The sequence below is a fragment of the Bacillus rossius genome, chromosome 8 (assembly GCF_032445375.1).
Source record: "Bacillus rossius redtenbacheri isolate Brsri chromosome 8, Brsri_v3, whole genome shotgun sequence".
Classification (NCBI taxonomy): Eukaryota; Metazoa; Arthropoda; class Insecta; order Phasmatodea; family Bacillidae; genus Bacillus; species Bacillus rossius.
In genome coordinates this window covers 31,855,211-32,098,991 of record NC_086336.1, presented here as the reverse complement: position 1 = coordinate 32,098,991, position 243,781 = coordinate 31,855,211, and the positions used below count along the sequence as shown (strand labels likewise).

The following is a 243,781-nucleotide window of genomic DNA, read 5'->3' as shown; positions in this document are numbered from 1 at the left end:
CGGGTCCTGGAAGTACCGCGCCAGGTCCGAACACACTCGCCGCCCGGGTCCTGGAAGTACCGCGCCAGGTCCGAACACACTCGCCGCCCGGGTCCTGGAAGTACCGCGCCAGGTCCGAACACACTCGCCGCCCGGGTCCTGGAAGAACCGCGCCAGGTGCGAACACTCGCCGCCCGGATCCTGGAAGTACCGCGCCAGGTCCGAACACTCGCCGCCCGGGTCCTGGAAGTACCGCGCCAGGTCCGAACACTCGCCGCCCGGGTCCAGGAAGTACCGCGCCAGGTCCGAACACTCGCCGCCCGGGTCCTGGAAGTACCGCGCCAGGTCCGAACACTCGCCGCCCGGGTCCTGGAAGTACCGCGCCAAGTCCGAACACTCGCCGCCCGGGTCCTGGTAGTACCGCGCCAAGTCCGAACACTCGCCGCCCGGGTCCTGGTAGTACCGCGCAAAGTCCGAACACTCGCCGCCCGGGTCCTGGATGTACCGCGCCAGGTCCGAACACTCGCCGCCCGGGTCCTGGAAGTACCGCGCCAGGTCCGAACACACTCGCCGCCCGGGTCCTGGAAGTACCGCGCCAGGTCCGAACACACTCGCCGCCCGGGTCCTGGAAGTACCGCGCCAGGTGCGAACACTCGCCGCCCGGATCCTGGAAGTACCGCGCCAGGTCCGAACACACTCGCCGCCCGGGTCCTGGAAGTACCGCGCCAGGTCCGAACACTCGCCGCCCGGATCCTGGAAGTACCGCGCCAGGTCCGAACACTCGCCGCCCGGGTCCTGGAAGTACCGCGCCAGGTCCGAACACTCGCCGCCCGGGTCCTGGAAGTACCGCGCCAGGTCCGAACACTCGCCGCCCGGGTCCTGGAAGTACCGCGCCAGGTCCGAACACTCGCCGCCCGGGTCCTGGAAGTACCGCGCCAGGTCCGAACACTCGCCGCCCGGGTCCTGGAAGTACCGCGCCAGGTCCGAACACTCGCCGCCCGGGTCCTGGAAGTACCGCGCCAGGTCCGAACACTCGCCGCCGGGTCCTGGAAGTACCGCGCCAGGTCCGAACACTCGCCGCCCGGGTCCTGGAAGTACCGCGCCAGGTCCGAACACTCGCCGCCCGGGTCCTGGAAGTACCGCGCCAGGTCCGAACACTCGCCGCCCGGGTCCTGGAAGTACCGCGCCAGTTCCGATCACTCGCCGCCCGGGTCCTGGAAGTACCGCGCCAGGTCCGAACACTCGCCGCCCGGGTCCTGGAAGTACCGCGCCAGGTCCGAACACTCGCCGCCCGGGTCCTGGAAGTACCGCGCCAGGTCCGAAAACTCGCCGCCCGGGTCCTGGAAGTACCGCGCCAGGTCCGAACACTCGCCGCCCGGGTCCTGGAAGTACCGCGCCAGGTCCGAACACTCGCCGCCCGGGTCCTGGAAGTACCGCGCCAGGTCCGAACACACTCGCCGCCCGGGTCCTGGAAGTACCGCGCCAGGTCCGAACACACTCGCCGCCCGGGTCCTGGAAGTACCGCGCCAGGTCCGAACACTCGCCGCCCGGATCCTGGAAGTACCGCGCCAGGTCCGAACACACTCGCCGCCCGGGTCCTGGAAGTACCGCGCCAGGTCCGAACACACTCGCCGCCCGGGTCCTGGAAGTACCGCGCCAGGTCCGAACACACTCGCCGCCCGGGTCCTGGAAGTACCGCGCCAGGTCCGAACACACTCGCCGCCCGGGTCCTGGAAGTACCGCGCCAGGTCCGAACACACTCGCCGCCCGGGTCCTGGAAGAACCGCGCCAGGTGCGAACACTCGCCGCCCGGATCCTGGAAGTACCGCGCCAGGTCCGAACACTCGCCGCCCGGGTCCTGGAAGTACCGCGCCAGGTCCGAACACTCGCCGCCCGGGTCCAGGAAGTACCGCGCCAGGTCCGAACACTCGCCGCCCGGGTCCTGGAAGTACCGCGCCAGGTCCGAACACTCGCCGCCCGGGTCCTGGAAGTACCGCGCCAAGTCCGAACACTCGTCGCCCGGGTCCTGGTAGTACCGCGCAAAGTCCGAACACTCGCCGCCCGGGTCCTGGATGTACCGCGCCAGGTCCGAACACTCGCCGCCCGGGTCCTGGAAGTACCGCGCCAGGTCCGAACACACTCGCCGCCCGGGTCCTGGAAGTACCGCGCCAGGTGCGAACACTCGCCGCCCGGATCCTGGAAGTACCGCGCCAGGTCCGAACACTCGCCGCCCGGGTCCTGGAAGTACCGCGCCAGGTCCGAACACTCGCCGCGCGGGTCCTGGAAGTACCGCGCCAGGTCCGAACACTCGCCGCCCGGGTCCTGGAAGTACCGCTTCAGGTCCGAACACTCGCCGCCCGGGTCCTGGAAGTACCGCTTCAGGTCCGAACACTCGCCGCCCGGGTCCTGGAAGTACCGCGCCAGGTCCGAACACTCGCCGCCCGGGTCCTGGAAGTACCGCGCCAGGTCCGAACACTCGCCGCCCGGGTCCTGGAAGTACCGCGCCAGGTCCGAACACTCGCCGCCCGGGTCCTGGAAGTACCGCGCCAGGTCCGAACACTCGCCGCCCGGGTCCTGGAATTACCGCGCCAGGTCCGAACACTCCCCGCCCGGGTCCTGGAAGTACCGCGCCAGGTCCGAACACTCGCCGCCCGGGTCCTGGAAGTACCGCGCCAGGTCCGAACACTCGCCGCCCGGGTCCTGGAAGTACCGCGCCAGGTCCGATCACTCTTAAAATTGAGATATTTTTACTAAACCTGTTTCTGTTAAAATATAATTATTAATAGAGAATAAAAAATTATTTTAGTACTCACGTTTAAAGTGAATTTAGAAAATGCGAGTATCTTTATGGTAGTCTACATTTTTAATTTAATTACGGCAAAGATTGTTTAATTTCAAACTTTTGTGAGATTTTATTGCATAATAAATATAAAAATTATTTTTTTTTCTTCCTCTAAGATATCCTAATTTTTCTAGCGTCACATTGTTTCTAGATTTGAACCCAAGATTTCAATGTAACACTAAAAAATTATTTCTGTTTGTCATCGTGGACACGTTCACAAGTAGGCCTTAATTTAAAAATAAATAAAACTCTTGGAAATGGTATAAATATTGTTATTATTCATTACTTAAAAAGGATTTTTTACAAAAGTTTTTGGTAAATATTGGCCAATTAAATTTAACCAGGCAGATAATTATCGTGAGAAATCTCACATAGAAATCAACGATTTTTTATTCGTGAATCACGTCGCTGTCTAGCTTTATTTGTGGTATTTATTATGTTAGTTTTCATTTACATGACACACTAATAATCATTCTTTATTTGCATTTCGCGTTTTATTCTAATTCCACTTACGGTTTTCTATTATCTGGAAAAGTTTTTTCCTTTAAACGTAATGTATATTTTCCATAATTTAAAATCAATGCACAACTTTAGAATGTATATCAGTGTCTGCATTTTTCAGACCATTTTGCATTAATTATAATTGATGTAATTTTTGTGCGATAGATATTGTTTAACTTGTGAGATAGTTTTGTTACATATTGTTGTATATATTTCCTGTAAAACATAATGTTTATGTTAAAAAAATTAAGAAAAAAGAAAATAATAAATTGATAAATTAACGACCAAATACATGAGTAGCGAGTAAAGTATAGAACCGTCTTCATATTTACTCGCTTAAACAAAGCGAGCAGAAAGTACGAGAACCAGCTTTATTTTGTTATTCCATTTATTTAGTGGATACAGGTTTTGCTCAAAGAACAAAGTATTGGACAAGGCCATGCGAACAAAAATGCAATGATTTAATCAAGACTTCACTCAACTAGTTTGTTTGCAGAAAGTGGGTTCGCGGAGATTAATAACCAGTAAACGTCGCTCAAGAGTCGCTCAGTGTAATCGAGGCTTTACCCCACAATGCACCGCAGATGACGTCACGTCGTCATGTGTGAATACGTTTTGACCGCAAAAGAGACATCCAGAACGCACAGTGAAGGCAGTGAAAGAGGTTGTGCTTTGTATCCAAGCGTTCTGCGGTGAGTTGAAACACCATTTTATTTTTAATTTTCTCCTTCTCTTCAGATAACGCGGCTCTTTCGTGTGTAGCTTTTTTTCGATCGCAACATAGGTAAAAGTAATTCACGTTGATTTTAAGCCATTCGAACGGCGAAATAAAAGTGTAATAAAGAGAAATAGCGGTTGCCAAATTGAAAGAGAGGTAGGTTATTGTCAACCTAAAGATAAGGCTTTAGTGATTTTTAAATAAAACTTCGCTTTTGAAAATATTTCAAGGCATAGAATACATAACTGTGTGTTTTCTTTATTGTAAGTAAATACGGCTTTCATTCTCGCTTTTTTTAAAATAAAAATTTTAATAAATTATTAACACCCAAATACATGTTTCTCAGTGTTCCAACATCCATGAATGTGCGTATTAAACAAAGGGCGAATAACTGTCCTCGTTGGACTGACATGACTTGTTTATAACATTCTTAGATTTAATTTATATTGCACGAATTTGCTGTAATTTGTTACATGACTGATCGTACTAGACGCGTTTTACAAGACACACAAAAATAACTGAAAATTGACAAAGGAAATAAAAAACTCTTTGCACTCTTGGGCAGATGACAATTAAGTGAAACTTTTATCAGATCTGTCGGGTACCTGAAATCGTTCGAAAAGGTGTGAACGTGTTTATATTTGCTCAGAGATTGTCTTTTTCTCACGGTGAGTAAAATTATTTACACACTAGGTTTCTTCTATACGCGAGGTACTTTTTCTCTCCCTTAAAATGAATTCGATCACGAGTATATTCCCAGGTGAGTGGCAAGTAAACCCTCTGGTAGTAGTAATTGAGTTATTAGTAGTTTATAATTTCTCTAATTTCATAAAAATCCATAGACGTATTTTCTGAGCACAGACGTTGCGTGACTAACGAGAAAACAAAATCAATTTTTTCGAGTAATATTTTGTGATGTGGTAGAGGTGCTTCAGAAAACGATGCTATGCTAGTTGGAAAATTAGACGTGGGCTGTAATTTTCGTAAATTTTAACACATCCTCGGTGTTTAGTGATCCAAATATAATTTTTTCTTCCACAATGTGCAAAGAAATTAATTTCATGTTAACTGTTCATATTTCAAGTGTTTAAATTTTCCAGTGTGGTTTAGCCTTTAGTAAAGTCGTTTATTGCGTATACAAATGATCAATGCTTGTACATAAAATTATCATGACCGCATCGGCCACAATTTTTTATTCGAAATAATCTTCCATTAGTAATTTTAATTTTAATTTTAATTTTGCTAGAAGTTTACTTAAGAAAACTAGCAGAATATGTAGTTATTATCAAACACTAATATTAAACATACGTCTCTAGTACTTACCTACTTTCCTGATTTATCAGCATAACGTTTGTTTGTTTATTTACAGTTCTCTCTTATAAAATGTTGGATAAAATGAATTATGATACGTTGAACATGAATGATAAAAATTCCCCAAGACCTGATATAATTTGTTTGTATTGAAACTTGTAACAAAATTAGCCCCTTTGTCGGTAGCAAGAATAACCTATAATTATTTAATTTTAAATAGTTTCCTAGAGAAGCAGAACCATCGAAAATGTTTAGTTTTCCAACTGATTTGGCAGGATCAAATTCTTCAATGATAGGATGTAGTGCTAACACAAGTAATGATTTGCACATATAACTGTAGCTCTGTAAATATTTAGCCAAACTTGAGTTAAAAATTGATTGTAATGAGTTCAAAATATTACTTCGTAAGTTGTGGCAGCTTCTCGGGACTTATGAAGGGCCGCGCGTAATCACTAGCGTAAAGAAACCTGGATAAGTGAATGTTAAAGAAAAAGTTGCAAGTATCCTTACAGAATCTACGATGCAGCCTTTCGTGAAGGACGAGTCGTTGAGATTACTTACGTGCTTTTTTATAACGTTGAAGGGGTTTGTAGCTCTATCTATCAGTAAAATGGTAACTATACACGGTTGCTTAGCCTACCCACAGCTATCTACACACATTTATGATTATATATGCTTGAAAAATGATAGTTGAACGTGTAAAAATTGTAAATTATCATGAAAAAATTTGAAACATTTGAACTTCAGCAAATGACTTTTAGAAAAATATTTTCTTTGTTAATTCACAAGGTATTGTAAGCATCGAAGGTAATAACTAGGATATACTTTCACAGTCTGTTCTTACATGAATGCAGCCTTAAAATTAAAGGATTCTTTGGTTAAAGCTGCATCGGATATAGTCTTACTACTGGGATATATATATAAAATAATAATATATAAAAATCTTATACATCGGTAAACGGCATTTCGTAGAAGTAATTTCAGAACGAGTAACCACGGTGATACCATCTGTGGGCGATGGTACGAACCAAAGTTCACAAAGACGAAGGGAATTTTTAAAGTATTATCTGTTTAGTTTAAATGAATGTTAGTAAGACTGACAGTATTTGGATAAAACTCATTATCAAAAATCGGTCCCAAAGCCGGGGATTAGTATTTTTTTTTTCAAGTCGTTTTCGTTTTTAACGGAGCCGTTTCATTAGATAGTTTAAAATTTCGCTCTGCAAATGTAATGATTCGATAGTCAACGTAGCTGCTCCGGCAGCAAATTCTAGCGGCAGGTGCGGAAACTACGCGAGATTCGCGTTAAAAAAATGTAACCGAAAACACAATTTGCGTGTGTGTTTATCACGCTGGGAATTATTCTGGAATAAAATTGTACGTTAAATTTCGTGTCAGTTTTGTATATTATAAGTGTGTTGGGAACATTAGAACACGCGAATTGGCTAGTTACCAATGTTAATAAGAGGGAGACCTAAGATGAACATCAAGTTCTGCCATTCCCGATTATACAATTAAACAATTCACCTTCGGCCAACTTCGGGATTTAATTTATTTTTGCGCAGGAAAAATGAATTCAAATATTAAAAGTGGTCGGTTAGGTTAGCTACATTAAAACACTTTAAAACGCTTTGGACGGTTAGTTAGGTTAGCATAGCTACATTAAAATAAACGGAGAAATATAATATATATATATATATATAAATCCCGAGGTTGGCCGAAGGTGAATTGTTCGGGTGTAATCGGGCAGGGACAGAACTTGATGTACATCTTAGGCTTTCCATGTTAAGACATCACTGGCGAGTACTGAATGACTCGCTCACGTGGCACAAGCGATTTGACTTAGTCTCATTCATTGCACGGCACTGTCGAAGAGATTGCAAGCGATCTGTGGCGGGAGCGTGTTGCAGATGGACCGCGGCTACGTGCTCGCCCTGGCCAGCCAGCCCGTGGGCCAGGTGCTGCTGCAGCAAGCAGACCGCGCCTGCTCCGCGCTGCAGCGCTCTCTGGAGGCTCCGGATCCCGCGGGTCAGTAGTTCCCGTCGGGGACGCACCACAGCGCCGAAATACCACGGTGCCGAAATACCACGGCGCCGAAATACCACGGCGCCGAAATACCACGGCGCCGAAATACCACGGCGCCGAAATACCACGGCGCCGAAATACCACGGCGCCGAAATACCACGGCGCCGAAATACCACGGCGCCGAAAAACCACGGCGCCGAAAAACCACGGCGCCGAAAAACCACGGCGCCGAAAAACCACGGCGCCGAAAAACCACGGCGCCGAAAAACCACGGCGCCGAAAAACCACGGCGCCGAAAAACCACAGCGCCGAAAAACCACAGCGCCGAAATACCACAGCGCCGAAATACCACAGCGCCGAAAAACCACAGCGCCGAAATACCACAGCGCCGAATGCCAAATTGACTACAACGCCGACAGCTAGAAAACTGCTGTGTACCACAACGCCGAAATACATTTAACCCCGAAAAATGTCATTGCAGAACTGCCACAAAGGTTAGGTTAGGTAAGGTTAGCACACAAATTCATTCAGTTGTTTTTCATTTTGCTCCTGTGACGCCCCCCCCCCCCCTACCCCCTCAACACAACATTTTTCGGCGTCACTGTACTTCGACGTTGTGGTACACAGCAGTTTTCTAGCTGTCGGCGTTGCGGTCAATTTGGCACATTCGGCGTCATTGTACGTTGTGGTAACGACCCGTTTCCGTCCCATGTCGGCTGTAGTCGGACCATTCGCACTCCGGGATAAAGGCAATGCAGTTCGAACATTCCCGGCAGGGAATCAATTTCTCGCAAGTGGCGAGGCATGGTGGACGTTTCCATGGGTCTAGGTATTTTAGTGGGGGACTCTTTGTTTCCAATTACCTCTATTGTTAGACGTTCAACCCCCATTTAATTTAGGTACAAGTTCAAAATCACTTGTCCGTTGATCCCTATTTTGATCCTGTGGTACATTATGCTTGCTGTTTAAAACATGTCGAAAATTCTTGGAAATAACACAAAACTTATACACAATGAATAATGTTGGTAAGTTAAATACGGAAGAAAATCTTTCTAAAATTTTCCGACATAATTTGTTGCCATTTTGATATGCTAGGTTTTATGCAAGTTATGTCCATGATCTTTCAACGTATTAAATTAAATGGCAAGCATCATGTACCACTGGATAAATATTTACAGGTTCATGACATCAGGATCAAGGTATAGACTTGGATATGTGATACAAAACAATAACCTTTCTGTCGTAAACTGCCAAACTTGTATATGTAGCCTTAAAAACAATATACTAAACGTAATTGTTAGTATGAATTGAAAAGAGAATGAAAGCATTCAGAAAACATAAGATATTGGACAGCGTTCTTCCTTTCATTCATTTAATTATGGTGATCTGTTTTCGATTTCCTGTGGGCTTACAACCGTTTATATTTACCAGTGGGAAATGTTGCGAACGTTGCCGTATGTAGTTGGGTTTTTGCGGGGTTATTCTAGGTACCCCCGCGGATTCATTCCTTGAATGCACCATTAGCACCCCATCACATCCAATCGTCTGATTGACTCCAATCCCTTCTGTATGAATGACAAGTTAAGCTCAATCCATTCTATGTAAGCATAAGGGATTTATTTCATCGTGTTTGACTGAAGTCATCATAATTATACTTTAGGTCACTATGTGAATTGTAAAATGCGTTTATCCTATATCGTAGACAGTAAAAATATATTCGATGGTGAATACGAACCAGAAAAAGTTTAATCAACTCGAAGAATTTAACAAGAAAGCAAGTTTTGGCGGCCATTGTTTGATTAATTTCGATATTGGGCTGCTTTCGCAGTAGTGCGTACATAAGTTTCACTCAATAAAAAGCACTCTCGTGATTGTATAGGTTGAGTCTGAATACATTAGAAAATGTTAATCTACGGGTTCGTCACTACAAAAGTTGAAAACACATTACGACTCAACGGACTAAAGTGCTTCCCAAGGCTAGTATATGTCTTTGGAGATGGAGCTGTTCAACATTTTCATTCTATAAAATAGTCTTCAATATAGAACACTAAGCATCTGGACAGTGTTTAATTGAACAAATGTCTGCAATCACCGAAAAACTATTCTGTGCTGTAAAATTATTTCACGTGTTTTTGTGAAGTTACTTCCCAAATAATTTCAATTAAAACACTGCTAGACAGCGACAAAACTATCTGTGGTTGTAGAAATTTGATAAATTAAACATCCAGAAGATCGATGTTCCATCTTAAATAATTGCTCTATTTAAATTTAAAAAAAAAATCAAGTTAAAACTTAAAAACTTGGGAAGCACTTAAGACCATAAATCCTATTGTTTTCAACTTATTTTTTCGTGATATACCTTTAGTCTGTCAATCAAATTCAGACTATATATATGTTTGTGTTTGTGTTTGGGTGTGTGTGTGTATTGTCAAGAGTGGGTAACACGGGTTCGTAAAGATAGCCTAATTTATTTTTATACAGCTTTATTTACTACTAATACTTCATTACTAATTAATTCATCACATTTAATGTATGTTAACAAATCAGTCGGACTTAAAAATGTATGTTCACAAATCACTAAATATCTATCCAATCCACAATTCGCACTCCTCACTGGAGCTAGGCTCTGTTCGCCCCTTACCTCGCGCCTATACACACACAGTCTCGCGCCACTCAGTCGCACTCTAACGGTCCCGTCGCGCCGCTCTTGGGCCGGGAGGGGGGGGGGGGTCTCTCGTCCTCGCTGGTCACACTTTATTCAACTCATCTGTTGAAAACTTCCGCGGAGGCCGACGTCATTGCTTTTATCCCCGTCGGTCGTCTTTCTGTAAGAAAACGGGTCGCGTCATCCCGGACCGACCCGACGCTTGAAGCATCCAGAAATGAGGCGCCTATTCACGCCACTCCACGCGGCGGCTTCTGTAAGCCCGGAATTCCCAGGCCACTCAGGGATAAGATAACAGCGCCGAGGATGGAGGGAGCAGTGGAAAAAAGGTGTGGGGGGAGGGGTGTTGAGGTCGAGCCACGCCAATCCCCCGACGGTATGGGCGCGTGACGTCAGTTACCGTGCGTGCCGGCCGCCAGGCCGTACCTTCGCCTCCCACGTTCGTTACAATGTTTATATATACATATATACATATACATATATACATATACATATACATATACATACAGTGATCTCGATTGTTTCTCCACCCTATGGATGCCTGCTGCAATGCAGAATGAAACGTCCGCACACACTACCAGTGCGAAGCCGCTCAATCTCTTAAGCCAAGATATGTTTTTATAAGATACAAGTGAAGTGTGTGTATATATATTTTTCCAGCTGTAGTTCATCCCCCAGACACCAAGGAGGATGAACCACTGCCCAGGTGGCCTCTGAGTTCGGCGACAGCTCTTCTAAACAAGGCGAGTCTTGCCGGCTCCAACTTGTACTCGAGACTTCTGAAATCCGTGAATCCTCGCACCACCAGCGAAATGGTAAGTAGCCTACATCTTCTATGCCCAGAATAATAAAAAAAAGATCGTTTATTTAGCTAAGTCATAAATCTGTGTTTTTAGAATGATCATTCAAATAAGTTTTTAAGTTCAATTAATTTACCTATTATATACGTTATGCATTAATTACGTGTAAAAATTTACACGATGATATTCAGTCAAAATTATGCAAAAAAATACAATTGCTGTACTGAATATTATTTATAACTGTAAAGTAGCCTGCGGCAAAAGTTTGGAAGTGAACATCATCCAAAAATAAGGTAATAATTCGAAGTTACTAAACGGATTTTAAATAATTTTCACAGGCAAACTTCTTTAAGAAGAAACGAGAGAACATTGTAACACTTAAGCTGAAGGGTTTGGAGCTTATGGAAAGAGAGCCCAAGGTATGTTTTTGCAACTGATTAATTACTCATAAGAAGTGATAGTAATGCAGTCGAGGTTTGTTTGAACTATAAGAAAATGATGAAAATGTATTTAGTTCCTAATTAACATAACTCAAGTTTTTACAATGAACTTCACTGTGAGAATATCTCTACTGTACAAAGGCTCTTATAAAATTTATGTTACAATGATAAAATCCGTGAAATGGCTATGCAAAATATTTTACGTAGCTAGATTTCAGAACGAGCGATTGCATTATTCGTTGGTTAGAGGAACGCCATTTGCAACTTAAAATGTGGTAAAACTGTCACTGCACTGGTTACTTGGTTTATTCTAGTTCATCGTTGCCTAGCGATTTGAATCCAGTATTAGGCCATCTAAAATAGTTCGTGGGTAATCGTGTAAAATCATTTTCGCGGTATCTATTGCTCTCTGCGATTTGGTACCATAAAAAACTAATCTCGTTAGAGCTTTAACCAACATTTGACATGCTAGCTGCCGTGCACTTACAAATGATTTGGATATCCACACAGTGAAGTGTTAGTCGTCCCGTGTCCACACCAACATGCCCATTTATTCTGTCAAAAATGCTGACACTGAGATTACAACGTGCGTTAATATGAAATCCAAAATCGCAGTAAGGTAAAGCAAGAGTGAATGGAATAGTTTAAAAGTTTTCCAATCCATTTTCTCAGCTAAATAAGAATATGGAAAGCTTTGAAAATTTTTCTCTTCAATAATGGGAGACATGCTGCAGACTATTGCTACACGTGCATTATTTTCCAGGTAAAAAATGAAGAAAAATCAGTTTCTCGAGCATTCTTGTGGCCAATCTCTCAGGCGTTGGACTACGTGAACAGTATTGCTCGTCCCTACGTTTCGCCAGCGGAAGAAGTTAAAGAACGGGATGCTGTGAAGGTTAGCTAACATTAAAATAGTCAGTTTGATAGTTGAAAACAGAATTTGCGTAACTTTATTACACTCTGCATTATTTTGAAGAATTATGTCTTAAATTTCATGTCTGAAACCCAAGTTACGTATTATAACTGTATTTGCAACATGAGGACACACTAATTTGCTCGTTACCCAGGTAGTTTTTACACGTCTCTAACGAGTACTGAAAGACTCGGTTCACTTTTAGGTAGATTACCTACTGTAGCCGATACCATGGTGCAACTTTTGGAAAACTTTTATATAGTTTTTAGTTTCTTGGTCCATAGACCCCAAAATCATCTTTTAAAGCAAAAATTTATATATATATATAATTTATAATATATATTTATATATGTATAAATATAATAATATAAATAATCACAATTTTGTGGACACGATAAATGACGCAATATTTCACAAATCGCTTCCAAACTCATACATAAAATAAACAAGTGGTAAACTTCGTTCGAAATCGTTATTGGGCAACCTTCGATTAAAGGGGTACAAAAGGGGAAAGTTTTTTCAAAAACAGACAAATCGCTGTAACTCCCATAATATGGAAAATGTCATAAGTTCGAACGTATAATCTTTTGTCTGAATAAGTTTTTGATACGACGAACCGATACTGGAAGGGGTTGAAATAACAATTGGCGGACAAAAAAAAATCACAATTCCCTTCGTAGGCCCAACATTAAAATCTTTCGGATATTTTGTAAATCTTATAATTTTTATCTAAAACTTTTGTCTCAAACCATTGCTCTAAGGGGTCGAAAAAATGTGGAGTGGAATTAAAAAAAAAAATCGTAACTTCCTTAGTAGACACATCGAATTCAAGATATTTTGTAAATTTTAGGATTTTTATCTAAAACTTTTGTCTGAAACAATTTTTGACTAGACGAACCATTGCTGCAGGGGGTGGAAATAACAAGGGTATAAAAAAAATGTAATTACTTTTAATAGAAATAATATCAGATCCAATATAATTTATTGTAAAACGCCTAAACTTTATCTAAAAACCTTTGGCTAAATCAACTTTTTATGAAATGAACTATTACCGTCAAAACACGGGTTGAAATTAAAAAAAAAATTAAAATTTTTGTATCTAATGCGACGGAAATTATTTTATTAAACTTCTTAATTTTACCTTAAACATGTCCAAAAAATATATACGATCACGTACATATTAGTGCAAGGGATAAAAAACAGTTTAAGAAAAAAATTATTATTAGTAGACATATGAAATTCGTTAAGACATTCAGTGCTGGTCGCATTAAGTTAAAAACTTTCAAAATATTTTCACTGCATGGAATATGAGAAAATATTAAATCGTTTATTGTTAAATTTTGGCGAACATATAGGATACATTAAGTTTTTAAAATGTCCTCGAAGTTTAGAGAAATTTCCAAAATATTTTCAAAAGAAATGGGTACTTCGAAATCAAATTACGCCTGTAGGGTGTGCCAAAAGGGATTTTTTTTTTTTCATTTTAAGTTATGCTTACCCTTTTATATGCTTTAGGGGTTGCATTTCTTAAAATTTAAAAATTTTGGTTGGTAGTTTTTGTGTTATTGGTACCCAATATTAATTACTATAATTGATTAGCTACTGAGATTTAATAAGTTATCTATAAAAGCATTAATTTTCTTACCCCCGAGGTTAAAATTTTGTATATATATTATATATATTATATATATTATATATACATAACCTTTCTAATAAAAGTTGACTCATTCAGGATTTTCGAGTGATACCGGAATATACACAAAAAAATATAATTAAATGTTCTAAATAATTTAGTAGGCCTAACCATTTCCAATAGTTTTTTTTAATTTCATCCAATGTAGATGTGTTTTGCCTCTATCAGTGTTATTAGCATAGATTGCGTAAAAAAAAGTTTTATTTACCGTATATAATAATTCACTACAGGGGAGGAACTTTAAAACTTCTGAAAAAATGCCTATAACTCAAAAAATGACACTTAAATTTTTGGTTTTTTGATCGAGAACTTTAATCGGCCTATCAACTGTTTTCGGCTTGACGTTTAGTTATGGGACACTTGTATATTCTGATTTTTCTAAAGTTATACTTCTTATATGAAGTTCTCACGTTTAACGTTTTTTTAACTTTCAAACGGTGCCGTGGAGGGGGAAAAGAGACACAGCTCGATGGCGCGTGGTTACTGATGGCAGCAACGGCGTGTCATTTCATTTACTTTCAAATACTTTAGTAAACGTTTACATACTTTCCCATACTTTTGTATACGCCTGCCTACTTTCGCAACTCAACTCTCAATTCTGGGGTTGGATCCGGTGTTAGCATTAAAATTGTGACGATAAGTTTAGACGTTTATAATAGGGCTATTAATAATTCTTTTTATAGCTATTATAAACCATTGATTCATTTTTAGATTCCATTGAAGTCATGGATAGATACTAGAAAAAGTTTACTTTCAACGCATGATTACGAGAGTTTCAAACTCTAAGAGTAGGTACTCTAATAGTTTTCTTTATCTCTTACGTGAAATTACACTTCTGACACGCGTGGCGGCCACAAAACATATTTTTATTTTATTTTAAACGAAGGCATTGTTCTTTTATTTCCTAGCCTAAGTTAATCTATATGTGTGTGTGTGTGTGTGGGGGGGGGGGGTTTCCCCAGGCTAGGGGAGGACCTAAGTGTGTCTCAGATACGCTCTGCCATGCGGGGTTTTAACCATACAGAACAAGGGCGCGTTAATCGTGTGATAATTAAGGTTTTTTTTTGGCAAGTCATGGTTGCAATTGTAGCCATGGCGGACGCCCCTTAGGTTGCCTAGCCTGAAAGATAACTCATGTGACCCGGGTAAAACCTGCATACACAGGGAAAACCCTGGGCCGGCTCATGCGGGGATCAAATAAATATGCATTAAAGCAAGCGAGAAAACTACTGGACAAGAGGGAAAAAAAGGTCCAGGTAAGAAGAGTTGGGCGGAACAGAAAGATTCAACCATGCAGGGGTTGAGCGCTTGGGCCTTGCGGCCCGCATTAATTTTTCTATTGCCTTGATACTATCTATATATCAAAGTACTTTACATGTCCTCGGTATGCAGTACGCACACACATAAAGGGAACTGTAAATAATCATGGGAACAGGCCAACAGTACATCACTTGGTAAACAAAACACACAGTCCAGATAACTAACACAAAGTTACACTCTTGGTTTAGCTGGTATTGAGCGTAAGAAATTGTAATAAAATTGTCTAGCTAGCATTTAACATTTACTGCCATCTATCGGCATTTATGCACAACTCCCGAGCACATTTATTGAATTTATATTTTACCAACCGTATTTATATCATTGCAGTCCTATTATTTTACGCCAAGTAAGTAACTTGTTACACGCATACATAAGTACATGCACCAACTTTTTAAATTCATATTATAACTCCTATTCCTCCACGGAAAAAAATCTATATTCTCGCTTGTTTTCCGCAGGTGGCCATGAGGCGCCTGCAGGCGATGGTCGAGGAAGAGCAGCTGGGCCTTGGGGGCTCCGCCGACGACAGCGCCGCCTCGTGGCAGACCTCCTTGGAGGAGCTGTGCGACGCCGAGCAGCCGCCATCTTGTGAGGGCGCCCGGCCGGAGGCAGCGCTCCTGGCGGCCGAGCGCGCAACCGCGGAGACGGAGCGTTCCGACACTCCAGCTGCCACGTCGCACGGCGGGGATTCCGACATGTCGCACCGTGGCTCTTCAGTTTCACAATCTATCCTCACGTCTTAATTGCATTGTATATGTTTTTCAAAGATTGCCTAGTAATATTTATTATTGAAAGATAAGTAGAATTGCTTTTAAAAATTAGTTAAATTAAGTTTTATGATAATATGTATTACCTATATACTGTTACTGTTTACCTATATACTGTTACTGTTTACCTATATACTGTTACTGTTTGTGGTAAATGAGCCAATTAGAGGATATTTTTGAGTTTCTGAGTACAGCCCAGACGTATCTATCCTTCAATATCCTCATGCTAGAGAAAAATATATTGTTATATAAATGAATATAGTGTTCCTTAAAAATTGTATACCAATAGATGAATAAATTTCTGAATTTTGATTTGTAAATGAACTAGAACATATTAAATTATAGTAAAGAACTTTATTTCAATTGATTAGATCAGAAATTTTCTCATTTAAGGAATTAAATGTGGTTTAGTGAGAAATGCTAATACTCTGTAAAAAAATAGTTTTTCCTATAGAAAAATTTATTTTTTGTATTATAGTTCATTACAAGGAAATTGGTTGGTAAACTGTTCGGATAAGGATATCACGCGGCGAAGAAAATTGTATTTAGTATTACAAGTTTTAAAAATTTTCCACATTTGATGGCAGCCATTGCTTAGAAAGGGATTTGTAATACCCAATCACATTCACAATAAATGAACATCTAATACACTGTGTCATTGATCATTTATTCATACATTATAATCAGCTGATTCATCAAAAGTATCTTAAAAAATGCGAAGAGAATGAAACTGAGATTGTGTTTAAGTAAATATAAATGTTAAAAGATGAATAAAGCTCAGCTAAGATTAAAAGATTTGTCCCATGGAACTTCTGGTAGTAAAGCATCGGTTAGAACATTAGTATCTTAATTACTGCAGAAATATCACAACAGCGGGGCAGAAACAGCACTTCTCTCTTGCACATTCATACTCATACAAAATTCAGTCTTATAAAAAGAAATTCGTTTGGAATAGAGCAAGCACACAGTGTTAACCGGAGTCATAGGCCTATATATATACACCATATATAATGTATGTGTATTTAATGTATGTGTATATAATGTATGTGTATATAATGTATGTGTATATAATGTATGTGTATATAATGTATGTGTATATAATGTATGTGTATATAATGTATGTGTATATAATGTATGTGTATATAATGTATGTGTATATAATGTATATACACATTATATATATATACTGGTGGTTTAGAAAACTAATTTGAATTTAATTTTCTTTAGCAATCTTTACTTTAGTGCGTGAAAAAAGAATTTTTAGGGGATGTAAATGTTAACAGGTTGTGTTTTATAACTTTATAGTTGCAAGGTATATTATAGATTACATAAGGGCCAAATTTATTGTATCTTAATCAGTCCACACATATAGGTCTTGTGTAAATAATCTGAGCTCATTAATTTAGGTACCGTATTTAAAAACAGTCTGAATTTTTTAAAAAAAGATTTGTTCAATCCTCATTATGCCATTTATGTATAAAATTTATATATTTTAAATAAAGTTTTGTTAAAACATACGCCCTTGATTAATTTTTCAGATTGAATGTTTAGTGGCTGAAGCCCTTTAAGCATGGACAGATTGGTACGTAATATTGCACTCGCATATTGTTAAAATACTGCATAAATCATTCAAAATTATTTACAGTTTAGTACACTGTAAGTCATTTATTATTATGGAATACGAAAAAAAATGCATTGTTTTGTATGATTACGAAAAAACTTCTAAAATTTGTTTCCACACTATTTCTTCATATAAAATTATAACCAAGTAACTAATATGTGAATACATAATTAAAAGTCTAGAGCAATCTTTTAAAAAAATAAAATTCTGAATTTTTAATTGCGTACACAGATAAATTATGAATAGCAAGAGATATCTCAGGATCAATATAATTCATGTGCGTCTCGAAACCTAGTTCCTAAAATATGGACTCTCTTAAACAATAAACGTTATTAATCGCTATATTAGTGACAAATTTAATTTCACAACACAACTCTGGAACTATGTATGTGTTTTTGGCGTTTGTTTCTTGATTAGTCCAAGCTACGGTCAGATTCCATCCGAAAACCCTTAAGAAGTATACTCAATTATAACGCTGGGTTTTTTAAATTATTTTTTGTAGGCCTACACCACAAGCGGTAGACGATATACCTATACATAATAAATTGTTAAAGTAATATTTTGCTACGTATAATGAAACCAAAAAACTACTAATATATACATTTTAAATTGTATGATTTTAAAATTGTACGGTATATTGTTACATATTTTATATGGAAGGTTAAAGCTATACGAAATTTATTTCATCCTTTTTCCAAAAAAATTTAAAAAAAAAGTTACATGCTCCTACTTAAAAAAAATTACTAAGTGCAAATTTGTTTGGGCAAATTTCAAACTAAAAAAAATATATATATTTTATTGTGATTTGCGCATAACAAGACCTTTACAAAATCGTTTCCCTTTGATTTGATTCAATTACTTTGTTTTTTGTGGGATAGTTATGCATTTGCTATAAGAGGTGACTAACCGTGGTCACATATGCATTTAATTTCACGTAATATTTCACTGAACAAAGATTATCATAGAACATTGGACTATTTATTAAATTTTTCGCTTCACAAATGACCAATTTAACAGAGCTTTCCCAATTACATATTAGCACAAAACTCAATTACGAAGTTAAAAAAATTAATTAAAATCGGTATTCACTATGACAAAGAATAAGGCCAAAATAATTATTGCCAGTTATAAAAACTATGCAATTAAAAATACCCAGGAAATTTGGGTTGCTGAGAAATTAGTACTATTTTAATACTTTATTAGCTAATTTAAATGGCTGGAATTTCCGCCATACCTAAATTTTAATGTTTAAATTTAATTTTCAGTTCATTTTTACAATTCTTTTGATAGAAATCGTTTTATATAATTAGCCCCTTTTTTTACTGTTTTTCTTTTTGTTTTGAATAGAAAAAATGGGCTTTTTTTTGTGGGGTGTAATTTATATAATTTATTTTTCACAATATTTTCACCGTTAAATGCACGGACTGTGTGGGAATGCCATCTGCCGAGAAACAGTCTTCAAAAATTAGTTTTCAACGAACCACATAGAGAACGCTGATGGTCAAGATAGTTATACATAGCTACCTAACTTTCTAAGTGAGAAGCTTTGTAGGGGCTAAATAAAAGACCGAATGAAAAACTTTGCCACAAACACGACCAAACGTTCCCCCAATCAATATACATACAACTCATAAAGTAATAACTTAGAACGATCACAACTTAGAAAAACACATCTTAGAACTGTCATAACTTAGCAACACGTAACTTAGAAACACGCAACGCAGAACCACACAACATAGAACTATCAACTTAGAACCATCAACTTAGAACCATCAACTTAGAACCATCAACTTAGAACCATCAACTTAGAACCATCAACTTAGAACCATCAACTTAGAACCATCAACTTAGAACCATCAACTTAGAACCATCAACTTAGAACCATCACAACTCATAATCGTCACGACATACAACCGTCACGACATACAACCGTCACGACATACAACCGTCACGACATACAACCGTCACGACATACAACCGTCACGACATACAACCGTCACGACATACAACCGTCACGACATACAACCGTCACGACATACAACCGTCACGACATACAACCGTCACGACATACAACCGTCACGACATACAACCGTCACGACATACAACCGTCACGACATACAACCGTCACGACATACAACCGTCACGACATACAACCGTCACGACATACAACCGTCACGACATACAACCGTCACGACATACAACCGTCACGACATACAACCGTCACAACGTAGAAACGTCGTAACGTAGAAACGTCGTAACGTAGAAACGTCGTAACGTAGAAACGTCGTAACGTAGAAACGTCGTAACGTAGAAACGTCGTAACGTAGAAAGTTTTTAACTTAGAACTATCACAACTTAGAAACACACAACTTAGAAACACACAACTTAGAAACACACAACTTAGAAACACACAACTTAGAAACACACAACTTAGAAACACACAACTTAGAAACACACAACTTAGAAACACACAACTTAGAAACACACAACTTAGAAACACACAACTTAGAAACACACAACTTAGAAACACACAACTTAGAAACACACAACTTAGAAACACACAACTTAGAAACACACAACTTAGAAACACACAACTTAGAAACACACAACTTAGAAACACACAACTTAGAAACACACAACTTAGAAACACACAACTTAGAACAGGCATAACTTAGATTATATCTGGTGTGTTTCCACGTTGTGACAGCACCATTTGTACTGAAACATGACTGTACATACACGATATTATTGTCGCTGCACTAAATTCTGTAGGTTATCAGTGATGATTATCCCGTGACGATAGTTTGGATCATTTGCCGTTTTGAAAACAGAATCGCTTGAATAATGGGTATAGTGAACGTCTGTCCAAATGGACATACAGTCGATGAATGCGCGTCCGTCCTGCGGGCGAATATGGTCTACTGAACACCCAGTGCACAAAATCTGAAGTTATTGCTACACGATGTGAAACACTCAAGAATATTTACCACGTCCACTAAAAAGTTTTTTTTTTTCATTCATATTATTTATTGGCGTTTTTTATCTACTCTTTCCCTTGTGCGTGTCTTTATCAAGGATCTGGTGTCAATATGGATTTCATTTCACACTAACCAAAATAGGAACGGACTAAATGGTCTGGTACTGTTGGTGGGATGTAACAATTTTTCTTCTGTCATCGCAATGCTATACGCTAGATGTACACAATTACGTGAATTAAAAAAAAATTTGTTGTCTGTAAAGTCGGTTTACGGACGATAGTTTAACGTGACGTCATTACAAAAAATTGATGAAATGATAACATAATTTTTGAATAAAATTGATTCATTTTTATTTTAATAATAAAATAATAAATAGGCCTACTTGAAATTATACTAGTAATGAGATTTTTAAAATGCAAGAATAATTAACCTTTATTGCCGAAATTCTTGTTGTAATAAGCAATGAAAACCACATTTTTTCACTTCACTTTATAAACAGTCGACGAAACAGTTCACGTGAATGTACTTGTAATTAATTTTAAAAACCTGCGTTTAGCTATAAAGTTTAAATATAATTACGAACAAGTTTTCATATAGATAAACTGTAGTCAAATATCTAACATAACCTATTATTACTGCACTCGTCGAAAGATGCTACTTTTTTTTAATAATAAAAGAATAAATACTTGAAATTATACTAGTAATCAGATTCATTTTCTTACGTACATTTGACGAATAAATTATTTCATATTACACATTTATAAATAAAGTTTTAAGTTTTCACTTCTGTCGGTGCGGCGCAAGCGGACAATGTGCGTAACGGAACAATGTGCGTAGCGGGACACTTTTTCGTGTGTGCAGCCGGCGTTCATCGATTTATTAGACGTTGTCACGTCAAAAAAAAAAAGCAAAGGATTTTAGAACCAAACCAAAACTGGATGAACGTACATCTGGTTGGCACATCCACGCCGGTCCGCTTGCTGTGTGTGCACAAGCGGCGCAAACACGGTTCAGGGGTCAAGTTCCGAATCCTTGTTGCTGGCCGCGACTGAGCTCGCGAGTGGGGTGACCGCCCGTGCTTCTGGCAGTTCCTTCAGCCACGCCAGGGCTGCATCCCGGCCGTGCGGGTTCGTGACTGCTCGCGCTCGATGGTCGGAGGAAGTTCAAACCTTTCGTTTCATTGCAGATTGGAGAACAAGGTAAGCTAGCACACCCTTTGGGCCCATGTCACCACCTTTAACCCTTTCAGTCAAATTTCATCATTTCTTTAAATATAATTTTCATGTTTGATACATGAACTAAAGTTTTTTTTTTTTGTAATTATATCATGTAATTAAAATCTTAGTAGGTTTAAACTGACTAGAGATATGAATCGTCCACCATTTTTGGCATCAATGCCAAATTGTGACTAGAGGTGCAGACTTCAAATATTCTCGTGTAGTGCCCATTATTGTGTGTTCTGTGGCTTACCAGTTGTATTAAGAAAAGTGCTATGAATTTTAAAAATAAAACTGTTAATATGAAAAGTAAAATTTTCAAAAAAGTTGATAATAGATAAAAAAAAAATCAAAAACTGTAATTGCTGGAGATTTAACATCCATCTCATAGCCTCTATAGTGTACACTTTGACCATTATGTCCACTACAGTGGTCAAATAAACTGAAAGGGTTAAGTTACACCTACTTGCAAACATTTAAGTAAGAATCAAAGTATCTCGCCACAGTCCGTCAATTTTTATTTATTTCGGTTAAAATGCTGTCATTTTCGAGCTCTTGAACATTTTTAGATTTCTAATAATGAGAACAAACACTACTCTGATTTTCTTCACGTAGATACTATATGACACGTAATACACGTTTGTGTACAGATTAGTGGTCTTGGTAGATGCGCGTTTAGATCAAATGTTTCCTACCGAGGCTGGTTCACACCACGAGTTTTCGGAAGTGGGAAAAGTGGCGGACGTTGCCGTGATCGAGTGGGTTTCTTAGAAATACTCCCCCCCCCCCCCCCCCAACAATGTATTATATCACTGACCCATATACCCTCTTGAAATTGTCTCCATGCTAGCTGGAAAGGGAGGATTGGACTGTTATTACAGTGCAATCTTAAACAACCGACCCTTGGAGGGACCAACATGTGGATGAGCATTTCTTTGAAAATGTTGTTTAATGTGGTGGTAAATTCAAGTCGATTTAAGAATCGTTAACACTGCACGAAAAAAAAGTGTGAGTCTCTCAGTACTCACCAATGGTACGTAACATCGAACCTTAGTAACAAGCAAATTCAGACACGAATTTCAAAGTGAAATTCCATTAAAATAGTACCAAGCGTGATAAATGTACGCAAATTGTTTGAAACTACATTTCTGCACCTGATTCACACGTAGTTACCTTACCCGCCGCTAGAATGTTCTGCCGGAGCAGCTACGTAAACTATTGAATCTAATGTTGTAGCAGGATTAGCGGACCGAAATTTTAATCTTTATAATGAAACGGCACCGAAATAAAAAAATAAAAGAAAATAGACATTAAAACAAATCTAAACCCCGTTTTAGGACCTAAATTTTGACAAGCTTGTTAAAATCCACTGAACAGTTAGTATTATAAATTTTCCCTTTATCTTCGTGGACTTTGATTAGTGCCATCCGCCACAAATGGCAGAACCGTAGTTACTAATTTCCGTTCTTTGACTTCCGTATCGCATTTACTTCCACCAAAAACCGTATACCGAGAGCTAAATTGTTGCACATAAATTGTATTTACTGTTGTATCGTTACATTTAAATCCAAACAAACTTAATATCAAAAGTATAAATCTCTCTTTTGGCTGTGAAACCATCATTTCTATAAAATTTATTTTTAATTTACAATCTGCTACCAGTTTTGTAATACACTGCTAATGATAGGTTGTAAATTTCGCCAGAAACAGAGGACGTCACCAACTTGAAAAACTGTATAAAAATAATTATTTTGGCTTCGTTTGATAGTTCCTGTTTATCTAAAAACGTGTGAATTTCTCAATTTTATTTTAAAGCGTTGTTGGCTTATACTGTAAGTAAAAAAAAGATAAAACGTAAAGAGTATATTCTTTCATTTTTGAATTATTGTTTCAGTGGGGAAGATTGATTTAAAAACATTGTTTTGATCATATCTCATTTCTAGTTTTCAATTATTTCTTTGAGAAAACCTAGAGAACGTACGAACAAAGATGCATACAAAAACACAGGAAAAAACCCAGCAAACATCAGCTGGTGTAAAACGTTATTGTATAAACAGACAGAGAAGGAAGGACAATATCACAGCACAGATGAACACAATGGGCTGACGACGTCGAGACTGTTGCGGCTCAGAAACCCAAATTTTACATTCAACATCAGCTGATTTTCGTTCGTTTTCCTGTGTGTTTGTGTCTTCGTCTTTATCTTGTCCGCTCTCCAGATTTTCTCTACGAGATAAAGTGCAAACTAGCAATGGCGGACGTTCGGAATAATATATTTAAGTAATGAATATAATAAAAAAGAACACCGTTCATACACATAACGTTTGCATATTAAAAGGTTTTTGGAACACTTCACTTCTAATGTGGAAGGCAGAAACGCAAGAAGTGGAAATTTTCGTTGCTTATGTTGCGTTTTTTGCGTATTGCGTAATTTATAAACGGGTATCTTAAAACGCGGTAGTTATTTAACGTTTTGCCTCTTGCGCTTCTTGCATTTTTGCGTCCCTTGGAGTTGTTTATAAACCCAAAATAAACTTTTCCCAAAATAAAATCATTAGATACTATCGATCACAATATTATGAGAAAGATAGACATTGATTATAACTTATTATATCACTTTGGTAAATATTCATTTGAAAATACTTATCACATAGCTTATTTTGCACAAGTAACGTTTTAAAAAATATGGAGTTAATGTGATTTGTAAAACGAAAAAACAAATTGAATTAATATCTTTTAAGTACACAATGTGTAATTTTGTATTTTGAATAATTTTATAAAAATATAGGTGTGGGGCCACCATTCGCATAAATAATCCATGTAAACGATAAACCAAAATAATGAATAGCACAATACCATACCAAGAAAAAAACACAACACACTATTGGAAATGTCTATACAAAATGTCAGAATTCCAACTGAATTTTAGTACAATTTTTGAAAAGCTTAAACTCTTTTTTGTTTCCAGTGTAGCGGAAAATGCAACACCGTATCATCGCTTTACTAACGCTTTACCGGGAGTGAACACAGAGCGATCAATGTTTCCCCTTACTCTTTGCACCATCGAGTGCACCACTTCGGTATGTTGCACTTTTCATTACGCTCTGATAAATCATAGCTTTCTTTTACCCTAACCTGCTGAAAAGAAGCGTCACTTCAAAAGTTGTTAACGTAACTTTTTCTTTCTTTCAAAATTACGTCTAAACTTTCATTACACTAAACGATTTTACTGCCAACTCATCGCCAAAAAAAATAGTTTTCATTTAAGCGTATCACTAACTAATAAACAATGGATTCTAATTGACTATATGTTTTATTCGGATAATATTTTTCTATCTTTTATTTATTACTTGATTTAAAATCTAAAACAGTGGTATACATTTTTTTATTTAAGTTTTTCAAGACTTCAACTTTAACGAAAAAGAACCAAAAAAAAAAAAAAAAAAACTATGGCAAGTGAGTAGCAAGAAAATAAATCAATTTACGACTTCATTCGACAAAAAAAATCGAGTGGCAGGTAAAATAATCAGCTTTATTACATGTGTTCAGTCGCAACGAGGGAATTTGCTGGAAAGCCTAAGATGTCCATCAAGTTCTGCCCCTGCCCGAACACGCCCGAATATTCACCTTCGGCCTACCTCGAGTTTATTTATATATATTTATATCTCTATTTATTTTAATGTAGCTATACTAACCTAACTAACCGTCCATAGTATTTTAAAGTGTTTCAATGTAGCTAACCTAACCGACCACTTTTAATATTTGAATTCATTTTTCCTGCGCAAAAATAAAACAAATCCCGAAGTCGGCCGAAGATGAATTGTTCGGGTGTAATCGGGAATGGCAGAACTTGATGTGCATCTTAGGTCTCCCGAATTTGGTAACTTGTAATCGCCCCTTTTGACGGTGACGTATAAAACCCACAATGCACTGCAGCTCTGTGACGTCACGCTAATAAAAACGTATCTAGTGTCTTAGCAGAAAGACTGTACGCTGCTGTCAGACTGTTGGTGTTCGTCGTTGGTGACAGCTAATCCAAGGTAGGTGATCGTAGCTCGCGTTGATTTTTGCGGATGATAAATGTTCTACTGAATCGAGTTGTTGTATACAGCTTGAATCTTTCCCTTAATTTATATTCAACAGTAAGTGAAACCCCGGTTAAATAGCGATGAGAGCAATCACATTAGGACATGTTTGCCATAGCGAGTTTAACTCTTAGCATTGCGTGTTGTAATTAATTGCATGAAAATTTAATGCCAAGTACATCGTGTCCTAGTTTTCGTGTAGGTAGGCTCTGGTACATGAACGTTACGATGTTACTGCGACGGAAGTGTTGAAAATATGCTCCGGATTATGCATAGCTTACATTAATTTTAGATTTCTCTGAACCTCACTCGAAATAGAATTGCTATATTCGGTGCCTCGTAGGATTGATAAATACGACATTTAATATTTTAAGGTCCACATTAAGTTTTAAATTTGCTATCGAAATTTTTTAACGTGAAGCCTACAAAGTATGTGAATCATTAGTATCTAAAAAAAAAAAAATAGGTTAGTAAAAGTGGTGCCATTGACAATTTATTGCTAAGGTACTACACAGGATAATTTCAAATTTTAATATTAGCAGTTGAAATATTCAAGTTTTGTAATTGCGTGTCTTCGTCCTATTAAATTAATTTTCACTTGTGTTTGAAGGTGTGGTTAAAAATGTTACATCAGTGCTAAAAAAAAATTTCATGCCTCCTTAAAAAATCAATTATTATTAACTGTCCAGTCCGACTACTAATTAAAACGAATACAAAAACAAAATGTGATAATATATAAAATTGGAATACCTCCGTTAAACCATCGTGAAAATAACTTGGAGGTAAGCACTATTTGAAATATATCAAAACCCAACCATCAATATTTTTTTACGTAGCTATTTTGTCTTTCGCTGTTGCCAGTTTAAATACTATATTTTCCTTCGTTCCACAGTGTGTGGATTCATGTGGTTTCTCTACAGAAATATGAAAATTCCTGTATTTCACATAACATTTTACATTTAAGCTGATCAATTCGAGGTATGGCTAACGATGAACCATAAAAAGCAGTTTTTTTTTTAATTTTGTTTTAACATGTTAAGAGGCTTTTATAAAAAAAAATTAAAAAATACTTATCAAATATATATTAGCTTATTTTTAAAAATGGAAGCAAGTTTGGTACCTTAAAAATATTCGAATAATACGTTTTTAGGTGAGGTGATACATTGACAGTACATCATTAGCGCCTTGTTAAGTGCGTACTTCGGTTTTTGTACTGCTTGTGACAAGTGTGGTATTTGATTAATAATGGAAATAATCTCGTACGTAATCAAATAGGTAATTTCGTAATTGAAACTATCAAGACAGGATAATTTACCAATTAGCAGTTTGAACGTCTGCCTGTGAAGTAGCGCGACTCCTCCCTGCTGTGCTTGCAAGCAGTTTGCCTCGGTAATGACGTTATCTGAACCGGTCACGTTGCAACTAGTATCAAATGACGCAACAAAGATACTTGCTGTAATTTTTCAAATCATTATTTTTCACGTTTTCGCCCCACAATTCCCCTCGACTTCATGGCCCTGCCCACTAGCAAGTTAATAAGAACGAGACAAATATTAATTTGAAAATTGCAGCAATTGAGGTCACTGTCATGATTCAACTAAGCGTTTGAAAAAAAAATTAGGAACTCACGCATGGCGGTTAATTGGGAAATTTGCCTGTCTTGACAGTTTGTTACGAAAAAAGCAATCAGATTACGTACGAAACTATTATCAATATCAAAAAAATACTACTCAACAAAAGTAGCACTAAAATAGGAACACGCACACATTTAAATTAAAAATATGCTAATGATATACTTATGTGAATATACCACTACACTTACATTTTGCAAGTAAGTTGAAATGTAACAAACTTGCTCTACTGTCTAAAAATAACAAACACAAAGAAAGGCAACTGAAATGAAAAATAAAAGAAAATATATTTTGGAAGTTTTTTGCAGATACCCCTAAACGATAGATTTATTAAAATAATGAATTGCAGCGTGCAATGGAAAAAGTTCACTTATTACCCATACAGCACAAAATGTTACAGATATGTTTCAGAAATATAACTTTTGAAACATTGTAACATGTTTGAAACATTTCGCAACCTACCTGAAACATCTCGGATATATTTCAGAAACGTCCAAATGTCCGCCCTGTGAAATATTTCAATGAAACCTCCCTGCAACATCAAATGGTAATGTTTCTGAAATGTTTCAATGAAACCTCCCTGCAACATCAAATGGTAATGTTTCTGAAATGTTTCCACTAATGTCCCATCAATATTTCTGAAACATTTAACCGAAATATTTCCATAAATGTTCTGAAATACATATAAAATGTATCATGTGACCCAAAATACCTCTGGAAATTAGGATGACTGAGGGTATATTTATAATTTAAAAGAGTATTGCACTTTAACAGATACCATAATGTTACAGCTGCATTGGTCAGCTAGTTGCAGTGAAGTGCAGTGACTGTGTTCCAATTCATCACAGCATTCCCTCGTACACTTCCTCTTGATCACTTTTTGCATAATGCCCCTTGACCACACCCTTAGAAAGTGTTAATCGGTGGATTGATATGATCTTGTTCGTATCTTCTTGTTATCGTCAAGTTTTGCTTGTCCATAGTAATGTGTCATTTTTTGATTATATAAAAAAATAGATATTGTAATATTATTTTGTTTGAAATTATTTTAAAGATGTGCTCTGGTAGGGCATAGAATGTAAATTTTTGTCGTTTTTAATGTAATGATAATTGATTATATTACTTAATAATTTGGCTTTTACAATAATTAAAAATTTACTTATAATTTCTAATATAAGATTAAAAAGGCCTGCCGACAAAATCCAACAATTCAGGTAAATTAATGAAACCATATTCTCCACCCTACTGAGCTTAATTTATAATTTATATATATATATATATGAACCAAGTTAAAGAAATAATTTAATTAATAAAGACATCAGATGTTTTCCCAGGTCAGCGTACCAGACTTGCCTAACATTAATTTTACAAACTATTTTATTATTCTAAAAACAAATTATGGTTATAAAAGTAAAATTTAAATAAGTCTTCAGTATGCTTGCAAAGTGAATGAAACTTACATGAATGTAATAGGTAGCCCAGCATTGGTGTCCATGGTTCCTGTCCATTGCATTTTATTTTAATGGGGAATTTGAATGTGATATAGTGGCAGGCAGGCATGCATCTACATCAGTACATGGGGAAAAAGGGACAAGCTAATGCACAAAGGTTCCATTATTAAATACAATGACAATGTCATCTTGTAATGAATAAATTAAATTGAGGCTCCCCAAGCTATCTGGATGTGATCTCCTTATGCTCAGCACAGAAAGTATGCTAATATTTACTTAATCCATAACAACCAAACCCCACTTGCATAGGAGACATGATTACTGAGAATTTTAAAATATAATTTTCACAACCCAATGTGTTATGGCCACTTCAAGTTTGTTTTTGAGTATCATAAATGAGCACTTGTCCATCGATGTCTTTATCTGTATTTGAACAATGTCTTGAGAATTTGGGTATGGTTTTCTATTGCATTCCAGATGTTTACATTCTCAAAAATCACGACACTGTTATTGTGTACGGTATCAGTGGTCTAGATAATCATGTGGTATTACATTAACTTAAAATACTTGATACACACAAGAAAAAAAATCGCATTCAACCTCAAACAAATGTTATAGAAATAAAAAAATAATATACCTATATACAATACACTAACATATTATAATAGAAAATTCCTACTTGTATGTTGCACAGGAAACGGTATTAACATAATGAACAGCCATGAGACTTGACCTGTGCTCGTATTGTGATGTACTTTTCTCCTTATTTAATGCTATAGTAAGTATATATGGCTGGTGCTTGTTTTTTGGACATTTGCAAGAAAAAAATGTGCGCTTGAAAACCCTCAAAAGACATGTAACAATTTTATGTTATAATTAATGTCTTTTTCTTCTTAAACACACATATACTAATTTACAGAGGGTCTAAATATGAAACAATGCAGTCTTAATACAATTTCATCATATAGCTTTATAATCTACATATTGTTTTCCATTTCACACAAGCTCAACATAAATGAGACTGGACTAGAATCGGCTGTCCTCACTAAACAAAAAACTTGTCTGACCAGCCTAAATGAAGTGAGATGGTGGTGTAGTAGTGGAATATAAATGGGAATGAAACAAATGTGCAATGAGAAATAATCTTTAACATTGCAATGTCACTTTCCCTAATTGAAAGACTTATTGTATCAGACAAGAGCTCAAATTGATCCAGCTTCCCTAACATTGAGTGGCCAGTGACTTGCTGAAGATAAATAATGGCAGTCCATAAAAAATCTGGTTTCCTTAATTTTTTCTATAGATAGCATGTTAATCTACCTAAAGTTCGTGGATTAAGCTAGGTTTTATATTTGTATTTTAATACTACCAAATTGACTAAATAGCCTAAGGATAAAACAACAAATACAATATGGCAATAGTATATAGGGTCTCTAAAATCCAAATTTTCAAAGTATACACAAAATAATATTAACACAACAGTACTTCCACACAAACTATATTCAAATGAGATCACAAATTTATTGTAAACAAATAATATAAATAATTTTATAATATGCAGTACAAAATTTTAAAATAATATGAATGGCGAGTTCTACTTTGTACAAAATAGAAGGTAGCTAGTTTGGCCTAACTCGTCAACAATGAAGTCATTAGAGATAGAGAAACTTATTCAAACAGACAATAGGGTTTTGGATTGTAACTTCTATGATCTATGTTATGAAACCAGCCAAGAATGCACCTGAAGTAAGTTAAGAACCATGTATAACCATAATCAGAAAGCCACACCAGGTCAAACCAGGTTCTTTCCATTTGAATACTTAACAATAGAGGCAAAGATGCAAAGGGGCATTTTCAATAACAAATAACGTAGTCTGAGAAGTAGACTTTAATAAAAAAAACTATATATATATATATATATATATATATATAAATAATATATACAATACATGAAACTTTTAACTGACTCTCTATGCAGATGTTCTTGGAGATTTTTGCTGGAAAAAAAAAGAAGAAAAAACAATTATTTTTAACTTGTTTCAGGTCAATTATGACATGTATGTGAGATTTTTAAACATGTAGACACTAAGTTGTTACATTATTTATTTTTAAATTACCATGCAAACAGAAAAAAAAAGTTTCTGATGCCAATGATAAATTTCAAAACTGAAAGCATCTTAAAATTGACAAATTGGTATTGCAACCTATGCATTTTTTTTTCAAACTTATTAAGCAGGAATACTTCTTCACTGGGAATTTCTTAACATGCTATTTACATTCCTAATAATCAATTTAATGGTGTCTGGTTAATGCAAAGAGGCCCATGACATTGTATAATAACACATTTTAAGCAAAGTTTTAAAAGAAAACTTAAATTTAAATCCTAATGATTTCCTAATAAGTGTCTGTGTGAACAGTGCCTGTGATGTTACATCATTACAATTCAGCCCATGTTTTTGTGCAATAATACTCTAAAATTTCTAGTAATTTTTTGAGCAGATTCTCAATATTATCCTTTGTAGTGCACATTTAATGTTTATTTTCATTATTTAAATTGCTACCACTACATAACTATACACATGTAATCTAATAAATCATCATTTAATGTGTTTCCTTTATTGTCATATAATGGATGGAATTAGGTTTTGTCAAACTCTCCAAATCAAACATAATTTGTTACTACTATAATTTAGCATAAGAAAAACTAATTTAAATAGAAATACCAACGATGCTTATGCTTAGTACAACACAACTCGAAGACTTGTACCTTCTCTGCGGGAAAGGATAAAATTTATTTCAATTATTTTGCGCTGTAATCCCAGCCCACCAATAACATGAAGGCCAGATTGCAGAAATAACTTTGTTAAAACGAAATGGCAATTAATGAAACCGCTGTCTAATTATATGTGTAGGCCTAGTGCATTCACTTACAATAAATTACATTTATGACAAGCCAGATATAATAGAAGGCTTTATTAAATTTCCATTAATAGTAATACGTACGCCTACAACATACAATAAGTACTACTACATAGTGCAGAAAATAATAAAAATAATTACTTAACCAGCAGAAATGTAAATTATTTAAAATGAAACACTTCAATATTTATATTAAAATAAACACAACATAATTAATTTATGTGTTGTGCACAGTAAATAAACATTAATTACCCTTAACTACATATTATAGGTTATGAAATATATTTACTTAAGTATATTATAAAAGCCCGAAGGTGATAACTGTATAAAATAAATTGGTTTATTTAAATGCTATTAAAACCAAAATATTTAGGAACCTATAAGCCTATATTTGTGTGATTTTTAACTAAAGATAATAAATAACCCATACATTAGCATTCGTGTTCTACAGTCAACGACCATATAAAGCTACAGTAAGTAGAAAACTTGTTAGATGCTTTCGCAATTTTATTAAATCGCGAATATCCTGTTAATGCATCACATAAATTAAAAAATCAGACTGAAAACAGCGCACATATAAATATGGCACGGGAATGTTAAGCATACCGACAAAAAAAGACATTCCTTAACCTACAGCTTTACACATTTCGAAGACGCATAAAAGAATGTTTCTATACCGGTACTTGCTTAAGTGCGAAAGTAAAAACAAAAAAAAAGTAAACTAACATGAAATAAATAATGTTAAAACTTACAATTTATTCACCACATATAAAAATCCAAGTACCAAAATACTGCGCCAAAACAAGGAATAATACACAAAGACAAAGATTTCTAAACTTCAGTGCCAACAAGCATGATGGGAAGTTTCAATATAATGTCTCAGATACATTTCAGAATCAACCACAATGTAATATTGCCAAACGAATCTTGCTGAAATGTATCTGAAACTTCATTTATAGACATGAGTACTATGTTTCCAATGAAATGTTTATGAAATATTCCAGAAACATGACAGATGAAATGTAATCTATTCGAAACATAGTAATGTTACTGCAATATCACAGACATGTTACTGAAACATTGTGTGCTGTATGGGTAGGATAGTTGTACAGTTCTTAACTTAAAGAAAATTTATAATTTTATTGATATTAATGATCGTTGCATAATAAATTGATTATTCTGTGACCTTTAAATAATTCATATTATGTTCTTTGAGTCAAATAAAGCAATTTACGTTTTTGATTGGCACGATTCTGATTAGCCAATTCCGCCTAACCTCACAAGTATTTTAAAAACCGTTACTGTATGCCTACGAAATATTTGATGGTCTCGCAACATTGCTGAGTAAATAACGTTCACGGTGTAGTCATAGACCTCCAACTTTAGTTGAACGACTTTGTTAAAAGGTGTTGGATGCGAGTGTTTGACAATGTCACAAGGCCTTCAAAGCTCGGTCTTATATGCCACGTTGATATTTTTCATTTTCTGGTCATCATACTTTTATTTAAGGACTCATTCTAAAATTTAATCACGATTACTGCTTGCATTTGTCGTTATGTCACTAGTATTTTCAACAGATATTTTCACGTGTTGAAAAATTCGCGCAAGTGATAATTAATAAAACTTACGTGACTTTAACACTCATTATATTAAACTTGGTGAATGCATATTGATAATATTGGTGACAGATCAAAACATGCAACGGAGGTATTGTTTCGTAATTTAGAACTGAGGCATGAAATTGTAGTAGTCTAAAATAAATTTAAATACATTATTATGTGACCTAGTCTTTGAGTACCTACTCGAAAGTGATGTCTAACATCTAACTTCGGTAAAGAACAAATTATGTGTTCTCATGTTGAAAATAGACTTCTAATACGAAACGCAGAAAGTAAATTTACTATAATATAGCCGAGCGTGATACACATTAGCAAATTGTGTTTTCAACTACATTTATTGACGCGAATCTCACTTTTCCTTACCCACCGCTAGAATTCGTTGCCAGAGCGACTACGTTGATATCGAATCGTTCGATTTGCAAAGCGAAATTTTATACTTTTAGTATGAAACGGTTCAAATAAAATACTAAAGACATAAACAAACTAAAACATGGCTTTCGACCTGATTTACGACACAGAATTTAATTGAAATACTGCCTATCTTGTTAAAACTCCGTACAGTTAATGGTGTGAAGTTTCCCTTTGGCTTTGTGGACTTTTGATCACGCGGTGTCAGTCGCAGATGGCGACACCATGGTTACACACTTCCGTTGCATGTGACTTCCGTTCCGTTCACGAAGTTACTACCACCAGATACCGTTTAACTAGAGCCCAGATTTTGCACATTAAACATCAGCATGGCGCGCAATACTTGAGAGCCTAATGCACGAGTTTAGTTTCTGTTAGTGGTTGCAGATGAACTACGGGTGGAGTCTTAGCACGAGTACAGTCCCTGTGTGTGGTTGCTGATGAACTCCGGGTGGAGTCTTAGCACGAGTACAGTCCCTGTGTGTGGTTGCTGATGACCTCCGGGTGGAGTCTTAGCACGAGTCCAGTTTTTGTCGGTGGTTGCAGATGAACTCCGGGTGGAGTCTTAGCACGAGTCCAGTTTTTGTTGGTGGTTGCAGATGAACTCCGGGTGGAGTCTTAGCACGAGTCCAGTTTTTGTTGGTGGTTGCAGATGAACTCCGGGTGGAGTCTTAGCACGAGTCCAGTTTTTGTTGGTGGTTGCAGATGAACTCCGGGTGGAGTCTTAGCACGAATCCAGTTTTTGTCGGTGGTTGCAGATGAACTCCGGGTGGAGTCTTAGCACGAGTCCAGTTTTTGTCGGTGGTTGCAGATGAACTCCGGGTGGAGTCTTAGCACGAGTCCAGTTTTTGTCGGTGGTTGCAGATGAACTCCGGGTGGAGTCTTAGCACGAGTCCAGGTTTTGTCGGTGGTTGCAGATGAACTCCGGGTGGAGTCTTAGCACGAGTCCAGTTTTTGTCGGTGGTTGCAGATGAACTCCGGGTGGAGTCTTAGCACGAGTCCAGTTTTTGTCGGTGGTTGCAGATGAACTCCGGGTGGAGTCTTAGCACGAGTCCAGTTTTTGTTGGTGGTTGCAGATGAACTCCGGGTGGAGTCTTAGCACGAGTCCAGTTTTTGTTGGTGGTTGCAGATGAACTCCGGGTGGAGTCTTAGCACGAGTCCAGTTTTTGTTGGTGGTTGCAGATGAACTCCGGGTGGAGTCTTAGCACGAGTCCAGTTTTTGTTGGTGGTTGCAGATGAACTCCTGGTGGAGTCTTAGCACGAGTCCAGTTTTTGTTGGTGGTTGCAGATGAACTCCTGGTGGAGTCTTAGCACGAGTCCAGTTTTTGTTGGTGGTTGCAGATGAACTCCTGGTGGAGTCTTAGCACGAGTCCAGTTTTTGTTGGTGGTTGCAGATGAACTCCGGGTGGAGTCTTAGCACGAGTCCAGTTTTTGTTGGTGGTTGCAGATGAACTCCGGGTGGAGTCTTAGCACGAGTTTAGTTTTTGTTGGTGGTTGCAGATGAACTCCGGGTGGAGCCTTAAGCACGAGTCCAGTTTTTGTTGGTGGTTGCAGATGAACTCCGGGTGCCTGTTGACGCTCGCCAGCCAGCCCGTGGGTCAGCTGCTGCTCCAGAAAGCAGACTGGCTGCTGTCTGCCCTGCAGCGCACGGTGGAGAACATTTGCGCCGCTGGTGAGTGCGTCCTTAAAACACTACCGTTTTTAAATACTGCCATAAAATAGACGTTGGCATTAAGGCGGCCGCTTGACTGTCACCTCGGCGGCAGAGCTCAGGAGGTAAACGCGCCGTTTACATATCACTTGAGATTTATTAAAAAGTTTCCGATTGCGAATACTACTACTGTCATGTTATTTTTGTCTATATAAGTTCCTTTTTAAAGTTTCGTGTTTAATGTGTAAATTTTTGGCAGTGGAAAAAATCAAAAGTAAGGTTTTGACGTATGTTTTTATTTATGAAGATTTATAAACACGGCAATACAAGTGTTATAGCTGAAGTGCTGGAAACTTTGTATTAAATGCTTCAGCATAAAATTATTTAAGTGACCACTCAGGTTTTTTTCAAATTGCAACATTTCTGGATATGTATCACACAAAATTTGCGCCCGTCGCTAGGATTCGCTACCTCAATCGTAAAGAAATTTTGCCACCTTAAACGCAGATAGCAGCTATATATGAACGGAGTGGTTATTTTCCATTATCAATAATGGCAGTTACGGTTCCGATTGAATAACAGGTTATTTAGATTAACGTTATCAGTTATGTGACATTGTCGTTTTTCAATAATACACTATTCTAATTACAAAGAGAGACTAAAAAATCATGCCATCAAAATTATGGTGTGAGTTTTCCTCTTCATTCAAATAAAATATTATATTAACGCAGTTGCAGATGTAATTAGATATAATTTGTTCCAAGCCTCTAACTTATTTGCATAATTACGAATAAATTTCTACTGACTGAATGATTGGCGCATTTTATATAATTCAGCGCCGCTTGACTTTCGCAAACGCTTTAGCCTATTGACGCACACATTAAACATACCGTTTATCTGTTAAAACCAAACAATTACGGTAGTTGTGAAATAACTGAGAATGGGTTAGAATTTAGATCTTGAACAGGTAACTGGTTTTGTCGATCGAGAGCACAGAACTCTTATAAAACCTTACGTTGATGATTTGCTAAATTACTTGAAATTAAAATCTGCTTAATTATCACAAAAGCCGTGTCAACTGATAAACTATTATTTTATTACCAAGTACTGTGTGAAAAGATATCACAGGATAGAAGTTTCGTTCAGAAAATAGTTGCTGTTAACATTCGATACTATCGATAGCAATAACTCGTCTTTCGCTAATGAAATGCCCATATCGCGATACCTTGCGGCAACATAAGAGTTGGAATAAGTGTTTTATTTACTCCCTAGATCTGGCTTTGTGCATTGCTGCACAGTTGAAAATAATTTCTTTTTCTTCGATAACTTTATTTCAGAGACACAGCAACGAAATTTAACGGTTATTGTTTCATGACCATTGTATATACATGCTACTGTAAATACAGATCATATCCAATAGCAGCATGAAGCAACTGTAAATTATAAAATATTAATAACGGCTCCGATAAAATTCGGGCTTCATAATTAATTATTGACAAGGAATTTTATTAAAATACTACCCATCTTTTTAAAATTCACTAAAAATGCCGATACTATAGTTTCCGCACACGTTAGACGTTATACTTCCACGGCATTGCTAAATTAATAACATGAATTATTTTAAAACACCTATTTTAACACTAATTATATGTTTGTATATTTGTTTTGCTGAAACGACTGAAATCGGTCTATAAATATTTTTGACTAACCAACCTTAACATTTTTTAGCTGTTTAAAAATTGTTATATATTATAATACTATTAAAAAATTCCAATTGGCGATATTTAAATCAGGCCCGTTGACGTTAAGAAGCGCGCGCTTTACCTCTGTGCTATCAAGAAAATTGTGAATTTATAAAGAAAAATCTTATTACAACCTTTGTAATGCCAGTCTTAGGTATTTAAAAACTTGATTACACTTAACTATGAATATTTTAGTTTACCAAATATTTTTCAGGGTAGTTACACTTTCATAAAGTTTCATTTGCCACACCAATACATTTGGTATGTACCGCAATGTTTACGAAAGTGACTATATACTGGTTTAATTTACTACACTTGGATTCGCCATATTTGTAACGTTTCCGTTCGACTTGTTACATTTTCACGAAATTAATCCTACCAAGTGACGTATACCTAGAGATAAGATGTTTATACATAAACATAGCATAGAATTGTACTATAAATACAGGGTACATGAAGGATGCTTAATTTTCTTAGAGTGGCTTACACAATGTTCCTGTCAATGTTTATCCAGTATTGCTTTGATTGTTTTTGTTTTTGTAATGCAAGAATAGCATTTATTTATTGGCGTTTCTCCACCTTCCCAGAATGTAATGTCATAAGTAATGAAAATATGCATAATAAACGTTTCCGTCTCCGTTTACGTAATCCCCTCGTGGTTTACGTACCATTGTAGAACGGGCCTAAATGACTTATCATTACTATTAGAAAACAGCGTTTATAAAGAGTTTCCATGCCGTTAGGATAGGTTAAATATACTTACTGTGCATTGTAGCCAAACTGAGCATCTTGTAATGAATGAAGTAAAGTAACGGCTATCAATGTAACAGCATAAATTGCTACTTAAACCCAGTATGGTTTGTGTGTGCTGCAATTGACAACCCAAATTGTTAGTGTAATTTTTGTTGAAATAATATAAAAATAATTCTTTTAAGGTTTATGTTGAATTAAATATAATATAAATTGAATTACGTAGTGTTGTAGTTGAAATGCACTTTTTTTTTTTTTAGAATGAGCAAACATTTTTCGTAAGAAAATTATCTATACTAGCCTGGGAAGTGTGTTCTCCTTCTGTTGGAAGTATGAACATTGTTATATCCATTGGAAAATTTTCCAATTTGACCATGAAAGAAAATCTTCATCGAATATCTCGAATCTTGACTAGGAATTCCACTTGTGAACTTCTCGTAGTAGTATAATAAGGTTGGCCATTCCTATTTCATTATTGAAGGGGAATTACATTATGAAAAGGTTATCACAAGTGTGCCGTTAATCTAAATATGTTTTGTAATGAAATAGATTAAACTTGAGATATACGAAAAAAATACTGTACATACTTATTTGAACCACAATCGAATATCTATTATCTTTCGCATGATAACAATAGGTGTATGGTTTCAAATTTTTATGAAAAATTTCAGATTGGCAGTATTGTAAACGTAGAGATTATGAAAGTGTTAACAGTTTATTGTGCAGAAAAAAAAATCTTACAGTCAATTCTGCAATGTATGAATGTTAGGAGTGATTTCATAACTAAATACTGTGTTGTAGTTTGTGTCAGACCTATGAGATATTGTGTGGAAATCATGTGCAATGTTTTTGAAGGGTGATGTCATCAAAGCATTACAATAAGTGTAAGAGCCGCGAAGCTAGTGATGTAAATACATTGCTATTTGACGCCATGATTGTTCCACTTGCCTTTTATGGTGACACGAAACAATCTCGTATGACGAGGCATTTTGGCGCAATACACCCATTCTGCAAACTTCTTGATACTACGAAAAGCTGAGTTTTCAGGTCTGTGCAAATTTGGAATGTGTTGAACTGACGTAGACATATAGAAAGTGTTAATTTTTTTATCAATTACACTCCGTAGAGACTTTAATTATTGTAGAAACCATGACAAAAGTTAACCCAGGTTCAGCAATTTTTAAAAGTTTATTCACCTGCTTTTAATAATAAACCATATTGCGATACACACATAGCTGGACTCATAATCATCCGTCTCATCCGTTCGTCACCCGCCAGTCCGTCAAAACCTTACCAAGCTTCAACCTTCGACGGACGGATGAAATAACCTCTAAAATGTTAGCAAGATATTAATTGCCGGTGATATTTACTGTCGTATAAGGTTTTTAAGTATATATTTATTTAGCTGCTTCCATTAAATGTCATTAACGTACATTTGAACATATTTTAAACTGAAATTTTTTTAATAAAAATCGGAGCGAAAAAAATTCAATTCAATTACTGCTTAACTTTCATGATCAAAATAATATATCTATAGAAGATACATTTTCACCTGTATTTAAGATATTTGGGTGTTAGCAGCATTAAAATAAAAAATTGGTTGTCTGTAAAGTCGGTTTACGGACGATAGTTTAACGTGACAACGCCATAACAAAACATTATTGAAATGGTTGCATACTTTTATGAATAAAATTGAATCATTTTTGTTGAATTATCACTATTTTGCATGGCTACAAAGGAATGAAATGAAATCTACAATTTAATTGATAAATTTACTTTTATTTGCACTCATTAATTCAAATGTTTATTACTTTAACGAAAATATTATTTTAACTATAACTTTTATACGTGTTGGCTATTTAACTTCTTCCAATATGTGTTATTCTGTTAAGGATAGGACGATGATAGGAAAAGAAGGAAACGAATGGGAGTGTTTCAAGTTTAATGTGCCTCGAAAATGTCAACTCGATGGTTGTTCCAATCGAGTGGAATTGAGATAGATGCGGCACAAGCGTACAATGACCGTAACGGGACAATGTGCGTAACGGGACACTTTTTCGTGCGTGAAGCCGGCATTCATCGATTTATTAGACGTCACGTCAATAATTATTTAATGGACGTGCGGATGATTGTGAATCGCTCGGCTTGTTGACTGATGAACGGATGGCTGACGGAGGGGTGATGGGCGGACGAGACGGATCATTGTGAGTCCAGCTTCAATTAGTAAAAGTTATATATCCCTTGGTTTGACCGCGGGGGCTAAGGGGAAACACCCCTTTGTTTCTCACCCCATTATATAAATCACCTACATACAATCATTAAATTAAAACTATTCACATATGCTAGTTAATCATTTAATTTAAATTGTATGATGTGTATGAAATTAAACTTCCAGCGTGCGTGTCGGTCACACAGCCACGATTATTTTTGATTGCGTTAATCCAGGTGGTGGTTCGGAAAGTGCCCAGGCGCACCCTGCGCCGGAAGTGACGTCACCTGGGGAGGATCTGGCGAGGGCAGTCTCTCGTCCCGAGGACAAAGAAGGCCCCGGCGTATGGAAGCACGTTTCTGATTGGCTGGGAAGCGTTGGTGTCGCGCTTAACCCTGAGGCTTTGGTGGGTATATATATTTATTTATGGGTTGGGCCAATTAAATCTTTAAATACGATTCAATCCTAGTAATTCGATTAATTCGATATTCGAGGAAAATAATTCAAAGTAAAGTACAGGAAATCCATGAAAATATATCTTAGTTTCAATGGTATATTTTATTAGTTCATTTTTAATTCTCAATAAATCATACATAAAATTGAAGGTAAATTAACTTAATTTTTCTTACAAATGTTTAATTGGTGCACCTTCTGTTTACGGCACACATCGAACCTAAAGTCCAATTTTTCTTACACTCTGGTTAACAAGTCCTGGGTAATGGTAGCAATAGCCTCTTAAATTTCGGTTCTTAATTCTAACAAAAAATTAGAGGCTGAACGTAGACACTATTTTTTATAAAGCTCCTAAGGAATCAAAAATGGCATGGCGTTATGTCAATTGAACGTGGACAGCGAAAAGCGCTCTGTCGTCTCGACCATTACGACCAATTCAACGGTCCGGGACTTCGACGTTCAACCACTCTCGTACAGAGAGATTCCAATTGGAAGGGTATCCATTCTGCCAAATAAAGTTTACAGGTTCACCCTCTACTCATACCGCTCAGTAGTCATAATTTTGCGTAGGTGGAGCTGCACGCATGAAAACAAAGCAGTACTCGCACATGCACTTATCTTAAATTGTTTGAGTTACTTTTTGTGACCTTGAACCATTACAAAATATAATTTGGACATTCTTTTGTGGACTTGCTATAGAAGTGGAAATAAAGTACATTAAAAAAAATCCCTGTCGGCACAGCCTTCAGGCGTAGGTAGATTTCTAAGTACCTATTTCTTCTGGAAATATTTTGGAAACTTTTGGAAAATTTTAAGAAATGTATATAACATATTTTTGTTACCAAATATTACAAAATAATTGATTATATAGGTGCTCATTTTCCATGCAGCGAAAGTATTAAGACTAATTTTAACTTAATGTATCCACCATTAAATAACACAGAACGAATTTTATATTATATGGCAAATAAGTAATTATTTGATTTAACCTTCAAACACTTTTTCATCCTAATAATAATGTGGTCAAACAATAATTTTATTTTTACTGAGGTTTATGTTGGTTTAAAATAAATTTGATACTAAGAATTTAACCTTTTTTTACTATTTCAATCTCTGTTTTAACGGTAAAAAATCCGTTTAATCAAATTTTGTTACAAAGTTTTAGTAATTTAGGATTAATATAATAAATTAAAAACGTATTTGATAGTAAATTTATTATAAAAGTAATCATTTTTTACTTAAAACCTTTGTATCCATCCCTTGCAGTAATGGTTAGTCACATAAAAATTTATTTTAACAATAGTTTGTCAAAATTTATTAAGTTAAACCAAAATAAAAATGGATTTGTTAGAGTACATGGTAGGGAAATTTTTATTTTCTTATTCCAACCCCATTTTATTTCAACCCTATGCAATAATGGTTAGTTTTATCAAAAATTGTTAGAAAAAGTTTGAAATAAAATTTATTAGATTTACATACAATTTAAGGGATAAGATACTGTGCCTAATAAGGGAGTTATGAATTTTTTGTCATTCAACCCCTGTTTTTTTCACCCATTGCAGTCATTGTAAGTCGTATAAAAAGTTATTTAAGAGAAAAGTTGTAGATTATAATTAAAGGTTTTACAAGAAATTAGAACGAATTTGATAGTGTACATAGTACAGAAATTAAACATTTTTAAAAATCATACCCCCTTTTTTTTAACCCCTCTCAGCAATATTTTTAGATAAAATTTATAAGATTTACAAACTAATTGAACGTATTCGATTGCATGCCTATAAAGTTTTTTTTTAATGTCCTCCAACACTTGTTTTTTCCACCCCTTGCAGTTATATTTGGTCGTATAAAAATGTTTTTTTGACAAAAGTGTTCGGTATTACTGTTATGAGTCATAATACGTTCAAACTGATGTGAAATGTTCCATATAATGGAGTTACAGCGATATCTGTTTTTCAAAAAACCTTTCCCATTTCTACACCTTTGGTTAAAAAATTGCCCACTAACAAACTCTACCGAGATTTTTCACAATTATATTATAGGTATATATATTATTTTGAAAGAGATTTGTGAGAAATTGTCGGTTATCATGTGTGTGTGTAGGTGTGTGTGTATATAAATACACACACATTTGAGTTGACGATGGTTTTGGCGTCAATGGACCATGAAAAGAATAAAACTAAATAAATAATTTCAGGAAGTCGCACCATAGTAACTGCTACATTAGGTAGTTTTTTATCTATCTGAAAACTGAACGCTGATATCTAAATATACTATTCCAACTTTTTATTCATTCCTATCGTTACTACCTATTCATCAAGATACAACATATATTGATTCTAGAAACTTATTTCGTGGGAGACAGTTAATTGTTCTAACACAACAGTAAATATATTTTTTAATTTCTTGTAACTAATTCTATTTTTGACCCTCGACTTCTAGATTCGGATTCGAGGGGTATTATTTTCTAGGAATTCTTTGGGATTCGGATTCGAGAAAAATGGCAACTGAAAAATCAGTAATATAAAATACAAACACGCTGCTCCATTGGCTCTTGTGCATTAACTTGTGATCGTTGCGCTAATGTCAGACTTCGGGAAGACCTTTCCATTTCTATAGAAAAAAAATACATTATGATATTTATTTAAAGTTTAGAGACTATTCCCGTAAATTTAACACTTGGATATCTGAACAATCATTTCAAGCCAATTTTTTGTAGACACCTTCATGGTTTAATAGCGGTCACATTTATTAAGGGAGGTCATTCCTTTAATCAAAATTTATCCTATTTTTTATGTTGGCTATATATGAAAGTTAGTTTTACATTAGGAAATACTTATTAAATACAAAAAAAAAATTGTTATTTTAAAATTATTTTCAATATAATTTTCTGCGATAACGAATTTGAAATTAAAACACATCTGTCATAAACCTTAGTTTTACAACCCTGAAGAATAAAATTATATTTTGGTTTTACATGTATTGGTTTATTTGGTTTACTTGCCAAATTTTCCCCAGATTTTGTGGCGTGGTATGTTTCATATTGCAATTATAAGCTTGAACATTATAAAAAAAAAATGTTTTCTGTAACTTTAATCTTTCAAATTAACCGAAATAATATTTTTAGTGAATTTTTAAATTTTAATAATGGTTGATACCAGGCACGTTAAAAAAAATGCTAGCAATCGTATTCGTCAGTAAAATTCTCATACTGTTAATTTTTACAGGTGAATGTATCCAAAGAAGGGAAGAAGGCGATTAAAGAATTAAAAAGTCGGGGATTGAAGAAGATGAATGAAACTTCGAAACAAGTAAGTACGATTGGTTTGCACATTAGTCTACTTATTATAACAGGAAAACATTCTTTTGCTGGTCGATATTTAAAATAAAATTATAATTAAATTTAAACTACCGTAGCATGTATATATTAATAGGATTGATTTTAATGGAATTGTGATAGTTTTGGGACGGATGAAGTAATTTTATACAAATTACTATTCATTTAACCTAAAAAATGTTTGTTCAATTATTTCAAAGGAATGAATCGATTTCGTGGTATTTCGCATTTGTATGTCATTTGGCAGTAATTCTTTACATAGGCTTATTTTTTTTCTATGTATTTTTGCTTAACGTTTACTCTCGTAGAAATACATATAACGTGTTTCATTTTTCTGCCATACCCATGAGTGAAAGTTGTCAAGACGGCGGATCCATGAGTCTCGGTAGCGAAGTGGTAAAGCGCGAGGTTGTGGTGCCTGCAGGGTAGCGTTTGTTGTGTTTCGAAACCTCATTACAAAAAGTTTTTAAAATAACAAAATGCTTTAAGAAAATTTGTGATTGTATAATTTGTTTATCTTATTGCTATAATATTAAATATATTGCTCAGACCATTGGTTTTATTTCAGACCAGGGTTGATTTTTTACTTAAAATAAAATATTTTATTTTCTCAAGTAATTAAAACAAACAAAATCCATTCTATAATTAAAATTCAAGGTTTATATGAATACAAATTTACATTTTTGTCATTATAATCAATACACCACTCGGTTAGTACACCATTCTATAAATTTTTACCTAAGAATGTTCGTAAATATTTTTTTATTTGTTATTTTTTGTATTCCTCAAATTGAAAACTTCAATTTGATGTTGGAATTTCTGAACATCACAGTATTTTAGTGGCCATATTCCGCCTATACAGTTATGTCCCCCTGGTCATGGCTACGTAAATAATTTGGACATATGCTATATGGCAAGAGGTCTGGCTTTTCTTAACGTAATATTATTTTCCAGTAATATATTTGAAGCCTTTTTCTAAATTCGTATTTTTGATTACTTCCACACCGTTTAAATTTTGGTCTGGCGTTAGTGTTGTGCAGTCTGTAGAAAGACTGCGTATAAAGTTTTTAAGTAATTTGGTTGAAAAGCCATGTTTCTCGATTTGATACGCGTGAGCCGCTGCTAAGTACCACTTTATTGTTGCCACCGTAAAATCATCTATTGCATTTAAGGTTAATGTGTATTTGGAAATCGTGTCTGGTAAATGGCATGGCAGACCCTTAATATTGAAGCAGAGCTGTGTACTTTTTGCAGACTTTTATTTGGTGCTATTTTATCGCTCGCACTGGAGGCGCGTTCGCTTGTGGGAGCGCTTACACGGGATCGTTCATCCTTTTATTAACATTGAGGATTTATACATTGTTCTTTACATATGGTAATTTTTTTTTACTAGAAATTTTTAAATGAAATAATTTTTTTGCACAGTTTTTTGTTTTATCTTTGGTTAAAACACGTGGATCATAACTCACACATGTCCAGGTGTCCATCTGTACATATTCACTGTAGCTCATTGCTTGATAAAAAAAATAGTCCCTTTCTTAAGCTTTTAAATAAGTTACCATTTACTGCGGATATATCCCGTAAGAGTGATGACCATGGTCACCCTGGGCCGATGCCGACGCCTGGGGTAAAAGTTCTAATTAAAAAAATTGGTTGTCTGTAAAGTCGGTTTACGGACGATAGTTTAACGTGACAACGTTATAAAACATTGATGAAATAATTGCATACTTTTATGAATACAATTGAATCATTTTTATTGAATTATCTCTATTTTGTATGGATACAAAGGAATGAAATGAAATCTACAATTTAATTGATATATTTACTTTTATGTGCACTCATTAATTCAAATGTGTTTATCACTTTAACGAAGAGATTATTTTAACTATAACTTTTATACATGTTTGCTATTTAACTTCTTCCAATCTGTGTTATTCTGTTAAGGATAGGACGATGATAGAAAAAGTGGGAGTGTTTCAAGTTTAATGTGCCTCGAAAAAGTAAAATCGATGGTTGTTCCAATCGAGTGGAAGAGAGATAGATTCGGCGCAAGCGTACAATGAGCGTAACGGGACACAGCGTAACGGGACAATGTGCGTTAGGGACACTTTTTCGTGCGTGCAGCCGGCGTTCAACGATTTATTAGACATTGTCACGTCAAAAATTAAAACTCTGCCTGGCCCCGACCAGCAGGCACTGATATCAATTCATTGTTGTGAGCTGCCGACGACGAGACGGAATGCGGCGACGATCAAGCGACAACTTGAACAACGAAGTTGTCTTCCCTTACAAAGGTGAAACAAAAGGGGTGACAACCCCGTGTGTAAACCGACCAATCACAAAAACAGAACCAGGTACGTGATCATATAAAGAAAGTGCATTTCAAACATTAAAATTTGGAAAGTTAACATCACACCACATCATGGCTCGTCCGGATTGGCTGGTGTGACTGCGTCTAGCGAAAGTTCTAGTTCAATGCTGCGCAATCGTGCATATGTGTGCTGGGTTTCCCCAAAAACGCAATATCTTGAAGGGTGAAAAACAACTTACTGGCGACAAGTGTCATGCCCGTATCTCGCCTGAGTCTTCCTTTCTTTTTAGACCTCACTGACCAGAATATGCTTCAAAATCGTAAAAAACATAGTTAATACATATGTTAATTTTAACGGACCAAGCAAAATATATATAATAATAATAATAATACATTCATCTTCATGTAAACCTAACCAAAAACAATAATATTCAAGCACAAACAAAATACCTTAAATGCCTATTGCAAAACAGAAGAAACACGAACACTCGGCTACACGGGCCCGTAATATCTGAGCCAATAGGAAGTAGCATACTGCTCATGTTTTAATAAACATTTTGTTTGTATTAGTTAAAATTTTTGTAAGAAAATTTACTTTAGTAATTTTAGTTTTCCTACCTTTATATGGAGATGTTAGTGGAAGTATATATTTTCATAGCGATACACACAGATACGGAGAAGAATGCTTAGGTGTGTTTTGTGACGGTTATTACAGCTAGTGTATTTGAAGTAATGCTCGTATATTGAATTTAAACTTTGAAAACGGTAAATTTAGAAGTAATCTTAGGAGAGTTTTTATTTTTAAATTAAAAAGGGTACAACTTTCTAGTAAACGTCCATAATTAAAAACTTTCTTATTTAAAGGGTTTTCTTTGCATTAATTTTGTTATTGGATCGTTAAACTTAAAAAAAAATTTAATGTTGCGATGGTTTTTTGTCTTGTCATAAAGTATGGCTTAGATGATAAATTAGGTAGCTGTCACAATGCACTTGGCAAGTAAAACCAACCGTAGATGATTATACTTGCAATTGGGATTCCACCCGGTACTCGAAAGGAACTAAATACCTAGGAATAATTTAAAAATTTTCTTATAAAGTGAATGTTACTAAAGATGTGATAAAAACACATCGGCAAAGTTAAGCGTTTAAAATTCATTATAACAAAAATAAATATTCTGCTATTCACATAGGTTGGGTAGTCGTTCTCATTTTGAAATCAATTATTAACTTCGTAAATATTGCATACATACACTCCCTGAAATGTTCTGAATATGTATTATTAACTCTGTTTAATGGTATATCGATTGACCATTAATATTTCTTTTTTTGTTTTGTTTTAGCCATCGTTCCAGCAATCTTTTGTTACTCGAGTGCTGTTTTGGCCTGTCATGTCTACATGGCAATATCTGAACTCCATTTCCGAACCGTATGTCGCTTCTGAAACTGAGACGATGGAACGCCCTCAGGTAAGATATTTAAATTTATTGTAACTAGCTACTAACACACGGCTTCTCGCTCTCGCGATTTCGTGATATTGTTGATATTTTAACATTCTAAGAAAATTATGTGAGTTATTCGAAAATGTTATACTAAAAAAACATAATAAATTTTTAGGCATATAAAATAAATTTTAAGAATGGTTAATAAAGTGGATGTGCTTTAGCCTTGTTGATTTTTAGTATAAATACATGTCCTTAGGGGAAGTCAATTAATTGTGACGATTTTAGAGATTTTTCGACCCCCCTTCTTCCATGGTGAGATGTGAGAGCCGATAAGACGCCTGTAGGATGCGCCAACAATTGAAGTCACTTGTCGTCGTGGGTGAAAATTTAGAAAATCGAGATATTGTTTTAGAACGGCGGAACAATCAACTGCATCGTGTCTCCGAAACACATCAATCAAATGATGCGTTACAATATCCTATCTTATTTTGGCAAGGTGAAGATGGGTATCATTTGTCAATGAAGATGATAAATTCAATTACAGGCGCAAAACTAACAAAAAAGTTAGTTCAAAGAATTATTGACTTGATGTAAGCTTTTGGACATAGGCCTATACCATTGCTAAGCAAATGTATGTCTGTAGAAGAAAACTACAAAAAAAACACAAATTAAGCAAAAAATTGCTGTTGTCAGGATATAAAAACCACAAATACTCCACAACAGGAATATGGTCGTCAAACAAAAGAAAAACAAAGAATAATGGACTAACAGAACGAAAAAAAAACACAAATGGTGACAGCACAAAAATACCGAACCCAAAAAATTCAGCGCAACAGTCAAAACGAGACAACGAAAAGACGAAACAAACAACAGTTTTCTAAAACAGAAACAAGCGACGTTTCGGGAACTGCTATCTGCTCCCGTCCTCAGGCGCGACTGAGTAGGGGCTGGAAAAATGAGAGTATTTATCAGAGAATGGACTACATCTTGCTCAATGAATTATTATTTATACCGACTGATAGTTCGGGAAAATGAGAACCACATCTTAAAATGTCGGCGTTTATTTCGCCAATATGCTGTGGATATGTACGTGGAAGTTGAGACAGAGCGATTGACATATATCAGGTTGAACCAAGCAAAACTCCATTCCGAGGAATACGTTCAACTGCGGGATGCAATTAATGCTGATGGAAATGCACAGAATGACGGCATAACAACCATTCTCTCCCAGCAACATACGTCGGAAGTCCTTAGCATATGCATGAATATGCTCAAAATGCTATGTCGTATGTACGTCATTATGGCACACCAGATTTGTTTATCACGTTCACGTGCAATCCACAGTGGACAGAAATTCGACAAGAATTATTACCTGGCCAATCACCAACCGATCACCACAACATCACTGCAAAGGTGTTAAAAAAAATTAATCACTCAGCATTTTATTGTCAAGCATCGCGTGTTCGGATCGCGTTGTCGAGCATCGCGTTGTTGGATGTATTCAGTCGAGTGGCAAAAGTGCGGATTGTCACATGTATATCCTCATTTGGTTGGTTGAAAGGATAAGACCGAATGAAAACGATGATGTAATATCAGCAGAAATTCCAGATAATTGTGAAGGTCCACTGTTACACGAGGTGATTACAAAAATAAAAATATGATTCATGGTCGCTGTGGAATATTAAATCCTATTTGTCCGTGTATGGTTGAAGGGAAATGTTCAAAATGCTATCCAAGACAATTAGTATCACAAAAAATTACTGGAAATGATGGATATCCACTATATCGCCGGATATCTACAGATGACACTGGAAGGTCAACAATAGTCACTGAATCAACAGGACATTGAAGTTGATAATCGTTGGGTTGTTCCGTTTTCGCCGTTATTCTCAGACATTTAAAGCACATAAACGTCCCATTTTGCCAGTCCATGAAATCTATTAAGTACATTTTCAAGTACGTGAATAAAGGTAGTGATGTGGTTGTGTTCAATTTTTCTGCCGAAAATTCAAACGACGAAGTCACTCAATTTCAAATGGGCCGCTATGTTAGCAGTAACGAAGTGATATGGCGTATTTTTTCATTTGCAATACATGGACACCCCACAGTTGTTTACTTGGCCGTACATTTGGAAAATGGTCAAAGAGAGTAATTACAACGGAGAATGTATTACGAGTTGACAGGCCGCCATCGACAACATTAACCAGCTTCTTTGAAATGTGCCCAGAATGTGACTTTGCCAGAACGTTGCTTTACTCTGAAATGCCAAGATATTATATCTGGAACCAATCGTCAAAGAAATATCAAGGATGGAAACAAGGGCAGACAGTTCCAGGTTATCCACAAATATTTTCCGCCGATGCACTAGGACGTCTTTACACAGTCCATCCCAGCCAAGACGAGTGTGTTTATTTGCGTTTACTGTTAGTCAGTATTCGTGGCCCAACATCATTCCAACATCTGCAGTTAATGGTGTGTTGTGCGGCACATACAGAGAAGCCTGCCAACACTTGGGATTACTAGAGAATGACTCCCATTGGGACCACACACTCGAAGATGCTGTAATGTCGTCAAATGCTAAACAAATACAAACATTGTTTGCTATAATTTTGTGCACATGCTTCCCATCCACACCGATTGATATATGGAACAAATATAAAGATCATATGGCCAAAGATATATTGCATCAGATGCGTTAAGAACGTTGAATGCAGATTTGCAAAGAAAGAATAAATTCACAATGAAGCATTAATTTTAATTGAGGAAATGTGATTGATGCTTGCCAACAAAAGATTATTATAACTAGAAATGACAACGCCCAATCGTCCAATGCACGACGCATTCAATCAAGAGTTGAGACGTGAAACCCAATACGATTGCGAAACATTAAGAGAAACCGTTCAAATACACATATACTTCTAAATCAGCAACACAAATATGCCTACGATACACAAATGCAAGTAGTGAACAATGGAACTGGCGGAATTTTTTTCTTAGATGCGCCCGGTGGAACTGGAAAAACATTCTTGATACCATTGATTTTGGCAAAGATTCTATCGCAAAACGGTATTGCACTTGCACTTGCATCATCAGGTATTGCAGCAACGTTGTTGGAAGGCGGTCGAACAGCTAATTCAGCACTAAAATTGCCGTTGTACATGCAAGTTAATGAATGAACGATGGCACACAAAAAATCTTTGGAGGCATTAGACCGCACAATGAAAGATTTACGAAACAACCAAAACCGGTTTGGTGGAGCGATGATTCTATTGGCAGGTGATTTTCGACAAAAATTGCCAGTAATGCCTCGATCAAAGCCAGCCGACGAACTTAATGCATGTTTGAAGTCGTCTATTTTATGGAAATAGTCAAGACACTGAAATTAAATATGACTATGCGAGTCGTATTGCAAAATGACGAATCTGATGAAGTATTTTACAAACAATTGCTAGATATTGGTAATGGCAAAATTCCTGTTGACACATCGTCTGGATACATTACATTCCCTGCAAATTTTTGTCACTTTACTGAATCAAAGACCGAACTCATCGAGATGGTTTTCCCAAACATTGCTGAAAATTACAAAAATGTTTGGTGAAGTGAAAATGTTATACTGGCTGCAAAAAAAATTGATAACAAATGAATTTTCAAATTTAAAGTAAGATAGTTGGCGAATTGATGACTTACAAATCTGATTCCGTTACTAACCAAGATGTCAACTATCCAACAGAATTTTTAAATTCCCTGGAATTGCCCGGATTACCACATCATAATCTGTCACTAAAAAACGGATCGGTAATCATAATGTTACGAAACATAAACCAGCCACGTCTTTGTAATGGCACCCGGCTTGCGGTGAAGAAATGAATGAACGTCATCAAAGCCACAATTTTAAAAGGGAAGTATAAAGGCTAAGACGTTTTGATTCTACGCATCTCTTATGATTCCGAACGACATGCCATTCGACTTTAAAATGCTACAATTTCTGGTGCGGCTTGCAATTGCAATGTCAATAAATCGCAAGGGCAGTCGTTAAGTGTTTGTGGCATTAAACTTGAAAATGTTTTTCACATGGACAACTGTATGTCGCCTGTTCCCGTGTCAGAAAACCATCAGCATTATTTATTTATATGCCAGGAAATAAAACTAACAATGTTATTTATCAACAAGCATTACAATAAACAATATGTTATACAGATAATAAAAAATTACAAACAAACAATATCAAAATATACAACAATGTAAATAATTATTATTAGTATAGTATTCCAGTTTGAATTGAATGACAGGACAACGTCTGTCAGGTCAGCTAGTACTGTTATAAATTATACAGCTATGGATTTTAATAAATGATTTTCCTCTTCGGCATAAAGCATACTATTTTGTGGAACCGACCTACAGAGAACTAACTTGGAGAATTATATGCCGCCATTTTATTACACATACATGATTGGACATGCTATTAAATCGTATAATGTACGTTAATTTTGCATAATTTCATAACTCCAGCTTAATTAGCTTGGATATATTTGTTAATTAAAACTAATGTACCCCCGTTTCACTGCTTTTGCGATGGAATTTCTAAAAATGATACATTCACAATATGTAATTAATTATTTTATTTATTAATGCTCAGTATCTTACATTTAGCCATAATTTATATGGAGATATTATTTCTTAAGATAAAAGGAATCTTACCAACCGAATCTCAAAACAAATCTTAACTGTATATGCGTGGTGTTCATTATTAATTACTAACCCTTAGATCTAGTAGAATATAATTGCGCATTTTTTTTTCTTAAACCACTCACCCATTTACACCACTTTGGGGCGGAATCTCTCAATGTGTGGTTCATTAGTCTATTATTCTTACCGAAAAACGCTGTATTTAAATTTCTGAGACAAAATTTTCTTTCAATTAATCAAAACCATAAAAACTAATTTCAATAAGTTAAAAAAAATACAGAATCAAACCACACGCAAGTTGTTAACTAATTTTATAACCTAGTTCTAATTAATTCGAAAGTGGTGTTTTTTTCCGTTTTAAAACCTTTAGGGGTTGCATTTCGTTAAATGGTAAAATTGTGGTTGGTAGTTTGTTTAGCTTATTATTGGCACCAAATACCTGTTCTTACACTGTTCTTATGTTTGCTCAGAAATTTTTCTTAAAAAGATAAATAAAACTTTTTGGCCTAAGGACAAGAGCCTACTATATTAATAACGTGCATGATAAAACTGTTACACGTGATGGTCATTGTGAATAAATATTTTAATGCTTTATAAATAAATTTCACTTAATATACGAACTAGAGCATATAGGTAGTTTTCTAGAATTAAATGGGATTGTTTTATTTGGCAGTAGTAGTACTGATTACATTTTTCTTTTAATGCTAAGAGACAGTGAAAATTTGCAAAGGAAGTATTTATTTTTTTGCAAAAATTTAAATGATTGGTACCACTAAGGGCTTGAAGGCAGCAAGTATTCCAGGCCTAATTTTGTTTTCATTGCAATGAAGCATTTATAATGGCAAAAACTTACTGTTCTCGAATACACATTCCCATTGATGCCTTTTATAAGAGGAAATATGCATATTTTTAGTTGGATGAGGGTTATGACGAAAATAAATATTAAAAAGGTCTTACAGTAAGACTTAATATTTTTAATTTTGTTTCAGGGCGAAGATGAGCGTCAGACTCGGATATCTGCCACTTATGGAGCGAGCGAGGTCTACGAATCGAAAAGCTATAAAAGTTCTCCCAAAGACAAACTTGCAGAGGACGAGTTTCTACAGGCCGAAGTAACCATTTCGACACAGCGTGGCAGCGAAGACATTGTTTCTGTCCCAGAGGACGGTGTGTGTGCGCCGGCAGCGTCCAACCCTGCTCCGGAATCGGCCAACCCTGCTCCGGAAGCGGCCAACCCTGCCCCGGAAGCGGCCAACCCTGCCCCGGAAGCGGCCAACCCTGCCCCGGAAGCGGCCAACCCTGCCCCGGAAGCGGCCAACCCTGCCCCGGAAGCGGCCAACCCTGCCCCGGAAGCGGCCAACCCTGCCCCGGAAGCGGCCAACCCTGCCCCGGAAGCGGCCAACCCTGCCCCGGAAGCGGCCAACCCTGCCCCGGAAGCGGCCAACCCTGCCCCGGAAGCGGCCAACCCTGCCCCGGAAGCGGCCAACCCTGCCCCGGAAGCGGCCAACCCTGCCCGGAAGCGGCCAACCCTGCCCGGAAGCGGCCAACCCTGCCCCGGAAGCGGCCAACCCTGCCCCGGAAGCGGCCAACCCTGCCCCGGAAGCGGCCCCCATAGTCCCGCCTTCTCACGACGGCGAAAATATTCCACACAAAACCAAGCGTCGGAGCAAATTCATGGAGCTCTTTGCGTTTAAAGCGAAAAGTTCAAAGTGAAGTTCCGAGCCAAATTTTAAAAATGCATTTAATATAGACAAATAAGTTCCAAGTTTTATGTCGGAGTTTGCTATTCAAAGAAAAAATGAATTGAAGTTGCGTAGTTTTTAGTGAAGAATTTTTATTTACTTTTGCATCAAAACTCTGTGTTTTTTAAATGTACACAGTGAAGTCGAAATTTGATTGTATTTTTCTAGTATAAATATTATTTTAGTATATACATGTACATAACATGAGTTAACGTTTTAATATATTCAAATGTTGTATAATTTTAAATAATAGTGTTTGTGTTTTATAGTTAAAATTTAATTACACCTTTTGTTAGTGTTATAAAAATGAGATTGTACAATTAAAAAAATGATTAAAATACTTTAATTAACTGAAGGCTACCTTGAACTTGGAATTCCATATTTTTGCTTCACAGTATTAAATTATTTAGTTTTTACTTATTAATGTTCCAAGAATTGACGCATGACGTGGGTACGGGGATAAATGCTAAATGAATTTTTCTGTTCTTTAACCTAAAAATTAAATTTTTTCCCTTTTAACCACAAGTCAACTAAATTCGCAGTCAATGTTGATAACGTACGTTAGGTAATCCTAAAATGTTTATTGAAATTGGTCGAGCAATAATACATCACAATTTAATTACAGTTAAAATTAAAATATGAAAAAAATTCACATAACTGTACAAAGTAAAATTATTTTGTGAAGCATTCCTGCATTATAGTTAAGTGTTGAGCATCAAGACTTGCCAAATTTAGGACCATAAACATCTGAATATTCAGGGTGTTCAGAGATTATGCACCTGAATGTAAAACTTTGTACAGAGCTTAAGTATGTTATTTACATTTCTTTAGTATTTTTTAAGTATCAAGTTAAGTACTGCCTTAAAGGTTCTCATCAGCCATGTAGGTTATTTCATATGTCGTTATATTAGAGGAATTTATCACTTTTGATTCATTGTAAATTTTCCCAACACATTTACTAATAATTATCTAATTAGGTATAAATTTACTCATGTATTCACCATTGTGATCATTAGCGTAACATTTTACAGCTCAAAGATAACTTTAAATTAATGTATGGTGGGAAAATTTACGATTCAACATCAAAAACGTTAATGAAACAAATTGACAAAAAAAGGCCTAAAAAACTGACTGGAAAATAAAAAGACCAACTTGGTATGTGATGCAAAGGCTTAAGTAGAACATTTTGCACATTGCGTCTAATTAGCAGCCTGGGTGTTTTTTTATTCTAGTAAGTGAATCTTCCGAGATTCAAAATGTTGTAACGCGTGTTTTCACAGCTATTAAAATGGTGGTTCGAAAGATTCACTATAGGTTACTGAAGTGAGATGCAGTAAAACTTGCACATTATTTCAATTTAAAGAGATACTAATATCCTCTTAAAGCCTGCAAAATTGAGCTTGCTGGGAAATAATCATTGCACGCCTGTTCTACACATTACGTTTATAAAACTATGGTACTCTTTTTATATTTTTAAAATCATGTTTTTAAGACTATTTGGAACTTCATTTTTGTAAAAACAAAACGTGGCTTATTTATCATAATAAATGTTAATATTAAGGTTGCATTGCATTAAAAGGCTGGGGTGGGGCACTGGGTGATAGTCCTGCCCTGGGGTCCTCCCCCTATGTAGCAGCTGCGGTCTTACTGCCTTGCAGTCACCCACTCCATAGACTGATAGACCTGCATACGTGGTTCACGATGGTGAATGTTAACTTCACGGCTGCACCACATTGCTCCATGCTCGTCGAACTGTCAATGAATCTAACAATTCAATATTTCTTGGACGTGAAGTGCATCATAACACCGTATGGCAGAAAATAAGTTTAAAATCCTTTAAAGGGATTCTATCCTAAATTATTTTGCTTCTTACATTTAGTTTTTTTTCCACACAATTTTTAAAAATAAATTCCTTATATTACCATACTTAATTTTAAAATGATTTTTTTTTTTTACTGAAGTCCATATTGAATGGTTTTTATGTACGCGAAGAAATAATTAAAGGTCAGTCCTGGTATGTACAGAAAGCACGAAATCTGGGATTAACCCTTCATATTTTTAGCATACCCTTCATGAGAAACCCTGTCCTTGGCAAATTCCACCCCTGGCTTAGCCCAGAAGGGTATCAATCATATATCTTCGTTAACTTCGAGTACCTACTTAAACGAATCACTGTATGATTTTCCTTCATTGTAAACATGTGGAGAAAAATGCAAACGCAGTGAGGAACATACTTGAGTTCAATTGTATATGACATTTTTTCTTTCAAATTTCAATAGGCATATATTGTAATAAATAAATATTTATTTTATTCAGATTCGTATCAAACGTTCCTACAGAACACAACTGGACTATGTAAAAACTTTTAGAACTGTACGTTAAGCAAAAAAAAAAAAAAACGAGAAATCGGATTTTCTATCTTTCATATGGATTAGAAAATAAAGGTGCCGTTTTATACTGCTGGTGTATTTAAATGATAGCGCTCGATTTTTTTTAAAGGAGCAAATGGTTTTGACGGCTCGAATGTGAGAACTGAATATGCGTGTGTTCGGCCTTGTTCCCGTAAAGCCGTGCACTGTTTGCTGAAGCCACAAACACCCCGGTCATGTCTGAAGGAACCTTTGAAATTTATTTGGCAAATAATTTCACACGAGAATATGTTTAATTTATTTTAAGAGGACTTCAGGACAGTGTACATAATTTTAGTGTTTTTTTTTTAACGATGTGCAAATATGATTGTTTAAATTTCTTCGTAGAATGTGTACTCGCTCAGTATGAGTGCAGTTCTCAAGTCAAATGACGTGGACGGAGTAGTGTTGGTGGTGTTAGTGAGGGGGGGGGGGGGGTGTGTTTCTATAGGAGTTGTCACATTTAACGCCCCCCCCCCCCCCCCCAATGCGTTGCATGATCCATGTGACGGTATGACTCCACATTTTTTTTTTTTGCTCCGAAATAATGTTCTCATAACTTTATAGCCATCACATCCTTTATTTGCAATGATCTGCTACACATTGTCTAGCCTTTGTCTGAACATCTACAATTATTAGCCTCTAATATAGATTCGTTCGCCAAGTTTATTACAATATGTGACAGAAGAATGTGCGAGATATATCTTGCAAAAGAAGAATACAAACAAGGAAAGTGTTTCATTTTTGTGCTCAGGGGAGAAAGCTCTTAAATGCATTGACGTTATCCTTCGGCAGTCACGTTCAAACGTTTTATTTCTTCGATTTTCGACAATTCGACGACTTTCCGAGGGACGTTGTCACCACTTCGCTGGGTAAAAAGTTCTTATGAGAAGATACACACGAGCTGTAAGGTTTTATTCTCTCAAACCGAGACCAAAACGTTTGTTCTCTGAAGGGAATCAGCGCGCAGTAACGTTTTCACGTTTAGGTTTGCTCTATTCAGACAAGGGTTTCCGAACTGCTCACTCAGCGAAAAACATTCCTATGTTCCCGTCAACAGTAGCTAAAAAACTTACCTAGCAAAACATCGTTATTGCCCATACGGTTGGACTAATTAACACGCAATAGCGGAAAAACCGTCAGCCGAATTTTTATGGCAACAGTAACGGAGCTAGCGATAACAGTGTTTTGTTATTTAATTGTGTATACTAATAATACATGCACACTTTGCAGTATTGATTGTGGCAAGTGCGCGATAACGGTATAATGAATCTTCAAGGCTGAAGCACCAAATCTAAACAAACGTATGGAGTGTTGGTTTGTTTACATATAATGATTAATAAACATTATGCTTGTACAATTCTTGTCACAATCAACGTGTGACTGCATTCGTTTTTGAACGTAAGCTATTGTATTTGGATACATTTGAAGCCCTACAGTGGCGAGTCCCAGTGAATATTATTGAAAGATGGCAAAACTGTCACGGTGCATGCCTAGTGCATCGAACGAGATAGCCGGTAGCCCAAGCCTTCATGCGTTTCGAACATTTGTAAATCGAAATCACACGTTATCGACGAGTGACATTCGCATCAAAGTTTGGGAATAAATGGCCAGTTTAATCATTTCGTGGAAAAAACGTTGATAAATTGTTTCCGATTCTGCGTTGATGCATTAAAACCGTAACTGATAGCCGGTCTCGTTATTCTTACATTCAACAACCGCGCGTGCTAGGCGCGTGCACGCATTCCAGTGCCATCTCCGTAAACGATAACAGGAAAACACTCGCTCCCGAGCCGTTAACATGGACTCACGCAAACGTAAGATGTCACCGGACTCGCCGCTGCAGCCACCTTCACCACGAGGACCAGTTACAACAGAAAAAAACATTCCTTTAAACGGCGATGTGATTCTTCACATTTCGCAGTTTCTACGTTTCGGGGACTTCCGCAATTTTATATCCTCGCTGTGGCCCAATCTCAACGTATCCCGGGACATTCGGAACAAACTGTGGGCCCTGTCTACACATCGTACTACCGTTCCCTTCATAAACGGCAAGACACTGGACATCGAGTACAACTGTGATCCCTGGCGGAAGAAGGAAGAATGCTTCCTCATCAATATCAACTTTTTGTCACCTGTATTCGGTGGAATCGTCCCTCCGAAGCTGCCCAAGTTTACGAGCGTGTGGAGTATGAAGAACTTCATCAGAATGCACGTCCATCTCAACATGGGCGAGGACGGTCGCAACGCTTCTTGCTCGTGTTACCAGGACATCGCAGACCCTTTGAGTAACAAAAAGTACGTAAAGCGTTCGGTAGTATCCTGTGCGTCTGGACATTTTCATCACTTCTGCTGGCAACACGTCATTCATTGGTTAACCTTTTTTTTTAAACACTTCCCTCATGCCCCCTGAAGAAAATGGATTCTTTGACCGGGTCACCACCAAGGGTTACTTGAATTTCCTAAACGAGACCATTAATTTTCGTTATACCAACCTGTAATGATTTAAATGTCACCCCACTAACCCAGACGATTGTATAAACAACTAGAATTTATTTTGAATAAATGAATATATGTTCAATAGACGTAATAAATTTATGTATTCAATGTGTCGCCTTTGATTTTTTGTCAATACAGTGACCCCATAGAATATCACACATGTGCAAGGTGGAAATCAGATTTGCTAGGAAATAGCTCTTGTGTTAGAGATAGAAAATAAGGCCATTGGGCCACGAAACCAAGATTAACCACGTTGGGGTTTAGCTAGAACCTGCAACGTGCACTCAGCCTGCTGATCGTGGAATCCTATACCATGGCTGCAGGGCTAACAAACTCGATTAGGACTTACGTATAATATATAGGAATATGCTTTCTAGCGTTCATGGTAAGTGAACGACCATGACCTAGTTTTTTGTTTTTGTTTGGAGAAAAACAGTTCACGCTAATGCCGCCCACAAGAAAATAGCCACGCAAATTGCAACCACAACAAATTCGATCTAAGAATATCTATGATTCGTCATACATCCTGTTTGGTATCGAACTTTCTCAGATTCATACAGAAAGCACTCGTAGTGTGCACCTTTTGAACTGAGATGCATAGCATATTTCGCTACTCTAAAAATAACAGATGCTATTACACACGTGTATGATATGATCAAACATAAACAAATAACACTGTTTTTTCGCAGAATGCGCGCGTCACGAATTTAATGATAAAATCTTACAATCCTCGTTAAGTTTTTCGCAAATATTGCATGGTAAAACAGCCAACCGTCGCGTTGACTTATGGGAAAATTATACGGCATGTTAATATTCCTCTAGTACAAAATTGCGTCCAGAACCTGTACGACTACCACGACCGCTGGACATGAATGGTGGAGGACCATTCGGATATTACTTGTTTTCAATTTGATAAGAAACGGACACTCGCTTATCGTATTAGTCGATCCAATTATAGCTGCACCTAAGATTTGGTCCCCTCGTTACTGTCGCGATAGCTCAATTATTGAGAGTTATTTGGTCGGACAAAGTAAACATATTTTTTGTTACGATATGTCAGCGAATATACGAGAAAATAAAATAAATCAGAAACAAGATCAATCGGGTGGAGAGCCAGAGCCCATTCACGTTCCCATGGACATCATTCGCCACTTGGGGAAATACCTTAAATTTGAAGACTACAGAAGTTTCACACAATCCATCTGGCCCGAGGGAGATGAGAGTGGCGTTATTCAAAATAAATTATGGCAGCTGTCGACTCACAAATTCGAAGCGGTATTCTTCAACGGGAAGCGATTGGAAGTGGTGTACAATTTCGATGCGGCAAGAGGAAAAGACGATCGCGTGCTCATCGATTCGGAATCCTTGACACCGCTATTCGGTGGCATCGTGCTTCCAGGGAGTGACCGGTTCAAAAGCATATCGGAGCTACAGAAGCTTGTCGCAATTCATGTTCACGTGAACTTGTGCTCGGAAGGTCGCTACGCCTGCTGCCCGTGTCATCTCGTGTACGATGATGACGACGATGCTTACGATAACTTCGTGAAACCTCTGGTGGACGAGAGCGAGGAAGAGCACTTCCAACATTACTGCCCTCAACACGTTATTTCGTGGCTGAATCTCTATCTAAACTCTTAGATTTTAATGCGAGAATCGAAAGATTTGTTCAACGAGAACATTGCCGAGCAGTACTCTTTTTTTGCCGAGGACATTGTGTACTTCCAAACAGGCAGGCGCGCAACCCCGGTGTTCTTGCTAAAGGCTTCCCTGGAAATTGACGCAGCCATTTATGAAAGTGACGGTGAATAAGTTTACGACAGTCCAAGTGATTCCCATCGACGACTTACGGCATGTGTTTGGTACAAACGATAATAAAGCTTTATATAGAAATAGTATACAACATGTTTACCCTGTATTTGTTTATAATAATAAATTTTATAAAATAAAGTTTCTTTTACTATAAGTACACACTTGCAAAAGTACCACTAATGCTATATACCACTCCGTTCGCCAACGGCGTGCATGGCACGGTCGTAAAGATTACGAAGTTAGTGGACATTCTTTTTAATACATAGTTTCATACACCATAGCATAGCGAACACAATTAGACAACTTTCAATTAAGTATTTTAAGAGTTACAGAGATTATAGGGTTATCAAAGTGTAGTGAATCATTAACGGCCACCCTATCGAATGTCGGTTCATCAGGTCGAGACGATTAAAGTATCACGCGAATAGTTTTCATTCATACATTTTGTTTATCAAACATGAACGGCCTTGGCCAAGGCCGCTTTGGTACGTCATGAGTAATAATATTCCGGTTGTCAAGTGGATAACGAAAAAGCCAACGCTCTTCGAGACATATAGGTTTCTAAAATGTGTTTACAGATGAGCCTCCATCCAATCAATCCAATAAATGACTTGGATGTCTCGAGTACTGCGGTACCGACTACCGTGTTTTAGCAATTTAAGTGAGCTCGAAAGGAAGCTTTACTAGCCCGTGGCAAAGAAATGAGAAAAACTCAGTGCACCTTGTATCCGTCGCATGCACGATAATGTAGTACATTTTATTTGTTGCTAGGCAACGTAGTTTGCTGATAAGTATAAACATATTTTCTTGGAACAAAGTTTGGGAATCGGTGTCACATATTGTTTTGAATTGTGTAACGATAAAGATAAAATGTTATTCCCGAGAACACAAAAATAAAAATTGAATTATTAATATAGCCGAACTTGCACGCGCACACTCGTCGCGCATTGAAGGAACGTATAGCACTTGCGCTCACCATGAACCCACATAAACGCAAATTATCATTGGACGTGCCTTTGTCAGCAGTCTCAGAGCCGAAGAAAATTGCCTTACCGATAGAATTAGCACTCCAAATGGCCACGTATCTAAGCTTCGCTGACTTCCGTAATTTGTCCGATCGGTATGGCCTAACAGAAACGAAGGAAGAACTATTCGGAAGAAACTGTGGCGAATGTCCACTCATAGAACCGTAACTACGTTTATCAATGGTGCACGTATCAGTATCGAATACAACTACGACGACTCGAGAAGAAAAGGACGTCAAATCCTCTTCAACGTGGAGCACCTGTTGCCTGTCTTCGGTGGGGTATATCCTCCGAATCTCAAGCTATTCGCAAGCTTCTCGCAGCTACGAAACTTCATCGAAGTCCACCTCAACATGAACTTCTGTATGGACGGTAAACATGCCTCCTGCCCGTGTCACCTACTGGAAGATAACAGCCGGTGCAATTGTGAAAAATTCGTGAAGCCATTGCAGGCCTGTAAACATCACCATTTTCATCACTATTGTTCCCATCACATCAGAGCCTGGTTGCACACTCTCGAGGAAGTTTTGATCGACCGGCACCGAACGGGACCGAGTTACACCGAGGACGTCGCCGAGAGTACTTTGGTTTCCCTAGACGACATCGTTTACTTGCGAGGAGTAACCATGCATCGTCGCGGTCCACTGTTGTACAGATTGTTGTAGGTATATCCATTTGCTTTTTAATTTTAAATAGTACATAAGTTTAATAACGTTAAGTGAAATACATGTTCACAACTAATAGTGTGTTGGGCAAACTCTGAAATTCAATCAAACCATGTGGCAGACTCTTACATTGTAATAAATTGATTTTTTCAGAAACCCGTCATTTTATTTGCTCCTTTAATCCTTCTCCATTGATAGTGATCACAGTTTAAACCAAATAGTTTCTTAATTCAGTAAACCACGTGAGAATACCGTCATGAAGTTGACGTTTTGAGCAACAGGTAGGAAACATACGTTGTTCAAATGTGACCGAACCTTGATGCCGGTCTTAAAGCATGATTAGCTAAGAATATGCAGGTAGAAGCTCTAGCTCACAAAGCAAACGGCTACATAGCCGTTAGACGGTTCGTGCATTCAAAGCTAACAATGCTATCAATGTAAACGATGTAACAAAGTTGTCCAAACGCTGCAGAGTAGTAGCGAACGACAGACGCTTATCACAAACTTCATTTTCGTGATCAGTCACGAAACCTGTCTCGTGGACTGGTCTCAAGTGTGAAAAACTCTAACGAACCTCCTTCCAGATCGTCCGTGCTTCTCGCTGAAGTCCTACGGCATCAGAAACAAGTTTGGGTGCACACGCTTGACTTTATCTCTAAAAGAGTCACCACTGCCATGATGACGAATTGTTGCGCAGACTTTATTGCCAGTGTAACCATAACAATATTCCATTGCTATGGAACCCCGAGGCCTGAACGTCATTGCATCACACATCCTCCTGTTCTATATGCGGATTGTCTTGTCACCCTCTCCCGATGCCATTATTCGGAGTTAGGGCCAGTACGTTTTTGTGTCGCTGACTGAAATTCCCAATGCCTATAAAAATATAAGTTTAGGTTTCATCCGCCAAACCACTATGAGAATTTAAATATTTCCACCTTACATACGCAGAAACTCTTTAGGCATTCCTTTGATTCTTCGCTGTATTCGTATGCTAAGCTGTTCGGGTCTGTTGTTTGACTGCAGTCGTCTCGTTGTTGTAAGCCCGCTGTTTTCGTCTGTGCTTTTATTTTTTCATGAATAAATTTCTTCCACGGAATTGTTGTTCTATCTGGTGTTTAAAGCTTGACTGTGTTCGTCTGTGCTACCGTCGTTATTTTGGCCATAATACCCGTTCAGTTTCATTGTTGGACCCGTCTGTCCGACGTCTCGCTTATTGAGGCTTGTGACCTGTGGGTTTATGTTTTCATTTTTATTTCTTATTTTGCATTCTTGAATTTCTTCCATGACAAACAGTGCAAAACTGCAGTGGCGTAGGTCCAAACAATGTATTGTATTAAATCAACATTCCTCACTGTATGAATCATTTAAAGAACGTTGGTCTTACACTTTTGGAAAAACTGACGTTACAACTTTATTTACTCTAAACCCGCGATGATTATAGGTTAACCTGAAATGTGTTCTGTGGCGTCGGAGTAAATTCATGATTGTCAGTGTTCTGTTTAAATTTGCTGTAATGCTCGTAACTTGTTTGAATAATATATATTCAGTGACCTCGTGGGCCTCTCTGCACTGGAATGCAATTATGCAGGTATGCAATTAAACGAATCTGTTTACTTCTCGCGTACTTTCGGGCAAATAAATAGTATTTTTAGAAAAAGTGTTTTAAATGTTTTTGATTTAACACTTATGTAACTAAAAAAACCTGGAAATAATAATCAATGCATATTTAATCAGGATAAACACTTTAACTCAAAAATATATATTTGAACCGGGTTATAACAAAGTTTCAACAAATAAATGCACAGAAAATACTGACTGTTATTTTTTGAAACAAATATAATTAGTTTGCCATTAGTTCACTTGTTCATGATTGGAATTTATTTATTGATAAAATAAATTTTTAAGTACTATTTAGCTGACTAATATAATTTATAGAGGTCAAAAACGATACACATATAAACAGCTCTAGTCCCGGGTTTCTTCGAGAATGACACACGCTTTGATAAGGAATATACATTTTGGTAAGTTATGAACTGAAGTAAAGGTATATTTATGTATATCACATGAATGTTATTACATGTGAAAAATTAGTGGTGAATTAAGTATGTAAGGTCGCAAGTGCAGAAATGTGTACTTGAATTCGGACGCGGCCTAAGCTCTCTCAAAAAAAAAAAAAGGCTGGAATGGGTATGATAAAAAGCGTATTTTTCCTTTTGTCCTTAAGGGGCCCGCCTCGTCAGGGGTGTATGTGTGTTAGTGAGGCGGGATGATAAGTGCGACGCTCTATGGTATTTCTAGCGCGGTATCGCCTCTAAGCGTAGTCTACTCGTCGTCACAGGATAACTGTGAAATTTGAGCGGTGACCGCAACATTATATGGCCGATAAATGAAGATAAAGGTGTAATGCAAGTCCCTTAAGTGCTTTCAATAATCTGTACCGGTTGTTTTACGCCTAAAATTTACTCTGAAAACATGCGTTTTAGCCATTTTAAGTCTTCTAGAAATACAGTTTAAAAACATGATCCAAAATTAAAAGTACTTTTCGGGCCTCAGCGAACTCTTAAATGCTTTTCGTAAACATACCCCACTGGGATATCTTGAGAAGTCTTGAAATCGCGTTGTTTTTCCTGAAGCTCTGCGCACCGTCTGTGTGACCAGGTAGGCGGAGCCCTTAACCTCCGGCTGGAAGAGCAGGTTATTAGACTGTTAAATTATGCTGTTTTTTTTTTGTACTGTTACTGAGCTGACTTCACTGACGTGTCCGTCGACCTCCGTAGCTTAATCGGATGCACACCGGTTCACGATGCGAGGGAGTTCTGGGTTCGAGTCCCGGGGAAGCCATGGGTGTAACATTCACTACTTACAGAACTATATGAAAAACGACTTTACTATAACGAATATTAATATTTATCTTCCCCTCCTGGTTGTTGGCAAACAAAATCTGTAGATGAATAAATAAAAAAAAGTGAGCAAGTCTTTTAGTACTTGCCAGTGGTGTTTAAAAACTAACATATCGTATCACAAACGATGTATGAACACAACAGGTATTTTAATACAACACTTTTAAAATTATTGAGTATAAATTATTCACTATTATTTCTCAACGTTTTTATAACTTATTAGAAAACCTACATGGCAATGCGTCAAGCTGTTCAAGACTAATGTTAGAGGAACGAACGTTAAACAGCTGTGTCTTCTTTCTCTTTCCCCCTTTCTCTCTCTCTCTTCAAACGCCATGGAAATGTTTGCGTTCGCTGACACTCAGCACGAGCGTCAACTGTAGGCCCGCAATGCGCACTTCTCCATGCTTCCTGTTATACATTTCCGTTCCATTCACGAACTTACTACCACCAAATGCAGTATACCGAGAGCTAACATGTTACACATAAATAAAATAAAAGTGAGTGAGTCTTTGGTACCTACTCATCAGATATGTATAATATTTAACCTCGGTAATGACATAATTCATGTGTTCTCATGCTGCAAATACACTTATAACACGAAATTGAACATGGAATTCTTTAAAATAATGCCGATCGTGATAAATATATGAACATTGTGTTTTAAACTACATTTATGGACGGGAATCAGATACGTCGTCTGTACAATCATTCAATTTACAGAGCGAGAGGTTAAACTATAGAATGAAACCGCTTCGATAAAAACGAAAAAAAAACTAAGTAATACTTAAACTCGTTTATGGAGCTTATTTTCGACAAGGAATAGTATTAACATACTGCCCATCTTGTTTTAAATTCATTAAACAGTTAATACTTTAACGTTTCCGTGTGGCTTTGTTAAATTTGATCGTGCAATCTGCCACAGACGGCAGCACCATGGTTGCACGTTTCCGTTCCGTGCGACTTCCGTTCCAACGGAAAGTATGAAAGGTACCCTCTCCAACGGGATACAATTCAGCCCCCCCCCCCCCCCACATAAATAGTCACTGTGAGTGCACCCCTGGGGACGATCCGCGTGGCTCGGTTAGGGAAGTACAGTAGTAATACTTAAACGTGATCAGTGTCTGTACACTTTCCTAGCACTTTAAGATAACAATACATTAACCTAAAGTGTAAAGTTGTAAATTTTAAACAGTCTATTCTTATACAAATCTATTAATACCAAATCGTTGACTCTGTAAAAATCTGTCCGTAAATATAACGCCCCCGAAAATAATAATATTAAGGAAATATTTGAAGGAAATAAAATACATTTGTTACAAAATGTGAGGAGACACCAGAATTGTAGGGACAGTAGTTCCCAGTGTGTTGGCTTCACGTGACGATGTACTATGAGCCGCTGTTGCGCTTTGTTCTCTACCTCTTCAAGCACAAACTCTCAACTCTGCGACGACGATTCAAAAAATAAAATAAAATACAAATGATGGTGGGCGCACTTAAGTGGAAGTTTTTGGCGACATCACGAAATCAGAATCGAGGAACAAGAAAACAAACTGCATTTGGCTCACAGGGCTCGCAGATGCACACAGTAGCTACCTAGCCGCTCGACAGTCAACCTCTGATTCAAGCAGCTACCGTTCAGACACTGCACTTCTCGTGGGTCTAATATTTCAAACCTGGCCGCAGCGGATTCAAGTTTAAAAGCAGCGTTTACACTGGCGCAACATTGTTGGCAACAAGTGTTGCCAAATTATGTTGGACACAAAAACGCGAAACAGAAAATGCAAAAGTTTAGCAAAATGTTGTCAACAAATATTCAACTTCCCATCAGTGAGCGGTAAACATCAAAGAACTATTAAAACAAATGATGGCAGTATTTTTTTATACACGTGCAAACGTTTTGTCAACATAGTGATCAACATTTATTTGGACTTGAGTGTTCCACTCGGTGAGGTTGTGTGTACAGTATAGCCCTACTGACCTGGAATGGAGTCGAGAAAGTGTATTTACTTTAATAGACCTGTAACGGGATCAGCCAAATAAGCCTTGCTTATGTCTCTCACAATTTTGATAAGCATAAACTAAAATATAAACTAGATATTCTTGTGAAATTCTTAAAAATACCTGATAATATTCTTTCATGAATACATAATTCCCAAAGTCTCATTAAATTTGAGAACTCGCCATAAATCTCATCAAACTTACTTCCGGCGACTCTGGGGAGAAGGACGAACCCAAAATTGACTTTAACGTCTACGTGAACGCCCACTAAAAACGACTATAATTTCCGCGGTTGCAAGAAGCACATACTCCTTAGAAAGCATCCCGAACTCAACTAAGTGCTGAAAACAATGTTTATTAATTTTTAACGCTCTGTGTTGTCTACACTTGTTTCCAACATTCGGCATTTTTGCAGTTTCACCAGTGAACTCACTGGCCAATCAAGAACCCTGCCCGAAGCGAACAAAAGCAGTACCGTATGAATCACCTTCATCATCGCCAAGTCCTGTCCTGCTGCAAACGAACGTCGTTGGAGTTATATTGGCTCTGACAGCGGGAAATGACAAGTGATCACCAGCGAAACATGTCGAATGGAGGGAAAAGCGATAACGAGAATTTGCCCTCTTGTCGCAGATCTTCGAGATCATCAATCACGCATAGGCGGTGGTCAGGAAGGAGGGCTGACGGATTCTGGCGTAGATTACATCGCGATTCAAATTAGAAAGAAAGCAATGCAGTAAGTTGCGGAAATTGGATCAATACGTTCCCTTCCATTTGTTTACCATCGGGGAATTTGAAATATCGTTGAAAAAATTATTTGAGCACTAAAATTATATTCTGATCGGTAAATCTATTAACCATGAAATTTTTTTCAAAACTCTAGATTACCTTTCTCTATTCTAATTCTTTTTAAAATCAACAACCCAAATAGCTCGCAATGGTACTTGCAGTGCATTAAATATCTCGTCTGCATGACCTGTTTAACAAATATTTATTATGAGCCGAAAATCAGTAATTTAATGGCTCAATTTTTCAACTATTATTTATTAAAATATTTTTGCTTTCCCATAAGCTAGAGTACCTCATCAAAATTTATTTTCTCATCTATACCACCCAGGGCTATACATATTAAAACTTTACTAGTGGGTTTTAGAGAGTCTCAACGTCTCAGCAGAGACATGCAGACGCTTACACGCAGCGTTGGCTAGCCGAGTCAATTTTATCTCACCGGCATGCAGGAACAGACATGATAACTCTCCCTGCCTGACGTGCCTTCCGCCTTGTTTCTCACGCAGGGGTACCTGCCTCGTCAGGCGAGCCTAGCTCGCTTTCCCAGGCTCGAGGCCCTGGCGAGCAAAGCGGATGTGCTGGTCTCGGCATAAAACAAGCACTTCCCCGCCACCCCTGGCCCTCTTAGGTTTTCTGCTATGCTTCCAGGAACCATGACCGAGGCAAGACCATGCCCCTTCCCTCGTCAACCCCTCCTCTCCTTTAGGAACAAGCCACGCCTATGCTTGCGCTCCACGCACGAGGCTTGTGCGCGATCTCTCGAGCACAACCGAAACTAAGCATGCTAATGTCAGTTTTTCCCGCCAGGGAGCACCACCTTCCAATCCCCCTTTGCCTTAGACGGCATACAGCAACGCCACCGCTCGGTGCGCTATCTCATGGCGCCTGTCCCAACTAAAGATGGCGCTCATAGAGAGTTTTATATTCTTCTTGGGGCACAAGCCCTGACCAATCCCGAGGCACTTTTCCTCCCATGGCCCGCTTAGCTCCGCCCACTCTGTTTCTCTCTTCCCCCCTCCCCCTTTTTCGGTTTTGAGCCCATGCAGGAACTAAGGGACTCTCTCAAGTAGAGAGAGTCGACAATCAACTGTGGTACAGGGAGCATCCTACATCTGCCGCGCTACTTCTACCGCGACCGCGTCTCTCCTACTGAGAAGTCGGACATCAAAGAATATAGGATGTAGTCGCGACGACCAGGGGAAAATCCCCTTACAACTTTAAGTTTAAACATCATATTAGTGTTAGTGTTTTTCTGGCGAATTAAGTGCGTGCAACCGCGCTAGTGGACGCTACCATCATGGATAGATAGTACCACCGACCTACCCCACAACTTGGTGAGTAGAGATTTTAGTGCCCTTTTGATTTCCTGTTTTCTTGAGCCCTTTGTGGCCGAGAACTTTCCCGCTGGCCATAACCACTTAATAACACTGTGCGAACTTTTGTTTTCACAGTGGGGTTTTCCATCCCCAGTGATGGGTAGACAACCACATCTACCCGCACTGAGTTCCTGATTTCGGCCATCTAAATTCCACGCATCGTGCTGTCAACTTTAGTCCGCTATCCGCCCCGTCACGCCGTTCGGATGTCAGCACTTCGCATGCAGCTAAGTCTATATTTGGAAGACACAATGTAAGAAATCTTAAAGTTTTAAATTCTCTACGAACAATTTGCGAACTATTCAACTACCAATTAAAGAAAAAGGTATAAAATATAGTAATCAAAGGTACTTGTCAATCCAAATAATGAAAAATTGTTTATTTTTGATTTTATTACTCTGAAACCTTGTTTGTGCAACTTGCTTTAAAATAAATGTAATCTGTAAAGTAATTATCAAAGTATCCGCGGCCGGCCTGCGCGTGTTAAAATTCAATTCTAATATAATTTAATGTACTAAACTTTGAGTTTACTGAACCTGTGGATTTTGATAAAAATATATATTGTCACTAGTTTGTAAGTCATTAAAGTGGTGACCAAAAGTATTAACTACCATACCTATTATGAAAAATCTGGCTTGTTCAAAATAAAATAAGTTAACCATTAAAATAATCTAGAAGTAACCAGATTTAATTGTTTTATTTATATTTTTATAGATTACGATCCACCTTAACACCCACCAACCTTTTGGAGTGTTAAAACCTAAATTCTTTGTACTGTACCTGTGTTCCGCCTCTGTTCACTGTTAATATGTCTTCTTGACGTATGCCATGGCCCGTACGTTTCTAGGCCTTTTTTTTTTTTTTTTTAAGTACCTACTAAGTCTACAGGAACACAGGTCAATTACAATTAGAACCAATAATCATTGCAGACTATGAAACGCAAACATTTTACGTACTATCCGATAAATGAATAAAAACTGAAATGGTGTGTTTCTACGTTGTTTCAATCCTCGTCTGCGTTGTATGGCTATTCGTCGTAATTGTAAGACTCCGGATTTTTTTTCCCAAGTTCTGCGACTAGCATTCTACGACTCTGCGAAGACTCTGTACGGCTCATGATCCGATCCTATGCTGGATTCACAGACACACATTTGGACACACATTCGTCATCTAGGACATACATTTGGACGTACATTCCTCAAGTGTCCAGTTTGTTTCATGTCTGTCTCAAAGTCAAAGATCAAGTTTCGGGTCAAGGTGATGGGCTCAGAGGCTTAAACCTATTCCGTTTTAAGGAACCCAAGCCACCTTAAGGAAAATTAAGCCTCATTGAATAAAATAAAACTTAGTTGAAAAATTAAGCATCAGGATTTTTACATCGAAAAAATATGGTAATAACACTTTAAATCGGTAAATGTTTTCCCTTGTAATAGGGAATTTACGAATTTTTTTAATTTTTAAAAATTATTTGAAAAAAAAAATGTATTTACTAAAACTCCAGTCGGGCATGACGGGCGTGACGAGAGTATAATAGTTTTTTCTAAGGCCTTTTCCACGATGGCTCGGAAACAGAGAGGGTTCTCCCAGAACATTTCACTGTAGCGTCTGCTGCTTCCACAGTGCACGGAAACGAAACAAAAGGCAACCAATTGGAAGGCCAAGGAAAAAAAAATTAATTAAAATAGAAAAGTATTATGCTTTCAGATCATAGCACGGGCAGAATTTACTATATAACAAAGTAAACGACTAAGTAATGATAGATCTCCAGATAGTATCGCACTTGAAACAATTTTAAACGTAAGTAGAACAGAAACAAACATGGATACCACCGCAGCCAGGTAAGGTCGGATCCAAAATGATGACCAGGGGAGGGCCAAATTGAATTTTCTAACACAATTTAAGTAAATGAACAATTGATATATTCAGTAAATTTTATTTGTGGTTCTAAAACGTCCTATTATCTATAGCACTGCAGAAAATAATACTTTAGTAAGTGTTGTAAGCTATGATAAGGAATTTGAAAAAAATCTGAAATATATTCAGGTTTCAGTGGGGAAGGAGGGGAATGGTGTATCCGCCAATGCAGCCAAGTACTTTGCTTCTGTAATGTAAACGGGAGAGCTCAGCATTGCCGAGCTAATCTATGGGACCGTTGCGTCTGCGTGTCTTTGTAGAAACTCTGTTCCGTGAGATCCGTCTCCATTTACGTAATCCATGTCCGTGTCATTGTAGAACGGACCTAAGCAATCTCGTACTCCACATGTGTAACCTCAAAGGAGCAAAATTCGCGGGCACGGCAGACTTTCCAATATGAAGGTTTTTTTTTTTTACTTACATCGCGTCGCTAGCATGACGTTACTGAAATGAGCGTCAGCATTTAGTTTTTGGAATAATGTTTATACTGATGCGTTGATAGAATTTGATAGTGATATCGACCATGCCCCCCACAAGGGTGAGCTGGGTGGACCCCTGGGTCCCCTCCAGGCCCGGGGCCAGCCTTGTTTATTTTTGAAAGTTTAAACATTATAATATTTTACAAACTAAAAAAAATTGAATATTTTTTTATCCAATGAAATTTTAGAAGATTTTACACAATGCAGCTAATTATATTTTTCTGTAACTATTTTCATTTTTATCTTAGTGTTTGAAATAAATATAAATACTTTCTGTGGTTATTTTAAAGTAAAATAATTTTACAAACAAAGCTTAGTTTGGGCTCATAAAATAGTAACCAAAATTATACCTTGTATTTCCATGTTAAATCACATTCTAAAAAAAGTGTAGGTAAGAAATAACCATGCAATTATAATATAGCGCGTAACTGTAAAATTTGGAGGGGGGGGGGGGGCTGTCTCCGATCCTGGATCCAGGGTCCGTAATCGAATGTGGGGGCCATGATGTCGACACATTGAACTGTCTAGATCTCGGATGTTCACGAGGACAGAAATCTCACAAGGGAAGCATGGCGCCAAGTTTTGCGTCGAGTCTGTTGAAGATTTCGAAGGTTGAATTCACCTGCGGAAATTTTGTAATTTTATTCTGTAATGTTTAATTTTTTCCTGGCGAGGCCAGTGTTTGTCCTGGACGAGGGACGTGTGGGACGGTCGGCCGCGCATGCGCGCTGCAGGGGGGGGGGGGAGCGGGGGTCGCGCCGGAAGCCGCGGACAATCGCAGCATCCGCGAAGCGCAGGTCCGCCGCCGCCGCCGCCGCCGCCAATAGCAGCGCCCGCCGCCGCCAGGAGACATGTCCGCCGCCTCGCTGGTGCTGTCCGTCCTCGCCGTCGGCTGCTGCGCGCTCGTCTCCGGTGAGCCCCTTCTCCCCTCCGCCCCCCTCTGCCTCCTGACACCCGGCCCGCGACCAAGGAAGTTCATCACGCCCAGTGGCGTAGCCAGGATGTGTGTATATGGGGGGTGTTAAGAATCATGCCCCCCCCCCCCCGTAATAAAGCGGGTGATCCTGGGGTCCTCCCCCGGGAAAATTCGGATTTTAAGGTGTAATATAATGCTATTTTAGCATTTTTCGGTACTTAAATTTAAATATTGTAATGGTAAATTTTTTATTAATTTTAATATGAAATTTGTTTGAGTGATGAATAAGAAATTTAATTAAAGATTTGTGCTACGGGGGTTGGGGGGGGGGGTGTGTTGAACCTCTAAAACCTCCTTCTGGCTACGCCCCTGATCACGCCAGCCTGTAAACTGTTGTGCGTGGTAGACAAAGTCCATCCGGACCCCTTTCCTAGTGTAGTCCTCCTGCTCTTTACATATCTCAGAGATGGACTCAGATAATGGCATCTTCCACTTCGTGAACTGCGTAGAGGGGAACATTCGTCATGTCTTAACATATGTATCCACCGGGTTTTCATAGTCGCACTCAAGCTCGATGTTGTACATACTTGAGCGGACCACCATTCTTCTGTATCTCCTCTACAAGTTGGCTTATTAGTTTAGGCCTTCAAAGAGTCCAAATTCGTGCATATGTACTGGCCATTTAATGTATGACCTTGATTTTAGCGACACTTAAAGATATCTAAAATATTTTATAACTCAGGCACACACGCATGGAGTTCAGAGCTACGGAATAATCCACGCCGAGTGATATCTGTTCAATAAAAGCATTCAAGAATGCGCTGAGGTGCGGATGAGTAGTTCTGTTTCCATATTTCGTTTTTAAGAGTTGGAAGTGGCTAAAACGCGTGTTTTCAGAATATTTTCTTTTATACATGAAACGCCCGGTAAGTTTCTTGAAAGCACCCAAGGGACTTGCAATACACCTTTATCTGCAATCTTATGGTATAGTTACCACTCAAATATCCTAGTTGTCCTGTGCACGACGAAGAGACGGCGCTTCAGTCCAGAGGAGATACAGCGCTAGAAGCACCAGCGAGCTTCGCACTTACCATCCTGCCTCACCAACACAAATATGCCCCTGACTAGGTGGGCCCCTTCACCGTCTTTTTATTTGTAGAATAGTTGTAAAGCCGTAATATCTTACAGGCATATTTAAAATAGATTCATATTTTCTTTGTAATTCATTTTAATTATTCTTATATTTTAATTTTTGAAAATATTTTTTTAGAAGAAAAGTTTTAGTTTTTTTTTTTCATTACGTGTTACATTATTTTATCCGTTATCATATAGAATAAAAAATTAAAAATTTGTGTAAAATTTAATACTTTTATTCATATGTGTCTGGCCCTCGGATTAGTTCAAAAATACATTTCTGGCCCTTGAAAATAATGAAGTTGGCCATCATTGCTCTATCACGTTGGCTTTTTTGGAATATGGGTAACATTTCGGATTAGCGGCTTCTGGGGAATAAAGCTGAATGTAACTGAAGTGAAATGTTGGTTAGGTTCGGTCAGCTACTTAAGTAATACGTATTAAACACCCAGGGGCGGATATATAGAGTGTTTGCAAGGAGGAGGATGTTCGGGCAAGGGGACGCACGATAGACCGACAACATTTTTTAAAGCTACAATAAGTGTGTAATTTAAGGTGAATATATAAAATGTAATTAATTATACAATATCTAACAAGTGACTGAAACGGTACGGTTTATATATCCTAACTAACTAATATTATATAAAATTAGTCTTATCATTTGCTTGCTATTGGGCCTTGAATATGTTAAGGATTTAAGTAATGCAAAAGTAAAAATATGTTTACTTTCAGTATTCTGACAAATTATTTTTCAATACTATAATTTAAAAATGAAACAAAATTAGGTCTATATATGTATATTTATTTTTAAATATAATTTTCAAGCTATCGACACTTGAACACTATTATATTTCTTTAATTTCAGTATGTGAAATTAACCAATAATTAAAAACTGTCCAGAACACGGGATAATTTGATTAAAAATTTTGCGTATAATGTACACGGATGCAAAACAAATTATGCCTGGTACGTTTATTGTCGTCCCTATTAATACGTAGTTAATACACAGTACGTCATTAATACAGCTTACAAAACCCGACCAACCTTAAGCTTTAGTTACTAGGCTATACACATTATCTCCCACAAAACTCTTCAAAACTACTCGTATATATTTTCTAAATGATCCCCTAGCCTAATGGATACTTTAAAAAGTATTTTTTTAGTTGACCTTTAGAATAGCTGCAATGATCTTTTCAGAAGTCCTAAGCGGCCTTTCGTGAAAGGACGAGTCGTTCAAGTCCTTTCACTCATTCTTGTGGCTTTTGAGGTGTTTTAGGGCCTATCTTTTGGTGAAAATGTGAGCATAGTCTGTTTTTTAGCCAGCACAATGCTGTGTACAACATTTTATGTTTATCTTTTACTATAAAACAATTAAGCTCGACGTATAATTATTTAAATATATTGAAACTATAGTGTGAAAAAAGCAGTAAACACAAACAAATAACAAATGGAAAAGTATTTTCCTTTAGATACACCAGGTTGTATTAGCGTCGAAATAATTCGATCATCCTTCCCCGACTTCTTCCTCATTTAATGCATCCTTTGTGTTAAAGGATATTTGGGTTACGGCTGCATCGGCAAATGACGACCACACGGAAGCAGTAATTGATACCCTAAGCCACTTGGGTCCCGTAGCGTACAGCTTGTCGCAAAACTTGGATAAATATCCAATTATAATCACTACGACTGTGAGTCGTAAACACTGACAAGACACTATGGACACGTTTAAATTGTCCGTTATGTTAGTTCGTCAAAAAAAAAAGTTGGCGTAAATTATGAACGCTTTAGACGGCCGTGAGAAGTGATTTGCCGGTTTACATAAGGTACATGCGCAGAAGTAACTATATTACAAATTCAGCCTATGTGCTTACACGGAAAATGGAACCTTGCAACTGTTACATCTTTGCGATACAGATATTGGATTTTAATTTTAAAACAGTTCTGTTTAAATATATCGACTTCAATATTTTTGATGATGAGGAATGTCAGAAATCTGTATTGGCATTCCTTAAAACAAAAGATATTGGCATAACTAGGTAATATTTTTATGATACTTATTTCTTATGAATAAAAACAGAACATATTTCTAATTAAGTGACATATTTTAAAATAGCGTGGATAAATACAGATTTTGTGACTCACTTATAAATAGTCAATGAGTATTTTGGTGACGTTGGTAATTATTAGGTAGATTTAAAAGAAATACTACCTTATTGTAGCCATTACCATAGTGAGAATTTTGGAATTCGTTTATATATTTTTTCGTTTCATGGTCCATAGACCCCCAAAACCCTAGTCAACTAAAACGTGTATATATATATATATATATATATATATATATATATATATATATATATATATATATATATATATATATAAATTTTGTGGACTCGATATCTTTCGCAATTTTTCACAAATCACTTCCAAAAGATACATAAATTCTATAATTCTATCTGTAGAAAATCTCGGTCGAGTTCGTTAATGAGCAATATCCAATCAAAGGGAGAAAAATGGAAAGGTTTTCGAAAAACTGCAAGGGGTTGAAAAAATAAGGGTTGAAGACAAAAAAAAATCATAGCTTCATTCCTAGGCATAACATCTAATTCGTACAAATTATGTTTTAATTTTATATTTTTTATATAAAACTTATGTCTGAAACAATTTTTATAAGTCAAACCATTGTTAAAGGGAGGAGAATTAAACAAGAATTGATGATTAACGTACCATGTAAACGGTTAAATCCGTTCTGTTTTATTGTAAAACCTTAAATGGTTATCTACAGTTTTCGTTTTGAATAATATTTTAATTTTATTTTTTTACATTTTTGGTGTGTGCATTGCATGTTCGGTGTGTTCATTGTGTGTTTATTGCATCTATTGCGTGTCCATTGCATGTTCGGTGTGTACATTGCATGTTCATCATGTGATCGATGTGTGCATTGCATGTTCATTACATGTGCGGTGTGTGCACTGCATATTCGTTGCATGTCAAGTGTGCGTGTATTGCATGTTCGTTTCATATTCATTGCGTGTACTGTACGTAATTTTCTTTAGTTGAATGTGTGTCGTTTCGTTAAATGTATGTATTCAAGCTTGTACTCAGGTCATGATTGGCCTCGTGGTTCGGAGATGCCTGGTCTATACGCCTGATATTGAACTTGAACTGTTTAAAATGTTCGTGAGTATCGTCGAAAAATACCTCATGGTCCGGAGACGCTTGGTCTATATGCCTAACATTGTACAAGTCCTGGTTGGAAGGTATTCCATGCATTGGAAATTTATCTTTAAAAGATTTGTGCAATGGGAGTGCATGACTTGATGTAAGTTTTTGGACATACGCCATTGCTAAGAACTTTTTCTGTTGAAGAAAAACTAATAAATAAAATAAATAAAAATACACAAGAAAAACAAAAAAACATACAAAATTAAGCAAACAATTGCTGTTGTCAACAAGAATATAAACACCACAAAATATTCCGAAACAGAAATATGGTCAACAAACAAAGAAAAAACAAAGAAAAAAGTACTAAGTGAACAAAAAAACAACACACAAATGATGACAACACAAAAATATTTAAACCGAAATAATTCAGCACAACAGTTGAAACGAGACAAAAACACGACAAAACGAAAAGACAAAAAAAAAATAAATAGAATAGTTTTACCAAAAAAGAAACAAGCGACGTTTCGGGAACTGCTATCTGCTCCCATCCTCAGGCAGAGACGCACATGGTACGGAAACACAGGTGCTTAATTTTGTGTGTTTTTTTGTCTTTCTTGTGTATTTTTATTTATTTTATTTATTAGTTTTTCTTCAACAGAAAAAGTTCTTAGCAATGGCGTATGTCCAAAAACTTACATCAAGTCATGCACTCCCATTGCACAAATCTTTTAAAGATAACATCAATGCCCGGTATGGACCCGGTATGCATATTTCTCAGTCGCACCTGTGTTTCCGTACCATGTGCGTCTCTGCCTGAGGACGGGAGCAGATACCTGGAGCATTTAGAGCCAAAGAAGAAATTCAGCCGAAGACAGATGTCGCAATTGGAGCCATGTAGACTTGTAGCTTCGTAGTCATGTACACATGTAGACTTGTAGTCCTGCATCCTCGCAGTCTCGTAAACTTGTGTTATAGAAGCTTCGTAGCTCTGTAGCCTCGCAGTTTCGTAAACTTAAAGACTCGTAGTCACGTAGTCTCGTAACCTCATGGCTCGTAGTCGTGTTGTCATGATGACTTGGAGCCTCGTAGACTTGTAGCTACGTAGTCAAGTAGACACGTATACTTGTAGCTACGATAACAAGTAGTCTTGTAATCTTATAACATAATGCTGCTGGAGTAGTTGGAGCTTTGTAGACTCGAAAGCATTTGGAAGAGTCTTGAAGACTCCTAGAATTGAAGCTTTGGAGCCGAGTAGACTTGTATCATTGTAGCTTCATAGACATGTTGTTTCGTAGCCACGCAGCCTTTTAGCCATGTAGTCTCGCAACCATGTATAAGTCGTAACCAGCTAGATCCTTGTTAACTCGTAACCTTGTAGCTTCATTGTCTCTTAGACACTTAGCATTCTAGCCAAATATCATTGGAACTGTTGAAGCAAAAGGCAGTTAGAGCCAATGACTGTTGGAGCCAATGATTTTTGGAGCCAAAAGACTGTCGGAGTCAATGATTGATGGAGCCAATGACTATTGGAGCCAATGACTTATGGAACTAAAAACTGATGAATTCATAGACTGATGGAGACATTATATCCTAACTTAACATTGACGATCGCATCCTACCGAGTTAAATGTACGTGAGAATGTACCTCCTTTTCGTTAAATGAGCTTTCGTTTTGTAGTATGTGCTTCCTTTTGATTAACGGTGCGTCCAAAATGTGCTTCCTTTTTGTTGATGGAGCTTCCTAATGTGCTGCCTTTTTGTTGATGGTGCTTCCAAATGTGCTGCATTTTAGTTGATGGTGATTCAAAATGTGCTGCCTTTTTGTTGATGGTGCTTCCAAAATGTACAAATGTACTACCTTTTTTATGGGGTTCTTGGTCCTCTTGTAAGCCTAAAAACATGTTACGATGGTTTAATTGAATATAAATAGCTGACGATGAAGAAGGTCGTGAGGTTCGGAAATAACTGGTCTATACGTCTGACATTGTTTATGAGCCGGCCTCGCGGTCCGAAGACGATTGGTCTATATGTATGGATAGCTTTGTACATGAACGGTTTAGAGGTTACTCTAAGTATCAAAAACTAGACTTTCATGTTAGGCTTATCAGCAACGTATTTAATTCGTCGAACATTGTCGTATATTGTCTTGAGTTGTTTTTCGTAGAGTGAATGATTGATAAACTACGCGAAAGGTAATGGAAACCAAAATATAAAATTTATTTAATATTTAGTTAAACTTGTCACTGATCAAGAAGCAAACCGACGACAGCAATCCATTGATTCAATATGTAAATTAATGAGTTATTTTTTCGGTAAATTTTGGAATTTTTCCCGAATTTATAAGTCAATAAATACAAATATCTAAGATGACAGTCGTAATGTCTTATAGGATTATGGCAGTATTTGATTTTGGGCCTATTAAAATTATTATTTTTTTTACATAAAATTATTATTTTTTGCTTCGCCGAAGGATCGAACCAAGAACAGGAATCGATATAATCAATCATTCCTTTAATGAGTGATTTTTTTTGACGAATTTTGGATTTTTTCCCGAATTTCTAGCTAAATAATTACAAATTACCAAGATGGCACCCAAATTACAAGATGGCGGGAAGTTTAGTAATAATAAATGATTACTTCACTCTAGCGGGTAACAATAAAACAAGTATGATGATAATGTACTCTTTAACACGAGTACACACAAGATAGAGTCATCCAGCAGATGAAAACAAGATGGTGGCAATGACCTCTAGCATGTGGTAGCTGCTGGTAGCATGTACTGAACATAAAATGTTGGATCCATTATGGTCGTCAAGGACAAAGTCAAATTTCAAGTTCAAAGTCAAATTTCAAGGTCAAAGTCAATTTTCAAAGGTCAAAGTCAATTTTCAAAGGTCAAGGTCAATTTTCAAGGTCAAGTTGATGGTCAAATATCAAGGTCATGGTCAAATTTCAATGCCAACAGTCGAGGTATAAGGTATGGTGAATAGAAAATTATACTAGCGTGTCGCCAGCACACTCTAGCAGACGAAATCAAGATGGTGGTCTTCAGTGGACGAAGACAAGATGGCGGACATGACGTCATACTAGCTGACGATATATACCTTGTTATTGATGGTGGTAGGTTAGTCTGTAGGTGGCTTCTGTGGAGGAAGGATCTGTCGTTTTTTTTAATTTTTTGCTCTTACCGGTTTCGAACCATGGACGGGAATCGATCTAATCAATCAGAATTCTAATAAGTTATTTTTTTGGTTAATTTTGAAATTTTTTTTCATTAAAATCGGGTAATAAATAAAGATTTCCAAGATGGCGCCTTTCATGATATTAGATACAAGTAGTGAAATAATTCAGAACGTCGCGTGTGGTGTAAGATGTTTTTATTACTTTTTATTGAGAATTTTTTAAATATTTATTAAACTAGCTGCAGTACCCGGCTTAGCCCGGGCTGAACACCGGGTGAAATACTGTCCGCGAGTTACAGCAAAATGGATAGCGATATGTCCAGTGTATTGGACATTAAGAAATGACACATAATTACTGTTTGTGTATCTGTGACTTATGATTTTCTGTTTACCCATGGCGATCGGTTGAAAGGTTTAGAAGTTGATGCGCTACAGCGCCATCTAGTGGCGAGTTACAAAAATATGGATAGCATAAAAACATTTTTCATGATAAAAACACTTCGATGTGCCAACTTTCATGGCGATCGGTCAAACGGTGTAAGAGTTTATCGACGTCATACATGCCAACAATCAATTATATATATTCTTATTATTCGAAATTTTGGGGCTTTCACTTTTGCGGAAAGTGGATGTTCAGGACCTCGAATGGTTTGGAACACTCCATAAAGAAAGAATAGACACTTAAAATTCCTGAAATTGTCGAAATTTTGGGGCTTTGTCCCCAGAGGGAGAGGGGTGATTTTGAGGACCCTGAATGGCAGGGAAACACTAAAAATCGAAAGAGAATGATTTTTGAAATTTTCTAAATTTTGGGGCTTTGGCCCCTGAGAAGGGGGGAGGAAGTTATGTTGAGGACCCCGAATGGCTCGTAAACACTCCAAATCGAAAGAGAATAGGTTTTCGAAATTTTGGAAAATTTTTTTATTAGGATTGGGTCTTTAACTCATTGTGGGGGGAGGGTAGTTTGAGGACCCCGAATGGCTCGGAAAAACTCCAAATAATAAAAAAAAATAAACTTAAATTAAGGAAATTTTTTAAAGTTTTCGTAATTTTGGGGTTTTGCACTCCCCCCCCCCCCCCCTCCATCAAAATTGGGTGGGAATTCGATTTTGGTTATACGTTGCCACATTTCATTTCGATCCGTCCAGCCGTTCAGCCGGGAAAAGGTAACAAACAAACAGACATACAGACAGACAGACAGAGTTACTTTCGCATTTATAATATAAGTATTGATTACTGGTTTACTCTCGCCGGAAATGGAACCGAGGACCGAAAACAACTAAGAAACTAAATATTTGAAGTAGGCAATTTTTTAAATATTTTTTTGGAATTTTATTCGGAATTCCTAGAATAAAAATTACAGATTTTCAAGATTGCGACCGTAACGATAATTGCAACAGTTACTTCTTAATACAAGATTGTGGTACTGTCTCGAACAGAAGATGATATTATTACTTCAAATTATAAAAAATTACAAGTCGAATATGCATGTTAATTTTATATATACATTATTTAATTCTCAGTCTGGTAAATGTCTCGATGGTCGCGCGGTTAAAGGCGTATGTTTTCCAACCTAGAGATTAGAGTTGCGATGGTTCAAATCAAAACGCTTCCAAATGTATTTGAATTAAAAAAATAAATTTAACATGTCGATTAGGACCATAATAGCTATGGTAGGTAATGGAAAATCGATCTTATGTGATGAGACAGAGCTACGCTGGCACTCTCTAGGAACAAACAGCAGAAACAATGTCGACGGTATCCAATATGGCGGCCTCCAGTGGAACAGAAAAAAAATCAAGTGCGACGCTGGCACTCTCTAGTAACGAACAACAGAAACTAAGTCGACGGCATCCAAGATGGCAGCCTCAAATGGAACAGAAAAAATCAAAATGGCAGCCATGAAGACAATTTCATTAAGAAAGAGTGGGGCGCTCGATTTAAAGATATTGGAACTAAGATGGCGGGTCCAATATGGACGCCGGGGTCAAGGCCGAGGTCAAAGGCCAAGGTCAAAGGTCATACTTATCAAAGATAGCCGCCGTGATGTCATAATCCAAGATGGCAGTCGGCACCACACAAAAAACCATGTACACTCATCTCCTCACTCTGGACCCTGGTGTTGGAGCCCCATTCGTATACTACATCATACATTTTCAAATTATTGGCATTCAAAGTATTTATAATCTACAAAAAGTTTCTAAGGAAAACATCAAAGAAATTAGATATAAATAAAAAAAATTATTATCCCTTTCGGCTGAGCTTACAGGCCTTCTGTAAATGTTTTAGAAGCTTCTATAAACTCCAGGAACATTTTAAGAAATAAATGTACATAAAATACTGTATGTTTGCAACTATTCAAAAAAATTTACCTCCCCGGCGGGGAATCGAACCCCGGTCTCCCGCGTGACAGGCGGGGATACTGACCACTATACTACCGAGGATTTATGCTTTATGACTCTAAAATATTGTAGTTAAAATAAGTTAGTAATATTTATTTTTATAAATATTTTAATTTTAATATGTAAGTACCTATTATTTTACTATTTATTACTGAAATCATTTATTTCTATTTATAAAAGGGGTTGTCTGTAAAGTCGGTTTACGGACGTATATTTAACGTGATAACGTCATAAGAAAACGTTAATGAAAAATTGCATAGTTTTTAATTTTCAAATATTATTTACAGTTTTTGCAAATTTTATTTAAATAATTTGTTTAAATATAATCACGAACAATTAGTTAAATAGGCTGCCTTAACCTGTTTTATATTATAGAAGTCTCCTAGCTTGATTCTAACAGATTCAGCTAGCTTGTGGACTTCTCATTGTTGAAAAGTTTTTGTACATGCCAGAATTTTATGTATTTTTTCTAATTTTTTTTTATTTTAAATTTTTTATTAATTTATTTTTATTTTATTTATTAAATATATTGTTCTGTTATTTTATGATATCAAAGAAAAGTGTGATGGTTTTCTCCGTGTGCTCGTGATTATTCTTGTCAATACGTTTGAATCCTGATTATTCTAGTCAATATGATGATGGTTTTCTCCGTGTGCTCCTGATTATTCCTGAGGTTTCTTCAAGTGCTTCTGTCTATTCTGAGAATCAGCTCTCTGCATGAAGGATTTTTTATCTAATGAGCTATGACATTTTATTTCGAGTTACATTTAATTCGAGAATTTATGCTACTAATTCAGCACTTGCAATTTTTTTTACCAGGTGGAATTAAAAAAAATAGTCAACCATTACTTAGTCAAAAATATATCATGAGACATCTGTGAAGCACTAACATGCAAGACGAATTTCCTTCTACTTGGTGTCTAGAAGCCATCCTTCTTTAACGATCGTTATTGAGCATTCCGCATCCGACATGAAAGAACTAAATAATATTTACCTGTAAGCAACATGTGGTTTCATCTGTTGATAATAAACGACAATACTCTAAACAGGTTATTTTGCATGAGATAAATTAACTCTCACCACTGAATAGTGCTATTGTAGTCAGTAGAGTCATGTATTCTCGTATCCACGTAGCCTCATGTCCTGGAAGCTTCGTAGCTCTGTAGCTTCGCAGTCTCGTAACCTTGTGTTCTGGAAGCTCCGTAATCATGATGCCTTGGAATCTCGTAGACTAGTAGCTACGTAACCAAGTAGCCTTGAAATCACGTAACCACGTGTTCGGGAAGCTTTGTAGTCCTGTAGCCTCGTAATAACGAAACTTTGTGTTCGGGAAGCGTCGTAATCTTGAAGCCTCACGATTACTTAACCATGTAGACTTGCAATCGCATAGTCTCGTAACCACATGACTCGTAGTCACGTAGTCATGATGCATTGGAGCCTCGTAGACTTGTAGCTATGTAACCAAGTAGTCTTGTAATCTTATAAGAATATGCTGTTGGAGCAGTTGGAGCAAAAGAGAAAATTCTGTCAAAGACAGATACGGCAATTGGAGCCTAGTAGACTTGTACCTACGTAACCAAGTAGCCTTGTAATGTTATAACATAATGCTACTGGAGCATTTAGAGCCAAAGAAAAAATTCAGCCTAAGACAGATGTCGCAATTGGAGCCATGTAGACTTGTAGCTTCGTAGTCATGTACTCATGTAGACTTGTAGTCCTGCATCCTCGCAGTCTCGTAAACTTGTGTTCTGGAAGCTTCGTAGCTCTGTAGCCTCGCAGTTTCGTAAACTTGAAGACTCGTAGTCACGTAGTGTCGTAACCTCATGGTTCGTAGTCACGTTGTCATGATGACTTGGAGCCTCGTAAACTTGTAGCTACGTAGCCAAGTAGCCTCGTATACTTGTAGCTACGATAACAAGTAGTCTTGTAATCTTATAACATAATGCTGCTGGAGTAGTTGGAGCTTTGTAGACTCGAAAGCATTTGGAGGAGTCTTGAAGACTCCTAGAATTGAAGCTTTGGAGCCGAGTAGAATTGTATCCTTGTAGCTTCATAGACATGTTGTTTCGTAGCCACGCAGCCTTTTAGCCATGTAGTTACGCAACCATGTATAAGTCGTAACCAGCTAGATCCTTGTTGACTCGTAGCCTTGTAGCTTCATTGTCTCTTAGACTCTTAGCATTCTAGCCAAATATCATTGGAGCTGTTGAAGCAAAAGGCAGTTAGAGCCAATTACTGTTGGAACCAATGATTTTTGTAGCCAAAAGACTGTCGGAGTCAATGATTGATGGAGCCAATGACTATTGGAGCCAATGACTTATGGAACTAAAAACTGATGAATTCATAGACTGATGGAGACATTATATCCTAACTTAACATTGACGATCGCATCCTACCGTATAATGTACGTGAGAATGTACCTCCTTTTTCCTTAAATGAGCTTTCGTTTTGTAGAATGTACTTCCTTTTGATTAACGGTGCGTCCAAAATGTGCTTCCTTTTTGTTGATGGAGCTTCCTAATGTGCTGCCATTTTGTTGATGGTGCTTCTAAAATGTACTACCTTTTTGGTTGGGGTTCTTGGTCCTCTTGTAAGCCTAAAAACATGTTACGATGGTTTAATTGAATATAAATAGCTGACGATGAATAAGGTCGTGAGGTTCGGAAATAACTGGTCTATACGTCTGACATTGTTTATGAGCCGGCCTCGCGGTCCGAAGACGGTTGTTCTATATGTATAGATGGCTTTGTGCATGAACGGTTTAGAGGTTATTTTAAGTATCAAAACCTAGACTTTCATGTTAGGCTTATCGGCAACGTATTTAATTCGTCGAACATTGTCGTATATTGTCTTGAGTTGTTTTTCGTAGAGTGAATAATTGATAAACTCCGCGAAAGGTAATGGAAACCAAAATATAAAATTTATTTAACATTAAGTTACACTTATCACTGGTCAAGAAGCAAACAGACGACTTCAATCCATTGATTCAATATGTAAATTAATGAATTATTTTTTAGGTAAATTTTGGAATTTTTCCCGAATTTATAAGTCAATAAATACAAATATCTAAGATGACAGTCGTAATGGCTTATAGGATTATGGCAGTATTTGATTTTGGGCCTATTAAAATTATTATTTTTTTACATAAAATTATTATTTTTTGCTTCGCCGAAGGATCGAACCAAGAACAGGAATCGATATAATCAATCATTCCTTTAATGAGTGATTTTATTTTGACGAATTTTGGATTTTTTCCCGAATTTCTAGCTAAATAATTACAAATTACCAAGATGGCACCCAAATTACAAGATGGCGGGAAGTTTAGTAATAATAAATGATTACTTCACTCTAGCGGGTAACAATAAAACAAGTATGATGATAATGTACTCTATAACACGAGTACACACAAGATGGAGTCATCCAGCAGATGAAAACAAGATGGTGGCAATGACCTCTAGCATGTGGTAGCTGCTGGTAGCATGTAATGAAAATAAAATGTTGGATCCATGATGGTCGTCAAGGACAAAGTCAAATTTCAAGTTCAAAGTCAAATATCAAGGTCATGGTCAAATTTCAAGGTCAAAGTCAATTTTCAAAGGTCAAAGTCAATTTTCAAAGGTCAAGGTCAATTTTCAAGGTCAAGTTGATGGTCAAATATCAAGGTCATGGTCAAATTTCAATGCCAACAGTCGAGGTATAAGGTATGGTGAATAGAAAATTATACTAGAGTGTCGCCAGCACACTCTAGCAGACGAAATCAAGATGGTGGTCTTCAGTGGACGAATACAAGATGGCGGACATGACGTCATACTAGCTGACGATATATACCTTGTTATTGATGGTGGTAGGTTAGTCTGTAGGTGGCTTCTGTGGAGGAAGGATCTGTCGTTTTTTTTAATTTTTTGCTCTTACCGGTTTCGAACCATGGACGGGAATCGATCTAATCAATCAGAATTCTAATATGTTATTTTTTGGTGAATTTTGTAATTTTTTTCATTAAAATCGGGTAATAAATAAAGATTTTCAAGATGGCGCTTTTCACGATATTTGATACAAGTAGTGACATAATTCAGAACGTCGCGTGTGGTGTAAGATGTTTTTATTACTTTTTATTGAGAATTTTTTAAATATATAATAAATTACTGGTTTACTCCCGCCGGAAATCGAACCGAGGACCGAAAACAATTAAGTAACTAAACATTTGAAGTAGACAATTTTTTTAATATTTTTTTTTTTTTTGGAATTTTATTTGGAATTCCTAGAATAAAAATTACGGATTTTCAAGATGGCGACCGTAACGATAATTGCAACAGTTACGTCTTAATACTAGATCGTGGTTCTGTCTCGAACAGGGGATGTTATTATTACTTCAAATTATAAAAAATTACAAGTCGAATATGCATGTTATTTTTTATATAAACCTTATTTAATTCTCAGTCTGGTAAATGTCTTGATGGTTGTGCGGTTAAAGGCGTATGTTTTCAAACCTAGAGACAGAGTTGCGATGGTTCGAATCAAAACGCTTCCAAATGTATTTTGCATTAAAGAATTAAATTTAACATGTCGATTAGGACCATAATAGCTATGGTAGGTAATGGAACATCGACCTTATGTGATGAGACAGAGCTACGCTGGCACTCTCTAGGAACAAACAACAGAAACAAAGTCGACGGTATCCAATATGGCGGCCTCCAGTGGAACAGAAAAAAAATCAAGAGCGATGCTGGCACTCTCTAGTAACGAACAACAGAAACTAAGTCGACGGCATCCAAGATGGCAGCCTCAAATGGAACAGAAAAAAATCAAAATGGCGGCCATGAAGAAAATTTCATTAAGAGTGATGGGGCGCTCGATTTATAGATGGTGGAACCAAGATGGCGGGTCCAATATGGTCGCCGGGGTCGAGGCCGAGGTTAAAGGCCAGGGTCTAGGTCAAAGGTCAAGGACACACTTATCAAAGGAGGCCGCTTTGATGTCATAATCCAAGATGGCGGTCGGCACCACACAAAAAACCATGTACACTCATCTCCTCACTCTGGACCCTGGTGTTGGAGCCCCATTCGTATACTACTTCATACAATTTCAAATTATTGGCATTCAAAGCATTTATAATCGAGGAAAAAGTTTCTAAGGAAAACATCAGAGAAATTAGAGTAAATAAAAAATATATCATCCCTTTCGGCTCGGCTTACAGGCGTACATAGATTTAGAAGTACCTATTCCTTCTGGAAATGTTTTTGAAGCTTCTATAAACTCTAGTAACATTTTTAGAAATAAATGTACATAAAATACTGTATGTTTGCAACTATTCAAAAAATGGTACCTCCCCGGCGGGGAATCGAACCCCGGTCTCCCGCGTGACAGGCGGGGATACTGACCACTATACTACCGAGGATTTATAATTGATAACTCTAAAATATTGTAGTTAAAATAAGTTAGTAATATTTATTTTTATAAATATTTTAATTTTAATATGTAAGTACCTATTATTTTACTATTTATTACTGAAATCATTTATTTCTATTTATAAAAGGGGTTGTCTGTAAAGTCGGTTTACGGACGTATATTTAACGTGATAACGTCATAAGAAAACGTTAATGAAAAATTGCATAGTTTTTAATTTTCAAATATTATTTACAGTTTTTGCAAATTTTATTTAAATAATTTGTTTAAATATAATCACGAACAATTAGTTAAATAGGCTGCCTTAACCTGTTTTATATTATAGAAGTCTCCTAGCTTGATTCTAACAGATTCAGCTAGCTTGTGGACTTCTCATTGTTGAAAAGTTTTTGTACATGCCAGAATTTTATGTATTTTTTCTAATTTTTTTTTATTTTAAATTTTTTATTAATTTATTTTTATTTTATTTATTAAATATATTGTTCTGTTATTTTATGATATCAAAGAAAAGTGTGATGGTTTTCTCCGTGTGCTCGTGATTATTCTTGTCAATACGTTTGAATCCTGATTATTCTAGTCAATATGATGATGGTTTTCTCCGTGTGCTCCTGATTATTCCTGAGGTTTCTTCAAGTGCTTCTGTCTATTCTGAGAATCAGCTCTCTGCATGAAGGATTTTTTATCTAATGAGCTATGACATTTTATTTCGAGTTACATTTAATTCGAGAATTTATGCTACTAATTCAGCACTTGCAATTTTTTTTACCAGGTGGAATTAAAAAAAATAGTCAACCATTACTTAGTCAAAAATATATCATGAGACATCTGTGAAGCACTAACATGCAAGACGAATTTCCTTCTACTTGGTGTCTAGAAGCCATCCTTCTTTAACGATCGTTATTGAGCATTCCGCATCCGACATGAAAGAACTAAATAATATTTACCTGTAAGCAACATGTGGTTTCATCTGTTGATAATAAACGACAATACTCTAAACAGGTTATTTTGCATGAGATAAATTAACTCTCACCACTGAATAGTGCTATTGTAGTCAGTAGAGTCATGTATTCTCGTATCCACGTAGCCTCATGTCCTGGAAGCTTCGTAGCTCTGTAGCTTCGCAGTCTCGTAACCTTGTGTTCTGGAAGCTCCGTAATCATGATGCCTTGGAATCTCGTAGACTAGTAGCTACGTAACCAAGTAGCCTTGAAATCACGTAACCACGTGTTCGGGAAGCTTTGTAGTCCTGTAGCCTCGTAATAACGAAACCTTGTGTTCGGGAAGCGTCGTAATCTTGAAGCCTCACGATTACTTAACCATGTAGACTTGCAATCGCATAGTCTCGTAACCACATGACTCGTAGTCACGTAGTCATGATGCATTGGAGCCTCGTAGACTTGTAGCTATGTAACCAAGTAGTCTTGTAATCTTATAAGAATATGCTGTTGGAGCAGTTGGAGCAAAAGAGAAAATTCTGTCAAAGACAGATACGGCAATTGGAGCCTAGTAGACTTGTACCTACGTAACCAAGTAGCCTTGTAATGTTATAACATAATGCTACTGGAGCATTTAGAGCCAAAGAAAAAATTCAGCCTAAGACAGATGTCGCAATTGGAGCCATGTAGACTTGTAGCTTCGTAGTCATGTACTCATGTAGACTTGTAGTCCTGCATCCTCGCAGTCTCGTAAACTTGTGTTCTGGAAGCTTCGTAGCTCTGTAGCCTCGCAGTTTCGTAAACTTGAAGACTCGTAGTCACGTAGTGTCGTAACCTCATGGTTCGTAGTCACGTTGTCATGATGACTTGGAGCCTCGTAAACTTGTAGCTACGTAGCCAAGTAGCCTCGTATACTTGTAGCTACGATAACAAGTAGTCTTGTAATCTTATAACATAATGCTGCTGGAGTAGTTGGAGCTTTGTAGACTCGAAAGCATTTGGAGGAGTCTTGAAGACTCCTAGAATTGAAGCTTTGGAGCCGAGTAGAATTGTATCCTTGTAGCTTCATAGACATGTTGTTTCGTAGCCACGCAGCCTTTTAGCCATGTAGTTACGCAACCATGTATAAGTCGTAACCAGCTAGATCCTTGTTGACTCGTAGCCTTGTAGCTTCATTGTCTCTTAGACTCTTAGCATTCTAGCCAAATATCATTGGAGCTGTTGAAGCAAAAGGCAGTTAGAGCCAATTACTGTTGGAACCAATGATTTTTGTAGCCAAAAGACTGTCGGAGTCAATGATTGATGGAGCCAATGACTATTGGAGCCAATGACTTATGGAACTAAAAACTGATGAATTCATAGACTGATGGAGACATTATATCCTAACTTAACATTGACGATCGCATCCTACCGTATAATGTACGTGAGAATGTACCTCCTTTTTCCTTAAATGAGCTTTCGTTTTGTAGAATGTACTTCCTTTTGATTAACGGTGCGTCCAAAATGTGCTTCCTTTTTGTTGATGGAGCTTCCTAATGTGCTGCCATTTTGTTGATGGTGCTTCTAAAATGTACTACCTTTTTGGTTGGGGTTCTTGGTCCTCTTGTAAGCCTAAAAACATGTTACGATGGTTTAATTGAATATAAATAGCTGACGATGAATAAGGTCGTGAGGTTCGGAAATAACTGGTCTATACGTCTGACATTGTTTATGAGCCGGCCTCGCGGTCCGAAGACGGTTGTTCTATATGTATAGATGGCTTTGTGCATGAACGGTTTAGAGGTTATTTTAAGTATCAAAACCTAGACTTTCATGTTAGGCTTATCGGCAACGTATTTAATTCGTCGAACATTGTCGTATATTGTCTTGAGTTGTTTTTCGTAGAGTGAATAATTGATAAACTCCGCGAAAGGTAATGGAAACCAAAATATAAAATTTATTTAACATTAAGTTACACTTATCACTGGTCAAGAAGCAAACAGACGACTTCAATCCATTGATTCAATATGTAAATTAATGAATTATTTTTTAGGTAAATTTTGGAATTTTTCCCGAATTTATAAGTCAATAAATACAAATATCTAAGATGACAGTCGTAATGGCTTATAGGATTATGGCAGTATTTGATTTTGGGCCTATTAAAATTATTATTTTTTTACATAAAATTATTATTTTTTGCTTCGCCGAAGGATCGAACCAAGAACAGGAATCGATATAATCAATCATTCCTTTAATGAGTGATTTTATTTTGACGAATTTTGGATTTTTTCCCGAATTTCTAGCTAAATAATTACAAATTACCAAGATGGCACCCAAATTACAAGATGGCGGGAAGTTTAGTAATAATAAATGATTACTTCACTCTAGCGGGTAACAATAAAACAAGTATGATGATAATGTACTCTATAACACGAGTACACACAAGATGGAGTCATCCAGCAGATGAAAACAAGATGGTGGCAATGACCTCTAGCATGTGGTAGCTGCTGGTAGCATGTAATGAAAATAAAATGTTGGATCCATGATGGTCGTCAAGGACAAAGTCAAATTTCAAGTTCAAAGTCAAATATCAAGGTCATGGTCAAATTTCAAGGTCAAAGTCAATTTTCAAAGGTCAAAGTCAATTTTCAAAGGTCAAGGTCAATTTTCAAGGTCAAGTTGATGGTCAAATATCAAGGTCATGGTCAAATTTCAATGCCAACAGTCGAGGTATAAGGTATGGTGAATAGAAAATTATACTAGAGTGTCGCCAGCACACTCTAGCAGACGAAATCAAGATGGTGGTCTTCAGTGGACGAATACAAGATGGCGGACATGACGTCATACTAGCTGACGATATATACCTTGTTATTGATGGTGGTAGGTTAGTCTGTAGGTGGCTTCTGTGGAGGAAGGATCTGTCGTTTTTTTTAATTTTTTGCTCTTACCGGTTTCGAACCATGGACGGGAATCGATCTAATCAATCAGAATTCTAATATGTTATTTTTTGGTGAATTTTGTAATTTTTTTCATTAAAATCGGGTAATAAATAAAGATTTTCAAGATGGCGCTTTTCACGATATTTGATACAAGTAGTGACATAATTCAGAACGTCGCGTGTGGTGTAAGATGTTTTTATTACTTTTTATTGAGAATTTTTTAAATATATAATAAATTACTGGTTTACTCCCGCCGGAAATCGAACCGAGGACCGAAAACAATTAAGTAACTAAACATTTGAAGTAGACAATTTTTTTAATATTTTTTTTTTTTTTGGAATTTTATTTGGAATTCCTAGAATAAAAATTACGGATTTTCAAGATGGCGACCGTAACGATAATTGCAACAGTTACGTCTTAATACTAGATCGTGGTTCTGTCTCGAACAGGGGATGTTATTATTACTTCAAATTATAAAAAATTACAAGTCGAATATGCATGTTATTTTTTATATAAACCTTATTTAATTCTCAGTCTGGTAAATGTCTTGATGGTTGTGCGGTTAAAGGCGTATGTTTTCAAACCTAGAGACAGAGTTGCGATGGTTCGAATCAAAACGCTTCCAAATGTATTTTGCATTAAAGAATTAAATTTAACATGTCGATTAGGACCATAATAGCTATGGTAGGTAATGGAACATCGACCTTATGTGATGAGACAGAGCTACGCTGGCACTCTCTAGGAACAAACAACAGAAACAAAGTCGACGGTATCCAATATGGCGGCCTCCAGTGGAACAGAAAAAAAATCAAGAGCGATGCTGGCACTCTCTAGTAACGAACAACAGAAACTAAGTCGACGGCATCCAAGATGGCAGCCTCAAATGGAACAGAAAAAAATCAAAATGGCGGCCATGAAGAAAATTTCATTAAGAGTGATGGGGCGCTCGATTTATAGATGGTGGAACCAAGATGGCGGGTCCAATATGGTCGCCGGGGTCGAGGCCGAGGTTAAAGGCCAGGGTCTAGGTCAAAGGTCAAGGACACACTTATCAAAGGAGGCCGCTTTGATGTCATAATCCAAGATGGCGGTCGGCACCACACAAAAAACCATGTACACTCATCTCCTCACTCTGGACCCTGGTGTTGGAGCCCCATTCGTATACTACTTCATACAATTTCAAATTATTGGCATTCAAAGCATTTATAATCGAGGAAAAAGTTTCTAAGGAAAACATCAGAGAAATTAGAGTAAATAAAAAATATATCATCCCTTTCGGCTCGGCTTACAGGCGTACATAGATTTAGAAGTACCTATTCCTTCTGGAAATGTTTTTGAAGCTTCTATAAACTCTAGTAACATTTTTAGAAATAAATGTACATAAAATACTGTATGTTTGCAACTATTCAAAAAATGGTACCTCCCCGGCGGGGAATCGAACCCCGGTCTCCCGCGTGACAGGCGGGGATACTGACCACTATACTACCGAGGATTTATAATTGATAACTCTAAAATATTGTAGTTAAAATAAGTTAGTAATATTTATTTTTATAAATATTTTAATTTTAATATGTAAGTACCTATTATTTTACTATTTATTACTGAAATCATTTATTTCTATTTATAAAAGGGGTTGTCTGTAAAGTCGGTTTACGGACGTATATTTAACGTGATAACGTCATAAGAAAACGTTAATGAAAAATTGCATAGTTTTTAATTTTCAAATATTATTTACAGTTTTTGCAAATTTTATTTAAATAATTTGTTTAAATATAATCACGAACAATTAGTTAAATAGGCTGCCTTAACCTGTTTTATATTATAGAAGTCTCCTAGCTTGATTCTAACAGATTCAGCTAGCTTGTGGACTTCTCATTGTTGAAAAGTTTTTGTACATGCCAGAATTTTATGTATTTTTTCTAATTTTTTTTTATTTTAAATTTTTTATTAATTTATTTTTATTTTATTTATTAAATATATTGTTCTGTTATTTTATGATATCAAAGAAAAGTGTGATGGTTTTCTCCGTGTGCTCGTGATTATTCTTGTCAATACGTTTGAATCCTGATTATTCTAGTCAATATGATGATGGTTTTCTCCGTGTGCTCCTGATTATTCCTGAGGTTTCTTCAAGTGCTTCTGTCTATTCTGAGAATCAGCTCTCTGCATGAAGGATTTTTTATCTAATGAGCTATGACATTTTATTTCGAGTTACATTTAATTCGAGAATTTATGCTACTAATTCAGCACTTGCAATTTTTTTTACCAGGTGGAATTAAAAAAAATAGTCAACCATTACTTAGTCAAAAATATATCATGAGACATCTGTGAAGCACTAACATGCAAGACGAATTTCCTTCTACTTGGTGTCTAGAAGCCATCCTTCTTTAACGATCGTTATTGAGCATTCCGCATCCGACATGAAAGAACTAAATAATATTTACCTGTAAGCAACATGTGGTTTCATCTGTTGATAATAAACGACAATACTCTAAACAGGTTATTTTGCATGAGATAAATTAACTCTCACCACTGAATAGTGCTATTGTAGTCAGTAGAGTCATGTATTCTCGTATCCACGTAGCCTCATGTCCTGGAAGCTTCGTAGCTCTGTAGCTTCGCAGTCTCGTAACCTTGTGTTCTGGAAGCTCCGTAATCATGATGCCTTGGAATCTCGTAGACTAGTAGCTACGTAACCAAGTAGCCTTGAAATCACGTAACCACGTGTTCGGGAAGCTTTGTAGTCCTGTAGCCTCGTAATAACGAAACCTTGTGTTCGGGAAGCGTCGTAATCTTGAAGCCTCACGATTACTTAACCATGTAGACTTGCAATCGCATAGTCTCGTAACCACATGACTCGTAGTCACGTAGTCATGATGCATTGGAGCCTCGTAGACTTGTAGCTATGTAACCAAGTAGTCTTGTAATCTTATAAGAATATGCTGTTGGAGCAGTTGGAGCAAAAGAGAAAATTCTGTCAAAGACAGATACGGCAATTGGAGCCTAGTAGACTTGTACCTACGTAACCAAGTAGCCTTGTAATGTTATAACATAATGCTACTGGAGCATTTAGAGCCAAAGAAAAAATTCAGCCTAAGACAGATGTCGCAATTGGAGCCATGTAGACTTGTAGCTTCGTAGTCATGTACTCATGTAGACTTGTAGTCCTGCATCCTCGCAGTCTCGTAAACTTGTGTTCTGGAAGCTTCGTAGCTCTGTAGCCTCGCAGTTTCGTAAACTTGAAGACTCGTAGTCACGTAGTGTCGTAACCTCATGGTTCGTAGTCACGTTGTCATGATGACTTGGAGCCTCGTAAACTTGTAGCTACGTAGCCAAGTAGCCTCGTATACTTGTAGCTACGATAACAAGTAGTCTTGTAATCTTATAACATAATGCTGCTGGAGTAGTTGGAGCTTTGTAGACTCGAAAGCATTTGGAGGAGTCTTGAAGACTCCTAGAATTGAAGCTTTGGAGCCGAGTAGAATTGTATCCTTGTAGCTTCATAGACATGTTGTTTCGTAGCCACGCAGCCTTTTAGCCATGTAGTTACGCAACCATGTATAAGTCGTAACCAGCTAGATCCTTGTTGACTCGTAGCCTTGTAGCTTCATTGTCTCTTAGACTCTTAGCATTCTAGCCAAATATCATTGGAGCTGTTGAAGCAAAAGGCAGTTAGAGCCAATTACTGTTGGAACCAATGATTTTTGTAGCCAAAAGACTGTCGGAGTCAATGATTGATGGAGCCAATGACTATTGGAGCCAATGACTTATGGAACTAAAAACTGATGAATTCATAGACTGATGGAGACATTATATCCTAACTTAACATTGACGATCGCATCCTACCGTATAATGTACGTGAGAATGTACCTCCTTTTTCCTTAAATGAGCTTTCGTTTTGTAGAATGTACTTCCTTTTGATTAACGGTGCGTCCAAAATGTGCTTCCTTTTTGTTGATGGAGCTTCCTAATGTGCTGCCATTTTGTTGATGGTGCTTCTAAAATGTACTACCTTTTTGGTTGGGGTTCTTGGTCCTCTTGTAAGCCTAAAAACATGTTACGATGGTTTAATTGAATATAAATAGCTGACGATGAATAAGGTCGTGAGGTTCGGAAATAACTGGTCTATACGTCTGACATTGTTTATGAGCCGGCCTCGCGGTCCGAAGACGGTTGTTCTATATGTATAGATGGCTTTGTGCATGAACGGTTTAGAGGTTATTTTAAGTATCAAAACCTAGACTTTCATGTTAGGCTTATCGGCAACGTATTTAATTCGTCGAACATTGTCGTATATTGTCTTGAGTTGTTTTTCGTAGAGTGAATAATTGATAAACTCCGCGAAAGGTAATGGAAACCAAAATATAAAATTTATTTAACATTAAGTTACACTTATCACTGGTCAAGAAGCAAACAGACGACTTAAATCCATTGATTCAATATGTAAATTAATGAATTATTTTTTAGGTAAATTTTGGAATTTTTCCCGAATTTATAAGTCAATAAATACAAATATCTAAGATGACAGTCGTAATGGCTTATAGGATTATGGCAGTATTTGATTTTGGGCCTATTAAAATTATTATTTTTTTACATAAAATTATTATTTTTTGCTTCGCCGAAGGATCGAACCAAGAACAGGAATCGATATAATCAATCATTCCTTTAATGAGTGATTTTATTTTGACGAATTTTGGATTTTTTCCCGAATTTCTAGCTAAATAATTACAAATTACCAAGATGGCACCCAAATTACAAGATGGCGGGAAGTTTAGTAATAATAAATGATTACTTAACTCTAGCGGGTAACAATAAAACAAGTATGATGATAATGTACTCTATAACACGAGTACACACAAGATGGAGTCATCCAGCAGATGAAAACAAGATGGTGGCAATGACCTCTAGCATGTGGTAGCTGCTGGTAGCATGTAATGAAAATAAAATGTTGGATCCATGATGGTCGTCAAGGACAAAGTCAAATTTCAAGTTCAAAGTCAAATATCAAGGTCATGGTCAAATTTCAAGGTCAAAGTCAATTTTCAAAGGTCAAAGTCAATTTTCAAAGGTCAAGGTCAATTTTCAAGGTCAAGTTGATGGTAAAATATCAAGGTCATGGTCAAATTTCAATGCCAACAGTCGAGGTATAAGGTATGGTGAATAGAAAATTATACTAGAGTGTCGCCAGCACACTCTAGCAGACGAAATCAAGATGGTGGTCTTCAGTGGACGAATACAAGATGGCGGACATGACGTCATACTAGCTGACGATATATACCTTGTTATTGATGGTGGTAGGTTAGTCTGTAGGTGGCTTCTGTGGAGGAAGGATCTGTCGTTTTTTTTAATTTTTTGCTCTTACCGGTTTCGAACCATGGACGGGAATCGATCTAATCAATCAGAATTCTAATATGTTATTTTTTGGTGAATTTTGTAATTTTTTTCATTAAAATCGGGTAATAAATAAAGATTTTCAAGATGGCGCTTTTCACGATATTTGATACAAGTAGTGACATAATTCAGAACGTCGCGTGTGGTGTAAGATGTTTTTATTACTTTTTATTGAGAATTTTTTAAATATATAATAAATTACTGGTTTACTCCCGCCGGAAATCGAACCGAGGACCGAAAACAATTAAGTAACTAAACATTTGAAGTAGACAATTTTTTAAATATTTTTTTTTTTTGGAATTTTGTTTGGAATTCCTAGAATAAAAATTACGGATTTTCAAGATGGCGACCGTAACGATAATTGCAACAGTTACGTCTTAATACTAGATCGTGGTTCTGTCTCGAACAGGGGATGTTATTATTACTTCAAATTATAAAAAATTACAAGTCGAATATGCATGTTATTTTTTATATAAACCTTATTTAATTCTCAGTCTGTTAATGTCTTGATGGTTGTGCGGTTAAAGGCGTATGTTTTCAAACCTAGAGACAGAGTTGCGATGGTTCGAATCAAAACGCTTCCAAATGTATTTTGCATTAAAGAATTAAATTTAACATGTCGATTAGGACCATAATAGCTATGGTAGGTAATGGAACATCGACCTTATGTGATGAGACAGAGCTACGCTGGCACTCTCTAGGAACTAACAACAGAAACAAAGTCGACGGTATCCAATATGGCGGCCTCCAGTGGAACAGAAAAAAAATCAAGAGCGATGCTGGCACTCTCTAGTAACGAACAACAGAAACTAAGTCGACGGCATCCAAGATGGCAGCCTCAAATGGAACAGAAAAAAATCAAAATGGCGGCCATGAAGAAAATTTCATTAAGAGTGATGGGGCGCTCGATTTATAGATGGTGGAACCAAGATGGCGGGTCCAATATGGTCGCCGGGGTCGAGGCCGAGGTTAAAGGCCAGGGTCTAGGTCAAAGGTCAAGGACACACTTATCAAAGGAGGCCGCTTTGATGTCATAATCCAAGATGGCGGTCGGCACCACACAAAAAACCATGTACACTCATCTCCTCACTCTAGACCCTGGTGTTGGAGCCCCATTCGTATACTACTTCATACAATTTCAAATTATTGGCATTCAAAGCATTTATAATCGAGGAAAAAGTTTCTAAGGAAAACATCAGAGAAATTAGAGTAAATAAAAAATATATCATCCCTTTCGGCTCGGCTTACAGGCGTACATAGATTTAGAAGTACCTATTCCTTCTGGAAATGTTTTTGAAGCTTCTATAAACTCTAGTAACATTTTTAGAAATAAATGTACATAAAATACTGTATGTTTGCAACTATTCAAAAAATGGTACCTCCCCGGCGGGGAATCGAACCCCGGTCTCCCGCGTGACAGGCGGGGATACTGACCACTATACTACCGAGGATTTATAATTGATGACTCTAAAATATTGTAGTTAAAATAAGTTAGTAATATTTATTTTTATAAATATTTTAATTTTAATATGTAAGTACCTATTATTTTACTATTTATTACTGAAATCATTTATTTCTATTTATAAAAGGGGTTGTCTGTAAAGTCGGTTTACGGACGTATATTTAACGTGATAACGTCATAAGAAAACGTTAATGAAAAATTGCATAGTTTTTAATTTTCAAATATTATTTACAGTTTTTGCAAATTTTATTTAAATAATTTGTTTAAATATAATCACGAACAATTAGTTAAATAGGCTGCCTTAACCTGTTTTATATTATAGAAGTCTCCTAGCTTGATTCTAACAGATTCAGCTAGCTTGTGGACTTCTCATTGTTGAAAAGTTTTTGTACATGCCAGAATTTTATGTATTTTTTCTAATTTTTTTTTATTTTAAATTTTTTATTAATTTATTTTTATTTTATTTATTAAATATATTGTTCTGTTATTTTATGATATCAAAGAAAAGTGTGATGGTTTTCTCCGTGTGCTCGTGATTATTCTTGTCAATACGTTTGAATCCTGATAATTCTAGTCAATATGATGATGGTTTTCTCCGTGTGCTCCTGATTATTCCTGAGGTTTCTTCAAGTGCTTCTGTCTATTCTGAGAATCAGCTCTCTGCATGAAGGATTTTTTATCTAATGAGCTATGACATTTTATTTCGAGTTACATTTAATTCGAGAATTTATGCTACTAATTCAGCACTTGCAATTTTTTTTACCAGGTGGAATTAAAAAAAATAGTCAACCATTACTTAGTCAAAAATATATCATGAGACATCTGTGAAGCACTAACATGCAAGACGAATTTCCTTCTACTTGGTGTCTAGAAGCCATCCTTCTTTAACGATCGTTATTGAGCATTCCGCATCCGACATGAAAGAACTAAATAATATTTACCTGTAATCAACATGTGGTTTCATCTGTTGATAATAAACGACAATACTCTAAACAGGTTATTTTGCATGAGATAAATTAACTCTCACCACTGAATAGTGCTATTGTAGTCAGTAGAGTCATGTATTCTCGTATCCACGTAGCCTCATGTCCTGGAAGCTTCGTAGCTCTGTAGCTTCGCAGTCTCGTAACCTTGTGTTCTGGAAGCTCCGTAATCATGATGCCTTGGAATCTCGTAGACTAGTAGCTACGTAACCAAGTAGCCTTGAAATCACGTAACCACGTGTTCGGGAAGCTTTGTAGTCCTGTAGCCTCGTAATAACGAAACCTTGTGTTCGGGAAGCGTCGTAATCTTGAAGCCTCACGATTACTTAACCATGTAGACTTGCAATCGCATAGTCTCGTAACCACATGACTCGTAGTCACGTAGTCATGATGCATTGGAGCCTCGTAGACTTGTAGCTATGTAACCAAGTAGTCTTGTAATCTTATAAGAATATGCTGTTGGAGCAGTTGGAGCAAAAGAGAAAATTCTGTCAAAGACAGATACGGCAATTGGAGCCTAGTAGACTTGTACCTACGTAACCAAGTAGCCTTGTAATGTTATAACATAATGCTACTGGAGCATTTAGAGCCAAAGAAAAAATTCAGCCTAAGACAGATGTCGCAATTGGAGCCATGTAGACTTGTAGCTTCGTAGTCATGTACTCATGTAGACTTGTAGTCCTGCATCCTCGCAGTCTCGTAAACTTGTGTTCTGGAAGCTTCGTAGCTCTGTAGCCTCGCAGTTTCGTAAACTTGAAGACTCGTAGTCACGTAGTGTCGTAACCTCATGGTTCGTAGTCACGTTGTCATGATGACTTGGAGCCTCGTAAACTTGTAGCTACGTAGCCAAGTAGCCTCGTATACTTGTAGCTACGATAACAAGTAGTCTTGTAATCTTATAACATAATGCTGCTGGAGTAGTTGGAGCTTTGTAGACTCGAAAGCATTTGGAGGAGTCTTGAAGACTCCTAGAATTGAAGCTTTGGAGCCGAGTAGAATTGTATCCTTGTAGCTTCATAGACATGTTGTTTCGTAGCCACGCAGCCTTTTAGCCATGTAGTTACGCAACCATGTATAAGTCGTAACCAGCTAGATCCTTGTTGACTCGTAGCCTTGTAGCTTCATTGTCTCTTAGACTCTTAGCATTCTAGCCAAATATCATTGGAGCTGTTGAAGCAAAAGGCAGTTAGAGCCAATTACTGTTGGAACCAATGATTTTTGTAGCCAAAAGACTGTCGGAGTCAATGATTGATGGAGCCAATGACTATTGGAGCCAATGACTTATGGAACTAAAAACTGATGAATTCATAGACTGATGGAGACATTATATCCTAACTTAACATTGACGATCGCATCCTACCGTATAATGTACGTGAGAATGTACCTCCTTTTTCCTTAAATGAGCTTTCGTTTTGTAGAATGTACTTCCTTTTGATTAACGGTGCGTCCAAAATGTGCTTCCTTTTTGTTGATGGAGCTTCCTAATGTGCTGCCATTTTGTTGATGGTGCTTCTAAAATGTACTACCTTTTTGGTTGGGGTTCTTGGTCCTCTTGTAAGCCTAAAAACATGTTACGATGGTTTAATTGAATATAAATAGCTGACGATGAATAAGGTCGTGAGGTTCGGAAATAACTGGTCTATACGTCTGACATTGTTTATGAGCCGGCCTCGCGGTCCGAAGACGGTTGTTCTATATGTATAGATGGCTTTGTGCATGAACGGTTTAGAGGTTATTTTAAGTATCAAAACCTAGACTTTCATGTTAGGCTTATCGGCAACGTATTTAATTCGTCGAACATTGTCGTATATTGTCTTGAGTTGTTTTTCGTAGAGTGAATAATTGATAAACTCCGCGAAAGGTAATGGAAACCAAAATATAAAATTTATTTAACATTAAGTTACACTTATCACTGGTCAAGAAGCAAACAGACGACTTCAATCCATTGATTCAATATGTAAATTAATGAATTATTTTTTAGGTAAATTTTGGAATTTTTCCCGAATTTATAAGTCAATAAATACAAATATCTAAGATGACAGTCGTAATGGCTTATAGGATTATGGCAGTATTTGATTTTGGGCCTATTAAAATTATTATTTTTTTACATAAAATTATTATTTTTTGCTTCGCCGAAGGATCGAACCAAGAACAGGAATCGATATAATCAATCATTCCTTTAATGAGTGATTTTATTTTGACGAATTTTGGATTTTTTCCCGAATTTCTAGCTAAATAATTACAAATTACCAAGATGGCACCCAAATTACAAGATGGCGGGAAGTTTAGTAATAATAAATGATTACTTAACTCTAGCGGGTAACAATAAAACAAGTATGATGATAATGTACTCTATAACACGAGTACACACAAGATGGAGTCATCCAGCAGATGAAAACAAGATGGTGGCAATGACCTCTAGCATGTGGTAGCTGCTGGTAGCATGTAATGAAAATAAAATGTTGGATCCATGATGGTCGTCAAGGACAAAGTCAAATTTCAAGTTCAAAGTCAAATATCAAGGTCATGGTCAAATTTCAAGGTCAAAGTCAATTTTCAAAGGTCAAAGTCAATTTTCAAAGGTCAAAGTCAATTTTCAAAGGTCAAGGTCAATTTTCAAGGTCAAGTTGATGGTCAAATATCAAGGTCATGGTCAAATTTCAATGCCAACAGTCGAGGTATAAGGTATGGTGAATAGAAAATTATACTAGAGTGTCGCCAGCACACTCTAGCAGACGAAATCAAGATGGTGGTCTTCAGTGGACGAATACAAGATGGCGGACATGACGTCATACTAGCTGACGATATATACCTTGTTATTGATGGTGGTAGGTTAGTCTGTAGGTGGCTTCTGTGGAGGAAGGATCTGTCGTTTTTTTTAATTTTTTGCTCTTACCGGTTTCGAACCATGGACGGGAATCGATCTAATCAATCAGAATTCTAATATGTTATTTTTTGGTGAATTTTGTAATTTTTTTCATTAAAATCGGGTAATAAATAAAGATTTTCAAGATGGCGCTTTTCACGATATTTGATACAAGTAGTGACATAATTCAGAACGTCGCGTGTGGTGTAAGATGTTTTTATTACTTTTTATTGAGAATTTTTTAAATATATAATAAATTACTGGTTTACTCCCGCCGGAAATCGAACCGAGGACCGAAAACAATTAAGTAACTAAACATTTGAAGTAGACAATTTTTTAAATATTTTTTTTTTTTGGAATTTTATTTGGAATTCCTAGAATAAAAATTACGGATTTTCAAGATGGCGACCGTAACGATAATTGCAACAGTTACGTCTTAATACTAGATCGTGGTTCTGTCTCGAACAGGGGATGTTATTATTACTTCAAATTATAAAAAATTACAAGTCGAATATGCATGTTATTTTTTATATAAACCTTATTTAATTCTCAGTCTGGTAAATGTCTTGATGGTTGTGCGGTTAAAGGCGTATGTTTTCAAACCTAGAGACAGAGTTGCGATGGTTCGAATCAAAACGCTTCCAAATGTATTTTGCATTAAAGAATTAAATTTAACATGTCGATTAGGACCATAATAGCTATGGTAGGTAATGGAACATCGACCTTATGTGATGAGACAGAGCTACGCTGGCACTCTCTAGGAACTAACAACAGAAACAAAGTCGACGGTATCCAATATGGCGGCCTCCAGTGGAACAGAAAAAAAATCAAGAGCGATGCTGGCACTCTCTAGTAACGAACAACAGAAACTAAGTCGACGGCATCCAAGATGGCAGCCTCAAATGGAACAGAAAAAAATCAAAATGGCGGCCATGAAGAAAATTTCATTAAGAGTGATGGGGCGCTCGATTTATAGATGGTGGAACCAAGATGGCGGGTCCAATATGGTCGCCGGGGTCGAGGCCGAGGTTAAAGGCCAGGGTCTAGGTCAAAGGTCAAGGACACACTTATCAAAGGAGGCCGCTTTGATGTCATAATCCAAGATGGCGGTCGGCACCACACAAAAAACCATGTACACTCATCTCCTCACTCTAGACCCTGGTGTTGGAGCCCCATTCGTATACTACTTCATACAATTTCAAATTATTGGCATTCAAAGCATTTATAATCGAGGAAAAAGTTTCTAAGGAAAACATCAGAGAAATTAGAGTAAATAAAAAATATATCATCCCTTTCGGCTCGGCTTACAGGCGTACATAGATTTAGAAGTACCTATTCCTTCTGGAAATGTTTTTGAAGCTTCTATAAACTCTAGTAACATTTTTAGAAATAAATGTACATAAAATACTGTATGTTTGCAACTATTCAAAAAATGGTACCTCCCCGGCGGGGAATCGAACCCCGGTCTCCCGCGTGACAGGCGGGGATACTGACCACTATACTACCGAGGATTTATAATTTATGACTCTAAAATATTGTAGTTAAAATAAGTTAGTAATATTTATTTTTATAAATATTTTAATTTTAATATGTAAGTACCTATTATTTTACTATTTATTACTGAAATCATTTATTTCTATTTATAAAAGGGGTTGTCTGTAAAGTCGGTTTACGGACGTATATTTAACGTGATAACGTCGTAAGAAAACGTTAATGAAAAATTGCATAGTTTTTAATTTTCAAATTTTATTTACAGTTTTTGCAAATTTTATTTAAATAATTTGTTTAAATATAATCACGAACAATTAGTTAAATAGGCTGCCTTAACCTGTTTTATATTATAGAAGTCTCCTAGCTTGATTCTAACAGATTCAGCTAGCTTGTGGACTTCTCATTGTTGAAAAGTTTTTGTACATGCCAGAATTTTATGTATTTTTTCTAATTTTTTTTTATTTTAAATTTTTTATTAATTTATTTTTATTTTATTTATTAAATATATTGTTCTGTTATTTTATGATATCAAAGAAAAGTGTGATGGTTTTCTCCGTGTGCTCGTGATTATTCTTGTCAATACGTTTGAATCCTGATTATTCTAGTCAATATGATGATGGTTTTCTCCGTGTGCTCCTGATTATTCCTGAGGTTTCTTCAAGTGCTTCTGTCTATTCTGAGAATCAGCTCTCTGCATGAAGGATTTTTTATCTAATGAGCTATGACATTTATTTCGAGTTACATTTAATTCGAGAATTTATGCTACTAATTCAGCACTTGCAATTTTTTTTACCAGGTGGAATTAAAAAAAATAGTCAACCATTACTTAGTCAAAAATATATCATGAGACATCTGTGAAGCACTAACATGCAAGACGAATTTCCTTCTACTTGGTGTCTAGAAGCCATCCTTCTTTAACGATCGTTATTGAGCATTCCGCATCCGACATGAAAGAACTAAATAATATTTACCTGTAAGCAACATGTGGTTTCATCTGTTGATAATAAACGACAATACTCTAAACAGGTTATTTTGCATGAGATAAATTAACTCTCACCACTGAATAGTGCTATTGTAGTCAGTAGAGTCATGTATTCTCGTATCCACGTAGCCTCATGTCCTGGAAGCTTCGTAGCTCTGTAGCTTCGCAGTCTCGTAACCTTGTGTTCTGGAAGCTCCGTAATCATGATGCCTTGGAATCTCGTAGACTAGTAGCTACGTAACCAAGTAGCCTTGAAATCACGTAACCACGTGTTCGGGAAGCTTTGTAGTCCTGTAGCCTCGTAATAACGAAACCTTGTGTTCGGGAAGCGTCGTAATCTTGAAGCCTCACGATTACTTAACCATGTAGACTTGCAATCGCATAGTCTCGTAACCACATGACTCGTAGTCACGTAGTCATGATGCATTGGAGCCTCGTAGACTTGTAGCTATGTAACCAAGTAGTCTTGTAATCTTATAAGAATATGCTGTTGGAGCAGTTGGAGCAAAAGAGAAAATTCTGTCAAAGACAGATACGGCAATTGGAGCCTAGTAGACTTGTACCTACGTAACCAAGTAGCCTTGTAATGTTATAACATAATGCTACTGGAGCATTTAGAGCCAAAGAAAAAATTCAGCCTAAGACAGATGTCGCAATTGGAGCCATGTAGACTTGTAGCTTCGTAGTCATGTACTCATGTAGACTTGTAGTCCTGCATCCTCGCAGTCTCGTAAACTTGTGTTCTGGAAGCTTCGTAGCTCTGTAGCCTCGCAGTTTCGTAAACTTGAAGACTCGTAGTCACGTAGTGTCGTAACCTCATGGTTCGTAGTCACGTTGTCATGATGACTTGGAGCCTCGTAAACTTGTAGCTACGTAGCCAAGTAGCCTCGTATACTTGTAGCTACGATAACAAGTAGTCTTGTAATCTTATAACATAATGCTGCTGGAGTAGTTGGAGCTTTGTAGACTCGAAAGCATTTGGAGGAGTCTTGAAGACTCCTAGAATTGAAGCTTTGGAGCCGAGTAGAATTGTATCCTTGTAGCTTCATAGACATGTTGTTTCGTAGCCACGCAGCCTTTTAGCCATGTAGTCTCGCAACCATGTATAAGTCGTAACCAGCTAGATCCTTGTTGACTCGTAGCCTTGTAGCTTCATTGTCTTTTAGACTCTTAGCATTCTAGCCAAATATCATTGGAGCTGTTGAAGCAAAAGGCAGTTAGAGCCAATTACTGTTGGAACCAATGATTTTTGTAGCCAAAAGACTGTCGGAGTCAATGATTGATGGAGCCAATGACTATTGGAGCCAATGACTTATGGAACTAAAAACTGATGAATTCATAGACTGATGGAGACATTATATCCTAACTTAACATTGACGATCGCATCCTACCGTATAATGTACGTGAGAATGTACCTCCTTTTTCCTTAAATGAGCTTTCGTTTTGTAGAATGTACTTCCTTTTGATTAACGGTGCGTCCAAAATGTGCTTCCTTTTTGTTGATGGAGCTTCCTAATGTGCTGCCATTTTGTTGATGGTGCTTCTAAAATGTACTACCTTTTTGGTTGGGGTTCTTGGTCCTCTTGTAAGCCTAAAAACATGTTACGATGGTTTAATTGAATATAAATAGCTGACGATGAATAAGGTCGTGAGGTTCGGAAATAACTGGTCTATACGTCTGACATTGTTTATGAGCCGGCCTCGCGGTCCGAAGACGGTTGTTCTATATGTATAGATGGCTTTGTGCATGAACGGTTTAGAGGTTATTTTAAGTATCAAAAACTAGACTTTCATGTTAGGCTTATCGGCAACGTATTTAATTCGTCGAACATTGTCGTATATTGTCTTGAGTTGTTTTTCGTAGAGTGAATAATTGATAAACTCCGCGAAAGGTAATGGAAACCAAAATATAAAATTTATTTAACATTAAGTTACACTTATCACTGGTCAAGAAGCAAACAGACGACAGCAATCCATTGATTCAATATGTAAATAAATGAGTTATTTTTTAGGTAAATTTTGGAATTTTTCCCGAATTTATAAGTCAATAAATACAAATATCTAAGATGACAGTCGTAATGGCTTATAGGATTATGGCAGTATTTGATTTTGGGCCTATTAAAATTATTATTTTTTTACATAAAATTATTATTTTTTGCTTCGCCGAAGGATCGAACCAAGAACAGGAATCGATATAATCAATCATTCCTTTAATGAGTGATTTTATTTTGACGAATTTTGGATTTTTTCCCGAATTTCTAGCTAAATAATTACAAATTACCAAGATGGCACCCAAATTACAAGATGGCGGGAATTTTAGTAATAATAAATGATTACTTCACTCTAGCGGGTAACAATAAAACAAGTATGATGATAATGTACTCTATAACACGAGTACACACAAGATGGAGTCATCCAGCAGATGAAAACAAGATGGTGGCAATGACCTCTAGCATGTGGTAGCTGCTGGTAGCATGTAATGAAAATAAAATGTTGGATCCATGATGGTCGTCAAGGACAAAGTCAAATTTCAAGTTCAAAGTCAAATATCAAGGTCATGGTCAAATTTCAAGGTCAAAGTCAATTTTTAAAGGTCAAAGTCAATTTTCAAAGGTCAAGGTCAATTTTCAAGGTCAAGTTGATGGTCAAATATCTAGGTCATGGTCAAATTTCAATGCCAACAGTCGAGGTATAAGGTATGGTGAATAGAAAATTATACTAGAGTGTCGCCAGCACACTCTAGCAGACGAAATCAAGATGGTGGTCTTCAGTGGACGAATACAAGATGGCGGACATGACGTCATACTAGCTGACGATATATACCTTGTTATTGATGGTGGTAGGTTAGTCTGTAGGTGGCTTCTGTGGAGGAAGGATCTGTCGTTTTTTTTAATTTTTTGCTCTTACCGGTTTCGAACCATGGACGGGAATCGATCTAATCAATCAGAATTCTAATATGTTATTTTTTGGTGAATTTTGTAATTTTTTTCATTAAAATCGGGTAATAAATAAAGATTTTCAAGATGGCGCTTTTCACGATATTTGATACAAGTAGTGACATAATTCAGAACGTCGCGTGTGGTGTAAGATGTTTTTATTACTTTTTATTGAGAATTTTTTAAATATATAATAAATTACTGGTTTTCTCCCGCCGGAAATCGAACCGAGGACCGAAAACAATTAAGTAACTAAACATTTGAAGTAGACAATTTTTTAAATATTTTTTTTTTTTTGGAATTTTATTTGGAATTCCTAGAATAAAAATTACGGATTTTCAAGATGGCGACCGTAACGATAATTGCAACAGTTACGTCTTAATACTAGATCGTGGTTCTGTCTCGAACAGGGGATGTTATTATTACTTCAAATTATAAAAAATTACAAGTCGAATATGCATGTTATTTTTTATATAAACCTTATTTAATTCTCAGTCTGGTAAATGTCTTGATGGTTGTGCGGTTAAAGGCGTATGTTTTCAAACCTAGAGACAGAGTTGCGATGGTTCGAATCAAAACGCTTCCAAATGTATTTTGCATTAAAGAATTAAATTTAACATGTCGATTAGGACCATAATAGCTATGGTAGGTAATGGAACATCGACCTTATGTGATGAGACAGAGCTACGCTGGCACTCTCTAGGAACAAACAACAGAAACAAAGTCGACGGTATCCAATATGGCGGCCTCCAGTGGAACAGAAAAAAAATCAAGAGCGTTGCTGGCACTCTCTAGTAACGAACAACAGAAACTAAGTCGACGGCATCCAAGATGGCAGCCTCAAATGGAACAGAAAAAAATCAAAATGGCGGCCATGAAGAAAATTTCATTAAGAGTGATGGGGCGCTCGATTTATAGATGGTGGAACCAAGATGGCGGGTCCAATATGGTCGCCGGGGTCGAGGCCGAGGTTAAAGGCCAGGGTCTAGGTCAAAGGTCAAGGACACACTTATCAAAGGAGGCCGCTTTGATGTCATAATCCAAGATGGCGGTCGGCACCACACAAAAAACCATGTACACTCATCTCCTCACTCTGGACCCTGGTGTTGGAGCCCCATTCGTATACTACTTCATACAATTTCAAATTATTGGCATTCAAAGCATTTATAATCGAGGAAAAAGTTTCTAAGGAAAACATCAGAGAAATTAGAGTAAATAAAAAATATATCATCCCTTTCGGCTCGGCTTACAGGCGTACATAGATTTAGAAGTACCTATTCCTTCTGGAAATGTTTTTGAAGCTTCTATAAACTCTAGTAACATTTTTAGAAATAAATGTACATAAAATACTGTATGTTTGCAACTATTCAAAAAATGGTACCTCCACAGCGGGGAATCGAACCCCGGTCTCCCGCGTGACAGGCGGGGATACTGACCACTATACTACTTTTTTTTTTTTTTTTTTTTTTAGTTTATTAGTTTATTGTGATATCATGTGCATGTACATAACATTACAGCTCACATCAGATTACAGTCAGCACAAATGGGTTACACGATACTGATACCTCGCCCCTGCGGATTAACACAGTCCCACACCATCTGTACAAATTTCAAAACATGAAAAGGTAATGTCCAAACCTCCTTCTTAACGTATTGTTTTTTACCATAGACCATTTGTCACGTCGTAGCTGGGATATGAAGTCCCGCAAGAAGTATGGCACTTGAGTTTTGAGCACAAAAGCTATCAAATTCGCCATCAGCCACACAGCCGCCCGCCTCTTCACGGTAGGGAAGGCTGTGATGTCGAGGTAGCACATGCGGTCCGCGCACACGTCCCGTGGAGGTAGGCAGAGCAGTCTGGAAAGTTTGGTTTTACACCACTCCCACAAGGGGCGCGAGAATGAGCAAGCACATATGCGATGGAGGGCGGTGTCACGGTAGCCACAGAGTTCGCAGTGGTCATCCTGGGATAACGCAATGCGTTTCTTGCGATAAAGGGTGGGTGTCAGGTCGTTGACAAATGTGAAAGCTTCGGCACGGAGATGAGTAGGTAATTCAGGATCAGAAACGTTTTTCCATATGTTCAGCCAACGCAAAGAAAGGATCTTATTCTGAATATTCGGCACAGAGGGTGTTGCTCGTCGCTGGAAACCATACAGTTGTCTTGTGGAGACATGCGTACCTTCGGGAAGTTCGGAAATCGTCGTGCGAAGGTGATCGGCGGCGGACTTGTAGTGTCGGGGTAGGCGCTCCCTGGCGCCCCATGCGGCTGTGTACAAAGCCGAGGAGCGACCACCCTGTAAGACACGTTGTATGACGCATTTCTGGAACAAGGCTCGTGCTTTTTGCTCATGCTCAATGAGTCCGAGACCACCTTTACTGACAGGCATCGTCAGCTGATCGCGGCTGACCTTGAAGAGGAATCCTTTCCAGATAAACCATCCAATGTATTGCCTGATTTGAGCTGCAATCGCAGCTGGCATGGGGAACACCTGTGCCATGTACCAGAGTTGTGAAAGGGAGTACATGTTAACGATATATACACGTTGGATGATGTTGAGGTTTCTAAGGTGTGACTCAAGCAGGCTACCACGAACATTCCGCACCACTCCGTCCCAGTTCTCTTGAATGGTATGACCGATGTCACCCGTGAAAAGTATTCCAAGTGTCCTGATCGCATCCGTAGACACGAATGAATGCTGTGGCACAATCACATCTGGCGCTGCTTTCAGATTCAACACTTTGGTTTTCGCGAAGTTGCATTTTGCATGCGTTGCCTTGTGGAAGGCCTCAAGAATAGCATGAGCGGCCGTGAGTTCATGGTCACTACGCACAATGACCGTAACATCATCTGCATACCCAATGCACGTTAAAGGATTCCCTTGAATACTCAGTCCTGAGAGAGTAGAGTTAAATTTCCTTATAAGGGGCTCAATATAAAGGACGAAAAGTACCATCGAGAGCGGGCACCCTTGTCGGACAGAGGAGCGAATCGGAAATTTGTCACCAAAACAACCATTGATGGACATCTTCGAGGTTAGGTTCTCACGGAACGTGCGTAGGACAGCTCGAACTGTCGGAGGGAAGCAAAGGTGCTCGAGCACCCTGTCGAGGAAGCTCCATTGCACCCGGTCAAAGGCCTTCTCAAGATCAATGTTCAGGAGGGCGACAGCGCCCGGCGTTGTGCGCGCCAGGAGCTGCACATCGCGGAGCGCAGAAGTGCCATGTGTGATGGACGTCCCCTTCACAATACAATGTTGGTCCGGCCCGATGACATCAGACAGCGCTGATTTAATACGATTGGCATACACCCGTGCGATGATTTTGTAGTCAGCACACAGAAGCGTGATAGGCCTATAGTGGGCTACTTCACGTGGCTGTGGTACCTTGGGTATGAGCACAATGATTCCCTCTGTTTGCGTGCTGCACAGACGCCCTCGTCGAATGACCGTGCGCGCCATTTCGCAAAATTCCTCTCGAATCGTTGGCCAATAGTGCTGGTAGAATTCGTAGGGGATACCGTCCACACCAGGGGATTTGGTTTTTGGGGCCCTCCGAACGATGTGTGTGATCTCTTCGTCAGTTGGGTCGGCCTCCAGATGGTGCTGTGCTATGTCGTCAAGGCTGCTGTCATACACATCGAGGAATGACGTCCCTTCATCATAGTCAATGTCGTGGTCCGCATAGAGTTCCTCGTAACTACTTGTAAATGCTGCGAGGATGGTTGTGGAATCCCTTACGACCGTGCCATTCGCGTCCACAACCGAGCTGATGTGCCTTCGTGTACGCCTCTTCCGATCTCGCATGAGGGAGTGAATGCTAAGCCTTTCTTGCTGTAGCGCACTCTTGGTGTTATTGAATACAATGCGACTTTCCATGTTCGCTCGGTGTATGGCGATGATCCGTTCCTTAAGGCGACGGGCTTGATCCCTCGGATTGGTAACTGCGGTTGGATGCGTACTTAATTCCCGCAGGGCCCTCTCGTGCAAATAGAGAAGGGAGTCCTGCTCCCGTCTACAACGCCCGCCATGGTGCTTAAATAATTTGGCCAGACCTGGTTTGACGCAGCCATCCCACCAATCCGCTGTGTCCGCGTACCTCTGTTTACATCGCAACCAATGAGACCAGCGCCGATGAAAATCATTGTCCACTTCAGTTTGACCCAACAAGCGTGTTTGTAGTCTCCAGTAGTTACGCCCAGGTGTGGGTGAAACCTCCGGAGCAGCCACAGTACAAACGACCATGTAATGATCTGTGACAGCCACTGGCACCACATCATATGATCGCGCGTTGTGTCGATGCGTGCGGGACATATAAAACCTGTCTAGGCGCGAACTAGATGAATAGGCATGAAAGGTGTAATGTGGTGTGGGTACTTGAAGAATGTCGACCATGTCCTCCACATCAATGGCAGTAACGAGCTCATGCAGTGCCGTGTTAATGGGGTAGTGTCCACCAACGTGATCACTGGGTGTAATTATACAATTGAAATCTCCACCTAGAATAAGACCCGTGCCATCATTCCTTATAAATGGAAGGATTTCCTGGCGAAAAAATTCCTGGCATTCTGTTCGACGCTGAGAGCCAGAGGGGGCATAGACATTCACACATTGTCCGATAATGCTCCTGCCAGTAGCGCTGGAGGGATTGAGCGCTATGAGTGTGCCAGAGATTATCCTCCCAGATGCGTGCGCTCTGATGTGCGTGAGTTCAAGATGGTTCTTTGTGACAACAATGGTTCCTCTCCCTTGAGGGCCGATGTTGGGGTACACATTATATTGGTCAAAATATGGTAGCCGCTCTAGCGCACACTCTTGTAAAAATAGTACGTCGATAGCGTGCGCACGTACAATGCTGTGTAAAGCATGAAATTTGAAAGGAGCTTCAATTGCACAAATGTTGACAGTGGCAATTGTTAAAACTCTAGTCATCCGCTACGTCTTTGCTACTAGCTACGTCATTCCCTCCCCCACTCTGTTCCGTTATGCTGATCGCGCCCCCCTTGATTTGCTCGATCGCATGTTGGGCAATGCGGAGTGAATATTTACGTTGTGAACGCGGGCTGTCCGGTAGGGCGGTGTCGCGACTTGGACTGCAACTCGCATGACGGGCCTTTTTGTCCTTGCGCCCGCTCGGGGGCCGTTCACGCCCACCGGACTTTTTGCCTGAGCGGGGGTTGGTGGAGTGCGCCTCCTGTGAGCATTCGGACATTCCGTCATCCTCCATGTCAATGGGCGTATCGAGTCGTATATCCGGGGCGGGCATGTCCTGTTGAGTCGGAGCAAGAGGTGATGCGGTAATGGTGGACAGCAGAGTTTTGAGTGGGACCGCCTCATAAGGCCTCTCCTCCCTGTCTTCTGACGTCAGAGTTTGTGCCGGCGGATGTAAGCTCGCCCCAGAGGTGGTGGGCCGGTCCCGCACTTCGTGCGGTTCTGTCGAGCGACTGCTCTGCGCGCCACTCTGCAGTGTCTGCGCCCACGTGCGCGGCGCGCCCGACCGCTCGCGCGGAAGAGTGGGGCAGGCCGCGCGGTGGTGTCCCGCCTGCGAGCAGTGACTGCAGGTCTGGAGTTGTCCGTCATACACTACGAACCCGTGATGCCCATCGACTACCAGCTGTGAGGGAATATTTTGATTGAGTTCCATTTTCACTATTCGTACCCCTGTCTTGGCTTTGAACTTGCGATACACCCCCCACATTTCGTCCACGCACGTGTGTATCTTTCCGTACGGAGTGAGCGAGTAAACAATCCGTTCATTTGGTACTTCCACGGGAATGTTTACGACCCTGACGGTTTTCAGGTTGTCTAGCGCCAGTTCTATGTCTACTTGTAGTGACTCACCGCTCGCTGCGTGTATCTGAGACGTTCCGCCGGTCTCTCGGATGATCCTCTCGCAGTGTAGTAGTGATGTCAACTTCACAAAGATGCACCGTTGGCGTCCGTCGACCTGTACAGCAATCACTTCGTCATCCTGCAGCCCAAGGGTCTCGTCGAGCCATCGGAGTAAGTCCAACGCGAGCGGTTTGGTTTGACACTTCACGCGAAGGGTATTCACTCGTGGGGTCGGTTGGCAAGTCGCCATGATGGTCCTGCGAAAGTCAGTAAGAAGCCTTTAGAATACGTTACGTGTAAGCCGCACGACACTTAACTCGCTCTCGCACTAAACCAGGAGAGTAACAGCGCACGAGACACGTCGCGTCGCACACGTCCGCTCACCACGCGAGCACGGGGCGGACTACTACCGAGGATTTATAATTGATGACTCTAAAATATTGTAGTTAAAATAAGTTAGTAATATTTATTTTTATAAATATTTTAATTTTAATATGTAAGTACCTATTATTTTACTATTTATTACTGAAATCATTTATTTCTATTTATAAAAGGGGTTGTCTGTAAAGTCGGTTTACGGACGTATATTTAACGTGATAACGTCATAAGAAAACGTTAATGAAAAATTGCATAGTTTTTAATTTTCAAATATTATTTACAGTTTTTGCAAATTTTATTTAAATAATTTGTTTAAATATAATCACGAACAATTAGTTAAATAGGCTGCCTTAACCTGTTTTATATTATAGAAGTCTCCTAGCTTGATTCTAACAGATTCAGCTAGCTTGTGGATTTCTCATTGTTGAAAAGTTTTTGTACATGCCAGAATTTTATGTATTTTTTGTAATATTTATTTTATTTTAAATTTTTTATTAATTAATTTTTAGTTTATTTATTAAATATATTTTTCTGTTATTTTATGATATCAAAGAAAAGTGTGATGGTTTTCTCCGTGTGCTCGTGATTATTCTTGTCAATACGTTTGAATCCTGATTATTCTAGTCAATATGATGATGGTTTTCTCCGTGTGCTCCTGATTATTCCTGAGGTTTCTTCAAGTGCTTCTGTCTATTCTGAGAATCAGCTCTCTGCATGAAGGATTTTTTATCTAATGAGCTATGACATTTTATTTCGAGTTACATTTAATTCGAGAATTTATGCTACTAATTCAGCACTTGCAATTTTTTTTACCAGGTGGAATTTAAAAAAATAGTCAACCATTACTTAGTCAAAAATATATCATGAGACATCTGTGAAGCACTAACATGCAAGACGAATTTCCTTCTACTTGGTGTCTAGAAGCCATCCTTCTTTAACGATCGTTATTGAGCATTCCGCATCCGACATGAAAGAACTAAATAATATTTACCTGTAAGCAACATGTGGTTTCATCTGTTGATAATAAACGACAATACTCTAAACAGGTTATTTTGCATGAGATAAATTAACTCTCACCACTGAATAGTGCTATTGTAGTCAGTAGAGTCATGTATTCTCGTATCCACGTAGCCTCATGTCCTGGAAGCTTCGTAGCTCTGTAGCTTCGCAGTCTCGTAACCTTGTGTTCTGGAAGCTCCGTAATCATGATGCCTTGGAATCTCGTAGACTAGTAGCTACGTAACCAAGTAGCCTTGAAATCACGTAACCACGTGTTCGGCAAGCTTTGTAGTCCTGTAGCCTCGTAATAACGAAACCTTGTGTTCGGGAAGCGCCGTAATCTTGAAGCCTCACGATTACTTAACCATGTAGACTTGCAATCGCATAGTCTCGTAACCACATGACTCGTAGTCACGTAGTCATGATGCATTGGAGCCTCGTAGACTTGTAGCTATGTAACCAAGTAGTCTTGTAATCTTATAAGAATATGCTGTTGGAGCAGTTGGAGCAAAAGAGAAAATTCTGTCAAAGACAGATACGGCAATTGGAGCCTAGTAGACTTGTACCTACGTAACCAAGTAGCCTTGTAATGTTATAACATAATGCTACTGGAGCATTTAGAGCCAAAGAAAAAATTCAGCCTAAGACAGATGTCGCAATTGGAGCCATGTAGACTTGTAGCTTCGTAGTCATGTACTCATGTAGACTTGTAGTCCTGCATCCTCGCAGTCTCGTAAACTTGTGTTCTGGAAGCTTCGTAGCTCTGTAGCCTCGCAGTTTCGTAAACTTGAAGACTCGTAGTCACGTAGTGTCGTAACCTCATGGTTCGTAGTCACGTTGTCATGATGACTTGGAGCCTCGTAAACTTGTAGCTACGTAGCCAAGTAGCCTCGTATACTTGTAGCTACGATAACAAGTAGTCTTGTAATCTTATAACATTATGCTGCTGGAGTAGTTAGAGCTTTGTAGACTCGAAAGCATTTGGAGGAGTCTTGAAGACTCCTAGAATTGAAGCTTTGGAGCCGAGTAGAATTGTATCCTTGTAGCTTCATAGACATGTTGTTTCGTAGCCACGCAGCCTTTTAGCCATGTAGTCTCGCAACCATGTATAAGTCGTAACCAGCTAGATCCTTGTTGACTCGTAGCCTTGTAGCTTCATTGTCTCTTAGACTCTTAGCATTCTAGCCAAATATCATTGGAGCTGTTGAAGCAAAAGGCAGTTAGAGCCAATTACTGTTGGAACCAATGATTTTTGGAGCCAAAAGACTGTCGGAGTCAATGATTGATGGAGCCAATGACTATTGGAGCCAATGACTTATGGAACTAAAAACTGATGAATTCATAGACTGATGGAGACATTATATCCTAACTTAACATTGACGATCGCATCCTACCGTATAATGTACGTGAGAATGTACCTCCTTTTTCCTTAAATGAGCTTTCGTTTTGTAGAATGTACTTCCTTTTGATTAACGGTGCGTCCAAAATGTGCTTCCTTTTTGTTGATGGAGCTTCCTAATGTGCTGCCATTTTGTTGATGGTGCTTCTAAAATGTACTACCTTTTTGGTTGGGGTTCTTGGTCCTCTTGTAAGCCTGAAAACATGTTACGAAGGTTTAATTGAATATAAATAGCTGACGATGAATAAGGTCGTGAGGTTCGGAAATAACTGGTCTATACGTCTGACATTGTTTATGAGCCGGCCTCGCGGTCCGAAGACGGTTGTTCTATATGTATAGATGGCTTTGTGCATGAACGGTTTAGAGGTTATTTTAAGTATCAAAAACTAGACTTTCATGTTAGGCTTATCGGCAACGTATTTAATTCGTCGAACATTGTCGTATATTGTCTTGAGTTGTTTTTCGTAGAGTGAATAATTGATAAACTCCGCGAAAGGTAATGGAAACCAAAATATAAAATTTATTTAACATTAAGTTACACTTATCACTGGTCAAGAAGCAAACAGACGACAGCAATCCATTGATTCAATATGTAAATTAATGAGTTATTTTTTAGGTAAATTTTGGAATTTTTCCCGAATTTATAAGTCAAAAAATACAAATATCTAAGATGACTGTCGTAATGGCTTATAGGATTATGGCAGTATTTGATTTTGGGCCTATTAAAATTATTATTTTTTTACATAAAATTATTATTTTTTGCTTCGCCGAAGGATCGAACCAAGAACAGGAATCGATATAATCAATCATTCCTTTAATGAGTGATTTTATTTTGACGAATTTTGGATTTTTTCCCGAATTTCTAGCTAAATAATTACAAATTACCAATATGGCACCCAAATTACAAGATGGCGGGAAGTTTAGTAATAATAAATGATTACTTCACTCTAGCGGGTAACAATAAAACAAGTATGATGATAATGTACTCTATAACACGAGTACACACAAGATGGAGTCATCCAGCAGATGAAAACAAGATGGTGGCAATGACCTCTAGCATGTGGTAGCTGCTGGTAGCATGTAATGAAAATAAAATGTTGGATCCATGATGGTCGTCAAGGACAAAGTCAAATTTCAAGTTCAAAGTCAAATATCAAGGTCATGGTCAAATTTTAATGCCAACAGTCGAGGTATACGGTATGGTAAATAGAAAATTATACTAGCGTGTCGCCAGCACACTCTAGCAGACGAAATCAAGATGGTGGTCTACAGTGGACGAAGACAAGATGGCGGACATGACGTCATACCAGCTGACGATATATACCTTGTTATTGATGGTGGTAGGTTAGTCTGTAGGTGGCTTCTGTGGAGGAAGGATCTGTCGTTTTTTTTAATTTTTTGCTCTTACCGGTTTCGAACCATGGACGGGAATCGACCTAATCAATCAGAATTCTAATATGTTATTTTTTGGTGAATTTGGTAATTTTTTTCATTAAAATCGGGTAATAAATAAAGATTTTCAAGATGGCGCTTTTCACGATATTTGATACAAGTAGTGACATAATTCAGAACGTCGCGTGTGGTGTAAGATGTTTTAATTACTTTTTATTGAGAATTTTTTAAATATATAATAAATTACTGGTTTACTCCCGCCGGAAATCGAACCGAGGACCGAAAACAATTAAGTAACTAAACATTTGAAGTAGACAATTTTTTAAATATTTTTATTTTTTTTTTTGGAATTTTATTTGGAATTCCTAGAATAAAAATTACGGATTTTCAAGATGGCGACCGTAACGATAATTGCAACAGTTACGTCTTAATACTAGATCGTGGTGCTGTCTCGAACAGGGGATGTTATTATTACTTCAAATTATAAAAAATTACAAGTCAAATATGCATGTTATTTTTTATATAAACCTTATTTAATTCTCAGTCTGGTAAATGTCTTGATGGTTGTGCGGTTAAAGGCGTATGTTTTCCAACCTAGAGACAGAGTTGCGATGGTTCGAATCAAAACGCTTCCAAATGTATTTTGCATTAAAGAATTAAATTTAACATGTCGATTAGGACCATAATAGCTATGGTAGGTAATGGAACATCGACCTTATGTGATGAGACAGAGCTACGCTGGCACTCTCTAGGAACAAACAACAGAAACAAAGTCGACGGTATCCAATATGGCGGCCTCCAGTGGAACAGAAAAAAAATCAAGAGCGATGCTGGCACTCTCTAGTAACGAACAACAGAAACTAAGTCGACGGCATCCAAGATGGCAGCCTCAAATGGAACAGAAAAAAATCAAAATGGCGGCCATGAAGAAAATTTCATTAAGAGTGAGTGGGGCGCTCGATTTATAGATGGTGGAACCAAGATGGCGGGTCCAATATGGTCGCCGGGGTCGAGGCCGAGGTTAAAGGCCAGGGTCTAGGTCAAAGGTCAAGGACACAATTATCAAAGGAGGCCGCTTTGAAGTCATAATTCAAGATGGCGGTCGGCACCACACACAAAACCATGTACACTCATCTCCTCACTCTGGACCCTGGTGTTGGAGCCCCATTCGTATACTACTTCATACAATTTCAAATTATTGGCATTCAAAGCATTTATAATCGAGGAAAAAGTTTCTAAGGAAAACATCAGAGAAATTAGAGTAAATAAAAAAATATATCATCCCTTTCGGCTCGGCTTACAGGCGTACATAGATTTAGAAATGTTTTGGAAGCTTCTATAAACTCCAGGAACATTTTTAGAAATAAATGTACATAAAATACTGTATGTTTGCAACTATTCAAAAAACTGTACCTCCCCGGCGGGGAATCGAACCCCGGTCTCCCGCGTGACAGGCGGGGATACTGACCACTATACTACCAAGGATTTATGCTTTATGACTCTAAAATATTGTAGTTATAATTAATTTAGTAATATTTATTTTTATAAATATTTTAATTTTAATATGTAAGTACCTAATATTTTACTATTTATAACTGAAATCATTTATTTCTATTTATAAAAGGGGTTGTCGGTAAAGTAGGTTTACGGACGATTATTTTACGTGATAACGTCATAAGAAAACGATAATGAAAAATTGCATAGTTTTTAATTTTCAAATATTATTTACAGTTTTTGCAAATTTAAGTTTAATAATTTGTTTAAATATAATCACGAACAATTAGTTAAATAGGCTGCCTTAACCTGTTTTATATTATAGAAGTCTCCTAGCTTGATTCTAACAGATTCAGCTAGCTTGTGGACTTCTCATTGTTGAAAAGTTTTTGTACATGCCAGAATTTTATGTATTTTTTGTAATATTTATTTTATTTTAAATTTTTTATTAATTAATTTTTAGTTTATTTATTAAATATATTTTTCTGTTATTTTATGATATCAAAGAAAAGTGTGATGGTTTTCTCCGTGTGCTCGTGATTATTCTTGTCAATACGTTTGAATCCTGATTATTCTAGTCAATATGATGATGGTTTTCTCCGTGTGCTCCTGATTATTCCTGAGGTTTCTTCAAGTGCTTCTGTCTATTCTGAGAATCAGCTCTCTGCATGAAGGATTTTTTATCTAATGAGCTATGACATTTTATTTCGAGTTACATTTAATTCGAGAATTTATGCTACTAATTCAGCACTTGCAATTTTTTTTACCAGGTAGAATTAAAAAAAATAGTCAACCATTACTTAGTCAAAAATATATCATGAGACATCTGTGAAGCACTAACATGCAAGACGAATTTCCTTCTACTTGGTGTCTAGAAGCCATCCTTCTTTAACGATCGTTATTGAGCATTCCGCATCCGACATGAAAGAACTAAATAATATTTACCTGTAAGCAACATGTGGTTTCATCTGTTGATAATAAACGACAATACTCTAAACAGGTTATTTTGCATGAGATAAATTAACTCTCACCACTGAATAGTGCTATTGTAGTCAGTAGAGTCATGTATTCTCGTATCCACGTAGCCTCATGTCCTGGAAGCTTCGTAGCTCTGTAGCTTCGCAGTCTCGTAACCTTGTGTTCTGGAAGCTCCGTAATCATGATGCCTTGGAATCTCGTAGACTAGTAGCTACGTAACCAAGTAGCCTTGAAATCACGTAACCACGTGTTCGGCAAGCTTTGTAGTCCTGTAGCCTCGTAATAACGAAACCTTGTGTTCGGGAAGCGCCGTAATCTTGAAGCCTCACGATTACTTAACCATGTAGACTTACAATCGCATAGTCTCGTAACCACATGACTCGTAGTCACGTAGTCATGATGCATTGGAGCCTCGTAGACTTGTAGCTATGTAACCAAGTAGTCTTGTAATCTTATAAGAATATGCTGTTGGAGCAGTTGGAGCAAAAGAGAAAATTCTGTCAAAGACAGATACGGCAATTGGAGCCTAGTAGACTTGTACCTACGTAACCAAGTAGCCTTGTAATGTTATAACATAATGCTACTGGAGCATTTAGAGCCAAAGAAAAAATTCAGCCTAAGACAGATGTCGCAATTGGAGCCATGTAGACTTGTAGCTTCGTAGTCATGTACTCATGTAGACTTGTAGTCCTGCATCCTCGCAGTCTCGTAAACTTGTGTTCTGGAAGCTTCGTAGCTCTGTAGCCTCGCAGTTTCGTAAACTTGAAGACTCGTAGTCACGTAGTGTCGTAACCTCATGGTTCGTAGTCACGTTGTCATGATGACTTGGAGCCTCGTAAACTTGTAGCTACGTAGCCAAGTAGCCTCGTATACTTGTAGCTACGATAACAAGTAGTCTTGTAATCTTATAACATTATGCTGCTGGAGTAGTTGGAGCTTTGTAGACTCGAAAGCATTTGGAGGAGTCTTGAAGACTCCTAGAATTGAAGCTTTGGAGCCGAGTAGAATTGTATCCTTGTAGCTTCATAGACATGTTGTTTCGTAGCCACGCAGCCTTTTAGCCATGTAGTCTCGCAACCATGTATAAGTCGTAACCAGCTAGATCCTTGTTGACTCGTAGCCTTGTAGCTTCATTGTCTCTTAGACTCTTAGCATTCTAGCCAAATATCATTGGAGCTGTTGAAGCAAAAGGCAGTTAGAGCCAATTACTGTTGGAACCAATGATTTTTGGAGCCAAAAGACTGTCGGAGTCAATGATTGATGGAGCCAATGACTATTGAAGCCAATGACTTATGGAACTAAAAACTGATGAATTCATAGACTGATGGAGACATTATATCCTAACTTAACATTGACGATCGCATCCTACCGTATAATGTACGTGAAAATGTACCTCCTTTTTCCTTAAATGAGCTTTCGTTTTGTAGAATGTACTTCCTTTTGATTAACGGTGCGTCCAAAATGTGCTTCCTTTTTGTTGATGGAGCTTCCTAATGTGCTGCCATTTTGTTGATGGTGCTTCTAAAATGTACTACCTTTTTGGTTGGGGTTCTTGGTCCTCTTGTAAGCCTAAAAACATGTTACGAAGGTTTAATTGAATATAAATAGCTGACGATGAATAAGGTCGTGAGGTTCGGAAATAACTGGTCTATACGTCTGACATTGTTTATGAGCCGGCCTCGCGGTCCGAAGACGGTTGGTCTATATGTATAGATGGCTTTGTGCATGAACGGTTTAGAGGTTATTTTAAGTATCAAAAACTAGACTTTCATGTTAGGCTTATCGGCAACGTATTTAATTCGTCGAACATTGTCGTATATTGTCTTGAGTTGTTTTTCGTAGAGTGAATAATTGATAAACTCCGCGAAAGGTAATGGAAACCAAAATATAAAATTTATTTAACATTAAGTTACACTTATCACTGGTCAAGAAGCAAACAGACGACAGCAATCCATTGATTCAATATGTAAATTAATGAGTTATTTTTTAGGTAAATTTTGGAATTTTTCCCGAATTTATAAGTCAAAAAATACAAATATCTAAGATGACTGTCGTAATGGCTTATAGGATTATGGCAGTATTTGATTTTGGGCCTATTAAAATTATTATTTTTTTACATAAAATTATTATTTTTTGCTTCGCCGAAGGATCGAACCAAGAACAGGAATCGATATAATCAATCATTCCTTTAATGAGTGATTTTATTTTGACGAATTTTGGATTTTTTCCCGAATTTCTAGCTAAATAATTACAAATTACCAAGATGGCACCCAAATTACAAGATGGCGGGAAGTTTAGTAATAATAAATGATTACTTCACTCTAGCGGGTAACAATAAAACAAGTATGATGATAATGTACTCTATAACACGAGTACACACAAGATGGAGTCATCCAGCAGATGAAAACAAGATGGTGGCAATGACCTCTAGCATGTGGTAGCTGCTGGTAGCATGTAATGAAAATAAAATGTTGGATCCATGATGGTCGTCAAGGACAAAGTCAAATTTCAAGTTCAAAGTCAAATATCAAGGTCATGGTCAAATTTTAATGCCAACAGTCGAGGTATACGGTATGGTAAATAGAAAATTATACTAGCGTGTCGCCAGCACACTCTAGCAGACGAAATCAAGATGGTGGTCTACAGTGGACGAAGACAAGATGGCGGACATGACGCCATACCAGCTGACGATATATACCTTGTTATTGATCGTGGTAGGTTAGTCTGTAGGTGGCTTCTGTGGAGGAAGGATCTGTCGTTTTTTTTAATTTTTTGCTCTTACCGGTTTCGAACCATGGACGGGAATCGACCTAATCAATCAGAATTCTAATATGTTATTTTTTGGTGAATTTTGTAATTTTTTTCATTAAAATCGGGTAATAAATAAAGATTTTCAAGATGGCGCTTTTCACGATATTTGATACAAGTAGTGACATAATTCAGAACGTCGCGTGTGGTGTAAGATGTTTTTATTACTTTTTATTGAGAATTTTTTAAATATATAATAAATTACTGGTTTACTCCCGCCGGAAATCGAACCGAGGACCGAAAACAATTAAGTAACTAAACATTTGAAGTAGACAATTTTTTAAATATTTTTATTTTTTTTTTGGAATTTTATTTGGAATTCCTAGAATAAATTTACGGATTTTCAAGATGGCGACCGTAACGATAATTGCAACAGTTACGTCTTAATACTAGATCGTGGTGCTGTCTCGAACAGGGGATGTTATTATTACTTCAAATTATAAAAAATTACAAGTCAAATATGCATGTTATTTTTTATATAAACCTTATTTAATTCTCAGTCTGGTAAATGTCTTGATGGTTGTGCGGTTAAAGGCGTATGTTTTCCAACCTAGAGACAGAGTTGCGATGGTTCGAATCAAAACGCTTCCAAATGTATTTTGCATTAAAGAATTAAATTTAACATGTCGATTAGGACCATAATAGCTATGGTAGGTAATGGAACATCGACCTTATGTGATGAGACAGAGCTACGCTGGCACTCTCTAGGAACAAACAACAGAAACAAAGTCGACGGTATCCAATATGGCGGCCTCCAGTGGAACAGAAAAAAAATCAAGAGCGATGCTGGCACTCTCTAGTAACGAACAACAGAAACTAAGTCGACGGCATCCAAGATGGCAGCCTCAAATGGAACAGAAAAAAATCAAAATGGCGGCCATGAAGAAAATTTAATTAAGAGTGAGTGGGGCGCTCGATTTATAGATGGTGGAACCAAGATGGCGGGTCCAATATGGTCGCCGGGGTCGAGGCCGAGGTTAAAGGCCAGGGTCTAGGTCAAAGGTCAAGGACACACTTATCAAAGGAGGCCGCTTTGAAGTCATAATTCAAGATGGCGGTCGGCACCACACACAAAACCATGTACACTCATCTCCTCACTCTGGACCCTGGTGTTGGAGCCCCATTCGTATACTACTTCATACAATTTCAAATTATTGGCATTCAAAGCATTTATAATCGAGGAAAAAGTTTCTAAGGAAAACATCAGAGAAATTAGAGTAAATAAAAAAATATATCATCCCTTTCGGCTCGGCTTACAGGCGTACATAGATTTAGAAATGTTTTGGAAGCTTCTATAAACTCCAGGAACATTTTTAGAAATAAATGTACATAAAATACTGTATGTTTGCAACTATTCAAAAAACTGTATCTCCCCGGCGGGGAATCGAACCCCGGTCTCCCGCGTGACAGGCGGGGATACTGACCACTATACTACCGAGGATTTATGCTTTATGACTCTAAAATATTGTAGTTATAATTAATTTAGTAATATTTATTTTTATAAATATTTTAATTTTAATATGTAAGTACCAGTGTTGTTAAAAGTACTCGGAAAAAGTAATTGGGCTCAATTACAATTACTGTGGTGATAATGTAACTAATTACAAGTAAAAATTACTTTGCATAGAAGTAATCAGTAAAATTACAATTACAATTACAATTACTTTCCGCTACTATTTTAAAACTGACCTATGATTCAATTTTTTTTTACACTTTGTTACATTAACAAACATACATATATGTTTTTTAAAAAATGATTTCATGTAATGATTAAATTAATTATCTTTAATTAAATGAATAATATTTGAGGACAAACTTGTTTGAGTAACATCAAAATACTTCATACAAGTAGCTACCTGTAATAAAAGTAACACTCTTTAAATTTTGGATTGACCTTACAAAACAATTGCATTTTAAAGTTCTCATCAGATAGATTCCCTCTCTTGATGGCAAAAACATCTTTACCAACACTAAAAAGACGCTCAACTTGACGGCAGCGATGTGTTAAATTTTAAAAATGCAGATTTTAGGATAGGGTAATGTTGGAGACACTGCAAGTCACTTTGGCTCTTCATTTTTGATTATATATGTTGTGTATACGATCGTAGCACTACAAGCGTAAAAATATAAACTTTACTAATACAAAAGTGTATGATCTTCTTGTTCTTAATTGTATTCATTATACGTTCCGAGAATAAAAGTAACGGCAAGTAAATATAAAGTATCGATTACCTTAATGTATCGATTACAATTAATGTTTTGTATTCCGATTACAAGTACGAATTACATTTTTTAAATGTAATTCGTTACAAGTATAAATTACTTGAAAAGTAATCGTTACAAGTAATCCGATTACTTGTAATTCGTTACTTAACAACACTGGTAAGTACCTAATATTTTACTATTTATAACTGAAATCATTTATTTATATTTATAAAAGGGGTTGTCGGTAAAGTAGGTTTACGGACGATTATTTTACGTGATAACGTCATAAGAAAACGATAATGAAAAATTGCATAGTTTTTAATTTTCAAATATTATTTACAGTTTTTGCAAATTTAAGTTTAATAATTTGTTTAAATATAATCACGAACAATTAGTTAAATAGGCCGCCCTAACCTGTTTGATATTATAAGAGATATTTCGCACGGTGGTTGGCCGGTTCTTGCACGCTCGCTCAGGCGGAACTAGACAATGAGTCATGCTTTTTCGTGCGTGCAGTCGGCGTTCATAGATTTATAATAAGTTATCACGTCAAAAAGATTATTAATTATTTTATCATATTCCAACCAATGAATATATTATGAATATTTTTAACTCAATGCGTCCAAAATTGAATGACTTAAGTTTTATATTAAGCCTATTAAGGTAGTTATGTAAATATTTTTTACCTTCATCAATATTTTTCATACCTTGCACAAATACTTACCTAATCGTATAATTTTTTTTTGCTTAATGTTTAAGATAATATTAAGATGTTTAAATTTAATTCCGATGAATTTGATAGCAAGGAAGTTATATATATATTTTTTTAATTTTCAAGGGAATACTTCGTTTTATTGAAAATTGTATCGACCAATGGTTTAAGAAAAGGTTTAAGAATTTTACAATAAATAACAACGGATTATACAGTATGACAATTAAAAAACTGTAATTACGTTTTTGTAATGTATTTCCACCACACGCAGTAATGGTTTTTACATAAAATTTCACTTATGCAAAAGTTTTTAACAATATTTAAAAATTGAGACAAAAATTAACATAAATTCGACCAAATAATTGGTAAGGAAATTCATTTTATTTTCTTATTTCAACCCCAGGTTCCTTCAACCCCTTGCAGTAATGGTCTGTATTTCCAAAAAATGTTTCAGACAAAATGTTTAGGTGAAAATTATAAGATTTTCTAAAAATGTAAACGGATTTAATGGCATGCCTACTAAGAGATTTATTAATTTATTTTTGTATTTTAACCCCTCTTTATCCATCTTGCAGTTATGGTTTTTTGTATAAAATATTATTTCAGACGAATGATTTAGATAATAATTTAAGGTTTTACAATAAAACAGAACGGTAATTATTGTGTACAGTGTATGAAAGTTATGATTATTTTTATTCTACCCCTTTTATGTTTTTAACGCCCTGCAACAATAACACTTATCAAAAATTGTTTCAGACAAAAGTTTTAGATAAAAATTATAAAATTAACAAACAATCTGAACAAATTCGATGTTGTTTTTATGAAGAGAGTTATGATTTTTTTATCCTCCAACCCTTCGTTTTTCAAAAATCTTGCAATTATGGTTGGTCGTATCAAAAATTTATCAAGACAAAAGATTTTAGTATTACTCCTAAGAGTTATAATACTTTTTTAATGGATGTGATATATTCCTTATTATGGAAGTTGCAGCGATTTCCCTGTTCTTCAAAAAACCTTTCCCTTTTCTACCCCTTTTGTAGTATATTGCCATTTAACGAACTCGATCGAGATTTTCCACTACCCGATTTTATGTATCAGTTTGTAATAGATTTGTGAACAATTGCGGCAGTTATCGTGTCCGCAAAATTTTGAGTTGGCGATGGTTTTGGGGTTTATGAACCATTAAACAAAAACTATTTAATTATTTTCTGGAAGTCGCACCATGGTAACGACTCAACAGGTAGTATTTTATTTTAATCTACCTATAATTGTAACCCTGATAAATTCTAATGTTTACTAGGCCAATTTTTTCCTTCATTCCTATCCTGTTAACATTCCCCAGTATAGTGTATTTTAAACGTGTAATTATATAAATAAAATTATTATGTGCTATCATTCTGGAAACGTAGGTTGTGAAACAATCATTTGAAATGTTGAATGTCTCAACGCCATAGTTAAATTCTTTCATTTCTTGTGCATTTTTTTTTTGACTGAGACTGGGGCCAGTATTCCAAGACACAAAAATAAGGGTTAGTGTTAGACATGCTACGCCTGTACCCTAACCGTATTCCTAATTCACGATAGGACGTGGCCAGTCCTTTATTTTAGGGAACGGATTTCAGTGTCCTATCCGTGACATATCTGTTGCCCATAGAGCATACTTTTTCGTTGATTTCGTCCAGATTTCTGACCCGCGTCTTGCGCCATAAACTCGTGTATATTCATTTTCGTGAACATCGGGGAACGTACCATTGGTGTACCAAATGAAACGTTGTGATAGCGAAACTATCCTGGAATACATTTTTCACACTTACTCAAGTACTTAAAAAGTACTTGAGAAATTAGAATAACGCCATGTAATTCTTGCTGTGGTTCCGCTATCTCTAGGATTTTTACAGTAACAATTGTATCGATGTTTGCCGAACGTCCACTAGAATGCGTTGAATCCAATTTCTAGCCTCGCGTAGGCACCGTTTATTGAAACTTTTGCCGATTTGATTCCATGCTGAGATTCGGTTCGGACACGTTCTGGAATACGGCCCGCGAGTTATGTTACGGTTGTGTTCCATCAGGGAAGTGCATATTCGCTACCTCACCCGAACGGCTTGGAATACCGCCCTAAAATACTCACTCGAGAGGTATATTCGGATTGGAGATTATAGTTCGAAAAATTTGGGATTCGATCCATCACTAATTTCCAGATATCTAGATTTCGGTTTTCCATTGTTTGTTGTTATCGCTCCAGGAAAATGCTACAGTGGTTCCGTGTGATGGTCCATAAGTAGTTGGAAATAGGGGGTTCAAGCACAGGCGGAGGAGCCAGGAGCCCGCCATCTTGGATGACGTCATCGGCGGCCATCTTGGATGACGTCATCGGCGGCCATCTTGGATGACGTCATCATGACCTTTGACCTTGACCTTTGACCTTGCTAATCTATGCTAATCTATGCCAATCTATGCCAATCTACACTAATCTATGCCAATCTATGCCAATCTATGCTAATCTATGCCAATCTATGCTAATCCGTATGCTAATCTATGCTAATCTGTATGCTAATCCATGATAATATGTATGCCAATCCATGCTAATCCATCCGCCATTTTGTATTTCTAGAAATTTCCACCAACTTCGAATCGTGACGTCACCGTTGCACTTTGTGTCACGGACGCCATCTTGGATTCGAATTTTTTTTTCGAACTTTTGAAATTCGATGTAAACATCAACCACCATCTTGTTTCGTCTGCTGGTGGCCGCCATCTTGTTTTCGTCTACTGGTGGCTGCCATCTTGTTTTCGTCTGCTGGAGGCAGCCATCTTGTGACGTCATATAGTTCTGTTGGTCGCCACCAGATAGCAGCAGGGATTATTTTATTTTTTTTCTTTAACTAAAATAATTTCAGTGCCGAGGCTGGGATTCGATCCATGGGACGTGAAAACGTCCAGGATGTCGTGGTTACGAGGCGGACACCTTGACCACTAGACCACGAGACCAATTGGGATATGGTGGAATAAATAATCTATATATGCCACGTACTGACGTCAAGTTTTATGATAAAAGGGGGGAGGGTGTCTTTGCCTTCCCAAATGCATGAAATTCAAATTATTATTATACCATCGCCATCTTTAATTCCAGCACAGACTACCAGATGGCGCCAAATTCAAAATATTAGTTAGGGAGTCGGCAGGCAGGTGTCGCATGCCGCCATCTGGGTTCTCAAGTTGGCTGGTAGATGTCGCTAGTATCGCGCGCCAAATTCAAAAATTAGTTGCCAGAGGCGCCGCCATCTTGGTTCTCAAGTTGGCTGGTAGATGGCGCCACCGTCACCATATTTTAGTTCATACAATCGATACCAGATGACGCCACCATCGCCATCTTTAGTTCCTAGTGTTGCTACCAGAGTGTGCCACCGTCGCCATCTTTAATTCTTAAAGTTACCGCCGGAGCGCGCCACCATCGCCATCTTTAATTCCTAAAGTCGCTACCGGATGGCACCACTGTCGGCCATCTTTAATTCAAGGTATTGTCGCCGGATGGTGCCAAGTTTGAATTTAAAAACCTACAAGTGTTATGCAATGTGTAACCAGTCGAGATAAGTTTGGAACCTGTAGCCATATTATTATTATTATTTATTAATGTATGTTTATTAAATATGATAGAGTATTTATAAAATATTGGTGTTGTGTAGAGTCTCTCTCTCTTCTTCTCGTAGTGGCAGACAGTTGTAGCAATTGTAGTCAGTTTGGAACCACTATACTACATCTCGACACTACTTAGAAATTATGCCTCCACTATTTTACCCGGACTTGGCACCGGGCAAGCATGGAACCAGAGGAGTAATGCAAGGGAATGGCTTTTCATTTGTTTGTAACAAACAAACCATACATCCGATTACATTATCCCAAGTATGCAGAGGGCTGCGGGATCGCTCCCTACTATCATCCATTTCGCTGTCGCTGGATGAAGCCATGATGATGAGAGCGTGGTTAGAAGCAGACTACCACGTTAGTGGAGCGATGCTGTGAGGCCCCAGAACTCGCTCGAAATATCCTGCACAACACATTCCAAAAACCCGGCGCAGCCTATGGTTGACGGCACAAACACCCTGAGTGGCTCTGCGTGTTTCCTCCTGCCCGAACACGCGCTGCTGTGAAAGCCTCTTCCCGAGCACAGACGTCACTCCCGCAGCAGACAATACAGGCGTATGCTACAGGAGCTAGAACAATTGAATAACCAAATATATTTAGACTACCCAACTTCATAAATGACATGAGACAATTCCTGTGCGATAATCATACTTTAAATGTTGTAATGTATGGAAATAAATACTCTCCACTCATTTTTCAAAAATCGACACTTAATTCGACATTCATATTCAAAATCAACACTCAATTAAACACTCATTCTCCATCTGCACCCGATACAGAACTAAGTTACAAAAATTAAGATACACCTCTTAATATCAACTGTTTAAATTTTATTAAATCATAAAATACAATTTATAAATATTCTTCATCCAACTAAACATTATTTTATTCTATATAACATCTACATCTAAGAGCATTAAGTATACTGTACATGTTTCTTTGATAACAGACAAATCTTTAATTTAATGATTGCATTTAATTTTTACAGTTAAATAATATTTTGAAAATTAAATGTTGACAAATTAATAACATGTCCAGCGGCCATATTGAAATTTTGTACTGTGATATAAATTTGAGGACAACGATCCTGAAGAAGCTAGTTGAATCATAGATCTCATCCAGTACCCGTGTACTGTGGTCAAAATGTCTTTTGATCCGTCTGCTGAGTATGCAGAGGTAACGTCTGGATTCCGTCGTGTGTTCTTCGTGACAGCTGATGGTCAGTTCCAGCTGGAGGTCTGCAACTTTGGTCATCACTGGGTGTCGAACTGTGACGAGGACAACCTAGATGTACGCAATCAAGCATGTAGTAAGGTCAACTGTGTTATATATCATATACGACCTGACAGTAAATTTCCCACAAGCTTAGACATACTTAAGGCTGCATCAGCAACCGAAACGTTACGTGTGCGTCCAGGACAAGCGTCAATGAAGTGTGAGTTGCGGCGTAGCACCGGCGCGGTTATCAGTTGGACGGAACAGTGTGACGGGCTTATTCACCACACCATTGAGGAAGAAAGTAATCAAGTATGGTGGGCTTCATGCAACTACCTGCAATGTAACCTACATAGTTTTAAGCCTCTGTACGAACCCGGTAGTTAGTACCACGTGACATCTATGAAATACATGCAAGAGAACCATTTTTGAAAAAAAAAACGAAAGTGTTGCACAACAATAAAGTTGGTACAACTGTATGACATTGTTTCCGTCATAATCGTGAAACTAATTATTATAATATTAAATAAGACTCATGCGCCAACTGTATACAATGAACCACGTACCACCAGTATGCTCTGAGCCATACGCAGTTTACTTATGAAGTGGAATATTTTTTGTTTTAAAATTACAATGTTTGTAACTCGAGAAATTTAATTTTAAAAGTTTTATAAATGGCTTGTTTTTAAAAAAATATTATTATTATTTGCAATCTGTGGTTGCACGAGTATATGTCGACTTTCTTGTAATAAAAATAATGAATGTATTTCTCGACTTTAATTTAAGTAAACCCCCAAAGTGTATAACTTCAAATTAATATTTATTCGTGTAAAAATCCCTAAAGCAAATAGTGCATGCTTTGAAACGCAGGTTGAGGTCAACGGTTCGGAGCAGCATGCCAGGCCAGCGACCGGACGGAAAAAGTATTTCCGGGGTAAGGAATTTTGTTGACTGCCTGTGGGAGACGGGTCAGTCTTAAGGTGGTTTCATGCGAGGTCCTTCGTAATGAACAGACCCAACAAATCCGAAATTAATTTTGTAATACGCATGTCTAAAGGAAGTTCAATAATGCATACCATTAGTTTATAATGTATGAAACTACTGGTATGCATTAATACTAAAAATTAAACCACTAAACATATAAAAAAAAATTAATGTTTTTAAAAATATATATTTATAAACAGTCATCATCTTTAGAACCTGTGTTGGAAACCAGTATAAATTTACTCGATTTTTTTTAAAAGCTAACACATCAAATGAACGTTCAGGTGTGAACCCACCCTAGTGACTCGTCCATGACCTCACTGACGTCACACACAGAAATCCTTTATATACTCGAGCGAGCGCAACTCCAACCATTTGTATCGTGCCTTCATGATCGAGTTCTACCAGTCCACTAGTCCACGTCTTCAGTTCACCGCTGAGGTAAGATGCCCGCTCCCCGTTTATAAAAGAAATATTAGTATAACAGTGCATTGTTCAGATCCATGTCACATTAATATTAAAGTATTGTCATTCGTGCATTTCATTAGTTGTGAAGTAACACTATTCGCGGCTGAAGATTAACGGCTTATAGTAATAACTAAATTCGTTTGCAACTACTTATTTATTTTACAAGAAGCAAAAGCAGTAGTTAAAAATAATCTATATTGTTAACGTCTGTACTGTGGCGTCAACAAGCATCTAGATTTTAAATTTAACTCAAAATTAAAAACATTTTGAATGTCTAGCAATCATTACGATGAGTCAGATTATTCGGCTCTAAAAATCTACAACCTTTCGATAACACTATAGGCATCGATCTGCATTCTATATTAGCTTATATATTCAGGTGCATTCAGATATTTTAAAATTGAAACATATTTCCTAAAAATAATTCATTAGCGAGAGTTAATTTCCTCTTTTTGCAAAAACCATGTATCTACTAGTTTTGTTACGATATATACCAACACACATCAAATCACGAGTGTCGTGGTGGCTAATATCTAAAAAACTTTACGGAGAATTACCGTCTCAAGAATAAGTAGAAGCACACTGGTGAAATCCAACACAAATCGTGCACGCTTATGCTTTATTCCTAACACGTCTGTAGGTTAGTTGTAAACTGTTTACATTGATCCCCTCTGCAACTCGTAGCTACAGTGTTGTGCTCCTATCTGGTAGACATGGCGCTCCGTAGTCTGGAGTGCGCGGTTCGATACCCATCTCGTCCAGTTTTATGTTATTACAAAAAAAAAGTTGTTCACTATGTCTATATATTGAAATCTTTCATAGTCACATTTACTGTATACGTTACGTCCAAGTGCAATTCTAGTATCGCATGCATTATTGTCTGCGAGCCATAATCTCGTAAGCAACCATGCTCAGTCCTCTTTCCCTGACTGAACCAAATGCCAGACATGCTCGGGGGGACCGATGACTTTATTTATTCTGACAAGCCACAAATTAAGATGTATTTATTTTAAATAATTATTTCCAATGTAACACTAGTAGGCTCATTATTAGTTTTTATAATTTATTGTGCATGTCCTTACACAGTTTTATTCTCTAGCATGAGTAATATGGATTTTCATACTTGTGTATTTTCACATAGAATAGTTATTTTCGTATTTATTAAACACATTTTTGACCATAGAATAGTTATTTTCGTATTTATTAAACACATTTTTGACTTGAGTGGTAGTTGACGTCTACATAATGTACTGTAATATCCTAGCGGCTTACATATATACCGCTGCTCTCAGGCATCGGTCCTATGCTATAGGGTACGGACAAGTCTTTGACCTCGCCTCAGCTGATGTAACCTGTAATTTTATCACGTCTCAACTGATGCATACGTAGTCTGTGTTAACGTCCTACTGCAGGCACGAGCCTTCAGTCCGCCACAGTCAGAAGCCTACACATACTTGTAAAAAGTATTACACTTGTGATTGTTATTTTATGTAGTGTCACATGCAGTTGTAGCCATGAAACCATTTACGATACCCTGGGAACAATGTAGGGACCACATTAGGAAGTAATATTTTTCTTGTTGTACTTATGCTGAAATCATATATCCTAAAGTGTCTGGCCACATACAGGAAAAGGACGCATAGTTGGCAGCACACTATGCTATGAGTAGCAATACATTAATTTATATAGATTATGTTTTTATTTTAAATATCAGTGTAAGTATGTCTAGTATTCCAGCAATAAAACAGCAGAGCTACTTCCTTTCATTATACGTAAATGCTCCCCTGACAGCATAGGGTGCTCGAGACATGTCGGGACACGACTCAGACTGTCATGAAGCGCGCGCCGCCTGTCTGAAGAGAGTGGTGTAAGAGAGGTGGGGGTGGGGGGAGGGGGGGAGCTTCAACATACCTTCTGAAAGGTTTCCATTAGTGCTCTGACCCAGCGCAGAGCTACGTGAAATTATATATGCACTGCGAGTCCATTTCCTTACATCGCGCACGATATTACTGAGTCTCATACCTTATTAAATCATAAATATTATTTATATTTTTGTTAACTCGTTATTTACATTTGCTGCGTATTTCATTACAAATATATTCTTAATGAATAAAGTTTTTTCACGCACGATACCTAGCACTGTATCACGTAGCGGTAGACGGTCTGTTAGAGTCTCGTCGGCTAGTACACACATTTCCTACCAGTACAATTAATTATTATAAAGCTAGTGTGACCTGCTTATGTTTACACAGGAAATATTACAGCTTCAAACTGTTGACACATTTTTTTTTTGTCAAGTTCTCAGTAATACATAAAATTTTTTTTAACAAGTTGGTGGTCCTGCTTATACACTTTCATCTGTTTTTATGCAAGTGACTGCTGGTTATTTTTCGAAATAGTATTTTAACTAGTATTTCGTTGGTAGGTATCTACTTCTCCATCGAACCGCATCGAGGCTTTTCTGCAGGATCCGGAGCTGATAGCAAGAGATATAGCATCATCATCATCATCATCATCCACGTCTGCTGATATTTCAGTTAGTTCAGGGGTAGGCGCGATGGGTCCTAGTTGTCGCTTTTGCAAGAAGTTATTTACGGCCTGGAAAAATGCCTTACGTCATGAACGACAGTGTGCAGACGCACCTAACCTAGAAATGCACCTCTGCGAGAAATGCGGCACTACATTTGCTCGTTGGGGTAACCTACAGTGCCATTTGAAGATCTGTACCGGCACACATACATCTCGCAGCAAGCATTGTCGGTACTGCTACAGGCAGTTTACGAGGACCTTCGATGCTCGTAGGCATGAGGATTCCTGTACTGGAAACCAGGCTCGAGCAGTTAATGCTCTTTGTGATAAGTGCGGAAATGTTTTTGCCCGGCGCGACAATTTAGCAGCACACCGCTTGGTATGTCGTGGGTCTGCGGCGACGACTCCAGCTCTCCCGACTCGGTGCACAATGCTTGTGAGTGATGAGCAGCAAGCCTCTACTTCTAGAGCAGTTCAACCCATGGTGTTGCCTAATACCTCAACATCCCAGGCCACATCAACCATTGAGCCAGAAGATATTAATAATAATAATGATTTCGTTGAAGTGGCTCGTGCATTCAGTGGTAGTTTGCGCACCTTCGTAGCCGGGAACAATTTCGACCGTTCATTGGATATCTGTACATATCTTGAGACGATGGAGGATAGAATAGTTGCGCAGCTAACTGAGATTGTAGAGGCAACTGGGGCCGTAAAATTTAATATGTGGCTCGAGTGCAATTATGCAAAACCAGCACCATTCGACGACAGTGCAGACCTGCGTGCCTTCAAGACCCCCAACATCCCTCTATACAATGTAGATGATGTTGCTATAGCTGTTCGAAATAGTATTTTGAACATCTGTAAGGAGGAGGACGAGTACATGAGCAAAGGTTCTGGCTGGTCGCTGACGTCGAATGGTGCTGGTTTTGCATAATTGCACTCGAGCCACATATTAAATTTTACGGCCCCAGTTGCCTCTACAATCTCAGTTAGCTGCGCAACTATTCTATCCTCCATCGTCTCAAGATATGTACAGATATCCAATGAACGGTCGAAATTGTTCCCGGCTACGAAGGTGCGCAAACTACCACTGAATGCACGAGCCACTTCAACGAAATCATTATTATTATTAATATCTTCTGGCTCAATGGTTGATGTGGCCTGGGATGTTGAGGTATTAGGCAACACCATGGGTTGAACTGCTCTAGAAGTAGAGGCTTGCTGCTCATCACTCACAAGCATTGTGCACCGAGTCGGGAGAGCTGGAGTCGTCGCCGCAGACCCACGACATACCAAGCGGTGTGCTGCTAAATTGTCGCGCCGGGCAAAAACATTTCCGCACTTATCACAAAGAGCATTAACTGCTCGAGCCTGGTTTCCAGTACAGGAATCCTCATGCCTACGAGCATCGAAGGTCCTCGTAAACTGCCTGTAGCAGTACCGACAATGCTTGCTGCGAGATGTATGTGTGCCGGTACAGATCTTCAAATGGCACTGTAGGTTACCCCAACGAGCAAATGTAGTGCCGCATTTCTCGCAGAGGTGCATTTCTAGGTTAGGTGCGTCTGCACACTGTCGTTCATGACGTAAGGCATTTTTCCAGGCCGTAAATAACTTCTTGCAAAAGCGACAACTAGGACCCATCGCGCCTACCCCTGAACTAACTGAAATATCAGCAGACGTGGATGATGATGATGATGATGATGCTATATCTCTTGCTATCAGCTCCGGATCCTGCAGAGAAGCCTCGATGCGGTTCGATGGAGAAGTAGATACCTACCAACGAAATACTAGTTAAAATACTATTTCGAAGAATAACCAGCAGTCACTTGCATAAAAACAGATGAAAGTGTATAAGCAGGACCACCAACTTGTTAAAAAAAATTTTATGTATTACTGAGAACTTGACAAAAAAAAAATGTGTCAACAGTTTGAAGCTGTAATATTTCCTGTGTAAACATAAGCAGGTCACACTAGCTTTATAATAATTAATTGTACTGGTAGGAAATGTGTGTACTAGCCGACGAGACTCTAACAGACCGTCTACCGCTACGTGATACAGTGCTAGGTATCGTGCGTGAAAAAACTTTATTCATTAAGAATATATTTGTAATGAAATACGCAGCAAATGTAAATAACGAGTTAACAAAAATATAAATAATATTTATGATTTAATAAGGTATGAGACTCAGTAATATCGTGCGCGATGTAAGGAAATGGACTCGCAGTGCATATATAATTTCACGTAGCTCTGCGCTGGGTCAGAGCACTAATGGAAACCTTTCAGAAGGTATGTTGAAGCTCCCCCCCCTCCCCCCACCCCCACCTCTCTTACACCACTCTCTTCAGACAGGCGGCGCGCGCTTCATGACAGTCTGAGTCGTGTCCCGACATGTCTCGAGCACCCTATGCTGTCAGGGGAGCATTTACGTATAATGAAAGGAAGTAGCTCTGCTGTTTTATTGCTGGAATACTAGACATACTTACACTGATATTTAAAATAAAAACATAATCTATATAAATTAATGTATTGCTACTCATAGCATAGTGTGCTGCCAACTATGCGTCCTTTTCCTGTATGTGGCCAGACACTTTAGGATATATGATTTCAGCATAAGTACAACAAGAAAAATATTACTTCCTAATGTGGTCCCTACATTGTTCCCAGGGTATCGTAAATGGTTTCATGGCTACAACTGCATGTGACACTACATAAAATAACAATCACAAGTGTAATACTTTTTACAAGTATGTGTAGGCTTCTGACTGTGGCGGACTGAAGGCTCGTGCCTGCAGTAGGACGTTAACACAGACTACGTATGCATCAGTTGAGACGTGATAAAATTACAGGTTACATCAGCTGAGGCGAGGTCAAAGACTTGTCCGTACCCTATAGCATAGGACCGATGCCTGAGAGCAGCGGTATATATGTAAGCCGCTAGGATATTACAGTACATTATGTAGACGTCAACTACCACTCAAGTCAAAAATGTGTTTAATAAATACGAAAATAACTATTCTATGGTCAAAAATGTGTTTAATAAATACGAAAATAACTATTCTATGTGAAAATACACAAGTATGAAAATCCATATTACTCATGCTAGAGAATAAAACTGTGTAAGGACATGCACAATAAATTATAAAAACTAATAATGAGCCTACTAGTGTTACATTGGAAATAATTATTTAAAATAAATACATCTTAATTTGTGGCTTGTCAGAATAAATAAAGTCATCGGTCCCCCCGAGCATGTCTGGCATTTGGTTCAGTCAGGGAAAGAGGACTGAGCATGGTTGCTTACGAGATTATGGCTCGCAGACAATAATGCATGCGATACTAGAATTGCACTTGGACGTAACGTATACAGTAAATGTGACTATGAAAGATTTCAATATATAGACATAGTGAACAACTTTTTTTTTGTAATAACATAAAACTGGACGAGATGGGTATCGAACCGCGCACTCCAGACTACGGAGCGCCATGTCTACCAGATAGGAGCACAACACTGTAGCTACGAGTTGCAGAGGGGATCAATGTAAACAGTTTACAACTAACCTACAGACGTGTTAGGAATAAAGCATAAGCGTGCACGATTTGTGTTGGATTTCACCAGTGTGCTTCTACTTATTCTTGAGACGGTAATTCTCCGTAAAGTTTTTTAGATATTAGCCACCACGACACTCGTGATTTGATGTGTGTTGGTATATATCGTAACAAAACTAGTAGATACATGGTTTTTGCAAAAAGAGGAAATTAACTCTCGCTAATGAATTATTTTTAGGAAATATGTTTCAATTTTAAAATATCTGAATGCACCTGAATATATAAGCTAATATAGAATGCAGATCGATGCCTATAGTGTTATCGAAAGGTTGTAGATTTTTAGAGCCGAATAATCTGACTCATCGTAATGATTGCTAGACATTCAAAATGTTTTTAATTTTGAGTTAAATTTAAAATCTAGATGCTTGTTGACGCCACAGTACAGACGTTAACAATATAGATTATTTTTAACTACTGCTTTTGCTTCTTGTAAAATAAATAAGTAGTTGCAAACGAATTTAGTTATTACTATAAGCCGTTAATCTTCAGCCGCGAATAGTGTTACTTCACAACTAATGAAATGCACGAATGACAATACTTTAATATTAATGTGACATGGATCTGAACAATGCACTGTTATACTAATATTTCTTTTATAAACGGGGAGCGGGCATCTTACCTCAGCGGTGAACTGAAGACGTGGACTAGTGGACTGGTAGAACTCGATCATGAAGGCACGATACAAATGGTTGGAGTTGCGCTCGCTCGAGTATATAAAGGATTTCTGTGTGTGACGTCAGTGAGGTCATGGACGAGTCACTAGGGTGGGTTCACACCTGAACGTTCATTTGATGTGTTAGCTTTTAAAAAAAATCGAGTAAATTTATACTGGTTTCCAACACAGGTTCTAAAGATGATGACTGTTTATAAATATATATTTTTAAAAACATTAATTTTTTTTTATATGTTTAGTGGTTTAATTTTTAGTATTAATGCATACCAGTAGTTTCATACATTATAAACTAATGGTATGCATTATTGAACTTCCTTTAGACATGCGTATTACAAAATTAATTTCGGATTTGTTGGGTCTGTTCATTACGAAGGACCTCGCATGAAACCACCTTAAGACTGACCCGTCTCCCACAGGCAGTCAACAAAATTCCTTACCCCGGAAATACTTTTTCCGTCCGGTCGCTGGCCTGGCATGCTGCTCCGAACCGTTGACCTCAACCTGCGTTTCAAAGCATGCACTATTTGCTTTAGGGATTTTTACACGAATAAATATTAATTTGAAGTTATACACTTTGGGGGTTTACTTAAATTAAAGTCGAGAAATACATTCATTATTTTTATTACAAGAAAGTCGACATATACTCGTGCAACCACAGATTGCAAATAATAATAATATTTTTTTAAAAACAAGCCATTTATAAAACTTTTAAAATTAAATTTCTCGAGTTATAAACATTGTAATTTTAAAACAAAAAATATTCCACTTCATAAGTAAACTGCGTATGGCTCAGAGCATACTGGTGGTACGTGGTTCATTGTATACAGTTGGCGCATGAGTCTTATTTAATATTATAATAATTAGTTTCACGATTATGACGGAAACAATGTCATACAGTTGTACCAACTTTATTGTTGTGCAACACTTTCGTTTTTTTTTTTTTCAAAAATGGTTCTCTTGCATGTATTTCATAGATGTCACGTGGTACTAACTACCGGGTTCGTACAGAGGCTTAAAACTATGTAGGTTACATTGCAGGTAGTTGCATGAAGCCCACCATACTTGATTACTTTCTTCCTCAATGGTGTGGTGAATAAGCCCGTCACACTGTTCCGTCCAACTGATAACCGCGCCGGTGCTACGCCGCAACTCACACTTCATTGACGCTTGTCCTGGACGCACACGTAACGTTTCGGTTGCTGATGCAGCCTTAAGTATGTCTAAGCTTGTGGGAAATTTACTGTCAGGTCGTATATGATATATAACACAGTTGACCTTACTACATGCTTGATTGCGTACATCTAGGTTGTCCTCGTCACAGTTCGACACCCAGTGATGACCAAAGTTGCAGACCTCCAGCTGGAACTGACCATCAGCTGTCACGAAGAACACACGACGGAATCCAGACGTTACCTCTGCATACTCAGCAGACGGATCAAAAGACATTTTGACCACAGTACACGGGTACTGGATGAGATCTATGATTCAACTAGCTTCTTCAGGATCGTTGTCCTCAAATTTATATCACAGTACAAAATTTCAATATGGCCGCTGGACATGTTATTAATTTGTCAACATTTAATTTTCAAAATATTATTTAACTGTAAAAATTAAATGCAATCATTAAATTAAAGATTTGTCTGTTATCAAAGAAACATGTACAGTATACTTAATGCTCTAAGATGTAGATGTTATATAGAATAAAATAATGTTTAGTTGGATGAAGAATATTTATAAATTGTATTTTATGATTTAATAAAATTTAAACAGTTGATATTAAGAGGTGTATCTTAATTTTTGTAACTTAGTTCTGTATCGGGTGCAGATGGAGAATGAGTGTTTAATTGAGTGTTGATTTTGAATATGAATGTCGAATTAAGTGTCGATTTTTGAAAAATGAGTGGAGAGTATTTATTTCCATACATTACAACATTTAAAGTATGATTATCGCACAGGAATTGTCTCATGTCATTTATGAAGTTGGGTAGTCTAAATATATTTGGTTATTCAATTGTTCTAGCTCCTGTAGCATACGCCTGTATTGTCTGCTGCGGGAGTGACGTCTGTGCTCGGGAAGAGGCTTTCACAGCAGCGCGTGTTCGGGCAGGAGGAAACACGCAGAGCCACTCAGGGTGTTTGTGCCGTCAACCATAGGCTGCGCCGGGTTTTTGGAATGTGTTGTGCAGGATATTTCGAGCGAGTTCTGGGGCCTCACAGCATCGCTCCACTAACGTGGTAGTCTGCTTCTAACCACGCTCTCATCATCATGGCTTCATCCAGCGACAGCGAAATGGATGATAGTAGGGAGCGATCCCGCAGCCCTCTGCATACTTGGGATAATGTAATCGGATGTATGGTTTGTTTGTTACAAACAAATGAAAAGCCATTCCCTTGCATTACTCCTCTGGTTCCATGCTTGCCCGGTGCCAAGTCCGGGTAAAATAGTGGAGGCATAATTTCTAAGTAGTGTCGAGATGTAGTATAGTGGTTCCAAACTGACTACAATTGCTACAACTGTCTGCCACTACGAGAAGAAGAGAGAGAGACTCTACACAACACCAATATTTTATAAATACTCTATCATATTTAATAAACATACATTAATAAATAATAATAATAATATGGCTACAGGTTCCAAACTTATCTCGACTGGTTACACATTGCATAACACTTGTAGGTTTTTAAATTCAAACTTGGCACCATCCGGCGACAATACCTTGAATTAAAGATGGCCGACAGTGGTGCCATCCGGTAGCGACTTTAGGAATTAAAGATGGCGATGGTGGCGCGCTCCGGCGGTAACTTTAAGAATTAAAGATGGCGACGGTGGCACACTCTGGTAGCAACACTAGGAACTAAAGATGGCGATGGTGGCGTCATCTGGTATCGATTGTATGAACTAAAATATGGTGACGGTGGCGCCATCTACCAGCCAACTTGAGAACCAAGATGGCGGCGCCTCTGGCAACTAATTTTTGAATTTGGCGCGCGATACTAGCGACATCTACCAGCCAACTTGAGAACCCAGATGGCGGCATGCGACACCTGCCTGCCGACTCCCTAACTAATATTTTGAATTTGGCGCCATCTGGTAGTCTGTGCTGGAATTAAAGATGGCGATGGTATAATAATAATTTGAATTTCATGCATTTGGGAAGGCAAAGACACCCTCCCCCCTTTTATCATAAAACTTGACGTCAGTACGTGGCATATATAGATTATTTATTCCACCATATCCCAATTGGTCTCGTGGTCTAGTGGTCAAGGTGTCCGCCTCGTAACCACGACATCCTGGACGTTTTCACGTCCCATGGATCGAATCCCAGCCTCGGCACTGAAATTATTTTAGTTAAAGAAAAAAAATAAAATAATCCCTGCTGCTATCTGGTGGCGACCAACAGAACTATATGACGTCACAAGATGGCAGCCACCAGCAGACGAAAACAAGATGGCGGCCACCAGCAGACGAAACAAGATGGTGGTTGATGTTTACATCGAATTTCAAAAGTTCGAAAAAAAAATTCGAATCCAAGATGGCGTCCGTGACACAAAGTGCAACGGTGACGTCACGATTCGAAGTTGGTGGAAATTTCTAGAAATACAAAATGGCGGATGGATTAGCATGGATTGGCATACATATTAGCATGGATTAGCATACAGATTAGCATAGATTAGCATACGGATTAGCATAGATTGGCATAGATTAGCATAGATTGGCATAGATTGGCATAGATTAGCGTAGATTGGCATAGATTGGCATAGATTAGCATAGATTAGCAAGGTCAAAGGTCAAGGTCAAAGGTCATGATGACGTCATCCAAGATGGCCGCCGATGACGTCATCCAAGATGGCGGGCTCCTGGCTCCTCCGCCTGTGCTTGAACCCCCTATTTCCAACTACTTCCATAGTAGACATTTTCCTCCGCAATTTCCCTGCAGAATGTTCGTTGTTTAAAACAATACATATTGGCCTCGTCTAGACGAGACGTAAAGACAAGAAATAATGAAGAAAGAAATACCCAGGACGTAAGTCGAAGACGCTAGTAAATAATTTACGCTGACGACTACACCACCGATTCCAACTAACTTTTTAAATTAAACCTCAATGCACATTTAGTAATCAAACCTTATTTTTCTGGAAAATGATGTTATAGTAATCAAGGCAAGAATACAGATTATTATTATCATTATTATTAGTTATTATTAATTATTAATTATTGGAATTACAAAAAACTTTTACTTCCAGAAATATGTTACCTGTTTGAGATAGAAAAAGATTGGAACCAAAGGACGCCATAATGGTTTCAACACTTTTTAGACCACAAATTTTTTATCGTTCGATTTAAAAACAAAATGACATCGTAAAAGGAAAGTATATCATGTTAGGATTTATTAATGTGGGTGAAAACTACTGGTTTCGTATAAGAATAGCATAATTAAGTTTTAATTACACAGTTTTATTGATTACTAATATTTACAGAAATAATAAATAATCTTACTCATAAATGCTTAATCACAAATTTCTCGCAATTAGAAATGTTTTTTTTTTCCCAAGTCACTCAGTGTCTCCAGTTCTTACACACCGCACACCTCGCTGGGCCGCACCTCAGGCGCAACTCTCGCCGCAGCACCCCTCGTGGACCTCCGTCGCGGACTCTCTCGCCGCACTCCGTCGCCGCCGTCGCACTTCCCTTCGCTCGGAACTCCGCTCGGAACTGCCGCGGAGGCCGGCCTCGCGGGTTAAATAGTGTGAGGCGCCCTTTCCAGAACAGACGAGCGCAGTTGGGGCCAGTCGCGTCATCCTACGCCGACCCGACCCTCGAAACTTCGAGAAAACCAGCGTATATTCGCTGCGGAGGCCCGCGGAATTTCCCAGGCTGCCCAGCGACAGGTAACGGCGCCGAGGATGACGGTGTGGGGAGGGGGGTAGCGACGACCCTTGTAATCCGGCCAGGAACGCGTGGCACGTCTTACGTCAATGTACGACACGTGACACGGCGCGTGACTCCAGTGGCCGTACAAGGCTGCCAGCCAGCTCCTAAACTGGCATCGCGGTCTAGTCTCTCGCGGTCGTCGAATTACTGATGATTATAATGACTGGCTGCTACAATTTTTTACCTCCTGGGAATTCATTGACTTCACAGAAATAATACTATTGATATAGCACTAATTCGTAGATTTTAAATATCTCCCAATCAATGCAAATTTTCAATAATTACTAACCGATGTAAAAATGTTGTGAAATAAAAACTGTTTAAACGAATCTGGCATCTTTCGGTGGCAAATAACCTCCCTCACCCTTTTATTTGAAGAACGTTATTAATGATTTTATTAAACTGTAATAGTGCGGTTGTAGTGATCGAAGCACGACATGAGTCCTTGTGGCGGAACGTTTGATGAGGCGCATATGTATCACTGCCTGGTTGGTTCGCGGTGCGCCGACAAACGGAAACTGTCCTCATCCCAACCATTGTTCGGCGGCGGAACATCACACCGCTGCTTCCCCCCCCCCCCCCCCCCAACCAGGACGTGCTCAGGAGAGCGCGTTAGCCAGGTTATTCCGTTTCGGCCCTGTTCCACTGTCAAACTTTCGCCTCCGACACATTCCAAAGTTGGAGGGTTGTTACATTGTCGAGGACGTCACTGGTGCAGCCATGCTCGTTCGACAAGCTTGATGACTTGAGTTTTCCATCAAATGTTTTGCATGTAGGACGAGTTCTACAATATGTAATATGCTGGTTGCAGTTTAAAGGCAACGCTGTTGGATACTGCGTGGTATGCTTTTAAATTTCTATCAGAAAAATTAAATATTTACTTTTATTATGTCAAGCCATTTCAAATAATAAAAAAAATCTGAGGACTTTAAAAGGCTAGATTTAATTAATTTTTTTTTCTTAGAGAATTATAGCATATCGCGTATAAGCTAGTAAAATTACTTTAAATCTAAAAATTTCCAGTTTTATATTCCTATAGCTAATGCCAGACATGCATTGCAAAGTTTCATTCAATTTTATTTTTTTATTTTTTTAAAAGTATTTACCCTTATACAAAGCATCTCTCTATTCCTCTCTCTAATATCTCTCTATTTATCTCCGTTTGTCTCTTTACCTTACTCTATATCCATCTAAATAAATATCTATCTATATCTCTCGACGTCTATCAGTATATATATATTTATCTCTCTATATCTCTATATCTCTCTCCTCTATATACCTGTAAAAATAAATCTCTATATATGTCCCTCAATATCTCTATATTCTTCCTTATCTATATCTATCTCCTTCGCTATGCCTCTTGTTGTCTCTGTTGTCCCTTATCTCTCTTTATCTCTATCTATATATTTATATATCTTTCTATCACTCTACTTTATATATTTCTTTTATATTTTATTTAATTCAATTTTGTCACGCTTAGCACTCATACACCGAAAACACAGGAACTGCCAATAAATAACATGTATGAAATAAATTTGTTTTAAACGATGGTTGTACTAATTTAGACACCGTGGGCATGCGCATAACCTCTTACAAAAGTTTCATCGCATTCGGATGAATGGTATAGGACAAACAAGCTAACTAACACTCATTTTTAAATTTTTAGTTTAACCTTTATACAGACACGATTTGTTGTGCTATCCAATTGCTAACCAGTTGACTTCAACTACAGAACATACAGCCATTCCATAGACATGACTCGCGTGCCACCATTATTATTCGGACCGTAGAAAAAAGGAACTGTGGTTTAAATATTTTACTCGCGCGCCACATATGGTACATTATCTCATACAGACAGAAATCTTCCTCGTGTTTCAAAGGTCAAGTGTGCAAAGTTTAATCGCAATCACATGAATGATTTAGGAACGCGTTAGGGGAAAACAAACACACACGCATGTATAGCTAATTATGCCAAAAGTATGCGATGTATAAATATTTCATTTTGTGAAAGTTTTGCCACTCAAAGAGTCTACAAGTTTAACAGTGTGGAACATTCATGTAAAATAATGACCTGAAACAGGACATATACCCTTAAATGAGTTAAAGTTGAACACTTCCACAATCGATGTGTAGTGAATGTTTTACACTACCTTCCCAATGCATTTACTTATGGTTATCGTGAACTGGAAGGGTAGACCAACTTTAAAAACAAATGATAATTCACAATTAAATAGCTTATCTTAAAATTCTACTATAATTTCTGGTAGGAATAATAAAAATTTCATTCATTTTACTCAATCTAAGTGGTTTCCAGAGAAGGAAAATTTTATGTTAATAAAGGTAAAAAGGCTACTGTGTAGGGTCTTTACTCCGGCATTACACGGTTAGTTACATTCTGTAATCCGGTGCCAAAAAAGTTTTTGCGTTGAGATTTTTTTCCGGTGGATTCAGGCTCTCGAACTTGGTGGCCAGGTCGCATTAAGCTGGGTGCACAATTGAAAAACTAAACACTTAACACAGTGACAGTAGATCTTGTGCACAAGATTTGACCTCATTTTTAGAACCTACTGATACACAATAGCGCATAGGACGGTCGTGTGCATGGGAGAGAGGTCCAGCGCATAGCAGGGAAATTAACATATTCTCTTTCAGTTACGGACGCATTGCGTAACAAACAGTGATAGTAAGTAGGAAGTCATTTTGGCGGGACAGGAGATCTTAAAAGTTACGTTACACAAATTAATTTAAATGTTGAAAATCTGTGTTCATCAAACTTCTGGTCAGATGTCACTGGATAAACTATTCCGTAGTTAATATAGTTATTAACTAGCATTACCAACAGACTTGAAACATCGCTTAATTTCATTGGCTAGAATTAACAGTAAAATTCCACATGTGAATATATTTCGCACATGTCTTTTTCATAGTCGTGAGAATGGCCTGCTATGCACCCTCTTAAGTTTTTTTTCATGTGAACCTAGCCTTAGGTCCTTTTCAGACGAGGCGGTTTGGTTGATTCAACTAAGTTGCCTGGTTGAATCTCAACTTGTTGGCTGCCATGTTTAGACTCTTTTTGGGCTGGTTTCACACCAGGAACCAACTTCTCTTCCCGACGGGAGGTCAGTGCGATGTTAGAACCCGAGGAATCTGGAGCTCTTCTTGTGCTTGCTCGCGTCGAAGAAGAGAGGGGGAAAAGCCTTGCCTGGCAGGCTCCATGCTGTTACAATCAGCATAGAATTTTCGTGTCACTTCCCTCCAAGCGTCTCTCCTATTTGTATTTTCGCTGTATTCCTCACGCCTCATACCCCATATCGCGGGACAACTGCTCCTCACTGAAACCGAGTGGTGGGACTCCCTCGCTGGACTCCACTAGGTGACTGTGTGAAGGACGAATGCCAGTGTTGTCTCTGTGTCGAGTCTACTGGTGAGTGGCACAGGTGCCTGTTGGCCGCACGCCAGAGAGACGAGATGACTGCGTGTGAAGGGGTTCGCTACATAGCTACACTACATCACAGTTCACACCCGTCCGATCAATCAGTGGCCTCGTCTGAAAGGGGTCTCACTACGCTGCCGGCACTGCGGTTTTATTTCGCCCACAGTTTACCGTTACTGTCGGTTTTCATTTCATTTCAGCGATTTCTGTTTTGTAGCGGGTTACATTTCAAATTTTACATTTCAGGGGTACATTTGCGTTATGATTTTTTTTTAAGAAGAACAATGCTCAGCTGTAATTTTTTCTTTCTTTAGAGTAGCTCATTTAAACTTGTTTTAATACCGTTGTTTTGTATATATCCGTTAATACTACATATATGTTCGATAATCCGGAAATATATATAATCCGGCATGGCGTGGTGCCCAACATGCTTTATCAAAGGCCTTTCAGTGTATTAATTAATGATATTACCACAATACCTACTGCGTTAGTTTCCAGACAGACATATCTCAAAAATAAAATTACTAACACAAGAAATATAAAACAAAATAAAAAAGCACGAGTTTATGGCCACTAGACGTGAAACTTCACAGTTAAGAGGGAAAGAAAATTTCTAGGACACTCTAATATTTGAAACACCCTTAATGCGTTTCAAATAGGCCTTTATTTATTAGTGTGGTACAAGTATTCCATATAATCTATGATTGAATCAATGGGTTTATGATAGCTAAAATATAATACATAACCCTATTGGAAATGATTATACAAATGGTCACAATTCTAATGCCAACACCGGATTCCACCTCAGAGTTGAGAGTTTAGAGTTGCGAATTACTGGTTGCGAAAGTATGCAAAAATATGCAAATGTATGCGAGCATACACAAAAGTAACGAAAGTGTGTAAAAAATATGTGGAAGTATATGAAAGTATGCAAAGGTATGCAAACTATGTAAATATTTACAAACGTATTGGACAGGATACGAAACCATACCCTGCTGATGCTATCTGATTTGAAACCGGCTGTAAAGATGTTTCAATTAAAAATTTATTTTCTAAACCCCGCGCAACTCGAGCAATATTCGTTAAATACGTAACATACTTTAAACAAATCAACTCCGTTATCTTCTTACTTCCGTTACCCTTGTTTATGACTATTACTCAAACCAGTTGTAAAAATAATTCACTTCAAAAAGAAAAATAAATAAAAAAATTTGATTATTGGCTGTTTCGAGACTGTACGTATTGTGTTTGTTGTGTTGGCAGGAATGAAGCAGCATTGAAAAGCACTTTAGTGACCTTGACTCGTGCGTGTCGCCATTGCCTAAAAAGGCACCGAAGCGGCACAATAATAATAATGGCACAATGAGATAAAAAAAATAATGCGAGTGAGTCTTTCAGTACTCGACAGAGATATGACATTTCTAACCTTGGTAACGAGCAAATTCATGTGTTCTCATGTTGCAAATACAAATATAATATGAAACTCGGTCATGAAATTTAAAGTAGAATCCTTTAAAATAACACCGAGCGTGTCAAGTATATGGAAATTGTGTTTTCAACTATATTTCTTGACGCGAATCACACGTAGTTTCCACACCGGCCGCTAGAATTCGCTGCCGGAGCAGCTACGTCGACAATTAAATAATTATATTTTTCAAACCAAAATTTTAAATGGCATTTATAGTGAAACGCTCAATTAAACGTGATAAAGACTTGAAAACATACGAAACCCCGCTTTTGACTTCATTTTCGAAAATAAATTATTATTAAAATACTGCCCATTATGTTAAAATTCATTAAAAAGTTAATACTATAAGTATTCCTTGGGCTTTGTGAACTTTGGTTCGCGCCATCCGCCACAAATGGCACTACTGTCTGTTACACATTTCCGTTCCAAGCGACTTCAGTTCCATTAACGAAATTACTCCTACCAAATGCCGTATACAGAGAGCTAATAGGTTAAGCTTAAAAAAAGAGTAATTATTAAAAGAATTTGTATATTTTCAATTTGAGTTTATATTATAAAATATTTTTTTGATGAAAAGAAAATATATACAATTATTATATTATAAAAATATAAGTGTATTTCCTGTGATATAAAATCAAACGATTAATCTAAATCCAAATTAATGTACTTGCACAGTGTTGACATAACTCAGTTATTCATTCAAAAATATATAGAAAACAGTCTCATTCATATTTTCATGACCAGATATCACTTGTATTTTGTGCTAAATTTTGAAGACATTCTGATAGTAAAATTTCCGGGTGAGGTTTAATACAGATGAAAAATGCCATTTTTTTAATATAGTTTAAAAATTCACCAAAAATTGGCGAACGGACCAAATGGACCTCATCTTGTTCAAGGCGCTAAAACGTTAACGTAGTAACTTAATGAATGTCATTTAAAGTATATTAGAAGTGAAAATAAATAAAAAAACTGCGGATGAAAAACATTAAATAAAAATACTAATTTGTATTATGAAGAAAAAAAAAGTTTCTTGTTGTACATAATTTCATGCTTCAAGGCCTTTCTATCTTCGCGCTACGTGAACGACGGACAGACAGAAATATTGACAAATAGGTATGTATAACACACACACACACACTTTGTTTGGCTATGTGTTATGGATCTTGGGACAATAAAACGAAAAGACAATTTAATTTGATCTGGTACCTAGTGGCAAAACGGTAACGATTGCAATGTAAATGTTTTCGCAGAGGACCCAGCGCTGGACCTGGCCAGCTCCTACTACTACACTCAAGACCGCCCGAGCGACATGGGCTGTCCGGCTGGCATGTCGTGCACGGAGCTCACCAGCTGCCGCCTCGTGTACCACCTCATGGAGCGCTCGTGCCTCAACACCCATAGGTAAACCGCACTTTCTGAAAAGCCTCAACATCCATAGGTAAACTGCACTCTCTGAAAATCCTCAACACCTATAGGTAAACCGCACTTTCTGAAAAGCCTCAACATCCATAGGTAAACCGCACTTTCTGAAAAGCCTCAACATCCATAGGTAAACTGCACTCTCTGAAAATCCTCAACACCTATAGGTAAACCGCACTTTCTGAAAAGCCTCAACATCCATAGGTAAACCGCACTTTCTGAAAAGCCTCAACATCCATAGGTAAACCGCACTCTCTGAAAAGCCTCAACATCCATAGGTAAACCGCACTTTCTGAAAAGCCTCAACATCCATAGGTAAACCGCACTTTCTGAAAAGCCTCAACATCCATAGGTAAACCGCACTTTCTGAAAAGCCTCAACATCCATAGGTAAACTGCACTCTCTGAAAATCCTCAACACCTATAGGTAAACCGCACTTTCTGAAAAGCCTCAACATCCATAGGTAAACCGCACTTTCTGAAAAGCCTCAACATCCATAGGTAAACCGCACTCTCTGAAAAGCCTCAACATCCATAGGTAAACCGCACTTTCTGAAAAGCCTCAACATCCATAGGTAAACCGCACTTTCTGAAAAGCCTCAACATCCATAGGTAAACCGCACTCTCTGAAAAGCCTCAACATCCATAGGTAAACCGCACTTTCTGAAAAGCCTCAACACCCATAGGTTAACCGCACTCTCTGAAAAGCCTCAACACCCATAGGTAAACCGCACTTTCTAAAAAGCCTCAATATTCCATAGGTAAACCGCACTCTCTGAAAAGCCTCAACACCCATAGGTTAACTGCACTCTCTGAAAATCCTCAACATCCATAGGTAAACCGCACTCTCCGAAAAGCCTCAACACCTATAGGTTAACTGCACACTGTGAGATACCTCAATTCCCACAGGTATATTGCACACTGTGAGAAGTATCATCTCCGTCAAGTAAACTGCTTGCTTTTGAAACTTACATTGTTAAATAAATTCATCTTAAACTAACGAAATCACTGGTTACAAATCGTCCAGGTTTCTTCGTAAATAAACGAGTAAAAACGTTATTTGCTTTGATAATGAACTCATAGGATTTATTTAGGAATATAAATATTCCTTCAAAAACTGGTCTAACCTAAAGCAAAAAAAAATCGTTATCCTTCCAAGTTTTTTTCAAAATGTTTGTGGCTATTTTTCAGTAAAGTAGTAACCATGAAGTAGCTTGGCTTCTGGGTTGTAGCCGTGTCCTTGGCAAATAGTTCACCGATGTTTCGGTCGACATTGCAGTCGCCATCATCAGGGAACAGTTACTTACTCAACTAGGTAACTGCTCCCTAATGATGGCGACTGCAATGTCGACCGAAACATCGGTGAACTATTTGCCAAGGACACGGGTACAACCCAGAAGCCAAGCTACTTCAGACAATGGTCGTGAAAGCCTGCGAACATTAAGTGGTAACCATATTCTGTTGCTTCGCCATCCAACTGTTGTCTCAACCTTTTAGTTTTATATATGTGTGTAAATTATAAAGCTGAACTTGTAAATATTGAATATTGTCTAAAAAGTTAAATGTTTGGAATCTCTCTAATCCAAACAATCCTTACTAATATTATAAATGCGAAAGTAACTCTGTCTGTCTGTCTGTCTGTTTGTCTGTTTGTTTGTTACTTTTTCCCGGCTGAACGGCTGGACGGATCGTAATGAAATTTGGCAAGGAGATAGATTATATCCTGGGGATGGACATAGGCTATCCTTTGTCTAAAAAAATAAATTTTAAACGGGTTAAAAAATATATCTTAATTTTATGTAATGTGTGTCATAGATATACAAACTGTTAGTGTCATTCCTCTATGTCTGCCGAGCAATAGCTTTCAAGCCATTACGTTACGTTTTGCTATTATAAGGAACTAAGTAGAGAGTAAGAAAAAAATAAAGATCTTGACAGTTTGTAGTGTCGCCATATTTGTTTCAATTTTCAATACCGTTTTTGTATATTACAAATTAAATTGCAGAAAAAAATCATGTTACATAGACACATAAATAGTGAGTGTGTGTCATTTCTCTATGTCCACGAGATCTCGCCGCGTCAATTTTCTCCTTGGGGCGAACCCGTCCGCTTACTTAAATAAACATCTTTTATCGTTGAATGATTTCATGATTTATTTCATGAAAATCTGCTCTCATAAAAAAGTTAGTTTTATAGACATTCAATAGGTGTTTCTCTCTCTCTCTGAAGATCAGTCCATGAATCGTTACAAATTTATTTCCTTTATTTTTTTAGTTTGATTTGATACAATATGATTTCACTAAAAATCAATTTCTACCCCTTTCTATTTTCACTTCCACATTACGAAGTTTCACTTCTTCCACGTGGAGGGACTCCACTCAATATTTTTGCATGCAATTAAAAACTATTTTTTAATGATGCCAAAGAAGTATAACTTCTCATGCGCGTACCTAAGTACACGCACCCATTTTTTAAATTTAATTTCTGCTTATATATTTTCTCCCTACCTAGGGCATTCATAATTCTTTTAAATTTCAAGTGTATGTTTTCAATGTCATTCGAGTTATATTTTTTTTTTGTCAAATTGATCATTATTTATACTTTGTTTCATTTTGGAAACATACGTATTTTAAGTATTATGACAAATAAAAAAAATTAGTTTCACTAACATTCTTAGGTTTTTATTGTGTGGATAGTTTCAAGTTTAATATTATGTAGGTACATAAATTCTTAAACTTATAAATTTCTTCGAAATTTATTAATAGGTTGGTAGGGCCTACTAATATTACCTATTTGTCAATATTGTAAATTTTTTTACAGTAGGTACCTACTTATTTGCAAGGAGATTGGTTTAGTGTTTATAATTTATCTGCTGAGCGTCAAGAGTCTTAGGGCTGCCGAGACCGAAGACCAGAAATATTTATCAATTATGTAATATATTGTTGAAAAATTTGATTTTACTATTTCAGGAAAGTTGAGTTTTTTTATTAATTAGAATAGTTACGTGCAATTGCCATCTTCCTTTATTTCATATTAAACATTATGTTTGGTTGAGTGTGAGATAATTTTATTTATGTATGTTTTAATTTCATTTAATTTCTTATATATATTCTTACCTACCTACTTCTATTAAATTTCAGGCGGATGTTAACATTGTCATTCCAGTTGTATAATTTTTTTTTGTCAAATTAGTTGATATTTATACGTTTTGTTTCATTTTGGACTATGTTTTATTTTACTTAATTCAAAGTTTTGTGGTGTGTACAGGGAGTGATATCTCTATTAATTTCTATACTCCTTTGGATAAGCGGAATATTGCCACCACAGTTTTACATATAAACAAATCCTACAAATGTTTTAAACATAATGACAAATAAAAATAGTTTCAAAAACATCCTTAGTTTTTTTTGGTGTGTATAGTTTGAAGTTTAATATTATGTATGTAGGCCTACGTAAATTCTTAAACATACAGTAATTTATTATTTTATTTAGATAATTATTCATAGGTAGGTAATAAGCTTTCTATTTGTTAATATTGTTATTATGGTAGATAGGAGTACAGTAAATGCCTACATTCTTATATTCCTTTATATTTCTTTCGATTTGGAGTGTTTCCGAGCCATTCGGGGTCCTCAACATCACCCCCCCCCCCCCCACCCCCCAGGTGGTTAAAGCGCCCCAAAATTTCGAAAGTTTAAAATTTTTTTAAAATCTATCTTTTTCGATTTTAAGTGTTTTCGAGCCATTCAGGGTCCTCGAAACCCCCACCCCCCTCAGGGAACAAAGCCCCAAAATTTCGACAATTTCAGGGATTTCAAATATCATTTCTTTCGAGATGGAGTTGTTCCAAACCATTCGAGGTCCTAAACATCCAGTTTCCGCAAAAGTGAAAGCCCCAAAATTTCGAAATATAAGAATATATATAATTGGATGTTGGCATGTATGACGTCGATAAACTCTTACATCGTTTGACCGATCGCCATGAAAGTTGGCACATCGAAGTGTTTTTATCATGGAGAAGGTTTTTATGCTGACAATCTTTTTTTTAACTCGCCGCTAGATGGCGCTGTAGCGCATCAACTTCTAAACCTTTCAACCGATCGCCATGGGTAAACAGAAAACCATAGGTCACAGATACACAAACAGTAATTATGTGTCATTTCTTAATGTCCACAACACTGGACATATCGCTATCCATTTTGCTGTAACTCGCGGACAATATATCACCCGGTGTTCAGCCCGGGCAAAGCCGGGTACTGCAGCTAGTTTACTATAAAAACAAATATTTCTATGTTGATGCACCTTGTCATGTTAACGCTGAAGTAATTTAGATTTGCTTTAACTGCAGTTATCTCACTGAATGCAGCCTTGGAATTTAAGGATCCTTTGGTTAAGGCTGCAAGGGGTAAAACACCTCACTATTCTGAAACAGCAAGGGTGCCAAATCAATCTCCATTGTTCTAATAATGATTCAAAGAACGTGATCATGACAGTCCTGATTGTTTCTCAGGCTCAGGGGTGGTCCTTCCCCCCCCCCCCCCTCCTAACACCTCCCAAATAACTCGCGCCATAACAAAAATAATCTACTCCAGACAGCTCCCGACATCAAAGTAAATTAGATTTTTGAATAAAAATAGCATTTTTTAGTGATAATTTACTATGTAATTGTTTTTTGTGTAACATATCTCTGTATACGGCATTTGGTAGGAGTAATTTTGTGAATGGACTGGAAGTCGCATGGGACGAAAATGTGTAACCACGGTGCTGCCATCTTTGGTTGATGACGCGAGCCAAAGTTCACTAAAGACAAAGAAATTTTTTGTAGTATTGACTGTTTAGTGAATTTAAACAAGATGGGCAGTATTTAAATACATTACTGGTCGAAAATAAGGTCTAAAACCAGGGTTCAGTATTATTTTTCAAGATTTTTGGTTTTTATGGTTGTCGTTTCATTACATAAATTACAATTTCTCTATGCTAATAAAATGATTCGATAGTCGATGTAGCGGCTCTGGTCACGAATTTTAGTTGTGGGCGCGGAAACTACGTGTGATTAGCATCCAGAAATGTAGTTGCACATATAATTTGCATATATGTATCACGCTGGGCATTATTTTAAAGAATTCTACGTTAAATATCGTGTCCGTGTATCGTATTAAACGTGTATTTGTAACATGAGAACACATTAATTTGCTCATTACTGAGGTTAGATCTTACATATATCTGGCGAGTACTGAAAGACTCATTCACATGTGTTTTGAAGTTGTACTTCTATAGGCGCGTTATGGAAAAATGATGAGAGTGAAGTGTTGCGATGCGCGCGCACCATGCAGCGAAATTTTCATTGAAAGATGACGGACCCTTGTGTATGAACATAAACTCATATTTAGACACTTTCATAAAAATTAGGGGACATACAAAACGTATGTGTGTGCCAAATGAAATTTTATGTTAGTGAAACTTCCTTGGAATATATTTGGTTAACTAAATAAGTCACAGTAAAGAGTAATTTAAAGTTAAAAAAAAACCAAGTATTCTGGTATTATAGCAATTATAACACATATTTTACTTATGTTGTCCCGTCAGGTTTCTTAGCACGGTTGTATGCGGATAGTGAGCAAAAGGATATTAGTGTAAAATTGGGCAATGGAAATTTTTTTTTACTTATTTTTAGTCACAGATTACTGGATTATAAAAATTGCTCTCTAAGAAAATATATATAAATACATATTATTTGTTTATCGTAATACATACACATATTTTTTTTAATAATATTGAATACTGAGTACTTATTTTTTTGTTACAATAAATTTCAAAATAGTTCAATGTCTTCAATCGCAAAGAATTTTAACATCTAACGCGCGTTCATAACTACACACTTTTTTTTTTTTTTTTTGGACTGGCCAATTGAAGGGCGCCGCCTGCCCAGGCACACATACGGTACGCAGGGCTTCAGGCAAGACAAAGCTATTTCAAAACTCAAAATATCCGAGTGCATAAAACGAACATTTAAGAATTTCGCTGAGGGCAGACAAGTTTGTGCAGTTTACCTGTACCGTGTTTTCAGATTAATTTTCAGGCATTTAACAACCGGTACAGATTCTTGAAAACACTCGAGGGACTTGCATTACTCCTGCATCTTCATTTATCCGCGGTATAATGTTACGGTCACCGCTCATATACACGACGAGAAGACTGGGTGTCAGTACATAGGCGACACCGCGCTAGAAGCACCAGCGAGCCTCACTAGCACCTTTGAATATATATACTGTATAGAAGTCGCGAGTGGATAGGATTTACTCTACGTTTTTCAGAAGCGTATGATGAGCAGCTTGGGAACTTCACCGCTGCAGTGCGCTGCCGTAACGCCCTGTATCGTCTTAGTTGTAATTTACACGTTCGAGCGCAGCACTGTCGCCCGCTGTCATTCCACGCACCACCCACTAATCATTCACTGCAGCTCAAGGTCGTTCAACGAGAGGGGGAAGGGGTGTTTGAAGAGTTCGACACTTGTCCGCTAGGGACCACCACAAGTCGATGCCCTAGAGATGGTGGCGATTGCGGCGGTGAATTAACCAACTACCTCAAAACCTTATTAGAAATGTTAACCTGGGCTGGCGACTTCTATACAGTATATATATTCAAAGCTAGCACACACAACGCCCCGACCAGAAGGTGTTCCATGCCCCCCGATGAACCCTGGGGTGTAAGCTGGGTCCACCGCTGCGCAGGCTGCAGAGCATGCGGTGCGGCTTCGTGGGCAGGGAGCCCATGGTGTGCTGTCCTCGGGGCGCCTTCGACAGCCCCTTCGAGGGCCCGCAGCTGGGGCCTCCTCCAGGGGTGTCCGGCGCCGAGCCGGCGGCGACGACCCAGCGACCGCCGCGGCAGCCGGCGGCGACGTGCGGCCAGCCCGCCGTCAGGGCGAGGTCCCGCGGGCTCGGCTCGCACCCCTGGGTGGCCCGCGTCGGCTTCGTCCGCACGCGTGAGTGCCATCTCTGGGCGGGCACTCGCACGGCCACTGGGCATTCTGCACGCCAGTGTCGAGTGTACGGCAATCAGTGGGTGTCCGCAGGCGGCGCACACCGTGTGTGAGAGTGTGAGAGAGTGAGTGACTTTGTGAATGCGGCGGAAGTCAAGGAACGGGAATGTGCAACAACGTCGGGGCTGCCATCTGTGGCGTATGACGCTAACCAAAATTTCAATAAAGAAAAAAGGAACAAACATGCCTTATAGTAGTAACTGTTTAGTGAATTTTAACAAAATGCACAGTATTTTAATAATAATAATTCCTTGTCTAAAATCAAGTCCAAAGCCGGGTTTTAGTAATTTTTTCCAAGTCTTTTTCGTTATAATTTTTTTTTTTAATTTTCCCCCGTAAATCAAATGATTCGATAATCGACGGCTGCTCCGGCAGCGAATTCTAGCGGAAAATGCGGAACTGAATGTGATACACGTCCAGAAATGTAGTTGAAATCACAATTTACGTTTGTTTTTACACGCCTGGCATTATTTTAAAGAATTATACGTGGAATTTCGTGTCGGAGGCCTGAGTTTTGTATTATCAGTGTATTTGAAATATGAGAACATATGAATTTGCACGTTACTGAGTTTGGAAGTCACACACATCATTTGGTGTTGTACAAGGAATGTTGCCTGTTAGGTATACAAGGGTAAAAGTGAGTCAATTTACACTCGCTAAAAGTATTTTAAAATCCATACAGTTTCTGTAAAATTACACACGCCCTTTTGGTTTATTATTAAAATTATTGTTTATTATTATGTGTTATTTTAGTTTATGTTCATTAATTTTTTATTAGGAAATTGTGGGTGTAAAACTATCGGACGAAAAATTATTTACACGGGAACTCAGGATTTTTTTTACAACAATGTCGAGTTTGTAGTGTGTCAACCAAATTGGGTATAAAATTACACTATGTAGTGGTAATTTTGAACAAGTAATGTGAAAAACATGTAAATAAATGGGTATGTGTTTTTTTCCCCGAACTAAATAAGAAAAATGTAAAAATACACTAATACCAAATGTGTAAATTTACACAAATTTATTTCCAGAGCATCTAGGAGAGGTTGGGTAAAGCATGTTCTCTGGGTGGCCGAGGAGTCCCAGGGAGAGATGAGAGGTGCGGTCCAGTGCCAATCCGTGCTTCAGCATGTTGTGAGATGCTGCGATGGGCTGCCGCAGACTCTCCCTGGAGCCGGACGTTCGCTGAAGCCCGGCCCACGTTCAAACAGCTTGCATGTTTCCCTGCGGACTCCAGGGAGTCCATGTTTATTCACTGGTGGACGTGAAGGATTTGTGCCGTTTGGACCGGACTGGTTTTCAGTTTCTACTCGGTGATTCTTCCATAGGCCAATAATGTACATGTTAGATTTTTTTTCAGTTCACCTGTGAATTCTCGAGAGACCTGCTTTGTGCACTCTAAGAAAAGTTGTCGAAAAACTATTTAAAAAAATCGCTTCTAAAGTTTTAGCTACAACGGGCATAAACGTTTAGCGTGACACCAGCCTTACCATCTCGTCCACTCAGTTAATGTCGCAATATCATAAACTGTTTAGTTACTAATATTTCGTGGTTTTTCAAATGATTATAAATAAATTTATAATAAAACAACTTTTAAATTTTTATACTACTTAACAATTCATCATTTAATGGTTCTTCTGAACTTAAAAGCATATACCAAGCGAGGTGGTGTGATACAAAATGTGACTCGTTTTCAGGAGGAATTGGATTTTATTCCTGCTCCAGACATCCTGACTGGTTTCCCCGGTTTGTGCCCCTTTGTTAAAGTTAAAATAGTAAAGCAGCACAAATAACAAAAAAAATTGGGGTCAGTAGAGGCGAGGATGTACTAGTTATGAAAATAATTTTATTTATTTATTTGGCGCCAGCCAACAGACATGACCCAAAACTTGCTTGCATGTGCAAATACGTAGACGAAAGCAGATGTAGAAGAAGAATAAAATGCGAAACAAAAGGGAAATGCTGACATTTGTATCCTAGCTTTCAGTTACAGTCACTTTACATAACAATACTGTTAGACGAAAAAGAGATTTACTAAAATAATAAAATAATCTATTACACGCATTTTGTTTATCTAAGTTGTCGTTAGTAGTATTGTTGACAGTGTTCTGCTAGTACATATAAAAAAATAAGAAACTCAGGCTGCATTGAGGACTGACAGCAGCATACAGCTGTGACGTCAGAACCAACCCACTTTATTCCCGTTGTCGTGAGGCCATCACTTGTCCAGCCTTTCTTGCTGCGTTATACTAGGCGAAAGCTACAAGAAAAAGAAGCTACGAATCACTATGACACAATGTTACAGGTTTGATAAACTGATCTAAATATGTACCACAATGTCGTGGGTTGTTTCCAGGCTCCTCTCCGTCGCGGGCCGGACAAATAGACTACCCATGCTGCGGCTCCATCATCTCCAGGACCACGATCCTCACGGCAGCCCACTGCGCCATGGCCAACTCCAGTTCCTCCAAGCTGTGAGTACCGCGGATCTGGGACTCCAGGAGACCTACAAGCTAGTGGCAGTTCAGATGGGTCTCAAGTTCTGTACATCTAACAGCCCAGAGTGAGAACCAGCTTTTGAAGCAGTTTAGGGCCAACCCGCTAGATAACTGCTATATTACTAACTTAAGGCCCCCCACACATTATAAGTCCAGCTCTCACTTCAAACGGCTCAGTCCGAACTGACAGTTTGGACTGAACTGAAGTCTTCCCAAACACACGATCAGTTTTCTGGTTGCTGTTGTTGTTGGATGCATCGTTTCATCGTAGAATACGGAAGAAACTGCCGCCGTCTCACAGGGGCACTTGGTGGCGCGAACGAGTGCAAGTGCAACGCAGAGCGGCGCCTCGGAACGGCCCGAACACCACCGGAGGGTCGATTGCTGCCCGAGTGGCAATCGAATATTACTGAGACGGTACTTTCATTTGTGTCTTCCGATGGTAAATTAATGTTAGAAATTCTTTTATTACAAAAAGTAATGTTGCAAAATGTAACAACTCTGTTGAATTCGCATGACTACATCAGAAAAATGGCTCGACCTGACCCACTGCGCACGGATGAGAAACAGGACTCGGGAGTTCATCAGCTATCGGCGCGGTTAGCTGCGTGTGTCGCTCCGCGCAGCCCTTCAAGCTTTGTGTACGGTTTTCATCTCAGCAATGGAGGACGTTTTCTGCATGGCTAGCCTCTCGGTCGGCCCGAATTCACCGACCGCATCACCTTATCGTGCGGCGTCTTCGTAGGGACTTTTTCTTTGTGTTACGCAGCTCTTTGTTCAACCGGGGCGCGGGTTACGCTCCAGGACTTCAGCCACGAGCATTTCCCATCGAGCGACTTCGCTGTTTCGCCCGCACAGGGCCGCCGCGTAAGGCGATACGTGCCACGTCACTATTTTCGTTAAGACGGCCCGAGGACTTCGGGACCCGCCCTCTTACCACCCACCAGTTAATTTAGCGCCGTATGCCAATGGTTATTCTGTATCTTACGTAATTCTTGCACCACGATAGCATGGCTTTGCCGATTTATTATGTTGTGGTTCCAGAATGTTTTTAGTGGCTTTGATCGTCCGGGCAGTCCGCCGTGCTGCGTATTTGTTACGTCATTATTGTTTGACTATGTTCAGTTCCTTATGGTTACGTAGCCCCTCGTAAAGGTGCGGTACGGCAGCTAGTTCTAAGTTACGCTACGTTTGTGCGGAGAGACCTCGCGTCTAGTGAACACTATGGACCAGGAGCACCTGCGTCGTGAGTAGTCGTGATTAAGGCCGTGTGCCCCTGAGGACGGTACGACCAGTTTCGCCCGTCATCACGACCTGGAAGCAACCAGAACCGACGCGTCCTGACGAACCCCGCGCCAAGTATAGCGCTTTGTATTGGTGAACGCACGGAATAAAACCAATCAAAGCAGATTTCGCGGTGTTGGTCTGGTTGTGTGCGTGTGTCAACGCGCCGTCAACCCAGCGTCCCCGGTGGCTGCAAACAGCCGGGGGAGCCCCGGTTTGGTCATTAACTCCTTCCTGCCTGTCACCCCGAGACCAGTCTCGCTCTGCCTGCGAACCAGCCCGCAGGATCGGTGGTGTAGGCTAGCTGGCGCCCTCAGCGGTCGTCAACCCATCACCGACTCCGTCAACCATATCACCGACTCCGGCGAGACGACAGAACACAACCAATGCACCATTTCAGCCGTCACTGGAAAACGAAATTCTAACGCACATTAAAGTAACGTCACGTGCGGAACGCATGAAAAATGAATTTTTTTTCTTCTGATCGTAAAGTCTATGGTGCCTGCGAATTTCATCACTTTGAAGTAACGTATATGTCGAGCGTGATTGTTTAGGAGATTATTTTATTCGTTTCACGTCCACTTCGTCACTTTGTAGTGAGTCCAGCATGATTATTTACTTTTGTGAAAACTGTGGTAGGAAATATTGTTATTCGAGAACTTGTTTTTTTTTTTTTTTTTTTTTTTTTTTAATATAGCGATAAACTGTGTGTTAATTTTGTGTATTTTTACGTTCCAGCAATCAGGATAGTAATAACATGACAGTCACTGAATGTTGCTTTTCAAATATGGATTGTCCCATCTGAACATGTCGCAGCTTGTAAGCAATGTCTTGGGTCCCAATGATCCGTACTCATCAATACTAATATTATAAATGCGAAAGTAACTCTGTCTGTCTGTCTGTCTGTCTATTTGTTTGTTACCTTTTCCCGGCTGAACGGCTGAACGGAAAGTTATGAAATTTGGCAAGGAGATAGATTATATCCTGGGGATGGACATAGACTATCTTTTGTCTAAAAAAATAATCTTTAAACGGGTTAAAAAAAATATATCTTAATTTTATGTAATGTGTGTCATAGATATACAAACTGTTAGTGTCATTCCTCTATGCCTGCCGAGCAATTGCTTTCAAGCCATTACGTTACGTTTTTCTATTGTAAGGAACTAAGTAGAGAGTAAGAAAAAAATAAAGATCTTGACAGTTTGTAATGTCGCCATATTTGTTTCAATTTTCAATACCGTTTTTGTATATTACAATTTAAATTGCAGAAAAAAATCATGTTTCATAAACACATAAATAGTGAGTGTGTGTCATTTCTCTATGTCCACGAGGTCTCGCCACGTCAATTTTCTCCTTGGGGCGAACCCGTCCGCTTAATTAAATAAACAACTTTTATCGTTGAATGATTTCATGATTTATTTAATGAAAATCTGCTCTCATAAAAAAGTAAGCTTTATAGACATTCAATAGGTCTCTCTCTCTCTCTCTCTCTCTCTCTCTCTCTCTCTCTGAAGGTCAATCTATGAATCGTTACAAATTTATTACCTTTTTTTTTTTAGTTTTATTTGATACAATATGATTTCACTAAAAATAATTTTCTACCCCTTCCTATTTTAATTTCCACATTACGAAGTTTCACTTCTTCCGCGCGGAGGGACTCCACGCAATATTTTTGCATGCAATTAAAAACTATTTTTTAATGATGCCAAAGATGTATAACTTCTCATGCGCGTACCTAAGTACACGCACCCATATTTTAAATTTAATTTCTTCTGTATATATTTTTTCTCCCTACCTAGGGCACTCATAATTCTTTTAAATTTCAATGTCATTTGAGTTGTACAATTTTGTTTTGTCAAATTGGTCATTATTTAAACTTTGCTTCATTTTGGAAACATACGTATTTTAGGTATTAAGACAAATAAAAAAAATTACCCCCCCCCCCCCAGGTGGTTAAAGCCCCAAAATTTCGAAAGTTTAAAATTTTTTTAAAATTTTTCTCTTTCGATTTTAAGTGTTTTCGAGCCATTCAGGGTCCTCGAAACCCCCGCCACACACTGGGAAATAGCCCCAAAATTTCGATAATTTTAGGAATTTCAAATATCATTTGTTTCGAGATGGAGTGTTCCGAAACATTCCAGGTCCTGAACCTCCACCCCCTCCCCCCCTCCCACAAACGTGAAAGCCACAAAATTTCGAAAAATTGGAGGAAATTATATTAAAATTAAGTCATTACGAACTAAATTGTCCGGGGCAGGGTGGAACTTTTACCCAAAGTCTACTTCCCACCCTATTTTGAGGGAGGGGGGGGGAGTGCAAAACCCCAAAATTACGAAAAATTTCAAAAATTTCTCAAATTTAAGTATCCGTTATTACTATTTTGAGTGTTTCCGAGCCATTCGGGGTCCTCAAACTACCCTCTCCCCACAAGGAGTCAAAGACCCAATAATAAAAAAATTTCCCAAAATTTCGAAAACCTATTCTCTTTCGATATGAAGTGTTTACGAGCCATTCGGGGTGCTCAAAATCACCCCCCTCCCCCTTCTCAGGAGTCAAAGCCCCAAAATTTAAAAAAATTAAAAAAATCATTCTCTTTCGATTTTTAGTGTTTCCCTGCCATTCAGGGTCCTCAAAATCACCCCTCCCCCTCTGGGGACAAAGCCTAAAAATCTCGAAAATTTCAGGAATTTCAAATATCATTTCTTTCGAGATGGAGTTGTTCCAAACCATTCGAGGTCCTGAACATCCACTTTCTACAAAAGTGAAAGCCCAAAAATTTCGAAATATAAGAATATATATATATAATTCGATGTTGGCATGTATGACGTCGATAAACTCTTACACCGTTTGACCGATCGCCATGAAAGTTGGCACATCGAAGTGTTTTTATCATGAAGAAGGTTTTTATGCTATCCATTTTTTTTGTAACTCGCCGCTAGATGGCGCTGTAGCGCATCAACTTCTAAACCTTTCAACCGATCGCCATGAGCAAACAGAAAATCATAGGTCACAGATACACAAACAGTAATTATGAGTCATTTCTTAACGTCCAACACACTGGACATATCGCTATCCAATTTGCTGTAACTCGCGGACAATATATAACCCGGTGTTCAGCCCGGGCAAAGCCGGGTACTGCAGCTAGTAGGTAATATTTTGCAAAGCATTTTCTTAACCGCTGTACAGACATTTTTCATTTTGGCCGTCTGTTTTTTATGTAAAAACAAAAAAAAAATGTTCGTTTAATATCTGAGTTTTACCCGAAGGTTACGTTGCCTCTCCCCTATATAACCCATCCCTTTTCAATAACTCCTACACCTCAATGTGCAACCTCTGTTGTGAAAACTTTCTTGACACGAAGCTCTCCTTTAGTTTTAAATGTAATTTGTCCATGAATTCCATGAGGCTAAATCAAATGACTATCGTCTTAAGAATGGTAGAAGTGGTGGCAATAACACGTACTAAGCTTTCAACCTCCACTTTCGAAATCTTTCAAAAATGTTGGCCTTCCATTCAAACTTTATCGAAGCCACCTTACAGATTTCTGTAAGTCTTTCTGAAAGACATTTATTAGAATTATTTTCATGTCATACTTTTTTTTAAAAGGTAACAGAGTAGTATAGGATAGGGCATACTGGGACACGGCTTCTGGCTGAGGTGCCTGAGGTGCCGACCGCCATCTTGGATTGTGACGTCACGGCGGCCATCTTGGATGAGTGTAACGGGACACAGCGTAACGGGACAAGTTTGACCTTGACATTTGACCCTCAAAATTTGCCAAAATTGGGCAAGAATTGCCCAAAATTCCTCAAAAATCGTCAAAATTTCCATTTCTGTGAAAAAAATTCCGCCAAAAAATCTTAAAAAATTCCTCAATTAAAAAATTTCTCTTTTCGAGGGAAAAATTCCCGTTTAGAGGGAAAATTTCCCGCTTTTAGTCCTTAAAAATCCCAGCGGCTAGAAATGTCCATATAGCGGATTAAGCATCCATGTCGACAGCCGCAGATAAGCCTTTGACGTCAACATGGATGATGACGTCACCGTTTCAATTTCCGTTACGGCCGCCATCTTTAACTTTTTTATTTATTATCCGATTTTAATGTTTTTTTTTTAAATTATAAAAAAAATTAAATAATAAAATTTTAATGAATTATTCATAAAAATCATACATTAACGACACAGAGCTCGGAGTCCTCGGTTCGAACCCGGCGAGTGCAAAAAAAATAATTAAAAATGGCGACCGATCCTTCCTTCACAGTGGACGCAGGCATACTGACTCCCACCACTTTTTTTCAAAGCATATATATCGTCAGCTGGTATGACGTCATGTCCGCCATCTTGTCTTCGATGCTGGAAGCCATCATCATCAATGTATCGTCGGCGAGAGTGCGCTGACGTCATGTTAGTTTAATTCTTACCCGCTATAGTGCAGTAATCATTTATTATGGAGGTGCCCCCCCGCCATCTTGAAATTCGGCCGCCATCTTGAAATCATGTAATAATGTAGCTAGAAAAGCGGGAAAAAATCCAAAATTCATTAAATAAATCACTCATTAACTTACATATTGATTCGATCGATTCCTGTCCTCGGTTCGTTACCCGATCGATGCAATAATGTTTAATTTATGTAAAAAAAATAATTTCCATGAACATGTTTAAAATTCGTAAAGAGACTTTAAATCATCTACAACCATCATCCTATCAGACATCAAGACCACCATCTTGAAATCATGTAATAATGTAACTAGAAAAGTGGGAAAAAATCCAAAATTCATTAAAAAAATTTGTAATCCATATAATGATTGATTGGATCGACTAAGGTCCTCGGCTCGATCCCTGGCCGATACAAAACAACTTTAATAAAAAAAATACTAAAAAAGTGTTAGGTTTGAGAAAATAAAAACACCACAAGATCTTTTAAAAAAATTTTATTACATAAATTCAATACACTACTACAAGTACAAAAAAACACTGACAAATTACCAAAAGCCTTTTGGATTCCTCGATTCAAACAGTCTTCTTATTGTACGGACTAAGCCTTTTACATGACTTTAAATGTCTATCCAATCCGGTCATCACCACAGCCAGAGACGGACTGAAGTTCTGGAACTTATATATTCTCATTAGCCGGTACAACACATGAGTCAAATCAATAACCATGTTCATTATACGTCTCGGAGCATTTTTTATAATGACGATGTAAGCTATCGAGACGTGAAATTAGTTAATTGCACTTATCCCTGAAATTGTATTCTTTGAACATTATTAGAACAACCGCTTCTTTCATGTTTGCGAGCATTTGAGGTGATAGTAAATGATGCACCACAGTATTTGCACTGATGCGAAGTACGCTCTTCATTAATTGAAGTATTCAAAGCTGATGAAACTTCAGCTGATGGTGGAACAGCACATATCGAAGTCTCCTCCAGTGTTGTCAGAGGCGTTGCCAACGGGATCTGCTCCAACATCGTCGGCGCCGACGTCATGGTTCCCGTAGTCGATGGTACATCCTCCATCGAGTACGACGTTAAAGTCGGTAAAGATGCCATCGAAGTCTCAAGAACAGGCAATTACACGACTTATGCACCAGAAGAAACAAACTAGGTGATCCGTACACCGTCGACGGCAGTAACAAACTGAGCGTCCTGCTGTCTAGGACTCGTTTATATACATTAACCGGTTTGAATAACACGCTAGTCAAATCAAGAACAATTTACTAATATACTAGAGTCAAAACAACATTAAAAAAATAGAAGCACCATCAACAAAAAAGGAAGCACATTTGGAAGCACCATCAAAAAAGGAAAAACAATAGGAAGCACCGTCAACGAAAAGGCAGCACATTTGGAAGAACCGACTACGAAAAGGCAGCACATTTGGAAGCACCGACAACGAAAAGATAGCACCGCCATCGAAATGGCAGCACATTTGGAAGCACCGACTACGAAAAGGCAGCACAATTGGCAGCACCGACAACGAAAAGGCAGCTCATTTGGAAGCACCGACTACGAAAAGGCAGCACATTTGGCAGCACCGACAACGAAAAGGCAGCACATTTGGAAGCACCGACTACGAAAAGGCAGCACATTTGGAAGCACCGACAACGAAAAGGCAGCACATTTGGAAGCACCGACAACGAAAAGGCAGCACATTTGGAAGCACCATCATCGAAAAGGCAGCACATTTGGAAGCTCCATCAACAAAAAAAAAAGGCAAAAAGGAAGCACAAGTTACGAGATCTTAGTCTTAGTTAGAAATTAGAATACAAGAAATAAAAACATTAAATTCTTATAATTTAAATTATTTATTTTATTGCTTTACATTATAAAAATGCAAGTAAAACAAGCCATTATTGTATGTAGCCAGCATTCCTCAGTTCCTTGAGTATGAAGGATATTTCTTTGATGCACGAATAATTTCCTGCACAAAGCGAACCATGTAGAAGTCTTAGCCGGTCAACTAATATGTTTGGATGTTTCCATGATGTGTAATCAATCTCTTCTACCACCATCTTCCTTGCACCTTTATAATAAATATAATGATCTCTGGTGTCTTCATTTATACCACCAACCTCAGGGTAACTTTCATGTTTGAGACGGTGATCTTCACAAGCTTGATCAGATTTATTTAATATATCACGTCGTTTACACCGTTTCGGCCTCAGGACACCGCCACATTCTTCGATCTTGTCAGCTCTAGGTGCTTCATGACAGTCTATGTATTTGTCAACAGCCTCAGAGTCACTGTAACAATCACCGTAGAAGGCATCGTGTTCACCCAGATTATCGTAATAATTCGATGTTGATGATGTTGATGTGTCTTCATCGTCTTCATGCTTCCTTTTTAGGAGTCCATCATTTTTACAAAGTAGGAAAGATCTACTTGAATTCGGCTGGAATATATACTCAGTTTTCACGTTAAGGATTCTTTCATTGTCTTCATTCTTCCGTAAATCATCAACCTCCTTCAATTTAAGTTCTTTGTCGAGATCGGAAGAGCCAAGAAAATTATTGTCGTAATGCAAATCACTCTTCCTTAGGCTAGTAGATTCATCGTTGTCCTCTAGCTTGTACGCAGGCTTGGCGCTACAAGTTCTGCCATGTCTTTTAAGGCTCTCTCTCCGCGTAAACGACTTGCTACATCGAACACAACTTATCATATTGCGCAGTGTATTTTTAACACAGTCATTCTTCTCGTGTTGTGTTTTATTCTTTCTCAAGATAAACTCTTTACTGCAAAACTTACACCTTTGTTCTTTCGATACAGCGTCAGATCCAAAATCGGAATTCATATTAGTTACTGAGACTAATGCCAGATACCAATTGAGTGTTTTAAATTAGATCCAATACTTAAATAGAAATTTTTTCATATTTCATCAGCGAGAATTAATATATCTCATGCAAAAGTACTTTATGCATGTAGTTCTGCTTTTAAACAACAGATGTCGCCACATGTTGCTTGCAGGTAAATAAAATTTAGTTATTTTATGCGGGATGCGGGTTGCTCACTAACGATCGCAAAAGAAGGATGGCTTCGCTAGACTCCAAGGAAAGGGAAGTTCGTCTTGCATGTTGGTGCTCCACAGATGTCTCATGGCGTAATATTAATTTGACTGAGTAATGATATTTGTTAATTCCACCTGATAAAAATATTGCAAGTTTTGATTTAGTAGCAGAAATTATCGAATTAAATGTAACTCCAAATAAAATGGCATGTCTCATTAGACAAAAAAAAATCCATGCAGAGAGCGGTTCCTCAGAATAGTCAGAAACACTTGAAGAAACCACAGGAATGATTGCAAGAACACGGGAAAAACCATCAAAATATTCACAAGAATAATCAGGAGCACACGGAGAAAACCATCATAATATTGGCAAGAATAATCAGTAGCACACGGAGAAAACCATCATAATATTGACCAGATTAATCAGAAGTACTCGGAGAAAACCACCACATGTTTTCATTGATATCATAATATTACAAGAAAAAATATTTAAAATTAAAAATAAATTAATAAAAAAATGAATTAAAAAATGCATAAATTTCTGGCTTGTACAAGAACTCTATCTTTGCTCAACAATGATAAGTTTACAAGCTATCAGAAACTGTTTATGCATTTTTTTATTTATTTTTTTAATTTTTTTATTAATTTATTTTTAATTTTAAATATTTTTTCTTGTAATTTTATGATATCAAGGAAAACATGTGGTTGTTTTCTCCGAGTTCTTCTGATTAATCTGGTCAATATTATGATGGTTTTCTCCGTGTGCTCCTGATTATTCTTGCCAATATTATGATGGTTTTCTCCGTGTGCTCCTGATTATTCTTGTCAATATTTTGATGGTTTTTCCCGTGTTCTTGCAATCATTCCTTTGGTTTCTTCAAGTGTTTCTAACTATTCTGAGGAACCGCTCTCTGCTTGGATTTTTTCTTTTTTGTCTAATGAGACATGCCATTTTATTTGGAGTTACATTTAATTCGATAATTTCTGCTACTAAATCAAAACTTGCAATATTTTTATCAGGTGGAATTAACAAATATCATTACTCAGTCAAATTAATATTACGCCATGAGACATCTGTGGAGCACCAACATGCAAGACGAACTTCCCTTTCCTTGGAGTCTAGCGAAGCCATCCTTCTTTTGCGATCGTTAGTGAGCAACCCGCATCCCGCATAAAATAACTAAATTTTATTTACCTGCAAGCAACATGTGGCGACATCTGTTGTTTAAAAGCAGAACTACATGCATAAAGTACTTTTGCATGAGATATATTAATTCTCGCTGATGAAATATGAAAAAATTTCTATTTAAGTATTGGATCTAATTTAAAACACTCAATTGGTATCTGGCATTAGTCTCAGTAACTAATATGAATTCCGATTTTGGATCTGACGCTGTATCGAAAGAACATAGGTGTAAGTTTTGCAGTAAAGAGTTTATCTTGAGAAAGAATAAAACACAACACGAGAAGAATGACTGTGTTAAAAATACACTGCGCAATATGATAAGTTGTGTTCGATGTAGCAAGTCGTTTACGCGGAGAGAGAGCCTAAAAAGACATGGCAGAACTTGTAGCGCCAAGCCTGCGTACAAGCTAGAGGACAACGATGAATCTACTAGCCTAAGGAAGAGTGATCTGCATTACGACAATAATTTTCTTGGCTCTTCCGATCTCGACAAAGAACTTAAATTGAAGGAGGTTGATGATTTACGGAAGAATGAAGACAATAAAAGAATCCTTAACGTGAAGAGTGAGTATATATTCCAGCCGAATTCAAGTAGATCTTTCCTACTTTGTAAAAATGATGGACTCCTAAAAAGGCAGCATGAAGACGATGAAGACACTTCAACATCATCAACATCGAATTATTACGATAATCTGGGTGAACACGATGCCTTCTACGGTGATTGTTACAGTGACTCTGAGGCTGTTGACAAATACATAGACTGTCATGAAGCACCTAGAGCTGACAAGATCGAAGAATGTGGCGGTGTCCTGAGGCCGAAACGGTGTTAACGACGTGATATATTAAATAAATCTGATCAAGCTTGTGATGATCACCGTCTCAAACATGAAAGTTACCCTGAGGTTGGTGGTAAAAATGAAGACACCATAGATCATAATATTTATTATAAAGGTGCAAGGAAGATGGTAGTAGAAGAGATTGATTACACATCATGGAAAGATCCAAACATATTAGTTGACCGGCTAAGACTTCTACATGGTTCGCTTTGTGCAGGAAACTATTCGTGCATCAAAGAAATATCCTTCATACTCAAGGAACTGAGGAATGCTGGCTACATGCAATAATGGCTTGTTTTACTTGCATTTGTATAATGTAAAGCAATAAAATAAATAATTTAAATTATAAGAATTTAATGTTTTTATTTCTTGTATTCTAATTTCTAACTAAGACTAAGATCTCGTAACTTGTGCTTCCTTTTTGCCTTTTTTTTTTGTTGATGGAGCTTCCAAATGTGCTGCCTTTTCGATGATGGTGCTTCCAAATGTGCTGCCTTTTCGTTGTCGGTGCTTCCAAATGTGCTGCTTTTTCGTTGTCGGTGCTTCCAAATGTGCTGCCTTTTCGTAGTCGGTGCTTCCAAATGTGCTGCCTTTTCGTTGTCGGTGCTGCCAAATGTGCTGCCTTTTCGTAGTCGGTGCTTCCAAATGAGCTGCCTTTTCGTTGTCGGTGCTGCCAAATGTGCTGCCTTTTCGTAGTCGGTGCTTCCAAATGTGCTGCCATTTCGATGGCGGTGCTATCTTTTCGTTGTCGGTGCTTCCAAATGTGCTGCCTTTTCGTAGTCGGTTCTTCCAAATGTGCTGCCTTTTCGTTGACGGTGCTTCCTATTGTTTTTCCTTTTTTGATGGTGCTTCCAAATGTGCTTCCTTTTTTGTTGATGGTGCATCTATTTTTTTAATGTTGTTTTGACTCTAGTATATTAGTAAATTGTTCTTGATTTGACTAGCGTATTATTCAAACCGGTTAATGTATATAAACGAGTCCTAGACAGCAGGACGCTCAGTTTGTTACTGCCGTCGACGGTGTACGGATCACCTAGTTTGTTTCTTCTGGTGCATAAGTCGTGTAATTGCCTGTTCTTGAGACTTCGATGGCATCTTTACCGACTTTAACGTCGTACTCGATGGAGGATGTACCATAGACTACGGGAACCATGACGTCGGCGCCGACGATGTTGGAGCAGATCCCGTTGGCAACGCCTCTGACAACACTGGAGGAGACTTCGATATGTGTTGTTCCACCATCAGCTGAAGTTTCATCAGCTTTGAATACTTCAATTAATGAAGAGCGTACTTCGCATCAGTGCAAATACTGTGGTGCATCATTTACTATCACCTCAAATGCTCGCAAACATGAAAGAAGCGGTTGTTCTAATAATGTTCAAAGAATACAATTTCAGGGATAAGTGCAATAAACTAATTTCACGTCTCGATAGCTTACATCGTCATTATAAAAAATGCTCCGAGACGTATAATGAACATGGTTATTGATTTGACTCATGTGTTGTACCGGCTAATGAGAATATATAAGTTCCAGAACTTCAGTCCGTCTCTGGCTGTGCTGATGACCGGATTGGATAGACATTTAAAGTCTTGTAAAAGGCTTAGTCCGTACAATAAGAAGACTGTTTGAATCGAGGAATCCAAAAGGCTTTTGGTAATTTGTCAGTGTTTTTTTGTACTTGTAGTAGTTTATAGAATTTATGTAATAAAATTTTTTTAAAAGAACTTGTGGTGTTTTTATTTTCTCAAACCTAACACTTTTTTAGTATTTTTTTTAATTAAAGTTGTTTTGTATCGGCCAGGGATCGAACCGAGGACCTTAGTCGATCCAATCAATCATTATATGGATTACAAATTTTTTTAATAAATTTTGGATTTTTTCCCGCTTTTATAGCTACATTATTACATGATTTCAAGATGGTGGTCTTGATGTCTGATAGGATGATGGTAGTAGATGATTTAAAGTCTCTTTACGAATTTTGAACATGGTTTATGGAAATTATTATTTTTTACATAAATTAAACATTATTGCATCGATCGGGTATCGAACCGAGGACAGGAATCGATCGAATCAATATGTAAGTTAATGAGTGATTTATTTAATGAATTTTATGATTTTTTCCCGCTTTTCTAGCTACATTATTACATTATTTCAAGATGGCGGCCGAATTTCAAGATGGCGGGGGGCACCTCCATAATAAATGATTACTGCACTCTAGCGGGTAAGAATTAAACTAACATGACGTCAGCGCACTCTCGCCGACGATACATTGATGATGATGGCTTCCAGCATCGAAGACAAGATGGCGGACATGACGTCATACCAGCTGACGATATATATGCTTTGAAAAAAAGTGGTGGGAGTCAGTATGCCTGCGTCCACTGTGAAGGAAGGATCGGTCGCCATTTTTAATTATTTTTTTGCACTCGCCGGGTTCGAACCGAGGACTCCGAGCTCCGTGTCGTTAATGTATGATTATTATGAATAATTTATTAAAATTTTATTATTTAATTTTTTTTTATAATTTTTAAATTTTTTTTATTAAAATCGGATAATAAATAAAAAAGTTAAAGATGGCGGCCGTAACGGAAATTGCAACTTTGGCGTCATCATCTATGATGACGTCAGAGGCTTATCTGCGGCTGTCGACATGGATGCTTAATCCGCTATATGGACATTTCTAGCCGTTGGGATTTGTAAGGACTAAAAACGGGAATTTTTCCCTCGAAACGGTAATTTTTCCTCGAAAAGAGAAATTTTTTAATTGAGGAATTTTTTGAGATTTTTTGGCGGAATTTTTTTCACAGAAATGGAAATTTTGACGATTTTTGAGGAATTTTGGGCAATTTTTGCCCAATTTTGGCAAATTTTGAGGGTCAAATGTCAAGGTCAAACTTGTCCCGTTACGCTGTGTCCCGTTACACTCATCCAAGATGGCCGCCGTGACGTCACAATCCAAGATGGCGGTCGGCACCTCAGGCACCTCAGCCAGAAGCCGTGTCCCAGTATGCCCTATCCTATACTACTTAACAGCATTCGGAATATTTTAAACATTATCTTTGGCAACAGGTTTCCAAAGAATAATTTTATAATCATACCAATTTTTCTTTTGCTGTGTGCGCAGTCTTCGAATAAAATGTAAATAAAATGGTCCTAAGTGTTTCGGTATTTAGTGGAAATTCGGATTTTTGGGACCAAGATATTTAATATAAGGATATTCGAGGTTCAGATGATCTAGACTCGCATGATCGAGACTCAGGAACTTACCTTGTTGATATTTCTCGTACAGAAATTAAACTCGCAAAAGGAATTTACCAGCATCAGATTCAGGGAAAATTAGTCCAACCGCAACGTGTAGCGAATCGTCGACACATGGCACCACAAGAAACACCAAGTTCGTAAATTTAATTTACTAGCCAGAAGTCGATAATTCTTACTTGCAGAGTCATTGATTAGTATAAATTCTCGTTAAAATACATTTATCTTTAGCTGGATAAATCTGATAATCATCACCCACTACTCCTTGTCGAATAACTCAAATGGCAAAAACTTACAGTTTTCGTTACATCGGTGAAATAATAAAAGTTGCGTCACGCAATAATTCCTCGATACAGCCAACAGCAAATTAAAACCATGCCCAAACAGTCACCAGTGACTTCTCCATTATACATGGGGAGCAGCGAAGGAATGCCATCGAATTGCACCAAGATGACATAAAAATATTTCTGCCAGAGAAATTTCACCGATCTCCCTCTTAGATAACTAAACGACGATTTGTATCCACCCACAACCGCACTACTCAACTGCCTTGCTTAACGACTGGTTTGAATGATCTTACTCATAATTAACTGTTTTTTGAGAAATGGTATACAATATGAGGGTTTGTGTCATGGATCTTCTGATCATAAAGTAGGAGAAAAAATGAATTCTGTGACTTGAACATAAATGATGATTTTTTGTATACTTAACAATTTATTTAGCTGGTGGTGATGAGATTGTATAGTCACATAAAGTTGATATAAGTATAGAAAGTGTGTTAGTAAGTAAGCTCAAGAAATTTAGAGTCCTTTAAAAAAATTGTTGATGAATTAATAAATTCTGGTTATGTCGAGTACTTACTGCGGCCTTTAGAATCTATCTGATAGTACTCTATGAACTGAATTAAATTTAAAGGTAACTATGAAAGGAACATAAATATAAATATTTTGTTAATTTTTTATTATATTTTAGTAGTGAGTTTTATATATTTTTTATTTAATACTGTTTGTTTACATTATTTATGTGATTTGATTGCAGTGATCATAGTGTGAACATAACCGAGGTGTATACCAAATGTATTTTGTGATATATTTACTGTGATACCAAGGCGGATAAATAATATATTGCTTGATAAGCATATTAAATAAAGTTTTGGTCAATATTATGCAAGTCTCTAATCGTTCTTAAGGGAGATGAGATTTGCCAACAAACTTAAAAAGGTTTAGTTGGAGATAATAAATGCTTGAATAAGTAAACAGGGGAAGAAGCTTCTTAATTGCTTAACTGCTTAAAAGGAGCACTGGTGCAGTGGAACAGTACTTTTATTCGGGAAGTGTCTAGTGTTTGGCTTGAAGCTCTGCACATTGGGGATATATGCAAGAGATTGCACGTCCCGTCTGCCCTGTTGTGTAGTGACCTGGCTTTATCCCCCTCTTTTGTTGTAAGACAATCTTATTTGAGTTAATTTGCGATTACATATTTCAAAGACCTGTAATGTATTTTGAAGAACATACTTTAATGCCTTGTCGTGAGTTGATCATGATAACCTTTTGTAAATTCTTTGCTGGACATAAGGAGAATAAATGTAACTACTTTACCCTCATTGTTTTCCTTAATGTCAATGCCTCCTGCATTGTCTCTGGATGGTGATTTCTAAATAAGGTCAAGTAAGGCTGGTGACACTGTGTATAGATTAAAAGCGCCAACCCTGAAACCACCGCTGACTATCCACGACGCACTCCAGCGCTCCCGTCTGTCCTGCTGTGTAGTACACCTGTTTGTACACCCCCTTTTGTTGTGAGACAATCTTATTTGAGTTAATATGTGGTCACATATGTAATTTATTTTTAAGATCACTATTTTAATGCCTTGTTGTGAGTTGGTCATAATAATCTTTTGTAAATTATTTTCTGGACATAAAGAGACTAACAGTAACTACTTTACTCTGGTTGTTTTCTTTAATGTTACTGCATTCTGCATTGTTCCTGGATAAGTAGATGAAAAGCGCCGGCGTGAGAGCCGGGCCCCGACTATCCACGACGCACCCCAGCGCCCAAGTGCGCCCGCTTGGCCGCAGGTACTCGGTGCGGGTGGGCGAGTACGACGGCTCGGCCGACCTGGACTGCACCGTGGAGTACTGCGGCCCGCCCGTGCAGGACGTGCGCATCAAGCGCGTGGTGCTGCACCCGGGCTTCGCCGCCAAGAGCTTCAGCGACGACGTGGCGCTGCTCGTGCTCCGCTCGCCGATCAACTACACCAGTGAGTTGCCAACTACACCAGTGAGTTGCCCGCCTTCAGTTCTCCGAGACCGCTGGTTACAACCTAGCGAGGGGTCTTCGTGAGTTCGCGGCCATCTTCGTGGGCTTACACACACTTGGGTTCAGGCCATCTTCGTGAGCTTACACACACTTGAGTTCAGGCCATCTTCGTGAGTTTACACACACTTGAGTCCAGGCCATCTTCGTGAGTTTACACACACTTGGGTTCAGGCCATCTTCGTGAGTTTACACACACTTGAGTTCAGGCCATCTTTGTGAGTTTACACACACTTGAGTACACTTACATTGAAAATGAATCAAAAGGTAAGTTCTTGGTATGTTAACAAAACTGGTTACCTCTGCACTCTTACTTTTTCGATGCGTGTACTTTCCCTTTGTTTAGAACGAAACATGCAACTCGAAAGTCACAACACGTCATGGTATCTACAAAGATTCTTCGTTTATTTGAGTTAAGTTTATTTTATGCAAAGGCCGTAAATTTGATGTGATTTCTAACAGTGTAGCTGCACACCTGTCCGTGGTTCATGGCCGTTATTTGTTCGTCCATTAAAATTTCGTTCGGCGCACCATGAGTGTTAAACAACGTTTAATAAGATATATCTAGGACTCAATCACGAAATTGCATCTTGACAAATTCCAGCAATTACTGATACATAATCTACCAATTTAACGTCCAAGTTTAGTAACAAGATAAAACATATAAAATATTGTATTAAATATAAAAAATTGAAAAATTATGCTTGAATGAAACTTCAACAAAATATAAAATTATGATCCAATTTTCGTAAGAAAAACTCAGTATTATCTGGAAAAATTATTTCATACACATATGCAAAAATAACCATAGCTATGTGTTGTATAAAGTTTAAAAAAATGTTTCTTTGTAGTATTACAAAATATTTATTGGCAACTGGTTTCCAAAGGAATCTTTTGTAAAAGTACATACATTTTTCTTCTGTGCAGAATGTGACATACCATAGATTCCTGAACTAAAGACCTTTCATTGAATTTGGAAATTGAGTTCAAATGAGTTGAATGGAGAAACACGTTCATGGGTTGGGAACACTATTTTCACTGTTAAAAGGCATTTCTTGCTAAATGCTATAACTATTTCTTAATATCTTTTCCAAACAGAAACACGTAGATTAGAAAAAGTTTACATGAATATTTTAGTGTTACACTGGTACACATAAAATATATTTTTTTTAATCTCTCATTGACCATTGCCTTATACATATATTTAAGGAGCAATGGAGCGCGAACACCTTATGAAGTCCTTCGTAAATTAAAACTGTTGCTTGTCAGTGTCAACCGGGAACGGAACACTATCACACAGGAAGATAAATAGTAAACGTTATACAAATTTACCAGAATTATTCAATCAGTATGTCACCAAAATAATTGTCGTGCCGCCTCAAAACTTTGTGCCATTTCTTGTAAACAATATTTTACCCTACCAACAATTTATAAACACCAACTTGTGTACGCTCTTCTGTAAAAGTTTGTAAAATGTTACTTTTTCTGTGACGCCATTAATTGTGCGATGTTAACTTAGTACCACCCTGGGTCTCCTTTACCTTGGTAGTTAATTTATTTTTTATTGACGTGAAACCATTCGAAATTCATTTTACAATTTACATGCAGACACCTTTCTTTAGGCCTATATTGTCAAATGTGATTCATTACAAGATACTCTGAATAATGTTCGCAGGCTTTCACGGCCATTGTCTGAAGTAGCTTGGCTTCTGGGTTGTATCCGTGTCCTTGGCGAATAATTCACCGATGTTTCGGTCGACATTGCAGTCGCCATCATCAGGGAGCAGTTACCTACTGAGTACCTAGTGAGTAGGTAACTGCTCCCTGATGATGGCGACTGCAATGTCGACAGAAACGTCGGTGAATTATTCGTCAAGGACACGGCTACAACCCAGAAGCCAAGCTACTTAAGATACTCTGAATTATGACATTCATTACAAAAAAAATACAAATTGTGTCCTTTTTCTTTCAGTTACAGCGCAGCCGATTTGTCTGCTCCAGAACCCGAAGGTGCCCCTGGTCGGAAGGCGCGCCACTCTGGTTGGGTGGGGTAAAACTCCTGGACAGAAGTGTGAGTAAAAAAAAACGAATTATGTACCTAAGAGAACCAACCAGCCGAAAGTCTGCTGGCGTAGTTGAACCTCAGAGCTCCGTCGATGTGTATTTTCAATGCAGTCCAAACGTAAGAAGTGGTAGTATGTGGTATGACTGGCACTCTTTTTATATCACTGCAGTTATATATATATATATATATATATATATATATATATATAAATCGTATTACCATACAGACATTTTGGTAGTTACTTTAGCTTTTACCTCTAAAAACCTAAAATATTCATAATCTAAAATTGTGATACTTGATTAGTGACAAGTATCTTAGCTCTGATTTATCTCTCGAAAATATTTTTGTCCTTTGCTTCACCTTATTTGCTTACCATATTACTTCTATTTTCATAATCGCATAAGGTTGATTGTGAAAGGAGTATTTTCTTTAAATTCGACCCAGCTACTCCAGTTGGACGTTAAGTGACAATGGGAAGTGAAGTCACCACGAATCGTTAGCTGAACGCGTTGTTTGAACGAACCGAAGGTAAGCCCTAACTTTTGGGGGGCCAAAATACCCATCGGTCGATGGATCGTCCCAAAACAACACTATACCTCTGCGGGATTTGTGTCAAGTTCATGGGTCTAATTTTTTTTTACTACCGGGCCTTAACACTCGGTCAATATGTTCATTAGAGATGGTCAGTCGCAATTATATAGTTCAGGGATATTGGGTAAGGAATCGGCAGTAGCCTGTAACATAGGAACCATCTTAGTAGTTTCCAACGGTGATTTTGGGAAATTACTATTTAAAAAAAAACGAAATCGGCATGGATGGACCAGGAGTATAGCGCTGGTCGTAACGAATGCGATCCCGTTTTGCCGCTGAGTCACCTAGTTTAGTGGCTCTATCTTCTATATCGGTATTACCCGCGGTGTTTTCTGGGACACAAGGAAGGAAAGAGAGAGGGTGAGGATGGAGGGACGGAGGCATGCGGTGGTGTGAAGAGCTCGGCTGGACGATGGTTTCTCCCGGCAGCCACCCCGGAGCGCCAGCAGCTGCAGGAGCTGCCCGTGGTGCCGGCGGACTCGTGCAAGAAGCTGTACAACGCCCTGGTGCCCATCTCCAGCAGGCAGCTGTGTGTCGGCGGAGAGGAGGGCAAGGACGCTTGCTCGGGCTTCGGCGGCGCGCCGCTGCTCTTGCTGGACCACATCGAGCGCAAGAAATACTACCAGGTGACCGTCCTGCGTCTGTTCAATCACACCCCACGTGCGACTGACGCGAAACATCTTGCTAAATTATGCTATTGCTCAAGTACACAAGTGTGCAATTATACTGCGTCATTTCTGCCTCTCCCTTGCCGTATCCTCTACCTGTTCTCTGCCTCTACCACGTACCTAACCATTCCCTTCATGCGATCGGAATTTTGGTTACGCTCGAAAATTGCAGTCCCCTCAGCAAAGAAGTTTCACTTCAAAAAAACTTTATTCAAGATTGGATAATATTTGCCATGACAAGCAATCAAGCTTGCAATGACAAGTATGTTAGTTTGCAGAAAGCTTCGTTCAAGAAGCTAACTAGTCTCCATGTGTAAAGCACGCAGTAATCTTGCCACAGAATCTAGATGCAGAAAACCAATCAAATTCAAGCCTTCGGCAAGCTTGTAGACAGCAGACTTTTAACTTAATGGTTAACTCAATGTTTTAATTACGCTCTATTCAGCTTTATGTGCCAGGCTTGCAAGGCGAGACTAATTCAAGCCAATAACAAGCTACGTGAGATTTGACCTTAAACACAAGAAAACACATCAACTTAGCTTGGCATTAAATTGCTCAGTATTTCTGCCAAAACTGTCTGCCAGAAGCGGATTCAAAACAAATAAAAAAGGACCTCGAAGGGCTGAATGCCTTCATGTTTTCTGAATAATAATGAGAAGAGTGATAATGTTACTTTCTGGATACGTGTTTCCCTCTCCTTCACGATACTTTGGATCCTTTTAATTTTGTTTGTATCCCATGTTCCGACTCCTGACTCTTGAACCAAGTATTGCGGATTCGATTTCCGTACCATGTCCAAGGATTTTTTAACTTGTGGAAAATTTCCTTTCCAGATTAATGCCTAGGTGTTAATTTGACACTTTTCTTCGATACTGTGGAGAGAAATTTAAAATGAATGAATTAATTATAAGGCTTACCATCACGTCGACATCAGAGTTATTAGATCTGATGAGGGATAATGAGATGCTAACGGGGAATTTAGGAATTATTAGGTGCAGGGAAATGGGAGTAGCTCGAGAAAACCCACCCGTTCAAGGCAACGTCCACCATTTTTCCCACTTGCAAAAGATCCTGGTCCGACCCCGCCGGAAATGGGACCTCAGATCGCCATGGTGAGAGGCCAGTGATCAAACACAATTTACCACCATAACCCCGTAATGATGAACCACCATAGAATATCACAGCCGTGAGCACATCGGGTGTGTCGTGGTGTCCACCACCGCGCCAATACCCGAGATCACTACATCGATCATCATGATTATATGTTTAGATTGCATGATAAGATGTTGCAAAGAAATTCTTAACAAAAAAAAGAGGGTTATCTGTAAAGTCGGTTTGCGGACGATAATTTTACGTGATAACTTCATAAGAAAACATTGATTAAAAATTGCATAGTTTTAATTTTCAAATATTTACAATTTTTGCAAATTTAATTTAAATAATTTGTTTAAATATAATAAAATCAATTAGTTAAAAAGCCCGCCTTAACCTATTTTATATTATAGAAGATTTTCTCGCACGATGGTTGGCCGGTTCTTGCGCGCTCGGCTCAGGCGGAACGTGACAATTATTCGTACGTGCAGCCGGCGTTCATCGTTTATAAGACGTTATCACGTCAAAAAGAAGTTGCTGTGTGTGTCACTTCATTGCCTGAAAAGTATTTCCTGGTGAATTTATACTAAGCATCTATTTCTGATAATTTTTCTACCTTATGTCAGTTGTGTAATGTATAAAAATGCGTATACATTAAATCACACTGGTAGTATCGCTTCTAGAGTGACTTAAAATACCCCATCAAGATTTCCTTTTACGTTTTGACATTTCTGCCCATTTCCCTGTGTGAAAAAGGAAACACGGGTTGTGTCTCTGAAGTTTCACCGCAAGCAGATCTAAATGACTCCCTTAGAATCTGTGATGTCATGAGAATTAATTCCCACTGAGGACTGATCACCACTTTATATGTGTCTTATATATATGATCACACCCGACCAGATTCGAATTTCGAATCATTCCACTAGTCCACCATCTGAAGATACAAACTTTACTTTTATAATTATACCATTTCACTTTATATATATATATATATATATATATATATATATACACACATACACACACACACACAACGCTCAGAGTTTATGATCGTTGACTAAATTGTAACAATATTACTTCATAAGTAACTTTAATGGTACAATACTTTTACATTATTTGTATTGGAAACCATATATAGGCTTCGTTATTTTAGAGATATATAAAGACTTCATATGAACATAAATTAACACAAGAGGTACATATATATTTAGTAAAATTGAAAAAGTAACATTAATACTGCTATACAGTTTGTATTATATTTTCAATATCATTTTTAGATGAGAGCATGGCAAGTTATTTTTTTTTTCATTGAGTGGTTCCTGTCATAACAAAAAAGCCCATTGTTTTAAATGTTCCAGGTGGGGATAGCATCTTTCGGGTCCAATAAGTGTGGAGCTCGTGGCATTGTCAGCGTCTACACCAAAATCACAAGTTACGTTGACTGGATACAGGACAACATGACGCAATAAACAATCATTCCTATATTTTATTGTATTTATACATATTAGTTAATTTATTATTTGTTATTATGCACCAGTCACTATGGCGTAATTCAAAATCATCTGAAACAAACCCTATCCAAGTTACTTAAAAATATGGAGATGTTTTTAAGGGCCTGCGTTAATGGGGGATGCCTTATGCTAGAAAGTTATTTAAATTTTACTTTCAACACAGTTAAATTTGTAGACTTTTTGAGTGGCAGAACTTCTACAAAATGAAAAAAACCCACGTATATCTCATATATTTTGCATAATTAGCTGGCAAAGTTACATTTTGAACGTTTTTGTGCAGTATGGTTAAGGAGAACCAAATTGAATAAATAACTGAACATGTTTGGGTTATATAGCAATTGCAGTGGCTACTGGTTAGTAAGTAGCCTATAGTTTAAAATTATTTCAGAAAAAATTTATTTAATTTCATCAAAACCTTTTTAAAATAACAATTCTCTTGATTTTGTAAGGCAAGGTAAACTTAAATTTTTTTTTCTGAATTAAATTAAACCATATCACATAGTAGCAAGAAAATTTGACTTTAAACCTAAAATGTTCCAACTTTACAATTTTCATTCTCATTATTCATACTGCACAAAAAAACGTTAAAATAGCAACTTTGCCAGCTAATTATTCAAAAAGTATGCGATGTTTATTTTTTTTTTTTTAAATATTGTGAACTTTCAGCCACACAAAAAGTCGGCAAGTTTAACCGTGTGAAACGTTAATATAAAATAATGACCTGGAAAGGGTCATACACCATTACGGGCAGCTGAATTAACAAAAAATATGTGCTGTTGCAGTATAAAGAAAACATTTTTTATGTATCATGTATTTTTATAGAATTGTATACTTTGGTACCAACTGAACTGTTTGTATACTGACCCAAAAACAAACACACTCACAGTATTGTTTAAAAATCTAATGATTTTTATCGTTTCTGTAGCACTAAATGAGCCGATGGGTGTGACTTTAGATCATGATTAACAAATGTGGTTTATTAAGAAAGGGTGCGCGAGTAGCATATTTTGATGTTAAGTCGAGTCGTGCAAAAAATCGAGTATCTCGAATCGATTAGCTAAGGACAACTTATTTTGGAGTTTTCCTTTCGAGCTCAGCAGGAAAACGTGGCACAAAGTACATGCTGAACATGTCTCACAAAAGTTTTTGAATCACAATCATAGTACTGTACTAATTTCATAATAGCATTTTGTACTCATCCAAAGTATTTATAGTTACAAAATATTTTACTACTATAATTAACAATGTAATTTTTCATGTATTTTAGCCATTATAATTTTCTTTACGAGGTATCCGCCCGAAACTAGTATTATTAGAAAATAATATAAACTGTCAAACGTAACATGCACTGCAAAGAAACTTTTAACTTTTCTGTATTGCATTACAGTTAAAGACGTTTAGTTAACGAAGTTAACTTTTAACATATTATTGAATAACATTTTGGCAAAAAAACTGTATTAAATTTTATTGATATATTCAAGTTTGACATTCCCATACACCCGGACACTACAATTTATACGCTCAAAACCAGAATATTCAGAGTTTATGAACGCTCATATCGTATTTATGCTCAGTTTGTAGAGCAGCGTACAGTAAAATTTAACGTGCAATACATGTCTGACGCTTTTTACGGTAACTATGGTGGATCAAGTTTATTCAGCAACAGTACCGTAATATTTAACTTGTCCGATGTGTATCAGGCTATTTACGGTAATTATTATAGGTACTTTGTTGGAGTTTATTAATCAGCTATTGTTCATTTTTAGGTATATTTCAAAGAAAGACTACCTATTGAAGACGTTACCATGGAGGTACTTCCAGCAAATTTTTATGTAGTTTTTCGTTTCATGGTCCGTAGACCCCAAAACCATAGTCAACATATGTATGACACGATAACTGCCACAATTTTTCACAAATCACTTCAAAACTGATACATAAAATCTAGTAGTGGAAAATCTCCATTCGACCAAAGAGGTAGAAACGGAGATAGATTTTTTGAAAAACAGAAAAATCGCTGTAACTCCCATAATATGGAAAATATCATATCTGTTTGAATGTATTTTAACTCGTAGGTTTAATACCACAATCTTTTGTCTGAAAAGAACCGTAACTGCGAGAGGTGTTAAAACAATGGTTGGAGGACAAAAAATCCCTTCGCAGGCACAACATCAAATTCGTACAAATTTTTTGTACGAGTATATCTTATAATTTTTATCTAAAATTTTTCTGAATCTTTTTTTATAGTTAAACCATAGCTGCAAGGGGTTGAAAAAACCTGGGGTTAAAAAACCTGGAATTGAAATAAGAAAATAAATTAAACTTTTCTACCATTTACTCTATTGAATTAAAATTTATTTTCGTTTAACATTTTAAATATTTTTGAAAATGTTTGTATAAAGTAAATTTAATGAAACAAGCCATTATTGCAAGGGGTGGAAAGTCAAAAAAGTCATTATTTTTCAAAATAGATATATCTACTATCAAAACTTTATCTAAAACCTTTGGTTGAAAATTTTTTTTTGAAACGAACTATTAACGTAAAATCAGGAGTTGAAATTAAAAATTAATTAAAAATTCTTTAGAATAAAATTGGTCGGAATTAAATTTTAGCTATCTTAATATTACCTTAAAACTTTCTCCAAAAATATCATATGACCATGTATTATTGAAAGGGATGAAGAATAGTGTTTGAAGGTCAAAAATAATTGTATAACTACTTTAGAAGGTATAATATGAAAATTCGTTACGACATTAAGTGCTGGATGCATTGAGTTAAAAACATTCAAAATATTTTCGCTGCATGGAATATGATAAAATGTTTAATCTATCTACTGTATGTTTAATATCGGCGAACATATAGTATGCTATGCACATCAAGTTCTTAAAATGTTCCAGAAGTTTATAGAAGATTTCAAAACATTTCCAGAAGAAATAGGTACTTCGAAATCTACCTACGCCTGTAAGATGTGCCAAAAGGATTTTTTTTTTACTTCCCGTGCATCAGAAGGCAAGACGTTAAATGATAAATGAGTATTTTTACGTTTGTTACTTTTTAATGAAGACCGGTACAGATAATGTTCACGTAGAAAAGAATATTTGTAATTTTAAGAAATAGTTGTTACTGCAGCAAACTCTACAAAAATTTCGAGTTTAGTGCATACGAACTTTGAATATATATACTGTATAGAAGTCGCGAGTGGATAGGATTTACTCTACGTTTTTCAAAAGCGTATGATGAGCAGCTTGGGAACTTCACCGCTGCAGTGCGCTGCCGTAGCGCCCTGTATCGTCTTAGTTGTTATTTACCCGTTAGGGCGCAGTACTGTCGCCCGCTGTCATTCCCCGCACCCCCCATCAATCATTCACTGCAGCTCACGGTCGTTCAACAGGAGGGGGAAGGGGTGTTTGAAGAGTTGGACACTTGTCCGCTAGAGACCACCACAAGTCGATGCCCTAGAGATGGTGGCGATTGCGGCGGTGAATTAACCAACTACCTCAAAACCGTATTCGAAATTTTAACCTGGGCTGGCGACTTCTATACAGTATATATATTCAAAGATACGAAGGAGATAAACTTCTGTCTGTATTATATGTTAATGTAAAAACAATTGTGACGATGCTACTTTAATACGCCGAATAAAAAATTCAAATCATAATAACAGTACGAGATTATATAAAACTAGCCAACATTGCTAACAACTTTCATATTGAACTATTCGTGTTTTTTATAATGAAACGCTCGTGCTGAAGAGCTTAATTTGTAACGAATGCCTATTTAATAATGTCTTCATAAAATAATAACGTTTTCTACGAGCGTCACAACTACTAAGTATAAATAATCCTCGATAAATCCAGATTTGTATCAGTAAGGTTTCATTAGTTTCCCTGAACACAACTGTTAACTGCTGAAATTTTTGAGCTTTAACATAAGGCTTGAATCGAGTACTTAAAAATCGACTCGACTCTACTAGACATTTTTAGTACCTAGCTATTTTAATTCCAAGTGGGACAGTTGCTGTACAGAACTGATGCGTTCGTCAGCAACTTTCAAAAATTTAAATTTTAACAGTGGATGAATGTAATAAAATTCAAAATTACAAAAACAAAATATAAAATTTAATTAAACGATTTTAAGTGTTAACACGACACACATTTATAAAACAGTCTTTATTTCTCTTCTTCGGCAGCTTAGGCATGCAAAACACAGTGGAAGATTTCTTGAAAGGTCCTCTGACATATTCTAAGTCCGCTGGTATAGGATGTTCTGTGGAGATTTTAGCTGTCCGTTGTCCATTTACATGGATGTTTTGGTTTTTGTAAGAATGTCAATTTCTGTAAAACATTTTCTGTAAAGTGGACATATTGAATGAAGTTTTGATGATACTACAAGTGATAAAATATGCCATTAGTGTTTTTTCTAAAAATATATGAGCAGGTGAGTTGCAGAACTATCCTTATCCACCAGAAGTGATTTTTCAGGAAATAGGAAAAACTCATAACTTAAGTAATTTTTCATATTTTATGCAGCTTCATTTTTCTGTAGTAAGAGTACAATAATATTAGTTGACTAAAGAAATATTTTAAAAATCCAGATAAACCGTCGTTAGTTATTCGAGATTGTAATATGGAAAAGGACAGTTTTGCAGCAAACTAGCGGAAAACGACAGTTTTGGTATTAAAACACGTAATTAAATTTAATATAGAAGTTGAAATAAATAAAAGTTGAGCTTTTTTTGTAAACTTTACAAACTTTAGCACTATGTACATAATGTTACACATAAAGTGGAAATGTTTCATCTGGAAAGAATAAAAGTCTACACCACTGGATAATCTGCTTCATCCACGTTGGTGCACTCTTAGATTGCATTTCCATATGTATGTTCGACTTCTTGAGCATCAATAACATTTCGGTAATATTCTAGATGTTCCAAGTCTCGCCAGTTCTTACCAAAATGTTTAGTAAGAAGATTATTGACATCTTTCAGTTTTTTTACAGGAAATGAGTGTAACAATGGTTCTGTATTAATATTGGCCACAGCCATGCTCCTTCTGATGATAGATGAAACAGTTGCACAATATACTTCATAGTTGATTTCGCCTCTAACACGGACGGCACCATTTTTAATTCTTGTTAGCATTATCCTCTTGCACATAGATAACCGAAAGTGCCAATGTGATGTATGCTTGAGTACAATTTGCACAGAAGTTTTCCAGTCAAAAACAGGTTCTTCCTTTCCATGACTCTTGACTGTTCCGAATAACTTGAAAATGCCAATGTATTCTCCTGGAACTGTTTGCTACCTTTGCCCGAGAAGTCCTCTTTGGAGCCATCTGGGAAGTATACTTCAAAATAAAGCTATCCTGAGACACTTTACGAGATGTAGCATAAAAGGCCTGATGGAAACGTCTGATATCTTGCATGGCTAGAGTTGCACATTTAAAGGTCTTCGTATCATGTCCGCTTTGCGGCTTTCTCAGCAGTGATTTTGATGTATACCTGAAACAATGCGAAATCATAAAAAAATTATAAGTTACTGGTATGAGTAATCTTTGTATTATTGCATGCATGCAACACAGTATTATTGCAAAAATGCAGGAGTCCTACTGCATCTAGGAAGAGTTGCTTGCCACAAAGTCATACGGTAATTATTTTAAACTTATGAAAATTTTTTTAAGGACAGTATGTCACAATGGAAACCAGAACTAACAAAATAGCATGAGTAATTTGTTCGCTATCACAGTATAAAAATATTTTACATTCTAATTTCACAACCTATATATTGCATTAATATGAGAGGGTATATTGCTGTTACCTTTCTCGTTTCTTTTTTTCTCGAGTCCATGTTTCCTTTCGCCGTGTTCGTTTCCTGCCACTTTCTGTAGTAACTTCAGTCACATTACTAAAATTTTATGTGTTATCCATCACAGGCAATAACAATGATTCGTTTAGTTATTCCCACAAAACAAAAAAGGTTACAATGTAAACATCAAAGTTAGTGATTATTTACATATATATGCACATAAATGTTAACCAATTGCATTATATTAAAACAAACATTATAACTGCTGCAAGATTAAAAATAGTAAGAAGAAAGACTTATAAATTTATGCATAACATTTGTCATAGAAACATATGGGCAGTGTTACAGATGGTTTTCGTACATCATGGTAAAAAATGTAGGATAAAGACAGTTTTGAAACTAATTCTAACACACTGGAAAAGGACAGTTCTGTAACTTACTGGCACTTGGAAAAGGAGAGTTTTGCAACGAACTACATTTTTCAACTCAAAAATATCAAAGGAAAAGAAGACTTTAGACACACAACAATTCTGTCTATATATGAAGGGGAACTCATAGTTTACAAATTCAATGGAATCTGGATTTATTCAATTTCTGGAAAAGGGCAGTTTTGCAACTCACCTGCTCATATATATTTTTTAATATAATATGTCAATGAGAAAACAATTACCTTAAATAATTATATATTAATGAATAAAATAACGAACTACCACTATATCAGAGCGGCAAAAAAAAAAGAGAAAAAAGGAAAACCTGGAAAGTTATGGAATTTTCAGCAAGAGGGAACAATTTAAGGAAAATCAGAAAAAATTTAATTTGTCTGGAAACATTATTTAATGTTAAAATTTAACTACGAGATTAATTAAATTTAAATTATAGTAGAGAGCCCAATTATTTTGATTTTTTTTCTGGTTCCACGCAAACAACATAGCTCCCCTTTCTCAACCTGTATCTTAAACTAACGGCGCTAGTAGTAGTGAACCCCATCATCACCCTTAGATTGTAGTATGCATTCTAATGGACATTTACTCTCTCTTTCCAGTGAATGATACCTGTTATTAGCGCTGTTCTTGTTTCTGTGTACTCTGTTGCAAAATATACCCATAGGGCTCAAAAGTTTCAGAAAAGATAGTTATGAAATAATTAATAATTTTAATATAAAACAAATATTTTCAAAAGGAATATATGTAATGAGAATTTCGGAAAAAAACCTTTTCTTGTTGTATTTCATCAATAGCATCATCTAATGATATTCTATACTTACTTTAAAGAAAAGTAACTTAAAGAAATGGTTTCAACCATTTTTGCCATTAAAATATTTCATATCGTTTCATGATACAAATTTTGGTTACGATTTACCATAGTATTTAATTAGAATATTTTGTTATGTATACTGAACTACTACTACAAATAGTTTCTCCTGTGATACAATAATTGGCGTTTAGAAGTGATTTATTATTTCTTTCAGGATGTATCCAACTGTAATAATACTATCAAAAGTTACTACTTTATGATGTTAGAAATATCACCAAATGGTAAAATTGATAAAATATCAATATTTACTATAATTTAATCGAACATATACAAAATATTAATTTTAGGTTTAAGGGGCCCACCTAGTCAGGTGTGTATCTGTGTTAGTTAGAAGGGCGGGATGATAAGCGCGACGTTCGCTGGTGTTTCTAGCGCGGTGTCGCCTCTAAGCGCAAGACTCTGCACTGGAGTGCAGTCTTCTCGTCGTGCATAGAGCAACTATGAAATTTGAGCGGTGAACTCTAGCATTAGATAAAGGTGTAATGCATGACCCTTAAGTGGTTTCAAGAATCTTTACCTGTTGTTTTATGCGTTTTTTTCTCTCTAAAAAACACAGATTAAAAAGCTTAATCCGGAAACAAAACTACTCATCTGCCCTGAAGTAGGCAATTCTTAAATGCTTTTAGTAACAGGCCCCACTCGGATATATTGATTAGTTTCCAAAACACGTGTTTTTGTTCCGGGAGCACTGCGTACAGCACGCGGGAGGCATCAGTCTGGCAACACTGCAATACTAGGCGCGAGTACAGGCTCAGCGCCGCGGGGTCTGCGGGGGTACGGGCAGCATCAGTCTGGCAACACTGCAACACTGGGCGCGAGTACAGGCTCAGTGCCGCAGGGTCTGCGGTGGACGGGCAGCATCAGTCTGGAAACACCGCAACACTGGGCGCGAGTACAGGCTCAGTGGCGCAGGGTCTGCGGGGTCACGGGCAGCATCAGTCCGGCAACACTGGGCGCGAGTACAGGCTCAGCGCCGTCGGGTCTGCGGGGGCACGGGCAGCATCAGTCTGGCAACACTGGGCGCGAGTACAGGCTCAGTGCCGCCGGGTCTGCGGGGGCACGGGCAGCATCAGTCCGGCAACACTGCGACACTGGGCGGGGTCAGCGCGGGCAGGTTCTGGAGGGCCTGCACGGCGCACGAGAAGCTGGTGAGGTAGTAGCCGGCCTCGCTGAAGAGCGCCGCGCGGTCCAGCAGCCCCCACATGAGCTCCGCCTCCATGCCGCTGTGCACCACCAGCACGCGGGAGGCATCAGTCCGGCAACACTGCGACACTGGGCGGGGTCAGCGCGGGCAGGTTCTGGAGGGCCTGCACGGCGCACGAGAAGCTGGTGAGGTAGTAGCCGGCCTCGCTGAAGAGCGCCGCGCGGTCCAGCAGCCCCCACATGAGCTCCGCCTCCATGCCGCTGTGCACCACCAGCACGCGGGAGGCATCAGTCCGGCAACACTGCGACACTGGGCGGGGTCAGCGCGGGCAGGTTCTGGAGGGCCTGCACGGCGCACGAGAAGCTGGTGAGGTAGTAGCCGGCCTCGCTGAAGAGCGCCGCGCGGTCCAGCAGCCCCCACATGAGCTCCGCCTCCATGCCGCTGTGCGCCACCAGCACGCGGGAGGCATCAGTCCGGCAACACTGCGACACTGGGCGGGGTCAGCGCGGGCAGGTTCTGGAGGGCCTGCACGGCGCACGAGAAGCTGGTGAGGTAGTAGCCGGCCTCGCTGAAGAGCGCCGCGCGGTCCAGCAGCCCCCACATGAGCTCCGCCACCAGCACGCGGGAGGCATCAGTCCGGCAACACTGCGTCACTGGGCGGGGTCAGCGCGGGCAGGTTCTCGAGGGCCTGCACGGCGCACGAGAAGCTGGTGAGGTAGTAGCCAGCCTCGCTGAAGAGCGCCGCGCGGTCCAGCAGCCCCCACATGAGCTCCGCCTCCATGCCGCTGTGCGCCACCAGCACGCGGGAGGCGTCAGTCCGGCAACACTGCGACACTGGGCGGGGTCTGCGGGGGCAGGTTCTCGAGGGCCTGCACGGCGCACGAGAAGCTGGTGAGGTAGTAGCCGGCCTCGCTGAAGAGCGCCGCGCGGTCCAGCAGCCCCCACATGAGCTCCGCCTCCATGCCGCTGTGCGCCACCAGCACGCGGGAGGCGTCAGTCCGGCAACACTGCGACACTGGGCGGGGTCAGCGCGGGCAGGTTCTCGAGGGCCTGCACGGCGCACGAGAAGCTGGTGAGGTAGTAGCCGGCCTCGCTGAAGAGCGCCGCGCGGTCCAGCAGCCCCCACATGAGCTCCGCCTCCATGCCGCTGTGCGCCACCAGCACGCGGGAGGCGTCAGTCCGGCAACACTGCGACACTGGGCGGGGTCTGCGGGGGCAGGTTCTCGAGGGCCTGCACGGCGCACGAGAAGCTGGTGAGGTAGTAGCCGGCCTCGCTGAAGAGCGCCGCGCGGTCCAGCAGCCCCCACATGAGCTCCGCCTCCATGCCGCTGTGCGCCACCAGCACGCGGGAGGCATCAGTCCGGCAACACTGCGACACTGGGCGGGGTCAGCGCGGGCAGGTTCTGGAGGGCCTGCACGGCGCACGAGAAGCTGGTGAGGTAGTAGCCGGCCTCGCTGAAGAGCGCCGCGCGGTCCAGCAGCCCCCACATGAGCTCCGCCACCAGCACGCGGGAGGCATCAGTCCGGCAACACTGCGTCACTGGGCGGGGTCAGCGGGGGCAGGTTCTGGAGGGCCTGCACGGCGCACGAGAAGCTGGTGAGGTAGTAGCCGGCCTCGCTGAAGAGCGCTGCGCGGTCCAGCAGCCCCCACATGAGCTCCGCCTCCAGCTCGGCGGCCGCCATGCCGCTGTGCGCCACCAGCAGCACCAGCATGGGCAGCAGGTCGTCGCCCGACATGGCCCCGCCGCGGCGCTCGCTGCAGCTCGTGATCTGCCGCCAGGGGAACACCCGTCACCGTGTCGCCATCATGATGCGTGACCACGCCTGGAGGTCAACGCTTTGAGTTTGGAATTGTCAGGAGATTACATGCTCTAACGTGATTGAAGTCACTTTCAACCTCAGTACTATCATATTACTACACCAAAAAAAACATTCCGGAAATGATATGCGTGACCACGCCTGATGGTTAACGCTTGGAATTTGGAATTGTCAGGAGATAACATGCTGTAACGAGATTGAAGTAACTTTCAACCTCACTGTTACCATATTGCTACACCCAAAACATTGCGTGACCACGCGTAACAATTAATGCATGGAGTTTGGAATTGACATGATGTGACGTGGTTGAAGTCACTTTCTACCTCACGATCACCATATTGAAACACACAAAACATTACTAAATGGTACATGACCATGTCTGATCCCTTAAAACTGTTTCCAGAATACAAACACTACACCTCAGCCAATATTTTGGGTGTACTGCAAACAAGAAACTGATGATTAGCTGGAGAACATTTTGGTTTCATGCAGTATTCATTAACTAATGCATGCATGAACTACCCCTGCCCGCCATTAACATCACTGTAACACTGTCACATGTGGAACACCATCAGTGTACAACCAAAGCCACTAGCACAATGGTTATATCTAGGGCCATATGTTTCTCGCGAAATAATCTGATCTCTCATTAGACTGCAATAAGGTATACCCGTGCAAGTTATTGTAATGATACAAAGTTTTATCTCACAGCTGGTCCAAGCATGTTTCGCGAAAAATGCATGGTTATACTTCGGTGACAGAAACCAAAGTCAAGCAACTGTTAAGTTTACATAAGTACAGAGCGATTGAGCACATAGATGGTAAACGTTTTGTTTTTTATAGCTCATTTTTTTGGTAACCTGACAAGGAAAGCCTTGCAATGAAATTCCAACAAAATATGTTTGGATGAGACAAATCACGACTGCCAAGCATTATCCTGGTTAGTTCCTGTGTTTAGCCAGCTTCATTATCATAAAAAAGCATAAATACCATATCAAGATGTAGTCAGCCTAATTTAGCTGTATTGCCAGATCTTTGTACCCAGAAAATGTCAGAATCGTTATAGTATCATACAGTTTTCAGCATTGATAAAGTTGACAGTTCATTACCTCCCGAAAGAAGGCAATGTATAATAATGGAAACTATGACACAAATTTCATGGGACCTCAAATTAATAAGTTGCGTCAGATAATTAGAAAAAAAACATCGACTACATTCTGCAGAATATGAACAGTTCTTGTGGAAATCAGAAAAATTACCGATGGTAGCAGTCATACTTAAGTACCTTTTGGTAACCATCACTTACTAAAACTCATATTTCATAGTAAATGCCACAGTTTACATTGAAGAACATCATCGTTGCAAAAAATAGCAATCATAGCAATTGCAAAACACACCATTGATGAATTTCATGACTTTCTCCAGTCATGTAAAATGAAGCACACTTCAATAACTTAGTACATGCTAACCAATGAAAGCAAAAAAAATTACTGACCAATACTAATGTTATTTTTTTCTACCCTTAAACACTTTATTACTCCAACCAAAATCCTAAAGAGTTCTGGGATAACCAGCACCAGTGAATGCATGGATTCACATCTGAATGAGATATCCACTTCCAAGTCATTAAGCACTTCATAAAAAATTTTAGTTACACACTAATATTTACAGTAAAAATAGCAAGATTCCATGTTCATTAAGCATATGCGACAATATTCCTAATGACGAAGTTACCTGCAACTGCTACAAAGAAAAGTTTGTGTTACAAGCCAAATGGTTAATGTGACTTTTTTTGGGGTTCTCTTGTTTTCTCATCTATTTATTCTATCAACGCTCCATTCTCATTGCAACATCTCCCGTCACCACAATGACCCCGAAGTCGACAAAATATTGGGGTTGCAGAGGAGAAAGTAAGGAACTGAAAGATGCCATCTTGGTTTGATCTTATTTTAGACCATGACTTTTTTTATCTGTTGATTGTATTAATGCAGCTTCATTAGACCATAGCATGAAATTTTGTGGAATGCATGAAGCTAATGTTTGACTACAACAAATTGTTTAACTAGTAAATACATTGTTGGGAATGACTAAAACTATAATACTCTAGTCACTGTATTATGTTTTTTTTTAAAAGAACCTTCAATATTGTAGTGGTATAAAATCCTTAAATACCATTCGTTTTTGCCACATCGCTAAAATTTCTGTAGCATTGTTTTGGCTAAATATCTTTTCGGCCGCTCATATCAAAAGTCCTCAATGCATGTCTCTCAAATATGCTCTAAAGAAATTAATAAAAATCAATCATATTGTAATAGAACTTAAAATTCGATTATTTATTTAGTGTTTTCTTGTGAAGATTTTAGGAGTTACGAAATGGTCGTGTCATCTGCCAGATTGTTGCTTGGAGCTGAGAATGGCTATCTCGCGCAGTCGTTATTTCCTTCCCGTTGACTCTTCGTGACCTTGAGCAGAGTGTGTTTTCCAAGGACGACGATAGTTGTCTCAGCCGATGTAGTTGCGCAGAGGACAGGCACTGTGGTAGGAAACTAGGGAGTAGAGTCTAGGTAGCCACGAGCCTCACCTAGTTAGGCGCCGGACGGCGAAAGCATGTGAGTGGTCCTGTGTTCGAGTCTCGGATAGATCATGTGCACACAGCGACATGGTCATTAAGAGAAGAGATACGATGATTTTCATGGAAAGACAATTCGGTGTTTTTTTTTTAATGGAGTCACCCCGTCTACTTCCTGAACGATATGAAAAGTAAGAGACAAGTGCTAACATCACGAACCTAGCCCAACCCAAATCCACCCCTTTCCTTCTAACCTTGCCAAAACTCCACAATCCCATACACCTCTTTCGACTACTGGGGGTGACAGAATATTCGTCCAACCCCGTATCAGAACAAGAATTCTTACAGCCAAACCATTCATCTGGAAGAAATAATCTAGCATAAACTGGCAACCGTCTGGTTCAACTGCATAGCAATGACAACGGCCTTGAACTCAATGCGCTGATTCACCTTTAGTGGGATACCAGCCTTGAACTCATTTTACTGCTTGCTCTAAATAAAGTGAGACACCTGCTTTGAACTCATTGCTCGCCCCACCTATAGTGAGACACCACACTTGAACTGCATGTGCCACTTCACCTTTATTGAGACACCAGCCTTGAACTCATTTTACTGCTCTATCTATAGTGAGACACCTTCTTTGAACTCATTTCACAACCCACCTATAGTGACACACCAGCCTTGAAATCCATGTGTCACTTCACCTTTCGTGAGACACCAGCCTTGGACTCATGGAATCACCTCACCTATATTGAGACACCAGCCTTGGACTCATAGAATCACCTCACCTATATTGAGACACCAGCGTTCGTCTCCATGTGTCACTTCACCTTTAGTGAGACACCACCCTTGAACCCCATGTGCCACTTCACCTATATTGAGACACCAGCCTTGGACTCATGGAGTCGCCTCACCTATAGTGAGACTCCGGCCTTGAACACTAGGCATAGCCCCACCTGTAGCGAGGCACTCGTGCAGCGCTCACCTCGATGAGCAGCGCGTGCACGCAGGCGACGAGGCAGCGCAGCTTGCCGGAGGGCAGGCGCTCCCGCCGCACGCGCCGCAGCAGGCGGCCGAGCGCGTCGAGCACCGCCCGGGAGGGCCGCGGCACGTGGTCGCCGGCGCCCAGGTCCTGCGGCGAGCGGCCGCGCGCAGCCACCATGCCGGCGCACAGGCGCACGGTGCGGCCCGAGGCGGCGAGCCGCGCCTCCAGCAGGCGCGCGAGGTGCTCGAGCAGCGGCGCCGCCACCAGCTCCTGCAGCACCTCCTCGGCCTCCTCGGCGGCGGCGGCGCGCTTCTGGAACTGCCGCGCGGTTCCCCCCTACAGCACTACAGCACTACAGCACACAGCAGTACACATGTTCATTTGTAACTGTGAATCTGGAGGCCGGAGGTGGTGCATAAACTGAGATGGGTAGCCTCAGTCCCTTTGCATAGCCAAAAGCTCTAACGCTCTTCCTGGTTGCGTATGCGGCGTATCCGCATCCACATCCATGGGGGCCCCAGGGCAGTAGGGCAATTGCTAAGAGCGCTGTGTTATCAAAGAAAAGGAGGGGAAACCCTTACTAGTGACTTATGTGAATCTGGAGTAAGATTGTGCCGGAAATTAGGCATTTCGACACCTTTTTTTCAATTTTTCTATAATTTTAAAATATTTTTGGAAATATTATTTTTCAATTTATCTGGTTGTTAAAGGGGTGATTTACTCTTTGTTAGGCCGGTGTACGCCATGTGTTTAAACTTTGTGCCAGTGGACCGAAGCCCCTTTCTCAGGGGCTTATCTGATATTTTGCTAGTCTAATGTGGACGTGGGAAGCCCGGTTGAAATGTCTCTCGCCTGCAGTCCCGGGTTTGTAATTTTAATTCCCTGCATGAGCAAAATTGCATAGAGCAGCTTGTGGGCTGCAAGCTGCTACTTCTTACAGGCCTGCTGAGAATAGCGAGTCTCGTCACGAACGGGTCTCCAGTGGACCCCAGTTCCCAGCTTAGTGGCTTCTTTTTGTCCACCCTCCCCTCTCCCCCCTCCACCTTAGTTCGGAGAAATAAAGCCAGGAGCAGTGACCTGACGTGAACTTAGCCAAGACGATGGCCTACTTCAAGGACTTTCTCCCTGGTCCTACAGAGACCTCCACGACATCTAGCGGCAGAAAAAGCAACTTCTGGCCTGGTCGCCAGCGTGTAGAGCACACGCTCGTGACACCTGGTGGCAAGTCAGCTCACCGCCTCAGTTAGTTCCCCTTTACGCCGCTAGAAAGCAGCGCCGCGGCACCATAAGGCCCTATGCTTCCTTCTCGCGGATTGTAGAAGTCGATTCTTTGTAGCTTCCTGTACCTGTCGGTAGAGACTGCAGCAGTCGCTCTTCGGCGCGAACAACTGAAGTTGTGCTTACAACCACTCGGGCACTTCCGCATGTTTTCAGCCCTGGGCCGAACCTTCCCCCTCCGTTTTCCTAGAGCCGACCGCCCGATTTAATTAGGAGCTGTGTCCGCCATCGCCGGGACTTAGTTCTCTGACCTCGGCTACTTACCATGTCTTCTCGGCGTCCTCTGTGCTAAGAGGCTTTTCGCGGCAACGGCGAAATCGTGTGCACAAGAATGTAGTCAGCTGCTTTAGGGATGTGATCCTAGTGGTACAGTAGCCAGTCAGATGTAGTATTTAGAAAAAGTCATGTTTAGTTAAATTTTATTATTTTTTTATTTTCCTAAAAATTAGGTTTCTTTCGTGTCTCAACCATTTCTATCATCAAATTATTTTATATCAATTAATATAAAACTTGTTTTTTGTTTTTTTTTTATCATAATTCATAATTAACGGAATTCCCCGTAGTTGGAAGCAACCGATAAACGATTGATGTAAATAGTTCATCATGTGAAATAATAATACTTAGTGTTTAGAATTCATATTAGGTAGATTTCGAAGAGTGTATACATATTGTATCCCTTACCATGCTGCAAGTTTCAGAAAACGTTTTTATTTTTATTTTGTTTAACGTTTCATGGTCGATTGACCAAAAATAGTCAGCTAAAAAGTTTATATATATATATATATATATAAGGAAAGTGCGACATCGGCGAAGAGGGTGAGAGACCCCCCCCCCCCCCTCCCTGATAGTGGCGCGACGCGGAGATCGACTGAATAAGGAGATTGCGGAAACTAAGGGCGCGGTTACACGGGAGTCTGAACTACTTCAGGTGAACATGTTCAGCTGTTGAGTGCGGTTACACACAGTCTGAACATGTTTCGTTCGAGGCCATTTCTCATTTAACTTAAACAGGTTGGCAAAGTAGTTCAGATCGACATATCTTCTACATTAGCCTCTGATTGGCTGGTTAGAATATAAACAGTCTTTTGCAGAAATTCTAGATGGAAAGTGTTTCTGGCACAAGTTCGAGTAATATTTTACCGAATGCAACAAAAAAACCAACAGATAATTATACATATTTTTTAATTTATCCTGACCTTAATTTTCTTAAAACTGAGATAGGTACTCTCGCTCAAAAAATAATAAAAAATAAGTTTAATAATTTTACTGTGCATGTTTGAATTCCCGATTTGTAAAAAAATATTGAGCAATATGTAAACACATTTCATTTCGGCTGATAATGCTGTATAAACAAGTGAGAAAATCCCGCGTTTTCTGGATGCAATTAAAAAATAGAGATCAACAACACAGTCATTCGTTGACAGTAGACAATCGGTTTTAGAGCTAAACACACTTTTCAGCAACTACCGTGTAACCGCACACTTTCGCGTTTGTAAACGTGTTTACTTAAACATGTTCACCTGAAGTAGTTCAGGGTCCCGTGTAACCGCGCCCTAAGTGACGCGAGACTGTGTGTGTGAACAGGCGCGAGGTAAGACGTGAACCATTGTTCAGCCTAGCTCCAGTGAGGAGTGCAAACTGTGGAACTTGACAAACATTGAGTGACTTGAGGTTAAACATATTTAAGTGCCAGTGATAGGATATATTTTTAGTAGAATTATTTATTAATTTAAATATTGGTAATTAATAAAACTGTGGAAAAAAAAACATAATTGGGTTATCCTTTAGGAACCCTGTTCTTCCCACATTATAAATCGTAACAATATATATATCAAAATTGTATGGACACGATAACTGTCACAATTTTTCACAAATTTCTTACAAACTGATACATAAATACTAGTAGTGGAAAATTTCGGTCGATATTGTTAAAGTTCTATATCAGACGAAAGGGGTAGATGAGGAAGGTTTTTTTTGAACAAACATAAAATCACTTTAACTCCCATTGTATGAAAAATATCACATCCGTTTGAACGTATTATAATTCATAGGAGTAATACAACCAAACATAACTGCAAGGGATTGAAAAAACAAGGGATAGAGGACAAAAAAATAATCAAAACTCCCTTTGTACGCACAACATCGAATTCGTACAGATTATGTATTCACCTTATAATTTGTATCTAAAACTTTTGTCTGAAACAATTTTTATTTAGATGAACCCTTGCTGCAATGGGTTAAAAAATAAAGGGTAGAATTTTAACAAAAATTCATAGCTCCCATAATAGGTACAATATCAAATTCGTGCGAAATATTTGTAAATATTACAATTTTAATCTACAATTTTCGTCTGAAACAATTTCTGATTAGACGAACCATTGTTTAAGGGGTTAAAAATAAAGGATTAGAATTAAAAACAAATCATAATTTACGTACTGCGTACACTGTTAAATCCGTTCTGTTTTATTGGCAAAACCTTAAAATATTATCTACAACTTTCATCTGAAATAATTTTTATGCGACCAACCATTACTGCCTAGGTTGGAATAAACAAGGATTGGAGGACAATAAAATCATAACTCCCTTCGTAGACACACTAAAAAATTAGTACAAATTGTTTTTAAAAATTATACTTTTTTATCTACAAGTTTTATCTGAAACAATTTTAAATAGACAACAAATTTATGCAAGGGGTTGAAAAAATTAGGAGTTAGAATTTTTAAAAAAAATCCATAACTCCCTAAGTATGTACACATCAAATCCGTTCAAAATGTTCGTAAATCTTATAATTTTTATCGAAATATTGTGTCTGGAACAATTTCTGATAATACAAACCATTACTGCAAGGGATTGAAGAAACCTATTGTTGAAATAAGAAAAGAAATTAAACTTCCCTACCATGTATTCAATCGAATTAATGTTTATATTTGTTTGACTTTTTAAATATTTTAAAAACTTTTGTCTAAGTGAAATTTTATGTAACAAACTATTACTGCAAGGGTAGAAACAACAAGAGTAGAAAGACAAAAAGGTCTTTACGTTTTTAATAGCCATGCTATCAAATCCTTTGTAATTTATTGTAATTCTCCTAAACTTTAACTGAATCTTTTGATTCAAACAATTTTTGATGAAATGAACTATTACCCTACAAAGAGGGGTTGAAATTTAAAAAATATATATAACTATCTTAGTACCAAATTCGTCGGAATGTATTAATAACTATCTTAATGTTACCTTAAATCTTTGTCCAAAAAAAACTTTATACGACCATGTATTAGTGCAAGGGATGAAAAGTAGTGTTTGGATGACAAAAATAATTGCCTTAGTAGGCACAATATGAAATTCATTAAGACATTCAATGCTGGATGCATTAAGTTAAAAACTTTCGAAATCATATTTCTTTATGGAATATGAGATAATGTTTAATATATATTTTTTAAATATTGACGAACATATAGGTTTTTCATACATTAACTTTTTAAATTATTTCAGGAGTTTATAAAAGTTTCTAAAACATTTTAAGGAGAAAAATGTCTAATAATAAATCTACCTACGCCTGTAAATTGTGCCGAAAGCGATTTTTTTTCTTTCCGAATATACAAAACTGTACTAATACTGTCAATTGACACTATGGGCCAAAATCTAGAGCATTCTTAGGGCGGGCCCGCGGGTTAACGTTTATGATTCCCGTTTCACAGTTACGATTTTGCAAGCGCAAACAGGCCTCATAAGAGAGAGGTTTTTTGATTTCTTGGGGAATGACCTCCCCCCCCCCCCTTTTCCACGATATGCGCTTATGACATGACTATTAAATGTGTTTAAAAAATCAGAAAATAGTAAAATTAAAAAAAATAAAACCCACTACACCTATCGATGGTACACATAACATTAATTTTGAAGTTTAGCAAGGTAGCATCAATCTGGCAACAGCGGACACCATTTGCTCTGTACTGCAATATATGCGTGAAACAGTCTATAAAGTACACAAATATTTCAACCACGCGGATAAGTTAGAGTACAGCCGAGTATATAAGAAAGAGAATGTATAAGAATTTGAGTTAATATGGCAGTGAGCAAGTAAGCTAGCAGTGGTGTACGCAACAACAAAAGGAAATAATGTGGACGCTAACAACGGGCGGCTCTTCCCTAAAACTCTTCCCTTATCAGAAATGAACTTTAGCAGACGCTCCTGCCAACTATGGACAAGAACATGCCAGAGTGGCCACCACGCACGTTAGAATTGAACCTTCAATAATACATGTGAGCGAAAAAAACTAAGCAAAGTACACAAAAACATACGAGGGCGTTTCGATAAGTAACGAACATGTCAATTTTTAAGTAGGGGAATAATTAGTAAAAAAGAAATTATTTTCTAAAAAGAGTACTAGAGGGCGCTACTGACTGGGCGCAATACAACATCTCGTGATTTTACGTACCGATAGCGTTCGTCAATCAACCGGTAAAATGGTGATCGTGAAAAATTGCAGGAATTCTGTTGGGAAGTTGTTTCAGAGTACCCACCATTCAGCCCTAAACTGACACCCTCCGGTTTCCATCTGTTTCATCTCTTTGTGCACCGTTGGCTGTGCCAAGGGTACCCAGGCCTAAGTCGGCTGTAAACTCCTGGGCTTCGGTCCAGGTGGCCGTGGGAGAGTCTGATATATCTTCGAGGACCTCTAGCTAGCTTTGGTAACGGCACCAGTGGGTAGCCCTAGACGTCACCACAGTTGGTAGGAGTGCGGGATGATCCTTGTGAATGTATATCCCCACTGACGTTTCCTTTGTCGGCCCAGTATCACAATGGGTAGGTTTCGTACTTGGTGATGGTGCTCCGATCCCTTTGGAGAAGACTCTAAGGATCCTTTAACCCTCTGATGATTTGACGCGGTGAGTGGCGATACAGCTTCGGTACTAGCCTGGACAGCTAGGAGAGGTTGGATAGGCCTCCACCGGACCATGGGTTCCCTGGGTGACTGAGGAGTCCCAGTGTGATGTGGGAGATCGGGGTAGGCATTAGCATCGCTGTCAAAGTCTGCAGGGCTAGGGACACAGCCAACTGTCTGGATAGCTGATTGAGGTAAGGGGCCGAGGTGGTGAATATACTGGGATGGGTAGCCTCAGTCTCTGGTAATAGCCGGAGTCCTAACGCCGTTCTTGATCGCGTATATGGCGTATCCATATCCGCGTCCATTGGGCCCCAGGGCGGAAAGGCTAAACGCTAAGAGCGCTGTGTTACCAAAGAAAGATGGAAGTAAACCCCTTGGGCTGGTCTAATGGACCCACGAAGAAATTCCTCGGTGGTAAGAAGTTTGACTCTGGCAACGAACTTAAACTGGTTCTGCGAATGTGTCTCTTATCTAAGCCGACGGAGTGCTATGAGTCCGGGATTTTCAAACAGATCCATCGTTGGGACAAATACCTCAAAATGCATGGAAGTTATGTGGAAAAGTAATAGGTGAATAATACTTTCACTTTTGGTCAAATTTGCCATTAATTGTTTTTTGTTTCTTTTTATTTAAATTATGTGCGTCAATTTTATCAAATGTGCAGCTGGTAGATGGTCCGATTTGTAATTTGTGGTAGGATTGACGTGAAAACAAATAATGAAATAAAAGAATCTCTTAACATATACATAGTAGTTTCGCAGGGAAGTATTTCTGGGCTAATTTTTCTTGAATTTAATTTACATATAAGCAAGTTATTCGGTAGCTAAATAATGTACACAATATACGTTTACACTTGAGGTTCATAATACGCTGTAACAAACATGGACACGAAAAAAAATCTTGCAAAGAGTCTTACAGTTGTCTTGATTCTCTACTTTACGGCCCACGTGTGTTTGTCAACGTGTATCCATCGGGCCGTGTACACGATAAGCAGTGGTCTGCAGGACGAGTGCATGCCTCGTTGGTGACGTCAGTGTAACTAAAAAATGCAGCACTGTCGAGTCGCTCCACGAAGCGCTTTCCCGAGAGTGAGGAGTGAGGTGCTCAATATTCCACCTCTCCCTCCCCATCGTGGCTCTTCCCTCTTCTAGGGCTCCTTTTATTCACAGGTTTTCATGCTCGAATGCTATTAGCCAACTGGGGTGTTAGCATTTAGATTGCAATCACACCAACCACTGCTGCATCTTAATTTCCAAATACACAGCCTCCATTTTACCTCCTAACTAAAACATACAGAATTCAAATTTACTGAGTTGGCCTTGACTTACTTCTCAGGATACGTGCACGCCAAACAACAAACAGAATGAAACTGCAACCGTGACCCCGGGAGGAGTGACAGTGTTGTCAACCCTGCGTGAGCACGGTGGACCACAGCTCTGCGAATAAACTGTACCATACAACACAACTGTACAAGCGCATCGTAACTACCAGCGTCGTGGTTTACAAACTGCAGAGTTTACAAATACGCCCCAAAGGGGATAAAAACGTCTCATTGGATCCAATGTACGAAACGCGTCCACAAAGTATGTTTCCCACTAGTCCCAATGTTAGCAAACCTTAACACTGCGCGAAGCGGCTGCGTGTGCATGATAGAGCAATGACGGATGTAGAATGGGGCATACAATGACGTAGAACTACCCGGCCGTCTGATAGTAGCGTCATCGCAGCTGTTAAATACGGAGGCTCTTGTTCCTGCTCTCGTCGACTGTGAAGTGCAGTCAGTGATATTTTTTTTTTGAATGCTCAGAGCACAACGCCCATCGAAATTCATCGTCAGCTGCGCCCCCTCTCTCTAGTAACCTTGAGCTGCGCCGGGTCTATGGGTCTACCGTTCGATCAAGAAGATGGTCCGTCGCTGATGCCGGGAAAATGTTCACAGGTCGACATAGTGTGCAAGATGAGAAGCGAAGTGAGAGACCATCCATAATAACACTTCTGGAGCTTGTGCGGTCGGCGTCAGCATTTCGAGGCAGAGATGTTTGTCACACGGTGGCTCCATTCTCAGGTGGCAGACTTCTACGAAAAAGTTATTCCAAATTGGGTCGCATTGTATTACAAATGTTTCAGTTACGGTGGCGAATGTGTTAAAAAAAATATATATATAGCTGAACACTTTCTGCGTAGCGCGTCTCATTTTTAGATTGTGGTGTGCATTTTAATGGGCATTTCCTCTCTCTTTCAAATGCAAAATATTTGCAGTTAGCGCTATCCTCGTTTCAGATGTATACAACGAGCAAAAGTTTTCCAGATACAACTTAATAATTTAAAAAATATTAAAAATTTTTAAAAATATATATCTTTAAGAGTAAAATTTGAAATGAGATTTTTGGAAAGTTTTTCGAAAGTTTCTTGTTGCATTTCCTTAAAAGCATCACCTGAATGTATTCTATTTTCTCTTCTAAGAAAATTAATCAGAATGATGCCAATTTTGTTTCAACCATTATAGTCATCAACAATTTCTAATATCTTACAATTGAAAATTTGAGCTCTGATCGACAGTAGAAGTTAGTTAATTGAATGCCTAGTTATAATAGTGACCAACTGATACAAATAGTTTCTCCTGTAAAATAATAATTGGTGTTTAGAAATTACATATTTTTCTTTAATAATGTACTACACAACTGTAACTATCAAAAGTCAATTTTTATGGCCATTGGTAAAAAATTAAAATATCGATGGAATACAAAATAATAATGTTATTGTAAAGATTGGTTGGTAAGTATCAATCTGGCAACAATGGGTGCGATTTGCCCTATATCTGCTGCAATAAATATTTCCGTGCCATTGTGTTTTGTTTCTGTGAACGGCTCCAGGGAAACTTACTTCATGGACGAGCCTCGTATTCTAAGAACGCGGCGTTCAGGGAAACGCGAACGCGTGACTTCAGAGGAGGCTTATCGTCGCGCCAGGATGACGTCATCGACTCGGGAAGTAAAGATGGAGTCGCAATGCCACGACACGGCGAATCCGACTGTACGCCGTGCATGCAGACAAGAGTTAATAGCGCAGGTTCACAATACCACGACAACATTAACATGACGAACTCTGAGATGGCTGTCGGCAAATCTTCACTTACCAAACGCGATCTTAAAATCCAGGTTAGGATCGATATGAATCTTTTATTTTCTATTGATAGCTTAAGTGCACAACAATATTACATTTAGTCGTCTCTGAACAAAGTGATATTAAGGTTATTTTAAATACAAGGGACAGAATATAACTTCGCTGTTAGTTATGATAAAAAAATAAATATAATAATCAATATAAGTCACCCTACAAATGAAAGTGTACCTAAACGTATACAAAATTTCGTTTTTCAGCATTAAGATTTTCCAAATAGGTAAAAATTTATTAACTTTAGTTCTGTAAGGTTTCCGTTATGCTTTCTGTCTGGCGGTACCACACGACGAAATTATAAATAAAATATACTTCTTTCGGGCCGTCTGGGTGCTTATTTTGTCGTGCTGATGTCGCCGCGACTTTGTCTTTCATTTACTATTGAGCGTGACTGATCTGTGGTGTCCGTCGTGGCATTGTGACTCCAGCGACCTGATTATGAACACGACAAACATCAAAGGTCGTGGAGATTAGCGCAGGAAGAAGCTGTGTGATTAAGGACACAGCATTCTTCGTTAACTCCCAGCCATCGATGACGTTCTGGTGGTATATGTACCGCAATCTTTAGGTATGAACAAACATTTCGGAAAGTATTTATCGCACCGTTGCTACGGTATATACCACGGGTGTATCAGTTGATATTTAGAAACGAATTAGAGGTTAGCGATGTACTTTAACTATAATAAGTATGTATAAAATTACGTAAAATTTTGGTGGCCCAATTTTCTTTTTTTATAACTGGGACTGTTGAGGAGCCAAACTTGTTGACAATAAAGTTTAACGTAAACCATATTTTGGATTAGCAACTGTTATAGTAGTAGTATTATTATTTTTGGTTTTTATGTTTGCTATGGCAAATGCAAATGTATTGCAACATCACGACATAGATTTATTTTACTCCATCTTTAAATTAAATAATTATCAAACAAATCACCGATGGTTTAAAAGCCCGAAATAAAAAAATAAAATCTAAAAAAAAAATATTTTTATTTTATCAGTGAAACAAATTTTCATATTTCACTGAAACAATAGTTTATTAAACATACATGTGAACATTATTCAGTCGTTGCTGGCCCTTTGATGTCACTGGTTTATAACAGTGATTAGGGAGGTAAGCAGAGGGAGCATAAGGTCTGATTCAAGACGAGGGGGGTGAACCCAAAAGGATAGGAGGATGGCGGCCGTTTGTTTACAAACTGGAGATAAAATACATTTGTATTATGAAGATTGGTTTTGGACGTTTAATATATAGATATATATAAACATAATAACCAGTATTATTTTGATCTAATTTTTTTCCGTATCTAATAAAAGTAGAGTGTAACAGCTGATAAAAATATAAACAAATGTCCGCCATATTGGTGCGTATAAAATGGCTTCCTAGTGTCGCGCGGGTCGCGACGGGAAGCCTTCTTTTCACAGACGATAGAGCCAAAACCCGAAGTTCCCCGAAGTTCATGCTTTTTTTCCCGCGTATCTTTAATGTAGCTATCCTAACCAAATCAACCGTCCACGATGTTTTAAAGTATTTATATTGTAGCTAACCTAACCTAATTGACCATTAGTTATCATGAGTTGTATATTTATTTACAATGAACAAAAATAATAAACCCCGGCTCTCTGGCCTGTGAGAAGAAGGCTTCCCGGAGCGGGTAGCTCACCAGGTGTGGGGCGGCGTGCTCGCGCAGGTGGTTCTTCATGCCGGAGACGAACTGCCTGACGCCGCGCATGGCGGCGTGCGGGTCCGACTCGCCCGAGGCCCTGGCGCACGCCACGAAGCCGTCCACGAGCCGCGAGAAGGTGGACGACTTGTCCTCGTACAGGCGCAGCGCGAGCGCGCGCACCGAGCCGCCGCCGCCCCGGCCACAGCGCGCGCCGCCTGCGGACACACACGCACTCTCACACTCTCACACACTCTCACACACGGTGCGCGCCGCCTGCGGACACACACACTCTCTCACACGCAGTGCGCGCAGCTCCGGAGGAGTTAAATAAATGCTGCTTTTCTTACACTTAACCACATACAGTAATATATTTTTCTCAATAGCATCAACCTTTAAAGGTAAACAATTCAACATAACTAAAATAGAATTGACGAATTGAAATGTTAAAAAATGTCAAAAAAAAAAAAATTCAGCAATTAGGTAACTATAAAATCTATAACAATAAATTGTAAATTTTCTAAAAAAATTATCTAAAACTTTGGTCTGAATGTATATTTGATAAGAGGAACCATTTGTCAAGTGGTTGAAAAATAAGGGTTGGAATAAAACGTACAAATGAAAATTTGTACTATGTACAGAAAGACCAAAAAAAATATCATAATTTTTGAGTAGCAGTAATGTCAAAACCTTTATAATTTATTGCAACAATTATAAACATTATCCATCTAAATTTTTTGGCTGAAAAAATTAACTTTTGAAGAAACGAAACTATTACCGTAAAACAGGATTGAAATTAAAAAAAAAACTTTCAAATCCGTTAGAATTTGCTTTAAACCATCTTAATGTTATCTTAAATATTGGTCCAAGCGAATTTTAATACGACCACGTACGAGTATAAGTGCAAAGGATTAAAAATATTATTTGAATGTCAAAAAAATTCGTAAATATTTTAGTAGTCATATTATGAAATTCGTTGTAAGCTATTTAATGGTGAATGCACTAAGTTAAAAACATTCGAAACATTTTCGCTGCGTGGAATATGAGAAAATGTTTTATCGATCATTTTCGAATATTGGAGAACATATAGGATAATAGCTCACTGTGAATCAGTCTTTTGGATAACCCAGTGTGAAGTTACTCCACCTACAATCGCACTACAATCCTGATGTAGAGCAGTTATCAAAGTGATCTCAGGAGAGTGTAGTTGCACCCGATGAAGCAGATGAAATGACTATTTTTCTACGAAACAACCAGGATTCGTTCTTTCTGGGTGATACTGACCAGGAAGAATCAACCCAGTCTGCCATCGCATTAACACAGGCAATGAATAACCAATATGTCGGGAAAAACATACTGGTGGACGACCGGAGTGTTGTAAATCGCTCAGTGGCTAACGGACAAACGGGCGACGTACGGAAGATGAATGGACCGATAGGCTGTTGTAATTCTGGTTTTAGTTATTCATAAACTCGAAAGAGGTGTGCTTAGCTGAGCTACAATAATTTGAGGTGTAGGTAAGGCATTTCCGGCTGTAATAGTGTATTTTGTAAGTTTTTCTAATTGAAATTTTCATCAAAAAACACAATTTAAGTTAAAATAATAGGTTTATTTTATTTTAACAGAAGAAAACTAAGAAAATACATAATAAAGTAGTTATTTTTGTTTGCATGTTATGGGTTCTGTAAATCCTTTATAACGCACTGGAAACCTGTATTTTCGTTGGTGACTCTAGGCCACCGCTCTGATCTTGTGACGATACCCCGATTTCTGTGCGTAATATTCTCGTGTGGCAAAATATATATTCTAACCGATATTATTTCCTCAGAATGCAGCCTGCTGTATAGGCCAAAACACAAACGCAAGCGCGATCTGCCTGTAGTTTTCTCCCACGTTTATAGCATGACCTACCGAAAAACCAAGGCACTAAATGCAAGCTTAAATTTGTAGTTCATTTTTAAGCTCTTTATCACAAATTTTATAGGTTGGAGTGATACTCGTGTTATAATGTTCAAATCCAGTAAATTTTACATATTCTTAAACCCATCACATATAAATTTATTACTACAAATTATTCTTTCTTTGGCTTTAATATTAATTTCAAATAATTATAATCCATGACTCGGCGATAAGCCTACCTACTTTATCACATCGCGTATCTTTATCTGATAAACATCACTTGTCGTAAGGGGGTGAACAATAATTTATGTCGCTGACATAACCCAACCACCGGTTCACACTATTTTACATTGTTTTAAGTGTAGCTAGCCTAGGTTAACCAACCATCCACCCGGTTTTAAAGTATACCAGAACCACAATGGAGCATCGAAGTTCAGGACAATAAGCTCTCAAATCTCTAGATGAATTTCTATTCCACCAGCAAAGAAGATAGCGGGAAAATTCCGAAAGATTGTGACGTCATTACGATACCTTATTCCGCTAGCGAGTAGACTTAGCGATTATCCGTCGGATTGAAGTCAATCCTTTTGCGGAATTATTCAGACAGCGTCAAGAATAGGGCCCCGGGGCTCAAACGTTTGAGGCCATCAGGAGATCTGAGCAGGAAGTCTGGCTGTTTTTATCTAGCATGGGTGGAAGTGATAAGTTGTGAAGTGGTGATTATAAACAACAATTCGCGCGAGAAAAAAAAAAAAACATCCCACTCTCACTTTTCTACCGTTGTGTAAAAAAGTGCAACACATGTTTTGGAAATTCGATTCAAACCCAAAACCCCTTCCACTTTTATGACTTTTTTTACTGTCGCAAAAAGAAGAAAGCATGACTTCAGAACTGAAACACATTTATATTTCGTCTGTATTCATAGGAACAAATGTAATATCTAAACTTTATTTTATAGTTGTAGAAAATGCTGACGTGTTTATGATGTCATAAGATTACGTAGAGGTAGGTAAGGCTTAAGTTAGAAGTTGAAAGAAAAAAAATTCGCTAACAGTGGCAAATACAAAAATGTTTTCTGGTTTAGAAGAAGAGGGGGGGGGGGGGGCCTTGTAACAGTTCACCCAGCATCGTCAAAAATAACAATTCCTTCCTTCACTAATATTTTGAAAATTAGTTTCCCAACTTTGGAAGGGGTGCACCCTAGCCGCACCAGTCTCAATCACCAGTGTCTTTGTGTAGCCAGATAATTTTTTGTTTTGTTTTTGACCGCCTCTGCCTATCGTGAAATTCGAAATCTGAATTATGAATTCCAAAGAAAATTGTTTCTACAGATATTTTAGGTAACATACGTACATATCCACAATTGTCTTTACTATAAAAGTGTTTAGTATTTTCATAATATTTCTAGGTGTGTTGTCTCTCTCCTCTTGAAAAAGGCCTGCGTAGCTGCACACACATGTTTAGAGTTTTAGTTAAATAAAAAATAAAATTGGAAAAAATGGAAATTTTGCTTGAAAATGATCGGCGGTTCAAGTGAAATAACAAAAAATTATTTAAAAAAGATATTTAAAAGAACAATGAGATTTTACTAAAATAAGACAAAGGCAGAGGGCAGATAGTAACGCTTGTATTCATGAAGGATTTTTTTAAAAAATGTGCTTATATGCTAATTATTATAGTGAATGGGAAACAGGAAATCATTTCAAACATTTTAAATTTTTAAATAAAGATACAAATACTACACAAACATTTTTGTTTAAATATCTTATGAGTAAAGTATTTTAGGATTAATTGACAAAATAGTAGTCTTTTTTCGTATAGCATTACATAGTTTTGATCGATAGAATTAATGTTTTAATGAAGGTAGAGGATAATAATATTACTATAATAAAAAATTAAATTTAAAAATGTAAACATACATATTTTTAGTAGTGGGTGGATTGTAAGTTATCTCCTTTAAATTCCCTCCACCCCATTCTCTTCGAAATTAGCCGAAAGTGTGGGTAGAGAAAAGCCACAATGAAAACAGTTAAATATTAATTAATGAACCAACTTAATAAAAGGGGCTAATTGGATCTTATTGCGTTACAAGTTGTATTTAACATTACACATCAAAACAAATACCGGAATTCGTAGTGTTTGTTTGTGTTGCAAAATTGTATAATCAACAAAATATAATTGATTTTGAAGACATGCGTTATATAGCTATGATATTAACTGAATGCGCAGTAATGAACAAATACAAAAAAATAAGTTTCATAAGACTTACGTGAAAGGCAGCAGCCAAGGCGAATCTTGCACTTCTTCTTCTCCTTGGCAAACATCTTCTTGTCCATCAGGATGGTCGCTGCAGGGGCGTTCGAGCGACGGAAGCGAACGTCGCACATCTGTCGCGCCGGAGATAACACTAGACGAGCGCAAACCTAACGACTCGGCCGCTGCCGATGTTAAAATTTGTCGATTTGTTGACCGCCGGGCCGTAATCTGCTGACGTCCGCGCGGGAAGTGCGTGCGCGCGCCGCCGGATCGCTGACGCACTCGTGACTCACGCACGCTCCCCTCCAGCGCCGCGCCAAGGAGCACACAAGTATGCAGAGATTTCTCTCAGGGTCGAACATAACTCCCTTTTTTGAAGTTATACTTCTAGTGCGACTTCCAACAAGGTTGCGTTAAACGTTTAACGCTACCATGGAGAATAACGCTACCATTGAGAATTATTCGTGCGTGCAGCCGGCGTTCATCGATTTATTAGACGTTGTCACGTCAAAATGAAAAGTGAATATTAAATTAAGAAAATAATAAATATTTAAAAAATGAATAAACTTAAATAAAATTTTTGAATTTATTTTTGAATTTATTTATTTTCTTTTAAAATATTAAATAATCAATAATAAATATTTAAAATTAAGAATCTTATAATGTTTAGTACAAATTATGTCACAGATATTTATTATTCTCTAAATTTTATTTATTTATTTTTTCTAATTTAAATTGAATTGTATTGACTGTGTTGACTATCATTTTGCAGCCCTTTTATTATTTTATTGTAATTAATTATTTGCATGCAATTAAAAACTATTTTTAATGATGCCAAAGAAGTATAACTTCTCACGTGCGTACATAAGTACACGCACCCATTTTTTTTTTGATCCGCAATATCTTATTTTTCGTTATAAAGAATAAGGGAAAAGGTGTGTTCCGGTTTTGAAATGCTATCAAGAAAATGGAGAGACTTACAGAAACGAGATTTTTTTAATATTGGAATTAGTATACTTCACCATTTGTTTGATCAAGTTCTGAAGATCACATCCGGAAGATGGTGGCTATTAGCCGCGATACATTAATAAAGGTGATTTCGGAACAATTCGACCATTTTTCGGCACATAGAGGTATAGCGGTGATTTACTCCCGATTTCGCATCTTCACTTCATCCAAGGTGTGAGGATGATGTTTGGAAACCTTTTCCTTGAGGTGACCCCACAGGAAGAAGTCTCAATACTCACATCCGGTCGGCGCGGGCCTCGGATTTAAGTTTGTGACTTCTTCCTGTGGGGTAACCTCAAGGAAAAGGTTCTCAAACATCGTTCCTCACACCTTGGAAGAAGTGAAGATGCGAAGTCGGGTGGAAATCACCTTCATTTTCCTGATGTGATCTTCAGAACTTGATAAAAAAATTGGGGATGTATTCCAATGAAATAAACCTCATTTCTGTAAGTTCCTCAGTTCTTTTTAATAGTCTTTCAAAACCTATACAAACCTTTGGCCCCAACCTGTACGAAATTTAAACAAAATAATTTCGTAAATGGCACGGAAGTCGAGCGGAACGGAAATATATAACCACGTTGCTGCCATCTGTGGCGGATGGTGTGAACAAAAGCTCACAAAGCAAAAGGGAAACTTTAAAGTATTAACGGTATGATGAATTTAAACAATATGGGCAGTATTTAGATAAAATTCCTTATCGAAAATCAGGTCCAAAGCCGGGGTACAACAATTTTTCAAGTCTTTTTCGCTTTTATCGAAGCTGTTTCATTATATGTTTTAAATTTTCGGTCTGCAAATTGAATTATTCGATAGTCGACGTAGCTGCTAAGACAACGAATTCTAGTTGTGGGTGTGGAAACTACGTGTAATTCGCGTGCAGAAATGTTGTTGAAAACCCAATTCGCGTATATTTATGATGGTCGATCTTATTTTCAAGAGTTCTGCGTTAAATTTTGTGACAGAATTTTGTATTATGAGTGTATTTGCAACATAACACATGCATTTGCTCGTTACCGTTTTTAGATGTTACATATTTCTGGCAAGTACCGAAATACTAGCTCACATTTTTTTAACTATCTGTGACTTCAACCAAGATGGCTTACGTCTGCAGTCAACACTAGTACTGCCTGGCACCAAACATCTGTATCAAAATGGTGGCTATGACGTCATGCTCGTCGACAACTGACGATCTCTGTAGATGAAACTGGGTTGGGTATGTGTGTGTGGTTAGTGGAAAAAAAAAGGGGGGGGGGGGGTTGGGGAGGATGGCTAGGAAGGCGTACAATAATTTATATCTAGAAAATTTACTATGCACGATAATTTCTATTTGTATACCCACCCGTGCACGATAATTTCACATACATCTGTATCACAATTATGGTATATGCACATGAATATAGGGGTTGGAACCTCTATATATACCTCTATATAATTAAAATAATTATAATAATAAGTAGGCATGATGCTAATGCGATACGATCATGGGGTGAGGGTCGTGGGTTTGATCCCAAAACCACAGTTTGATTCAAATTCAAGAGTCTCTTATTGGGTTTAAGCTCAAGCTGATTAGATTGCGATACGTACAATATTACGCCAAAATACCATTCATTTTCTGTAAACTTAACAAAACTAAATGCTGTGATCATTTTTGACATGTTATCGAATTGAAAACATTGGCCTACTATTCAATGGTGTTATTTTAAAGCCTGTCTATATTTTTAAGTCAAACGAAAATCATGCGCAAATTTTGGTAATTCGATATATTTTTGAAGTTATGAAAATAATGAAAAGCAGGTTTAAAGAATATTTCGCAGGGAAAACATTTGACATATATATCATAGTTTTCAAGGGATTTAAACGGTTTTTATCGGTAACAACTGTCTTTATCGCGCTAACTATTTATTGGTTCAGGAAAGCCACCCATCTGAGCCACCAAATTTCGAGCAGAGTTTCACAAGAGAAAGGTTGCAGTTAAAAATGGCCCAAGATCTATGAATAATGTTTGATTGCAAATAAAATTTAAAATATTTCCACTACGCCGTACAAGTTACGTTGCCTGGATTAGTTTGAGACGTGTACCTTCAACTGTGAAAACTGCTCATTTCAAACGTTTTCTGAATCGAGATCAACACTCGAAAGATTCCATAGTTCCATATTTTGCAACGGACAAAATGTTAGTATGTAAAATAAACAAATAAGCATGTCTTATCTCTGAATTGACACATCTATTTGATTTCAATATGTAGATACTGTTTGTGACATTTAAATTTACTCAAACTCAAAATCTCTCTAAAGTAGTGGTGACAGTCAACGTATCCTGCTGCCACTGTTTTTATGTTAAGTGCATCTGTAAGCAAGTTCATGTGGTTGCTAGGGTTGGTGAGCAAACGTCCTGTGATTTCTTGAAATTGACAGAAAACGGTTCCAGTATACCACTCCTGAAAACTGTCAGAAGTTCGTGACAAGTTACGTATCACTGACTAAACGCAACCAGTGCTGACCTGGTTGAAGATTGTACTTCATCCTAAGCCCGGCCGTGGACGAATGGATAAACACGCTACCGCTCTTTCCCATTTGACCGCCCACTCTGTATGCAAATTCAGCAGTGGTGTATTAAGCGACCCGGGGAAGCAACGGCAATGTCTGACAAAATCAAAGATCAACTCCAGACACGGAAAAGTCGTCCAGCTGGTAAGAAGCGCGTGAAATGTTGTGAACTCAACCGCACTTTAAATTTAATCATTGCTGCCACCTCCCACCCTCGCTTGGTTTATTTTATAATCTGCGGTTATACTTTTGGATTTTGATTTGTTTAGGAAAAATAATATTCAGTCATACATACTACTTTCTGTTAGTATTAACATACCCAAAAGCGAACCAAAAATATTTTCGTTAATTTTTTTTTAAATAATAGACCGCATAGTTCACATATTGCATTCATTTTATCATTACTGTGGTATTTTATTTCTGAATTAGCGCTTGTTTACGCTAATATCTATTATTTTATTTATTGGTTTAGTATCTCTCGTCAGAGGTTAAAATAATTTATAGGTGAGTTGTTAATATGTATTTTGTAACTTTGAAAGTTCGAAAGTTGACAAAACGCAAAACCTATTCACGAAATTTACGTCATATATTTTACAGACGAATTCGGGTCACGTGGCTATTTTGTACGCCAATCGCAACGCAACCTAAGTCCTCCGAAGCAAGGCTGCGGTCGGGAAGTCGAATAGCTGCGGAAGTGGATGTAATGCTGTGGAGCGCGGCGAGCGGCGAGTTACTGTATATGAAATCGAACATTGGAAAGATAAACAATATTTCCGCGAGCCAATGCATGACACTTATATTTGTCCGTTAAGGCCCCAACCTACCTGGCCACACATTAGTTTTGTATACCTCCAAAAGTAACCATAGAATTAAAAAAATTGGTTGTCTGTAAAGTCGGTTTACGGACGATAGTTTAACGTGACAACGTCATAAAAAAACATTGATGAAATGATTGCATACTTTTATGAATAAAATTGAATCATTTTTATTGAATTATCACTATTTTGTATGGATACAAAGAAGGAGTGAAATGAAATCTACAATTTAATTGATAAATTTACTTTTATTTGCACTCATTAATTCAAATATGTTAATTACTTTAAAGAAGAGATTATTTTAACTATAACTTTTATACATGCTTGCTATTTAACTTCTTCCAATCTGTGTTATTCTGTTAAGGATAGGACGATGATAGGAAAAGTAGGAAACGAATGGGAGTGTTTCAAGTTTAATGTGCCTCGAAAAAGTCAAATCGATGGTTGTTCCAATTGAGTGGAAGAGAGATAGATGCGGCGCAAGCGTACATTGAGCGTAACGGGACACATCGTAACGGGACAATGTGCGTTACGGGACACTTTTTTGTGTGTGTAGCCGACGTTCATCGATTAATTAGACTTTGCCACGTCAAAAAAAAAAAAACTACTTATGATATCTGAATGAAGTGTACTTACAAAACAAAAAGCATTTAAGAATGTCTTGATGGCGTATGGAAAGTTAGGGTTCCGTATTTTGTTTTGATGCTATATTTTTAGAATAGTGAAAAAGACTAAAACGCATGTTTTTAGTTATATTAACTAGAAATGAAACATCCGGTATAGATTCTCGAAAACACTCAAGGGACTTGCATAGCACCTTTATCTTCATTTCTCCGCCATTTAATGTTATAGTCACCACTCAAATGTCACAGTTGTCGTATGCACGCCGAGATGACTGCGCGCCAGTTCAGAGCCTTGCGCTCAGAGGCGATACCGCGCTAGAAGCACCAGCGAGCGTCGCACTTTCGTCTCACTAACATAAATATACCCCTGCCTTCACAGTAAAATAGTGTAATTTTACACTGATGTAGGTTGCAGCTGTATCTCTAATGATGTAGGTGTATTTTACCCCAATTTTTTAAACATTTTTTTGTAAAATAACACCAAAAAATTAGATGTGATTTTACACTCAATGACAGGTAATTTAAATATTTGACATCAATAATCACTTCTGCACTGTATGCGTAATTCATCTTCTATGTAACGATGCAGTGCATGTAAAATAACACCCTTTCCGTCTGTGTAAAATTACACTGCTGTATCTATCATTCCAAATAAAATTGTATCATTTTTGCACAGAGTATGATACCACGGAAGGTTCTCTAGTTCGTTGCTAGGTGTCGCTCGTATGGCTTCTTGTAGATATTACCTTTATATACTCCCTAGTGCGATGGCGGGCTCGAACCATGACTACAGGCATTAGGCCACATAAAGACGTGAAAATTACGGTATCAAATAGGCCCGTGACTCAGAGAATCCATCTAAGATCTTTTTAACATTCGATTTGACTTCATCAGGAAATTTGATATTCATTTTATTTGAAGCTTTGGTTCTGCTGCAAAGCTTCGCGCCTGCTATAAAGCTTCGCAACACTGGAACAGCTTCAAAACATTGAAAGCTTAAGATTGGCTCATGAAAATATTTAGTTGTTTTTATGTATATGTTTTGCTTGAATAAAGATGGTTAATTAAAAACAATCAATAAATAGCACTGAGTTTAGTTTAATGAAAGCTTTATTTTAATAATATGCATGGTTATTTTATCATTTTTATTCGATTATTTTATACATAGAGCACAATTGGTTAATGTCTCAATCTGTTCAAACAATAGAAATGTTAAACGATTTTTTCAATTCTGTATTTTATCAAATTAATGTAATACTTGTTCGTCGAGAACAATATTCGCAGCTCGATTTGACATCGAGAATAATTTAAACATTTGATTTTATATTATCTTCGCAGCAATAAACTAGTATTCGCACTGGCCTTACTCGTAACTAATGCACACAAACTAAGAATATTTGTTTGAATGAAAAAAAAAAATAGTTTTCATAACTTACTCATACTTTATGTAAAAATACACCTACTTCGAATGTGTTAAAAATCACATTTTTCTTACAGTGTAGACACATGGGGATACAAGTATGTATCTTGTTGATATTGTTTGATAATGGTGCTTGTGTCAAACTACACACTCCTGGTTGGTGAATTATTATCACAACACTAGAACATTTTAGGTGTTAAACCATCAGAAGAGTCGTTGATTTACACTGCAACTTAGTTTTTTTTTTATCAAAGTTTAGTTTTAAATTTATTAATTACATAAGCGTAAAAATATTCAATGCAGTAAAAAATTACACGAGGAAAGTTGCCTTACAGGTACAGCGGAATAAAATTAAGTGAATTTACACTTGATTGTGTTTTAATACGCACTATGTAAAATCACATAAAAATGTCGGTGTATTATTAACACAACAAAATGTGTTATTTCACTTCATATTGGTGTATTTTACAAGTACATTGTGGGTGTAAAATTAACAGAACAATCGTTAATTTACATGAAAAGTGTGGAAATTCGTGATTATTTAGCTATAAAGTTGGCAAAATTCCAAATATATATACATATATATACATACATATATATACATATATATTAATCTGCAATCAATTTACTGATTGATTCGATCTGTTCATGTCCTTGGTTCAATTCTTCTTCGATGCAAAGAAATAATTTTACATAAAGTATTTTATTCGATAAAAGCAGCTTATATTCATAGTCTAACAACCTCCAGTATGCCGATTAAACATTTCACCGCCATCTTGGAAATTTTTATTTATTGACCTAGAAATTCGGAATTAATTCCAAAATAAAATAAAAAAATCTTTTTTTAAAATAATGATCGACTCGTTCGATTTCTATCCTTGGTTTGATTCTCGGCCAGTGGTAAGAAAACCTAAAGTTAAAAATTTGTTTTATTTTATTTTTAATTAAATTCAGGGAGTTTATAAATCATTCTCTCTACAAAAAATGACTCTGTAAGGGATAAGTAAATATGTTGTGACTGTGCCTACAATGTAATGACTAATTATTCGATACTTGTAATACATTCCAACCAAGTCTTGTATTAAGTTAGGCTTATAGTCAAGTGTCTTCGGACCACGAGGACAGGCTATGTACAATGTTAGGCGTATTGACCATACGTCTCCGGACCACAAGTTCGATTTTTTCTTCCCTAACCTAATTTAAAATTAAAGTAGGTGGGAGGGTTCTGGGTAGGGAAGACTCTTAAGTGCCTCTCAGGCCGAAGCCCATACGCTCTAATCATGCAGGTTGTTAGCCGTGCAGGAGAGGTAGCATACACCATGTGCTAGGAGAAGGATTGGCCAGCCATGGCAGCGATTGGCGCCATGACTAACTCCCCTCACTGACTATTCTAGACTAAAAATAGATAAGTTGGGCTCTGTTAAAACCTGCATGAACAAAGGGGAAAAAAACCTGGGCACTTACATGCGGGATGCAAAATTTTCATGCAATTAAGTCAAGCAGGTTGGTTACGGGAAATAGAAGGATGGATCTGGAAGAAGAGTTGGACGTAGTACGCCCCGCGCTACAACCCCTGAGGCCCCGGGATTGGCACGGACTGTACCGCAGGGTGTGTGCACAGTTCTGGGGCCTACCAGGGAGGGGGAGGGGGGAGGGTGTATGTCCCCTGCATCAGAGGCTGGTAAATGCAAAATGTTAAGTTTTGTGGCTTTCCAAGGTTCATTTCAATCTCTCTGAAGTCCGATTTGTATAATATATTAATCATAAGAATTATTATGAACCTATGTACCTATAACAGATACAAAATTAATTGTTATGATGAAACTTGTATTTATATAAGGAGAACACTACATACAACACAAGTCTTACGTCAATATCAAAATGTTACAAATCTGCAAGTGAATGTATAGTTTCAATTCATTGCCAACTGTCCCTTTCGAAAAAAAAACCTAACATTTAATACGAATTGTGTATTTTTTTTACGAAAAAAGTTATTGCCAATTTTCAGTTTTGAAAATGTTGGGTAGGCCCGGGCCTTACTGCCGGATTCGCGACTGTCCGGGCGAGCGATCGAGGCGAACCGCAGACGTCGTCTTATCCCCCGCGCGGAGTCCCGACCGCAAACATACCGAACTAAAGGGTCATCGGTCGACGTGACTAAGACTCACTGACACGGAGTCAGAGGTCCGAACAGTGCCGAACATTTCCGAAGATCGACGATCGTTCATGGAATTTCGGGGTCATAATAAAAAACTGAATTTAGACTCTTAATGATTTCAGAGTATTTCAAATGCCATAGATCTAACCTAACCAAACTTTTAATTAGTTAACACCACATAGACGTGCTAGAACTTGTGCTAACGAAAAAATAAAATTAAGTAAAACTGTTATTAAAAAAATTAATACATTAAGAATTTACGTATTATTTATGTAACTAGTCTTTTATAACCAGCCTTTTGTTTTAATTACCATCACCTACAAGTACGAAAAATAAATCTTCCAAAAAACAACGGAATTTTCGCATAAATTACAATGCTTTAACAAAGATTTTATTATTATGCAACTGACCCAACATAAGAAAAATATTTTTCTGTAACAACAGCAAAGTCAAGCCGGCAAGTAAATTATGGTTCTGAATATAAAAACATAAATTCAAAAAGTGTCGTAGTTTTTGAGCTACCTGCTTTTTTTCCCCAAACGTTTTTAATACCCCACCATGCACAAAATTGATAGGTACTATGAATTAATATTTTTGCTACACAATATAAATAACCCTAATAATGAGAACAATTCAAATTAAAATCAAACATTTTATACTTTTAAGGGAAAAAATTATTTGATAGATTAATGCAGCAGATAATTTTAATTGGGTAAATCTGACAGTCATACTTAAAAAATAATTGCTAACTTAGCAAGCTGTTTGAAAATATGGCTAGTTAAAGCAAAGAAATACAGTGTGGATGGTCAAAGTTTCCTGATTAAAATTTGTTGCCTTTAAGTCGTACAAATAATTGTATTTTCCCCTCAAGTATAGCATGCATCATTTTATTTTGAATTGTTATCAATAGATGTGGTTGTTCATGATTGCGTAGGAATTTTTATATTCACAATAACCAATAATTTGGTGCAGGGTGGGGATTAAACTTTTTTTTTTGAAAAATGCCTTTTACTCGAAAACTATAAAACTTTTTAAATTTCTTTTTTTTATTAATAGCCGTAATAAATTAGCCTATTAACAGTTTTGGACTTCGGCATGACGTTGAGTTGTGGGAAAACATGTGTGTGTATATATATATATACATTTACATTTATTCACAAACACACACACTCGAAGATGCACGAACGCGGATTATACCGTTATCCCGGCATCTGACGCGGGGTCAATGAATAGTTGGTTCCCCTCTGCGGTCGCGCATATGTTTGCATGACCTCACGCGCGCGAGCAGCCTCGGTCCAATAACTGTGTGTTTGTCGACGAGTGACGCAGGAGCACACACGGGGCAGCCGAAAACAAAAAGGAAAAAAAAAACCTATTTTGCATTCTTGGCCGGTGATTAGAAAGCGATAACGACCCGATTACTTTGGGCGAGTATGCTAAAGGCCTTATCACACTATACAATTTTCGTCGACAACTATAGTTAACAACAGAGTTAGAGGGGTAATACTTAAAAAAAAATATGGCTTCAATTATTTCTTACCTATTAAAGTTGGGCAGATAACCCAAAAAATGTTTTATATCTACTATCAAAGTTTATTATCGCTCTGAGTTTAATGAAACTTTTAAATTTTAGTTTCAGTTATAAATCACAGGGCTAGATGGTTAATTTGAACAAGTAATGATTTTTGTGCATTTCTTAATTTTCAAATAACAGTAATAATTCTTACGAAACAAAATGAATGTTCTGTGAATATTTATAAGTTAGGGACATATTTACTTTTAACAATTAAAATGTTTATACTAACGACATTCACATACAGATTATTTTAGTTATGTCAGTTTTGTAACGTTTTTAATCTCCAATGTGTTCTTCGCCATTGAAAGATTTGTTGTGACGGAAACGTACGCCAATTCTGTTTTATGCTGTGCATGATTCTGATTGTTTGATTCTGCCCAATACCCATCAAATTTAGAACACATTCTGAACTCAAAATATTTTCTGGAAACGCAAGTCGTGCAACATGGTTCCGCTAGTGACGTTTTTGGTGACGTGATATCACTTCAAAATTATTTAACCATCTTTACTGGATGGTAAAGGAAGCGAAATTTTGACAATTCTTCAGGGCCTTAAAAAAGCCCGTCAGCGAATTTGCTTGTCGCTACCATATTCACACAATATAACGCGAACTAGCCCTAAGAAACTGAAAAATAAAACTGATTTTTTTTCCGCTTTACAAACTCTCCTTTGCTGTGTTTTATTTGGGCGTCGATGCCACGAAAACTGCTGAAGAACGCGACTGATGCAAAATCAGCAGTGGTGAGACTACTAAATTTAATTTTAAATTAAATGCAACCAAATCAAATAAAAACAACTATCAACAATGCAAATAAAAAAAACTGGTGGCGCATGGCCGTCACATGCGTCAGAAGTGAAATCTCGAAGACTGGCTGCAGTTCTACTTTAGCTCACTCAAGGTACTAAAGGTAGCGCTGCTCTGCCATCTATGTTTTCGAAAAATTAACTTGTTGGCTACACAGGAAAAAGATTCTGTACTTTAAAAATAATATTCCTCTGGAAACTAGCTGGCAAGAATAGTTTGTCATATGTACTACAAAAAAGGTATTGTAACTTTGTAAAACACATGGCTGTGGTTATTTTTACATATATGAAATAAGTTTTTCGAGATAGTACTGAGTATTTCTTTCGAAAATTGGCGCATAACTTTATATTTTAATTGATGTTTATTCAAGCTTATTTTTTTCATATCATGGTGTAATACCCCAAGTGTCTTAAAGAATAATTAAATAATAAGGTAAAAAGATTTGGAAGCTTTGATTACTGGGGCCCTCAATTAATAACCATAAAAGTCAACAACAGAGGCGACACTAGGAGTAAACAAAGAAAATTTAGAGACTCCCTACGAATACTTGGGAGTAAAAGGATCGTTATTATATATTAAATAAATAAAAACAACTGTTACGTCTATAGACTTCCTTATTTTATTAATCATTGTTCTTTCTTTTTTATAGATTAAATTTTCCTTAGTAAAGTCTGTTTTTCATTGATAAGTGATCTTATTTACATAACTCACAATTACACTTATTATATGATATTCCTTAACGTTATTTACGATAGGGCCGGCCCTGAATGTATAACAAAAATTAAAATATTTAAAAACAAGAATGAAATTAAAATTGGTAACTTTAAAGGTTGTACATATATTCCTTGCAAAACACAATATAAATTTCTTCTCCTGAAACTGCTTTTACTGTCCGCTGTCTTACTTGGGTTACACTATTTTTGAGTTCGTGAATAAAAAGATAGAATTATGCGGGTATCACCCGGGGCTGTAGGTAGACGGTGATGGAGGTAGTAGGCCTAAAGATGTTGGATTCTGCTCAGGAACCGACTCCAGTGGGTCCTGGCGGGGACGCACCACAACGCCGAAATACCACAACGCCGAACGTACAATAACGCCGAATACCATAACGCCGAATTCCAAATTGACTACAACGCCGACGACCCGAAAACTGCCGTGTACCACAACGCCGAATGACCACAACGCCGAAATACATTAACGCCGAAAAATGTCATTGCAGTACTGCCACAAAAACAAACTCAGAAGAAAGTCACTAAATATACTGAAAGAGAATTCAAATGTACAACAACGCCGAAATACCATAACGCCGAATGCCACAACAACGAATCTACAATATGACCATAACGCCGAAACCATTATATGACCATAAGGCCGAAACCATTATATGACCATAACGCCGAAATTCTAATATGACCATAACGCCGAAACCATAACTTGTTGCCTACCTGCCAGGCAATGAAATGCTGTATTCGTAAGATAAGCGCACTCTCTTGCAACTGTGAAGCTAAACATACAGCCAACATGTTTATCTTTTTGCACATTCAATATCAGTACTGATTTTTCCCCTAGTTAAAACATAACACTTTATTATTTTTTATAGGGCAAATGGAACATTGATCGAAATGAAATATAGTTTTGAAAGAATAATTTTTTTTTTTTACAATTGGACCCGGATCGCCTAGGTGGGAGGCTAATGCTGCAGCTAACCTCCACTCTTGCAGTTACTAATATATTATTCGATTCAGACTTACGTAGTTATAGCAAAAATGATAAGGTTACCGCTTAAAGTCCCGTAGGTACACGCTGCACAATGAAAACGCTGCATGCTCGTTCAATTGCTTGTGCGTGAAGGGCGACTCAGAGTTGGAGGCACCGAGGATAAGGGCGGTATATCGATTTAGTGTCTCATTCACACAAGTCACCTGTGAGTGGACGAGCGTCTTAAAACATTTGTCTCAATAAGTGTAGTAGTTTGTTGTTCGTAATTTACACATAAAGTATTTGATGTTTATTATAAATATCGTTAATTCTGTATACATTAGTTGTAAGCAAAGTTTGCATATTTTTCTCAAAACAGCTTGTTAAAGACAAAATATGCATGTTACACGAGCATACAATAAGTAAAAACCAATATTAAATTATTCAGAATGAAATTACATGCGATAGGCAATATGCTGAAATATACCCATAACGAAATAATTTCTTCTTTTTTTATAATTGCTGAGTTTTCGAATTTTTTTGTAAAATACGAGGTTCTTCTGGTATTCATGTGATATCTTTGGGTTATTATATCCAGTTACGTGAAATTATTTAAGGAGGTTGTTTAGACCGGCCACTATAAATACTGTGCAGAGCTTCAGCAGTTCACGTATCACACAAGTGTACCGCGTGTGAGCTCGGCACTTGCTACCAATACCACTTAACATATGTTACACGTGTTCCTAGACCATTGCCAGCTTATACAATCCTCTATATAAATAACCTCTTTTGGAAGCTGAAAATGGCTAAAATGGTTATTTTCACCGTCAATTTTAGGTTTGAAAATAAAGTTTCACTGACTTTAAAATGGTCTAGGAACGTGCAAAAAACCTTCACATTTAATATTTCGTCATAAAATGATAGGATCCCCACTGAAATTGCCTTAGAGGGGAGTCTTCGACAATGTTGCTGCATGTCAGAAGACCGCCTGGCGGATATAGGCGTTAGGACCTTGATGCGCGTGTCTGTATCGCTCTTAGCTCTCCCGCCCTTCCCACGCCTCGAACATTAAAAACATACCCGCTATCAGATGGCCACCTTAAATCGTTGCGCAATATTTAGGATTCCTGCGTAGAACTGTTTCACAGCGGAAAGTTTTAACATATTTATGTTGAAATCATCTAATAAGATTATATCTTCATATTTTTCTAACATGTTAAATAATTCATTTTCAAGGTAGGCCGTTCACGGTAAAGTGGACACTTTGAAAATCACTACTATTTGAATAACCTAACAACCAATATTATATTTCGTAGAGGTTTCGGACATATAATTTTTGTTGGGTTGAAAAAACAGACTATCCTGAATAGAAAAATATAAATATTTAGCATAAATAAGTAGTGAAAGGATACAAATTTATCGAGAGAAAAAAGTAACCAGGTGCTCAGAAGTGTTAAATTTACCATGAACAGTCTTCAGTTTAATTAGTATATGGAATATACCTACATATTATTTTTTTTTTTGCTTGTACAGGACCCTTACGGCAATATCCCTGTGCTTATGACGTACTTCTGCTGATAAGTATTCATGCCTACCTGGCATGAGAAAGTCTAAGGCAGTCACTTTTATGCTTTTGTGTATATATATCGCTATTCCTACACCTGATATTCCAGTGATTCATTCTCATTTATGAACGTCTTTAAAAGCGCAGAGGGCATGCTAACGTTCCTTACACTGGACACATTTAAAATACACTTTCTTTTTATTGATATGTTATTTAAAAATCAATGCTCAAACGATACAATTACATAAATGTTACAAATACACAAAAACACTCCTAAGTGGCAGACTAAGTACTAATATAAAAAATTACAATTCTATTACGTTCATGAACACTCACACCCACAATTATACAGATCTGAATAAACATTTTGCGTGATGTCAGTGTCATCCCCTCAGCCATGGGATGACTAATCTGATGTCGGTAAACTGTTCCAAGCTTATGACAAGGCATTGGTGGATGACTTTGAATATAAATTAGTCTTGCATAGTGGTGTTAACCATCTATTGTCACTTTAAGAGCGGTGTTTACAAGGTGAAAATAATTCAAATATGAAAATATTTTTTTTTTTTAAGTTATCAAGCGTGGAAGAATTTAGTATTTTAGCGCCAGTGGTATGGCAGATCACAACCAGCATTCAGTATTTGCGTAAATCTGTAAGTATTATCATCATCTTTAGTCTATTATATCCCTCACATTGTTGACACACTACTAAATGAACGTTTATAATAGTAGTTATAGTACTTAGTAGTTGATGGTAGACGTTGTTTGTTTACAATGTGGGATATGTACCACCCCGCCCCTTCCCCCCACTTAAGTCCCTAAACAGGTTTATGGTAGTGTGAGGATGGTTCAACCAAATATTTTAGGACAATATAGGAAAGTCGTCGAAAAAACGGGCGACACTTTCATTAGCGCATTCTGGCGGCCTAGCCTGGACATACGTTGTAAGCGCATTTGAGACAATGTTATTTTGATAATTTTGAATGGACGTTTTTTCTTTGTTTTCTCCTGTTTAAGTTATTTATAATGACTGGAAAAGTTTGTGCAATGTTTGGTTGCAATAATTACGATGTATCTAGCTTTTAGAAGTCGTTTTTTAGTTTTCCGAAGGCTGAAACTATAGCCAAATATCTTAATAGGAACTACAATATTTGCTATAGCCATGTTTACTTGTGTATAGTTTAAATCAAATATTCCTTTTCCACTGTTTAAAAATGATAGTGTCTTATTGGAAACAATGATGCATATTTCAAAATTCAATGTTTTAAAATATTTTTTAATCTATTTTTAATATAATTTTGTTTTTAAATTTTTATTGTATATTTTTAAACCAGAGCATTACCTAAAAAATAATTTAAATATCCTCAAATTTGTATTTTTGCGCTCCACTCATTATGCTGAATGACTTAGTTGTCACTGTAGTATTTCAAGCAGTTTACCTAAATTATTGATTTCAAAGGTTTTATGTTTGGTTTTCAACATAAAAATAATGTAAATTAGTTTTAAGTGTTTGGTTATGTTAAATAAATTAAATTAATCTCAATTTTATAAGTGTTTGGTTGGTTGACTTCAAATTAGCAACATTAAAAATACTTAATTTTGGTTCGGGACAATTCATATTCAATTTTTAAGTTGTTTTTTTCACTGTAAGCAGTTCCTCGAGGAAATTTTTTTCAACTTTCACGGAATATTTATAAAATATGTGATTTATAAAATTTCAGGTTTAGAGTTAAGTATGTTTCATTATTAAAAACTGTCTGATTTGCGTCATTTGGTTGTCTGTTATGTTTACAGTAACACTATATTTAATGGTCTTAAAAATCAATATAGCTCTGTAAATTGGGTAACTGTTTTGAAATATGAATACTCTGTTTCAGTAAAAATATATTGACCGTAAATTTATTTCACGATAACAACAATATTTCAAGAGACGAGAGTAAATCTGTGCTGGTATCTCCCATTGTAATGCATGGGAATTTTAATTTCGCGGGCGTTCCTTTAGGCAAAGCCACCAGGGTCGCTGCTGTCGGGTGTCGCCAGCTTTCACCATGTTAAAAGGCTCGAATTTCCTATATTGTCATTCTAAAATATTTGGTTTAACCCTCCACCACCACCCCCACACTCCTACTACAAAACGCTCATTCCGCACAGTGACCTTGACTATCCAGGGTGGACGGCATAACCTCCCGCAATTTGTTTTGATTTATTTTTGTAAAATTTTTATTTTTTTATTTTTATTTTACAGAAACAAAATGTAAACAAGTTTTGTGATTTAATTGTTCGTGTGTTTTTCGTCGTGATGAATTTTAACGAACTGCTGATTTTCATGGTAAAATATTTACTATATATATGACAAGTTGGAGAAAAACTTTAAAATGAAATGTTTAAACGTAAGACGAGGAGATTTATGCCTTCCATTATTTCTGAATTCCTTTCCAAATGTCTATTTAATATATTTCCAGATATACTACCGTACATATACAAAGATTTAAAAAGTAATTAATTTGATACTCTTAGTTTTATGTGACGCCACGCTTGCTATTTACCGGCTGTTTTTCTTACGGGTCTGTGTAGTTGTAGAAAGAGAAAAATACGGACGGAACGGAACAACGATCCGTTTTCGTTTTCGGTTCCGTCTGTTCCGTTACCGTTGTATTTTAGAACAGGCCTTACTAGAAAAACGTAACGATTTTTCACTATACGCACAGTACCTACTGCATCACGGCAACGTAAATTTATGGCAAACCCAATAAAATATCTGACCTACGCTTTCGAACTGAACATACATATATTTAGTTTACATAAATATTCACACTGTCGACTACGAAGTTGTCACGTTTTGTGTTCTGGACTTTCCGGCGCACTTCGTTCACTTGGAAAAGAACAGACGAGTAAGTGACAACAGCGCGCCTTCCTTAGCACAATGGCCGCGCCAAGCACCTCTAGCAGAGCACTCCACGCATTCTAGCGGGCTCTTCGGAAGCAACGTTTACCCTCGCGGTATAGAGAATAGTTAGTTCTTGCGCTCCTGCACAAACCAATTACCTTTCTTGAACGCAGTAAACTTACGAACGGGACCTAACTCTAGCTCTATCAGTTTACATACATGCTATTTTACTAATTCGTCGCTACGCTTTAATAAGATAAATTTATAATTAGGTGCATACAATTTACAGTATCCAAGTAAATAATATTTAATTTATTATTTATTGCATCACACTAATTTCTATCTATGCTAGGCTCAAGATAAAGCCCCTGGGAATAAAAAAAAACAGCAAATATGTTCGCTAATTATACTTTCATAAAATCTGTAACATAAATACGAATGGTTCAAGAAAAAATTATTAGGTGTACTATGCTTATTTTTTTTGTTAAACACATTTATATCGCATTTAAGAACGCATTTGCGGCTAGAACAAGATTTATTCTTAACATGAAAAAATTCACAAACCCCTACGATATGTAAGGAATTTATGAAATGTAATTTTCAAGACCCTAAAAACGCCCGAATATCTCAACCGCGCCATTTCAGCATTATCCTTTCGGGAAACCATTGAAAACCGGAATCAATGGTTAAAAGTTGGACATTGTTTGGTACAAATATAAAACTACAACTATTATTGCGTCCAAACCACCTTAATATAATGCATAATTATGTTATGTAGTCATCTTGCAAGACTTAAATGTTTTCCAAGCATTTGAATAGCTACTTCAGCTATATGTACCTCCACAGTGCACAATGAAACTTAGGCATGCGGGTTAATAATGATACATGGACAGTGGCGGATTTACAAATTTTCCAGGTATAGGCTGCAAAGTTTTTGCCGCCCTTGCCTCTACAATTTTCATGTCCTAGATTAAGTTCGTTACAATCCCTTTTTGCGCGATTTTTTGTTGGCAAAATCATCGATTATATCGTCGTAAGTAATATTGTTCATTAATTCCGACTCTATGCACAAAAGTGCTAAAGCGTTTAATTTTTCTTGGCTCAAGGTCGATCTCAGATAATTTTTTACCCTTTTTAGACAAGAAAAACTTCTCTCACCCGAACAATTTGTCGCTGGTGTACATAAGGCCATACGAAGGGCTATGTCCAAGTTCGGATAAACGTTCTGCAAACTTTGTTTTCGCAGAAACGAAGATAGACTCTGTAATGATGTAAAATCTGGTTTTACCAGAATGCTTTGCGAAGATATGTGGCTTTGAAAATGTATGCATTCTTGAACCAACTCAGTCTCTAAATCATTAGGATACATTTTTTCTAAGGACAGAGCCTTTTTCGTAAGGGTTGATAATGATAACTCGCTCATTTTGGTCAGAAATGAAAATTTTTCATTGAAATTGTCGTATGCCTTCTTCCTTTTTTCTAATTCGGATACGAGTCTATCAATGATGACGAGAAATGTATTAACCCTGAAAGTATCGCTAGTATCACTCGCTGTCATACTCATTTCTTCATCGGGTGTTTCATCAGCAAATTTTTTTCTTTTCAGTTGTCTTTTTCCCAAGTCTTTTGTGTACTGCTTCGACGCACTTAATTCCATTGCCATTTCTTCGAAATACTTGAAGTTTTCTCGTTGCTCTACGAAAAACTTGCGAAGAGATTCATAAAGATCGGCTACAGTAATCAAATCTACGGTAGAAGCCTGGATTTGAACATTTACTTTGTTTATTCTTTCCAAAAAAACATTCCACACAACAACCATTAACGCTGTTTCCAGTTTTTTTAATTTTGAAAGAATTCCCATTGCTTCATTTCTTGTGACAGGCTTTTCGGTGCAGTCATTCCTGATTGTTTCCAAAGCTTTAATGACTTCGTGCCACGAATCTCTCAAACTTCTGCATGCATCCTCTCTAGCTGACAAACGTGTGAGGTTTACTCTCTTGACTGTTTTGCCTTCTCCGACTTCAGTCATCAATATCTTCCAGCGTTGTGTTGAACTTGAAAAAAAAACGTATATTTCTTGGAGCAACATGAAGAATCGACAAGCTTCTGTGCAAGATTCAGCAGTCGCAGTTGCCACTAAATTTAAAGAATGGGCAGAGCAAGGAACGAAAAAAGCAAACGGTGCTTGACTTTGAATTTTAGCCTGTAAGCCATTGTATATGCCAGACATATTTGCGGCATTGTCATACGATTGTCCACGGCAGTCTTCAATGTTCAAACCCAAGGTTTTTAGTTCCGAAGTAATGGCAGCAAACATTTCTTCAGCTTTATGTCCCACTGAGGGCAAAAACTTGAGGAATCTTTCACAGGGTTCTCCTGTTTCTAAAACATACCGAATCACGAAGGTGAGCTGGTCCACATGTGCTATATCCGGTGTTGAATCGATGATTAAGGAAAAGTATTTCTCCCTTCTTATCTCGTCTCCAATTTGCTTCAAGACTTTATGGCACATCAAAAGTATAAATTCATCACAAACGGTCTTCGATAAGTAACTGGTACTTCCGGATCCTTGATTCCCAAATCGTTCAATATGACTGGCTAAGAAAGGATCAAACTCAGCTAACAGTTCCAGAATCATAAAATAATTTCCGTTGTGTGGATCACCGAACTTTTCACTTTTTCCTCTAAAAGCGAGACCTCTTGAACACAGCCGCTTCACTACAGCAACAACCCTTTTCAGAACATTTCTCCAATAAGTAATTTCTTCATCAATTTGCAAATGCAGTAAATTGTCGATTCGACCATCAATCGCACTTCTAGCTTTCAGACTAAGGATACTGGATTTATGATGCGCAGAGTTTTCATGCTGAGCTACTCGGTGTTCTGCATTTTTCCAGTCATTAAATCCTTCGTTCTCGAACTGAGTTTTATTCTCCAATGGACCGAATGCTAAACATGGTCCGCAATATACGGAACTCTTACTTTCAGAGTAAACCAGCCAATTTCGGTCCTTCACTTCATTGTTTTTCATTTTTCTTTGAAAGATACTCACTGGCAAGAAACGACGTTGATCAGCATATAGTTTTCCACTTTTAGAGAAGTCAGAAGACTTGTTTTGATAAAAGCCGCATCTTGCAATAATTTCCCTTAAAGTATCGTTAATTTCCCATAAAGCTGGATCTTTGTTTTGATCTACAGTTGTTTGCTTTTGGTCATCATTTAACGATTCGGTATGAGAGGCATCTTCAATTTTGGAGCACTCGTCGTCAAGAACATAATCATCAGTTTTTTCTTTAGTCGATAGTTCAACAGATGACAGTTGGGCAGCAGAATTAAAGTCCGTTTCATCCTTTCCAGATTGCATTGTTGAAGTTCCCGTTTTTTCGACCCAATTTTCATTTTTAAAAAAACTGTCAATTTTTGTGGTTTTTCGTATAATTTGCTCTTGTTCTTCTTTTTTTATTGTGGCCTTCTTTTTGTACTCCGCTCCACTAAGTCACTTTCTCCCATCACTCATTTTCACAATTTTTTCTTCAGGAACTGAAATGGAAAGGATTAAATTAACAAGTTTATTTTTCGTACACAAGCAGCGATAGGGGAGGGCAGGGTAACGTAGCCAGAGCGAGCAAAGTGGCCATTGGCTGTTACTCAGCTGGAGAGTGATGAAGTTTGGTAGCGAGGATGTGAAACATTTGTAAGAGACGCCATTAGTGTTCTGAGAGCACCCGGTCTGTTTGCAGTGAAAGTTATTTGTTTTATTAAGGTTTTACTGGTTTTACTATTTCTGATGTAACATGTAAGGTAAGTAATAATTACTGTTGATCATTATTAAATACACAGTAATGCCATAATTATTTAATATAGCCTATCCAAATTAGCATGTTTTAAACTTTAATACCACATATTAATAACTGTAGAAGATGTCTTTTTTTTTGCTAGTTTTTTTGTAATGGCGTCTCAGAGGGCAAAGTGGCCAGCCACCACCGCATGTTCACTTTGCCCGAACTGTATATACTTAGCTCTATTTATGTATTACTAAATAATAAAACAAACTATTGAACATTTTACATTTTTTTTTTAATCTACACTGTAAATTTCTAACGTGTTTTGCAATGTGTGTGTTGTTTTCGTGTGGGGAACGACCTTACACAAAAATTTGCCAGCAGGAGAGGCTTGGCAGATAAGGTGGCAGTATCTCAAGGACGGCTCATATTTCACAAACAAGTGCAGGTGGCCGGAAATGGTATCCCGTGATTTAGTTTCCTTAAGATAAAAGAAAAATGAAAAAAAAAAATGTCATATCATTTACCCGATTAGTGCGACGGGCAAACAAAAAACAAACATGAGTCGCTCCAATATTTACATTTTAATGGTGTTTTGATTGTACGAAAACTATATTATTGAAGGGTTATTTTATATTTTGATTTTAATTACAATATACAATTTATGTATCGTTTTATCTTAGGATGGCCACGTTACCCTGCTCACCCCTATCCTTCATTCAGAATTCACATAATAAATAGTTAACGTAAAAACGTATTTTTTTAATGCTATCACGAAAAAATTAAAATTTCTTTGCATGGTTTCCGATGAATTGTTTATTGTGAATTATTATTTCTATTTTTTGATGTTTGCTTCATTGAAAAAGACAAAATGACAAGATAACCATGAGCAATCTTTTAGAATACTATTTATAGTTAATATGAAAATGTTCTAAATTTAACGTGACCATGTTCCAAGCTTCAAAATGAAAAATATTATTGCAGGGCTTTTTCAATAAATTTATTCGTTATCGTTACAGATGCTTTATTATAATGTATTATGATTATAAAAAGTTTTTACTTACCGGTGCTGTGAAAATATTCATACAATGATACAATTCACGAAACACTTCGAAAAATAACAGTCCACACGACACACCTACGTAGAAATATCAATTCGTTATGCAATACACGCGTAAGACAACTGTGGTCCCGACTCCCGAGGTAACAGCTCTAATTGCCGCCCCACCCGCGACATGACGCGGTTCGACCCTTGAGGCGGACTAGGAGAAGGGAGGGGACAGTCTGGCGGAAGGGATAGCGGCGGAGGGAGGGCGGAGGGGCCCTTCTGACCTTGGGTAGTCACATTTTTCCCGGGACCATAGTTGTCTTGGGCGTGTAGTGCCAACCGAGGCCTTGTCCATTAAAATTCGCATTTACTGACTAGCGAACTAGCTGTTTTACTCTGGAATATGGAAGTTTGCTACACGGATTCACGGAACGTACAATGACAAGGGAGAGGGGAAAGTCATCGGCAAAATTTGTTGCAGACTTCTATTTGTAAAACATCAGAAAACAGAAAACCGTCATGCAGAAATATTTTTGATTTCTATGAGGTAGCAAAAAAAAAAATCGGTCCCCAAATTTGCCGCCCCAAAAATCTGCCGCCCTAGGCTCAAGCCTACTCAGCCTACTGGTAAATCCGCCACTGTACATGGAAGTGAGTTTAAATGCTATCATGAAATGATAACGAAGCATTAACTGAGGAGACAGCTCGAGAGGAATGATTTTATAAATAACTATTCCGTTCACCAAGTATCCGGGGCTACTAATCATCGCTAACAATTCATATAATAACTGACAATTATAACTTACTTTAATTAATTGTGCCACTTTACAACTACAGATAAGATTCTAAACTTTGCTGCTTTCGTTATAAAGAAAATAAGTTTCCAAATACTGCGTTTAGGTTCCTGGCTGGTAGGCAACACGCTAGGGATTCGGCGCTGTGGTCAAATACGGATTCGGCGTTGTGGTCAAGTATGGATTCGGCGTTATGGTCAATTTGTATTTCGGCGTTATCGTCAACATTTAATTCTGCGTTATTGTCAATTACCGATTCGGCGTTATGGCATTCGGCGTTGTGGTATTTCGGCGTTAAGGTACTTTTGAGAAACACACATAAATTCATTTAGTAGTTTTCAGTTTGCTCATTTGGCACTCCCGCAGCAACATTTTTCGGCGTTATGGTCATTCGGCGTTGTGGTCATTCTGCGTTGTGGTACACAGCAGTTTTCGGGTCGTCGGCGTTGTGGTCAATTTGGAATTCGGCGTTATGGTATTCGGCGTTATTGTACGTTCGGCGTTGTGGTAATTCGGCGTTGTGGTAACGACCCGGGTCCTGGCAGAGGATTTTGGTTGCCCCAAACTTGGAACCCTGTCTGAAACAGAAGTCCAAATTCCAAAGAATTAGACCTGTTTCCAGACAGTATACTTAAATGGCGCAAAAGGCCAATAGAGGGAAATTAAAAGGGGGGGGGGGGGGGGTAGGCTCTGAGCCGAAAATTACCGAGTCCACCCGAAGGTGTCTGGCATAAAAAAATTAGATCTTACTGGAGTGACTGCGCGACTGAGGCGCTATCTTTGGGTGGCGAGAATAAGTACTAATAAATCGACTTGTGGCCGACGAGTGTGTCAAGCTAGGGGGTAAATGGAGTAACCAGTGGTGCCACCTAGCGGCCTGAGACATAAGGAGGGGAGAGAGGTTGTCGTTACCTCCGCGCGAGTGCTGGCGTCGGCGCTGCCGACGCCTCACAAGTGGCATTAGTTACCACAGCCGTCGCTAGGTGTCGCTAAAGTCCAGGATCGTAACTGCGGCTGTCAAGCCTGAGATGGCCTTGACTTCGGTTAACGTACCCGTGCGGTCGTCGCTCCTAGCCACACTTCTGAGAAGAAAGTGGTGGGTGAGCAGGAGGAGGAGGATGGCTTCAAAAAATGCATGGTCTGTGGGACACAAGGCCCACGGGATCCTCCTGTCGTGTCTTGCTGCTAGTGAACCCTAAACCGATTCGTGACAGAGTTAGCAGGGCTCAGCACTGCTTCACAAGCTGCTGTAGGCAAAAGAAGTCACCCGAAGAAATAAAGTTACCGGCCCCGACGTGCCTGGAGGCGGGAGAAATATTAGCCAGAATGCTAGCCTAGCATGAGGCTGGGAAAGAGAATCAGCTCGCCTCTGAGAACAGAGGCTGAGGGCCTGGCCGTAAAGAAAATAAGATGAGAGAAAAAGAAAAGAAAAAAATATATTTCCAAAAATATTTAAGATTACAAAATTTTAAATAAAACGTGCCTAAATCCCTAATACACGGCACAATGGATAAATATAATAATAGGATATATATTTAACAATGTTGACTTTATTTTGTTGTAATATGCTTAATATGTGCGCTGTTAATACTGGAAAACTATTCAGTGAACGGTTTTCGACCAACGTTGACTTTTGGAGGTACTGGGACAAAAAAAAGCCTAAATGCCCAGGTAGGAATCCAAATCCAATAATACAGCGAACACTATTTTGTATTGGTACAGTTGTTATCCTCTAAATGTACAAAAATACAAATATCACTAATTGCAAATAAATATTTCATTTTTTATTTTCAAAAATTTAAGTTTCAAATGCAGTAGTACATGAATTCACGATCCGGGGAGTTAGGCTGGGGTTATAAACTACGCAAAAAGCAAAAACGAAACGCAAGCATTGGCCAACTCCCAATTTCTTAATTTTCGTAGTCGCTGTGTTGTTTTTATTTATTAACTGTTCTTGTTGCAACTGTCTCATCGTTGTCTGCCTTGTTCGTCTGTATTGTGATATTTTTATACCATCCAGGAATGTCTGTGTTGTTTATGCATTTAACATTTGATACTGGCTGACCCTTTTGCTTGTTTTCTGTGCGTTTGTGTAATAATTTCTCTGTGTTTTATTGAGATCTCCCTCTGACATACAGAGTAAAATAGCAATGGCGTATGTTCGAAAAAATGTTTGAAATAAATCTTTCCCTTTGCGAAAAATCGTTTAAAGAACGATCAAATGGTTATTTCTGAGACATATTTTTATTTAAATACGAGCCACTGCTGAGTATGCCTCTGCAAAAAAATTATTGTAAAAACACGTCAGTAGGTATTGTCATTCAAACAAACCATGATTTTCCTAATAATTCGAATAACTAATATTGCTGTAATCATTTGTTTTACAATTTATTTTTCTTACTTAAGATCTACATATTGAAAAAAAATATCCTTTTTACTAGCAATAACGATATTATAACTTTACATTATTGTTAATGAAAGTTAAATTATTAGAACTTTAACAAAAATATTTATTTTTTTTTTGCCATAAATAAAGTGGTTTTAACAGTGTAGTTCACGCTTTCAGCACAAGGAGGGCAAAGTCGCAAGAAAACATGTGATTCATATTGAATGTGCTTGTTTTATGTTCAAAGACAGTTGCAGACCATTATTAACACCCTGTTATAAAAAAAATAATATAACTACTTATTTATTAGAATTCTAATCTACTTGGAAATTTTTTTATTTCTCCAACACAGGATTTTTTTAATGTGATATAATATCTAGAAAATTACTATTAACAACTATATGCACACATCATGGAAGAAAATCTCTAAACTTTCCACATGTCCAACGTCGAGGATTGTTTCTACACAATGAACACGAACATTGTCGTCACAACACGTAGTAACATAGTGTTGTACGCCTTAGCGCCTTCACCACACTGTGTGTATATATGTGTGTGTTAAGCTAATAGTAACTTTCAAGTAATGCAGTGTAAACTGTATAATTAATTTTTTTCCAATATCTGAACAAACATGTTTTATGCCTTACAAATTATGAGTTAAACAAAGTTTTGTAACTCACAAGATTATTATTTTTTGTATCATCACAATAAAATATTTTAACAACTACAGATTCAAAAGAATTTCCTTTTAAAACGAAAAAAATAAACCTTACTTGTTGAATTTTGCGTATTAACGCCCCCGATTTTATTCCGTTAGGCTAGTATGCAGGGAAGGGGTGGCCTAAGGAAATAAACTCGTACTAAACTAATTACTCAAAAAAGTCACGTAAATACTAGTGCATTATCCGGGATTCTATTCGAACCCTGATACCCAATCATTCGAGTCATCACTTCAACCAACACTGCGCTAAGAGGTCGGCTACCTGCAGCCAGGGAAACCTAATATGCTTCAACCCCGAGTCGGAAGCAAGAACATTACGCTTTCCTGTGTCGTCGGATTTATTATTCTTGTGGGTAGCGCCTGCCTGGTGAGTAGCGCCTGCCTTGTAGGCAGTGCTTGCCTGTATGTAGTGCCTGACATACAGTGCAAGTATCATACGTAGGCCCTATAGAGTCTTGTTTTCTTTTTTTCTGGACCTGTCCGTTAGTCATAAGTTTTGTTTATTGTGTATTTGTAAATGTGTTGTGCCTATCTCTGATGTTAACCATATTAACTGTTGATAGCATGTTAGAAATTAAAATAAATAAATAAAATTATTATTTGATATTGTAAAATTAACATTTCGGTTCTCTTAGGTCATTTACAAAAATAACATGTGAAATTATTGATAATGTTGGAAAATGCTTAGAAATTAGTTTTTTTTCTTCTGAAAGGTAGGTTTTCGCACGTCTAGGTTATACTACCTAAAATTTAGGTTAGTTCCAGTTGTATAAATTATTACGTTATAAAAATTGCTGGGAAAGTATTTTAATTCTAGCGAAAATTCGTTACTAGAACGTCTAGGGCGATCGTTACTGAAATGGAAGGTTGGTTGTGTCAAGTCAGAGTCTTTTAAAATGTCCTAAAATCGTGAAAATGTATGATTTCTCGCTGAATGTGTTTATTTATTTAGAACGCGAAGTTGCTCAAGGGAGCGGTGAACTTCATACATGTTCGGGGACTTGACTCATGGTCGGTTAAACTTTATAATTAAGAGTGTAACTGTACCTAGCCCAGAAAAAAAAGTGTGCTTCCACCAAGGTGGTATTATAAGTAATAGGCCTTAGCACAGCTTATTAAGATCTCATAGCCATTAAAAAATATATAAAAAACCACAAATTTTTTTTAATAAAAACAAATGAAAGTTATTTTAATGTACTTTCTTAAGAATACTCGAAGTCATGTACGCCCTCGCAAAATTAATAGGCAGAGCAATCCGAAGAGGTGGAGTCTGCCAGACATACTGCTTAGTGTAATATATATTTATCAATGCCTAGTTTATAGGCTTAAGTTATTTGTTTGTGTTTTCTTTCCTTAGATTTGAGGTGCTGGTGGAAGCCGGGTGTGTGCTGAGTGCAGCCAGCCACCACCAGGGGCGCTAGCGTCCCTGGTTACAACCACAGATGTGTATTCAAATATGAAAGAGGACCTAGCGTCCGAAGGTCCACGACCCCCGCACGAGACTTTTTTTATTCCCCGACCAACTCTTCATCCAGATCATCCCCTCGTCTTATGTATTCTCCTAAGCTGAATGCATTCCCACCGCAAACCACACATCTGTAGCCAGGGTTTTCTTTAGGTGCATGCAGGTTTTACCTCGGCCCAGCTTAACACAGTTTTAACCTTTCCAGGCTATTTTGCAACTGAAGTGGACTATTTATATCCTAATGATAGATGGATTCATTAAACTTTGAATGTGTTGGTCATTGTGAAGCCTACGTTCTATAATTTTTTTTATATTATTTGTTTTAATATAAAAATTACATATTTATATGTATTATAATCAGAGCTTAAGGCAACTAGCACATGAAAATTAAAAAAAAAAACCTTTTTTTAAATAAAAATAAAATTACAAAGTGTGACAAAGGGTTAAGCTCGATATATAGGGGACTTTGTCACGGCTTCAATCTTTGCCACGGTTGGTCAATCCCCGCACAAAGCATACGATGCATGCGACTCTCTCCCTGCATGGTTAAGTCTATACGACTAGGCGTATAGGCTTCGGCCTGAGACGCACCTAGGTCCCTCCCTAACCGGGACCACTCCTACAAATACACTTAGTTTCAGTAGGTTAGGTAATACAATTTATTTGTCATGGAGAAGGTTGGTTATGTTAGGTTAGTTACAAAAACAATATGTGAAATATTTTAAGTATTAAATTTCTTAAAAAGGTTTTTTTTCTTTTTTTTTTCGGTATACAGTGGCGTAGGCTACATATATATCACCCCCTTCCCATCCGGCCCAAAATGATATTGTGCGAACGTTTCCTCCGGGAGGGTATGTTTTCGCACGATTAGGTTGTCGTACCTATATTAAAGGTTGATTAGATGGGTTCAGTTACATAAATAAAATAGAAAAAATCGTTTTGAAAGTATTATAATTGACTCAAAAATCCGTTATTCGCGCGTCTAGGGTGACCGATCGTTTCTGAAATGGGAAGTAGGTTAGGGTTAAGTCGGGGTTATTTAAAATACACCAAAATTGGGGAAACGTATTAATAGGGTCATGCATTTTTGCGAAGAAGTTTTAATTCCAGCTGTGTGTTAAAACTTTGTAGCGTTGTCTGTGTTTCGTTGTTTACTTAGTTTCTTTCAGGTGCATGTCTACTACTGTCAGTACACCAATCACAACCGTCCAGTGCGGAAGCAAGCGCCACTGAATGGCCCAACCAAATAGGTCAATGACTTCTCTTGCAGACGCCCGCTAATTAAAATTGAACAATCGCTAGTGCGCGCGTATCTCATTGCAATCTAATGAGCTATCAGGTGGGTTTTTTTCTCGCTGGTGTTCCGACCGTAAAGTTGCACGAGAGAGCGGTGAACTGTGGTATGTGTTCAGGGTTTTGATCGTAGCGGGTTGGCGGCGGTGAAATGACCTTATTCACTTTAAACCTGCTTTTATGATACTAATGCCGTTGCTGTATTTCACTGTTGGACTGCAACTGAGTTTCAGTTTTATTAACATAAGCCATCTTATAAAGAAAATTTGAGCGAGTCGCCAGAGGCCTCTTCACAATAGCGCAGCGCGGCGCGAGGCGACGCGTAGCGATGTGACATCATTGATACCAACCAATCAGAGTTAACATCGCTCGCGGCGAGCGATAACTCGCGATGTGAGCACAAGCGACAAGACTGCCTTGCCGCGGCGGGCGACACCGCTGATGACGTAAGAGTAAACAGCCAATCGCAAGCAATAATTCGTAGAGTAATAAGAATATCAGTTGTTAGTAAACAAACGATTGAAATAGAAGTGGAAAGTGATATTGATGTTAAATCATTTCCTGATGCAAGGTACCTTCAAAAAAAAATAATCAGCCAAATTCAAAACAATTTCAAGAAGTGTCTGTACTTACAAAATCACAATATCTGCACTAGACACGCAAATTAGCAAGTTATACCTTAGTGCCATCGACAGTCTTTCTGCTGGGCTCAATGGTAGGCGGTGAGAATTTTTTTGTAGCATTGGACCAACAATATGCAGCAACGCATCAAATTCATTAGGAGAAATCCTCATGAATACGAAATAGTTCTCACTGCCTCCTAATCGCATTTCTGAGATAATATTATGGTAGTCCCCTTGACCCAATGTATTTGCATTTGTGGGCCTTGTGTGACATCTTCTGTTATTATTATTAACAAGTAATAGGTAATAAACACAACAACACTCTCCGCCTGTGAACATTTACTGCATGGCTATTTCTATTCATGCTTCTTTTCACCGATGCTTATTTAGAGTATACTAGCATATGCAATGCCAGACAAAAAAGATAAATTTTTAAAATACATCCACAAAGTTAGTTTATATTTACTTATGTGTTATCAGATGTCGCCAGCAGATAGCAGGCTGTTTCAACTTTTTTTTTTTTCGCCAGTCGTATCGCGCCGCGTCGCGCCATTGCGAAGTGTACAGCCAGCGACTTCGCGTTAGATCGCGAGCTATCGCTTCATCGCGTCGCCAGATCGCGCCGCGCCGCGCTATTGTGAAGAGCACTTTACGAGAAAATTCGCGTGTTTTCAATTTGCAAAAAAAAAAAAAAAAAATGCATACAAAACTCGGATAGGAAATTAAACTTAGAATTTTTTTTCAAGCGTGATAAATACATACGAAAATCGCGTTTTCAACTACATTTCTTGACGCGAATCTCACGTAGTTTCAACACCCGTCGCTTGTTCGACCATCGAATCATTCTATTTGCAAACAGAAAATTTAAATATATCTTATATATAAAATTCTCGTGTCACAGTTTTCGTTGCCATACTCCTCCGAAACGGCTTGACCGATTTTGATGAAATTTTTTGTGCTTATCCGGTATCTATGAGAATCGGCCAACATCTATTTTTCATCCCCCTAAATGTTAGGGGTAGTCCACCCCTAAATTTTTTTTTATTTCCAGTTTTTGGTAGGAAATCACCATGGCAACGGCTGTTGCTTTGTTGATGCTTCATTCGTCTCTATGGCAACGGCTATTTCATTGTTAGTGCAGTCCTCATCACCGTTGAAATTTTGCAAGTGGTAGTGGGAGGGGGAGGTGTGGTGGTAGTGGGAGGGGGAGGTGTGGTGGTAGTGGGGGGTGGAGGGGGAGGTGTGGTGGTAGTGGGAAGGGGAGGTGTGGCGGGAGTGGGAGGGGGAGGTGTTGTGGGAATTGGGGGGTGGAGGGGGAGGTGTGGTGGTAGTGGGAAGGGGAGGTGTGGCGGGAGTGGGAGGGGGAGGTGTGGCGGTAGTGGGCAAGGGTAGGGGGAGGGTGGGAGAGGGACCGCCGACGCCGAGCAGATTTTTTCGCGAAATATGCCTGCCCCTAATGTTCCTTATGTTACGCAGGATGACATTTTCCGAAAATTAGATCTAATGGGTGGTTAAAACCAGGCAACAGTGGGTACTTTGTCTGCATGAGAACAGTATTTTGCATTGTTCATGCCTTCTGCGTCTCCATGGCAACGGGCATCGCGCGGCAGTGGCGTACCCACAAAGAGGGGCATGTATTATGAGCGGCGCAAGAGTGATCTGCCTGTAGACTGCCGTAGCGAAGTACGGGTACATCAGTTGTACGTTGCGTGCACGAGTCGGGTAACCATCGGTGCTATTCATTTTCTCTCCGGTACATTATACAGCATTGTAATAAATTTTCACTGAATTTTTTTTTTATTTACCATTACTATAAATGGGAGATGTAATTTTTTTCATTTTAAATTTTTTTATATTTATTTTTATTAAAGCATTATTTTGTGTTGTAAGTATACTTTTTTTATTTATATCGAAAATGTTGTTGATCTTATAAAAATGTAATTTTAATTTAATTTTATTAAAACAATGTAATTGAACAATTAAGATTTTCATAGTTTCCAACAAATCAATCATTATGAATCTTTATTTTGAAATGTCAATGGAAATATTGGTTGTATGAAAAAATTATCTCCGGTCGAAAACTGATCAATCGTCATTTAATTAGTTATCCCCGCCAGATGTCTACAGGTGTCACTTCTGACCCAGTAAACAGCACGGAGTAGGGATGGGAATGTTTTCATAAATACCGGAGAGAAAATGATGTACCCGTACTTCGCTACGGCAGTCTACAGGCAGATCACTCTTGCGCCGCTCATAATACATGCCCCTCATTGTGGGTACGCCACTGCCGCGCGATGCCCGTTGCCATGGAGACGCAGAAGGCATGAACAATGCAAAATACTGTTCTCATGCAGACAAAGTACCCACTGTTGCCTGGTTTTAACCACCCATTAGATCTAATTTTCGGAAAATGTCATCCTGCGTAACATAAGGAACATTAGGGGCAGGCATATTTCGCGAAAAAATCTGCTCGGCGTCGGCGGTCCCTCTCCCACCCTCCCCCTACCCCTGCCCACTACCGCCACACCTCCCCCTCCCACTCCCGCCACACCTCCCCTTCCCACTCGCGCCACACCTCCCCTTCCCAATACCACCACACCTCCCCCTCCCACTCGTCAATAGATAGAGTTAGTTGCCTTGAATTTTAAATGCAACATCGTTTGATTCGTTTGTCATGTCTTTAATTTTCGTTTGTTTTTGCAGTATGCGTTCCTACACCATTCATCCGATTGCGATGAAATTTATGTGAGTTGTTATGCGCAAGCCCGTGAATGTTTTTGAGACGGTATAACTATTTAAATAGTTGGAGCACAAATCGTTTCAAAAATGTATTTATTTCATATTATATAGCGGCACTTAGACTGTTTTTGTTGTATAAGTGCGCACGCATGACACAATTTATTTAAATATAAAAGAGAGACAGATAGAGTGATATAGGCCTATATAGAGTGAGATAGAGAGAGACATAGAGATAAGTTGAGATAGAGCGAGGTATAGAGAATGAAATGGGTTAGATAAAGAGATATCTAGATGTATAGAGCTTTATAGAGATTTATATACAGAAGAGATAGAGATAATGGGAGTTATATATGTATATATGTAG

The 243,781-nt window shown here is 38.0% G+C and overlaps 4 protein-coding genes and 7 non-coding genes across 11 annotated transcripts; 3 read left to right on the top strand and 8 right to left on the bottom strand.

The window, feature by feature from the left end:
- Positions 1–3,870: 3,870 nt before the first annotated feature.
- On the top strand, positions 3,871–17,486 carry LOC134534709 (uncharacterized). Its single transcript, XM_063373186.1, has 6 exons — positions 3,871–4,014; positions 7,262–7,379; positions 10,702–10,856; positions 11,180–11,260; positions 12,045–12,176; positions 15,666–17,486. Exons 2-6 carry the CDS (start codon positions 7,262–7,264, stop codon positions 15,948–15,950), a joined length of 771 nt encoding a protein of 256 aa, XP_063229256.1. The 5' UTR covers positions 3,871–4,014; the 3' UTR covers positions 15,951–17,486.
- An 8,242-nt stretch (positions 17,487–25,728) lies between these two features.
- LOC134534708 (mucin-7-like) lies at positions 25,729–54,448 on the top strand. Its single transcript, XM_063373185.1, has 6 exons — positions 25,729–25,830; positions 35,458–35,575; positions 40,492–40,661; positions 43,933–44,016; positions 47,694–47,819; positions 53,471–54,448. The coding sequence occupies exons 2-6, from the start codon at positions 35,458–35,460 to the stop codon at positions 54,173–54,175; spliced, it is 1,203 nt and encodes a 400-aa protein (XP_063229255.1). The 5' UTR covers positions 25,729–25,830; the 3' UTR covers positions 54,176–54,448.
- An 18,463-nt stretch (positions 54,449–72,911) lies between these two features.
- On the top strand, positions 72,912–188,206 carry LOC134534707 (phenoloxidase-activating factor 3-like). The gene is made up of 8 exons (XM_063373184.1): positions 72,912–73,003; positions 150,662–150,812; positions 157,561–157,811; positions 160,225–160,342; positions 176,513–176,694; positions 178,723–178,821; positions 179,836–180,032; positions 182,525–188,206. Exons 1-8 carry the CDS (start codon positions 72,943–72,945, stop codon positions 182,633–182,635), a joined length of 1,170 nt encoding a protein of 389 aa, XP_063229254.1. The 5' UTR covers positions 72,912–72,942; the 3' UTR covers positions 182,636–188,206.
- Trnad-guc (transfer RNA aspartic acid (anticodon GUC)) lies at positions 82,858–82,929 on the bottom strand. The gene has a single exon. It is a non-coding gene; the product is annotated as a tRNA-Asp (tRNA).
- Trnad-guc (transfer RNA aspartic acid (anticodon GUC)) lies at positions 88,211–88,282 on the bottom strand. The gene has a single exon. It is a non-coding gene; the product is annotated as a tRNA-Asp (tRNA).
- On the bottom strand, positions 93,564–93,635 carry Trnad-guc (transfer RNA aspartic acid (anticodon GUC)). The gene has a single exon. It is a non-coding gene; the product is annotated as a tRNA-Asp (tRNA).
- On the bottom strand, positions 98,914–98,985 carry Trnad-guc (transfer RNA aspartic acid (anticodon GUC)). The gene has a single exon. It is a non-coding gene; the product is annotated as a tRNA-Asp (tRNA).
- On the bottom strand, positions 104,285–104,356 carry Trnad-guc (transfer RNA aspartic acid (anticodon GUC)). Its single transcript has one exon. It is a non-coding gene; the product is annotated as a tRNA-Asp (tRNA).
- Trnad-guc (transfer RNA aspartic acid (anticodon GUC)) lies at positions 119,667–119,738 on the bottom strand. Its single transcript has one exon. It is a non-coding gene; the product is annotated as a tRNA-Asp (tRNA).
- On the bottom strand, positions 124,903–124,974 carry Trnad-guc (transfer RNA aspartic acid (anticodon GUC)). Its single transcript has one exon. It is a non-coding gene; the product is annotated as a tRNA-Asp (tRNA).
- Positions 188,207–189,938: 1,732 nt separating the features above from the next.
- Positions 189,939–196,437, bottom strand: LOC134535306 (uncharacterized). Its single transcript, XM_063374375.1, has 2 exons — positions 196,309–196,437; positions 189,939–192,706 (listed from the first exon to the last, which is right to left on the bottom strand). Exon 2 carries the CDS (start codon positions 192,290–192,292, stop codon positions 191,930–191,932), a length of 363 nt encoding a protein of 120 aa, XP_063230445.1. The 5' UTR covers positions 192,293–192,706; positions 196,309–196,437; the 3' UTR covers positions 189,939–191,929.
- Between the last annotated feature and the right edge of the window lie 47,344 nt (positions 196,438–243,781).

What these genes read in the sequence shown, in the direction of transcription:
- LOC134534709 (XM_063373186.1), top strand. Translation starts at nt 7,262, where the DNA reads ATGGACCGCGGCTACGTGCTCGCCCTGGCCAGCCAGCCCGTGGGCCAG. An exon ending in GGAGGCTCCGGATCCCGCGG is followed by an intron (nt 7,380 to 10,701) that starts GTCAGTAGTTCC and finishes ATATTTTTCCAG; the next exon opens with CTGTAGTTCATCCCCCAGAC. An exon ending in AAGAACGGGATGCTGTGAAG is followed by an intron (nt 12,177 to 15,665) that starts GTTAGCTAACAT and finishes TGTTTTCCGCAG; the next exon opens with GTGGCCATGAGGCGCCTGCA.
- LOC134534708 (XM_063373185.1), top strand. Translation starts at nt 35,458, where the DNA reads ATGAACTCCGGGTGCCTGTTGACGCTCGCCAGCCAGCCCGTGGGTCAG. An exon ending in CGCTTAACCCTGAGGCTTTG is followed by an intron (nt 40,662 to 43,932) that starts GTGGGTATATAT and finishes TAATTTTTACAG; the next exon opens with GTGAATGTATCCAAAGAAGG. An exon ending in AGACGATGGAACGCCCTCAG is followed by an intron (nt 47,820 to 53,470) that starts GTAAGATATTTA and finishes ATTTTGTTTCAG; the next exon opens with GGCGAAGATGAGCGTCAGAC.
- LOC134534707 (XM_063373184.1), top strand. Translation starts at nt 72,943, where the DNA reads ATGTCCGCCGCCTCGCTGGTGCTGTCCGTCCTCGCCGTCGGCTGCTGC. An exon ending in CGTCGGCTTCGTCCGCACGC is followed by an intron (nt 157,812 to 160,224) that starts GTGAGTGCCATC and finishes GGTTGTTTCCAG; the next exon opens with GCTCCTCTCCGTCGCGGGCC. An exon ending in AGCGCAAGAAATACTACCAG is followed by an intron (nt 180,033 to 182,524) that starts GTGACCGTCCTG and finishes TAAATGTTCCAG; the next exon opens with GTGGGGATAGCATCTTTCGG.
- LOC134535306 (XM_063374375.1), bottom strand. Translation starts at nt 192,292, where the DNA reads ATGCCTCCCGCGTGCTGGTGGCGCACAGCGGCATGGAGGCGGAGCTCA.